This window comes from Lepus europaeus, chromosome 1 (assembly GCF_033115175.1).
Source record: "Lepus europaeus isolate LE1 chromosome 1, mLepTim1.pri, whole genome shotgun sequence".
Taxonomy (NCBI): domain Eukaryota; kingdom Metazoa; phylum Chordata; class Mammalia; order Lagomorpha; family Leporidae; genus Lepus; species Lepus europaeus.
Window position 1 is genome coordinate 26776144 of NC_084827.1, and position 288358 is coordinate 27064501.

The window sequence follows — 288358 nt, forward strand, 5'->3', positions numbered from 1 at the left end:
GTATCAGCACATGCTGCTGTATTGTCCTCAAAAATGTAAAACTCTGTGACTAACCCGAGTACCTCAGTGCACAGATTGGGGTCCACAACTCTAATTCTTTCTATCCCTCTGGCCTTGTTTCATTTCCATCAGCCCAAAGGGGCACAGGACCACAATTCTCTGCCACATATACCTCCACACAATACTCCACAAAGAAACACAAATGAATGGCAATATTTATATTTATTTTTGCAATTTCTTGGATAAAAATCATTTAAACAATTTTGGGTAAGGTGTTATTCTCATAAAAACATCTCAAAACAAATGTAATTCTATTTTTCACAAAAGTTAAAATAACATGCTGGAGTTAATCACTTAACATAATACAGTATGAGAAGACCTGTAGCGTGAGACCAGATCATGACCTACATCATTAAACTAAACAATTACACAGAACTAGAAAACTGACTCAGTAGTAAAATATAAAAATCTACAATTATAAATATAAATTTGGTCCATGGAGACATTAGCACAGTATTTACAGTAAGTATCAGATTATTTCTACTTTAGGTGAATATTGCAGTTGTAAAATGTTGAATATCATAGGAATAGAATGTTTTATTTACAGTCTACTATATTAAAAGTTATATTTCTAGCAAACCTGGTGATTGCTACAAATACAGCTAAAAAGTTGACACTAAAAACACATTTTCTGTAGTTGGGAATTTCTAATATCTATAAATTGAAATTTGTTAAAGTCAATATGGAAAAAAATACCACAATTCCATTCTTAGAAATACTGTAAAATTCAATCATTTTAGTTCAAACATAATAAGTGAATTACAAGAAGTCTTTCAAAAAGGCACACATTGTTAATGATGTAAATTTGGCGGAATCCTATGTGACAAAAGTTACTGTCAGGTGATGGGCAGTAAACAGTTAACAGAACTGAACTTATTTTCCTGTCTAATTTTAGAAACAGGGAAACAATTCTCAGATGTGGGATCCTCTCTCCCCTTTCTGGATTAAACTAAAGACTCCAAGCTCTCAGCCATGTTGCCATCAGCCAAGGCTGCACCATTACTGTCCAAAGAGGTGGATGGGTTTTCTTCCTGCCTTGTGCTCACGAGACTGAGGACCACTTTGTAGAGAAACTGATACTGCTCCTAGTGAACAGAGAAGAAAGGTTATAACCAAGAAGCTCAATGAAGACATGCGTTCATTATATTAAGCAACATTTGTAGACACACTTTGGCACTGTCCCTGGAAGGGCATTGTGTTAGGGGCTTTGTATACTCAGCAGAGGTACACAATCTATATTAATGGCTTTGTTTTAACTGAAGTAACTTTTCAATTAGCAAACATCTATTGATCGAGAAAACAGATCAATATTCATTTGCCGGTGACAACTACTCTTCTTTTTCATTGGCTTGGACCCAGAAGGTGATGTGATCAAGTTCTGTTAAGTTGTAAGGAAACTCCTCAGTAACTGTAACCAACTCAAGAATAAGTATCTTACCCTCCTTTCTCTAGTTATGAAATCCACTGGTTACATTCATTTATGGATAGGTCTCAGACATGGCCACACTGTCAGCTCAAGGACCCATGCAGAATGCAGTCTTTCCTATAAGATCTGCTGTTTACAAAGGATCCTTCACATACTGTGAGCCTGTCTGATCATATGCTCTGCTTTAAGTATGCTCTACTATAGTCTCAGAGTAGAGGCACCAAAAGTGAAGTGCTTTTCCCTTTACAGATGCCAGGCAGAAAACCTGAGCCAATGACTGCTCTTCTTGCAGAAAACCATTCAGATGACATGTGAACCAGAGCATCATTAAATGCATTCTCAAAACTTGGGAGCGGGGAAAGCAAACTTATTACTATTGTCTGAGGCTAGGAAGATCTTGAACTATGGAAGATAAGTATTTATTTTGCTACATAGGTCAGTTTGTTGAAGCTTCTATGAAGTATATTTTCCAGAGTAAGTCTTACAAATAGACAAATGTGAATTTTAACATTTTCCTCCTATCAGCTTCTGGAAGATGGAGTTTAAATGTTTATTATTGTTTGTTGTTCAGGTTCTATGATTGTGGATTTTCAATTCAACTTGAAAACTGCATGGTAATTTTGGCAGTCAATGTGATCTTTCTGGACACAAGGACACATCTTTCTGGACACATGTCTGCAGCTGTTAGGATGCTAGTAGCTCTCTAACAGTGAAAAGCTTGGCTCACTGCTTTATTACTTACAATGTCAGCAAAGACTCCTGGCCTCATCAAATTGATCATCTTGGCTACCTGGTAAACATCCATGGAATTTTCTTTCTCTAGTTGATGCATAAGTGTTGTCAGAGCACAGAAAGTTCCTGCTGTCACGCCTCCATGCCTGGTAGTGAAAGGAAGAGACAAAGGTTCCTTTCAGATGAATCATACTCTCACATATGGAACTCATAGAGCACACTAGCCTTGACAACTTTGCAGTAAAATCACTGGAAATTTGGATTAATTATCTCTACTTTTTTTGTGCATAGTACTATGGTTAAATTTAAAACATTGACAAGTGTTTATAATATTAGTAATGAGATAATTTATAGCAGTTTAATATTTTCTTATGCACTTGCTTTTATACTATGGAAGAAGTTAGCAATTAACAAAATGTGATTTGACTGAGAGTACAACATATGCAATATGTTTATAACATATAACTCTAACATATGCATTTGTTATTTGCTCATAACAGAAGCCTGGAAAGGTCTATTGGATAAGTTTTCCAATTTCTGACAAATAAAAACACAAATGTTGTCCCTGTTCCAGGGAGTGAAGATGTTAATAATATCTCTCTGGTTAGCATCTGTAAAAATTCCAGTACTCAAACATTTATTCATAATGCGAAATGTTCTTGGCATTAAATGCAAAAACATATTTTTGTAATCATGTGCCCTCCTTCAAAAGGAGCTTCAGTGAAGTGGTAAAAAAAAGTTATTTGCTAACTTTGTTGATAGGCAGGTAATTCACCATCACTGAGTCACACAATTAGTCCATAGCATTAGGTTGGTCCGAGGAAAACAGAAATCAATATATACACCTAGAGAATGCTCAGGTGTGAAACATTTTAACATGTGGAACTTACTCATCATGAATAATCATGGGTCCATCCCTGTTGGCAGCTTCTTCTTTGATAATACTGATAAGTTCAAAAGTTTTACTAATGGGACTATCTGGATTTGGCCATTTGGGACACTGAAAATGCCTCACTTCAAGTACATAATCATCCTATAAGAAGAAAGAAATATTAATTTTTGAAAAAGAATAACATTGGTGAGTGACAATTTATCATTTGGGGAAAATTAGTTAATGACAGTAGGTGTAGCACATCCTTAATCATGGGAGGAAGCTGTGATGTTGCATTTACCATGTATAAGTGTATTCAGGAGGACAACAAAATGTGATTTATTTTCTAATTCTGAATAAGACTTTTTGTAGGTGAATTATGCCAATGCTAACAAAACCATGAAAGTATGTGCCAAAGATGTGTGGCTATACTATTAAATTTCAAGTTACACAAATAAATCTTTAGTGTTAAAAGTTGTTCTGATGACAACACAGACCTCCTCAAATACTGGCCATACCAGGATAAACCAAGGGAAGAATGAGCCTGAAGACACAGTGGGGAAACACTGGCCAAGTTGGGGGTGGTTTCTAGGTTCAAGCTCAGTTCTAGTTCTGATTCTTGCTTACATGATGAATCAGACCTCTGTTCTCCAGTTTCCCCAAAATGTACTCAGTAAAGTACTACATTTAAAAACAAGTATATGGCACAGCGGTTAACATACTGCTTGAGATGTCCATATCCCATACTTGGTGCCTGAGTTCAAGTCCTGGCTCTGCTTTTGACTCTTCCTTCCTTTCTTTTTTCTTTCTTTCTCTTTTCTTTCTTTCTTTCTTTCTTTCTTTCTTTCTTTCTTTCTTTCTTTCTTTCTTTCTTTCTTTCTTTCTTTCTTTCTTTTCCTTCCTTCCTTCCTTCCTTCCTTCCTTCCTTCCTTCCTTCCTTCCTTCCTTCCTTCCTTTTTTTAAAAGATAGAGTGACAGAGAGAGGCAGAGAGAGAGAGAGAGAGAGAGAGACAGAGAGAAAGGTCTTCCATCTGTTGGTTCACTCCCCAGATGGCCATAGGAGCTTCTTCTGGGTTTCCCATGTGGGTGCAGGAACCCAAGGTCTTGGGCCATCTTCCACTGCTATCCCAGGCCATAGCAGAGAGCTGGATCAGAAGAGGAGCAGCCACGACTAGAACCAGCGACCATATGGGATGCCAGCGCTTCAGGCCAGGGTGTTAACCTGCTGCACCACAGTGCCAGCCCCCTGCCTTTGATTCTTGCCTCCTGTTAATGCACACCCTGGGAGGCAGCAGGATATAGCTCAAACATTTAAATCCCTGTCACCCACATGGGAGACCTGGATTGAGTTCCCAGTTCCCAGCTTTTGCTTGTCTCCACACTTGCTATTGTAGGCCTTTGAGGGGGTGAATGAATAGGTGGGAGATCTCTCTGTCTCTCTGACTCCATATTTTAATGCAAAGGGTTGAAACAGTCAAGATACTACTGAAGAAGAATAGGATGAGGAATTAGCTTATTACATATTAATATTTATTATAAGCTATATAATACACTGCCGTTTTAGCAGAGGAATTGACAAAGAACTCGGAGGAATTAAATAAAGATCCTGCAAACAAGCCCATATGGACAGAACAGACCTCTTCAAATACTGGCGATATGAGGCTAAACTAACCTGAGAATAAGCTTGAAAACACAGTTGGAAAAATACTGGTAAGACAGGTGAGGAGCTACATAGCTAAAAAAACTAAACTAGGTTTATGACTAATCTGATATTGCTGATCAGTAAATGATGCCGAGACAACGATTATCACATAGAAAATAAGAAAATTTGACCCTTGTTTTATTAAATGTTCTTCATAAAATCAATTCCAGGACAAACTAAAACATTTACAAACTAGCATAGGAGAGTATGTTTATGATTGCTGGATAAAAAAGGAATTTTTATAAAAGACATTAAAAATGGTTTCCTTGTATAATCCACAAAGAAAAAAGATTAGTACATTCAGATCACTTAAACTTAAAAATATGTATTCACCAAAAAGATCCTAAGGATTGTAGAAAATTCAAATCACAAACTGGGAGAAGGTATTTTCAGCTACGTGGCTGACAAAGGAATAGTACTCACGCTATGAACTGACCTCCGATAAGTCCATCAGTAAATGGATAGAAAAATGGGCAGATAGAAAAATGGGTAAAAAATCATGAACAGGCATGTCAAGAAACATGAATCTCAATGGCCATCAAATTTATGTAAGATATTCAACTTCATTTTCAATAAAGAAAATGCAAATTCAAACCACCAGGAGAGGTCCCTTCATTCTCACCACAAGCAGTGGTGAGGATTCAGAAATTCCAGCTCAGTCACACACCTCTGATGACTGAGAAGCTTCTGATATCCACTTTGGAAAACACCTGATGTTACTTGGTAACGTTGACAAGGTGAAGATATTCAACTTGATCTATTGACCCAGCAGGGGCATTTCCAGGTACAACCAAGAAAAATTTTTTTCCTGTATCTAAAAATATTCATACTAGTAATGTTTGTAACAACAAAAAATTAAGCAAAACAAAATAAACAACCAAACTAAAACTGCTCCCCAGTGCTGGCACTGTGGCATAGTAAGCTAAGCCTCTGCCTATGGTGCCAGCATTGCATATGGGCGCCAGTTGGTGTCCCAGCTGCTTCTCTTCTGAGACATTACCACTGCCTCCTATAGTGTGTGCTAGGAGGGAGCTGGAATTGGGAGTAGAATTGGTTCTCAAACCCATGCACTCTGATATGGGGCAGACATCACAAGTGTTATCTTAAGCGTACCAAATGTCTGCCCCTTAGTGGTAATTATTAATCTTTTTAATATTTTGCTGTAGCTCTGCATAAATAGTGATAAAGAATTCAATAATAGATATAACAAAGTTTATTATATTATCATGCAGATAATATTAGTCTCATGTAGATTGTTTTAGTAAAAAAAACAACAAACTTTAGTTTATTGATGGTACAGTTTCAAAGTACTTCTCTTAAAACCAACTCATTGTACACTGGTATAAAGCACCAAGTTTAAGAAGAAAATATTTTTTTTCTGTTTTCACTTAGAAAAATAAAAGGTAAGGGCTTGCCTTGAAACTGTCAAGGGGGAAATCAGCAAAATGGAGTAGCACTGATTTGGGAGCATTTAACAAGGGAGGCCCTTGTTAAATAGTTCTTATGTACCTCTACAACTAAACTTTTGAAATGAGGCACATCCACAGCTGCTGATGTTTTGAGCTGAATTTTTGAACTGAGTTGTCTGCATGCCCCTACTTGGGTACCTGCTGTCTTGTGCACCTGGCAGAATAGCAACTTTTGGAATAAAACTCTTTGTGATAGTCTGAGATGTCATGCCTCTCATTTCCTGAGACTTAGTCCAACCTCCTCCCTCATTTTTTCAATTCTTGATGCAACAACCACAACTCTGGACAGACAGGAGATGAACTGACAACCCCTTCACAGTTTAAACTATAGAAAACAGCCATCAACTCATAAAACATCAGAGCAGGGATTCAATGTGGCTTAAATTTTTGGCCTCTGGATTGTAACTCTACTAAGTCCCAAATAAACCTAATTCTTGTTGTTCACAACTAAGTTCATTTTATATCAGCTAACAAGATGTAAGAATTAGACTTAATAAAATTTGTTGTTTTCTTCCTACTGTGGTTACTTTCAACTCAAATTCTGCCATCAACTGACTTGGAGTAACAGAGAAATCTTAAAAAAAAAAAAAGAAAAAGAAATTGATCACTTGGACTAAAAAGAAGACCTAAATGAAAGGTCTCTGCAAGTGAGATCCCAGTGGAAAGAACGGGGCCATCAAAGAAGTAGGTACCTTTCTCTAAAGGGAGGAGAGAACTTCCACTTTGACTATGACCCTGTCGGAATAAGATTGAAGTCGGCGAACTCAAAAGGCTTCCATAGCCTTGGCAACTCATGACTAGAGCCTAGGGAGATTACTGACGCCATAAACAAGGGTGTCAAATTGTTAAGTCAACAACAGGAGTCACTGTGTACTTACATCTCATGTGGGATCTGTCCTTAATGTGTTGTCCAATGTGAAGTAATGCTATAACTAGTACTGAAACAGTATTTTACACTTTGTGTTTCTGTGTGGGTGCAAACTGATGAAATCTTTACTTAATATATACTAAATTGATCTTCTGTATATAAAGATAATTGAAAATGAATCTTGATGTGAATGGAATGGGAGAGGGAGCGGGAGATGGGAGGGGTGCGAGTGGGAGGGAAATTATGGGGGGGAGCCATTGTAATCCATAAACTGTACTTTGGAGATTTATACTTACTAAATTAAAAAAAAAAGAAAAATAAGAATGGGAATAGGAGGGGGAGAGAGTGGGTGGGAAGGCAGGTATGGTGGGAAGAATCACCATGTTCCTAAAGTTGTAATTATGAAATGCATGAAATTTGTATTCCTTAAATAAAAGGTTTTAAAAAAAAAAGAAGAAGAAAAAGAAGAAATAAATATTTGATTTCCTATGTTACATAGAAGTGAAAAAGAAGAGTATAGTTCAAGGATGACTAACTGTTTAACAATTCTGTAAGATTTTGAAAACAAAAGGAAAAGTAAGGTAATAGTGACTATTTGAGAAAGATGTCTGAATTTGCTAACAAACAGAATCCTTTTTATTTTTTGGGAAGAACCTTAATCCATTGTCTCATTGTTGCATATAAAGGACACCTATCAATACTTAAATTGAGCAATACATATACCACTTATGGTAAATTTGCAATAAATATTATGTTGTTGTAATACTCAAAGATTGAAAACTTGGGACTTAATGGGTTATGTCAGCATGTCAAACATATACTTAAGATGAAAATTTGTTATATAACTTATACCCATACCTGTGTAGCTTCTAAGATGAAGTCTTGAATTATAAGTTTTTCCTCATTAGATAGGCATTTGTGTTCCTCAGCCATAAGAGAGACTTTAAAGCTCTCACAATTTATAGGTTCATCTTTATTTGGCCAGTAAACAAATTCATCCTCTGCCTGCAGTATTAAAAACCAGGAGTCAAAATTTTAATAAAATGTCTAATAAATCTGTGCAGTAAGTCAACTGGTTGGTGACGAAATTTCCACTTGAAATTTTGAGTTTCAAAATTTGCTCTTTAAAATCTTTCAGGTGTCTTAGAATACAATAGTACATTTAAGAACTCAAACTGTTGCTTCTTTATTTTGTATTCTTAACCCATCAATAACAATGGTGAGCTTGCTTTTTCTATAACTCACAACAGAGTAGAATAAATTCAAATCATTCTAAAATCTCAGAGATTACTGGCCTTATGTTTAAAGGTCAGTATAACATTTATAGATAAGAATAGAATAAACATTAAGTATATATGTAAAGCATAAATGAAACATTGTCTTCCTTTTTAGATTCTTCAAACACATGTAAAAAGAGGATGAAGATATTCCTGATTTTTTGATTCAAAAAAAAATTTCTTCCTATATCATGAATTTTTAGATTCATTAAAAGAAAAAAACTTCAAGGGGCCTCCTTAAACAAAGGAAATCTCCAAATATCTTAACGCTGTATTTACAGAAATGTAAATAGAAAGACACAGACTGACTTTAACTGTGGAATCAATTTTCTTAAGTAGCACTATGAAAGTGGTAAATTTAATTTATTGTAATCTTTTGCTTAAATCTGCATCTATCATTTCTAGACCTGGGAAACTGTGTAGCCAAACCAAGCCCAAAAGTAGAGAAGGGATGATTTCATTGACATTAGTTTGCTGATGAAAAACAAAGTTTCTTGGCTTGTTTGTATGCTAAACTTCTAGGGCTATCGTGACCCGATATTTCCCCTGTAAGGAAAGCACTAAAAATGGCCCAGGGAACTTACCATGTTTTGACCATCGGGAATCATAACCACCAGCTGGGCATTATGGTCCCATATCATCCTCCAGAAATCCTTAATAGTATGGAGAAGGGGGTGCTGGGTGATGATGAATTCATTGCTCTGATAGTAACCCTGCAAAACAAAAAGGAGATAAAAAGAACTCTGGTTTATGACTTTCAAGATTCAAAAAAACTTAAGTTAATGAATCTCAAGCCAAAGTAGTCTTTTTAACTGCAGATTGTGTGCACAAATAAGACTGTGATGATAGATCTGTATAATGTGATCATGGCCAACGTCTGTAGGCATTTCCTATATGCTAGGTATACCATTACGGATTACTTTCTTGCTCTTAAGAAATTACCTCCTCTTGCTGATTTAACAATTTGACACTCCTGTTCATGGCGTCAGTAATCTCCCTAGGCTCTAGTCATGAGTTGCCAGGGCTATGGAAGCCTTTAGAGTTCGCTGACTTTGATCTTATTCCGATAGGGTCATAGTCAAAGTGGAAGTTCTCTCCTCCCTTCGGAGAAGGGTACCTCCTTCTTTGATGGCCCCGTTCTTTCCACTGGGATCTCACTCACAGAGATCATTCATTTAGGTCTTTTTTTTTTTTCCATGATATCTTGGCTTTCCATGCCTGCTATACTCTCATGGGCTCTTCAGCCAGATCTGAATGCCTTGAGGGCTGATTCTGAGGCCAGAGTGTTGTTTAGGACATCTGCCATCCTATGAGTCTGCTGTGTATCCCACTTCCCATGTTGGATCTTTCTCTCCCTTTTTGATTCTATCAGTTAGTATTAGCAGACACTTGTCTTGTTTGTGTGATCTCTTTGACTCTTAGACCTATCGGAGCTATCAATTGTGAGCTGAAATTGATCACTTGGACTAGTGCGATGGCATTGGTACATGCCATCTTGATGGGATTGTGTTGGAATCCCCTGGCACATTTCTAACTCCACCATTTGCGGCCAGTCCGATTGAGCATGTTCCAAATTGTTCATCTCCTCCCTCTCTTTTTCCACTCTTAGATTTAACAGGGATCACTTTTCAGTTAAAATTTAAACACCTAAGAATAATTGTGTGTTAATTACTGAGTTCAACCAATAGTACTAGAACAACAACAACAACAACAGGAGTGTCAAATTGTTAAATCAGCAACAGGAGTCACTGTGTACTTACACCCCATGTGGGATCTGTCCCTAATATGTCGTCTAAAGCCAAGTGATGCTATAACTAGTACTGAAACAGTATTTTTATACTTTGCGTTTCTGTGTGGGCACAAACTGATGAGGTCTTTACTAATTATATACTGAAGTGATCTTCTGTATATAAAGAGAATTGGAAATGAAAAAAAAAAAAACAACCTGGTGTTAAAATGGAAATGGCATAGAAAATTAATTAATTTGAAAAAAAAATTATGTAGGATCTCTGTCTTTAATGTGCTGTACATTGCTATTTAATGCTATAATTAGTAATCCAATGGTAGTTTTTTCACTTTATGTTGCTATATGGGCAAAATGTTGAAATCTTTACCTAATATATACTAAACTGATCTTCTGTATACAAAGAGAATTGAAAATGAATCTTTACATGAATGGAAGGGGAAAGGGAGCGGGAAAGGGGAGGGTTGCGGGCGGGAGGGAAGTTATGGGAGGGGGGAAGCCATTGTAACCCATAAGCTATACTTTGGAAATTTATATTCTTTAAATAAAAGTTTAATAAAAAATGAAAAAAAAATAAAATAAAATAACTCGATTTAAAACTGGGCAAGAGGGGCTGGCATGGTGGCATAGTAGGTTAAGCCTCCACCTGTGGTGCCAGCATCCCATATGGGTGCCACTTAAGAGTCCAGCTGCTCCACTTCAGATCCACCTCCCTGGGATCTGGCCTGGGAAAGCAGTGGAAGATGGAACCCTACACCCACGTGGGAGACCCGGAAGAAGCTCCTGGATCTTGATCAGCCCAGCTCTGGCCATTGTAGCCATCTCGAGAGTGAACCAGTGGATGGAAGACCTCTCTCCCTCTCTCCCTGTCTATAATTCTGCCTTTCAAATAAATAAATCTTAAAAAAAAATAAAAAAAAAGAAATTACCTCCTCACAGCAGTACTGTGAAATAGGAACTCTGATCCACATTTTGCAGAAAATTAAACTGAAATTTAAGAAGTTAAAATGCTGTCTGCAAGTTTACCTGCCACCTGTAGGAACAGACTTAGCAAAATGCTATGTGGAAAGATTCCCTACACTAGATATAGTGGAAACCTACAGGAGAATTCATATTACCCACTTTACAGTCCCAATGGTATAATGCCAAATTTCATATCCACTCACAATAGGACCTTCAGTCAGCAGCTACCTTGATTGCCTCTACAAGACAGGAACCAGGGACCTCCCTTGCAGATTTTGCTGGTGGAACCTGGAAGCTGGTGCCATTGATTAATTATGACTTACATGCTGTTACTTCCTAAAACCATGACTTTTTTAGCTCCTTTTACTCCAGGTCTGGCAGATCTCCATCCCTGACCCTCAACGGTTCATTTGAAGTGTGTAATGAATTTAGATACCACCACCACACATTTCCCTGTTTCCTACTTGGATATTCCTCAATATTTTCTTTGCTGGATAAATAGGACAGAAAGATTGGAATGGGAATTAGAACCCATTCATCTGAAGCCAGATCTGTGGTTGATCTGAGATGGTAATGAAGGTACACAGCAGCTTCTAAGGCTCTTATCTCTCAAACAGAAGATCTAAATGCAGAGAATAAGTACTGTATCATTAGAAATCCAGGTCTTCAAACGAGTCCGGTTTTCAGGGAGAGGAGCATGCTGCAACTCTGGACTGGTAATGTCAGTGAGATGAGCTTCACAAAAGCTACTGTCTGCTCAAGAAATCTCTGCCTTGGGAAATGACATGGAGCCTCTTAGAAGGGCCAGTGTAAGTTCTATATGTGCTCATTACCCCTGAACTGGTGAGTTGTGGTTACTGTATCTACAACACACAGCACAAACTCCAAGAAAACTGCTGCTGTGAGCTGTGTGTCTGTAGTAGTCAGACTTGACTCATGTCTACCAGTGGTCCCGCCCACGCCCAATCACTTCTGCAGGCAGTCCCCCTGGGTCTGATTCAGTAACACAACTGTCAGGAAGTCTTCCCAGTGAATCGTCTGACTTACCATGATATAAGAGGCATTGATGTAGTCTGTGCCTTCCCCACTCAGGGATGAAATGCCAACCCTTGATCTTTCCACTGGAACACAGAACATTCATTATAAACAACCTTGTTCACGGTGCTGTATTACCTCATCCTCATCCTAATGCAAAATACAGCTAAATTTCTCAAGTTGAATCTGATCCTTAAGGTAATTTAAAAAATATATTTTGCATTTTTAGATAAGGCTTCAAAGGTTTAGGAGGCCTTGATTTTACATATTCTATAGTATAATTAGACAAATGTGGCTGTACTGCATTTTCCCCAAAGTATACTAACATTGCCAAATTGCCTACACATTTTTTTATTGGTAAAAAGTTGTTTAAGATTGAAGATAGTTTACCAGGGATGATCGAAGAAGTTCTGTTCTTTTCTCTGTTGCATTGCTTTAGGGCTGTAGAATAATCACTCTGCTGTATATTTGATTGACTCAGGAGCTGAGCAAGGGGATCAAAGAAAAATACAGGCATTTCACTTAAGTCACTCAAATACTCACACACACACACACAACCCAAGCAAGATAAGATATTCATATACATATATCTGATTTGTTTGCTGAGGATCCCCTGAATTAAACATTGTTTCAATAAACTCTGGAGCATCTATGTTCTATAGCAGGGGAATTGGAAGAAGCAAAGAACTTCCTCTAGTTTGACTTTCAGCACTGATAGGGTTTCCCTCATGGCTTCCTCGAAAGATGTGCACCTCCCACTCCTCTCAAGTCTCCTACTGCAGTTTGTAGGCAAATCGCATTTGATGTGCATGTGTGTGTGTGCAGAACCATATATGCAGCTAATCATTCTTCCTATTATTTAGCACTCCATTGCCTGAATACTCTATGTTCTGTTTACTTATTCCTTAACGAGTAAGTGTTGGGTTATTTCCAATGTTATGCTATTTCAAGGTTTGTAGCAGTGAATATCTCTTGTGAGTTTCTTTCTTTCTTTCTTTTTTTTACAGGCAGAGTTAGACAGTGAGAGACAGAGACAGAGAAAAAGGTCTTCCTTCCGTTGGTTCACCCTCCAAATGGCCACTATGGCCAGCGCACTGCGCCGATCCGAAACCAAGAGCCAGGTGCTTCCTCCTGGTCTCCCATGCGAGTGCAAGGCCCAAGCGCTTGGGCCATCCTCCACTGCACTCCCCGGCCACAGCAGAGAGCTGGCCTGGAAGAGGAGCAACCGGGACAGAACCGGCACCCCAACCGGGACTAGAACCCGGGGTACTGGCACCGCAGGCAGAGGATTAGTGCTCATTAGTTACTTAGAGTTCTTTCATAATTTTACTTTACTGTCATTTAGCAGTTTGCAGAATTGTTGATGTCTTGAATATAAATCTATGGTCTGTCAAAGAAGTTGCAAATGTCTTTGTTATCCCTTTTTAAGAAAGATTTTTTTTTAAATTTATTTGAAATGCAGAGTGATAGAGAGAGGGAGAGACAGAGAAAGAGATATTCTATCCACTAGTTTATTCTCCAAATGGTAACAAGAGCCAGGTCTGGGCTAAGCTGCAGCCAGGAGCCAAGAACTCCATCCTGGTCTCCATGTGTTGGCAGGAGCCCAAGTACTTGGGTCATCTTCTTGCTGGCTTCATAGTCACATCAGCAGGAGGTGGTTTGGAAGTGATGCAGATAGGACTCGAACCACTGTTCAGTTATGGGATGCTAGCATTGCAAAAAGCTGCTTAACATACTTCCCCATATCACTGGCCTATCTGTGTTCTCTCAGCCATTAGGGGAGTGAACCTGTAGATAGAAAATCTTTCTGTCTCTCCCTTTCTCTCTCTGTAACTCTGCCTTTCAAATATATAAAATAAACTTTTAAAGATCTGGTAAAACTTGGCATCAAATCATTTTCATAAAAATTATAGTTCTGAATTTAATTTGTTATATTCAGGTTATATTTTGGAAGTGAGACTACTGGCAACTGATTTGATTTCTTTGATACTGGCAACTGATTTGATCTCTTTGATAGTTATTGGTCTAATTGGATTTTCTAGGTTTTTTTTTTTTTTTTTTTTTGACAGGCAGAGTGGACAGTGAGAGAGAGAGAAAGACAGAGAGGAAGGTCTTCTTTTACCCTTGGTTCACCCCACAATGGCTGCTGCGGCCGGCGTGCTGCAGCCGGCGCACCGCCCTGATCTGAAGCCAGGAGCCAGGTGCTTCTCCTGGTCTCCCATGCGGGTGCAGGGCCCAAGCACTTGGGCCATCCTCCACTGCACTCCTGGGCCACAGCAGAGAGCTGGCCTGGAAGAGGAGCAACCGGGACAGAATCTGGCGCTGCAGGTGGAGGATTAGCCTATTGAGTCGCGGTGCCAGCCATAGTTTGTAAAAGCACATTTGACTGTATTTTATTGATTTCATATAGGTTTTCTTGTCAAAATATACTCATTTTATGCTTTTATGGATAAAATATTCTAAATTCTAATTGTTTCTATTTTAAGCTTAATATTATTTATTAATACATAATCTCCCCCTCAGTCTATGAGAACACAAATTTGTCTTTTTTGATAGTGTTTGACAGAATTGCATGCAGTTTTATTTAATCACTTTTTAATTTAATTGTATTAACTGTCTCTTTGGTGTAAGAAAGTTTTAACCTTTCTTAAATTATTTTTTCTTTGTATGTACTATATTTTTCTTTTAGCTTTTCTACATTCTTCTCAAATGCTTTTCCCTTTTATTTATCACCAAATAAATATACTTATGGCTATAAGTTTCATAGTGCTTCTTTTGACCTTTAGTTCTAAAGGTTTTATTATTTCCACTTTAGTTGTAAATATTGAAAAGAGCACTTTCAGTGCCCAAATATCCAGATTTTCATGAATCATTTAAAATTTTAAAAAAAATTTAAATTCTAAAAATTTACATAAGTGAATAAATTTCATGTATCTTATTTATTTTAAAGATTTACTTATTTTATTTGAAAATTAGAGTTACACAGAGAGAGTAGGAGAGGAAGGGAGAGAGAAGTCTTCCATCTGCTGTTTCACTTCCCAGATGGCCGCAATGGCCAGCGCTATGCCCATCAAAAGCCAGGAGACAGGAGTTTCTTCCGGGTCTCCCATGTGGGTGAAGGGGCTCAAGGACTTGAGCTATCTTCTACTGCTTTCCCAGGCCATAGCAGAGAGCTGGATCGGAAGTGGAGCAGCCGGGACCCAATCCGGCACCCACATGGGGTGCTGGCACTGCAGCTAACGTCTTTACCCACTACACCACAGCGCCAGCCCCATTTGTATTTTATACATACAGATTTAGGATCATAATGATACTTCTCACCCTACCCTCCCTGTCACTCATGCTCCTACTCTCCCTTCTCCTTTCTTTCTTATTTTTCCTTTTAATTTTTACAATGATATACTTTCAGTTTATTTTATAAACATAAGTTTAACCTCCCACTAAGTAAAGAATTCAACAAGTAGAAGAAAAAAACCACTGTTCCTCAACAGTATAGACAATAGTCAAATCTCAAAATGTCAAATTTGCTCATATACATTGCATTTTTTTTACTCTGTTAGTTACCACAGATCAGAGAAAACATATTTGTCACTGTCAGTTTCTAATTTTATAATATTACTTTCTGAAAATGAGATTAGTATGATAGAGATTCCTCGAAATTATTTCCAATTTGCCCAATTGGCTATTTAACTCATTTATATGTATATTAAAATATGTATGCAACAGACATGTGCACACACAAACACACACACTCATTCACTCACTCCCCTGCTACTTTACAGAGGATTAAGAAGGCCTAGAGTAGTGTCTCAGCCACCAGTCTTGGAGCCTAAATGGTACCATGCACAGCTGCTAGGTTTCTTCCTGACATTAATTCCTTTACCCGTGTCCTGAACCCTACCTCTCTGGACATAAGCAGGATCTCTCCTTCCTTTCTAACAGTTTCTAAAGAAGCTCATATGTCTCTCATTATAATATAAACAAAGAGACCTAAAATAAGCAAATAAACAACTCTTACCTTTGTCATTCTCTTCAGAATCAAGATTTTTAAGAATTATATAACTATTGTCCTTGATCCCTCAAGTCCATCCACTCCTTAACTACCTATAATGTGGCTTCATTGCCACACTTCTAAATAGTACTTTGTGAGGTGTATCGATGGCCTTACGGCTAAATCCAGTGGACTTCTCTAACTCCAGCATCTCTCACACGTCATCAACATTGGATGACTTTGTCTATTTCCTCCTTCTTGCAACATTATTTTATTTGGATTCTACCATTTCCCACTGTCCCAAATTTTCTTGTACTCTCTGATGCTTCCTTAGTGCCTTCCTTTTGGAGACTAGTCATTCACCGGTTAATTACAATTTTCCTTAAATAATCTCTCCTTAGCCTTCTTAAACGTTTCATTTTTAATTGCTGATCACTTGAAAATCCATTTCTCCAATGTATCTCTCATTTATGCCTCAAATTCACTATCCACTGCCAACTGTACTTGTTTACTGGGAAACCTACCAAGTACCTTGAAATTTAGAATTAGTTGTGCCATTGTTACCCCTACTGCTTAAGCACTGTGACTGCTATCACCCCTCTCAGTTGCTTAAATCAGAACCGCGGTATTAATGCTTGTCTCTTCTCTCCTCACTACTGTGTCCAGTGAATCAGCAAGTCCTGTGTCTGACTATTAAATATATCCTGGACAGTTCTTCCCTGAGAAGGTGCACCCTTTTCTGTCCTCCCCTAGTGTCCTGTTTTATTTCAGTAATGGCAGTTTCCATGCTAATTTGTGTTTGTCTGTTTTCTTATTGGACTCTTCCATTAGACTGGAAGCACCATGAGAGCAGGAGGAGCAGATGTGCTTGTTTTTAAATTGTACATTAATGTTTGTGTTTTAGTAATAAACACAAAGGACTGGCATCTGGTAGGTGTCTGGTAAATATTCGTTGAATACTAAGCATGCAATTTGTTTCAAGTAAAATTTTCTATGGATAGAACTTGAACAAATATCTTTTGTAAACGATTTCACACACACACACACACACACACACACCACATACCTCTATTTCTCTACTGATGTTGTTAATAGGAAAGAGTCAAATATTTTCTTAAATGCATTCTGACCTTATCATTCATATTTCAGTTTGGATCCTGTTTGTTTAGCTGAAGTCATGGCAATTCTTTTTGCAATTATGTAAGGGGAAATTATATTTAAATGAGAATTCTGTTGAATATGGAAAAGCTATCTTAACCAATCTAATTTTATTGTTTTACATTTCTTTATTATCTTTTTCTGGAAACCAAACTACACACCTTTCTTTCTCTAGAGCAATCCTTTATAACTCAGATAAGTCAAGCAAAATGCTATTCCTCCTGACAAGTTTTGGGTTCAAAATCCAACCCACTCTTTCTTTTTCAGCACAAAAGGTTATGACTGAGAAGGCAAAAGGCCAGAGGATCTTCATGATGGCTAAAATAGCCTGTTGCAGACTGGGGAAAAGGCTGAAAAAAAAGTGAAATCTTAAGGTTTATTAACTCTTCTGGAGCTCCCAGCGTCTCCCAAATTCTTCTTCAGAAATTTGCCCAGGGGGTGGGCATTTGGCTCACGGGCTAAGACACAGCTTCGGACACTTGGCATCCCGCATCAGAGTGCCTGGTTGGAGTTCTGGCTATGCTTTTAAATCTGGCTTCCTACTGAGGCACACTCTGAGAGGCAGTAGGTGACAGATCAGAGATATGAGTCTTTACCACCCACATGGGAGACCTGGATCGAGTTCATAGCTCCTGGTTTTGGTCTAGTCCAGCCTTAGCTACAGCAGGCATTTGGGGAGTGAACTAGCAGATGGGAGAGCTCTTCCTCTCCATCTCTCACTCTCTCTCTCTCTCTTTCAATTAAAATAAGAGTATTTAAATTTAAAAAGAGTAAGAAGAAGAAAATTGCCCCCCTGTTTCCCCATGAATCCTGAGAATTGATAAGTAGGAATACTGCTGGGGGAAATAGCATAGCCCCCTTCCTGTGGAGTCACGGCTCTGTACATTCTCTGATCCCACATGGCAGCTCTAAGTTTTTGTTTGCTAATTTTGAAAAATCAGAGAGTGAGTGCTGCCAAAGGTATACTATCAAACAAAACACACTCTCCTTCTTGGTTTACTGTCTGCAAGGTGAGCAGGAGAAACCCAGGTTGAAGAAGCTATTGTTCCGATGTGGCCTATTCTAGTCCTGGGGTTTTAAGTGAGACACAGATTTTTTTTTTCCCCAGGAGTAGCAGGAACAGCCTGATCCACAACACTTGTGCTTAAGTGGTCTGGTTTATTCAAAGTAAAAAGAGTACTTATAGTTTGTATTACAAGTTCTGTCTGTTTGTTCTGTTATGTGCAATGCCCTCCTTCCCTGAACTAAGTTTGCATTTCTAAAAGTTAGTCTAGGGTTTCTGAGAACTTTTCTTCTTGCTACTCAGAATTCAGCTTCTCTTTAAAATCACCGTGTGGCATTGTAACCATAAAAAACACAGATGGTTCAAACAAAAAGCCTCTGTGCAATAATCTCAACCTATCCACATGGCCTTGTTGACTCGAGTGAGAAGATGCAGGGAAGTTCAACACTGGTGACAGGTAAGTGGCTTCCAAGAGAACTCACCTGGAACTGTTTTTCTAGTTTTGTTTTGCCTGTTGGTCCTGGAATGAGGAGTGCATTAACATAGGCATGAATATGCGTGTCCGGAACTTCCGTTTCTTTACTTAGTATGGCCTCAACCAGTGTGTCATGAATGAAGACATACTGCTCCTGGAAAAAGAGTGACAGTAAGAGCATTGCTTCCAGTTCTCCTTATGTGAAGTATCTTCAGAAAACACACAGAAAATTTCATGAAAAAAAAATTAAAAATGTATGGATTTTTTTTCTTTTAATGTTAGCAGTAAAAATGGGTTGTCTTGAATTCCATTTTCCCACAAGATTTTTGAAATATCTTTATATATATTTAGGGGCAAAAGTAGTAACTTTCTATTGACAAAAAGTTTTACAAAATGGTCCTGGGGGAGAATTGCTTTCTGGACTTAGTAGGACATCAGAGAGAGGAGAGGAATGGTCAAGGGAAAATCAGCCCCCTTCTTGCCTCATTTATCCTGCCTTGAAAATGTGGGCAGGAGGCAGGAAGACTGGGGGAGACAAAGCAGTGTCTCCCCTGACTATCCCTCAAACCTCACACTTTACATTCTCCTGGGGATGTTGTGACTCCTATACTTCTGGTGAGACTTCCTTTCTCCCATCTCAAATTCTTCTGGGGGACACTTCCCTGGATGCATCTGATGAGAATATCGTTTCCTTGCTGGAAGGAAGGTTGCTTGGTTTTGAAGTGCACTCAAGCATATGTTTCTGGTGGCTTTAAAACTGCCATCCATAATTTTCGTTTTAAATTCACTCTTATTTAGAAGTAATAAAAATGCAGTACAGATTTGGAGACTGTCATATGTCATATACTGGAAAGTGTTATAGACCAAATAAGGGATATAATTTGACCATAATTCATTTGTTAACATAGAAGATCAAGGGCATTGATTTACTGTGGGTGTGAACAACTCCAGGCATTCGCTCTCAGGGATGGGGGTGGGCAGAGGCATTCTTTTTCTGGGTCTTTGGTCTTGCTAATGTGATTTTGAAGGGGCACCAATGATTCAGTTGGTGCAAGTGGGATGCATCTGTGTTAGGGATTGGAATATGTCCCCCACAAAAGATATGTGACATAATTTGTGAATACGGTTATTGTGGATGTAATTAATTAAGAAGTCAACTGAAGTAGGGTGATGACTGGTACCCTTAGAGGAAGACAGATATTTGGAATCAAAAGGAAGATGGTCATTTGTAAAATAAGGCAGAAACTGGAGTTACTGCTACAAGCCAGCAAATGCATGGAGCTACATGGATGTAGGCAGGCAGATAGGATAAAAATGATCAGATTTATAAGCTGGAGACCATGCCCTCTCTGATCTCACACTCCTGCCTGTACACCCACTTGCCAATCAGGCTATGTAACAACTCCCCTTTGGAAGTGGATAAAAGACCTGGAACAGGGTGGGGACCCCTCTCCTGTGCATTTCTCTCACTGCATAAAAAGCTTGAAAACATCATGTTGTCAGTCTATTTGAGCCAGTATTCAGAATTCTTCTCTGAATACATAGCAAGAGCCCACTGGCTTATTAATACTGAAAATTATTTATTGTTTTGACAGGCAGAGTGGATAGTGAGAGAGAGAGAGACACAGAGAGAAAGGTCTTCCTTTTTGCCATTGGTTCACCCTCCAATGGCCACTGCGGCCGGCACATCTCGCTGATCCGAAGCCAGGAGCCAGGTGCTTCTCCTGGTCTCCCATGCGGGTGCAGGGCCAAGGACTTGGGTCATCCTCCACTACCTTCCCGGGCCATAGCAGAGAGCTGGCCTGGAAGAATACTGAAAATTATTAATAAGCAGCCCGATCTCATAAATACCAGAAGCTGGCAGAGGCAAACAGCTAGAAGCTTCTGAGGGTGTACAACCCAGATAATTCCTTGTTTTCTGATTTCTAGATTCCAAAACTATCAGGGAATAAATTTCTGCTGTTTTAAGTCACTCAGTTTGTAGCACTTTCTTATGTAAGTCTTAGGAGACTGCTACACTTGCGTTTTTAAAGGATATTTCCATCCCTTAGACAAATAAAGCCATCTTTTAAAAACTCATACCTCAGTTTGCACCAAATAATTTCTCTGTGAACGAATGTGTTTTAAGAAGCCAAATATGTTGACAGTTCCTTCATGTTGAATTTGCTGCAACATACTGTCTAGCACAATATAGGTGCCTGTTCTTCCAACTCCAGCGCTGAAGAAAATACAAAGAAAACAATATTTCAATGTCAAGCACAAAATAAACTTGAAAAGAGGTGACTACTGGCTGTCATGCTGCTTAAAACAATTTCCTCCCCTAAGCAAATGAGTCACAAAATACATTTAGAAATCCAAAACTGCAAATAGTTTACTAGTTAAGCAGAATGCTTTAAACAAAAATCTTAGTTTTTTGTAACGGGTCAACTGCAACACAACCCATTTCTGTTTGAGTTTCTTAAAAAAATTTCAGCAATTATATGTATTATCCATTATGTTATTATACAATGGAAATATTATGTATCAGAGTATAGCAAGTAGACATTTAATCTGAGAAAAATGAAAACATCAGATTCACCAAATTCTGAAAAGCAAAGGTCCTTGGCTCTCTGTAGTGCCAGGCTGATACATTTGTAAAGGTTTCCACATTAATGGGAGAAAGAATTTGATAAAGCTTTCAGCTGAAAATATCATTTCAGGGAGATTGTGAGGAATAAAGCATAACTTGAGTGATTTCTAAAGGGCCATTATCTATCAACTTCTTCAAAGGTTCTACCAGAGGGACAGAATTCAGAGGCAGGGAGTCTTTTCAAATGTTCTGACAAGTAGGAAGTGCTGGAGGAGGAAATCAGCACCTGCTCTGCACAATAGCCTGGTGCTTCTCCATTTGCGGAGAAACAATCCCTGACCTTCAGAGCTGTTCTCCTTGCATTTCCCTGCTTTCCTCAACTTATCATCAGGTTAACAGATGAAAAAAAAAAAAGAAAACAAAACTCAAGATAGGTGATAGGTCCCTCAAATTCTGTCTGGAGACAACTCCTGAGATAGGTAATTAAAATGTGTCAGATAAGCTGTATATCAAAGGAGAACACTTGTTTCTGTAAAAACACGGACACTGCTTTGATAAAGACACAGCACAGAGAAGTGAATTTGATTTTTTTAGTCCAAAGGCTTGGTACCTAATCAGCTTTCAGTAAATATTAACTGCCATTATTATTTTAACCAAAAATTTTAGATAATGTCATTTTTTTCTGTTTCCTGAAATATAATTTTTATTTGATAGATACATTCTTTATCCAAGAGCCTTGGATATTAAGGCTTTTGCTCAACAATGAATTGGTAATTCAATTCATTCTGACGGATTAGGAAGAACCCGGGAAAACAACCCAGATAATTTGATCCAAAAAAATGTTTTAAAAAGTTGTTCTGCCCAATTTCTCACACTCTATATGCCTTGGTTTCTTCACAGTAACCCTGGCTTAACAACTGGAATAGTAATTCCTGGGAACAGGAGATGTGCCTCAAGCATTTTTATACCATAGTGCTAAATACTGTAATGGTCTCTGTTTAAGGACAAAAACATTGTTTCAGTTGTCTCACATAGTAAGTTGAAACCCAATAGAATAATAAACATCAAAGTATCTGGTGCTATGAAATATTCAGCAATCAAACTCTGAGTTTGGTATACTCATTTCCTAGTGATCAGTATTGGTTGAATATCATTTATTTGAAATGCTTGGGATCAGAAACATTTCAGATTTGGGATTTTTCAGGCTATGAATACTGAACACACAAATTGAGATATCACAGAGATGGGGCCCAAGTCTAAATGCAAAATTCATTTATGTTTCATATAAACCTTATACACAGAGTCTGCAGGCAATTTTATGAAGCATTTAAGCATGAAACAAAGAGTTTCACGATGTGGAAAATTCTACCCTGGCCACATGTTGATGCTCAAAAAGATTTGGATTGTGGAGCATTTTGGATTTTTGCTCACTTCATGAAATCACTCCCATTTTGGCCAAAACTGCTTCACCAATTTCCATTTTTGTTGGCACACACAATTCCACAAGTTTAGAGTGCACCTCTGGGACTCACCTGCAATGGACAACAACAGGTCCCACTGCATGGCGCTTGGCATGGGCTGCCTTTCTCACAAAGGTCAGCACTGGAAGTGAGAACTCTGGCACCCCCATGTCTGGCCACTGAGTGTAGTGATACTGCGTCACCACACGCCCACTGGGTCTTCCTTTCTGGGAGCCCTGGAAGAGTTAAGACAGCTACCAGCGGTTAACACACGCACACATGTGCACACATACACACCCTTACACAGGGTTCTTAAACATATGTTGATGTCAGGGGTCTTCAATGAAGCAAAAATGTACACTGTCATTTGTGATGATTAATTTATGTGCTCCCATGCTAGGCTGTGGTGACTTGTGTTTTTGGTCATACACTACAGCCACACCACTTCTGTGTGGTATATATTTTGTGAAGATATATATTTTTTAGGTGTGATGAACACTGAAATCAGTTGAGTGACACAGATCACCTTCACTAATGTGGGTGAGACTCCTCTGATTAATTGAAGGTGTTAATAGCAAAGGCAGTGGCTTCCTGAAGAAGGGATTTTCCTTAATACTGCAACACAGACACCTGTCTGAGTCTTCAGCATGCTGCCCTGATGAATTTTGTCTCTCAGCTGCAACCTCAGCTCTGACCCATATTTACAGGCTGCCCGCCTGCTATGATAAGAACTTACTACCTTTATATATATTTTACTGTAGCTTGGTTATATCACCCAGAAAAAGAACCAAATGCATTATAGAATGGTGGTATTATTGTAGGCAGGCATATAGAATAAAATTGATCAGGTTTGCGAGCTGGAAGACCATGCCCTCACCACGCTCCTGTGTGACCTCACGCCCCTACCTGGCCACACCTGTATGTCCACTGGCCAATCAGGTTAATTAACCTTTGGAAGTGGATTAAAGGCCCGGGACACAGTTGGCACAGCCTTTTCCCCTTTCCTTTCTTTGGCCTTATGCCATTGTGGGCCAGTGATGCCCTGCAATTCCAGGGTGCATGGCCTTCAGGCCACCCACCTCATGCTTTCTGGCCTACAAACCCCCCAAGTGGCTGGCTCCTGGTGATTGGTATGAATCCAAATTTCTCTTTAGATAGGGCCCTCACTCTCCTATGCATCTTTCTCACTGAATATAAAGCTTAAAAACTTATCATGCTGCTTGGTCATTTATGCCAGTATTCAGAATTCTCTGAATATTAGGCAAGAACCCACACAAGCTTATAAATATTGGGAATTTATTAATAAGAACATGGTGATATTGTATGGCACCCCATATTCAGATATCAACATGGACATTATTGTTTTTAAAATTTATTTCTAATGAATAAAAATTGTATATATTGCAGGACTTGTACTTGTGAAAATTTACCAGAGCCTAACCTGCTGAAAAACAAGGAAGTTTCAAGAAAGGTCAGTTAGAAAATTTCAAGAAAGGTCAGTTTCTGGGAAACTGCAACTTAGCAGATAACAGGGAATACCAGTTTGGAAACCCCCCTTGTGCAATGTACTAAGATAAGTGAAACTTCTGTGTACTAAGATAAGTAAAACTGCTGTATACTAAGATAAGTAAAACTGCTGTGTGCTAAGATAAACAAAAACCCCCTTCCCCTTTGTATTCACTTGCTTAAGATAATTTTGTGGTTTTTGCCTTTAAATACTGCCTGTAACCCTCGTCTGGCACCTCACTCTCTCAGGAGGGAGGGGTCCGTTTTGTGCAAAATGTAAATAAACCGCCTCTTGTGCTTGCATTGCCGGTGTCCAGAGTCTGAATTTCTGGGTCCCCAGGGTGCTACCCAGGACCCCGCCAGCTTTGGGTCCTTCAATATTTGTGATGTACAACATCATATTTTGAAATATGTGTGCATTGCAGGACAGTTAAATCAAGCTAATTAATATATGCATTACTGTCAGGGACCATGCAGCATGTGGCCTCTTAGTGGAAAACTACTGAGGCAGGGCTAAAACAGCCCAGGCTGCAGAGTACTGATAAGGCAACCTTGTGTGACCTTGTGCCTTAAGACCTTGTAACCTTTCCCCTACTTGCACAAGCATTGCAGCTACAAGATAAGCTCCCCCTCCTTCCCCCACCCGACACCCTGCCTTTATGATATATAAGTGTGTGGTTGAAAAATAAAAATTGCAGCTTGATCAGCCATCTTGTCTTGCTGCCATCTTTGTGTCTCCTGTCTCTTCATTTCTCCTTCTAGGTGCTCAGCCCCATAGTTGACGTCCCGCGGGACGGGACACATTACCACAAAAAAATATTTAATTGTGGTGAAAATACTAAAGCTACTCTCTTAGCAATTTTAAAGTACGCAATAGATAACTATTAGTTATCATATTATACAATAGATCTCTTGAACTTATTCTTCCCATGTAATGGAACTGTTTTTTAAAAAGATTTATTCATTTATTTGAGAGGTAGAGTTACAGAGAGGGAGAGACACAGAAGCCTTCCATCCACTGGTTCACTCCCCAAATGACTGCAAGAGCTGGAGCTGGGCCAATCTGAAACCAGGAGCCAGGAGCTACTTCTGAGTCTCCCATGCAGGTGCAAAGGTTCAAGCACTTGGGCCATCCTCTGCTGCTTTCCCAGGCCATTAGCAGAGAACTGGATATTAAGAGGAGCAGCCAAAACATGAACTGGTGCCCACATATGATGGTTGCACTGCAGGAAGAGGCTTAACCTACTACATGACAGCACAGAGCCCGAAATTTTTCATCTGTTGGCCAATATCATTCCAATTTCCCCTATTTACAGAACTGGTAACCACTATGCCATTTTCTAGCTCTATGAAATAGACTTTCTTAGATTCCACATATAAGTGAGATCATGTGATATCTCTCTTTCTGTTTGCCTTATTTTACTTAAAATAACATCCTCTAGCATTCATCCAGGTTATCAGAAATGACAGATTAGATAATGGTCCATTGAGCATGTGTGTGTGTGTGTGTGTATACCTTTTCGTCTACCTTTTCATCAGATGATGCAATATCCCCATGAATTTCATAAATACAACTTCAGGAATATAGTGAGTCTTCCCACCCCCACCCTCACCCCCATCCCCACCCTTCTTTCTCCTTCCTCTGCTATTCAATATTCCCATCATTTTTGACTCACCTTTTTAATCTTTGTGTTTCTCAGGGTAAAATTCCTAACAGTATAATAGGCAAGCACTTGGACACTCTTCTGATTGACCAGAAAGTTCCCGTATTCTTCACTGCCATCAGCAGGCCAGTATTGGTCACACTTTCTCTGCAAAAGAGAAAGCAAAACTACTATTTCCATATTCAAATGTTCCATGTAAAAGTCATCTTTAACATTAGTGAAAGCTTGAGAATTACAGGAGTGGACTTCCTTTTTCTTTTTACTATTTTCATTCCTTTCTAAGTGATTGCAAAAATAGTTGTAGAGGAGACCTGGAAAGAATCATGGAACCGAAAGAGACTTAAGATGATTCATTCCAACCTCCCCCTGCAGATGAGGAAAGAGAGGCCAGATGTATTGAGTTACTACAAAGCCAAACTGGAATCTAGGGCTAATGAACTGAAATATTTTTCATTCTACATTGCTTTTTATGGAGTCCTATTTACTTACAATAAAGAATGTATTGAAAAAGCAGTTAATTTGATTTATAGTGAAACCTTTTTGATCTATAATGTGAATAGCCTCCATTTGGGCGCCGTGTTTACTAGAAGGGAATCTTAATTGACTTTCATAACTTGCTACTCTCTAATGCTGACTCGAATACAACTAATTTTAAGCAACTTGAATCACCATTCCAGGGATGACATAACAGATTACCAACATACCCTTCCCTTTTCCACAAGGTTAGTTATCATGACGATCACTTCCACGTTGTGCTCCCAAATCATTCTCCAAAAATCTTCAGCTGTGGACTTCAGTGGTCCTTGGGCAGCAATATAAGCCTTTGGTCTGTTGTATCCCTGAAGAAACAAATGACAAATGTTCCTTACTAACTGATTTATATGATATTTAAAACTGCATAGTATATAAGCACTTTCTTCCTATAAAAGAAAATAATAAAAAAACTGCAAAGATTGAGAAATTTGATAGTACTAGTAAGGGTAGTGATTTCTTCTTTATGATTTTTGTAAAAATATGTAGCAAGAATTCTGTTTGCCTTGAGACAACCACACCTCTATGCATGTTTTATTCCAAGTGCATTTAATCCAAGTCTATTTACAATGCTTAAAATATGCTCCTTAACTGTCCTGCCTTGAATTGTATTATTGGCAATGAATCTCAGTTAAGAAATCTCTGGAGATATTCTCCTTGGTGATACTGGGCAGTGTTAATTGCTAATAGTTATCCTAGCTTCCCCTTGCTGAGCACCCATTGTTGGACAAGATGCTTTATAAACATCAACCTTAATCCCATCTATGCAAAATGGAAGCATTTCAGTTCAGAGATGAGGAAATTGAAGCTCAGAGGAGTTAAGGGACTTTCCAAGGCCCATGGCTAATCAGTGTCAAGATGGGAATCAAAACCAATTCTAACTGCAGAGCTCATGTTCATCTGACATACATAATACTGTCTCCTCTGGAAGCATGAAGAGCTTGCCTGTAACAAATCCCTTTAATACTTATGTATTCACTCCTTAGAATGCAGGGTCCCTCATAGCATTAACCTGCAGGCAACCAGACTTTGAGGTCAGTGTTAAGAGCACAGCTAAGTTCTGTTGACATTTAGTTGATCATGGTGAGAAGTCAGTAAGTTAGTGACTGGTGTACAGTCTCTGAAGAACTTTCACAAGTTCCATAAAGCTGGATTCCTGAGGTACTCCAGAGTATGAAGGCTAGTAACTGGTTTAATAATTGTCAGTTCTACCATGTGAATATTTCAGCCAGTATCTTCTATATGCACAGCATTGTGCCAGGAGTTACGGAAAATTTAAAATAAGCACTGTTGCTGCTTTTCACATTTAAGGGGTTATAAACCTATATTATACATATTTATCTTGTACATTATCAGCCTACATTCCCCTCTTAATCAGGAGATAAGCCAAGTACAACAATTTGTCATTCAATCTAAAATCCTTTCATCATAGGACCTCTTGGAAATTATTTACTGCTGACTTAAATTTTATCATCTATTAAGTATTATGTATTAAACACCAGTATTTGTATGACATCATAGTATAATGAATTCAGAGTCTAATATAATTCCCACAACATTTTCAGTTAAAATGTGCTTACATCAACATAATTGGCATTGATGTAATCAGTCAGTTTGCCATCTTTTTCAGCAAGTTGTGCAAGCTTAACCCTGCTATGATCATCTGTAATAAAAAAGAATATATTTCACTGTTGTGCAGACTACTTTTCAGAATACAGTTCATTTATATCTGTATCATAATTTATCTCATGCCATTAAAATGAGTACAAAAAATCAGTTATTCTAATAGGCTTTTGGGGATACAGAGATGAAAAAGATAACAAAGAATTAGGGTCTCTGCCATCAAGAAAATTTCTAAGGTAATAGGAGAGAAGAGAACATTTACACACAAAGTTTTGTGAAGGTGTTGAGAGAGGTGCTAATTACCAAGGGGGATACAGAGACAGAAACTATCAGTCTGGAATGATAATAAGTTTTCATAGAGGTTGAACCATGAGATTAGCATCTTAGATATGTTGTTTTAAATGGATACTGTGGTTGTGAACAGTGGAGAGTCACTCACAGAAGCGTGATGGGGCCTTAGAAACCAAGATGGATTTCAAGAGATATAGGGAATTAAAAACATAAATCTAAGATCCAATACCATCAAATTATTAGAGAACATTGGGGAAACCCTGTAAGAAATTGTCATAAGCAAAGAAGTCATGGAAAAGAACTCAGAGGCACAGTCAATCAAAGCCAAAATTGAAAGATGGGATTACATCAAATTGAGAAGTTTCTGTACCGCAAAAGAAATACTCAGCAAAATGAAGAGGCAACTGACAGAAAGGGAGAAATTATTTGCAACCTATGCAACTGACAAAAGATTAATAACCAGAATATATAAATAGATCAAGAAAGTCAACAATAACAAAACAACCCAGTGAAGAAATGGGTAAAGAACTTAAACAGACATTTTTAAAAAGAGGAAGTCCAAATGGCCAACAGACACATGAAAAAATGCTCAGGATCACTAGCCATCAGGGAAATGAAAATCAAAACCACAATGAGGTTTTACCTCACCTCAGTTAGAATGGCTTTCATACAGAAATCAACAAACAAATGCTGGCAAGGATGTGGGGGAAAAGGCACACTAACCCACTGGTGGGAATGTTAACTGGCAAAGCCACTGTAGAAGAGAGTATGGAGATACCTCATAAATCTGAATATAGGCCTACCATACGACCCAGCCATCCCACCACTCCTGAGAATTTATCCAAGGGAAATGAAATCAGCATATGAAAGAGTTATCTGTACCCCCATGTTTATTGCAGCTCAATTTACAACAGCTAAAATTTGGAACCAACCCAAATGCCCATCAACTGAAGACTGGATAAAGAAATTATGGGATATGTACACCATAAAATACTGCACAGAGGTTAAAAAAATGAAATCCTGTCATTTGCAACAAAATGGATGAAACTAGAAAAAATCATATTTAGTGAAATAAGCCAGTCCCAAAAGGACAAATACCATATATTCTCCCTGATCTGTGATAACTAATAGAGCACCTAAAAGGTAACCTATAGAAGTGAAATTAACACTTCAAGATGCAATGACTTTGAATAGCCTTTGTCTCAATTGTTGAGGAACAGTTTTTTTTCCCCATACAATTTGTTGAACTCTTCTTTACTTAGTGTAGAGTTAATCGTATGTATATAAAGTTACTTGAAACTAGATCTTAGGGGCCGGCGCTGTGGCACAGCGAGTTAAAGCCCTGGCCTGAAGCACCGGCATCCCATATGGGCGCCAGTTCCAGTCCCAACTGCTCCTCTTCCAATCCAGCTCTCTGCTATGGCCTGGGATAGCAGTAGAAGAAGGCCCAAGTTCCTGGGCCCCTGCACCCACATGGAAGACCCAGAAGAAACTCCTGGCTCCTGGCTTTGGATTGGCACAGCTCTGGCCATCTGGCTCTGTTGTGGTCATCTGGGGAGTGAACCAGCAGATGGAAGGCCTCTCTGTCTCTACCTCTCTCTGTAACTCTGTCTTTCAAATAAAAATAAAATAAATCTTAAAAAAATAAACTAGATCTTAGTAAAAATTAAAAATGAAAATAGGAGAGGGAGGAAGAAGAGGAGTGGGAGAGTGCGTACGGTGGGAAGAATCACTTATATTCCTAAAGTTGTATTTATGAAAAGCATAAAGTTTGTATTCCTTAAATAAAAGGCTGCTGGGGATAAAAAGAGATACGGTGAATATAAAGAAGAGTGAGAATGAATAGATATAAATAAGAAGTGCTATACAAAGATAGAAAAAGAGAGTGTAAGTTCACAGGGAAAAATCAGTGAGATTCTATCAATGAAAAATAAAAAGCCAGATAGCTTCTCACTGAGAAGAAAGGGAGAGAGAACAGGTAAGAAAGCAAGTGGAACACAGCAATACAAGGAAGGCATTCAACTTGTGCTTTATAAGACAATACGAAGAACACTAAGAAAGGAAGGAAACGGGTAAGGTAGAAGAAAAAGGAGAACATCTAAAGAGAATCTCATTTGGTTAGTAAATCCACAAAAAAGTATGCACATCATAAGGGAAACAGGACTGAGGGCAGACAGAAACAACACAAGGATGTACATAGTTCAAGGATCTGGAGGAAGGATAGGACGAAATTGGAGCTTGTTTTGTTGAAAGGGAACAGGTGCCATTAATGGAAAATGATGTAAGCTGGAGTGCTATTGCTCCAAGAGTTGTCTCATACAAGAGGTATTCCTGAAACAGTCACAGGAAGTCTGCTGTCAGATGACTTCAGGACAGTGTTCAAGGGCACAGCAATGCCAACAACCATCAAGTCAGAGCTGAGTGAAGGATATACTTACAAGCGACAATGTTTATATAACGGTTCTTGTGCTTGTTGTCTGGATGGTTGGAGCTGTCTGCTGTGATGCCTAAGTCAGCAGTACAGCTCTGCACTTCCTGTAAGAAATTGCATGCATGCCATTTGAACATGCGTTCTTTTGAACACAGTGCCTTAAAATATAATAAGGAAGACAAAACAAAGTATTCTATCCAAAAATTTTTTTTACATGTTACAACTACTTCTTGGCTATAAAAAAATGCAGTGAAATAATGCCTTACCTGGTAAAACTCTTTCAGTGTCTAATGAGGGAATGAATGCCAAAAAAGTAAAGAAATCAAATTCCACAGCACACGACAAATGAGAAAAAAAAGTGTTCATATTAGGTTTACAATGGAAAACTATGATCATGCAATAAATACATTCGTCAAATACTAACAAAACAGAATGTTTCAAACAGTTGCATGCAAATCAAAATGTCTAACAATTTCAAATCTTAAAATTATGTAAAAGGAAAAAATAACACTTTTTAAAAGGGGACAGTGATGTAATAATATGATGAACTTTTAAAAAGCAAATGAGAAAAAAATTACATTATCTGACACATTTTATCATAATAGGTGGATTGTGTTATATTCAAATATAACTTTATTTGCCTACTATAACACTATTTGAAACTCTGAATTGGTGATACTTTAAAATATTTTTGAGTTAATTTAAAGCATAAATAGCTTCCTATTAGGTGGTTTGTAACAGATTTGGGTTGTCAAAAATTACAAGTCTCTTCAATTTCTAAAATCACAATACTCTGTCACTTTGAAAGAAAATTTAAATAATATTCAATATTTTCTATATATATATGATTAGTAGACCTTTTTTATTTAAACCTCAATGGGCACACGAAAGTTATTTTGTCAATTTTCTCTTAAAGTGAGTTAAAATGCTTCTCAGATATTTTCTATCTAAATGTATTAGTTCATAAATTATAATTATTTAGTATTAAGATAATATAACTTAATTATAGCTTCTGAGAAAATATGGAACATAACTGTGAATCTGATGCATTAGCGAATGGCCCAGCCTCTTTCTAAATAAGTGTTTAAAGTCTCTTTTGCAGCAAATCAACTGAACAATCAAAACCAATTAATACAGGAACCACTTAAAAGGTGTAGCATTATTAGTTACTAAGCTAATTATTAAGTTAATAAGATGTTTCTTTGAAACAGACTATGTTATAAGCAGCACAATTAAAATAATCTTGAGTAAAAATATGAGATTATTATATTAATTTAATTATTATAGACTGATTAACAATATTCAAAATGATTTTATAGAGTAAGCACCATAAATCTTCCTTTGTATATGTGCTGTCACCAACTCTTGACTATAAAAGATCTATTTCTGCTTTTTTTTAGCATTTGGAAGATTAAAACCATATTTGACATTTTTCCTACTGTAATTACAGTTTTGTTTGATGTTAGCCTAATAAATTCTTACTGTTGGCAGGGAGTTAACATTGACAGTAACAAGTAACCTCTAACTTATGGTAAGAAAAATGTAATTTAATGTTTTAAATATGTAATTCTTCATAGTATTTCACTTTACTTGGCGTTACTACACACTATTTGCTTATTCAGTGTGGCTATGATTTAAATTTTCTTGGGAGATTAAATGAACTGGCTTCTAGTATTTTAAATTTAAGGTAAACATACCACAATTTACTTGCATTTCTTTTAATTTCTTAAGGGTCTTATTCCAGCATTTTCCTGTCCTAATATATCTGGATTGGTTTAAATCCTGGGCAGTGGTGCTGGGTGCTGTGAGTGGTGGGTGCGGATTCTGTGATCAGACTCAGAACTCCAGGCACTTCAAGGGTGCCCAAGGCGCCTTGGGGTTCAGGGGGTCATGCAATGCCCTAGGAGCTCCCTCCTGGTGAACAGCCAGAGAGGAGGCTGAACACTGCCTGATGCAAGAACGGTGCAAGGAGCTCCTGTTTTTAAATCACAGACCTGGTCTGAACCCAGCTTTGCAATGTACCAACTGTTAATGAACTTCCATGGAGCTTGATGTCTTCGATAACAGGAATTTAAAAACAAAACAAAACAAAAGAACTCAAATTACTCCAAGATTTGAAGGTTGAACGTGGAAACATTAGTCTGATGACACAGTAGGGGGTGTTCACTAATGGTAACTTTTATTTTTTTGTGTCTGTTATTAACTTTTGGCTTATGCTTTTTCTATTTCAAAAAGTCTGGTTAGCTGATAATTCATGACAAATTTGCAGTAAAACTTTCTGTTCCTATTATCTAGGAATATATACTAGAATAGCACTGGATTATTTTTCACTGGTTATTCAGTCCAAGGTTTTTTAAGGAATGCATTTTGTCTTGAGAAGATGTGATTTTACCTTATATCATGAAAGTTATCTAATTTAACTTTTGTATTTGCATTGGAATAATACATAACAATTAAGAATATGTATGTAATTTGGCTGAAAATCATGAAATTTAGTAGCTCAGTAGAATTTATGGAATTTAAAAATTAAAATGAACTGGTGTTACCAATCTCAATTTTTACAAAGAGAATATCATAACTCAAAATTTTATGGGAGAGAATTAAGCATGTTTTTATTTTTCTACTGGTACAATTTGGTTTTTTAAATGAAAAACCTATTTGATAAAGTTTATGATGATTATAACACAACACACTTCCTAAACACATAATTTGGAAACTAATATTTTCAACAGAAGAGAAAATGGTTTCAATGTCTTTAGATCAAGATATAGTCTACTGCTGAATCTTAAATTAATTATGTTCTATTTTACTTAAAATATACATATTAAAATCATACCTCAAATTCTTCAGTAAACCCATTACTTGCATGTAAGTCTGCAACATGTTTTGGGAAGTGCTTTATTGGAATTGCTCCAACATCATCTAAGTGAATTAAAAATCTATATTAGAAAGTATAATGTAATGGAAATAAATATGCCACAACCTGTAATTTCTTACAATCCCAAATAAATCTGAAAGTTCAACTGTTAAGCAACAATGATCAATTTTCTCTAAGTCTATTACAGTCACCATATGCATTTTAGAAATACAATTTGATTTTCTTTTCCACCTATACTTTAATGGAAATATAATTTATATTCAATGTTAGTTTATAATTATTCTCCTATAGAGGCACCTCTGTTTATCTGTTTATCAAATGGACTGTTATCTCTTCAAGTACAAGTTTCTTTAACGTGAGTGGGGTTTCATATAAAGACTGGGGAAAAAAAGACCTGCAGAAACAATGCAATTATCGTGCAATTAATTAATGGATGTAATCTTATCATTGTAACCCTAGGGTCAATGAATAGCTTAATCAATTTTATCATGCACCAAGCACAATATATAGTACAATTTCAGTTTTATAGAATTGTCCAAATTACTGTCTTAGAATCAATTTTAGTCCAATATATACATTTAAAACCTTTTTTCCTTCTCTCTAAAAATGATTTATTTACATGCAGGATAGTCATTAAGGATGATGACAAAAACCTTTGAGACTTTTCATCTGTAAAATTTCAAGAATTCTAACATGAAAATATGCTATGTAAACAAAGTCATTGGATCTGTTAATTAATTGTGAAAGGGCCAAATTATTTTAACTGGTTCAATTTTTTTTTCTTTTCCTGGAAAGACTTTCTTCGACTAAGCACGTTGTTAGTTCACAGTATGCAATTTCACAACTGATTTCTCTGACAAGGAAACATCAAACGCATTTCGCTAGAAACAGTTATTTTCATCAACAGATGTTCAGCATTTAGGCCATCTAATACTTTAAGCTTCAGTTACCAAGAATTTGTTAATAAAAAAATAGAATCCATCTGTTCTCCCTCTCTTAGATGAGTGGACTTGAATGCTAAAATTGAATTAGTTAGTTGAACTTCAGGTACACTAGGAAAAGGTGTAATTCCACCTTCACACCCACTGAAGGATCTTGCCTGGAAGTAGCTCTTATAATTAGATAAGAAAACAGAAATAATATGGCACACCTAAATCATTAGTTCTTACAACCATCCATCAAACCCAAGGATACCCTGCACAATCTCCTTTCATAAGCAGAATACTACTTACATTTTTTTTAACTTTTAAAATTTATTTGAGAGATGTGGGGTGAGGAAGCTCTTCCATTTGCTGGTTTACTCCTCAAATGCCTACAATGACTCTGGGCTCAGAACCAGAAACCAGGAACGCAATCCCACATGGGTGACAAGAACCTGATTACTTGAGCCACCATTTGCCTCTTAGAGTCTGCACTAGCAGCAAGCCGGAGTCAGGTGCCAGAGCCAGGACATGAAACTAGGCACTCTGATGTGAGACACGGTGCCCTCACCAGCATCTGGACTGCCAGTCTAAATGTTCACCCATCTTTTCTGTTTTATTAATCATAAAATCTCAGAAGAGAACATCTTGGAGAGCCTGAACCTCTGGAAATGCTATAAAGAGTCTCAGCTGGTTTAAAAAGAGCTTGCATGAAGTGGCTACAGAGGTGAATTTCTGCATTTGTATTCCCAGTTTATGGTCTTCCATGTCCTTGACCCATCCTCTATTTTCCAGTGCTTCCATAGTTCACATATTTCTAGACAACTTCTTTTTGTTAGTACTTTTCACTGAGATTTTATGAAATGTTAAATAAGTGGCTATGATTTTACTTACAATGAGTTAATCAAAATGATTCTAGAAAACTTTTGGATATTGATATTCAGCTAAATTTTGATAAAAATAGTCAATGTTTTCCCAAATATTCAACTGCCCAAAATCTTGACACTTAAAGTATTTCAAACAACCATATATTATTTGTGTTCATTATTTGCCACCATGACTACTACTGTTTTATAGCTTTTTCCTAATGTGCTTATTAAGAACCTTTCTTTTCACATAAATTCAAATATTCAGAAAGGAAGTACACTTTATTTTTGTTATTTTCTCTCATGCATGTTTATTGAATTGATTTGGTCTGGCTTTGTTGCTTAGGTTTCCATTAAAGGAATAGAAGAGAGTGAAATTCACCATTGTTCTTAACTAATATTTCATTTCAATAAATGCTTATATCTTTAACATATTATACCTGAAAGTTATAACTGTGCCATCTCATCTGTGTGATTAAGAATGCCTTAAATGAATGAGAGCACAATATGAACCTAAGTGCCTGATATAACGATGCAATAAATATTTAGGTAACATAGATCTGTATTAAGCTGCATAACAGTAACTAGTAAAGTATTCCAATGAACCAAGACCTTCTGATGTTGCGCTTCTCATTCACCATCTACCAGCTACTCTTGATTGCACTTTAGGCTATTACCTGAAATTGGGAAGATAGGTGTTGGAGGTGTAGATATTACTCGAGGGGATGTACTGTCCTCTAAATAAAAGTGTGCAGTTTGGAAGCATTTCCTGGAAATAAAAGAAAGCAATTTATACTACAAGCTGCCATGGACAGTAAGACAACCTCTGGAAAATTACGGTGGAAATATCCAGAATTAAAACAGAAGCGGATATATACCCAGAAGGAAGAATGTTGGGTCCAAATCTATTTTAACAAGCATAAGACATTAAACAGTTTTATGATATCCAAACTTAATCTGTTTTACTTGTGTGAGGGGCTGAAGAGAGAACAGGTATCAGTCTTCCTCAAAGCAAGAAGGCATTTGCAGTTGAAGCTATCCCCAAATGACACTTCACTGATGAAGGAAACCTTGCTGCCCTAGGTCCTCTCCTACTGTTGCTACAGACAAAAGCGAAGAGTGGAAAGGAAGGAATGCCCAAAGCTATGCACTCAACATTTAAGTGACCATGTCCTTTTGACTGGGCTAACAAAAGGCAATGAGCTAAGAAAATGAGCTAAGGCTATGTAGAAACAAGATTCTCCAGGGGTAATATTTGGATGAGAAAGGAAGGAAGCTCTATACTGCATGATGATGTAGTAGTGACAGACTTTGGTGAGGAAATAATCAGCATGCACCAAAATCAGGGGTCATTTTCTTTCCAGCTCATACAAGTGCTGTTGCCAAGGGTTTTGAGAAGAAAATTTGGAATCAACAGTAGCTATGACCTACAGTGTCACCTAAATCTATTTTCATTCAGATAGTAAGAATAACAAACTCTTGAGAAGATCAAAGAACCAACTGCTGCTACATAGTAACACAAACCATGCTTAATTTAAAAAATTTAGATAATTAAAACTGCTAATGACACACTCTGATGGGGGCGGTTTAACTTATCTGAGTATTCTTCGTTAAGTAGTTAAAACAGAGAGATCTGTTGGTGTGAAAATGTCAATCTTATTTTTCATTTGAAAGCTTCAAAGTTATAAAATTATTTATTCTAATAAGTTTTAATATAAATTTGTTCTTAAACAGTTATACTTCCTACATATCAATATCCTTCCAGCAAATCAATTCCTTGTGTAAATTTCTTGAATGGCTTCCCATAGCAATCAGAATGCTATTCAATTATTTTAGTTTTCAAAAATAATGTATTTGAGAGGCAGAGAGACAGATTGTGTATGTATATATGTTTCTATCTTCATATCTACGTACTACCATTCACTAGTTCACTCCTGAAATGCTGCCAATGGCCCCAGGGTCAGGGTGAAGCTGGGAGCAGGGTACTCAAACCAGGTCTCCCACACAGGTGGCAGAAGCCTAGTTGCTTGAAACATCACCCGCTGCCTCCTAGGGTGCACATTAGCAGGAAACTGGAGTCAGGAGCAGGGCTTGAACCTAGGTATTCCTAACCAGTATCTTAAGTGTGAGGACAAACATCTTCTCCTTCCACTATTTTGACAAGGGCTGTACTATTTTCATGACCAATCTTCATGTACTTTAGGAGCTTCATCTCCTAAACTTCTCTCCCCTACTCATAGGCTCCAGCCCAATCTGGTTCTACCCTTCTCCCTTGAAGATGTCCTTTGGCAGGGCTTTGGTGTTTGCTGTTTCCCCTGTCTGCCTTCCTCCTTTCAATCACTTTTGCATTTGCCCAAATATCTCTTCCTCTGAGATCCCACAGACCATGCCAGTGAAAGTGTCAGCCCATCCCACTGAGTCACTATTATTTGCCCTTTGCTTTGAGGCACTCCTCACTATCTGAAATACAGATGATCTTTGATTTGTGATGGACTTAAGTCTTGACAAATCCAGCCTAAGTTGAAAGTGTGATAAACTGAAAGTGCACTTAATATCCCTAACTTATTTAACACCATAGCTCAGCAACAGAGTACACTGTAGAATATCAGTTGTTCACGCTCCTCATAGTGTGGCTGACTGGGAGCTGCAACTCATTGTCACTGCCTAGCATTGCAAACATGTTTCATTCTACATATCACCAGTCTAGGAAAAGATCAGCATTCAGAATTAATGGTTCCAACTGTATATGTATCAATTTTGCATCATTATAAAGATGAAATACTGGGGCTGGCATTGTGACTTGGTGGGTGTGGCTGTTGCCTGTGATGCTGGCATATCATATGGGTACTTGTTCATTTCCCTGCTGCTCCGCTTCCAATCCAGCTCCTGGCTGGTGGCCTGCAAATATCAGTGGAAGATGGTCTGGATGTTTGGACCCCTGCTACCCATGCTCAGGACCTGGAGGAAGTTCCTGGCTCCTGACTTTGGGCAGGTCCAGCTCTAGCCATTGTGGTAATCTGGGGAGTGAATCACCAGATGGAAGAACTCGATTTTTCCTGTGTCTCCTTCTCTCTCTCTGTAACTCTGACTTAAAAAGTAAATGAATAAATCTTTTTTAAAAAATAAAAAAACTAAGTAATATCTTTTTTAAAAAAGATTGTATTTATTTATTTGAGAGATAGAGTTACATAGAGAAGAGATTGAGAGAAAGGTCTTTCATCAGCTGCTTCACTCCCCAAATGACCACAATGGCTGGAGCTGAACCAATCTGAAGCCAGGATCTAGAAGCTTCTTCTGGGTCTCCCATGTGGGTTCAGGGGCCCAAACACTTGGGTCATCCTCTACTGCCTTCCCAGTCCATAGCAGAGAGCTGGATCAGAAGAGGAGCATCTGGGACATAAACCATGCTGGCACCACAGGTGGTGGCTTGGCCTACTATGCCACAGCACCAACCCCAAGTCGTAACATCTTCAGTTGGGAACTGTCTGTTCTACTACTTATGTGTTTATTTTTTTATATGTCTATAGCTGTTTTCCCCTCATCAGAAAGTAAGCAACACAGACAAAAAACAAACAAAAAAACAAACAAACAAACAAACAAAAAAAACACTTTTTCTTAATTATTGCAGTGTTAATCCTCAGTGCTAAGAAGAGTGTTTGTGACATTGCAGGTACCCCCAAATGTCTGTTCAGTGAATCAACTACTATAAGTTTATTTATAAACTTAATGTCACAAGCAGAACAAATGAACCCCAAGTCCCTAAAGTAATGAGGCATAGAGCAAATATTACTCTTTTGCTGTGATTTTATAAGATGGAGAGAATACAGATGCAGAGAATAAAAGAATATTTTGAAGAAATAACATGCATTACCGAATGGATCAAGGATGTGTGGATGTGGAATGAAGTGTTAAAGGAACCCAGCATGAAGTTCATATCCTGGAAAATGGAACAAGTCTGGAAAATTGATGAGGAGTGGGAGAGATGAGGTCCCATGATTGAAAAAAAGCAGTAACAAGTAAAACCTGTCCTACTGAAAGTTCATGTGAACAGAATTGAAACAAGACTAAATAGAAACTACAGGAAAAGCTTGGCTTTTCTGTGCAACTATGGTTGCAGCACGTTCTGACCCATTCATATGAAAACATTGGGCTTGAAGTATGCTTTAAAAAAATCATTCACTTTTTTTTTTTTGGAAAGGCATAGAGAAATCTCCCATCTGCAGCTTTACTTTCCAAATGCCCACACATGGCTGGGCCAGGTCAGAGCCAAGAGCCTGGAACTCAATCTAGGTCCTCCATGTGTGTTGTAAGGGACCCAACCACTTGAGCCATCACCTGCTACCTCCCTCAGTGTGTATTAGTGGATGCAAGAATCAGCCCGAGACTGGATAACTTTAAATCACAAAATATTTGGGAGAGAGATGGAATATTTAGCTGGAGAAAGATGGACAAATGAATGGATAACAGAAGGTGTGACAACTACTCTGAGAGAATGGCAACAGGGCAGCATCTGACAGAATATAAAAAAGGAAACAAATACACATTAGCCTTAATGTTTACAATGTTGCTAGTACTCATTGCACTAACCGGGCAAATATGAATTCTACCCTTTTCAGCTATTTAATCAAATCTCTGTTGAAGACAATAACTGGCCCAATATTACTACTTGGCAGTAATTTCCATAAAGAACCTTAGAAATAATATTGAAAACTTGTTGCTGGGAAAAATTAAAATAGTGTAGGCTGAATTATGAACAGAGGATGTCTTTATATTGCTTAGGTATATTTTCCAGAGCAGTCCTATGTAGGAAGTGACACTGGGATTAAGATGCAATTTTGTTCCAAGAAGCCTCCATCCTGGTTGGCAGCTATCCTCACTGACCCATGACTTTGAATTTAAGATCAAGAGAGAATTCAAATCACTTTTCTTCCCACTCCTTCCAGTCAAAACAATTATATCTGTGGAATGTTCTTTTCTACAATACTTTTGATGTTGTGTTATTTTGCTAAAAAGTATTGATTTTTTAAAGCCCTGACTCTTAAAAGATCTCAAGAATTTTTCCCCTTTCCTTTAAAAATAATTATTGGAATATTTTCCTTGTCGAAGTCATTTTGCATTTCTTAAACCTACGGTTTAGCTTATGTAAATCATACCTTAAAACATCTGGAAAATTATTTCAAGGCATATTATTTAATATATGACAAGATTCAGTATCTATAGTCCATCTGTTCTGTATAAGCAGTTAATGTCTTCACATCTATGTGCTAAGTGTTGATAACTCCTGCTAATTATCACTCAGCCATGATGAGAAATGTGATGACTGTTTTAAATTTGAAGACATAGGTCCTATCAATCAATGGTAATCTGATTATTCAATTTACACTTTTTCACATAATACTTAGAATTAAAAGCTAGAAATGTGTATTATTTCATTTCTTAGTGTCTTCTTACACATATGAAACAATAATCAGCCTGCTGCATTCACTCACAGAACCACTAAAGAATACATGACTGATGTCTTGAAAATGTCCTAAGAAACCCATCAAAATGGCCAACAAAATAATTCTTAGGCAGTAAGTGACATGCCCAAGGCCATGTGGCAGACACCACGTAGAACTGTGAAAGTGGCCTGGGCTGTATCACCTGTATTTATCTTTTTGCTAAAATATGCTTTCTTGCAAGGTATATACAAATGTAGGAGGACATTTTGATTTAGGTAAATAAGACAAAAGAGAAGACAGTATACCACTGTAAGATTATTTTTCTACTAAACTTATGGTAGAAAAGTGTTTATAAATTTTCTTCTAAGAATGTTATAGTTTTAGCTCAAACTCAAGGATACAGTCCTTTTTGAGTTCATTTTTGTATGTGTTATGAGAACAAGTACTAAATTGAATTTTTTTGGTACATGGCTATTCAATTTCATTAGCACCATATATTGAAAGGACTGTTCTTTGCTGAAAGATCTTAGGACCCTTGTCTAAAACCTGTTGACTATAAACCTACAAGGTTCTTTCTAGACTTTCAGTTCTATTCCATGATCTATTAGTGTACTTCAAAAATGTTGTGGAAAATAGAATTAAAAGTTAAATTCATTTTTTATGCAAAGTTTTAAAATTATGCATTGTGTTTCCATAATATACATTTATATGAATTTTTTGTAGATCCCTCATATACATGGATTTTAAAAATTTTTGTGCCAATCTAAGTGTCTTTTAGTTCCATTTGTCATGAGATATTCTCACACATGTCTATACTATGATAGCACCAAACTTTATTGTGACTTTGAAATAAGTTTGGAAATTGTGAGGCATGAATCCTTCAACTTTGTAAAATTCTTAAAATCTGGAAGGTAGTCTTTGTTGCCTTGGGTTTGGCAAAGTTTTCTTAGATAAGATACCAAAACCACAAACAGCAAGTGAAAAAATAGATTTGGAGTTCATCACAATTAAAAAAAAATCTTTGGTACTTTAAAGTATCATTAAGAAAGTGAGAAGACAATCAACAGAATGAGAAAAATAATTACAAATCATATATATGATGAAGATTATCTTCATATATTTTCAACTAATAATTTTATCTCTTCCCTATGTAATGGGGTGACCTATTACTAACAGAAAATAAAAACTATTCCATATTTTAATTTTCTGTGAAATATCAAATCATGTGATGCTGATTTTCAAATTTTCAGAAAATGTCCTTGAAATATCAAGTAATTGAGATTGAAAGACTCATTCTAATTATTTCAATCTTACAACTATAAACCAGCAAACTGCTAAATTAGAACTTTATTCCACCAGTTATTTACTACGAAATGGAATTTGGTTGTATTTTCCGTATAATTATATTTGTTTAACACTAATTTCCATTAACTCGAAAAATTGGTTTGGCAGAGAAAATCAGACTAGACAGAAACCAGTAATCTGAGCAAGCATGGTATCAATGTGATAAGAAGTTTGGCAAAAAGTCTAGAGGGGAGAGGAGAGAAAAGCAGTATGAATTCTTGTTGAGCAAATGTTTATGGATTGAATATTATGTTCAAGGCATTCTGCTAAGGGTAGAATCTTTTGTGAAAAGAGCTGTTGGTATATCCAGGAATTACAAGGGTACAAATTGAAGAAGGCAGCTTTGTTTGCACCATATTACAGACAAAACAGACTTCCAACCCATTTAGTGCAATGAAAACAGGATCTGTTCCCTGTACTTTTCAGTATAATCTTTCTGTAAAGGAAGTTTGATTTGGCCATGCAAACATTCTACCTTAGGCAGTTAAAGTCCAACTATTCCCAGCTCCATGCTCTGGGCCTCATTGTCTCCAACACATGCAGCTCCTGTGCCTATACTTTCCTTCTCCTTTATCTCTACCTTCTGAGCCCTAAGCTGTTGGAACTGGTGTCTTATTTGACATTTACCCTGCCCCTTCTACCTAACAAGATGCCAAGTTCTCCATCTTAGATTTCAGCTGTTATAACACATTATAATAAAAAAGTTTATAAATTTTCACAGAAAATTCTCATCAAGGAGAATATATTTCTTGAAAGTGGTGGCTGTCATTCATTTCTTAAATACAGATTTAGTTACAAAAAGCAGTTCATACAGCATGAGGTACATGAGAAAAAGTCTATAAGTATGGTAAATAAACTAAAATAATCTATTTAGGGAAACTAGTTGGAGAGTGGTGTTGTGTACCTACAGAATGGTGTTGCTAAACGAAAGACATTAATTATAAATGTAAAAATTATATTTAAAAGAAACTATAAAGTACTATGCCTTTCCTTAGATTATAGAAAATGATTCCTCATATCATCCCAAAGTCCCTGTTTTCCAATAGACACAGTTATACTGACTTTTACTGTGTCCCTATGAAATTTACTGGTTTGCTGTGTGTTTTGCTTGCTACAGGATGAAAAGTTTATGATAGTGTAATTATCCTTGCCCTTTAGGTATTTTAATGGATTATGGGCAAGAGTGAAGCTACATTTTATCCTCAAAGTAAACCACAAGGAATTTTAAAAGCCTATGCATCTTAATATAACAATCAGCATTATTCCCTAGTTATATTAATGTGATATAATATTCAACTGTTTGATTTTAAACTTTTGTTTGCATTTGTTTTATCAGTATGCAAAGTTGAAAAGGTATCTTGTATAATTCTACAGTTCGTCTAAAAAAGCAGTATTTTCTAATGTATCAAAAAGTGTTTCCTAAATGACAACATTTGAAATCTTACTATCTGGTGAAAAGCTCAGATTTTAGTTAAATGCTATAATAATGTTTAAATATTAGATGAATATGAAAGAGTAATTGTCAAAATATCATACTAAATATAAATAAATATCAAAGTTCCTTCATTTCACCTTCAGTTATTTAAGTATGAAGAACAATCGACTCTTATTATTGCACCTTTGGATTCCCAACTATACTTTGTTCATAGCTGTTTGAATATCTAACGGCAGCTCTCAAGTAAAAGTAATTTGAATATGCTTTGAGGATCTTTTGACCGAAATATGGATAAAATCTGAACTTTATAAATTTGCTTTTCCAAAACAAACACTCAACTTACCTCCAGTAGATGAGAATACCCACAAGTGCCACTAGACAGATAAAAGTCAGGGCTGACACGATCACAAGGGGTATAACTGCCTTCTTCTCAGATTCCAGCCCCTCAGCTAGACCAATACGAGACTCATGGCTACTATTACTGGCCTCTGTAGTCGGAGAAAATGGAGAGAATTGATGTTTAACTGAAGGAAAAGTCACAACAGGTTTCAATCGATTAACTGCAACCTTTATTGCTGTTACTTACCTTTACAATTTCCATTCTGTGATGCAAAGAATGTCTGTGATTATAAGTCAACTTAAGCAAAACAAAGTCTAAAAAGTAAGGCAGGGCTGAAGGACCACAATACCCCAGTAGAGCTCAACACTCAGTCAAGGGTGCAAGTGAGTAGAGCATTGCCTTGCAAAGCTTTCAAAAAGGGAAATGGAAGTATTAAAATAAGAAAGCTACCACTTTCAAATAAAATGACCAGGAAGAACAATGCTACTTACATAATTACTCTTGATTTTCCAAAATTAACTGTAATGGAAGTATTTTTAACCCTGAAATTAGGTAAATAATTAGGAAAAATTAATTGCATCTAAAAAAAATCTTAAGATAGTCCTTCTTAAAATAGGATAACATTTTAATCCAGCAAAGAATTTTAATCTTAAATGTATGTTGGTTTTAAATGTTATTTTGAACGCCTTTCTTACCCACTGTTTTTAAAACAAAAATGAAAACCTAATAACATATGAATTGTAGGCATAAGTGGATCATAGATATTCTTTTCACATATGCAAGTGTCAATAATCAGAAAGTACAAATTCAGTCCTTGATTTAATCGTAAAATATGTCAAATGACTGTTTTGTAATCATGCATTATCGCACTAGCATTTGGAAAGTCACTGTAACTGGAGATATTCTTCTAAGTGACAAAGAATTTCAGCACAGTGAGTGTTAGTCGTCCCCTCCACTTTGCAGTGGTTCAGTGGGAAACTAAGGTGATTGTGTGTAAGACCTGTTTTTAACACAAAATGCTAACCTTGTTACAAAGTAAGAACACATCTCTTATCCACCTGTGGAAGTGCTGAAAGTAGTAAATTTAAGTTCCTCATCAAAGTCTTTAGGATACCTATACACTTGTTTTATTTGACACTTCTATATTGTGTCTTAATATTAGAGGTATGAAACAGAGGAAATCGATTTGGGATGGATCACAAAATGGATGCAAACGGAGACCATTATGCTTGGTGAAATAAACCAGTCACTGACAAATATCGTATGTTTTCCCTGATTTGTGGTAACCAGTGTAAGGAGTACAAAAAAGGTAATGTATATGAGCAAAATTGACATTTTGAGATTTCATTATTGTTTACAGCCCTTGGCTATACTCTTGAGGAACAGTTGTTTTTCTACTCATTACTTGATGAATTCTTTATTTAGTGGAGGGTTAAGTTTGTGGTTATAATGTAAATTGAAAGTATGTCATTGTAAAAAAATAAAAGTAAGAAAAGAAGGAGGAGGGATGGTGAGAATAAGGGAGACAGGGAGGGTAGGATGGGAAGTATCATTATGTTTTTAAAAATGTATGTATGAAATACATGAAATTGTTCCCTTTATATAAATAAAAAGATAAATATTCAAGAATAAGAAATTTGAGATATATAATTGAATGTATATCACATTAGGATGTATCTAACTCTAGAGAACTTAAGATTTGAAAGAAAGCTTTATCTTTGATCAAGGTGATGACAGAATGGACAAGCATTTGATCCACCCATACAAGAAATGTAATGTAGGAATAAAAATAGCACCCACATTTCCCAAGATGTTTTTCTTATAACAATGGATGTATTTTCTAGGAAAAATTGGAATAAAAAAGTGTGACTAAAAGTCATACAACTGTAAAAAAAAGTGAAAATATTTGAATGCCCTGACAATTTCTTTATGAAATTTAGGAAAGCGTTGTTGTTTTATCAAAGACATGGTTATTTTCACGTTTTTTTCTATTGTAATATAAACAAAAAGTAAGTTTGTAGGTAACAAGTAAAATAATCTGTTTAGCAAGGCCTTTGATTCCTAATTATAAATGTTGGTTATCTCCATGATTCTTGGTTTGTGGGTCCCCAGAATTATGACATCAGTATCACCTGTAACTTGTTATAAATGCACATTTGTGGCCTATCCCAAATCACATCAAATCTTCCTGATCAGAAATTTTATGGGTGGTCAGGCCCAGCAATCTGTGGTCTGACAAATCCTCCAGATGATTTTGATCTGCATTGAAATTTGAGAACCAGTGAAGTAGATCAATGTATACATAAAGTAAATGTATGTAATTATACAGGTCTTTCTTGACTACAAACACAGCAACATGTATACTGGTGTGTATATGTGTTTATATCTATCTATCAATGTTTTTATATTTGTATGTGCCACAATACATATGAGCTATGTCTGATTACTTATTGTGATATATGTTTAAGATATATGCACATAAAATATGTAATATACATCATAAATATACCTCATTTATATACATGAACCATATATACATATGCACACATATATAACTTTTGCATATAGACTTTTCTTAAAAATTCCTTGGGATATATGATCTTAAACTCTTTAACTGAAGCATTAAATTATATTTACGAGACATTTTTCACGAGACATTACATGACGTACAAATGGTTGCTTTTTAATGTATAATGAGGAACAACTGATAGTATTGCTTTTATTCCATTTAGTTGAGACTAAAATACCTGCTTTGTAATTGTATTTGTATTTGTATTTGTAGTGTATTTGAATTGCCTAAATGATAATTTACTAATATTCAATTAGGAAATAAAGAACAAAGACTAATATTTTAGAATATTCCTTTAAACTAAAGCAGTATAGTTTAGTATTACAACTTAAACATTATGTATCTCTTGAAAGCAGTCTCTAAGATACAGACACCAAAAGCACATATTTCCAGGCTCAGTTTTGCTACTCCATATACAGCCTGGATCAAGTACTAGTATTTTTGGGTGTCAGTTTCCTCATATATGAATTGCAGATGTCGACATTTGACATTTAGGTATTATTTTGAGAACCACATCTTTGAAAGTGTTCTAGGAAAACACCACCATCATCAGGTTAAAAGTTTCAGAATTAGTCTGTATGCATTTGATAAAGGGACATATTCAATTATTGGATAAGAAAAGGTACAATTTTTTTACAGATATTGCTTAAAAACAAGCAAGATTTTTCCCCTAATCTTGCTTGATCTCACTTTGTTAATCATGTTACTTGATGATGTTGGATTTCATGTTTGTATTATTTTTCCCTTATTAATGGGAGAATATATCCATAATAATTAAGTATATCTAATTAGTGCATTGCAGAAAAACCTGTTAAGTTTCAGTCAGTAATTCTAGGTGTGACATTTTGCTAGAGTCTTTCTATGAAAGTATCATTTAGCAAGAATATTTTAATGTTACTACCTAGTAAGACAGAAAAATGGAACCATTCCTGATATTTCCTAACAAAAATAAATCTAAAACAAATAAAAACTACTATAATTGAGGGTAGGTAGCAATTCATATTACAGTGACCTACAGATTCATTATTCATTCTCACATACCAGAGTGCTTAAACTAAGATGTAATATTAAATAGGTACCAAGTCAAAATACAGAAAAAAACTTTTCTACCAACATGTACTTTTAATGCTAGTACACTGAAAGGAAAATATACAACTAATTCAAAAGATAAAAATAACAAAAAGGAAAATATAATGAGGTTGATGTCTATGTTTTCAATTATAAATATTTACTTTTATGAAGTAAGAGTGCAACATGTTACTTTAGTCTATCTATTATACTTTACTGTTAATATTTAAGTATTTTCATTATAACTTAAAACACCTTAGAATTTAATAAAAAACAATTATAAAATTCTTACGATCAATTAATGAAATTATCTAGTATTTCTTATGCGTAATGAAATTGGGTTTTCCTTTTCTTCCTGTTGGCATTTAAAGCAAGCTCTGTATTATATAAGCTGCAAATAATCTACTCTAAGGAACATCTGGCCAATAAACTAATTTGCATAAAACATATTCACAAATGAAATACATTTCTACAGAAAATGTTTTAGTGTTTTGCATCTTGTCATACAATACCTATACATACTATGCATATTAATACCCCTTATTTAACTTAGAAAAGTGTATAACAGCAAGAGCAAAGTAAATTATATTTTATTGGTTCACACTGCCCTCTTTAGGCAATATAGAGGTAATGAAGGCAAAAAATCCAAAAGCTATTTTGAAACGTTACCATTACCTCTCAAACATGTAGCATAGAATTCTTTTTTTAAGCTCCCCAAGTTGAGAGGGATGTGTGAATTGCCTAATTCCTTTTCTTGGGGTATGAGAGAGAGAGAGAGAGAGAGAGAGAGAGAGAGAGAGAGAGAGAGATGTTTACCTCATATTACTATCAAATTGTATGAATTATTTAATAATTCAAGTGAATTAGTTTACAACTTATTTTAGAACATAACTAAGGAAGCTGAAATCATGTGCAAATGGTGTATTCCATTCTTACTCAAAAAGCAGTATACTAAAAATGTACCATGCACCCACAGTTGTTTCCACATGTAACAGGTATCCTGTAGAATATGAAATTTTGACAATAAATAAAAACTTCAAATCTATTTTGGACAGAATTAAAGACCAAAACATACTGAATATCCATTTGAAATAATGTAATCACATTTTAAAACTGTAAATTGATTTGTTGAGTATTTTGCTTAAAAAAAAATAATGAGCTGTTTAACCAAATTTCTATCTTTCCATGATTTTTCCATTCACTTTTAGGGCAAGAAAAGCACCAAGCCTCGGTCTGTCCTTTTGAACTGTAACTAACCTGCCTCTGAAATGTTGAATACTTCTGAGTGCCCGTTAGTAACAGACGGTGTTGAGGGCCGTGGAGATTTGGGAGTTAGTTCTGAGTCACCTGCTTCCATGACCCCATCAATCTCTCTTTCATTAGCATCTGGAAAACTGAAATCTGTGGAAGTCTCATTATCACTAAAGCTATCTGAGGTTCCTTGCCCTGATCCACTCTCTTCATCACTTGTCAGAACTGACCATGCTTTAGACTCTGGAGAAAGAGGAAGCGGGGCTCTACCAGTCTGAGTGTCAGAGTCCTCTTTTCCATTGTGCTTTGCAGGTAGCACACTTGCTGGTGGTGACTTATCAGGCCTTCTGTCCATCCCAGTTTGACTGTCTGAGGTCACCCCTGTGACTTTATTTTCTTCTTCAGAAGTTGCAGGTTGTGAATATGAGAGTAGGTTATTCTGATCCACAGGACTGTTTTCTTGGGTGTCTGATTCATTCATTACCTTTTCCTGTGATTCTCTATAGGCTAAGCATGACATACACTTATTAATGGGTAAGCCATCACTCTCTCTGTCATCATAGTCATCATCATCATCACCATAATCATCATCAGTGTCACCATCCTCACCACCACCCACCAAATCAGCAACAGTTCTAGCACTGGAACTCAGCCCAAAACTTGCATTAGAAGGAAACAGCAACTTGGTTGTGCCTACAGAACCATCTTGATTGGGAGAAACAGCTGTAATGGAAACATGCTCATTTCCTAAAGAAACAGAAGGATCAGTAGGTGCAAGTGTATCAGAAGCAACTGTTGGAATATCAGTAAATACTCCATCAGTAATGGAGCTTGTGGTGGAGGTGGACAGTTCATCAGAATACACGAACTTAGTTATAAGTGAATTTGGAGGTTCATCAACTGATAAGATAGGAGTAGCAAATGCATTACTTCCTTGTGGGGGAAAGGCCTGGTTACTCTCCAAGTTGGCAGTTTGGAATAACTCATCAACACTGTAGGAAGAGGTTATTATTTGCTGGGAACTTTTGCTTTTAAGTAAAACTGGCTCAAAGTATTTGTCACTTGCATAAGTTATGCCTTGAAGGGAAGCAGAGTACATATTAGAAGTAGGTGACACATCAAAAACTGGCATGGATGTAGAGTGTAGCACGTTTTCGCTTGCAGCAGAATCTGAGGCCATGAGATGCAACACTGCAGAACCAATGTTATCAACCTTGGGGGTTTCAACCTTTACTGAATCAGTAGGCACAGTTGGAATGGCGGTTTTAAGCATGTTGTCAACATCAGAAGCCTGAAAGGAAGGTTGCAGCAATACTTCAGGATTAAAAGAAGCTGAGGTCTCATAAAACAGGAGCTGAGTTGAAGGAAGTAACATCTCACTAGAAGCAGGGTCAGAGGATGCTGGCTCTGATTTTGCACTAAGCACAAGTTTAAGTGAAGGGTCACCAAACGCTGGAGATGTAGTATGTGTAGGTTGAACTTGACTAACCTCACGCTCAAAAGCTTTAGGAGTGGTATAAGCAGGGGACCCTGGAAGCATGCCCTTTGTGCTAGACATGGAAACAGAGGTTTCTGGCAGAGCTGTTCTTTTAGAATGGTAAACCATCTCACTGAAAGAAGAAATCTGCAGTTCAGTCTCATTTCCATATATTATTTCACCTTTAGAAAGTGGCTTATTACCATCACCAAACACAGATGTTGTATATGTAAATTCAGCTACAGAAACAGGTGAAGAAACGTTAGGGGCTGTCAGCCCATCTGTATCAAGCACAAGAAATTCACTATCAGAGGAGGCTCCAGACCACTCCCCATCGCCAGAGAGGGCATGAGTAGGCTGCAGTAATGACGCAGTGGGGGTTATTAATGAAGACTTAGGTATTGACATACGGCTAGGGCTGCTAAATAAAGAACCCTGATCAGATACATCAACAGAATCATGCACAGGTATTGCAGAACTGTACGAAACAGCGAAGAAGTGTTGGGAGCCCTCATGATTAGATAAGGCATAAGAAGGTTCAGGCCCTGAAGAACGTGCATGCATCATGACATCACTGCTGGATGGTTCAACTTGAGAAAACAAATGCGTTTTATAAAGGACACCAGATTCACTACCAGATTCCAAGGTCTCTGAAGCAGCGTGAGCAGTGGTCTGATGTGACACCACATCAGAGTATTGAGCAAGGCTGGGTTCTAACAGCACATCACCCCCAGCCACCGGCAGAGAAGCATGCAGGGGCACCTGATCACTGTCAGTAGCTGAAGTACCTTGTGGAAGGATTTGAGAAACTGTATGCAGATGGCGGAACAATTCACTACTGAAGGAAGCAGAGGAGAATGGAAGCAAAGGTGCACCATCATAGGAAGACAGGATGGGTTCAAATGACACATCAACACTGGGAAATACAGGCGTAGCATGCAAGGCCGAATCACTACTTGAAGCAGCAGGGGTAGTATTGAGGATCTGATTGTCAAGCAACAAAGGGGTGACTAGAGGAAAGACTTCACTACTGTGGGAAGGTTGAAGAGGTGTCTCACCATTGTATACTGGTTGGGTTGTCTGCGAGTGTACCACGTGGACAGTGGGGACTGAATCACGTTGCCCAGAGGATGGAGTAAAAGCATGAGGTGTGGCCTCAGTTGCAAAGTAGGCAAAGGTAGAATAAGCTGGCATTTCCACATCTGTGACCGAAGGACCCTGAGGTCCTGGAGAAACGGACTCGGTTGTCTGCGCAGGTTCATCAATATGTATCTCAGTATAATTAGTCTGGAGAAAGCTCTCTCTACCGGATCCACCATCGGGCTGTGCTGGCACATACGTAGAGCTAGGGAACCACCCATTTCTGTCACCAGAAGGATCCTTCAGGGGCTCTTCTGAGCCTGAGGAAACGGAATCTTCTGAAGTCTTGCTTGTAGACTCTGGTATGAGGATGTCATATGTGATGGCCTCTGGGTTTTCCGAAGAAAATATATACACATGGGATATGTTCTCAGAGACGAATGGCATAGCAGAAGTTGCAGGACTGGAGCCTGAAGAATCATCAGATCCAGGATCGAGCTTGAAACTGGTCAGTAAGCTTTCTTCCTCGCCAATGTCAGTTGACACCTCTGGATAATCTGTTATAGACACTGTCTGTAAAGATTCTGCTGTTCCAGACAAGTTCATTTGCGGATACCTGACATCAGCTTTGGAGTCATCATTTAAAGAAGCTGAAGGGCCTTCCACAGTGTGAGGGGGTAGCTCAGTCACAGGCTCAGAAGTCAAGGAAATATCTTTTTCTGTGGCTAAGTCAGTGACTGCCTGGGAGATTGAATCTGAAGATGTGTTGGGAATATCACCCTTTCCAGAGAATTCACTTCCTCTTGTTGGGGATCGGTTAGTCTTGGCCTCATTGGATGTAGTCCCTATGCGATTGTAATGGGTTGTGGTAGAAATGTGGGGTTCCTTTTTCCTTATTTGGTTTGTGGCACTGTCTCTACCCGGATTCACGACAATGTCTTCTTTTCTGCTTTCTTCCTCCTTTGAAAAACAAACAAGATTTAATGGGACGTAAGGAAATAAAAGTGGAATCTTAATAATACTTTATAATGCATTATTATGCTAATCTTCACTTGTGTAATCTTAGGACCTTTTGTTCTCATAAAACATCATGGTAGGGAACCCATGCTTCTATCTTACAGTCTTTACTCTCCCATCTTCAAGACAGAACTTATTTATGGCTGTCTTTATTTGAGCTTTGTGGAAGGAAGCAATTCAGTTAATAGAAATCACACCTCTCATTTATTTATTTGAAAGGCAGAGTTAGAGAGAAAAGAAGAGACAGAGTGAGAGAGAAAGAGAGATCTTCCATCTGCTGGTTCATGCCCCAAATAGCCCCAAATGGCCAGGGCTGAGCTGGATGAAAGTCAGGAGCTAGGAGCTTCTTTCTGATATTTCACATGGGTACAGGGGCCAAGCACTTTTCGGCCATCTTCCGCTGCTTGCCCAGATGCATCAGCAGGGAGCTGGCTAAGAAGTGGAGCAGCAGGGACTTGAAACGGTGCCCATTTGGGATGCTAGCATTGCAGGCAGCGGCTTTACTCCCTATACCACAATGCCAGCCCTGACATCACACGAAGACACTACAGTTGTATTTATTTACTGAATGTGTCTATTTTTTTTCTTCTTTGTTCAGTTCATCAGGCAACAAGCTAAATAGCAGTTAGCTTTTTGTAATATAAAATGGTAATAAAACATTTTCAAAGGCCAAAGTAGTTGGTCATTCATAATACTTAATTGTACATTTTTAAAATAAATCATAGTTTTAAAGTCTTCCTAACAGGAAGATTAAGGACTGAAATAGGTTTTTAGTACAATTTTGTTATTTTTTAAAACATTTTCTACTAAACCTCAGCAGATTATAAGATTTATTTTATTTATTTGAAAGACTGAGAAGAGAGAGAGAGAGAAAGAGAATCTTCCATCAGTTGGTTCAATACTCCAATGGCTGCCAACGACCCGGCCTGGTCAGGACAAATCCAGCAGCTAGGAGCTTCATCCAGGTCTCCCAGGTAGATAGGTGGGTATAGGGGCCCAAGCACGTGGGGCATCTTCCACTGCTTTCAAAGAACATTAACAATGATTTAAGTGGAGCAGCTGGGATTCCAACCAGCACCCAGATCGGATCAGATGCTGGTGTTGCATACAGTGACTTACTCTGCTATGCCACAATGCCAGTGCCCTAGGCAGATATTTTAAAGACAACTTGTCAAAATATGATTCTAGCACTAGTCATTTCACTTTGTGTTTCCCTTAGAGTCACTACTCAAGAAGCCTAGTTTTTCACACACTTAGTCAACGTAATAGCCAGAATATCCTGGCTAGAACTAAAAATCGAACAAAAAGCAAAACAAAAACCCAAAACAAAGAAACAAAGCCTATATTGTGTGTGTGTTTAGAAAATGAAACTGCTGAGGCCTAGTGATGAAGACTCCATTTAGGCTACTACATCCCACATCGGAGAACCTGGGTTTAAGGCCTGGCTCAGTTCCCAATTCCAGCTTCCTGCTAATGCACACCCTAGGGCCAGTATATCCTAGTTGAAGTATTCATGTCCTTGCCTCCCATGTGGGAGACCCAAATTGAGTTCCCAGCTCCTGTTTTTTGGCCTGGCCCAGGACTAGTTCTAGAAAAATGAACTAGAGGATGGGAGAACTCTGTCTGCTGGCCTGTCTTTCTGTGTCTCTACCTTTCAAACAAATACAAATAAATAAATTTTAAAAAACTGTCAAATCAAAACATGATAAGATACCATTTTTTAAGTCTGTATGAGACATGTTTCTCCCAGTATTTTTGTACTCAACAATTTATTTAAATCATTATCTATTGGATTATCTATTAGATCTTTTAAGGTTAAATCCCTTAAAAGGAAAAAAAAAAATGAAATGAGTAGTTGGCACAGCAGTTAAGACACTGTTTGTGATGTCTGCATCCCGTATTGAAGTATTTGGGTCCTGGATCTCCTTCTGGTTACAGCTTCCTGCTAATTCACACACTGGGAGGCAGAAGTTGATGTATCAAGTACTTGGGTCTCAGCCACTCAGTGAGGAGACCTGGATTAAGTTCCAGGCTCCTGGTTTGGCCTGGTTGTTGTGGGCATCTGAGGAGTGAACTAGAGGATGGAAAATTTTTGTCTTTGTCTCCCTGAATTTTAAATAAAAATATATCATATGTATTTAGAAAAAGAAAAAAAAGAGTGTGGGTACAAATGAATCAATGAAAACTTGATCAACATTAGTAGTAAGAATATGAATCTTTTTTTTTCTTTTTGACAGGCAGAGTGGACAGTGAGAGAGAGAGACAGAGAGAAAGGTCTTCCTTTTGCCGTTGGTTTACCCTCCAATGGCCGCCGCGGTTGGCGCGCCGCGGTTGGCACGCTGCAGCCGGAGCACCGCGCTGATCCGATGGCAGGAGCCAGGTGTTTATCCTGGTCTCCCACGGGGTGCAGGACCCAAGGGCTTGGGCCATCCTCCACTGCACTCCCTGGCCACAGCAGAGAGCTGGCCTGGAAGAGGGGCAACCAGGAGAGAATCTGGTGCCCCAACCGGGACTAGAACCCGGTGTGCCGGCGCCACTAGGCGGAGGATTTGCCTAGTGAGCCGCGGCGCCGGCTAAGAATATGAATCTTAAACTATGGGTGCTCATGGGCATGTTTCTTACACAGAGGGAAAACTGCATTGTGTGAAGTACAAGCTTCCAAACTTAACATCTGCATAATTATTTATTTCAAAAATGTTATGCATTTACTTGAGCAGCAGAAATAGAGAAAGGAGAGGGAGGGAGAAATGTCCCAAATTCCTATAATGGCAGGTGTGTGTGTAGAAGCCAAGGGCTGGGAACTCAATTCAGGTCTCAAACACGGGTGGCAGGAATCCAACCACTTGAGCCATTATCACTGCTTCCCAGAATCAAATAAGTACATGGAGCCTGGAGTTGAACTCAGGCACCCTGATGCGGGGTGCAGGTATCCTAATTAGCGTCTTAACCACTAGGTCAAGTGCCTGCCCCTGCATCATTACTTAGAGTTTAGTTGTTTGGTTGTTTGTACAGTATTTTCTGAGGCTTAGGTGACAATTCTGAGAAGTGAATTGGCTTTATCTGAATTGTTTTTAATGCTGAAAATGGCTACTCTCATAGCTTTGGTTATTAATAGTATTTATTCATGAAATTGTGCATTCTATTTGATACACGCTCACAAGGACAACCTCAGAGATTTCACCAAATATGAAGTCTTTCAAAAATTACATGGGGAATGGAGTTAAAAGAAAAGTGTTTTTTTTTTTAAATCCATTTAAGGGAATATGCTTTTTCATAGTGTGCATTTCCATGAATTTTTGAACATCCTTTGTATTTTGCTGGATAAAATATTTCCATAATCTACAAACCTAAGTCCTTAATGAAAAGGGAAATAAGAATAATTTTCCTTGACTTTGCTCTTAGTATTTATTGGTTTGAGATAGTTCTCCTTTTAGTAAAAGTTCTTATGGACATTGTTTTATAATCTGACCCAGAGGTTCACTAAGGATTCAGGTTAAGCTTTGCAATGCAGAATTTATAAATTCTTCCTCACCTGTGCAAATCTCAGTATTTGGCTAGTTTTCTGTAATCACTCCAGAGTCTTTCCCCCTACCTAGGAACCACTCAAGCCTTTGCTTTCCTATCCTTGCCCTTGATTCTTAGCAGGAGGTCTTCCCGCTTACAGAGAAAACAAGCCATTAGACAAAACACACCTCTTCACACATGTGCTAACATATCACACTGCATTCAAAATACGTACAGTTATCTGTGAATTTAAAAATTAATTTAAGAAAGTGAACCACTGAAGTCACCCTTGCCTGTACATTTTTAAGGCTGACTCTGGTATCTGTGTTTTGAATTTATTCTCTAGGACTGGAACACAATTGAGAATTCCCTCTATTTTATGATTTCTCAAATTCTGAAACAGATCATTCTTAGGAATTTACAGGAACTCAGAACATCATGGAAAACCTATAATTCAACTTACAACTATCAACCTGTCTCCCTTTTGCCTTTCACAGATACAGTTATCAAAAACACAAGTCTTCTCTATGTGACCTAGTAATTTTGATAAACTCCCACAATAGTATCACTCTTCTTCCTCTTTATATTCCCATGTACACTTTGACCTATCCTGCCATAAGCTATGTAGATTCCAAATTTTTATTTGAATTATTTTTTGAATATTTATTTCTTTATTTGGAAGAGCAGAGAGAGGGAAAGACCTTTCACTTGCTGGTTCACTCCAGCAATGGCTCTATCTGGCCCATTGCCAGCAGACAGCAACTCTAACCTGGTCTCCTATTTGAGTGGCAGGGGGCCAAGCATTTGGGCCATTTCCCAATGCTTCGCTAGGGACATTAGCAGTGAGCTGGATTGAAAGCAAATCAGCTGGAACTGAAACTGGCATTCTGGTATGACACGCTGGCATTACAAGTGGCGGTTTAACCTGTGGCACTAATATTTCTATTAAAACATACTGCTACTCAACTCTTCTTCAGTTAGATATTTTTAGTGAAAAATGTATACATATCACACATGTATCTTTACTGCTTTCTTTTCTAGCAGATTTTAAACTTCTCAAGGTTCAGAAACCTCTCTGAATCTGAGGGAAGTGATGGACTATTCATCACTCCTACCCTACCAGGTCTTGGTGGTTTCTGTGAAGTCACAATGCCTCATGTCAACATCATTCATACTCAGTGATTACTTGATGCAGATCTAACTGCAGACATGTTGACAGACAGTCTTCCCCATATTTTCTATGGAGTTATTGTGACTCTTCCTTGTTCCATGGTTTTGATCCATGTCACAGCTGGTATCCTTCATGACTCCCATTTTAAAAAGTGTAGTGTAAATCCTTGATCATGTTGGAGGTACTGTATTTTTCAAAGTTGCATATTTATATTTAGATAGAACCTAAGAAATATCTTCCAAACAATTCACTTCCATATCCAAGGTTTGATAACCACTAGGTACACTTCACACATTTGCCAACCTCTGCCATTCATTCCTGAGTGAAATCATGCAAGGGAACAGTAGTGTTTCCATCCCCTCTCAGAATCATGCTCCAGAATGAAACATGAAGACATGGATTGCCACTGATTTGATGCTTTATTACAACAGTTAATTTCAACAGCATGAAATAGTCTCAATTTCCCAGTGTAAGTTTACCAACCACTGCTCCTATGCCCATCATTTTAAACCCCCGTCTATGCAGTAGGAGCTGATTCCCTCTTCCTCAGCAGTGCCAGTGAACCCCCCACCCCTGCTGTTTCAAAGGATGTGGGCTGCTGCCACTTCCCTCAAAAACACCAAATGCAATAAGACTTATCTTACTCTTCTAGGTAACAGCCTTCCACCCCCATGAAGCAATGCTGAATTGTGAGTCTTCTCAGCTCTGTTAGGCGTCCTCTCCCTCAGGACATTATATGTGCTTTCTAGGCCTTCCCACACCCTCTGTCCTATGTCTCCATTACACTGTGCCAGGAGGTGGAGCAGTGTACTCTCCAGCAGGTTCCTCACCTGGCTGGTCACTACAGGACGGCTTTGTCCCACTATCAGGGCCATAGCAACTGCTGGGCTAGTCTATTTACACCTTCTCTTTGCCTTTCAGGCCTGGGTGCAACAGTAAGTCCCCACTATAGCCAACTGTACAACATCATCTCTTGTTGGTTTCCCACACACCTGTGAATACTTATTTTTATGAAATTAACCTCAATGATTCCACTTGAGAGTGGCATCTGCTTCCTGTTGGGACTTGGATTGATACACTGAATTATTTTCTTTCCTCCTGCTCAGGAACCTTTCTTTGACTATAAAAAGACAGTTTATTATAGTCACTTTTCCAACAGGAACATCTTCTGTGTTTGCAATATGTGAAACCGGTGAAACCAGAAAGCCCATGGCACGCACAGCATTTGTTGTCCACCTATTTTTAAGTATCATGACCAGAACAAAGGTACACCAAGTCACCTTTATACCTAGTTCTCCTGGAAAAATACCTACTGCAATGTTTTAGTCCAATGGAGAAATTGGGAAATCAACAATGGAAATCTTAAAATAACTGTTGTAAACTTGCACTGCAGGCTGCGTTAAAAGCGTTCATTGAGAAGAAGAAGAAAAATTCCAATTTAATAGCTATAGCTCAGAGCTACAATTATTTTGAAAGTTCTTTTTTTCATTATCACCAAGCTTTTAACATCTGTTTTTTTTACATTCACCAGTGTCTTCCAATGTCATCATAAATGAATTATCTAGCACATGATAATACAGCTTAGCAGCTAGCCCCACAATGAAGAATGCAACACTAACACTTACTAGTGCAATAATATCTATAATGTAAGCAACAACTCAAAATAGACTTTTAAATTTTAAAGCCTTTAAATATATAAAATGATCATTATACCTTGATTATCTCTTCAGTTCCAATTAATTCAGGAAAAAGATCAAGTTCTACAAAATTAAAAACAAAATAATTAAAATTTTCATTTAACTAGTTAAAGTGTTGTGGGTTTAGTTTTGGATGCAAAGAGGAAAAAAGAACAGTAACATAGTTGTTAGCGTTAAAAAATACTGAATCTTTTAGAGTAAAAATTGCAAATTTCTAATATCAGTTTTCAGTATTACTGACCACTGCTTACTTAACATATACCACATCAACTTATTTGTGCTTGCATCACAAGCTTGATCCGTAGCTTCTGCTCCAATGCTTTACCTCACACCTACCCCAGGTCTGACTGAAGCTAAGAGACAGGACAGTGTAACCAACTTAATTGAATATAAAGAAACTCAAATAATTTTTCACCCGTGCAGAAATCTTTTTACCCTTATGGGGCTGATAAATGTGTAGCTGGGGAAATTCCAGGAACTTTCTGGAGCACTGGCAGGATTATTTTCTTATCTGGTGTGCACATTCTGAAATTCAGCTTCTGATCTAAAGTAATCCTCTGATTTGGGCTCACTTATTTGATATGCACCAGCTAAAATGTTTTCCATCAGGTTCTCACGAGAGCTCACATTAGGAAGGACAGAAGGGAATGATTCCTCGGTGTTTTCTTTCTTGGGAAGCTCACCTAATGCTGACTATGCAAAGACTGAGGTAGCCAGGATCATCCAAGTCCATTTTTTCCCAATCAACCATAATGGACATATTTTTAACACAGAGACATCTCAATGCTAAAACAAGACCTAGAAGGATATGTTAGGAAAGACTAGGAGCTGGTTTATGCTCTCCAGGTAAGAATCCAGCCACATTGACATTTCTGTTGGATCATAGAAGGGTTTTCCCTAAGTCTTCATCAGACCTGTGTAGTTCATGAGGAAGACAGAGAAATGGGGTGAGGGCTCAGGCATCAATACAACGATGTTCTTCTTACTCCTACGCTTTTGTAGAAGTTCATTCCACCTCCAAAGTATATGTCCCTTACTATACCAGTGCTGTAGATGTTTTAATGTCCTCAAAGAAAATGCACATTCTATAGAAATATCAAAACATAACTGAAGGAACATCAAATGTTTATTGTGCTCAGACCTATTTTCCAAGACTGACTTTCTTGAGTTTATTTTTCTTGAAAATTTCTAGGTGCTAAAAAATGTAAAAAAAAAAAAAAAGACAAATCTCAGCATGAGTTCTATCTAGAAGAGAATTTAAGTAAAATCTGGCTCCTGAGAAGACTTAGATGAAGTTAATATTCTTGACAACTTGGCTGTTTCAAAATTACTTACCTGAGCAAAGTAGTGTGCTGTCAAAATAAAAATAACCGCTAGTAACAAATTATAATCATAAATTTTAATTTTCAATTTTCATTGTTGAAACTAAGCAAGATTTTGAACCTTTATTTGGCTCATTATTGGTTTCATTCTACTTTTGGCTCTGTGAAATTCTTTTTCCATTCTCTGATTTTCAGGCTCCTTATTCTTAATATTTCCAAATTAAAATGATTTCAGTTGTCTCAATCGCTTGCAGCTCTGTAACCTCCAAGAAATCCGTACACATGGATTTAAAATTGAGAAGCAATTAAAATAATCTTTGACGTGGCTTTCTAATGGCTATAGCTAGAGAAGTCCATACGTATGAAAACCTTCAAATTCAGTACTAAGACAATATTGAGGTTTATTGAACATATTTAAAACGGAACCAGCACTGTAGGCTCTTCATGTACCTTTAAAATACTTCAACGTTAATATGAACAAATCATAAACAAAGACTTGTTAGCGATACATATACAATATGCATGGATTTCAAATTTTTTTGCACCAGGGTAAATTTATCTTTTAATTCCAGTTTCTATGAACTTTTTGATGAACCTACATACTGTAGATTTTTCTGTGAAAAGACTGCAAAAAAAAATCTCAAAGATATTCTATTCTTTTTAACATGCATAAGAAAATGTTTTAAAATTTAAAAAGACATGGTCTGGGGCCCAGCTCTGTGGTGTAGCAGGTTGCGCTGCTGCATGCAGTGTTGACATCCTATATGGGTGCCAATTTGAGTCCCAGCTGCTACAGTTCTGATCAAGCTCCTTGCTAATGCACCTGGGGAAGCAGAGGAAAAATGACCCAAGTGCTTGAGCCCTTGCACCCACATGGGTGACCTGGAAGAAGCTCCTGACTCTTGGCTTCAGTCTGACCAGCTCTGGTCATTGTGGTCATTTGTGGAATGAACCAGTGGATGGAAGAGCTTCTTCTCTCTTTCTCTGTGATTCTACCTTAAAAAAAAATAATCTACCTTCATCTATGTTTGTATTTTTTAACTGGTTTTGCTACTTTTTTTTATGTTTGTATTTTTAATGGGCAAAGGCAATTTTTTAAATTTAATTGTCAGGCTTGGATTGGGATATGTGTAATTATCAAACTGAGGATTGTTCCATTTTCTTTCAATATTTTTAGTCTATATTGCATTTCATTTTACCCTTTTATCAGAGCACAAATTATATGGATTAGGATTCCTTATGGGTTAAAATAGAGGATTTCAATCCAATTACCTCCCCTAAGACTACTGGTGCCTTCTTCTATAATCAGGCTTATTATTTACCTCCTGAGTAAGACATTTGCTTTGGGCCTCCTGTACTCTAAGGCAACCTAGCAGCCCAAAGCAACCCTCTGAGACCCCGCTGACTTCATGACATCACTCCAAGTGCTCTGCCTTCACACTGGTAACTCCATTTTGAAGGAGTTTCATTTGGGTTTCCACCTGGACTCAGATTGTTTCAACTGAATGAAATTCTGGTGGCTTCCCAGGAAAATATCAATGCTCCCACTCCCTTGACTCCAGAAGTCTTTTGCTAAACTCATTCAGAACAACTTCGAAGTTAAATAATTTTGGAAGGTTGTTTCTATTCTAAGGATTCTGAAGGCACACTTCTGGGCCTGTGAGCTCAAGATCCTGGCACCCAAGGTGCAGCTCTGTTGATTGGTGCTGGGTCTCACATTAGGTCCCCCTTGGCTTAGGGTTCCCTCACAAATAATGGCTGATATTTCAGGGAACACTGGCTTGACTCAAGTACTGAAATATTAAATAGCTAAGAAAAATGCCAATGTATAGACTTGTCTCACTTTATCACATTATACTCCAAAATAACTAGGAAAACCTCTGATGTGAACAAAGCATTTTTTTTTTGTGAGTGGATATTGAAAATTCATGTTCATGTAATAACTGGACAAAGCTGTTGATCCATTGTGGTTTGGGGGCACATATGATTTTATATTTTTGCTTTAAAGTAGCATGCCAGTAATACACTAATAGTTCACAATATAAACAAGCAACACTGATGTAGGTTCATAAGCAAGGCTTATTTAATCATTGGAAGATATGCCAAGTTTCACAGTGCAAAAAGTAAAAGCAATGTAGACTGCAATGCTTCAAAACATGATCTTAAATATCATTATGTAATGATACTAATGGTATAGAGTGTTATAGGCAGAGCAGGGACAGATGTATGGTGATTTAACAAGACAACTGTATACAAACTGAAAAGCACACAGTAACAGCAAAAAAATGTTGATTTAACTCGTTATTCATTTAAACTTCGCATAAATAATTATTAAAGCCCTAGAACATATAAGTAAATAATGACATTTATAACTATAATCATTAGCTCTATATTGTAGAAGAGAAATGAACACAATTATCTGTTACAGTGAAATAAATATATTTATCAACTATGACTACTAAATAATTAAAATATATTATGAATTAGTAATCATTTTATGTTTTATAAAATATCTTTTTAAGTACTTTACATATTTTTTAATATTAAAAAGCCTTCCTTGATAAAATTAAATTTGTGAGTGTGAATTTTTATGCTTACTTTAAAATAACATTTAAAATAATACTTAATGGACATTGGTTTATGATGATAATGTTGTACACAATAAATATAATTAATTATACAAATAATAAGGTCATGTTATTATCAACTTAAATGAACAACTTAATGAAATTATCAAGTTAAGTGCATAATTTGGAAGACTGAGTTTTCCTTCACAGATATTGATCAGAACATTTGAAATCTACAAAAGCGAGGCAATTAAAAATCATCTCCTTCACTTTTGAATAAAGGCAATGAATAATACAGCATTTAGGAAATAGTTTTTCCTAAATAATAACAGAATAATTTAACAGGACATACTACAATGTTACCAAGGTAATGAAACAGCATGAAGGACAGGATGAAATGGTGCTAATAAAAACCATGAAATAACAGCAAACTCAAAAGTTTCTTACATCCATATTAGCTTCATAAATAATAAAATTCATAAATGTTATCAGTACCAAATCTGTTTTTAGCAAACTGCAAGCCAGTAATGTTGTCAACTAATTTTTTATGTGATATAATTACCATAAAAACAATATTTAAAGTGATATAATTTCAATAATGAATTGTAAAGATATGGATTGAAGTGTCATTGCAGGCTTTAAGGTCAGAAAGAATAAACTCTGTAAAGGAGATAATGTTTGGCTATAAAGAATAGGAAAACCTTAAGTTTTCAGTAAAATAACTTTTTGTTTGTTTGTTTTGTTTTTTGTTTTTTGTTTGACAGGCAGAGTGGACAGTGAGAGAGAGAGAGAGAGAGAGAAAGGTCTTCCTTTTGCTGTTGGTTCACCCTCCAATGGCTGCCGCTGCCGATGCGCTGCGGCCGCGCACCGCGCTGGTACGAAGCCAGGAGCCAGGTGCTCCTCCTGGTCTCCCATGGGGTGCAGGGCCCAAGTGCCTGGGCCATCCTCCACTGCACTCCCGGGCCACAGCAGAGAGCTGGCCTGGAAGAGGGGCAACTGGGACAGAATCCGGCGCCCCGACCAGGACTAGAACCCGGTGTGCTGGCGCCGGAGGCGGAGGATTAGCCAAGTGAGCTGCGGCGCCAAGCCTAAAATAACTTTTGATGAAGAAATAGTTCAACTAAGTTTCTAATCCTTGGATTTTAAGAGGCATTTGCGCTCTTCCTGTAAGTGGCCTTAGGTGATCTGCAAAAATGGTTTGCTGCTCACTTGACCCAGAAAACCCCACAAAATCATGCAAATCAAGAGATTCAAATCTTCATGTTCACTTTAAGAACACCAGAGAAACTGCCCAGACCACATACAGGGTACACATATCTGAAAAGCCACCAAATACCTGAAAGATGTCACATTGAGGAAGCAATGTGTGCCATTCCATAGGTACAATGGTAGAGTTGGTAGGTGTGCCCAGGCCAAGCAATGGGGTTGGACACAGGGTCGGTGGCCCATATAAAGTGCCTTGAAAGTGCAGAGAGTAATGCTGAGCTGAAGGGTTTGGATGTAGATTCTCTGCTCACTGAACACATCCAGGTGAACAAAGCCCCCAAGATGTGCCACTGTCCCTACAGAGCCCATGGTCAGATTAACCCACACATGAGCTCCCCGTGCCACACTGAAATGATCCTCACTGAAAAGGAACAAATTGTTCCTAAACCAGAAGAGGAGGTGGCACAGAAGAAAAAGACATCCCAGAAGAAACTAAAGAAGCAAAAATTTATGCCTTGGGAATAAATTCAGCATAAAATATATTCCAATTAAAAGAAAAAAAAAAAGAGGCATTTGGTACCAGAACATCAAATCAAATACCATCTTTTACTTTGAAACTTCATTGCTGTGCAAAATGCTTTAGGGGAAAGAGACATCCATGGAGATTAAATGGTTGTCCAAACTAACATCTCAGTATTACAATGTTGAATAGTGTCCTGATCCTTTAAACAAATAGAAATTAAGTTTAGTGTTTATTATTTTGTACAAATGCTATACATTACATAAGAATATTTTACTTTGTGCCATTATAGAATTACTTTAATAGGATCACTTAGAAATTACTTCTGTAGAAAATAGACATTTGATCTGTCTTTTCATAGATAATAAGCTTCTCAAAACCAGAAACCAATAAAAATATTGAGAAAGTTTAAAATTTTTACATGGTAAATAGATTGACAATATCAAACAAATAGCCCAGAGTATATTGTTGCAAGCTCATGAGAAATAGTTTATCTATGGATACTGAGTAGCATAATTAAAAAAAGACAGTATAATTAAGTGAATATGTTCAACATAATTCATGCTCTAAAATGCACACAAAAAAGATAGAAGAAATTTTTTAACATGCCATCTTTCAACCAGTTCACCTATAGTATTGGCCAATATGGTCAATGTTGTACTGGTGACAGATGTCATTTTATGGGTGGATCAATACAGAGAACTCTGATGAATGTTGCCATTCAGTGGAGTTAGCATGATTTCAAACAGTGAAAACCATGATCAATTACTTTGATATTCGCCTTTCAAGAAAACTTAGAGTCCCCATTCCATCTAAAAATACATTGATTTTGCAAAGTAGCACTCCATCAAAACAATAGGCAAAATGATTATACCCAGGCCATGAGGTAGTCATAAGAAATACCAAATGATGTAGCCACCATGATAGTAGTGATATTCATTAGCTGTAATTATCAAGTTCTGAATTCAATGACTTGGAAAGATACCTTTAATAGTATTTAATCCTCTGACATGTATTCTTTTAGACTCAACTTGTTAGAACAACTATGGCAAGTTGATTAATTAGCACATATTTTATGTAAGCTCACTTTGGATTAAAGTTCTTGCTATAGTATTTAGGCAACAAAAGCACACAAGAGCACATCAGTGTTCCTTCCATATGCAAAACTGAATATGTTATAATTAATACAAACTATAACTCTTAACTTACATTAAAACAAAATTTCAATGAGTTGTCTCATGGTAGGGATAATCAAAGAATATTTACATGTATGTGAGTATATAAAATACATTTATGTATGATGTGTATACACGCATACACAATTACATTCTATTATTTTAAAACTGCTTACTTTAACCAAAAGAGAACAAATTTAATTGCATAAATTTATAAATTGTCAAATTAAGATGGTCAGTATTGATTCAGTTATTGCACATGCTCTAAGATCAAAAGATTTTCCAAAATACTTTGAGAAGAAGCATGCAAATAAAACACAATTAGAAAAAAAATATTTGGTTTATTTTGAGGAAATCATGTTGTCAAATTAACTAAGAGGAAAGCACACCCCTGATAAAATTATAACAAGTGGATAAAATAACTAAGATAAACTATTTGGGTGCTTTGTATAGGTATTGCAAAGTACCTCACATGATCTTAGGATCATGTTTATACTTACTACAAAATGTTTTGGGAGCTGAAAAAAGAATTAAACACAATTTAAATCAACTCTTACTTTTCCAAATTTGTAGTCTCAATACTTTTGCATTGCAATTATCATTGATGACCATTGTAAAATTGTAAGTAGGTTTTGTTGCTCTTAATTTACAAATAGAAATCTTCATACTAAGAATACATTTTCTTATTGTCTTGCACAAGATCCACTGAAAGAAGCAAGTCGTATAGCTCATGAAATTACCTGATGATAGAGACTTATGAGAAAATCTTTTCACTTTTGTTCAAAAGAATATAAAAAGTCAGAAGGAAAGCACTAATGCATTCAGTAATTAAACCAGACTCATTTAAATAGAGAACATAAAGATATATCAGAGAGTACTTACCGGCATCATCAGCAGGCATGTCAACAATCAGCTGGTCGCTGTATTTTCCATATAAGCCATTGGTGCATATGGCTACTATTTGAAGAACATAACTCATATTGGGAAGTAAATTATTGAGAATAGCACCCTAAAAAAAGATACTAGGTATTAAACAAAGACATCATTATCATAGGATAATACCCTGGAAATCTGTCCTATAAAACACTTCCTCATTTGTTAATGGAAAATATTTACGTTTTATTCACCTAAGAAAAAGCCATCTAAGTTAAATTTGAACTTGTTTTGGCTTTTAAAAATCAGTTGTAGAGTGGCTGGAGTTGTGCCATAGCAGGTTAAGCTGCCACCTGTGATGCCAGCATCCCATATGAGCACCAGTTCAAGTCCTGGCTTCTCCACTTCCAATCCAGCTCTCTGCTAATGGTCTGAGAAAGCAGTGGAAGATGGCCCACATGCTTGGGTCCCTGCCATGCACTTGAGAGACAGGATTGAGTTCCAGGCTGGTTTCCCACCTGGCCCAGCCCTTGTCATGGAACATTTCGGGATGAACCAGTGAATGGAAGATCTCTCTCTCTCTCTCTCTGCCACTCTCTGTATTTCTGCCTTTCAAACAAATAAATAAACCTTAAAAAAATTCAATTGTAAAGTTTCAATTTTAACTAGAACACATCTAATTTGTAAATAAGATCTAAAAACTAAAAATTAAAGTTGGACATATAAACTGTGTAGCATTTACAAATAAGGAGCAAAATTTAACGAGCACAGTGAGAAACAGTTATCTCCATGTCCTAACAACAAATACGCAAGGCAGTAGCAGAATTATCATCTTCTTCCCATAATTATGAAATGAAAAATATTTACTTATAAATTCCCCAATTTTCCCAGATAACAGTGTTTCTATATTTTAGACAAGTGAATTAAATGATTGTTAAAAGATTTGACATTTTGTCCATATTCCTTTATGCATAAGGACACTGACAACTTTTATTTAAATGCAGGCTCCCAGGTTTTGCAGAGCTCTAGCGATGTGAATGGGGAATGCAGTGTGCTCGCATTGGTGGTGGGGTGTTACTGGAACCACATCCATTTGAGGGTTTGTCCACTCCATCCAACTGTCCCTAACCGCAGCAAAGTTTTATATTGGGATACTCAGGCTACAGAAGGAATCTGTATTCTCTTTCCTCTCATTCATTTGTGTGGGTGGAGGGAGGGAGAGGTGGATCTGTTTTTTACAAGAATTACCTGTCTTATGTCCCCAGTGTCTGACCTAATCATGACTTCACGTTTGTCACCTGGAAACTAGATTCAATGAAAAGGACTTGCAAGTCCCCTATTCTATTCTTCCTCTGCTGGCATAGCATGATGGGGAAAGCACTATGTAGGAAGAGCGCTGAGATTTTCAGCCTAGTTTTTCCACAACTGTAGGATCTTAATCAAGGTACTTAACCGTCCTCCGAGTTTCTTTATTTGTACAGAGAGGACACAGTACATGACTTTCAGTTCATAAGTATTCTTTATGTATCTACTCTGCAATGTTGTTGGCAAAGTCTTGGTCTCTCTGAAATCAATGCAACTTTTGACACAATTTAGGATAGCTCCACCCTACCAGCTTTCATAAAAAGTCTAATGTACCAGAGGGCAACAACATACAATCATTTGTAAATTCTTACCTTGGAAATTAAACTATGGTGTTATCACACATAAAACAATTGATGTTATAGTTACCAAGTCTTGATAGCCATCTGTCAAAAACTCATGCTTGGTCTGATCGTCTCCTTCCAACTGCTGATAGAGGACTGCAAACCTCTCGATCATGGCATCATACACGACTCGGGGTCTTTCCCACGTAACAAGGAGGCTGGTATAGTTCTCTGGGTCAGCCTGCACATTTTCTGGTTCTGAACTACAAACTTCAGAGAGAGAAAGAGACAGTTATTGACATCACTATTGGCCCCCAGGGCTTTAATAAAACGTATTCTATGAAAATTGCCTTATATGCTATCTGTGGAGATTTTGGTTATGCCATTTCCCCTCTTTAAAACACTCTTGCCTTCCCTCCTCTCTCTCCCTGTTCCAGTCCTCCAGTCCCACTCAGGAAAGGTCTTGGTTGGATGCCCCCGCCTTTGATCTCTATTGACGTCATCTGTCTCATGTTCAATTGCCTGTTTTATTTTACCACTATTATTCCATTATTTGAATACTTTCTTACATTTTTTTCTGAATTAGCCTCAACTCCTCTAGACTGTAAATATAAGAATAGCTATTTATTTCTCTATTGCCTAGAACATGGTCTTGAATATATCTGGTACACAAATTCACTTTTAGAAATAAATGAATGCAGATACCTTCAATCTCATTGTGTTTTTACTCCTTTTGTTTGGAACCCAATAAATGTAGTTAGCACAAGTAGAGGAGAATTTCAATCACAAAAGATGGTCTATTAGCAAGCATTTTGTTATTTGAATTAATTAAAAATTCCCAACCAAAGAAACCCATAGAACATAGAACAACTAGAACTCATTTTCAGTATTTTTCAGGTCTGCTTAAATACACTTTAGCACCATAAATAAAGAAAACAATTTTGTGAAATTAATTAGTTTTTCTCATTGAAAAAATAATGAAACATCATTCAGACACCTCTAAAAATAAATTCAAGCCCAAGTTTGAGATTCATGCCAAAAATCTAGTCCCACCAGGAGGACTGTCCCAAACTTCGGACCAAGTGGGAGAAAAAACATAAATTTATGATATTGTGCTAATGGAACAAGATGATGAATAATCTCCATAGAGGACAAAACTCTCTCAGGACAAAGATGAATTTATGTGCTCACATCTTATAGATTTTGTTTTCAGGTGAAATATGAAGTTTTAAAACTACTAGATGGGGCATGTAATTAACTTAGGTCAGCCAATCATCACTGATACAAAAATTACAGGATCTCATGAAAATTCTAGTAGCTGTGTCAGGCCTTTTTGTCATTATTGGTCTGTAGTTCATCTCATGAACACAGGAGGGCACTCACAACTAAAAATTGCCCTTAGAAGTAGAAACAAATGTTACAATATTTAGTATTAACAATTTTAGCAAATGGTATATAAATGATTCAGAAAAATATATACATAGTACACTTTATATACATAAATACACGTATACATGTAAATGTATGTTAGAGACAGGATTCTTCACTGCAAACCTGTGATGCTAATTTTTTTTTTTGTTTAGAGAAGGTTAGAGTAGGTTGTTTCTTTTGGAATAAAGGGACAATTATTTAATTATCAAAAAACATGAATTCATTGTAAGAAAATGCATTCTAATTTAGGTCTAGACCACTCATCTGTTATTCTATCCAGTGAAACTTTTATGAGGACCACCAGATGGCAGAAGACCATCAACTCATTTCAAAGTGAGCTATTTAACTACACTTTCACTGAACAACAAGACTGTCTCAATCTTCCTTCTCATGAATGTTAAGTCCAGTTTTCTAAAGTGAAAAATGATTATGGACAATATCATTTGCAAATTTTTGTTTCCAAAAACAAATCATTTTTTAGAATAAGGATGATTTCAAGTGAACAATGTATCTCAACGTGAAGCTGTTTTAAAATCCATTTGTTTTATGAATTCACACGAAACATACAGACAGTTTTTGAAAAATAGAAAAGTATTAGTTGCAAAGCACCCAAAGGTCTGCCATCTAAATAGCACAAACCACCTTGGCTGAGGTCCATGTTTATCTTGCCTTAATGGCAGCAATCAGTAGATGCTTCAACTTTTAAGAATCAGCATTAATATAAAGTCAGACTATGGAAAAATAAATCTGTGTTTCCTTACCAGTAAGTTTGCATTCTTCTGCTTTCTTCTTCATAAAACTGTAAGAATCTATTAGTTATTTTCTTAATAGTTTGAGTTTATATTTTAACTAGAAATTCATTTTTAAAACACTATTTATTGAAAAGCAAGGATTTGGTAATGTTATGAAGGTGCAACTATAGCTTATCTTCTATATGCTGAAATACAATAGTTTATGAGAGGGGAGGCATATGCACTTTAAAGTATTGTCAAGCAAAAAGCCTAAACCTTAGTGAATAGTCTAAAATCATTTTTAAAGATTTATTTATTTTACTTGAAAGTCAGTTACAGAGAGGAAGAGTCAGAAAGAGAGAGAGAGGGAGAGAGAGGGGAGAGAGAGGGGAGAGAGAGGGGGGGGGAGAGATGGAGAGAGGGATAGAGAGGGAGAGAGGGGAAGAGCCATCTGCTGGTTCACTCCCCAAATGGCCGCAACAGCTGGAGCTACACCAATCCGAAGCCAGGAGCCAGAGCTTCCTCCGGGTCCCCAACACAGGTGCAGGGGCCCATGGGTTTAGACCATCTTCTGCTGCTTTCTCAGGCCATAGCAGAAAGCTGGATTGGAAGTGGAGCGGCCGGGACTTGAACAGGCACCCATATGGGATGCCAGCACTGCAGGTAACAGCTTTACCTAATATGCCACAGAGCTGGCCCCAAGTCTATAATATTGACCATAGGTTGCCCAACTATAAGATAGTACTGAATCTCTTAAATACCAATCTAGTTCATTCCATATATGCTACTTGGTGTTCAAGCACAAATCTAGGTAATGATGGAAGAAATGACTGGTGTACAATTCCTGAGGTTTCTTTATATTTCCTATTGAAGTCAGCCTCGTTCTTTTATTAGAATGCTATCTATTCTGCAATACACATTATCTGGGTTGAAAATCAAGAGATTTACAGATCAATATGAACTCAGACACCAGCTAAAAGCTGCCACAGAAAAAGAGGGTCACAAAAGTATAACGTCTTTTGAGAGTGGTGAGTTCAGAACTCTGGTGTAGTCCATTCCCCTTTTCAGGGCTGCATTTTACATGCTGACTCCTTTCCACAAGATACACATGACCTGGTTCACAGCTACCGATTCTTTACAGACTTCTGGCTAGGAAGAGAAATCAGGTTCTCACAGGCCTCTGGTTCTAAGCTAGGCTCTGAAACACCCGGGGCCCATGTTAAGTCACACAGAGTAAGTGTTCCAGTATTAATCAACCGCAAAGGATCTTCACTACAGAGAGTGATGAGATAGTTTCCTTCATTGGAGAGTTGTACATGTTCTTGCCTAAGAACATATTTTTAACAGATCACATTCATCTGCTTGGTTCCTACTTGGTTTCCTGAACTACTGACCAGCCTACAGATGAAGAAAGTACTGTCCCTGTCTGTAGGAAGCTCTTTCCTATGGCAGCTATTAATTCTTTTTTTAAAAGATTTTTTATTATTATAAAAGGGAGATACAGGAAGAGATCTTCCATCCCAAATAATCCCAATGGCCAGGGCTGGGCCAGGTCAAAGCCAGGAGCCTGGAGGTCTATCCAGGTCTCCCACATGGTGGCAGGGGCACAAGTACTTGGGCTACCTTTCAATGTTTTCCCAGGGACAATAGCAGGGGAGCTGGATTGGAAGCAGAACAGGCAGGACTTGAACTGGTGCTCTGATATGGGATACTGGTGTCTCAGGAAGTAGCTTAAACCACTGTTCGACAATGCAGGCCCCAGCTATTAACTCTCAAGTTTGATAAACTCTAAGATGTAATGAGTGCTTTCAGTTTTCAAAATCTGGGCTCTGTTTTTAGAGGAATACATAGTGAATTTTTTTGACGGGCAGAGTTAGACAGTGAGAGAGAGACGGACAGAGAGAAAGGTCTTTCTTCTGTTGGTTCACCCCTGAAATGGCTGCTACGGCCAGTGCGCTGTGCCTATCCGAAGCCAGAAGCCAGGTGCTTCCTCCTGGTCTCCCATGCGGGTGCAGGGCCCAAGCACTTGGGCCATCCTCCACTGCCTTCCCAAGCCACAGCAGAGAGCTAGACTGGAAGAAGAGCAAACGGGACAGAACCGGTGCCCCAACTGGGACTAGAACCCGGTATGCCAGCACCACAGGCGGAGGATTAGCCTAGTGAGCAATGGCGCTGGCGTATATCGTAAATTTCTAAAAGAATCTAATCTACCACTTAGACCAAATTAGGTTATGTTTTACAGAATCACACCATTTCCCACTCAAAGTTGTAAAAGCATCACAAACTTTTCCCTAACACAAAATGTTGTGGATTGTTATTATTTATCCTCTTACTACTTATATGAAGAGTGAACTCAGTACATGAGAACCTAGGCATTTGGAACAAGTACTGAGATACTATTAGGGAAAGCACTGAGTGGCATGAGGGAAAAGGAGGAAAGTAGGGAAAGAAAGAAGAAAGAAAAGAAATGGAGAACAGAAATTAATTCTTTGGCTGTGGCAAAACCTATTTGTTAAGTTAGCAAATTGATGCAGATGGCCAAGGGGAGGCCTGACTTTCCTTATGTTCAGAGGAGGTGTGGTCAGCCATAAGGGAAGAGGTGAGTCTCAGGGCTGGGCATTGTGGGTAAAACAGACAGGTGATTTTTGGGAAGTGGAACAGCAAATGTTCTAATTACTTGAGAATATACTAGGTTTTACTCGGTTATTACCCGGTAATTTTGAAGTTTTACACAGTTTAATACGACTCATGACAGAATGTGAATGCACCCTGATAAACCCACCACATCCTTATTTGAGGCTTATGAGCTTCATTTAAAAATATTAAGACAGGTACTTTGCTGACTCCTGTGAGAGAGAGAAGATTAGTAACAAGGTGGTGATTTCTTTGCAGGCAGTGGCAGATCTTCATAAAACTAAAGCAAACGTTGACAAAAATGTTAAATATCATAATTGGAAAAATGGATCCCTGTTGTGCCCTTTTAAATGATTGCTTCATTCACTTACATAAACAGCAAAAGAAATCTTTCAGCTTCTGCCTGCGCCACTCAATCTTCTCTACAGACACAGATACCCTTTCTCAACAGTTCAGTTTGCAATATATAATCTGAGAAGTGAGTAATCTTCATTTCACCTTTCTGAATACAATCAGAGAATGTTTACATACATGGACCTTAACAATGCAATTTACAACCACTGTCCTTCAAAAGCTAAGTCTACAATGTATAATTCAACATGGCATTTTCCAGGAAATCAGCAAATTTCTCTTAGCTCAAACACGTTACTGGTACAATGACACACCCTTCAGGCTACCTGCCTTGAAAAACATTACACATCTGGTTGCTTTTCTTTAAAGCATACATTAAATATATAATAGTTCTAACAAATGAAGTTCGAAGTGCATCTATAATTTTATTCAAAAAACTGGGATGAGTGCTGTGGAGCAGTGGGTTAAACTACAACTTAGGACATCTATATCTCATACTAGAGTGCCTGGACCAAATCTTGACTCCACAGAAAAGACAGAGATCTCCCATCCACTGGTTCACTGCTCAGATGGGCCAGGTCGAAGTTAGAAACAGTTTCCCACTGGGGCCATCTTCCACTGCTTTTCCTAGGCCATTAGTAGGGAGCTGTATCGGAAGTGGAGCAGTCAGGACATGAACTAGCACCATTATGGGATGCTGGAGTCCAGGTGGCGGCTTTACTTGCTATGCCACAATGCTGATCCCAAACAGGAAGTTTTTTAAATAACAAGAAAAAATTTTTAGAATGTCTTAAACGTGGAAATTTTGAATACCATGCCATATTTTTATAATTTTTAAAACGTTAACTGATAGATAAAAAAATATATATCTATGGGGTACTCTGTGATGTTTCAATAACTATATACATTATGCAATGCCAAATCACATCTATCTCTTCAAGTATTTAACATTTATTTATGGTAACACATTCTAAATTCTTTCTTCCTCTTTTTTGAAAAGAGAAATATACAATATACTATCACTATCTATAGTCATCCTACTGTGCAATAGAACAACAGTGCTTTTACTCGCTGTGGTCAAGAAATCGGAACAACTGAAGTATCCATCAATTAACAGATGAATACACATACATAATAAAATATTTGTCATAAAAATGATAAAATCTTATTATTTGCACCAACTTGAATGAGACAGGAGATCAGTATGTTAAATGAAATAAGCAAACAGAAAGATAGGTACCATGTGATCTCATTCATATGTGGACTCTAAAAACATTAATCTCATTGAAGTTCAGAATATAACGGAGGTTACCAAAGGCTGGGGTGAGTAGTAGGGAGGAAAGGTTGATGAAAGGCACTACGTTGGTGCTGGCATTGTGGTGTAGCAGGTTAAGCCTCCACCTGAGATGCCAGCATCACATATGGGTGCCAGTTTGAGTGCCAGCTGCACTACATGAACTGGCGCCCATATGGAATGCTGGTGCCAGAGGTGGAGGTTTAGCCTACTACACCATTTAAATTTAAATTGACTTCAACATTTCCATTTCCTAGATTTTTAAGTTTCCCATTTTGTATATAAAGAAACTGAGACTTGGAGAGGTTAAGTAAATTACAAATTTATGTACAACAAGTGTTACTGCTGGGGAAAACAAAAGTGGGGGCCGGAGCTGTGTCATAGCAGGTAAAGCCACCGCCTACAGCGCCGGCATCCCATATGGGCGCCGGTTTAAGTCCCGGTTGCTCCACTTCTGATCTAGCTCTCTGCTGTGGCTCAAGTCTTTGGGCCCCTGCACCTGCGTGGGAGATGCAGAAAAAGCTCCTGGCTCCTGGCTTCAGATTGGCGTAGCTCCAGCAGTTGCGACCATTTGGGGACTGAACCAGCAGATGGAAGACTCTCTCTCTCTCTCTCTCTCTCTCTCTCTCTCTCTCTGCTTCTGCATCTCTGTAACTCTGCCTTTCAAATAAATAAATGAATCTTTTAAAGAAATGAAAACAAAAGTGTACTGCGCTTGAAAGCCAAGACATCTTCTGCTGTGCTTCACCAGGCCCCTGCTTCTTAGTAGGGGAGCCTCATTAGTGTGATGAGAGGGGCAGTGTGGAACCATCTGGTACCGGAACAGCAAGGGATGAAGGTGAACCTGACCTACTTTATACTTTGTTGAGTCTAGATTATTATTCACATATAGTACTCATCCTTTAAAAGACAACTTTTAGTAAATCCTTCAAGATCAGTTGGTTCTATTAATGCCTGTGATTCGTAAAAGAGCCAGTGTCCATTTCATCATGTCAAACAGAAATGTTGTTCTGATGCATGGTAGCTCTATGTAAAAGTGGAAAAAATTACAGGTGAGAAGTTCTCACCAAATATGCATTCATTCACGTTTATTGAGTGCCTACTATGAAGGCAAACATCAATAAATCCTTATTTCTAACCTCACCAAGTTCAAATGCAAATGCAAATCTCACTAGGTTTTTGCAAGTATTTGCATTGTATGATGCAAAATAGTTTTTTTGTAGAATGCACTAATTAAGAGCAAGCTTCTGACAGTTTACATAGTGGGTCTTGTCTCTTGGTCAAAATGAGGCTGTTGGATATTTATAATAGAAATGTACATATGTGTGTGCATAAGTGTGTGTGTGTGTGTGTGTATAACCTGAATATCCCAAATTTAGGGACTGGTTATAAATTGTTTTTAACTATACAATAGAATACTATGTAAATGTTAAAAAGGTTATATTAAAGATAAATTTATATCACAAGTAAAAAATCAATAAACATATTGTAGCATGGTCTCAGTTGTGTGAGATACAATAATGTATTTTTTTTTACTGCAAGAGACATGTCTAGAAGGGTATTTAACAAAAGCCACATAGTGGCTATTTATGAATTGTGACAAAGAGTTTTCATTGGAGCAGGCATTGTGGTGTAGCAAGTTAGGTCTCCACCTGCAACAATACCGGCATCCCATGTGGGCACTGGTTCGAGACCCGGCTGTTCCACTTCCGATCCAGCTCCCTGCTGATGTGCCTGGGAAACAGTGGAAGATGGACCAAGAGCTGGAATCCTACACCCATGTGGGAGACCTAGAAGAAGCTCTTGGTTCCTGGTTTTGGTATGGCCCAGCCCTGGCCCTTGTGGTCATTTGGGGAATGAACCAACAGATGGAATCTCTCTCTCTCTTCCTGAAACTCAAATAAATTTTTAAAAATCTTTAAAAAAATAAAAAGAGTGCATTTTCCTCTGTGTACTTATCTGTATTGGTTACCATTTAAATAATGCTTGGTAGTAAAATGTTATTTTCAGAATAATAAAAACTGAATATAAGGTAGATAGTATATCCAATAAGGAAAAAGAACTGCATGGCAGGCGCTATGGTGTATCAGGTAAAGCCACAGCCTGCGATGCTGCCATCCTATATGGGCATCAGTTTGAATTTCAGCTGCTCTACTTCTCTGATCTTAGCCAAAGGCTGAGAAGCAATTTTTGCTCCACTTCTCATCCGGGTCCCTGCTAATGGCCTGGGCGAGCAGCTGAGGATGGCCCAGGTCCTTGGGCCCCTGCACCCATGTGGGAGACCTACAAGAAACACCTGGCTTCTTATAGGACCAGCTCCGGCCTTCGCAACCATTTGGGGAGTAGTCCAGCACATGGAAGACTTCTCTCTCTATAACAAAAAACTCTTTCACTTAAATAAATAAATATTATAAAATAAATAAATTGTCACAAGAATACACACAAGGCACATGATAATAATGCTTTTTGAATGCAAGCACACATGATGGAAAGAGGAAGAGTTATTTCAGTTGGTGAATGAAAACTTTAACATTCTGAATAGATTCACAGAGGCCTTGTTTGAACTGCAAATTAAAAACAAGTAGTGCAGAATGTTATTCAATGCAAATCTGCTAAAATCAATATATAATAATCTTGATATGCTCAAAGCTCATTATTGGTAGGGATAATAATAATTTTAACTAATGATTAGAGAGTTAAAATAAAGAGAACTATTCAACTATTTATTTTTTCCCAATCACTGAGGAAATAATTTCTTAACAATTTTATTTTGACACTGATACTATTTTTATAAGTTAGAATCTGTATTTTCCTGGAACCACCTTTTTGTTTAAACATGAGTTATGTGCTAATGCTACTATACCATATTCATCTGAAGGCTTTGCAAAAATTTTAATTATGTAAAGGATGCTTAGCGAAGAAATTGGCTCCAATATGTTTGGAAAACTAAAGCCATTCATTCCTTCGGTGCTTGCTGCCAATACACAGAGGCTTTTAACCCTGATTCATCCGTCTATCACTCATCCAGGAGTCAGAAGGCTCTTACTACCCTAAGGCACTTTATCAAGTACAACAGGTAATAGCTAAGATCAATCAGAGATCTAGCAAGCAATTAAGGCAAGGACAAAAACACCTCTAAATCAAGGTAAGAAAGGAAAGGAACCATTACCACAGGGAAGGGGCCAAGCTGACGCAGAAGGAAGAAAAATTACTTTCAATCGTGGATTAATTAATATAAATTAATTAATATTTACCAGTAGCTCCCCTTAAATCAAAAGGACAGTTGACAGAATATTTAGGTCCATGGATATGACTATATAATACAACCTGAATTTTTTCACGAATAATTGTGATATCATCTGGCATTTGTGATACCATCTGGTATTTTGCCAGCAGTGGAAGTTTTAAAATAAAAAACAAGCACACAAGTCTATGTAACAAATAGAAGGAAATTGTTCTTCAGGACGTCCAACTTCCCTGGGGCAGGGACAACATTATGGCAAATGGAAGGCCCTCTGACTGCTGAACTCACTGGGATGGGAACAGGAAGGAATGCTTAGAGGAGCTGGCACCAAGCTAATTCCAGTGCCTTAGAAAGATGTAGACTGGAGCAGGTAGCAGCTGAGACTTTCTGAGGGAAACTGACCAAAGAGGAGGGTCAAAACTACCTGACAGCCAGGACTCAGGAGAAGAGCAAGGCAGACTGCAGAAGAGAGGTGTTCCTGTGTACATAATTTTACATGAAAAATTGAGGATCTTAAAGGCATGAGAATTTAATTAAACCAATATTGGCTTTTGAGCACTTTTGCTTATCCTAAGCATATGAGGGTACTTCAAAAAGTTCATGGAAAAACTGAATTAAAATATTTTGAAATTCATGTAGAATTTTTTATACTACACGCTTTTCATTTACTTTTGGAGGATTTTCATATGCACGAATTTCATAATTTTTACATTGAAATAAGCTTATCTTTTAATTCAATTTTCCATGATCTTTTTGAAACACCCTCATATCACATAAAAGAATAACACTTTCTCAACAATATTTTCTAAACCGTTAGCAGATGTTTTGATGTGATGATGAGTTTTGCAGCCTCTTCCTCCCCATTACCACACAAACCTTTCATCAAAATAAAAAGATAATGGAGTGGGCATTTAAGCGATCTGATAAGATGCTGGTTAAGATATCTGTCTCCCATATTGGAGTACCTGGGATCAATTATTGGCTCTGGTTCCCAACTCCCTCTTCCCATCAGTGCAGACCTTGGGAAGCAGTGGTGATGGCTCAAGAAACTGAGTTCCTTCCGCCCCAGTGGGACAACTGGGTTGTATTACCAGTTCCTGGCTTTGGCCCTGGGACCACTGAAGGCATCTAGAGTACACCGCAGATGGGTGCTTTCTCTCTTTCTTTCTGAAATTCAAGTAAATAAATAAACAGTACATAATGCTCGCTGTGTGAAGACGATGGGGAAGGAGTGTATCTGAGATCAGATACAGAAGTCCAAGCAGCCTACAAGCACACATTTTTATTTTAAAACTTACAAGCTTGTTCTCTTTTTAAAAGATTTATTTATTTACTTATAAGGCAGACTTACAGAGAGAGAGAGAGAGAGAGGGAGAGAGAGAGACAGAGACAGAGAGACCTTCCATCCACTGTTTCACTCCTCAAATGGTGTGTTGGGCCAGGCTGAAGTCAGGATCCAGAGGCCTCTTCTGGGTCTCCCACATGGGTGCAGGGGCCCAAGCACTTGGAACATCCTCTGCTGCTTTCCCAGACACATAAATAGGGAGCTGTATCAGAAGAGGAACAGTCGAGAGTCGAACTGGCACCCATATGGGATGCCAGCGGCACAGGTGGCAGCTTTAGCTGTTATGCCACAAACCCAAGCCCCCATGCTTGTTCTTCACACTTGATCTTAGCGATCCATGCTTGTTCTTAAACATTACATTTATAAGACCTTTTGATTTAAATGACTTGATTTTAAGTTATTATTTTTCTAGTTATCTCTGCTTAATAATTTTGCAACCAAACCACAAGCAAATCTGTGATAAGTGAATTATTATTACTCTGATAGTTAGAAGAGTATTGCTGTAGGGAGAGAAATTCTGAGAAAATTATACATTTGTGGCCTATAGGGATCATACTGGTTCCTACAAGCTCTAAGAAAATCTCTCCTTTCTTTGCATATATATGTTTATATTTATATTTATATACATCGTATTTTTATATAAGCCAAAAGAACAAGTGGTTTAGAAAGTGTCATTACTGAGAATAGTAAGGAGGTACTTTTCTCTGAAGGGAGGAGAGAACTTCCACTTTGACTATGACCCTATCGGAATAAGATCAAAGTCGGTGAACTCTAAAGGCTTTCATAGCCTTGGCAACTCATGACTAGACAAGAGTGTCAAATTGTTAAATCAACAACAGGAGTCACCGTGTACTTATGTCTCATGTGGGATCTGTCCTTAATGTGTTGTCCAATGTGAAGTGATGCTATAACTAGTACTAAAACAGTATTTTTACACTTTGTGTTTCTGTGTGTGTGCAAACTGATGAAATCTTTACTTAGCATATACTGAATCGATCTTCTGTATATAAAGATAATTGAAAATAAAAAAAAACCTGGTGTTAAATTGGAAATTGCATACAAAAGTAATCAATTTTTAAAAAATATCATGTAGGATCTCTGTCTTTAATGTGCTGTATACTGTTGTTTAATGCTATAACTAGTACTCCAACAGTATTTTTTCACTTTGTGTTGCTATGTGGGGGCAAACTGTTGAAATCTTTACTTAATATATACTAAACTGATCTTCTGTATATAAAGAGAATTGAAAATGAAAAAAAAAAAAAGAAAGTGTCATTACTGGGGTTGGCGCTGTGGCACAGTAGGTAAAGCCACCGCCTGCAGTACCGTCATTCCATATGGACGCCAGTTCGAGTCCTGGCTGCTCCTCTTCCCATCCAGCTCTCTGCTATAGCCTGAGAAGGCAGCAGAAGATGGCCCACGTCCTTGGGCCCATGTGGGAGACCTAGAAGAAGCTCCTGGCTCCTGGCTTTGGATCAGTGCAGTGGGAGTGAACCAGTGCATGGAAAACCCCTCTCTCTCTCTCTCTCTCTCTCTGCCTCCCCTTCTCTGTGTAACTCTTTCAAATGAATAAATAAATCTTAAAAAAAAGAAAGTAAGTGTTATTACTGTCTTTGACCTCAGAATAAAGGAAGCACCTAAAAGCCAAACTATTTTTTAAGTTTCATGTCTTTTGAGGTCATCAGCTTTTAATATAAAATTATGTAAGCAGAAATAACGTCCCTTAATAAATATAAAGCACAGTGCAGAGAGCTTTGGAAGGCTTTAGAAAGGGATGTGTAAATTCAAATGTTGACTGCATCCCTTCCCAGTTGTGTAAACTTGGGCAAGCCACTTAATAACAGCTTCCAAAACTCTGAAAACAAAAGGCCAACTTCCCATGAGTGATATGGGGTATAAATAAAATATTGTATGGCTGAATGCTTGGTGAGGTCACACAATATGTAGTAGCTGTGACTATTTCTGTTATTATTACTTTGAACCTTTAAATTTAACCATGAAACAATGATCTACATTAAATCAGAATTATGTATAAGTTGACACATTAAACAGGACAGGATGCACCCATAAAGCACAATATGATATGTTTTTATTACATGGAAGTTGATACTTTCAGCCATGTACTGAACAATAAGTGCATGAAAACTTTAGCTCAGCAATGGAGTAGAAGAGAAGGCGGCTCCTTCACAAGGCTCACCAGTGGGGAAGCCAAGCACATCATCCATTGCCATGGCAACTGCTATATGAAGTTGATGCACAGATTATGGGAGCACTTGGGCATACTGAACGTCTCTAGAAGACCACCATTTCCTTTGTACTCTGTGTGTATGGTGCCTTCTCTAGTGCTCAGTTTAACCTATGCTTGGGGCACAGCCAGGCAAGGAAGAGACAGGGGTAGAACCAGAGATGCCCTCTCAGTGGGCATAATGCTTTGCTTAACTTCTGAAGAATGATGAGGAGGCAAGCAAGTCAAGATAGCAGAGAACAAGCTAATAAGGTGAAACATCACATTATAAAGGTGACCCTGAAAAAGTGTCTTCCATCTTGAGGGCAACTCATGGAGTTCAGTACGAAAGAAGAAAGTTGGAAAGGGTTTAAGTACTAAGACTAGTAAGCACTAAAACCGGCCTACTGTGCGACGACAAATACTTTGGATTTCACTCTAAAAGCAATGAGGATCCATGGAAGACTTTCAATAAAGTATAACTGATGAAAGTACACAGCAAAAATGTATCAGATTTGTTTAATTTGTTATTTGGTTTATTGTACTATATAATCCGAGGTGACTAAATACACTTTCAATTTTCTACTCAATTGTATATGATTTATCACACATGATATTATAGTATTTAGTATTGCTGCTAGAAATGTAATTAAATGTCATCACTTTGGGGCAATTTAATTCGAAATTGAATGCCACATTAAATGTATTCATCACTGTTGTCTTGCTATTTTTTCTTTTTACTAAGGGATAAAAAATTCTCAAATTCTCAAAAATATCACATTAAAGCAATAAAAATGTGTTTTAATTTCTAATTTTTGAAATAGGTGATTATTAAATTAATATTATACTTGGCAAAAAAGTCAGTGCAGGGCTGAGGTCAAAGATGACCCTTTATTTGAAAAGGTTTTTAAGCTTCCAAAGCAAAGGGCATTTCAACCATTCTTTCAGGGACCACTACAACCTCAGTATACACTGAAAGGAACAAGTGGGCAGAAGGTGGGTCTGAATGTGTCCTATGGTCATGTTCAAAGGTTTCTTATGGCTGTGTCAGCTTCAAAAGGCACAGAAGATACTCGCGCCACACACCCCCAAGTCGTCTCCATTGGCTGGGCTTGACAAAGACAAACTTCTTTCCCCCAAGAATAAAATTGGGAAGAAGACTTCATTTTTTCATTATTAATTCAGTACATTAGTTTTCAATACCTATTAGGTACCAGGCTGTCTCCCAGAGATGCAAGAACTTTAACTCCCAAATCATGCTACACGTTTCAGACGTGATTCTCCCATGGGTCTCTCTGGTCAGCCCAATCAGAGATGACCTCCCATGCTTCCATCATCTCAGCTTCTGATTCATTCTTCTCTTAGAGCTCCCAGCTCAGATACCACAAGGTGAACTTGGCTTTGCACTTAGTACTTTGTATCTGGAAAAGTCACCCTCCTTACCATATCTCTATTTTCCTCATATATAAAATGGAATTATTTACATGAGGAAGAACAGATGTATTCCCATTTTATAGATGCAGTAACTGAAATTCAGAGAAGTTACATAGCTTACCTGAAGCTACAAAATTAATCAAATGAATTCTGAAACTCTAAGTCCTGTCTATTTTCTATTACACTTCCTGCAACATCAAATCTAAGAGAGTTGTAAAAAAGTTATATTGTAATACATACCTGCTTCATGAATCTCTTCCTTTCCAGTATATGAGGAGAACACCTGCCTAGAGAACTTATACTGTTGTTCTCGAAAATTGTTTTGCAAGTAGTCCATCAACATGACATACCCAGACTGCTGCATTGTAAGAACTTCACAGAACACGGCCAACTGGAAACAAGACCAAAGAGTTTAACACTGCTGCTTCGAAGGCTTCAGTACACAATTTAAGCAGGTATTCTTGAAAAGCATTCCTTGAAATGACTTCCAATCATTTTAATTTCCAAAATTACCTGGCTTTCAGAGATGCTCACTGTATCTTTAAAAACAATCCACTCAACAGTGTCTGTACAGGGAGGAGATGTCAGGGAGCCATTGTAACTGTAATACTTGTCAGTTGAGTTTGGCAGAAGGTTCAGCAATATGAATGGATCTAAGGCAGCCTGTTTCCCTGCAAAGTAATAATACATATCTCAGTTGGAATCCCAACAATGGAACTCGACTGTTAAATGCTTTCATGAAACAGACACAGACTTTGCCATGTACTTAATCAGCACTAAAATTTTTTAAAAGATTTATTTATTTATTTGAGAAGTAGCGTTACAGAGAAAGGCAGAGACAGAGAAAAAGGTCTTCCATCCAATGGTTCACTTCCCAAATGGCTGCAATGGCGGGAGCTGGACCTATCTGAAGCCAGGAGCCAGGAGCTTCTTCTGGGTCTCCTATGCTGGTGCAGGGGCCCAAGCACTTGGGACATCTTTTACTGCTTTCCCAGGGCAAAGCAGAGAGCTGGATTGGAAGAGAAACAGCTGGGACTCGAATTGGTACCCATATGGGATGCTGGTGCTTCAGGTGGCGGCTTTACCTGCTACAACACAGCGCCAGCTTCAGCACTGAATTTTAAAGAACATTTCAGGAATATTCAAAATATGGAATCATCCTAGTTGTTCATCACCAGATGAATGGATAAAGAAAATGTTATATGCGTATATACAAAATGGAATATTACTCAGTAATAAAAATGAAATCTTGTCATTCACAGCAAAATGGATGCAATTGGAAGGCATCCAACATGTTAAGTGAAATAAGGCAGGCACAGAAACTTAAAAAATATCTTCAAGCCAGCGCCGCGGCTCACTAGGCTAATCCTCCACCTTGCGGCGCCGGCACACCAGGTTCTAGTCCCGGTCGGGGCACCGATCCTGTCCCGGTTGCCCCTCTTCCAGGCCAGCTCTCTGCTGTGGCCAGGGAGTGCAGTGGAGGATGTCCCAAGTCCTTGGGCCCTGCACCCCATGGGAGACCAGGAGAAGCACCTGGTTCCTGCCATCGGATCAGCACGGTGCGCCGGCCGCAGCGCGCTACCGCGGCGGCCATTGGAGGGTGAACCAACGGCAAAGGAAGACCTTTCTCTCTGTCTCTCTCTCTCTCACTATCCACTCTGCCTGTCAAAAAGAAAATATATATCTTCAATCTGAACACAGAATAATAATTACTAGAAGCTGGGGATAGTAAAAGGTGGAACAACCTATACCAAATCAGAGTTAGATCAAAGTGGTAGTTCCTAATGTTACACTACATAGTGAGGTGACTACAATTCACAGTAACCTATTATTTATTGTATGAGCAAATGAAAGAAAGGAGCACCAAGGCTCCATTGCTTTATAGTAATGTCAAGGAAGGGGAAATATTGATTATCATGTTTTGATAAGTACACATTGTATACATGCACTGAAATGTCACACTGTAGCCAATAAATATGTACAATTATTGATATTAAAATGTTTTAATAAATGGTAATAAGTGTAAATGTCCTATCAGTTACATATATTACTATAGTATTGGGCTTCAATTAGTTTATGAAAAATGTGTATTATGAAAACATGCACGTATTCAAAAATTTCTTGCACCAAAAAAACTTAGGTTTTAATTCCATTTTTCTAAGAGTGTTTGAAGTACCTTTCCTTACCTTTAAAAACCTCAAAATACTGAATAGAATATTTTACATGTAAAAGATATTCAGACATATTATTATCTCAATAAATCTAGTCCTATCATTTGATAAAACTCAATTCCAGTTCATGGAGAACAAAATCAATACTTCAGATGAAGATGATCTTCAAAAGCCCCTAATGACATCATATTTAGAATATATTATTTAAAGCTTTTCCCCAGAGATCAAGAATGAGGTGAGGATATCCTGCTACCACCACGTTTGCTTAACATTGAACTGGAGAACCAGGCCAGTGCTTAAGTAAGCAAAAGACACAAAACTCAGCAGGCTTGCACTGGAAGAACTCATACTCCCACAATTTTCAAGTAACATTACTATATATGCAAAATAGTGAAAAGAATTTACTAGTAGAATTCATAAGTGAGTTTAGCAAAGTCACTGCCTATAAGATCAGCATACAAAAGCAATGATACATTCTGCGAACCAATATCAAACAATAGAAAATGAAATTTGGCAACTCATGACTAGAGCCTAGGGAGATTACTGACGCCATAAACAAGAGTGTCAAATTGTTAAGTCAGCAACAGGAGTCACTGTGTACTTACATCCCATGTGGGATCTGTCCTTAATGTGTTGTCTAATGTGTAGTGATGCTATAACTAGTACTGAAACAGTATTTTTACACTTTGTATTTCTGTGTGGGTGCAAACTGATGAAATCTTTACTAATTATATACAGAATCGATCTTCTGTATATAAAGATAATTGGAAATGAAAAAAAAACCTGGTGTTAAATTGGAAATGGCATAGAAAATTAATTTAAAAAAATATTATGTAGGATCTCTGTCTTTAATGTGCTGTACACTGTTATTTAATGCTATAACTAGTACTCAAACAGTATTTTTTTCACTTTGTGTTGCTATATGGGGGCAAACTGTTGAAATCTTTACTTAATATATACTAAACTGATCTTCTGTATATAAAGAGAATTGAAAATGAATCTTGATGTGAATGGAAGGGGAGAGGGAGCGGGAAAGGGGAGGGTTGCAGGTGGGAGGGAAGTTATGGGAGGGTGGAAGCCATTGTAATCCATAAGCTGTACTTTGGAAATTTATATTCATTAAATAAATGTTTAATAAATGAAAAAAATTAAAATTAAAAAAATAAAAAAAAAGAAAATGAAATTTTAAACACAATGACTTAAAATAGAAACAAAAGCTAATACTTGCAAGTAAATCTAACATACCATACGTAAAACATTTCTTTAGAGAATTAAGTTAAAACCTTAAAATGGAGAGAAGTACCATATTTAACAGGTTGGAAGATTCAGTGTTGTGAAGGTTTTGATTTTCTCTAAATTGATTTATGGAATCAATGAAATTTTAAGCAAAACGCCAGAAGTGTGTGTGTGTGTGTGTGTTTGTGTGTTAACTGAGATGCTGATTTTAAAATTATGAAAAATTACATTAAAATGCTGGAGAATTTTTATTACCAAGTAGGAAAACCTGCCACATAAAGCTTAGACATCATGATAGTGAGATATTTGTGCAAAAATAGACAGTACAGTGCAAGGGAATAAGATCTCAAACCCACACAGATGTGGTTACTTGACTGATGACAATAATTACCATACAGTGTGGAATGATGACTTCTCAATAAACAGGACTGCATCAATCGGATATCCTTATGTAAAAAAGTGAATTCTGATTCCTTGTTTTACACCACAAATACAAGTCAATTCTACATAACTTACAGGTTTAAAAGTGAATGGAATAATAATGCTTTTAGAAGAAAACATAAACTTATTTTCACAATCTTAGGATGGGTTGAGAGTTCTAAAATGACAAAAAGTGATACTCCTAATAGGAAAACTGGTAAGTTTTAGTACATGGAAATAAAAATTTATTCAATAGTCACTATTAAGGAAGTAAAGGGAAAGAGTGGAAAATGCATTCTGGGTTCAAATTACAGATAAATTTATGAGGAGAGATTTATTCTTAGTTATGTACATGTTGATTTCTTCATTTATATATGAAATTGCATCCAGATTAGATAACTCCTGTGCAAAAATTAGTATCACGTTCTTAAATAGCCCATCTAAGCTTTAGAACACTAAAACAATTCAAGTAAATCTATCTCCTTGAATAGTCCTGTTTTTATTTTTGTGTCTTTTCAAGAGAAAATACCAGAATATGTTGCCCTTTGCTACTTATTTGTGTACCAGCACCCTGCTTACCAGGTGAGATCTGTTTGTCTTAATTTTCTCATCCTCCTAACTACACAGGTCAATGCATGTCCTCTGCCCTGTCTAGATTTAAATAAGACATAGTTCTGAGCGGGGCTTTTGGCTCAGTGATTAAGATACCACTTGGGACATCCACATCCCACATTAGAGTGCCTGGATAAAAGTCCAAGTTTGGGGGGCCTGCACTGTGGCTCAGCAGGTTAACATCCTAGCCTGAAGCGCCGGCATCCCATCTGGGCAGCGGTTCAAGACCTAGCTGCTCCACTTCCATTCCAGCTCTCTGCTATGGCCTGGGAAAGCAGAAGAAGATGGCCCAAGTGGCCCCTGTACCCATGTGGGAGACCAGGAGGAAGCTCCTGGCTTCAGATCGGCGCAGCTCCGACCGTTGTGGCCAACTGGGGAGTGAACCAGCGGATGGAAGACCTCTCTCTTGCTCTCGCTCGCTCTCTCCTCCTCTCCTCTCTCTGTGTAACTCTGACTTTCAAATAAAAAAAAAGTCCCAGTTTGGTTCCTGATTCTAGCTTCCTGCTAATGTGTATCCTGGGGGCAGCAAGTGATGGCTCAAGTACATGGATCCCTGCCACCCATGTGGAAAATATAGACTGCATTCTCACTCACCTCTTGGCTTCAGTTTGGCTCAACCCCAGCTGCTGCAGCCTGTGGGGGAGTGAACCAGTGGATAGAAGATCTCTTCATGTGTGTCTCTCCTTTTCAAATAAATAATTTTAAAAACAGCTATTGAAGCCACTTTAGCCATAGCAAAATATCCCATCCCCACCCCATAGAAGTAGATGCACCCTTACTTGAATTATCTGGGAGGTTTAAAATAATGCAGTGCTCTAGACCTTATCCTACATCATTTGAGCTAAAGTCTCTAGTAGTGGGGGCTGGGCATGTGAATTGTTTAAAGCCTCAGGTAATGAAAACATGCATTCAAGATTGAAAACCCCATGAAAATTAAGTCTTTGCAAAACTGTAGTGTTTTAGAATCACCCTTCCATTTCATAAAACAAAATAACTGGAACAAATGACATTAATATTCTATTCCAGCTCTAAAGTCTATGAAGATTAGACATGCCCAGGATTTCTATTTAAAAGTTCAAATATTAAATATTAATTTTCTACAATACAGAAACTTTTGTAGAACAAGGGTTACTAAAATAATTAAAGAAGTACTGCTTCCAGCCTGAATTAAATGGTTGAATCTTAGAAATAAAAATCTATTTGACTGAATTGATAGTGTCCTGTAGTACAAACTAAAGGTAGTTTTAATTCATTAGAAAGTTTATGAATTTGTTGAACTAATTGGTAACTTCTTAAAGTATGTCCTCATCTCCTCTAATATTGATTATCAGAATTCAGAGTTAATTCCAGTTCTTAGAAACAAAAAAAAATCCTTATTTTTAATTGGTGAATATTTTCTAATTTCAGATTTATGTTTTTAATATATGAACATTTTTGTTATTAATTAACTTCCTTTTTAACCATGGATGGATTATGATTGTTTCATTGTTGGCTGAAGACAAAAGGTATCACACAAATATTTTGCAGAAATGTGGGCATAACGAACATAACTAAGAAGCCAGTATTGACTTAGGTAGGTAATGTATTGACATCAGAAAAGCTGGAGGCCAAAAAAGGGAAAGCAGAAGTGAGACCTGAGTACGGGTGGTGAGAAAGAGAATTTTCTTTCAATCAGGAAAAGTTAAGAGAAAGGAGAAAAGAATAATAAGAAACAGAGTTTGATTTTCCCTTTCCTGTCCCCAGCACGGAATCCACTCTTACTGCTTCAGACCTCACTAGCACTCTGCAGGTCTCTCCTGCAGACATGCTAACTATGTTTACTAGAAGCTTTTGCTGTAATTTACACACATCCTAAACCTCTGTTCTAGATATTACAAGACTTCTCAACTACAGTAGCACCTTTCAATTGCATTACCATTTTCTTTTTAAAAAAATGTATACTTACTTATGAGAGAGAAAGAAAGACAGCAAGTAATTTCTTTCATTGATTTACTCCCCAAATGCACACAACAGCTGGGACTGATCTAAGGTGAACGCCAGGAGCCACTTTTGTCTCTTAATAAAAATACTGGAAACAAACAACTGCCTATATTTTATTTTTATTTATTATTAATATAAAGATAACAGATTTCATACATTCCATAGGTACAGTTCCAAGAAGACAACCACACTTACCCCCCACCTCCCCTCTCTTCCTTTCATCAGCCTTTGTAAAGACTACCTTAATTAACCACTAACCATAATATTCAACAAGAAAAAAGTAGGAAGACCACAGTTCCACAGGGGTATAAACTAGGGCTAAAAATGGCAATTATATCACAAAATGTCTTTCATTCATATACATTTTTGTATTCTACATAAACTGCCACATATCAGAGAGGATATATATTTGTGGGTTTTTTTTGATACTGGCTCATTGTACTAAGCATAATGGTTTCCAGTTGCATCTATTTTGTACAAAAGATGGGATTTCATTCCCTTTTATGACTGAGTAGCATTCTATAGTTTGTATGTACACTACATTTTCTTTATCTAATCATCAGTTGATGGACACCTGGGTTGATTCCCTATCTTAGCTATTGTGAATTGAGAGACAATAAACGTGGTGATAGAAATAACTATTTCATATGCTGATTTAATTTCATTTGGGTAAATTCCCAGAAGTGGAATGGTTGGGTCATATGGTAGATTTATTTTCAAATTTCTGAGGAATTTCCATACTGTCTACCATAATGGTTGTACTAGTTATATTTTTAACAAGATAGACTTTGTAATCTGAATGGTGAATGAAGTATATTATTTTTGATAATTCATATTATATGGAGAATATGGAACAAGATTTGGAAGTTTTAAATTGTGATATAAAGACAAGAGTTGCCTTCAGTCCTGAGATTCCTCACAGCGAAGTCTGCTGTCCAATTAGAGGAAACCTTCAGTTTATAGGCACTACAAGATCTTCAGACTCTCAAATGAGACTAGCTGTCATTCAAGAATTCTGAAAATAGAAACTTTGAGCTCTCAGGGAACTTAATTTATTTAGTTTGGGCAGATCTTACCTTACAAGCACTCAAACCAAACTGACAAGTATCCAAAGAAGTGTTTTAAAGCACAGGACTAATACAAGTGTCTACAGTATGGTGAAAGATGTTGTGGATGGACTGCTATATAAATTCTGGTACTACCACCAACCAAGTGGATGGCCTTAAGTATTCTTGCTGTGTTTATTAAAATATTAGCTATGTAGCGGGATGAGTTGATAGGATAGTCAGACTTGGGTTTTGGTGAAGAAGAGATAGGGAGCTGGTGCTCAGGGAACTTCCTAGAGAGAAGACAGAGAGCAGACTAGTATCTTCCTCAGTCCAAGAACCAATTAGTTCTGCTTCCAAATTAAGACCAAGAATATAGGCAGAATACTGCTACTTGGGAATCCACATTCTCAGGAGGGCATTATGTGGGAGCAGTGCCTCTCACAATGGCTTGCAGTCAAAAGGCATTAACACGGAAGCTTTAGTCAAAAGCATGAGCAAATTTGTCCTTATGCTCGTATGAGTCCCCTCGCAGAGACCGGCAGAAATAACTGAGGAGAATCTGAGAGAAAGCAGCAAAGGTCTCAGAGTGTTTTAAGTCAGGGTTAACAACCCAGTGTTACCATCACTTTCATTGTCCCCACAGGCCAGTGCAAGGCCTGTGAATAGTCAGATCTCTAGGTCTGGACAGAATCCATTCTCTGACTCAACCAGGGGGAAATCAAGTGTGGTTTACAGCATTCAGCGCTGATTTTGCAAGCCAGGTGAATGGAGGGAAATACCAGCTTCCTCTTGCATTGACTGTACCTTTCCAAAAAAAAAAAAAAAAAAAAAAAGAAAAAGAAAGCTGCCCTGCATGGGTTCACATATTGCTGACTACTAAAAAGTTTGCTCTATTCAGATCTTCACATGCATTTGACAATGATGAATCAACTGGAGTCCAGGTTTCTGCTCTCAAGCAAAGGATCTACAGGAGTCTTGTTTCTGATTTCAAATTTTGCAGCTTCCCACAGAGGAACAATCTTCATTTTATTTCTAACTCAGGGCTATATTAATACCTTGTGTGTGGGTGCATAGTAAAAATAAAATAACAGTAATAACAAATTTGCAGTCTGTGGTCAATGTTGTTAAAAGCATCTGCTGTGACAAATTTTAAGATCCATGAGACAGCAGATGGAGCAATAGCAAAGCATACTGTATCTTGTTCTATGTAAGCACATTCATTTTTGCCAAAAAAATTCTTACCTTGTCATAGTGCTGAAACAAAAGACTTATCAAGGAAAATATTAGGGACTGAATTTTCATTTGAGTAATAAAGCTTTTTACACTTTAAAACATGATTTCTATAAAATCAACTTATTTCAGATTAGAGGTTACAGTCTTTAAGATATGGTGCAAACTGTTGAAACCTTTATACTAAATTGATCTTCTATATATAAAGAGAATTGAAAATGAATCTTGATGCAAATGGAAAGGGAGAGGGAGCGGGAGAGGGGAGGGTTGCGGGTGGGAGGGAAGTTATGGGAGGGGGAAGCCATTGTAATCCATAAGCTGTACACTGGAAATTTATATTCATTAAATAAAAGTTAAAAAAAAGATATGTAAAATACAGAAACAGAATAGGTAAATATATCTTATATGCATGGTGTAATTAGATTATTTTCAAGAATAAATAGAAAACTTTAACTTGCTTACTAGTCATGTTAATATGTTGGGTCAAAAAATTTTGAGAAATATCTCTCTAACAGTGAGAAATGTACAAATCATCAACTGTGAAAAAAATCAGAGATTGCTCCCTTTAAAAATTATATTACTTTTTCACATTTTAGAAAAAGTGGTTTTCATCACATTGTACTAATTTGTAAGTATCCAAAGAAGAATCTTGAATAAAAATATTTCTCTAACTAGCTTACCAAAACGACTAACATTCTCGACTCCATCAATAATTGCTTTGTAATCCAAATTTTCTTCTATTCCAACCTGTTGAGAAGAATATTACAAAAATAGGATAAGATACTTGATTCTTCAATAAACATATGAATACTAATGAATTCCATTTTAAGTATTCAAAAATAATGTGTTCCTAACACACACCTTTTTTTTCACAGCAAGATAAAAACAAATAAAACAGACAAAAAGCAGATGTCTCTTAATGTTTTCTACCAAGAAAGTAAATGTTAAAATGCTGTGATTCAGTTACTGCTATATACTTATGATGCCTTGTACATAGAAATAGGCAAAATATTGTAGAAAAGTTTGCTCCAGTTGGAAGAAAACTACCCAGTTCCTCTCTATACACACCAGCTGAGGGGTCATCTTTTTTTTTTTTTTTTTTTTTGAAGATGACCTCCAATTATCATTCCCATTGTAAGATTTTCTATTTGTTAGAAAGTATAAGAAGTTTTCAAAAAGTTCATGAAAGAGGCGTTTTATCAAAACACGATGCATGGATTTCCAAAATTTTTGCCCCCCCCCCATTAAACTTATCTACTAATTCTACCTTTCCATGAATTTTTGAAGGACTTTTATGTCTTGACATTTCACAACAATATTTAATGTGATTAAAACAGGAATTAAGATAGCATCAAATCTATATATAACAATTACCTCAAATAAAATGGACAAAGCTCTTATCTTCCCTTTTCCTTTAACAGCTTCCTCAAAACTTGAAAATCGGTCCACATCAAAGCAGTAGATTTGCATCTATAAATGTAACAATGACAGCTTCAATATATACAAAGGCTTTATAAAATTTAACAGATACCTAATAGGACAACTGGCCAATTAAGTAAATTCTATTTGGAAAATCCTATCAACTTTATAAATCTAAATTCTGTACATTTTAAAATATTTTATACATTATAGGCACACACAACTTCATTTACTATCATTTGTAATTCTTCAGCGAGGATAGTAATAACAAAACTAGGGATCTAGGATAGAAATTACACTTGAGATTACCAATGAACATTGCAGCAATAATTCACTAGAGCAATTACCACATGTAAGAAAGTATCAAAGATTATTTTAACTTTCTTGCTGGAATTTTTTCAAGCATGGGTTTCATTTTTTCTTAATTGTATATGCCTTTATTGATGGTTCCAGAGTTACCAGTTTTGAGTATTAACTGTGCTCAGTTAAAATTAAAATTCTCAAAGACTCTCTATCTTTACCTAAAAATACCCCAAGTTTGAAACGTTGTGTTTTAATTCTCCTCTTCTGCTATGAGACTAAGCCTTGTTCATGTCCACTTTCAATCCACATTTCTCTCTGTCACAACCTCTACTGCCCTCTACAGTTGGGTAATTTTCAGCTTTTGGGCTAGGAGTCCCAGTAACTTGGGGGATAGACCAGTTAATAACTGAGGTAAGAGCAAAGAGCCTCTAAGAAAATTACAGAGATCGATCAGGGCTCTGATGGCAGAAACAGGATCTGAAAAGGACGGCAGTGGCTCCTGCCATCGGTGCCTTTTCAGAAAAGCCTTCTAAGCTGAGCCCTGAATGAGGAGAAGTTTTAGCAGGGTAGGCAGGGACCACTCCAGTAAGGACTGTGAGGTTGTCCTTGCAGTTTGACTGTAAGCGAAATAGAAAGCCAACTGATGTATTGCAGATAACAGGGGTACGGAGGAGGCAGGACTAAGGAGAATGGAAAGAGACTCAACAGGATTAAGATTGGAAAGAGGAAAACTAGTAATTAAAAATCCAAGTAATGGGGCAGGTGTTGGGTGTAGCAGTTAAGATACCACTTGGGACACCCACATCCCATGTTGGAATGCCTGGACACAACACTTTATTCCAATTTCAAGCTAAATCCCTCCCTGGGAGGCATTAGGTGATGGCTTAAGTAGTTGGGTTCCTGCCACCCTTGTGGAAGACCCAGGAGGAATTCATGGATCCTGGCTCTATTTGGTCCAGCTTGCACTTGGTGGTTCAATTAGTAGATGCAATATTTCTGTTTATTTGTTTATCTGCCTTTCAAATAAATCAAAGAATCCAAGTAAGACAATGGTAGCTTGAATATTTTTAAACTTACAACATCCTTTAGGAGCAGAATTGATAACACTTGGTTGTGGGAAGTGGGAGAGAAGAAAAAAAGCAAGATAAGGATGCTCTGTGGGTTCTCCCTTGCACAATTGTCTGCGCAATTAGAATTACAATTGATTTGAACAAATACACAGACAAAACCACTGAGGGATGATTTGGGAGACTTTTGAATAAAACATAAGAGAGTTAGTGCACACATTCTGGAGTGTTTACTTTGATTGCTCAAGAGTTTCTTGTTGATAAGTTTTTTTCTTGATTTTTCCATCTTTGTAAGACAGCCAAACTCTCAGATGTGGTGTTTAATGAGTTGACTTTTATTGCTTTGAAAAACTAAACTTGATAAATGTGCTTTTTCTTTACTTTATACAAATAAAGACATAAATATGAATGTTATAATTCACACTTAAAAAATGCTTTTCAGTTCTTTGAGAGATAATCGTCCACAGTTTTCTTTTTTATTATCAATAACTACTTTGAACTACAAAAGTAGCACAGCTTTATTTTAGGTAATTTAAAAATATGGAGATTTATTTTTGAATATTTATTTTTATCTACTTCAGAGTCAGAGCAACAGAAAGACACAGAGGGAGGGAGGCAGGGGGAGAGAAAGATCTTCCATGCTCCGGTTCACTCCCCAAATGTCTGCAAGCCATAGCTGAGCCAGGCTGAAGCTAAAAGCCCAGAACTCCGTCTGGGTCTCTGTGGATGACACGGACCAAGCACTTGAGTTATCATCTGCTGCCTCCCAGGAGACAGGAGCAGGAAACTGAATCAGAAGAGCCAAGACTGAAACCAGCACTCTGATATGTGAAGTGGGCATCTCAAACAGCAGCTTAGCTCGCTGCACCAGGACATCCATTTCCAATGTAGAGGCTTTAAAGGAGAAAACAGAGGCACCAGTAATGTAACTGTCCAGAGAAAATAACTGTTATTGTTTTCTTAATTTTATCGTAGTAAAAATTCGTTCTCTGTTATAATTCCCCTAATAGTTTTATAAGGCAGGTACTACTTCTATTATGTTAATTTCATAGAAGAGAAATAGAAACTCAGGTAAGTTAAATAAAAAATTTGTACAATGTCATGACATCTAGATGACAACCAATGGGAGCAAGACTAAAATCAAGTTTGTTTTACTCAAATTAGAGTGTAAGTCATTATTTAATTAGGTTTCATGTTTTACAAAATTGGTTATGCTATTTTACATTCTTTCTAAAAGCATTAGTATCTCACAAAGAATCCTTCTTCTTCTTTTTTTTTTTTTTTTTAAGATTCATTTGTTTATTTGAAAGTCAAAGTTAGAGAGAGGCAGAGACAGAGAGAGAGATTGTTCACCCGCTGGTTTGCTCCCCAAGTGACTGCAAGGGCTGGGCCGGGCCAAAGCCAGGAGCTAGGAGATTCTTCCAGGTCTCTCATGTGGGTGCAAGGGCCCAAGCACATGGGCCATCCTCTGCTGCATTTCCCAGACCATTAGCAGGGAGTTGGATCAGAAGTGGAGCAGTTGGGACACAAACTGGAGCCCATATGGGATGCTGGCATTGCAGGCTTCGGCTTTACCCACTATACCACAATGCTGGCCCCAAAATGAACCTTTTGAATGTAAATATATCATTCAAAGACACAACTTTTACAAGACTTATAATAATGTATCCATAAGAATGTATTTAATCATTGCCTTTAGAAAAAACACACAGCTGCTGAATGTTCACCCTGTGAAACAGAGATGTTTCTAGAATGAAACAGTAAACATGGGTAATAATTTTTCCATATTTCAGAAAACTATTTTTGTCTCCATTTTTATACACAACATGTTCAATGAAAAAAGGTAAATTAGGTATGAATAGATTTAAAATTGCTTTAAAAAAGTAAAAGTAAAATGTTTATTATTGTAAATAAAAATTTGCACATATATTTTTTAACATATTTATAATTATATTTCAGACTAAGTTGCTATAAATTGATATGGTGGTATTGAGAATAAAACATTTAAAGTTTTTGGTAAAAACAAGTAAACTGTTTCCCACAAAGCCTACCAATTTAGATTCTCTTTAGAAATTGATGAAAATGTTTATTTCACTGAACACTCATTATTTATTCTATTTTGCAAATTTTAAAACTGGAAAATATCCACATTTAAGCAAAGGAACATTTATCCCATTTTCCCCTTTTTTCATTTATTTACTCATCAAGGTTTATTGATCACCTAGTATCTGGCATTCTGGGGTTACTAGGATTGAAAAATCAGAGATAGGTCTTAAACTGGTTAAGCTTAATCTAATGAAAAAGGCAGATAGTAATCAAGTATTCAAAATATATAACTGCATAAGGTATAAATTTAAATTAAAACAAATCATATTGTGTATAAATAAAATCTTAATGACATAGGAAATGAAATTAAAACTAGTGGAATGACTGACTTACCTCTAGTGGAAATTTTTGTCCTTCTAAACTGTGTTCTGATCCATCAGATGACACATTGCATTTTCCCCAGTGGAAAGTTATCTTGCTTGCTTTGAACACTATGTCTGAAACTCCTCCACTGAGGCGGTAGTCATTCGTGAGATTAATTTCCACTAAAAAACAAACCAAACAACAACAACAAAAAGAAAAAACTTCACATAGGTTGCAATCAAGTTTATAAATTTCAACTAGATTCTCTTTTATTTAAGGTATATTAAGAAAATTATTTATTTGAAAAAATTTAAATACTATTATTTAACTCATCATTTTGGAAGTTCAACATTGTAGTTCTGCACAACATACCTATTGTATCTTATTGCCACAAATATAAACTAAGCCCAGGATCCTAATGATTAATGACTCTTAATTGCAGGAGAGAACCAGTCCACTTGCCCTGCTGGTTTGGTGTCCTGGGATTGCCATTCCTCCAAAGTTCTTTAAGATGTTTGATGGTCATCTTGGGGGATATAGGGGATAAGGAACAGAAGAACCCAAAGAAGAAAAGGCTTCCCCTGGGAGTACTCCACCTCCCTGTCAGCCCATTTCTACTCCTTATCTAGCTGCTGTTCTCCTGTCTCCTTATCCCTTCAAGTATCAGCTCAGGCTTCATCAAGTTCCAGAACCTGTGCTTTGGCTGTGACAAGGAAGACATGGAACCCATTCTTACTGAACGGGTCTTAGTCATCTTATAGTTGAGCCCTCAGTGGCAACCATCAGAATCTTCAATGCCCTTAGTGAGTCTCATATTGGATGCTATCTGACTATATTTTATGAGTCATCTGGAGAATAATGATTCTCTTGGGAGCCTAGTGCAAAATGTTGATGTTTCTCAATTAGATTCAACTAGTTTTTGTTCTACTAGGCAGAAATCACTGTTGGCATTAGAGACTGAATCCAAGGTAACAACCATCCAGGTAAGGATATAAACTTCCATTAAGTATAATAACAATGATCATGACAATCACAGCATAATAATGATAATAATGACAGTCAACATTTGTTTACCACTTACAATGTACCATGCTAATTAATTATATGTATGATCACTTGATCCTCAGATCCTACTTCGTAACTCTTCAAACCTAATAATGCAAATGATAGAACTGCCATACGGTACAGCAGTTCCATCACTGGGTATAGATTCAAAAAACAAGGAAAAGGATAACAAAAGGATGCCTACTCTACTGTTTACAGCAGCACTGCTCACAACAGCTAAGACAGACAATCGGGGCTGGCGCTGTGGTGCAGTGGGTTAACTCTCTGGCCTTTATCGCCGGCATCCCATTTGGGCACCGGTTCTAGTCCCAGCTCTCCTCTTCCAAGCCAGCTCTCTGCTATGGCCTGGGAAAGCAGTACAAGATGGCACAATTCCTTGGACTCCTGCACCTGTGTGGGGGACCTGGAAGAAGCTCCTGGCTTCAGATTAGTGCAGCTCCAGCCGTTGCACACAATTGGGAAGTGAACCATAGGATGGAAGATCTCTTTCTCTCTCTGATCTCCTCTCTCTGTGTTAACTTTGACTTTCAAATAAATAAATAAATAAATCTTTAAAAAAAAGACAATCAACCAAGAGGTCTATCATCAAATGAGCTCTGATAAAGAAATTATGGTACATATACACCATAGACTACTATTCAGCCATACAAAAGAATGCAATCTTTTCATCTTCAGCAAAATGGATGGAACTGGGGGACTTTATGTTAAGTGAAATAAGCTAGATACAGAAAGGCAAATACTACAATGCTCCCTTATAAGTAGGAGATTAAAAAATACCTCAATCTGAACACAGAAGAAACTAGAGGCTGGGAGGCATGAGGGAGTGAATAGAAGGAGCTTAAATGCCAAGTACCAAATCAAAGTCCTATTGAAGGTAGAAGTTCCTAGTGCTACAGAGAATAGTTGGGAAACCACAGCTCACTAAAGCCTTGGAGATTTGCACAAACAACTGAGAAAGAGAAGCTCTAAGCCTTCTCATAAAATAATAGCAAAGAAGGAAGTGTTGATTATTATGTTTTGATCCATACTCATTGTATGCATGAATTGAAATGTCACACAGTAGACTTCAAATAAATACAATTTGGTTAATACATTTTTAAAAGATTTGGGAAAATGTGCTTTTTAATTTAATAATATCACATGTAATAACTTTCTTAATTATGCATTCAACAATAATTATGTCTTTATTACATATCAGGCACTGGTAAAGAAAAATCCCTGTTGTCATGAGATTTGAAATTAAATATTACATTTAAAGGCCGGCGCCGCAGCTCAACAGGCTAATCCTCCACCTAGTGGCGCTGACACACCGGGTTCTAGTCCTGGTCAGGGCACTGGATTCTGTCCTGCTTGCCCCTCTTCCAGGCCAGCTCTCTGCTGTGGCCCAGGGGGGCAGTGGAGGATGGCCCAAGTGCTTGGGCCCTGCACCCCAGGGAGACCAGGATAAGCACCTGGCTCCTGCCTTTGGATCAGTGTGGTGCGCCAGCCGCGGCAGCCATTGGAGGGTGAACCAATGGCAAAGGAAGACCTTTCTCTCTGTCTCTCTCTCTCACTGTCCACTCTGCCTGTCAAAAAAAAATTACATTTAAATAATTATTATTATCTACATATGGAAAGTAGAGAAGAAATTTAGTAATAATAAAACCACCTCAACAGGGCTACTAGTATAGTCTGAAATAATTTTCTAATGTTTGGCCTGTGCTTTTACATAATTCTTGATATATAGTTTTGTTTAAAACATAACATCAAAACAAATATGTAACTTTTTGAAGACCATTCTGTACATGTATTGTTACTGGAAATTACTGTACTATATTTTCCATGTTACTTTTGAAAAGTCTCATAAAATCACTTAAGAGTATTTTTGAATCTTCTATAGAGAAGTATTAGTGATTGACTTTCTTAAATTTCAATTATGGTTCTTCTGTATATAAAGATAATTCAAAATGAATCTTGATGTGAATGGAATGGGAGAGGGAGCGGGAGATGGGAGGGTTGCGGTGGCGGAGAATTTATGGGGGGGGGAGCTATTGTAATCCATAAACTGTACTTTGGAAATTTATATTTACTAAATAAAAGTTAAACAAAATAAATAAAATATACACATCTAACTTAAGAAGGAAAAAAATTCAATTATGGTTGATTACTTTATCCATATCCATTTTTTTTTTTTTTGACAGGCAGAGTGGACAGGGAGAGAGACAGAGAGAAAGGTCTTCCTTTACCGTTGGTTCACCCTCCAATGGCTGCTGCAGCCAGCATGCTGCGGCTGGTGCACCTCACTGATCCGAAGCTAGGAACCAGGAGCTTCTGGTCTCCCATGCGGGTGCAGGGCCCAAGGACTTGGGCCATCCTCCACTGCACTCCTGGGTGACAGCAGAGAGCTGGCCTGGAAGAGGGGCAAGCGGGACAGAATCCGGCGCCCCAACCAGGACTAGAACCTGGTGTGCCAGCGCCGCAGGTGGAGGATTAGCCTAGTGAGCTGCGGCGCCAGCCCCAAATATTAAATATAGCATAGGCTGAGCAGGAAAGATCAAACTGTAGTTCCCAAGGAAAGGAAATCCTGATTGACCAAGTGAATGACTAGTGATACAGAAGTCACTGAATTACATTAGCCACAAATTATACTCTCTTTGCAACATCTTCTAGTAGTGGCGTCATTATTGTCATAACGCTGAAAAACATGACATGCTGACATTGGTCATTCTAGTTTGGTACAAAATTTCAAAACATTATCTAAATTTCCAGTTTTCTTTACTCCATTTGGCATCCTCTACCTATAGCTTCTACATTGCCCTTAGTATATTAATCAAAGGAAAATGAGATGAAACTAATCTAAATATACTCTAGGCACCTCCCATACATCAAAGGCACATAGGAGGCAAACTCTTTACCTGTTTTTCCAGTGTTGTGAATGAATGTGTTTTCCAAAGATGTTTTATCCCAACCTTGAAATTTAAGTTTCTTAAGATTCACATTTACTTGTGTAAGATCTTCATCAATATTGATAGGAGATTGTTTTGGGCTGTTGCATATTGGATATTTCTTTCCCCAATTTTTTTGATTCAGTGCTCCTAGGGAAAGGAAAGAGTAAGGCAGTTAGGTGCTTACATTCTTGTACAAGAGCTAAGTTTTATATTATAAAATAGTTAATATATTACATTAAAATAAATACAATATAAGGTAAATTGGAATATTTAAATTAACTCACTAAACAATTATGCACAGATTTAGATTCTGAATTTTAACACGAGATGCTATCAATAGAGAACTATAAAATATTCATGACAAGTTTAGGGTTCAACTAGTCATCACAGTCTTCCAAATCAACAAAAAGTCCATTAATAGTTATAGAAGGTCCTAGAACAGAGTCCTAGCCTGGAGTTCCAGTTTTATTTTTATTTATTTTTAATTAGTTTTTAACAGATTCAATATGGTTTGAAGATACAAGTCTAAAAACATAATGATAATCCCTTCCTCCCTCCCTCTCCATCCCTCGCTCCCTCCCACACTCCTTCCTTCCAGAGTTCCAGATTGAAAGAAGTCCAGATGATAGGAGTCTGGTTCTAACTTCCTTAGCAATCTCCATAGGTACTCCCCTTCAGATCTACTGTCATCCCTGCCATTGAATTTTCCGGTTTAATTTTCTGATTGGGGTGGGTTTTTTAATTAAAAAATATTATTATGAGGCTATCCTTGAAATATTTCTCCTCCCTTTTTTTCTGGTTATAAAATGTACCAAGTTTTATGCTTAACAAAAGAAAAACAAAACAGGTCTTTTTTCTTTTAAGATTTTATTTACTTATTTCAGAGGTAGAGTTACAGAGAGAGAGAAGGAGAGACAGAAAGAGAGGTCTTCCATCTGCTGACTCACTCCCCAGATGGCCGCAACAGACGAGCTGGGCTGCTGGGAAGCCAGGAGCCAGGAGCTTCTTCCTGGTCTCCCACGTCAGGGCAGAGGCCCAAGCACTTGGCCCATCCTCTACTGCTTTCTCATGCCATAGCAGAGAGCTGGGTCAGAAGTGGAGCAGCCAGGACATGAACTGGCACCCATATAGGATGCCAGTGGCGAAGGCTTAGCCCACTGTGCCACAGCATCAGCCCCCCCCCAAATAGGTCTTTCTCTAAAGATATCTGCTTACAGTGCAGTGAATTTTTATCCATTCCACAGAATGAACAATCCTCTAAATGAAAACTGCCCTAAGTTGCCTTTATTTCACCCCTACCTGAAACATAAACCGTCTCCCATAACCATATTCACTTGATGTTATCTTAGTACCACTAGCAGCATGTACGTTCTATTGAAGTTCCATTAAAATACTAGGGTGTTGTGTTGTAGGCATGGAAAGCCAAGATACCATGGAAAAGAAAAAAAAAAAAAAAGAAGGAGAAGACCTAAATGAAAGATCTCTGTGAGTGAGATCCCAGTGGAAAGAACGGGGCCATCAAAGAAGGAGGTACCTTTCTCTGAAGGGAGGAGAGAACTTCCACTTTGACTATGACCCTATCGGAATAAGATCAAAGTCAGCGAACTCTAAAGGCTTCCATAGCCCTGACATCTCATGACTAGAGCCTAGGGAGATTACTGACGCCATGAACAGGAGTGTCAAATTGTTAAGTCAACAACAGGAGTCACTGTGTACTTACATCCCATGTGAGATCTGTCCTTAATGTGTTGTCTAATGTGCAGTGATGCTATAACTAGTACTGAAACAGTATTTTTACACTTTGTGTTTCTGCGTGGGTACAAACTGATGAGATCTTTACTAATTATATACTGAATCGATCTTCTGTATATAAAGAGAATTGGAAATGAAAAAAAAAAAACCTGGTGTTAAATTGGAAATGGCATAGAAAATTAATTAATTTTTTAAAAAAAATATTATGTAGGATCTCTGTCTTTAATGTGCTGTACACTGTTATTTAATGCTATAACTAGTACTCCAACAGTATTTTTTTTCACTTTGTGTTGCTATATGGGGGCAAACTGTTGAAATCATTACCTAATATATACTAAACTGATCTTCTGTATATAAAGAGAATTGAAAATGAATCATGATGTGATTTGAAGGGGAGAGGGAGCGGGAAAGGGGAGGGTTGTGGGTGGGAGGGAAGTTATGGGAGGGGGGAAGCCATTGTAACCCATAAGCTGTACTTTGGAAATTTATATTCATTAAATAAAAGTTCAATAAATAAAAAAAAATACTAGGGTGGAGTGGGCATTGAGGCTAGTGGTTAAGAGATCTGTGTCCCACATCAGAGTACCTGGGTTCAATTCTTGACTCTGGCTTCTTGATGATGAAGACCCTGGGAGGCACTGGTGATGGTTCAAGTAATTGGGTTTTTGCCACCACCCACATGCAAGACCTGAATTGAATTTCCAGATCCTAGCTTTGGCCTGGCAGTGCCTCAACCACTGTGAGCATTGGGGAAGTGAATCTGCATGTGGTAGCATTCTGTCTCTGTATCTCAGTTTCTTTCTTTCTTTCTCTCTCTCTCTCTCTTTCTCTCTCCTTCCCCCCCAACTTATATAAATAAATACAGGGTACTTTTAAAAATTTTTGGAAAACTGAATTAAAAGACAAACTTATTTTGGTGCAAAACTTTTTTGAAATTCACAGAAAATACTTTCAAAGGACATATTTTTTCATGAACTTTTTGGAGGGTCCTTGTACTTGAAATGGTGAGAGTGTAAGTCTTAAACTTTTCTTGTGTTAGACTTCAGAATTTCCATAGTCACCACAAGAAAGAGCAGAGTGGCAGCATAGTGGTCATCTTGCTTTTGAATATTCGTATGGGTGAGGCCAAAGTTTTACATGATTGAGGTGTAGGGAAATTCTTGGTAAACATATTTTCAGTACTACCCTAGTCTACATTTTTTTTTATAATAAAGGTGTCAATGAGCACTAACTTCTATGCAAGCTCAATCTAATGAGCATTTCTCATAATGCAAGAAGGTTAACTGCGCAATTTACCCCAGGAAAGAAAGAATCATTAGTCATATCATGAAACTGCCTAAATGGTCAGGGAAAGGTAAGTAATGCATGTCACAGTGAGGCTCTACCAGAATCAGTGACTGCTGAAAATTTATTTCAAAGTCTAGCTTTGTTCCTAGAGAATATTTGAGTAACAAGAGGTTTAAATATGCACAATAATGCATATTTTGCCTTCTAGGAATAGCTTTAATGATCTGAGTAATGCTATGCTGATTTTACTTGTAAGGAACTCTGGCACGGGGACAAGAAAATATTGCAAGGGAAGGAGAGAGACCAACTGAGGTATGAATCAATAAGGCCCATTTGACTGTTTACATTTTAAATACAGCACAGTAAACTCCACGCACACTTAGGAAGAGTTACACAGGTGTGCACAGACACTTTAAATGCTAAGTTTCCATTAGCACAGATCAGGGAAAACTAATAGAGTTCAAACATGTAATGTATATCAGCAACATTGACATTTTGAGGACTGATTATTGTTTACAGCCCTTGTTGAGGAACAGAGTTTTCTTCTTACTATTTGTTGAATTCTTTGCTTATGGAGAGTTAAACTTATGATTATAAAATAAACTGAAAGTATGCTATTGCAAAAACTGAAAGAAAGATTAAGAAAGGCAGGGTGAAGGAAGGTGGAAATGTGAGTGGGAGGAAGGGTGGGGTGGGAAGTATCACTATGCTCCTAAGTCTGTATACATGAAATTTTTTCACCACACATGAAAAAGATAAATTTAATAAAAAAGTCTGTGAAAAGCACACATTTTAATGTGATAAAATGCATGACCTAATATTGGATATCTATACTGAGCATTTCAGTGGCATTAAGCATATTCACATTACTTTGCAAAAAAAGAAGTTAAGTCTCTGATATACAAACCTATTTGCCATCTCATTTGGTGATCCTCTCCACCTGGTTTCTAAAGGTCATCTTAGACTTAGCATACACAAAACTAACTCCTGATTTCTATCCTGAAACAGGATCCTCCTACAGTCTTTGCCACCCCCTAACCTTAGATGGCATCCAGATGACCCTTTTGGATCTGTCTTTGAAAGATATTTCTTATCAGATAATTTCTCAACTCTACAATTACCAGTGTAACCCAAGCCACCACTGTTGTTCGCCCACACCTTGCTATCACAAGCAGCATTGCCATCACTGGGGACACAGGTGAGTCAGTCCTCCACTGTAGCCTTATGAAGTCAGAGTCTACATCTTAACACAATCAATCCCAGGAGACTCATATACATATTTGATTTTGAAAAGCCCTCTTTTAGATATCTCCAGTGCTTTCTAACTAGTCTCCAGTTCCGTCTCTTGCCCCTTCCACAATTCTGCTCTACATAAGTAGAATCCCAAGGTGATTGCTAATGCCCACCTTCTGCTGGAGGGTGCGCAAGACCTATAAATGCAATAGGAAAGTAATTCTTTGATTAAGTTACATTTAGTGGCCCAGGAGATAACAAAGTCCCTGCTGTGAATCTGTTATGTTTTAAGATTTGTCTTGGCAAACTGCAGAGAGATCCAAGGTTTGAGAGACACCCCTGCTGGCTTTGAAGACTAGGTTGTGAGTGAGGAGGGGTTCATAGTTAGGAACTAATAACCAGTACTAGGAGCTATGAGTGTCCCTAAAGTTACAACCAGAACAAACAGAAACCCCAGGACATCAGTTCTCCAGCCTCCAGGAGGTGAATTATGTCAAGAATCTGAAATAGGTTACAAGACTCCAGGCTTTGAATGAGACATTTTGATATGTGAGACTCTGCGTCTGATCAGAGAAGCAAGCTAAACAGTTCCTTCTCTCCAACTTATGTACCACAGAAGCTATGAGATAGCAAATGTGTTGCTATAAGCCACTAACTTTGTTAATTTGTTACACAGCAAAAGAAAACTGTAACTCAGTAACTACATTAATCTTTTTTTTTTATTAAACTTTTATTTAATGAATATAAATTTCCAGTGTACAGCTTATGGATTACATAACCTCCTTCCCACCCGCAACCCTCCCCTCTCCCGCTCCCTCTCCCCTTCCATTCACATCAAGATTCATTTTCAATTCTCTTTATATACAGAAGATCAATTTAGTATAAAGATTTCAACAGTTTGCACCCACATAGAAACACAAAGTGAAACATACTGTTTGAGTACTAGTTATAGCATTAAATCACAATGTACAGCACATTAAGGACAGAGATCCCATATGAGGAGCAAGTGCACAGTGGCAACTGTTGTTGACCCAACAAATTGACACTCTAGTTTATGGCGCCAGTAACCATCCTAGGCTGTCGTCATGAGTTGCCATGGCTATGGAAGCCTTCCAAGTTTACCGACTCTGATCATATTTAGACAAGGTCATAAAAGACAGAGTGAGGATAGTAACCAATGATCCTAAGAGTGGCATTTACCAGGTCTGAACAATTATACAGCATTAAGTGGGGAAGAGGACCATCAGTACACACAGGTTGGGAGTAGAGCCATTGGTGGTAGAGTAGAGGTTATGATTACAAAGGAATGAGGCCCAAGTGCACTAGACAGGGCCTAGAACAAAGGACAGAGTCATTATTAGAGGAGCTAAGAAAGGTGCTGTCTAAGCTACAATTAAGTTTTCTGATTGAGAGGCAAATAGAACCTGATAGAAGGGGCTTGATAATAATCTGGTGGGCTTTAGGCCTTGTAAATTCAGAGGCCCAGACCTATCTATCTCTTCACATGCTTAGCTCGCATCCCTGTAATAATTTTCCATCTTATTAAAAATAAATGTATCTCCTCAACACAGCTGACAGACACTGTACAATGTCACCACTCTCACACCCCCTCTGCTGTCATTTGCTAGCACTCTGTGTTGAGCCTTGCTACAGCCACCCTGGCTTCCATTCCATTCCTGCAGCATGTGGAGGCTTGGCACCTGCTGCCAGATCTTCCTGGAGTGCTTCTCCTGAGGTTGGCAAAGTTCCAAAAGCTCCTTTTCCTACTTCAGTGAGATCTGTGCTCAAATACCTCTCCACAAATAGTCTTCTCTGAGCACCCTGTATAAAATATGCTTCCTCCACCAGTCTCTCTCAGTGGCTCTCCTTATTTTATGTTCTTTGCTTAGCATATTAATGAAGTCTATTTTAGGGTCTCCACATCCCAGTGCCTACAAAAAGAAGACTGGTTTCTAAAAGGTGTTCAATAAACTTTTGTTGAATACCAGAATCAAACAAAAAATAGTGATGCCTTCTTTTGTGAGCTTGAGCATAGAGATGAAATACGAAATCACAAAGAAAAAAAAACAAAAACAAAGAAAATGAATTGGCCACTTCTCTCTGTCTCTCTTTCTCACTGTCTGTAACTTTGTCAAATAAATAAGTAAAAATCTGAAAAAAAAAAAAAAAAAAAGGAAATGAACTGGCCAATGAGAGAAACATTTCTAAACTCAGTTACAGATCTCATTTGACAATTTAGTTCAGTAGTTCTTTCTGAACAGCTGAAAGATATCAAGAAAGGCCTCAAGACTGAACTCTGTGTGGGCTGAAATCTTACAGCACAATAATCTTGGGTAACTGGATTACATATGAAGTCCATGGGATTACATTGAGTGTGGATCCAGATAACTTCTTAATTTTTATGATTAAAAGACAAAAGAAAAGAGGTCAGAGTAAGGAAAAGGGATTTTTTCCATGGTAAGACCAACAAATAGAAAATGTCCTATAAAAATAAGAATTTAAGCCATTAAAAAAAGTCTTCAAGTGATACTGACATCATAAATAAGAGTGTCAATTGTTAAATCAACAACAGGAGTCACTGCGCACTTACTCCCCATGTAGGATCTCTGTCCTTAATGTGTTGTACTATGTGAATTAATGGTAAAACTACTACTAAAACAGTAATCTATACTTTGTGTGTCTGTGTGGGTACAAACTTGAAATCTTTACTTAGTAAATACTAAGTAGATCTTCTGTATATAAAGATAATTGAAAATGAATCTTGATGAAGAATGGGATGGGAGAGGGAGTGGGAGATGGGATGGTTGCGGGTGGGAGGGAGGTTATGAGGTGAAAAAGCCACTATAATCCAAAAGTCGTACTTTGGAAATTTATATTTATTAAATAAAAGTTAAAAAAAGTCTTCAAAAGACACTAAAAAGGAGGTGATTTCAAATCTCCATGAGTAGAAAACCAAGGGAAGTAAGTATAGAAGTGTTAAAATTGTTTACAGAAATGAAACACAGACAACAGAAGCATTAAACACATTAACTAATCTTATTCTTAAATATTGTTTTTAAATTCCCAAATTCATAGTTTTAGTGTTGCAACCAGAGGCCAAAGGTCACACAGTGGTTAATGCCCAGGGTGATGAATTTGAGAAAACATGCATACATACTTCCATAGAACATTTTGTGTCCACCTCAGTGTTATCAGGTAAAATTGTGCAGAGAGAAATTAGGACACTGACTAGCTGCAGCAAATGATTATCAGGTGATTTATCCAATGATGGAATTTAGAGTATAAAACGGGAGCTCTAGAGAACTTAAATAAAGTACTCATTCACATATTTATTCATTCATTGATTCACCTGAATTAGTAATATTTTATGCATTTCTTGTGCTTACATTTATTAGAGTACTTAGCAGAATGTGTGCATTTTGTCTGCTAACTTGTCTATCATCTATATGCTATTGTCAAACTCTCAGTCTCGTAAATAGTAGAAACAAATTGTTTGTGAAATACTTTGTGCACCAAATTAATGCATTCAATATTTGTATACAATAGATTTTCTATTCTAAGTGAATGGAAAGCAACTCTAGGCTCTATAGGGGATGTACATGAGTTTATGCTTTTCTGTTGCTTGCCTATTATTACACTACAGAAGAAGATTACAGTTTGTTAAATAAGTATGCAAATGCCTAAAACAGTACATGAGTTGAGAGAAAGTAAACATGGAAAGTGAAAGCACACTAATGCAGGCATTAAAGAATCAGTGGGATTTTGACATACACAAAGGAAACTGGGCACAAACTTGTTGTGTGAAGATTGTGAGCAAACTCATGGTGGCAGAGAAGTGCAGCATACTAAGAGAGCAGTGGACAGGCCAGTTAAATCCAAAGAGCAGAGTGATGCTGAGAAATTATGCAGAGGGTGATAGAAAGGCAGACAGTGAACAAATATACGGTGTAGGCTGGGTTGGTGGTGGTGGTGGTGGGGATGCTGAGGCTTTGAAAGAGTTAGAAGCTCAGCACTGCCTTGTGAGAGGCATTAAGCTGGCAGGAATGCGGGATGGCCAGTCAGGGAGAGGCTGAAGTTTTCACAGACATCTTCTGGTCTTCAGTTTGATTTTTTACAGCATCCTTGTACGCACTTGTACTAGACTGTATCGATCTCTTGTTCATGTTGCCATTTCAGCACCTTTCTTAGAGGCTAGCACCTAAGGATTAAGCAAATGTCTGACGAATGAGTAAGTGTTTCAGTGAGGTATCTAGAGTTGCCTACCCTTCAATGTCCTTGTACTACATCAATTAACCAATTAGTGTTCTATAGATGAACATACTTTAAAAAATATTGTATAGCAAAGTGATACTCCATCAGTGACCAACGAAAAGAAATGGACTAGAGAAAGAATAAAAAACTACTAACACAAGAGTTTTAGGCTGGCGCCGTGGCTCAATAGGCTAATCCTCCGCCTACGGTGCTGGCACACTGAGTTCTAGTCCCGGCCGGGGCACTGGATTCTGTCCTGGTTGCCCCTCTTCCAGGCTAGTTCTCTGCTGTGGCCAGGGAGGGCAGTGGAGGATGGCCCAAGTGCTTGGGCCCTGCACCCCATGGGAGACCAGGAGAAGCACCTGGCTCCTGCCTTTGGCACCGCGCCGGCCACAGCGGCCATTGGAGGGTGAACCAACGGCAAAACAAAGACCTTTCTCTCTGTCTCTCTCTCTCACTGTCCACTCTGCCTGTCAAAAAAAAAAAAAAAAAAAAGAGAGAGAGAGAGAGAGAAAAAAGAAACTAAAGCCGCAAATTATTAAATGGCGATCATTAAGTGATTATGTCTCACCAGTAAATGCCATCACATAAACTGACTCAAAACAAAGGAAGATGGATGTTTGAGATAATCTTCCATGCGGAAAACCAGGATGAGGTTCTGTTAACGTGCACAGATCAGTGTGCCTGTTTGTAGTTCTGACCAGGTTTTTGGAGCCAGAAAGACCAAAATGGTTGCCAAATGTTGATGATCACTGCATTGAACGCCGTACTGAATGTGGATCAAATGCAAACAATCTCAGAATGAGAAGCTCTTTCACCAAGACTGCACTTTGCTTTATTTCCTGTCCTGATGGGAAATTCACATCGCAACAGCGGAAACATTTCTGCCACACAGGTTGGGTTGATGTATCCAGGTAGCAGGGGTTATATGTCCAGGAAGGTAGTTATCAATTTACTTAGGAAGATTCTAGCACAAACATTCTCTTAGCATACGACATTTAAGAAAATCATTATGCGGAGTTTAGCATGAATAGGGATAGAAATAGTCCAGAAATTTTTTTTAGGGTTTTGTTGAAAATTCTAGGATTGTTTCAAGATAGAAAAATCCAACACAGGACACTATAAAACACACAAAAAGACTGCTCTGTATTGCAAAAAACTGAAGGAATTTTGTAGACTACAAGGGATAACTAAAAGTATAAGATGAGAAAAGATCTAAGGACACTGCCATAGTAAAAACACTGTTACTCTGAAGATTAATCATCTGAACTTTACAATTGGCAGTGGAAATACATTGGTCATTTTTCCAAAAATTTGACTATCTTCACATCGGGTCATAACTAATCCATTAATTTAATCAGAAAATGAAATGAATCTAATAGAAGAATAAATAAAACTTTAATTAATGCAAAAAATTATGGGGCTGGAAACATAGTACAGGAATCCCTCATAAACTTGAGGACTAACTCTAGTATGTCATTTGGAAGAGTTTTGGAACATTTGAGTTGATTCTTACTTGCAAGTAAGGAAGGGAGAAGGACATAGGATGACATAACAAATCTCTACAGGAGTACAGCTGGGCGTACCACAGACCAGTCATGTGGAAGGGAGTGTGGACAGAAAGATGTTGAATCTGGTTTTGGAACTACTGACTTTGAAACTACCATGGAAATTCATAATGCAATGAAAAATATGGGAGATGAGTGGAGAGACTGGGGCATATCAGCCTGCAGGTAATATTTTAGAACCACGGATGTGGATGAAATATTTCATTTAAAGTTGGTAAGCAAGAAGAGGGTCAATGATAATACATGGGGGAACATTAGCATTTAGTGAAGACTGAGGGAGGGCAGAACGTGTGGTCTGAGAGGGAACTGCAAATCTATGACAGTCATAGAAAGATGATTTCAAAATGAAGGATTATCACAGAGTGGGTGGCACACATAGGGGGAGAGTCAGCAGAGTCATGTCCACTGCGACTGGATTTTGTTATCTCCTATCTGCAAATCCAATAGTCCTAGAACAGAATGATTTAGTGTAATGCTGGACTTGGAATTCAGACTGCAGAGTGAATTGAGATGATAAGAATTAAAGTATGTTTTAAATGCTTGTTGTGCAGGAAATAAGAGAGGTAACTTGGCAACCAGAGACAGGTGGAAGGATGAGGAATGGAATGATTTTAAGACAGACTTTGTGTATATTAAGAAGAAAGAGTTATTCTAAGAAAGAATTTGTGGTTATGAGAGGTCAATGATCAAGTTCTTCAATGAGAGAAGATACAAGGCATAAATGGAGGATCATTAGCTTGATTGCAAAAAGACACACAAGAAAATCATGAAAACATGGATTCATAAGGACTCAGCTACATTTAGAGGAGGGAACTGTGTCCTAGTACTTCTGCTTTAGAGCAGGTTCACACCACATGGGAGGAGAAATCTGGGAGCTGAGCTGACATCAGTTCAATCCTAGATCTATCACTTCCAAATACCATTCACCTGAGCTTCAGTTGCCTTACCTGTAATCAGTGTAAACATTTCTACGTCCTTGCATCAATTCTGTGCTGTTGACGGCTGAAGTGGCCCTGTTCATTTCTTGCCCTCTCCCAGTAGACAGCCAAGTTTTAGGGGCTCCTAAAATGAAGTAACAGAGGCCTGGATTGTGGCCTGGCAGGTGAAGCCATCACTTGAGATGCCAGCATCCTATATTGGAGAGCCAGGTCATGTGGCTGCTCTGGTTCCAATCCAGCTTCCTGCTAATGTGCTTGAGAAGGCAGCATAAGATGGCTCAAGTACTTGGACCCCTGCCATCCATGTGGGAGGTCAGGATGGAGTTCCTATCTCCTGGCTTCTGGCTTTATGCTGGCTGCTTTATTCTGGCTGTTGTGGCCTTTTTGGAGAGTGAACCAGTGGATGGAAGATAACTCTCTGTCACTCCCTCTCTTTACTGTTGCTGCATTTTTCAAATAAATAAATAATGGTACAGCATTTTAGCCTGATGAGTTTGATTACGAGAAAAACCAGGCTTACCCTTAATTTCTCTTTTGCAAAATGGCAATAAAGATTGACATAAAATAATATAGGGGCCATGGCTGTGACATGGAAAGTTAAACTGCTGCCTGCAGTGCCAGCATTCCATATGGATGCTGATTCAAGTCCTGGCTCCTCCACTTCTGATCCAGCACCCTGCTAATGCACCTGGAAAAGCAGCAGAAGATAGTCCAAGTCCTTAGGCCCACATGGGAGACCTGGAAGAAGCTCCTGGCTCCTTGCTTTGGCCTTGCCCAGCCCTGGCCTTTTTAACCATTTGGGGAGTGATTCAGGGGTAAAAAAAAAAAAAAAAAAACAAAAAAAACAAAAAACAACTCTTTCTCCTTCTCTCTCTTTCTCTCTCTCTCTCTCACACTCATTCTCTTTGTGTTTCTGTCTTTCAAATAAATAAATAAATCTTTAAAAATTAAAAAAAAGAATAACAAATGTAGGTGGGTGTTTGGCAGTGGTCAAGGTGCTGTTTGGGATGTCTGCATATTGAAATGCTTGGGTTTGACTCCCTGTCCTGCTCCCAGTTCCAGCTTCCTGCTAATGCACACTTTGGGAAGCAGCAGCAATGGCTCAAGTACTTGGGACTCTGCCATCCACATAAGAGACCTAGAATGAGTTCCCAGTACCCTGGCGTTTGGGAACAAACCAGCAGATGGGATCTCTCTTTCTCTCTCTGCCTCTCCCCTGTCTCAGATAAATTAAATTTAAAAATTTAAAAAGTAACTTAATGGTCATGAACTCTTTTAAACAATTCTGTTGCTGAAATAATATTAAACATCATGTGACACCAGGGATACTTTGAATTTTTCTGAAAAAAGGATACAGCAAGAAATGTTTCTCAAAGCAGTAACAGAAAACATTAGAATTGAAAAGAAAATTCAGTGAAGAACTAAAGACCTTTTTGCCTTTTCTATAAATCTACCTTTTGCCATTCTGGCTATTTTATTATGGGCCTCCCAATCTAGGTGAAAGGTCTACAGGCAGACTTTATTTGTATATCATTTCAAGAAATTAATGACACCTAAAATTTATATCTTCATGAGCTACATGTAATAAGCAGTCCAATGAAAGCTAATAAGACCTGTGAAATATGAAAGATGATTAAATTATCACCCAAATTAAAGACCTGAAATGCAAAAATAAAAAAAGTCAATTTTGTTTATTGAGAAACCAAATTTCTGTTTAAAGATAGCAAATTTATAGCTTAGATTTTAAAATTGTGAAATTGATTTCCTGAGTTATGGTCTATTGCTATGTCTCCATCTTTCTGTTTCCTGAATCTCCACTTATTTTTATTAACTAATCATAGTTAGAAACCTCCTTTAGGTTGAGTAGAAAACTGAGCACTGATTCTTTCATTGTTTTCTAATTTTATTTTTAATGATGATGTTTGAATAGAGGTAATTATGACACATGACTGTAAATCAGATAAGACAAGCTAATAATTAATTTACTTTGCAAATGAAGGTATTTCAGTAGTCCATTAAACTAACATGTGTCCCTACTCTTTAAATATATACATTAAAAGGCTAAGGAGAGAAGTGCTTTAAACTAAAACACTGCAAGTCATTTCTAAGGGACTATCAATCCCAAATAAACATAAAGTGTTAAAACTGCTATGTAAGTTAACTATTTTTACTTTTATATTGTCATCTACTTTTACAGTGTTTTAATTAACACATAATTGCACATATTTATAATAACACAATGTGATGTTTTGATTCCCATAAAATGTACAGGAATGTTTATGGAAAAAGCATGCTCCAGCTGTTGTGGGCATTTGGGGGAGTGACTAGGTAGACTGTAGATTTCACTTTCTGTCTCTGCCTCTCAAATAACAAAATTAAATCTAAATAAAATATTGATAGTGCAAGTAATTATTGTGCTAAAAATAAAGGTACAGTTGCATAGACTCAAATGTATCTTCACTGATGCCTACTTTACTCAGTCCAGTTGAAGATTCCATAGCCCTTTATTCAGTAACAATAGATTTCAGTAAAGTCTCTTTTTGGAAGAGTAGTCTGTCTCTGCATAATTACACAGAGATGATGTGTCAGGAAGCTGAGACAAGGGAAGTGAAGCAGGAACTGAGAAACAAAGCTCCCTGAGAAACTGTAGAAATCCTAAGGGGGACATAGGACTTCCATAGGCAGTGGAATTTGAGGAGAGACAGCAAAGCTGACTTTGAAGACAACATAAATTAGATATTTTAAAGTTTGGGAAGCCCCAATCAAACCTATTTTAGATTTTTTTGACTAATTAATACTAAGGAATAATTGAACTTAAAATAAAAAGGTGAGAGTAATGCACTTGCATTTGAACAAGTTTCTGTTTGCTCTGGCTTTGGTTAACACAATACCTGTTATCACATATGCTACTACCCAATAATAAGTACCACACTTGTAAAGATGCTTAAGACAGAATCATATTGGAAAAAATTTTCAAATAAATTATCCTTTTTCACTGCTTAAAATAAAATTTTGTTAAAGTTATACTAGTAACACCAAAAAATATTGCAAACAAAAATATTTTATCTTCAATGCTAAGTAGCAATGAGACTAACTCAACTGCAAGAAAACACTGCTATCCTTTGTTTAAAAGGTCTCACTAAAATTCTGGCAGTTCAAAGAAGTTAACCCTAGACCACATCTTATAACAATTGATAAGCTGACAGCATAAAGCATTTATTTTCAACAGATTCACTGTGATTTCATTTTGTAGGACTCTAAGAAACAAAAAGGAAGAAATCTTTCAGACCTAAAATCTAATTTAATCTTAATTCTTATTCATTGTATTAAATAATTTGGATTGTATAAACTTCTAAATCAAAATTGTGCTTTGTAAATTAGTCTTCTGATACCATGTTCATGGGGTACAGTCTAGGACTTTGATGGGTAATCAGAAAACGAACTCTGGTCAAAAACATGTCGTATTTCAAAACCCAATTTTGACTTTCTGATACTATTCCCTGTACCTAGGGTCTGCTAATTATCATAGTTATTATTTGGTAATATTTTTAGATATAAAAATACTGAAGGGAAATATGAATTTCCCTTCAATGAGTCCTAGGATCTAGATGGAAGATCTATGGGCAAACAAATCAATGTAATGGGAGTTTCCGGTAATGTAATAATCAATGTAATGAGAGTTGCAGATAATATATGTAATCCATTCCCTGGAGTGCCAACATTTGTTTTGAAAAGGAGAAGATGCTGAGTATGGAAAGCACATGTTCACTGAGACAGGGCAGGACTCCTCCTTTCTAAGCCAGACTGCTAACCCTTTTGAGAAGAAATGTGTAAGCAAGATCCTGTCTGGGTTTTTACATTCTTCATCATCTTTATCTGGCATCAGGTTGTATTCCATGTTCTGCTAAATCAAATGTGTTCAATTATGATTTTCCTGGCTTCTGCTCATAACTTATCCATTATAGAATCTCGAGACTGGGAAAAAAAATTTAGTTCAATTACTCATCGTTGCTTGATTCCTCTACACAACACACTTGATGACAGATTTTTTTCTGCCAAGGCTTAAATACCTTTGATGTTTGAGTCTCTTTATCTACTGCAATATATGTTACTCCAATTTTTAATTTTCCAGTGTTGGGAAGTTATTTTCTCTTTCAGAGTAAGTTTTGAGAGTTTTTTTCTTGTGTCCCTAAACTGTATTTTCTTGGTGCCATACGAAACGTTTACTTATTTTTCCATGTGATGGCCTGGTATGTATATGAACACTGACACGAGAAGGTCTCTAGACTCAAACTTTTCATGATAGAATCACAGCTATTCTCACATATCAAAAATTCTACCAATTAGGGGGATTTTGTTCAAATACACTCCAATTTTTGTATATTTTTGAAAGTCTGATAACTAGCCTAGGCACAACATTCTTCATGGAATGAGGTACAGAAATATAGGTGAGTTTTCTAGGCTATCATAGATGCCTATAACTTCATCCTATTAATAACAAAGAAAAACATATTCATACGATGATTTATTTGGGAACAGGCATGGTATATCTTGAAAACCTGGATTCTGAAAATCAGACTGGTTGAAAACTGGCTCCACAACTTTGAATAATCTTGGGTTAGTCTCTTTACCTCTTGATTCGTTGGCACTGCCATCTAAATACAAAGGTCCAACATTAGGACCAATATCACAGCATCACTGCAAGGCTTCCCTGAGATGCAACAGGGAAAGCCATAAGCACAGTGCTTGACACAGAATGGTTCCTCTACTCTCCCTTTCAACTCTTCCTCATCTTCAAGCACATCACTGATTTTTTCCCTCTCAGTGCCTTTACATTTACCACACCGTTGTATGAAATATTCACCCCCTCCTCCTCACCAGCTGGCTCCTATTTCCACTTCCCATCTTAGCTGCAATGCCTTCCCCTGGAGAAGCCCTCTCTCTCTAAGTCTGTGATAGTGCCCACTGCATCATGTGTGTATTCCTTTCAATATGCTTATACTCGTCATTCATCTTGTTTACTTATTTGCTTTTCTTTCTCTTCCTAATAGAATGTAAGCTCAGTTAGTACAAGCATCTTACCTGTTCTGTCAATGGTTATACTTCCAGACTACAGAGACTGGTACTTAATAAACTGAGCAGCACTGCCTATAACTAAAATGGGTATTGCACTTATTAGCATTGATCATTTCTCTTTGCTCTCATGAATGTTCTCTGAAGCAAACAGATCAATGAATTTGCATTTTAATAACAACTAGGACATAGAGCAAAATGCCTTTCACAGATGTAAGAGAAAAGTCAATAAAGCACACAAATACATGAAGGTTCTCTAGCCAGTTCTCAGAAGAGCAATAGGGAATTCAGCTCAATGGAGCATGAAACTGCATTTTGTGTGTCTCTGTCTGTCATCAGGAGATTTCAGTAGGCATTCAGAACGCAAGGTGATCATTATTACCTCAACAGGTATATTTAACAGCCTGGATTTCCTCTTACAAACAAAATTCTGATAAATAACAAATCTTAAGAAATTATGAAATTTTCACTGCAACATTCTGCTTGCACTTATGTCAGAACCACAGGCAGGCTCTTATTTTATAATTCAAATAATTTTGCTTTTAAAAAAGATTTATTTATTTATTTGAAAGTCAGAGTTACATAGAGAGAGAAGGGGAGACAGAGAGAAAGAGAGAGAAGTCCTCCATCCTCTGGGTTACTCTCCAATTGGCCGCAACAGCTGGAGCTGCACAGATCTGAAGCCAGGAGCCAGAAGCTTCCCCTGGATCTCCTATGTGGGTACAGGGGCCCAAGGACTTGGGCCATCTTCTACCGCTTTCCCAGGCTATAGCAGAGAGCTGGATCGGAAGTGAAGCAGCTGGGACTTGAACTGGTGCCCATATAGGATGCCGGCACTGGTGGTGGCGGCTTAACCCACTATGCCACAGCGCCGGCCCCCTAATTCAAATAATTTCTATGGAAAAATCATTACACTGGATAAAGAACTGCTAATTGAACTACCTCTGCTTTGAGATAAAACTAGAGGGTAATTCTAAAGTTAAAACCAGTGCAATCAAATTTCTGCTTTAGTAGGCATATATTTGCGATCTCTGTGATATTTTCTAGTCATTTATTTTTATTAAGTAATTAAAATTTGCATTAATTGTCAATGTACCAAAGTAACACAAGGGAACTATGGAGCAAAATATTAAAAGACTACATTTTAACCTTCCTCATCTTCTACTCCTCTTTTGAAAGGTAAGTCCTATTAACTGGTTGTTGTGTATCTTTTCTTTTGAAATAATTTTAAATTCAGAAAAAAACTTTTTTTCTTCAATCCATTTGAGAGGATGGTACCAACATTCCTTTGATATTGAATATTTTATACTGTGCTACTTAAATACAAAGATATTTTCCTATATGATCACAATAAATCCTCTAAACAGGGAAATTAACATTAACATATATTATTGTTAAGTTCTTATGTCAGGTTCAGATATTGCTCACATGCCCCAGTAATGCCCTGTATGGAAATAAGATTCCATTTAGTAACACACATTGCCTTCAGTTGTAATGTCTCTTTAGTGTCTTTCAAACTGAAGTAGTTCCTCCACTTTTCTTGACTTTCATAATCAGGATACTTTTAAGACTATAGTTATTATACTTTGGCCGGCGCCATGGCTCAACAGGCTAATCCTCCACCTTGCAGCGCTGGCACACTGGGTTCTAGTCCCAGTTGGGGCGCTGGATTCCATCCCGGTTGCCCCTCTTCCAGGCCAGCTCTCTGCTATGGCCCGGGAAGGCAGTGGAGGATGGCCCAAGTGCTTGGGCCCTGCACCCACACTGGAAACCAGGAGAAGCACCTGGCTCCTGGCTTCGGATCAGTGTGATGCGCCAGCCGCAGCGGCCACTGGAGGGTGAACCAACGGCAAAAAGGAAGACCTTTCTCTCTGTCTCTCTCTCACCATCCACTCTGTCTGTCAAAAAAAAGAAAAAAAAAAGAAAAAAAAGACTATAGTTATTATACTGAATGTTACTCAAGTTGAACTTGTCTGATGTTACCTCATTAGATTCATATGACTCATTTAATTAGGAATATCACAAAATGATGCTTTTTACATCTCACTGTCTTATTCAGTGGCACAAGATTTCTATGCATGCCATTATTGCCGGTGTTCACATGGATCACTTAATGAAAGTGGTTTCCACCAGGCTTTTCCACTGTCCTGGTATTCTCTTTCATTTCATGATTGGAAAGTGTTTTGTAGGGAGATACTGTAAGATTATGTCAGTTTCTCATTCCTCATCAAACTCATTTGTTAAAAATTCTTTATTTGTATTGCTAGGAACTCAGATTTCCCACTTAATTCAACAGGATACAATCCATTACTACCATTTTTTGTTGGAGCTCTACGGAACTTTTTTCTAACCTACTATCAATTGTCTTTTTTCCAAGAAGTGAATTGGTTAATGGTAATGTTTGTAGCCTTAATGTAAGGGAGATAAACAGTGTCTGCATTCTCCAGGCTCTCATGAGGAAGGCTTTGACTTGTATTTTCTTTCTTTTTTTTTTTTTTTATTTATTTTTCAGGTAGAGTCATAGACAGTGAGAGTGAGAGAGACAGAGAGAAAGGTCTTCCTTCTGTTGGTTCACTCTCCAAATGGCCACTTCGGCCGGTGCTGTGCTGATCTGAAGCCAGAAGCCAGATGCTTCTTTCTGGTCTCCCATGCAGTTACAGAGGCCCAAGCACTTGGGCCATCCTCCACTGCCCTCCTGGGCGACAGCAGAGAGCTGGCCTGGAAGAGGAGCAACCGGGACAGAATCCGGCACCCACATGGGATGCTGGTGCCACAGGCAGAGGATTAACCAAGTGAGTCACAGTGCCGGCCCCATGACTTGTATTTTGTTTTACCATATTCATTAAGGTACAGCTTAAGGATCAGAACAGTTTCTCATACAGGAATATCTAGGAATGTGTTAAGATTCTCCACCTGGTCAAATGGTGGCTTACACAGTTAGATAGTTCTTTAGGTCTTGGTAGATAATCATTAGGTCCTTCCACCCATTTCTCTGGTTAGAAGGAAAATTCTTATTTCAACTTCAGCAGCACTCAACGAACATTTTCCTTTCATAATAGATTAGTCCTTGAGTGTTTCTCAGGCTTTTCTGTCATTAGTGATCAAGGGTCCTGAATGACATCTACAGACAGTAAGTGAGGTGCAGAACTTTTCATGAGCAAAGGAAATGTCAAAATCAGGCGATGGTGCCTCTGCATTTTATTGTGGAAGTACCTGACAGTGTTTAGTGGCAGTAACTTGTCCAAAATGGCAAGGTACTTCTTACAAACTTGATAAAATTATCCTATCACCAACTCAAACATTTTTCCCAGAATGCTTAGGAGACTATATTTAAATAGTGATGAATATCCTTTGAATGACAATGGAGAAAGATATCCCTAGATTGTACTGAATATGCATTCAGATGTTACCCTTTGCACACTGCCCCTAGTAAGTGGATGAGAGGAGGTTTAGAATGTAAAGGAGTAGACATGGATGGTTATAAACAGTAAGGGAACTAGGATGCGTTCAGTGGTTTCTCAGGAATTTTCCCATAGTGCTAGGCACAGCTTGATTAGGGCTTTTCATGTAACTTGGACATATACCATGAGTATTCCTAAACCAAGAGAGAAAACTGAGTCAAAAGTAACATTTTAAAAAAGAATTTGCAAAACTTTCAACTTTAAAAATGTACCAATAAATGCAATTTAGTTAAAATGAGACAATGGCTTGGCTTTAAAAACGCTGTAGTTATTTATATATACTTGTGGCAATGGCTTTAATCCCCATAACTTTGTTACATCTCCAGAAAATGATAATCTAAAATGACTGTACTTAAGATTCATGAATGAGATAGCATCCTTATGCAGTAGAATTTAGGTCACCATGAGTCATTTCCTTTACTGTAGATATTCACTATGTGCTATATATTAGAATTCTAGCTCTAGGAAAGGCAGTTTGACTGTTTTGCTTGCACTCTATTAAGACTACTGAACTTGAGAATAAATGAATATTTTACAAAACAAAATTAGGCTCTACAATCCATTGTGAGACTCCCTCTTCCTTTCATTTTTTTTTCTTTTTTTTCTCTAGCCTCTGAGAGAAAGCCTTTCTTTCTTTCTTTCTTTCTTTCTTTCTTTCTTTCTTTCTTTCTTTCTTTCTTTCTTTCTTTCTTTCATTTTTCCTTTCTCTCTCTTTTAGATTTAGTTATCTGTTTGAAAGACAGAGCTACAGAGAGAGGGAAGGACAGAGAAAGAAAGAGAGAGAGATCTGTTCACTCCCAAAATGGCTGAAATGACTGGAGCTTATGCCAGCCCAAAGCCAGGAGATTAGAACTCCACCCAAGCGGGTATAAGGGCCCAAGGCCTTAGGCCATCTTCCACTGCTTTCTCAGGCATATTAGCAGGAAGCTGCATTGGAAGTGCAGCAGCTGGGACTTGAACTGGTGCCCAAAAGGGATGCCAGCATCTCAGGATGAAGCTTAACCCACTGTGCCACAATGCCAGCCTCTGCTGTACCACCTTCAAAGAAGTCTTCCATTGGAGTAATGAGAACAGATAGACAACTCTGTGTTTTGGACAATTATGAACATTTTCAAACATATCTCCTGGGACTAGAGACTACATTCATAGGAAAATATAGCCCAGTGATTGAAAATGTAATTTGTATGTGTTTAATAATTCTTCATGTGGAATTGACATTATTGATGTGAAAAGTGACAGTACATAAGTTACTGAAATACTAGCAGCAATTGCAGTAAAGAACGATCGGCAATCCTTACTAAACAAATATTCAGAAATACTTCTCTACTACCTTAAAGTTTTGAAAGTACTACTAAATTATTATTATTATTTTTAAAGATTTATTTATTTATTTTATATAATTTTTTTTGACAGGCAGAGTGGATAGTGAGAGACAGAGACAGAGAGAAAGGTCTTCCTTTTTGCCTTTGGTTCACTCTCCAATGGCCGCTGCGGCCGGCGCATCTCGCTGATCCGAAGCCAGGAGCCAGGTGCTTCTCCTGGTCTCCCATGCGGGTGCAGGGCCCAAGGACCTGGGCCATCCTCCACTGCCTTCCTGGGCCATAGCAGAGAGCTGGCCTGGAAGAGGGGCAACCGGGATAGAATCCGGTGCCCCGACTGGGACTAGAACCCGGTGTGCCGGTGCCGCAAGGCGGAGGATTAGCCTGTTAAGCCACGGCGCCGGCCTGAAAGTACTACTAAATTATAAAACAGTGAAAACTATTAGAAAAAAATATATTCTACACAGTTTAGGAGTTCTATACCATCGGGATTTGTAAATTTTTAAACTGCAGGAATGGAAAATATAATCTTGAGGACCTTTGGAGCTAATCAAACTGATCTTTATCAAAGTCTGCGAACCCTAAAGGCTTCCATAGCCTTGGCAACTCATGACTAGAGCCTAGGGAGATTACTGACGCCATAAACAAGAGTGTCAAATTGTTAAATCAACAACAGGAGTCACTGTGTACTTATGTCTCATGTGGGATCTGTCCTTAATGTGTTGTCCAACGTGAAGTGATGTTATAACTAGCACTAAAACAGTATTTTTACACTTTGTGTTTCTGCGTGGGTACAAACTGATGAAATCTTTACTTAGTATATACTGAATTGATCTTCTGTATATAAAGATAATTGAAAATGAAAAAAAAAAAAAACCAACCTGGTGTTAAATTGGAAATTGCATAGAAAATTAATCAATTTTTTAAAAAAATGTACGATCTCTGTCTTTAATGTACTGTACACTGTTATTTAATGCTATAACTAGTACTCAAACAGTATTTTTTTTCACTTTGTGTTGCTATGTGGGGGCAAACTGTTGAAATCTTTACTTAATATATACTAAACTGATCTTCTGTATATAAAGAGAATTGAAAATGAATCTTGATGTGAATGGAAGAGGAAAGGGAGCGGGAAAGGGGAGGGTTGTGGGTGGGAGGGAAGTTATGGGGGGGGGGGGAGCCACTGTAATCCATAAGCTGTACTTTGGAAATTTATATTCATTAAATGAAAGTTAAAAAAAAAAAACCTGATCTTTAAAAAACTTAGGAGAACCTTGACGTGGATATTTAGCTGTCCAGTTACTGTTTGGGACACCCACATCCTGTATTGGAGACCCTGGGTCTGAGTCCCATTGCTGCTTCCATCTAGCTTCCCCATAATATGCAAATAATGGCTCAAGATCTTGGATACCTGCCATCCACATGGGAGACCTGTTTGAAACTCTATGCTTCTGGCTTCCTTCTGGCCTGGGCTTAGATGTCATGACCATTTGGGCAATGAAGCAGCAAATGGAAGATATCTCTGTCTCTCTGTCTTTCAAATAAAATAAAAATAAAAATATTTTTAAAAGGCTTATAAAAATGTTTTCTTTTAAAACCACCAGGGATAAATGTTATCAAGAGTAAAATTCAAAGTTAAGGCAATTTGCATCTGTACTCACTAATGAGGCATTCTTACTGAACATAAGTAGGCCAGAAAGATGTGAGGCAAAGAAGACCTGTCCAGATGGGAATTAATGAAAGTTGCGCTAACTAAACTGCTTCAGACTTACCTTGTTTTTTACTGATGCAGATGACAAGATTTGAAAATGGCTTTTAACATGTTGTTATGTATTAAACAGAAGCAATGACACTACTTTTTCACATCAATATATCATATCCAGAGAGCTAAGGCATTCTCACATGGATACATTTACTTTTGCACAGGATCTCTATATTTTTGACTCTATCATTCATTCATTCCACAAATGAAGACAACTTGAGCTAAGACTGATCTAGATCCTGGATACTAGGGTCCTCAGGTCAGCAGGAACAAGCACCCAAGAAATCATTATATATTAAATTTGTGGCCTCTGCCTCCAACTTACTGAATCAGAAACTCTAGAAATCTGGGTGAGCTGTTTTTTCTTTGTAGGTCCTCCAGATAATCCTGATGAGCTATAAAGTCTGAGAAGCACTAGTCTAGATTATACATTATCTGTATTTAATATTCACTTCATTCTTTACTATTGTAATTGTCCATCTGACAGCTTCATTTTCAAAAAGTGAGCAGATTGTGCAAGTTTAGTGATATTCTATTTTTTTTTAAAATGGAATTCCTCATTTACCTAGCATTTTAATCTCTTTAATGTCATTTAAATATAAAACACTTCAATGAAAATTGTCACAAAAAGTTTTTACTTGATGTTTCTCCATATACCATAAACAAAACACACTATACAACTATCTGTGATAATTTAGCATGAATTTTAATGCTGTTAGGCAGATAATAAATAATTATTCAGTAATAACCTATAACAATGTTTCTAAGGTATATGGAGTTCCACATATCTTGTGATCATTCTAAATATAGTAGATATCTGGTGAAAAGTTGCATATCTACTTGGCAAAATTTGATGTTTATCTGGCCAACAGCTGCCAGTTGTTTAATTACTTAACATTAGGAAATAGGAAAGTGGTGTGATTATAGATTTAAGGCCAAATATTAATTAGGATCAAATAAATACAGTTCCTTAGATCTCTGTGGTATTTAATCTATGTAAACATCTTGCCATGATAACTCATAAATGATTAAATGAAGGCCAGATACATTACAGGAATTTGCATCATATGCCAGGACTTAATTTTCCACTCAATTTACTTTTAAAAATGTTAGTGGTGGCATAAAAATACGGGATTGGGATTTGGATTTTTAAATCCAGCCTCATCTCTTGTGCTTAAGATTGAATACAAGCAATCACCATAAATGAAGAGTGGAAGAACTAAAATAATTTACTTAAATAGGTACATTTTGTGAGTGCAAGATCATAATTAGAAGTCATAGAACTTTCGCTCCAAATATATTCTGAAATCACATAAACATATCCTGAACTGGATTTCTTGATTGTCTCCACGGAAACTAAGGATGCTATTATTCTGCTACAAAGGAACAATAGAGGCTGCTCTCTAAAGACGAACTTTTCTCCTCGAAAGAGAAAATGGACTCTTTCATGTTGCTAGAGACTCACTTTGAAAATGATGAATTGGAATGGGGAATCCTTTGATCTATAGGTCAGTAACACTGTCAATCAATTTGCAGACGACATTGAGTTTCAGGGATGGTTACTGCTCCACAGCACCTTTTGAGGACATACCCAAGCTGTAGTCTACTCACATAATGTTTCTGACTTTTAAAAATAGTATGCTTTCTGGTAAACGATGTAGAAAATGTGACTTGGGCTGGCAGCAATTCAGACAATCAACTATGAGAAATTGATTCACACTGAGCTGGGATAATGATCCCTGATTGTGAAATGAATGCAAAGTGAGGCTGTTGCGCCACAGCAGAGAAGAAAATCCAGTTGTGTGACATCTCAAGTGCCCTGACTGGAATCCCGGCTGGATCAAGTTCAGATAAAATGCAAATATATAATGATCTGACCATTTTTCTAAGAGAATACCAGCTATTTCCATACTAATTATACTTTTTTATCTACTCCTTAGAGGTACAGATGATTAATATACCACTTTCCAAGTTCACCTGCTATACTCATATAGAAACAAGCCCAGATACAGTCCCCTCAGATATATAAACAATTAGACCATTCCAGGGTGGGGAAATAGGAAGGGCAGAAGATAAAACAACTTCTTAACTACTCCTGGAATAAAAACTAACTTATAAATCTATTTTATATTGAATACATATATAACTTCCCTTTCCTCAAGTCAATTATAAAACAAGTATATGTTTAGTGTTGAAAAACTAGAAGATGGGGCTGGCATTGTGGTATAGTGGGTAAAGCAACCGGCTGCAGCACCAGTATTCCACGTGGGTTCTGGTTCTAGTCCTGGCTGCTCCACTTTTGATCCAACTTTGTGCTAATATGTCTAGAAAAGCAACAGAGGGTGGACAATTGCTTGGGCCCCTGCTACCACATGGGAGACCAGGAAGAAGCTCCAGGCTCCTGGCTTCAGCCTGGTCCAGCCCTGGCTATTATGGCCATTTGAGGAATGAACAGTGAAGAAAGAGCTTTTTCGCTGTCTCTCCCTCCCTCTCTGTAACTGTACCTTTCAAGTTCATAAGTAAATCTTTTCTTTTTTTAAAAAAAGAAAAACTAGAAGTCACATGCATAAAACCAAGAGATCATGCTATACACAATGGCTTTGGAACAGGAATTCTTTTTTTTTTTTTTTAATCTTTACTTAAGAGCTGGAAACCTAACAGTTTTGTGCTTTGCATTATTTCCCACCTTACTGATACCAAAGGATGAGATAAAGCCCTGAGAAGTCTCATGACAGAACCCCGAGAATTTCGATCCAAGTTCAAGTTTTCAGTCTTCTGTTCACTGTGTGATTCTGACAAATGACGACTACATCCCTGGTTCTTCCTTTGTAAAATGAAAATATGACCTGCTTCTCAGCTTTGCTCATTCATGCTGTGCCCCCTTGTTTGAGCACATGCAAGGTACCACGCTCTGAGACAGGGATGAGGAATAAGTCATAGAACTTGCTGTGTCTCTCTGTTACAATGAAGAGGAGTGCTTAGGAGTAGTGTATTAAAGTAAGCTTTCTTCTCTGGCAGCAGAACAAGAGAACAACAGGAAAACTTCACTTGAAGGAAGTTCAGAGGTCTGGTACCCAAGCAAGAAGGGGAAGACAGAATTAGAGATCTGCTTTATAGAAGGCTGGCCTATCAGCAAGCAGAGGGAAAGGGAGCTGTGAGGAGGTAGAACAAGATCATTAGAATCACTGAAAGGGGCCAGGTGTAGCAGGTAAAGCCTCTGCCTGCAATGCTGGCATCTCATATGGTGGCCTGTTCAAGTTTCGGCTGCTCCAGTTCCAATCCAGCCCTCTGCTATGGCCTGGGAAAGCAGAAGAAGATGGCCTAAGTCCTTGAGTCCCTGCACCTGCATGGGAGACCCAGAAGAAGCTCCTGCCTCCTGGTTTTGGATCAGCTCAGCTCTAGCCATTGCCATCATTTGGGGACCAAACCAGCAGATGAAAGACATTCTCCCTCCCTCTTTGTAGCTCTGCCTTTCAAAAAAAAAAATCTTTAAAAATTAGTTAAAAGTCACACTAAAAAGAGTGTTTTTTTCATTTTGTAGGTGATGGGAAGTAACTGAAAGCATTTAAACAGAAGAATCATAAATTCACATCTACCTTTTAAAAAAGATAACTATGTGATTGCTATAAACCTGGTACAAGTCCTGAATATTAGAAAAGACTTATCTGACTTTAATAACTTTAATTGAACACTTCATATGTACCAGGCACTATTGTAAGTGCTTTGTATATACTGACTCATTTAATTACTGCAGCACCATCTGAATTAGTAGTATCATGTCTTTTTACAGATCAGGAAACTTGAGACAAAAGAGGTAAAGGAAACCAAGTAGTTAGGTTGGCTCAGAGCTTATACGATTATCAGTGAAAGACCTCTAAACCCCGCTTCATTAGAATAGATCTAAGTCCATATCTTCCTCACAGTGAACTCCCTGCCAAGATATGTGATGATGTGTTGAGTAATCCTATGCACTTGCTAGTTAGAGGTGATCCAGGTTGGATAGGCCATGTTTTGGATACGCTTTGGCATTGATGGGTCTGTGACTGTGCCCATTTCCAGGTAACAAGAGACTACAAAATGCATCCCTTCCTGAGTTGCAATTTGCTAAGATTTATGCCTGGTTTACATATGCTAAAACCTGCTCTGAACTCACTCTACAATGCTTATTTTCTGCATTTCTCAGGTTACGGCACAGTTCCTTCAAATTACTAGTTACAGTTCCTCCTAGGTGAAATCAATTCTGTGCCCCAAGGAACTTGCAGGAAGTAGAGCTCTCTAACTACTGAGCATTTGTTGGGTGCCTGCTATATGTGTGTAATTGATTTAAGCCCAGAGTTACAGTGGGGGAGAAAATAAAGCTTTGCTGTTGGAGAAGCTAATGTTTTTGGTTGTCCGCATACAGACTTTGTTAGTATACATTCTCTTAGGAAGATATCCACAAATTATTATTGAGACAGAAGCATTTCACAGAACAGTGTGCATAGTAAGAGGCCACAGCAATGCCAGGAAGGATAAGCAGGAAGCACAAGAACAACTACAAACTAAAACAAGTGGCTTAACTCTTTCTGTTGAATACAGGGAAGAGATTTCTCTCCCTTGTGCACCTACTTTAGAAAAATGGGTTAATGTAAGTGCTTGCTGGTCTTTTTGCAATGGACATAAATTCTTTTGAAAACCAAATAAGCCTTTTATCAGCTTTAGTAACCTGAGGTGAGTTTCCCAAGAACCCCTGAGCTATCTTTGAAATGCAAACATATAGGAAGTTAGTGCCACACTTTCCAAAGTTCTGTGGAATGACATGAGCCTAACTTCCGTAGGTCCCTAGCTCCAATTTGCAAGGCTACCTCGTTTTATAGACATGAGCTTTGCCTTCCTTCTACCTAAAGCTGATTGTATAACATAGACAGTTTCTCCAATTACCAAGTCAAGTTTGAAAGATCTATGAGTGAACAAAGTTACTGTCCAGTCCTCTACTTGAGACCTAGTTATTGTTTGTCTTGAAAACAGGTATGTAGTGAGTAGTATCTGGTTGGCTATAGAAAGTGAATTCCTTTCTTTCTCTGTCTGGGATCCATACAATATTCTGGTTTAATAGCAACTCAATAAGAAAACCATTTTCTTTCTTAATGCCTTTATAGAAATGATTTCTGGGTTAGCAGAAGATTTTAGTTTTATTCTCCAAGAAAAGACACTACAGCAGTTATACCTGGAAGGTAAGATTCTACATAAATAATAAATGTTTCCCAATATGAAGAAAAACATGTATCAGACTGGCACTTAAAGACAAAGGCGCCGCGGCTCACTAGGCTAATCACTAGGCTAATCCTCCGCCTTGCGGCACTGGCACACCGGGTTCTAGTCCCGGTCGGGGCACCGATCTTGTCCCGGTAGCCCCTCTTCCAGGCCAGCTCTCTGCTATGGCCTGGGAGTGCAGTGGAGGATGGCCCAAGTGCTTGGGCCCTGCACCCCATGGGAGACCAGGAGAAGCACCTGGCTCCTGCCATCAGATCAGCGCGGTGCGCCGCAGCGCGCCTACCGCAGCAGCCATTGGAGGGTGAACCAACGGCAAAAGGAAGACCTTTCTCTGTCTCTCTCTCACTGTCCATTCTGCCTGTCAAAAAAAAAAAAAAAAAAGAAAAAAAGAAAGAAAGAAAGACAAAGGCTTGACACCACAGTTCATAGATGTTAGCACTGAGGGAAACTGATCCAACAGGTACCCATGTCTTAACACACTGATTGTCCTTAGCCAACTGATAAAGAAAATAAAACTCTTCAGGCCTAAATACGTCTGAATATATGTCAGAGTCATTCTTGTGATTCTGTACCTCAGTCATTAAAACATTCTACACTTAATAAAAATCTTTCTAAATGTAAGAAAAATCATTTACATATTTTTCATCTTTTTGCTCTTTGAAAATGTTGGTTTAAAGAATCAGAATTATCACACAAAAAAACACAGGAAACTGAAACTAAGTATCTTTGCAATTGGTCTTTACTGATGCATAAAACACAAGGGAGGTGTAGGTCGGTTTAAATGTATTATACTGACATTTTGCATAGAAATTTAACGTACTGAAGTACAGCTTGTGCAATAATACAAACTGTTGCCAAATTTCAGATGTTTTGTTTGATTTCAATGTACATTTTCTCTTCTGTTTTTCTTTTGCTGAAATATATCTATTTCATGAAGTAAAGCACTCCAACCTAAAGAATAGAAGAGAGTGAAATAAAAGTGGTCCAGGGAGGGGCAGGAGCACAGTGCATGCCACCTAAAACTCAAATCGTTTGAGTGAAGTGAGGTGAAGCTGAGAGGTTTTCTAAGCCTGGGCTGCCATAGTACTTGCTCAACCCATTTATGACTCTATGAGATGCCATCAGCAGGAGTAGTAACGAGGCTGGACTAGAGAACTTGTGCAATGTTGACTTTGCTCACGGGAAAAATTACTGTATCACAAATTATAATTTTACATAAAACAAACAATGATTCTTTCACTGGGATCCTATTCTACAGCCACAGATTTGTTTTTACATCTATACTAAATGAGAGTTGCAAATGATTTTTAAAACACCTATCTTAATTAGCAAATACAAATTGTACACATTTATCACATATCAAACTATTTTGAGATATGTATATATTCTGGAATAGCTACATTGGGCTTAGTAACATATGCATTACCTCACAAGCTTGTATTTCTGTGGTGGGGACACTTAAATTCTGATCTGTTAGTAATTTCCAAGACTTAGGTCATTTCACTGTACCCTATCCATCATTGAAGCATTCTCTTGTCATCACAATTAGCATAATAGATGTTTGCCCAGAATATAAATTGTACATAAACCTTTAAAAATATAGAGAGGATGAGAAGAATTATCTGACTCTGGTATACATTCGAGCAGATCAACTCAATCTAAGTCCTCTTGTGGAAATATCAAAAGTGCACAGGCTTGTTCAATCTGTCCATGCTTAAGTTAAAACACTTTCAATGATAATCTCTTGGATTTACAGTGTACTTGCTATAACAGCTTTCCTATAACACGATGACACATTTATTTGATCCACACACAATTCAGTAGGGCATTACTAAAGATATATGATTAGAAAAGTGAATGCTGAGTAGTTGAGCGGCCTGATAAGGCTGCAGGTGAGTGATGACCAGGGGGCCTCACACTAGATGCTCCCTGCTCCAGTGAAGTTCCTGTGGTACACTCTCACAGACTCAGCCAAGTAGAGACTCTACCTTCTGACAGGTGGTGACGAAGCTGTGGGTCTTAGCTAAGTCTCCTGCCCTTCTTAGCCAAAAACGAATCCAACTAAGTTGAAAATATATTATTTCAATATATTTGTCGATTTTTATTTTTGCCTCATAAAAAGAGCAAGCAGTAACAAGTGAGGCGCCTGCCTCCTATGGTGGTGCCTACTTTAATGGGCTAATGCAACTGGCTCATGCACATCTTCCTGGGCCTCTCTTGTATACTCGGATAACTAAACAGTTTTAACAGACATTAGATAATTCTAAAGTAGACCTTGGGAGCTCGATTTTTCACTCCTAAATCAAAAATGAGAAATGAACAGTTGGTTTTATATAAGGCATGGTGGGGCTGGCTTTTTGGCAAAACAGGTTAAGCCTTTGCTTGTGAGGCCATCGCCATCCTATATCACAGCACCAGTTCCGATCCAGCTCCCTGCTAATGCACGTGGCTAGGCAGTGGAAGATAGCCCCAAGTATTTGGGTCCTTGCCACCCATGTAGAGGACCAGGATGGAAGGAGTTCCTGACTTTTCTGTCTAGCCTGGCCCAGACCTAGCTGTTGCAGCCATGTAGGGAGTGAACGAGTAGATGGAAGATTCTCTCTTCCTTCCTCCCTCCCTCCTTCCTTCCTCTTCTCTGTCACTCTGCCTTTCATATAGAATAGATCAGTCTTTAACAATATATATAAGGGTTGGTCCATCTATTCCAGTTTATATGCGTAAAGGAAGGCATGGACAAGCCAGAATCAATCATTATTCTACGTGAATCCAAAGTTTCTTCGTGAGTTAAGTTTGGCCAACTTTCTTCTAGGTCAAAACTCAAAAGCCAAATACCAAATCACACAACAGACAACCTTATATTGTGGCTCTTCTGTTTTCTTTAATTAGTATCTTCTTGTCTTTATATTTGTACTTAAGGAAACAGAATTATTTAGTTATTCAATGCATCTCTCACTCTTAAGGATCCAGCTGAGTCTAATAGTGACTCAAGAGTGGCCAGGGCAGCAACATTTTCTTACTTGCGTCTGATGCAATCTTTTAGTTTAAACATTAAATGCAGCTAAGTTTAAGAACTATTAAGAATATATCAATATAAAAATTTTGATTGCAAATTAATCTAAAGAATTATGAATAAAATATAAATATTTTAAGTACAGGAAATAAATATTATATTTCAGTGGTCACTAGTTTTAAGAATGGAGCACTTAAAGTAGTCCACTTCTCATGATCTTATTGCTTGAGGTTGTAATCAAAACTCAAATGAAGAAAGAGTCTAACATGTGTGTAAATCTTGGGCTATATTTTTATGATATTTAAAGAGAAAGACAAAATGATTTTGTCTTCATTTTTGGTCTTTGTTTATGCATTGTCATAGAAATTTAAGGTTCTAGGTAGAATAAAATTCACTTTCTGAAATCCTTAAATGAGACGAAGTCATTATGGGAAGCATCACATACTTAGTGCTGACATTCCTGTGTTTAATTCATTCTTTCATCAGAGATTGACAAACAAGCCTTGCACTTCCTCCTATAATAACTTTTAAAAATGGGACTGGACTCTCAACTGCCTTTACCAACCCTGTCATTTTTGAATGTAATTACAGCTTATCTCCTGAATAGAAAAGTTTGTTTTAACCTATGTAAAAAGCACAATTAACAGAGTAATAATTTTCCACCCTCTATTTCTCCATCCATTGAGTAGTTAGTGGGGATTTGTGTTATTTCATGTAGTATAATCGTGTAATCCTTCCTAAACAACCTCAGCGTAAATGATTCTATTTAAATAATGTTTGATGTGTTGTATAAGATTTTAAGTGACTTGTGGCAACATATGAGTTCTCACAGAATAGTGTCACAATTGACTTAAAAATTTTATTAAGAGAATTTTCTATGTAAAAACACTAAGAGGTAAGTCTTTTCTTTCAAGATTTCAGCTGATTTGGTCATTTTAGGTGATAACTCAAAAAGGAACAAGCATATAGCTCAACAAGATAAACTGTTACAGAAAAAACTAGGACTAAATGAGGTCACTATCAATTTATTAGAATCATTCATGACATTAGGATCTTAAACTAGTGGAAGAATCTTAAAACTTTGTTCTAGACCCTGTCTAGCGTACTTGGGCCTCATTCCTTTGTAATCATAACCTCTACTCTACCACCAATGGCTCTACTCCCAACCTGTGTGTACTGATGGTCCTCTTCCCCACTTAATGCTGTATAATTGTTCAAACCTGGTAAATGCCACTCTTAGGATCATTGGTTACTATCCTCAACCTGTCTTTTATGACCTTGTCTAAATATGATCAGAATCGGCAAACTTGGAAGGCTTCCATAGCCTTGGCAACTCATGACGACAGCCTAGGGTGGTTACTGGCGCCATAAACTAGAGTGTCAATTTGTTGGGTCAACAACAGGAGCCACTGTGCACTTGCTCCTCATGTGGGATCTCTGTCCTTAATATGCTGTACATTTTGATTTAATGCTATAACTAGTACTCAAACAGTATGTTTCACTTTGTGTTTCTATGTGGGTGCAAACTGTTGAAATCTTTATACTAAATTGATCTTCTGTATATAAAGAGAATTGAAAATGAATCTTGATGCAAATGGAAGGGGAGAGGGAGCGGGAGAGGGGAGGGTTGCGGGTGGGAGGGAAGTTATGGGAGGGGGAAGCCATTGTAATCCATAAGCTGTACACTGGAAATTTATATTCATTAAATAAAAGTTTAAAAAAAAGAGATAAAAAAACTAATTTTTACTGAAATTTACATATTTTTCATTTTCTAGATGGAATGATAAGCATAGAAACTGAAAATACAACCAAATTAAACTTGTACTCCAAGTTAAAAGATATAATATAAACTTTATAGTGAATAATCTCACAATAGGGCTTGACTTTGGAGTGATTTTAATGGGACAGTGTGTTCTATTGGATAAAGGATTTCATTTGTTCTCTTTTTGATACTCTAGGAATTCAGACAAAGTAACTCTGGAACATCCTCTTTTGAGGACTGCCACCCATCCTCCAAGGCAAATACCACTTGTTAATAAGTTTATCCTTTGATCACTAGACTGTTTCCAACAAGAGGTAGTCAGTAGGTCTTAGGTTATGAACAGGATTGTGCAACTTGTTCATAAAGCACAGAGCCATGCATTGGTTAAGCATAGAGCTGTCCTGGAAAGCCTCGCCAACTCTATACTCAATCAGTCCATTTAAGGGAGGAGTTCTGTGACTTCCTCCTAAGACAATAGGATATCGCAGTTTGCGGTTGCTGTTAAAACTGCTACAACCCACTGGTAAAATTGCCATCTTTCCTGACCTGAAGAGGCACACTCAGCTAGTTGTTCAGGGACTTTGAGCTGATGAGAAACAAATCATACCAGCCAGCCTTCCACTGGACAACAGATATCCACTGGTATTGAAGTGGTGAGAACTTCCAACTCTCTCTCCCCAAGCCTTAGGGCTTTCTTTCCTGTCTCTGAGTTCAGACAGTGGCGGATGTATTAAAGCATGTTTTTCATTTTACTCCTCCATGCCTGGTAAGTATTTGACTTATTTCCCTGTTTAAAGATTCATTATTTAATAACAAATTAACCTGCATTTAGATACATCTCTGAAACTAGGAATTTGTTGTTAACAAAATGAAACCATGCTGACATTCATTCTATAACCATATATCTCTAGGTATTAAGTTTTCCACAGCAGCTACATAAGACTTTTCAGTAGAGCAAAAGCTATCATAACAATAGAGTGATGAATTTTTAAGATGGCTTGTGGTATTCTTAGGAATTAAAAATAAATATATAAATGCAAAAAAATCGAAGTATGTGGACATCCCATCCTCACGAGAAACTCCTTGGAAAAACAGCATATTTCAGAAACAGCATTCTCAAACTACCACTAACAATGTTGAACTAAATAATTTAAAAAGATATACTGTATTCAATATTATCCAGATACTGATATCAGCAGATAGCTTCCAGGAGAAGTGGGAAAGTGTCCCTTGCGACGCCATCTTCCATGGTAAGTGATACACTGCACGCATTCAGTCTGCCATACAGTTTCTTATAATTATTAGGGGAGTAAGGATAAGGATTTCCATTTTGGAGGGAAATAAGAACAAAACTGGTTTTGTTGTCAGGTATAAATCTATAAGGTATATAAAGTTATAAATTTTAAAAAAAATATTCTATTACATTAGTTAATAAACTTGTAACCCAATTGATAGTCATAAAATGAAAAAATTGTCTTTTATATCAATGCATATGTAGCACTTTCTAAAACCAACATTCCCTCTGCAAAAACAAGTAAAAGCATCTTTAAAGCAAAAAGAATTGCATTTAAGTAAATTAAAAGCATGAAGTATTATAAATAATTTTTGCTTTTATAAATTTATCAGAATTTAATTTTAAAAATTAAAAAAATGATATTTTATAATTTATGGGTTATTAGGGCAGCACTTTCTCTACAATCTGGAGAGGGAGCCACTGTAAATTGTGCCTGAATTTGTTCATTTTCCTGCTTGATGAAATCTTGATTTTTTTGTTTTCTATTTTAACTTATTTCATAGAAAGGTAGTGCAAATGGCTAACAAAAATTTAAATCAACTTCAGTGGTAATCAAACTAGAGCAAATGAAAATAAAAAAGATTTCATTTTCTAAAACATGTCACGTTAGCCAGTAAAGACTTTCAAAATGATAATTTTCGGTCTTGGGTTGCATTCAGTGGGGCAGCCACTTACTTAAAGCAGAGATTAATACAACCTCTCTAGAAAGAATTCAGTCAGTGTGCATCAAGAATCTCAAAAGTGTATTATTTCTACTCAGTAACTGAATATTAGGATTTTCCAGAAAAGAAATGATAATACCAAAAGAAAACATGTGTATTTCTCTATTAATGCATCTGTCATTACTTTAGAAGCTTAAATATAGAAAGGTAAGAGAATAGTTAAAAAATAAAACATTTATTCAATGGATCATTGGGCAAAGATTCAGTATCACAAGTTAGCAGGAATCACCACTGAAATTATAAAATGCTCAAAAATAATTTTAATAGTAAATTGGATACATATATATTTATCCAGACCTAAGATAATAAAACTGTCTGAAAAATACTATGATAGATTTTTAATGGTTATCCCTGAGGGGAATAAAGAGCAATTTATATTTTCTTTTTCGTGTTTGAACACATTTCCTAAATTTTTATGATGAAAATAACTATGAATAAGAAGAAAATAAAGGCATGTCTTTTTAAAATTTTTTTGACAGGCAGAGTGAGAGAGAGAGACAGAGAGAAAGGTCTTCCTTTGCCGTTGGTTCACCCCCCCAATGGCCACTGTGGCCAGCACACCACACTGATCCGAAGCCAGGAGCCAGGTGCTTCCTCCTGGTCTCCCATGGGGTGCAGGGCCCAAGGACTTGGGCCATTCTCCACTGCACTCCTGGGCCACAGCAGAGAGCTGGACTGAAAGAGGAGTGACCGGGACAGATTCCGGGGCCCTGACCGGGACTAGAACCCGGTGTGCTGGCGTCACAGGCAGAGGATTAGCCTATTGAGCCGCGGCGCCCGCCAAGGCATGCCTATTTACAAAATTCAACATGTTGTTGCACTTTGTATATAAAACAAAGTCCAAACTAGTCAAGCTCCCTCTAATCTGATTGCGTCTTATCAACCCATGTTCTATCTAGTGCCTATCCAATTCTAACACTTGGCTATTTCTCACAGGGTCCCCAGGCATGTTGTGGTTCATTCAAATTCCACTCATATTACTCCAACCGGACCTTTCCCATCCTCCAAGGTTTCTGATCATGATTTCTGGCTCTCACTATTTCAAGTCAATGAAAGGTAATTCATTGTGTTCTAAGGCAGTCTGGTACTAGCAGAGTCTGGCTCCAATGAGTTCGGTCATAGTAGTTCAGAAGGAAGCCCCTTTGGAAAGCAAGAAATCCATCAACGTTTGTTGAGTGAATAAAAATAATCACTAGCATGATCATTCACAACAACAGTCACTAACATTCACTGAGAGCTTTCTGTTTGGAAGGAAGTTCTCTGTCACTGCATTCCACTTCATTTATCTCCCTTAATGGCCAGAACACCCTCCTTCCCCCACTCCAACTTCACAGATGAAAATAATGAAACCTCAAATAGTTTATGTAGAGGAGGGTACTTTAAGAGATTCATGGGAAACCAGATTAAAAGGCATTTTTATTTTGGTGCAATTTTTATTTTGAAATCCTGGAAATTCCAAGGAGATAAAGCCAGCCAGGGCTTGGGATTCAAATCCAGTTCTATACTCTACTCGGTCAAATTTGCTTATGAAAAGAAATTATTTTATTTTTTATATTTTTATTAATTTGTCTAATTGGCTATCCATGTAGTTAGGTTACAATGACGTACTGAGCCACAAAGTTTCCTTTTATATATAGTAGATAGAAAACAATGAAAATTTATGCTGAAGCTCAGTATATAAATAAGTTTACCTGTATAGGACCAGCCAATCTCTTCAACAAGTTTTCTCTGTTGTCTGTAGTATCCATAGGCCCAATCTAAAATCAAGAAAAAACAAGTGATTGATGTGTGGAAATTCAAAATTTAAAAATAAAAGGTACACAAATCATTCCTAGCTTGAATGATTCTTGGTTACTTATTTCCATGTCACCTTGTCAACACGCCCCCTCTACCCTGACCACCACCATTGTAGACTCCAACACCTCTGTTCTGGAAGTAGTGGAAATTTCAGGGAATAAATTTAAAGAACCCTGAAGTTCAGGCACAGCCAAAGCAAATACTCTGGGTAAAGCAGGCAATTTAAGATGGGTCATTCTAAAGACAGACTGGAGTCACAAAGGGCAGCTGGTCAAATGACTAAGCACATCTTGCTATCCCCTAGACCTAATGACTGAAATCTTATTGATTGAAGTTGCGTTGGGGTTGATAAGCCTATTTTGTCTATAAATGCTTTCAGAAGACCCAGAGGTTATCACACTTTCAAAATTTGCTTCCCTTCTAATGTAAAATGACAGCAGCAGATTTGAGAAAACCAGGATTTAAAAGTGTGTATGCCATCTGGGAGAAAGGTTATGTTAGATGGGGTAAGTGAATTTGTTCCCTAGAGAAACAGATGTCTGAGAGAGATAATGTTTTGAGAGAGAGACCAAGACAGACAGGCAGATATCAGACAGATAGACGGACAGACTAGAACATGGGGGAAGGCGTAGAGACAGGAAAAGCAAACATCTCACCCTGCATAATTAAAAATCTTGCCTGGAGTCAGGAAATGGAGATGTTATGGTTCATCCTCCTTCTCCTTTTGCAGACCTCTGCTAACACTAGTACCGCATTACAGCTACACTGTGGGCAAAGTAAATCTTTGTGGGCCTGCTATAGAGCTTGACCAGTGTTGATGGAATGGTTTCTATATAAAGGGCTACAAGGGCTTACAAATGAACGTGTGGGTGTATGACTCATTCCTAAATTAGAGTTTGGCAAGTATAGATTTCATTTGAATGCAAGGATTTATTTATTACATATTTCATATATATTTTATAGCATACTGATGTTTCTCATTAGTTAAGAAACTATTGTCTCTGTATACAGTTGTTTTCCCTTTATTGCTAGATTTCAACTTTTTCAGGGATGTAAATATCTCAAGAATATTTCAGAAATTATTTTCCTCTCTTCTATGTTATATACTCTACTACAACATGATTAAAAAAAACTCTTAAACCACTTTTAAAAACCTGAAAAATAGGGCAGCTATCAGAAATGCACATATGGAATTCATAGATTATTTTAAGTCAAACCTGCCCTGGAGAAATAAGGGTTCTCTTTATGTTTAAAATTTTTTTGTAATCCATGTATCTAAGGTAAATATTCCATTGGCCATATAGGATATTTCAACATACATTTTACAGATCACACAATTAATCCATTAACATGTGTAATTCAATAGTTTTTAGTGTATTTACAAAATTGGGCAACTGTCAGTAAGAACAATTCTAGAACACCCTCATCACTCCAAAAAAGAAACTCCATACCATTCAGCTTCCAACCACACCCCTCGGCCCTGGGAAACCTCCCATCCACTTTGGATGGATCTGGCTCTTTTAGACATTTCACACAAACAAAATCAGCAAACTGGCTGACTCCTTTCATTTTGCATCCTGCTCTCAAGTTTCATCCAAGGAGCAGCATGCATAATGCTTCACTCCTTTCTGCTGGCCAATAACATCCCATTGCTGGGTGACCCCGCAAGCCTTGGAGCTCCATCAGCTTTAGGCAGGCTTCTTCCTCACTGTAAGCCCTTGAGTTTTCCTTAAAGCATTTACTTTAGAAAAGTTGTGAATTCTTTCTCTGCGCCTTTGAGATGTGGATCTTTTCAATAGCCACCTGACAGTTTAACAACCCAGAAATGTACCTCTGAAGGACCTAGAAAACACCTCTTTGAAACCTAATCACCAAGGATTTAGCATCTTTATCTCCCAGTTCTAATGGGTGGATAGGAGCCTAACTTCAGGACCTTGTTCTCAAGGTCCTCCAGTCATAAAGACAGAGTTTTATTTTTCCTTTTCCTTTGTTTAGTCAGCAGACACAGTTGGCCTGAGGTTTCCCCAAATATCCTGTAGTCCCTTTCTCTGCAGTAGCAGAATTCAGGCTTGGTTCTGGCTTCCCCAGTATAGTTCCCTTGAATAAACTTTTTCCAACCTGTTTGGTGCAATTTTGTTTTGACAATAGATAAGCGACATTTTGTTTATCCATTCATCAACTGATGGATACTTGAGCTGTTGTCTACCTTTTGGTTATTATGAACATTCATGTATACATTTGCTTTTCCACTTAAAGATGATATATCCTGGTTGTAATTTGTATTTCAAATAAGTTGTCCCCCAAAATGGTACTCACTTAAGACCAGATTATTTCAAATTAAATTTTGTGGACAAATGTTTCTTTGCGGAAAGAAACACATGACTAGATAGATGATAGAAAGAGCTTACGAATGTGGCTGACTCAGACTTTCACACGTTAGGGGGAAATTTCATGTTTTAGAGATAGGACAATTTGTGCCAAATAAAAGTATAATTGATATATGTATTACATGACAAAAGTGGAAACTATAATATAGGGTTCTTGCCTCCTACTTCGCAGATCCCTCCCCAATATCAGTGATGCATCACAAGTCTGAGCTGTTGGCTATCCTATTAAGGTGCATCACCTTAGTGGGAACCCCTACAGCCCTTACGTCTTTGAAAAAAATAAAGCTGAACAATGCAGTGGACTAGAGGCTCACACGCAGGAATTATCTGGAGAAATAAATGACAGAGAATTGACAGTGTATTTGATCCTATCAGGCAATCAAGTGGAACGTTCCTCTGGAACTTTGCACTTATAAGAAAAAATTGATTGTTGTCTTATATATTTTAAATACAAATGCTATTAAAATATAAAGCATTTTGGCATATAAGTGCATTTTTATGATTTCAGAAAATCTGATATCACACAAAACTTACATTTACAGCTATTCTATTAAACAGAACTCTAAGCTCTTGTTTTAGTGATGCTTTCTAAAGGATGATAACAAAATTTAGCATATTTTATCTCTCTTTGTAAGGCTTTATGACTACATATTGGGGATTGTCTTCGGTTTCTAATTACTTACATTAGGAAAGCTTTTTCAATACAAGATTCCCAGGTGTTAGTAGCTCTCTTCAGGTCCTTTATGCATTGTTCCCTTAATTGTTACTTCAAACAATCCGTTACACATTCATATGCTAATTACACAGTTCTTGGGCGTGAGAGAGTACCCCACTGTTAAAAATTCTACTTAGAGGTCTGATAGATGAGATCTGATAGCTCCAATGAACAAGAAAAAAAGAAGCTAAGTTCACTTTTCTCTTTGCAAAAAATAAAATAAAATAAGTAAGTTCTACCTAAAGCAATCTATTGAAGTGCTTATATACTTGAAACTCTATTAAAATAAAAACACACAGAGGTTTTCCAATGCTTTTTATAGATTTTAGTTCACTTAATTTTTATATTTTGCTTCTTTCAATTTAAAGTATTTGCCAGGTTTGTTTTGGTATGACTATTTTGTAGTGACAAAACTAAGAATGTCATGAAGGAACTGTATGCATGATATACAAGAAAATACACATCATCAAATCTTTTTTTAAAGCTATTCTAAAATGAGTTTGAAAAATCATTCTTCATGAAGTGGCTTTTTAACTTGATAACAAAATGGAAAGAAAGTTAGTATATGTCATTTCAAGTAATCTTAAACATTTCTATTTCAATCCATCCTATCTGGCACTTCTCTTGAGCATCTATCTATATAATTGCAAATGGGTATTCACACATATATACATGTGCACGCACATGAACATGTGAACATGTAGACATTCTAATTCACATATACACACATGCAGACACACATATACATTCACATTTACATATGAAATCACACACACTATTTCTTTACACTCAGGTAAAGGAATCTAAAGTTTTGTTTTCCTACACAACTGCTATTAGCATTTTCTGTCTAGTTTTTAAACTCCCTCCTCCCAAGTGATAATTAGGAGTTCATTTTATACTTAAAATATCATTGTAAGTATTTTGAATTTTAAAATTACTTCCATTTGTGCTCTCACCTTCCAAAAAGTCTCTGCTTCATGTAGGTCAACAGTTTAGCATCTGCATCCTACTACAAGTTCCAGCAGTGTTGCTCTGACAAAATACACACCTATAATTTAATGCTATAAAGTGGTCAGACTATCATGGGAAGGAGAAATAGAGTGGTCTTTAGAAACTTCAGCTAGAGAATAACCAGAGAATTATGAACACATGTGAAGTCTAGTATTTTGGATTTCTTTCCACTTTTTTAGTTTTTATATATCCCTTCCCCTTTCCTTTCCTTTCCTTTCCTTTCCTTTCCTTTCCTTTCCTTTCCTTTCCTTTCCTTTCCTTTCCTTTCTCTCTCTCTCTCTCTCTCTCTCTCTCTCTCTCTCTCTCTCTCTATTTGAAAAGCAGGGACAGATGGAAAGAGGTATTCCATCTGCTGGTTCACTGCCGAAAGGCTCACAACAGTTGGGACGGAGCCAGGCAGAATCAAGGAGCAAGAACTCAAGAACTCTCCCACATGGGTGGCAGGGACCCAAGGACCTGAGCCATCATATGCCACTACCCAATGCACTGTCAGGAAGCTTATCTGGAAGCAGAGTAGCTGGCACTCCAGGCACTTTGATAAGGGTTGCACATCTCAAGCAGCAACTGAACTGCCCTGTCTGGAGCTTTTAAAGTGGACTTGCCCAGGGCAGGTGTTACTTCTGGCATATTTCACATCTGGTAAGATCATCAGAGGAGGTAAAAATGAGGCCAGTCAATGACAGAAATCTGCATAGGGTACAAAGACAGGGAAGAACTGAAGATAAAAACTTTGAAGCTTTTGAGTATGACTGATAAGTAGAGGCACAGAGGGAGACACTGAAATTTTCCAGGTGGAGAAAAGGGCAAGAGTATGGAGAAGTGCAAATTTTGTAACCATTGGTTTCAGAGGCCATCTGAGAGCTCCTGCAGCTCTGTTTAGGTCACCAGGGTCTCACAGGGAGCTCGTGGGGATACAAGGTTGTGTTAACCTTCACACCATTTTCATCCCACTCCCCTTTTATCCAGATTCCTGTTTAAAATGGAAAGGAGACAGTCTACTGATTTTCCTGAAAGATGCTGAATTTATCCCATATATGAAGTATATTTGAAGGAAAATGTTAACGAACAGTATGGAAAAGTCATATATGTACGTTAACTAAAATGAAAAGGATGCAGTGTGTTTTTGCAATGAAAGGTAGGTAGCTTGTGAACACTTAACGCAGGACCAGGAAACCCTTGCAAAGTCTCATGTCATCAGAATATTTGTCATCGATGAATACCTGGGAAGCCAGATGTGCCTAAGAATGAAGTGGCAGAGATAAAAATAAGGTTGATAGTGACAGGGGTCATAACCACCTATCACCAGAAACTAAAATAAATCCCTTTTCTGAGGGGAAAAAATAAAACAAAATCAGGAATAGGCATTCCTTTAAGAACAGAATTAGTGTTTGATTAAAGAACATTTAAGAATACATCACTGGGGCCAGCGCTATGGCATAGTGGACTAAGCTTTTGTCTGCCATACTGGCATCCCATATGGGCTCCGGTTCAAGACCCTGCTACTCCTCTTCTGATCCAGCTCTCTGCTATGGCCTCAGAAAGCAGTGGAAGATGGCCCAAGTGCTTGGGCCCTTCAAGCCTCATTGGAGACCCAGGAGAAGCTCCTGGCTCCTGCCTTCAGATTTGGGGAGTGAATCAGTGGATGGAAGACCTCTCTCTGTCTCCCCCTCTCTCTGTAACTCTACCTCTCAAATAAATAAAATCTTTAAAAAAATAAGAACACATCACTGGCTATGAAAGTCTTACATGTCTTGAGATGCTTTATTTTAACAATCTTTCACTGTCTGATAAGAAAGCTGAGTTCATAATCCAAGTAATATAGATCAAAATCTTGATTAGCTAACTATGATAAACTTTAAAATTAAATTGGCCTGTTGAGTGAAGAGTCTACTATATTATACATGTCAGAAGTTCTTTGTGAATTTTCTCATCATTCAATGTTAAAGATTGGCTTGCCATCAATAAGTTATCATTTAGCCTGTTGTTACTCATCTGGGATGTAAACTTTTTCCCAGTATATATGCAAAGACATCTGTGGTATATAACTTAATTAATTATTGTAAACATGATAATATGACTGATTCTTCCTTTGACACTGAGGCCTAGGGATGCTTTTCCGGAGAGAATGTGGGTGTTGGCAGCACACCTACCAAACCTATTCAAACTTTTTCAATGAAAATTCAAAATAATCACAGGCTTGACTTGGAAAGTAGCTAGTGTAGTTTCCTATTCTTGGGTATATGATGCATTTAGCTTAATGTGAGTTATCTTTATTTCCAAAGTTAATGGATTTTTTTGTGAAAAACATGTAAATAATTTTTGAACTTTATCACATGAATAACAATGAATGCCTGTTTCAGATAAATATAAAAATACAGACAGGCAAAAATAGTTTAAAAAACAACCTGCAACCCCAGGTTAAATAGATAAATGCCATTTATAATTTTATGCATGCCTACATGTAATATATGCATAGATAATACATTTATACCTTACCTCATACTTATACTTAATCACACTAATTCTTGGTAACCTGCTTTTTTCCACAAAGTGATATGTAACTAATACATTATTAAGTTAAAAAACATGGTTTTAAAGCTTCACAAAAGTTTACTTAAAGCATTCTCTACATTTTGGGTATGAAGATAAAAAGCAGATTTTTAACTTTGGAAAGTATTTCTTGTACTTAAATGATATGAATGATGATAGATCTCATTAAGCTAGCCTTGCTGGAGCTTTAAGTGTAAAATAATTTCTGCAGGAAATTAAATACTGTCTTTTCTCCCTGGGTAATCTTCTACAATACCAAGAAAACAATAAGATACCACAACATCATTGCTATTGTACAAAACTATAATCATTGTAGCTACCTAGTTTTACATCCATAATTAACAATGAATTTGTTCCAACTTAAGAGAAAAATCCAATAGTTGGTAACATGATGATAATAGGAACAAAGATATATAGCCATAAGTGTAAAACAACAATTAGAAAGAGCTAAAAAAATATTAAGAGCAAGAAGAGAACTAAGTTGCATAAAATAGCGTATCAGGTGGGTAGAACATATAGAACTCATTAAATTATAAAAATAGTATGCTACTTGTGTTATATATTATTATGATACTCTTACATGCTACTAAACTATTACCCACACAATAATACTGCAACATTACTTAGCAATGTAAATCAGATTACTATAGTGAGCCTTATGTTCATACATAGTTGCATTAAATCTGTTGTAGAACAAGAGCACCTGCAGTCCCACTCTGCGATTGGGAACTTCTGGGTGACTGGCACACTAACATAACAAGTCAGATGTTACAATGGGATTCCACTCACATCTACCATGAAAAGTACAAAATACCAAGAAAGTGTAAAAATCAACAAGGATATGAGTTATTTTTAAAATAAAAGAAAGTGTGAATAAATTCTATTTTGATTAATAAATAGATGAAACATAACTGTTTTTAGTTGAAAAAATGAAGTTCACGTAGAAAAATGAATGGAAAGCCATAATTCATAAGAAGCTTTAGAAAAAGAGTAAAATAATAAAAATTTGGTTAATGATTACTAAATGATCAACATTAAAAAGGCATATAGCACTAAAATTCCACCTAATATAGAAGCAAGTTTAATCTATTACCAAGAAAAGATTATAAACAAGCAAAGAAAGCATTAAGAGTTTGGGGCTGGTGCTGTGGTGCAGTGGGTTAAAGCCCTGGCCTGAAGTGCTGGCATCCCATATGGGCGCCAGTTCGAGACCCAGCTGCTCCGTTTCCCATCCAACTCTCTGGTATGGTCTGGGAAAGCAGTAGAAGATGGCCCAAGTCCTTGGGCCTCTGCACCCTCGTGAGAGACCTGGAAGAAGTTCCTGGCTCCTGGCTTAGGATCAGCGCAGCTCCAGCAGATGCAGCCAATTAGGGAGTGAACCAGTAAATGGAAGACCCCCGCCCCTCTCTGTGTAACTCTTTTTTAAAGTTTATTTATTTGTATTTACTACAAAGATTTATTTATTTATTTATTTGTTTTTTAACTTTTATTTAATAAATATAAATTTCCAAAGTACAGCTTTTGGATTACAGTGGCTTCCCCGGCCCCATAACTTCCCTCCCACCCGCAACCCTCCCATCTCCAGATCCCTCTACCATTCCATTAGCTTCAAGATTCATTTTCAATTATCCTTATATACAGGAGATCAATTTAGTATATATTAAGTAAAGATTTCAACAGTTTGCATCCACACAGAGACACCAAGGGTAAAGTACTGTTTGAGTATTAGTTATACTGTTAATTCACATGGTACAATACATGAAGGATAGAGATCCTACATGGGAAGTAAGTGCACAGTGACTCTTGTTGTTCATTTAACAATTGACACTCTTATTTATGACGTCAGTAATCACCTGAGGCTCTTGTCATGAGTTGCCAAGGCTATGGAAGCCTCTTGAGTTCACCGACTTCGATCTTATTCCTACAGGGTCATAGTCAAAGTGGAAGTTCACTCCTCCCTTCAGAGAAAGGTACCTCCTTCTTTGATGGCCCGTACTTTTCACTGGGATCTCACTCGCAGAGATCTTTCAGTTAGTTTTTTTTTTTTTTTTGGCTTTCCATGCCTAAAATATTTTTATGGGCTCTTCAGCCAGATCTGAATGCCTTAAGGGCTGATTCTGAGGCCAGAGTGCTGTTTCCCTCTGTGTAACTCTGACTTTCAAATAAATAAATAAATCTTAAAAAAAAAAAGAAAGCATAAAAGTTCAACATGTACTGGGAACCCTGAATACTCAGAAAAATTAGATAAATCATATATCACATATACATCAAAGCAAATTCCAAACAGGTTAAAGAATACTTTCACAAAGATACATAAAAAGCAAAATATGGGGATATCTTAAAATGAAGAATGTCTTCTATGCATACAAAAGGTATCATAAGGAAGTAGATATTTGATTGCAAACAGTTAAGACTTGTATAGGAAAATGTTCAATGAAATGCCAATTACAAATACTAAGTTATGATAACTGTTAAGTACATTAAATACATATTACAATATATTCTAAACTTATGTGGTTCATACAAATAAATGTGAGTAGGAAAATATTAAAATGCAAGTTTCACTAATTAATAAATCTGTAAAGAACTAATGATTTCACTGGACATCAAATAGAAACTAAAGCAACACTAACAAAATTTTCTAGCTGTAAGATTGCCAAAAGTTATTACTATTGCAAAAATATTCACTGATGCCCTAAGTATCTTGAGATGTTGACTTCTATATAGTTGGAAGAGTGAATGACTATAAACTTTCTGGAAAATCTGTTGGCAAGAAGTATCAAGATCCTTAAAACGTTCTATATCCTTTGACACAGTAATTGTGTAACAAGGAATGTATTTTAAAAGATAGCAGAAATGAGAACAAAAGGTCAAGCATCAAGTGGCTTATAGTTCTGAAACAGTAAAAATATTGGAAAAACATTAATGTACAAAAGTGTGGGGAGGTTTAAGTGAATTAGGTAATGTTCACAATGGAAAACAGTGTAAAGTCATTAAAATTATGTTTTCAAACACATTTATGGTATAGAGAAATGTATATAATGTAAAACATCAACAGTTATGATGCAACTTTACAAAAATTGCATATATATAGCAATGTGATTTTTTTTCTTGCACCATTGGTACTGATATTTATTTTTACATGTATTTGATGCAATTATAATAAATAATTTCATAATTTAAGGAATAGATGTACTCTGAAAGAATGTATTTCACTTTATAAGCAAACAAATTAGAGATACATATGTAAGTACATTTTGAAGACTGTGGAAGGAAAAACTTGAGATCCATTTCTCATTTCTTTTTTGGATCTTATAATAAAACTTCTCCTTATTCCCAAGAGACTGAACACACTATCTAGATGCAGCATTGGCAGTATTTTAAGGGGAAGTTTAGGAAAGCATAGCCAAGTCCACACATGGTAGGTAATCCAAGCACTTCAGCCATGAAGATAATCATAAGCAAGAACATGGCAAAATAGGTTATGCCACAAGTTTACAGATCATTTCATGGGCCATGCTGGTCAGATTGATGGGCTGGGTCTTCTCTTTGTGTGTAAACTTTGAAATAACCTTATTTTAACTGTGCCTTATTTCAAGATAACACATTTGCATAGGTAAAATTACACCCAAACATAAGTGTCTACCAATTAATCAGGAAAATCTGGCAACCTTCCCTGTTGGTAATCCTATTTTGAAGTTGTTATAGATCATATGTTAAAAATGCCGCCAATATGTTGACTGATTCATCACATAGTTATGTCTGGGAAGAGCAGAAAGATCTTGATTCCTTCCAAGGAATTGACTGAAAATTCATTTCTGCAGCAATTCCATTTTGATTTTTTATAGGTCTAGAAAAACACACTTTATTCATGGGAAGCATATTTTTATAATAAACTGATATTTTTTTCAAAGCATTTTTAATGATTTATGATATTTCAGATGTGTCAATATATTTTCTGAACTTAGTAAGCTTCGTGCTATAATTTTTAAGCCTATTTATGCTTGGGCAATATTTCAAAAAGTACCCAAGGCGAGCATGGTAGAACCGTCTACTTTTAACTATAAGTACATGTAAGTATTTTGTGCCTCTTTTCATTTATAGGGTTAAGATCAAAGACTCTGCTGTTGAGGTATGACCTTGGGAAAATACTATCTCTTTGCTTGAATTTCTACCATTGTATAATAAGGGTACGTAGCAGCTGTTTATTTACAAAGGATACTGCAGGAAGACACAGGGCTTGTGTAAAACCATTTTGAGCTCTTCATAAAATACATGCTTACATCATCAACTCACATCATTTCCTGAGTTTTATTTTTGAGGTATTGATACTTTTTCTTTAAATAGTGAAGCAAGGTAAAAAAAAAAAAAAGAAGAAGAAGAAAACAATGTGGCAATGTGTCTAGTCTGTGTTTGTTCAGTCATAAACTTAATCATTTGCTTACTGTTGTTATCTGTCCTTAGCCTGCATACTCCTTAAGGTAAGGATACTCAACAAACAATATTAAAATCCTGAAATGTTTCACTCAAGAACAGTGTGGACACAGGAAAACAAGATATTTAATTTGAATTAAATTTGGGTGGATTATCCTTATCTAACTGCTTCATTGCATGAATGCATTTTGACAAGCAAGCTTTTCACAACATTTATACTTGCTTTGTTTCAGAAAAAAATGAAGGCACCCAAGATCACTGTCTTGGTAGAGTTAGAAACGTGCCAGGGGATTCCAATTCAATCCCATCAAGGTGGCATGTACCAATGCCATCTCACTAGTCCAAGTGATCAATTTCAGTTCACAATTGATCACACTGATAGGTCTAAGAGTCAAAGGGATCACATAAATAAGACAAGTGTCTGCTAATACTAATTGATAGAATTAAAAAGGGAGAGAACGATCCAACATGGGAAGCAGGATACACAGCATACTCATAGAAGGACAGACGTCCTAAACAGCACTCTGGCCTCAGACTCAGCCCTTAAGTCATTTGGATCTGGCTGAAGAGCCCATGTGAGTATTTCAGGCATGGAAAGTCAAGACACTCTGGCAAAAAACAGACAAACAAACAAACCTAAATGAAAGATCTCTGTGAGTGAGATCACAATAGAAAGAACGGGCCATCAAAGAAGGAGGTACCTTTCTCTGAAGGGAGAAGTGAACTTCCACTTTGACTATGACCTTGTCTAAATAAGATCGAAATCAGGAACTCAAAAGGCTTCCATAGCCTTGGCAACTCATGACAAGAGCCTAGAGAGATTACTGATGCTATAAACAAGAGCGTCAATTTGTTAAGTAAACAGGAGTCACTATGCACTTACTTCTCATGTAGGATCTCTGTCCTTAATGTGTTGTTCAATGTAAATCAATGCTATAACTAGTACTCAAACAGTATTTTGCACTTTATGTTTCTGTGTGGGTGCAAACTGTTGAAATCTTTACTTAATATATACTAAATTGATCTCCTGTATATAAGGATAATTGAAAATGAATCTTGAAGCGAATGGAATGGTAGAGGGATCTGGAGATGGGAGGGTTGCGGGTGGGAGGGAAGTTATGGGGTGGGGGAAGCCACTGTAATCCATAAGCTGTATTTTGGAAATTTATATTTATTAAATAAAAGTTAAAAAAATAAAAGTTCATATCTACATTTTAAAGGTGTTCTTCACTTTGGAACCACTTTCCTCACTAGCAATTTTAAGAAATTGAATGCTCGTGATTGCACCTTTAATAAGTTGTCTTTCCATTGTTAACAAGCACCCACCTATATGTTAGTTATTGATTTTTGTTCCTAACTGTACAAAAGATTGCATCTACTCTTTTGCTGCTGTTTATAGATAATTCATTGCCAATAGACTATCAAGTGATAATTATTTTCCATTGTTTTATGTTTTCATTGTTTTATTTTCCATTGTTTATCTATCTGAAGTGAGCAGAAATACTCAAATTTTATTGACTCAACTGGCACAGGGTAAAGATAGTCTTTCTGCTGGCAGAATCATTTTATTTGCTTCATATTTTTCTGCTTGATAGTTATGCTACTCATCCTATGCCTCTAACCTGTGCCAGACAACTCATGTGGTAAGTACATTCTCCATGGAATGTGCTGTCTTCATCATGCTATCTCTATGAACCATCACAGTCAGCTTCAAGAAGAGAGGATCACCTGTGGCAACATACTTATCTTCAACTCTTGTTATTGGCAACCTAACCTGACCCACATCAACACAGGTTGTAATGGACCACTGTTGCAAAGCTCTTCTCAAATTCTGCCTGAAATTTGAATGCTTTCTGTAATGACAAATGCTAAAAATTATTCAATAGGTTGTCTAGATATGGTTTATTACTCTCAGAGGAAGAATACTTAAAAACCATTCCTGTTCAGTACATAATTAATAGCTTTGGAGACTACATCTCATTAGGTCCTTTTTAGATATGATTACAAATGGTTGGCCAGGGGTTGCATATTATTTGTTTTGGAACAGTTAACTCAGTTGGAACAAATACGTTTTCTCACCAGGTTTACCATTTTGTTTGTGAGGATGTCAAAGCACTGAACAAATCAGAGCAGTATTTCTGGCCTGGATTTCAATGAGGACTCTGCTGGCATTTTGCCTTGGAGTTACTAGGCCACTGGGACACCTCAGAATAACTAACATACCTCCGCAGTGTCTAATGTGATAATAGTGATGGTTAAATAAGAAAGAGCTTCTTAGAACAGACTACAGGTGCGACAGACATCTTTGCATCTCAAGGGAGCTAGCTCCAAGGGAGAAATCAATGTCTCCCTCTAGATCCAAGCCAAGAGAAAAGAAAGGAGTGTTTATATGAAGTTATTTAGACCTTGAAATTTATGTATGATGTATCATGAGGACACAGATATTGAAATAGAACTTAAACTTTCTTCAGTAAATTTTTAAATAGCCAAAGACCACACCTTTCTAAAGCTTACATACTTCTGCCACTAATTTCGCTAAGGGCAAATACTTTTTGGTTGGAGCTGTTTATCTAATCATTTATGATGTCTAGCCAAAGACACACTGAATTAACTTTGGAAATAAACTCTTGGAATATGTACTCTGTGCTTAAGGAGGTCACAAACCAGGACCAAGATGCTTTTTTTTTTTTTTTTTTTTTTAAGATTTGCTTATTTATTTGAATGGCAAAGTTAAAGAGAGAGAGTTTTCCATCAGCTAGTTCACTCCCCAAATGGTCCGAATGGCTATAGCTGGCCAATCTGAAGCCAAGAGCCAGGAACTCCTAACCCCCAACCTCGGCTCCCAACATGGGTGCAGGGGCCCAAGCACTGGAGCCATCCTCCATTGCTCTTCCAGGTACATCAGCAGGGAACTGGATTGGATGTGGAGCAGCCACTTTACCTACTTAGCAGAGGTAGGTAAAGGCAGAGGCTTTACCCATTGAGCAAGTCCCAACACTCAACATTTTAACATTCAAAGGTGCATTTATACATATGTTAACATTCAAATACATTGGAAATCTAATAAAACAATGAGTATCAAGAAACTGAGTATTTTAACTACAGGTTTTTTGTTTGTTTGTTTGTTTTTGACAGATAGAGTTAGACAGTGAAAGAGAGACAGAGAGAAAGGTCTTCCTTCCATTGGTTCACCCCCCTCCCCCCCAAATGGCTGGTATGGCCAGAGCTACGCTGATCCAAAGCCAGGAGCCAGGTGCTTCCTCCTGGACTCCCATGCAGGTGCAGGGGCCCAATCACTTGGGCCATACTTCACTGCCTTCCCGGACCACAGCAGAGCTGGACTGGAAGAGGAGCAACTGGGACTAGAACCCGGTGCCCATATTGGATGCTGGCACCACAGGCAGAGGATTAACCAAGTGAGCCACGGTGCCTGCCTTAACTACAGTTTTTTAAGCCTCAGAAATAGCTCACAGAAATTGTCGACTTCCATTTTAGATATCTATACACCTCCAACTTCTCTTGTCTCATGTAATATTAACTGACAGGAGTTATTCTTGTGAGACCCAGGCACCCCAGTGGGTCTCAGAGCTAAGGGCATTGGTAGGAGATATGGCATTTCTCAAGTAGGCTACTGCTAGAACCACTGATGTTGTACATTCAACTTTTTAATGAGTATTTTTTACTAAGATGGTGGCCTGAGAATACTTCTCTCCTCCCTGATCAGTGAGAGTCAGTGCTATTGGGCAATCAGGCAACCAATAGTTATGCCTTCATCCTGACTCAGGTTTCCCGCCCACACACACAGCTCTGGCCATTCAGAAGGGGCAGATGTGCAGATAATTCTGAGGTTCCAGGGAACTTGCTTATCAGGGATGAGGACCACCCTCATGTTCCTGACATAACCAAGTCATTTACAGGAAACCTAGCAGCGCTTCTGGACATAACTAGAAAACTCATATGCAAAACCCAGCACAGTGGTGCCTGGCACATAAAGGAATAATTGAATGTAAGTTGCCAATCTCCATATAATGTTCAGTTCTACGGTCAGGAGAGGTATGGCAAATAGCCACTAAAAATCTCTTCAGGACGAAAAGGCACTGAGGATTTTATTCCATGATTTTCAATAATCCCACTGTGTTTTTGTTTTAATCAGTTTAAAAAAAAAAATGTTGGTCTGTAAAAATACCACTGACCACCCAGGGCATTTCAGTTAAAAAACAAAGATTAATAGATGATTTATGATTTTAATGAACTTCATTCTTTGAATTCAAGGCATGTCGTGAGGATTTTTCACGAAAACAATTGATCCTTTTCATGGCTACTGCAACTGTAACTTCCTGCGCTCAGCTAGGAGATTGCCATGGACACACACCCGGATGCCTTTTACTCTCTCTACATAGTCAGAAGTTTACATCTGGGAACCAGAGGAAAGAGCAGTGAAATCTTTTCCGTGCCTGTAGCTTACTTGGGACCTTAAACAATGCGCATCTTTGTAATACAAATTACTACTAGGAATTTTCAGCTTGCTAAGAAATGTTATTTCTATGCAAGTAAAAAAAAAAAGCAAAGCTTTTTAAATCCAGAAAACATAAAACAGCCATAAATCGATTATATAAGACAATGATAAATGCACATGATTTCGCAGGAGTATAACATCGCACAGCCAAGATAAGCAACCTTGGAGTTTTGCTTCTCTTACAGAAATATGCAATAAAAAAGTATAGACTGTGTAGCGGAATAATTCCAGATAACAGGTCCAGTTTTCCCCAGTAAATAAATTGGATTATTTTATCTAAATTCTTGAATGATTTCCTGAAATATTTGTTTAATCTGTGTAAATAGAGAATTCTTTTGACTGAATGTTAGATCATTTGAAACATAGCTCAATCTTACACTATTGTACTGACAACACTTCATCAAACAGAAATCAGAAAATGTCGTCCCACACCTCTCCAAGGTATCACAATCTTTGTATGCAATTTGAAGATGAACTATAATTTTGCATGCCATCTGCAAAATTTATAAAATTTATATATATATATATATATTTTGACAGGCAGAGTGGACAGTGAGAGAGAGAGACAGAGAGAAAGGTCTTCCTTTTTGCCTTTGGTTCACCCTCCAATGGCCGCCGCGGCTGGCGCGCTGCAGCCGGCGCACCGCGATGATCCGATGGCAGGAGCCAGGTGCTTATCCTGGTCTCCCATGGGGTGCAGGGCCCAAGCACTTGGGCCATCCTCCACTGCACTCCCTGACCACAGCAGAAAGCTGGCCTGGAAGAGGGGCAACCGGGACAGAATCCGGTGCCCCGACCGGGGCTAGAACCCGGTGTGCCAGCGCTGCAAGGCGGAGAATTAGCCTAGTGAGCCGCAGCGCTGGCCAAAATTTATAAATTTTTATGAATTTACAAAATTTGCACACATTTAATGTACCATCATATTATCAACTATATATTTGCTAAATAAATGTTTTAATTTAATAATTGCAAATACTTGAAAAGTGCCAAATTAATCAGAGCTTCAGGATATCTCATCTACTCCATGTACCTTGCTGGTATTACACTTCCCCTGACACAGGGCTTCTCCAACTATTTAATATCATGGCTACGTTATAAACCAATGAATTTTGCAATGCCCTGGGGCAGCACATAAGACTGGTATGATGAGTGTTAGGCATTTCTGTAGCCCCCTAAAAGGGCACATTATGTGGGAAGTATAACCACCCACAAGCACCCTGTGTTAGGGTGTTTTCTTCATTCATTTCTCTGCCTTCAAATCTCCACCTTTCTCCATTCTCTCCACACACGTCTATCTGTTTCATCTTTCACTTGTTATCTTAAGACCACTTCTTTTACTTTTATAGTCTTTATCACAAATATAACTGAAAAATAATTTGTATAGTAAGTTTTGGATATTTGTTTACTATGCTAGGCTCAAAACTCATTGAGACTTTGAAACATGTCTATCTTATTATTCCCAGCTGTGTTTGCTCAGCACAAAATGTAGGTATGCAGTAGGCACTCAATAAAAATTTACTGACTAGGGACAAGAGTTGGCCTAACAGTTTAAGGTACTGATGTAGATGCCCATATTCCACATTGATGTGCTGGGTTTGATTCCTGGCTCTGGCTCTTGAGTCCAGCTTCCCGCCAATACAGACCCTAGCATGCAGCAATGATGGCTCAAGTGATTATGTCCCGGTCACCCACATGTGATAACATTGATTCAGCTTGTCCTGGAGACTCTTGGAGCATTTTGGGAAGTGGGCTAACAGTTTGGGGCTCTCTCTTACTATGTGTGTGCACATGTTTGTGTGTACTCTTGTGCACTTCTTAAAAAATAAAAAATTAAAAATTCACTAAATGAATCTGGTGCAGATTTAATAATTACATTCTCAGAGGATCACTAATTCATTTTCTCCACTTCTGTTCTTCAGTTTTGCAGACTGGGAACTGTGCTAAATAATCTTTATCATTAGGAGCTGATTCAACTTTCTGTTATCACCCAGAAAACAAAGCCAGTGGGTCAGAAACTCTGCAATTTTCATTTTCTCTACCCTTTGACTTCTGTCTTCACACACAGACTATTTTTCCTTTGCATCTCTGACAGACATGTGTCCCAATTTCTTCCTTTCCTCCTACTTCCTCCAGGATTTCTTCCTCTTCACAGGGTTACTTACTTTCTTTTTTTTTTTTAAACTTTTTATTTAATGAATATAAATTTCCAAAGTACAGCTTATGGATTACAATGGCTTCCCCCTCCCCCATAACTTCCCTCCCACCCGCAACCCTCCCCTTTCCCGCTCCCTCTCCCCTTCCATTCACATCAAGATTCATTTTCAATTCTCTTTATATACAGAAGATCAGCTTAGTATATATTAAGTAAAGATTTCAACAGTTTGCCCCCACATAGCAACACAAAGTGAAAAATACTGTTGGAGTACTAGTGATAGCATTAAATAACAGTGTACAGCACATTAAGGACAGAGATCCTACATGATATTTTTAAAAAAATTGATTCGTTTTCTATGCAATTTCCAATTTAAAACCAAGGTTTTTTTTTTTTTCATTTTCAATTATCTTTATGTACAGAAGATTGATTCAGCATATGTTAAGTAAAGATTTCATCAGTTTGCACACACACAGAAACACAAAGTGTAAAAATACTGTTTCAGGCCGGCGCTGCGGCTCACTAGGCTAATTCTCTGCCTTGCGGCACTGGCACACCGGGTTCTAGCCCCAGTCGGGGCACCGGATTCTGTCCCGGTTGCCCCTCTTCCAGGCCAGCTCTCTGCTGTGGCCAGGGAGTGCAGTGGAGGATGGCCCAAGTGCTTGGGCCCTGCACCCCAGGGAGACCAGGATAGGCACCTGGCTCCTGCCATCGGATCATCGCGGTGCGCCGGCTGCAGCGCGCCAGCCGCGGCGGCCATTGGAGGGTGAACCAACGGCAAAGGAAGACCTTTCTCTCTGTTTCTCTCTCTCACTGTCCACTCTGCCTGTCCAAAAAAAAAAAAAAAAAAAAAAAAAGATACTGTTTGAGTACTAGTTATAGCATTACTTCACATTGGACAACACATTAAGGACAGATCCCACATGAGACTTAAGTACACAGTGACTCCTGTTGCTGACTTAACAATTTGACACTCTTGTTTATGGCGTCCGTAATCTCCCTAGGCTCTAGTCATGAGTTGCCAAGGCTATGGAAGCCTTTAGGGTTACTTTCTATAGGACCCAATTATACACCCAAGTCCTGCCACCATCAAAGGTCCTGTCCCTGCTCCCCTCCCCGTTAATCACATGCACTAACATCTGAACTTTCACATCTGGGAACTTAGTGCTTAGATCATTGTCTAGCACAGACACAGGCACAGAATAAGTGCCCAATAAATATTAACACAAAAAAGAACAAATGGATTCAATTAATATAGGATGAGAGCAAAGCAGTGATAAACATATTATCAACTTAATAAACAACTCTTATTTTGTGTTTCTTATACTTGATTACTATCAAAGAACAATGGATAAGAACACAGTTTTGATAATGAAATGCAAACTTTGCCTTGTCATCACTGTGATATGAAACGGTTGCAGTTAACATGAAATCTTAAAAAAAAAATTGCTTCAAATTACTTCAGGACTTTCTGCACCTTCTTGAGTTTATTTAGTATTCCCATCTGTTTAATTATTGAAATCTTCAATTATGTTTTTGTTCCTTAGGGAGAAAAGAAACTTAGTTTTTATGCTATTGAAAATGCTTCATTATAATTTTCTATTTCAAATATACTATGGCAACAGACACTTCCCTTTTCAAAATACTTAAATGTTTTATTAGCAGTTCCTTAATAGAACTGAAATGCTCTCCTATAAGTTCTTCCTGTATAGATTTGCCACTGAAATAAAAAAGTTGCTGATCTTATAGTTGTCCAGGTGACTATAATATCAAATAGTTTATTGAAATATTGAATAGCTTATTAAAATGAAAAGCAGTTTACACATATTAAAGAAGTTTACAAATATCATTCAAATGAAAGTAGTTTATATATATGTGTGTATATATATATAAATATAAAGATTCCTTCTGCATAATTTTTTGCATTAGGACATATGATAGATGCTTATGCTTGAGACATGCACTTATGAATGAGATCTATAATCAAATGCTGGGGAAAATAATCAGGTTTATGTTGTAAATGAGAATGGAACTGCTTCTTCTGTAATTTTTTCTTTTCATTTTGAAACTTTCTCACAGCAACCCTTCTAGTGCAAACGTCTTGGAAACTTTGCAGACTTTTACAACTATTCCTTCCCATCATCCCCTGCCACTGACCTGGGTTTCAGAAAAAGCAGGGACTATGAAAAGACAAGAAAAGAAAGATGTTGAGAATCAGAAACAGTGGGAGGGCCGCTGTTCATATCTATTCAAAATGTACATGAGAATGTAGGCACGAAAAGTTATTGTCAAGATATTCAATGAAGAAATACTTTTTATTAGCATAAAGAAAGCTACAACATATACTTCCTAGTTATTCTTACTTCTAGGACAAAAGAAAAGGAGTTTATTTTATTAAACTGGCCAGTTACAATGTAATCAAATTAATCTGTTATTGGTATTTTCAGGAATAAAATAACCATTTGTTATTACAATATACAGTCAAAATGAGAATTATGACATTTTAAGTTATATCAAAGTTTAAATATTTGCAGGTCTTAACTTCAGATAGCACAAAACAATGACTATGTGTTGTAACACATATATTAATTAGCTAGATGTAGCCATTCCATATGTATATATACTTCAAAATATCATGTTGTACACAATAAATATATGCAAGTTTTTCCTGCCAACTAGAAAATTAATTCATTAACAAAAAGAAACCTATTGGTTTGTTTTTTATGCAAGCCTTACTGATGTTATGGCATTTTCTCCTATAAAATTGTTATCAATCAGAACGTAATATTTTAATTGAAAAAACCAATCAGTATCATGCTGAATGTTGCATTAATTCTATATTTAAGTTTGAATAATCCAAACCACAAAAATCATCATCTTTGTAACCAATAGCTAAACTAGATACTTGTGAAATTTGGAAAACTTTCTACAAACACTTTTATTGGTTTTGTTAGCTATGTTACTGTACCTTTTTTCTTTTCATTCCAAATTCAGAACTTCCATGAATTTAAATGAAACATAGTATGTTAAATTTCATTTTTGTATGTCTATGAGTGCTATTTACTTCCAAAAGCTTGTGAGCTAAAATCAGTTTATTTTGATGTAAAAATGTTGAAATCAATGCATATTTTTTTTCTAACAATATGCATTTTCCATGAACTTTTTGAAGACTCCTCGATTCTAAGAATCTTAGAATTCCTTATTTCCAGCTATTTTATATTCATAAAATTAATCAATGTATGACTTATACTTAATCTTATTTTTCCAACATTATATCATTCTATGTCCCAAACATTTCAAATCTTTTCATTTCTTTCCATTTATTTTGGCCCTACTGACTCTAGCTACCACCATCTAATCTATGCAACAATGCAAACTCCTTCTAACTCCTGTTTCTTGTTTCACCCATCTATCCCTTTTCTTTACTTTCCTTAATTTAGCTAATGATTCATTCAACCAACATGCACTGTTTGCCTACATCTTGCCAAGAATCATTGGATAGCTTGTTGAAATACTGAGGGACTGCTGTTTGACCTGAGAGGTTAAGCTGCTGCTGGGGACACCCAAGCTCCATACTGGATCATCTGGGTTGCAGCTCCAGCTATGGTCACAATTCCAGCTTCCTACTAAGGTACACCCTGGGAGGCAGCATATCTGGTTAATTAGTTGGGTCCCTACCACCCATATGAGTGACATGAATTGAGTTCCATGCTCCTGGCTTCAGCCTGGCCAAACTCCCACTGCTGAATGTGTGAAACATCAGAGCAAGGTCTGTGTGTGTGTGTGTCTCTCTCTCTTCCCCCCTCTCCCTCTCCCTCTCCCCGCTTTCTGCATTTTAAATAATAAATAAATATATAAACAACTTTTAATAGTATATGAATTCGTGTTTTTACAAAATACATTGAATAGTTCATTTAAATGAAAAGTATTTCAAATAAGAGTGATGAGAGTAGACATCAGCTGGTTCCAGATCTTAATACAAATGCTTCCAGCTTTTCCCATTCTATAAGACATTGGCTGTGGGCTTATAACATACGGTCTTTACTGTGTTGAGGTATGGTCTTTCTGACTTATTTAAGGTTTTAATTATGAATAGATGTTGTATTTTATCAAGTGCTTTTTTGAATCTATTGAGATAATTATATGAATTTTATTTTAATTCTTTTGATGGGAGGTATCATGTAGATTGATTTGTATATGTTGACCCATTCCTGCATCCTTGAGATAAATCTCATTTGGTCAGAATGGATAATCTTTTTGAATTGTTGTTGGATTCAATTTGCTAGTATTTTGTTGAGAATGTTTGCATCTATTTTTATCTGGGATATTGGTCTATGGTTCTCTTCATTCTGTTGTGTCCTTCTCTGGTTTTGGATTTGAGGTAATGCTGTTCTTATTGAAAGAATCTGGAATAAGTTGACAAACACTGTGGAGAAAAGCATTCAAGATAATATACACATGAATGAGTAGGCACAATTATTATTCTGGGTGGTCAAGGGGAAGGCCTTGCTGACAAGGAAAAACTGTAGCAAAGACCTGAAAGACATTAGTGGATGAACCCAGACTCCTGAGGGAAAAGCAGTTCCAGCATTGCTGCAAAGCCCCTAACACAAGATTGTGCCTGGTGCTAATATAATATCCCAGACACAAGATCATACCTGGTGTGTTTGAAGAACAGCAAGTATGTCACTGGCATTTTTGATGGGGAGTTCATTGCCTCTGTAGACTGCATTGGACATCATACATTTTAACAATATTCTGTCTTCAGAATATTCATTATTCCATTTGTGTGTGTGTGTGTGTGTACTCTATATCAGTGTTTTATAATTTTCCTTGTAGAGATCCTTCCCCTCATTGGTTAAAGTTATTCTAAGATACATTTTTGTAGCTAGACAATTGCTTTCTTGATTTCTTTTTCAGTAAGTTCATTCTTGGTATATAAAAGTGCTAGTAGTCTTTGTAGACTTTGTATCCTACAACTTCACTGAATTCATTTATTAATTCGAATAATTTAGTAGCATCTACAATGGCTGAAGCAAAGAGAAGGCAAAGAGCTTCTTCCATTTACTGGTTCACACCCCAAATGGCCACAACAGCCACCAGAGCTGGGTCAGGCTCAAGTAGGATCCTAGAACTCAATTCAAGACTCTCAAGCACTTGGGCTATCATTTGCAACTTTTTCCAGACCTGTTAGCAGGAAGCTGGAATGGAAATGGAGCAGCCCAGACTTAACAGACCTTCATGTGGGATGCTGGTGTTGCAGGTGGTGTCTTAACCCACTTCCCAACATGGCCATCCTCCATCTCTAACCTTAAGCGTTGATGTTTAGGAGTTTAATGCCTTTTTCATTATCAGTCCTTTGCATGTTGGGCCTGCTTTATTTTCTCCCTCTCTAAACTTTTGGATGTGCTTCTTGCTCTCCAGTGTTCTGGATTTCCATGATATGTTTTTAATTAAGCCATTTTGTGATTAAATATAGGAGGCCATTTGGGTTTTCAAGTTAGGGACCTATGTTCTTAGTATAAGAATATTTTCATAATAATTATTCAAAACCATAACTTTTGTTTTAGTTTTAATTGACATAATAATTTATACATGTTTATGAAGTATAAGATGGTTTGTTGCATATACATATTGTATAATGATCATATTCGGGTAATTGGTAATCTATCACTGGACTTTATGTGTTTTTTAAAAAATGCAATTTATTTGTTTATTTTTGTTTACTTGAAATGCAGAGATCGAGACACTTGCACATATACAGAGAAAGAGAAAGATCTCCTCTACTGGTTCTCTCCCCAGATGCCCACAAGAGTCTGAACTGGACAGGCCAAAGCCAGGAATTCCACCTGGGTTTCTCACCCTGCTGGCAGGGATTTGCCATCACCTGCTGCCACTTCCCAGGGTGCACATTAGCAACAAGCTGGAATTGGGAGCACAGCCAGACTTGAACCCAGGCACACCAGTTGTGATGTGGCTGTCCCAAGCAGCATCTTAACTGTAGCATCAAACACCCACCCCCATCATTTCTTTGTAATGAGAACACTTAAAATCCTCTTTCCTAGTCATTTTGAAATATGCAATACATTACTGCTATCTACAATAATGCCACTGTGCAATATAACACCAAACTATATACCTTCCAACAGTAACTTTGTACCAGTTGACCAGCCTCTCCCTATTCTACTAATTTCTTTTATATTTGTGTAATTCTTTTCTTCTTTCTAAAATTCGATTAGTGGGATATTAGATGTTCAAGATTGATATCCTGTATTATTGTTAATTTTGTAACATTTTTTTGATCAGCATGTAATACTTGTACGTCTATAGAAGGTACAGTGTAATATTTCAACACAAATACATCGCTAAACTGGTTAAGGGAACAAATATGCTTTCCATTTCTTTATCTTTTCTTGATGTTTGGAGCCTACCTGCATGTCTGTTCGAGGTCTCCATATTATGTACAATTTCTACATTGGTACCCCTTTGTCCTCTGGAACATGTATCCAAACTCCATCTATAAGTCTTTCCTCCCACACTTCCCAATCTCTGATAATATACTTTTTTTTTTTAAAGTAAAGTAGGATTTATTTAGGTTGGAAACGTCCTGTCAAGTGGCAAAGAGGGAGGTTCCAAGAGAGGACGACCCAACAGGACTGTGGCAGTTGGCTTTTTAAGTACAATTAAAAAAAAAAAAAAACAAAAAAACAAAAAACCTGACAATCAGATTGGCATTCAGTTACCAGGGAGGACAAAAAAACATCAAAAGACCTCATTTACAATTCTCTATCCTGTCTGGCCAGCTAAGGGTGGGATAGACAACTAGTTTTCACAATAAGCTGTAAGATCAGGAAAAGCTCCCTTGCTATTCTTGTGGTAAATTTGGATATTCTGAAGGAAGGAGGGCAGCCCATTCTTTCTTGCTAAGGATAACATTTTAGGGAAGGAAGCAAATATTTTATACCCAAAGTTCCATTGAGATCCCCTATCTTTTTTTTTTTTTAAAGACTTATTTATTTATTTGCAAGTCAGAGTTACACAAAGAAAAGAGAGGCAGGGTGGGGGGGAGAGGGAGAGAAAGAGAGGTCTTCTATCTGATAGTTCACTTCCCAGTTGGCCGCAATGGCAGGAGCCAGGAGCTTCTTCCAGGTCTCCCACGAGGGTGCAGGGGTCCAAGGATTTGGACCATCTTCTACTGCTTACCCAGACCATAGCAAGGAGCTGGATCGGAAGAGGAGCAGCAGGGACTAGAACCGGTGCCCATATGGGATGCCGGTGCTTCAGGCCAGGGCTTTAATCTGCTGTGCCACAGCGTGGGCCCCAGGATCCCCGGACTATCTATTAACTCATCTGACTCCTCACATTCCCTCCTCCGGGATGGAAGCCCTAACATCTGTTAGTGGGAACTGGGCAATGATTGCTCTGGCTGCTTAATGCTGAAAAGGGGCATCTTTGGAAAGGGGAGTCAAGACAGGGTTGCAGTAGGAGGCATCTTCTCAGCAGGAGGCGGCTTCTTCAGGGGTATGCAATGTCAGCTTGCAGAAACTGTTTCCATCTGTTAATATACTTCTAATCATTTTCTCTCTCATTATCCATGTATTTGGATTTGTGTTCTACATCAAGAGTATTTTCTACATAATATTTACCTGTTTATTTCAATTATCATTTATTATTTAAATTTTGATGCAATTTTTCTTGTTTTTTTATGCCATTTAAAGTATCTTGTTAATATGTTATGAATGCAAAATCATCTGTCTTCTCAGTAAATATATTAATTACTGATTTTTTAAAATTTCACTTTACTTGCTATATTTTTTCATGTTCTGATTTCCTTGTTTCTGCTTGTTTTTTATTTTCATTTTATTTGAAAGGCCGAAAGATATTTTCTGGGCTGGGTCAAGCCAAAACGGTGGCAGGGGCAAAGTACTTGAACCATCACCTGTTGCATGCCAGGGTCGCCTTGGCAGGAAGTTGAAATCAGGAGTGGAGTCGGGATTTGTATGCAGACCTTCTGATACAGGATGTGGGCACCCTAAGCAGAATCTCAGCTGTTGTGCCAAATGCTCACCCCTGGATAGGTACTACTCTTACATTCCCTGTAATGTTTTAATGCAACTTTTTCCAAGAAATGAGGACTTAATTCTATTCATGGTCTTCTCTGGCCTTCAAACTTAGCTTGATGATAAATTTTAAAAGGATTTACTTGTATTTAATGTTTTTTTCCTAGTATTTATTTGAGAGAGAGGGAGAAGGAAAGAGAGACAGGGCTCCCATGCACTGTTTACTCCCTATTTTCCCACGAGAGATGGGATCAGCACCGCTATATGGGGTACAACCAAGGTCTACCACATGGGTGGCAAGGACTCAGTTACTCAACGTAACACCACTGCTCTCCTAAGGTCTACACTGCTCTGCTTCCACTTCAAGAACACAATTATCCAAAAGCATGGTGTCTGTGGTTGATTAAAGACTATCAGAGATGAAAAATGATGGAATGTTTCCTGCCTTGTAACGCTTTGGCTTCAAAACATAAACTTCAGATTTAAGGAGGTAGGTAGGTGAATATTAATCACCATGGTTATTTTAAGTTTATATTTTTATATAAAAAGATTCATTTATTTGAAAGGCAGAGATACAGAGAGAGATGAGAGAGGGAGAGAGAGAGAGGTGAGAGAGAGAGATCTTCCATTTACTGGTTCATTCCCCCAGTGGCCACAATGCCTGGGGCTGGGCCGATGTGAAGCCAGGAGCCAGGAGCCAGGAGCTTCTTCCCAGTCTCCCTCGTGAGCGCAGGGGCCCAAGGATTTGGGTCATCTTCCGCTGCAGGGAGGTGGAACAGAAGTGGAGCAGGAAGGACTTGAGCCATCACACATACAGGGTGTTGGTATTACAGGTGGAGGCTTAACCTTCTATGCCACAGTGCTGGCCCCTATTTTTAAGTTTAATAGCACTCTTTTATAAATTTGCATGTGTCACCTTTTACCAACACTGGAAACCAAGTGAAAGGAATTTTTATTAAATTTTATCCATTTTATTCAGCTGTAGCAGTTTGAGACACAGTTCAATATTTTAGTTCAATATCATAAGGTGTTTCCATAGATCAAATTAAGACTCATGGATTATAAAGAATTATAATTAAGTTGAAGACTGTCATTGATTGTTAGGTGCCTGGCTTGGTATAGAGTTTTGAAAAAATGAAGTTGATATGAAGGTGTTTCAGATGACTTGATTTTTCTTTTTCCTGGAAAATGGCAATAGATTCTGACCACACATATCAAGTCATGTAAAAGATTTATGTTTTATTATTCGGTGATGGCCCATGGCCATACATTAAAAAATGACATTAATATCTGTGTAAATTTCACAAGGCTTACTTTAACCTTGGGTTTATGAGAATAATTTAAATTACCGGCATTGTGGTGTAGCGGGTAAAGCCGCTGTCTGCAGTGCAGGCATCCCATATGAGGGCCGGTTCAAGTCCTGGCTGCTCCACTTCTGATCCAGCTCTCTGCTATAGCCTGGGAAAGCAGTAGAAAATGGCCCGTCTTTGGGCCCCTGCATCTGCGTGGGAGACCCCGAGGAATCTCCTGGCTCCTGGCTTCAGATCTGCACAGCTCTGGCTATTGTAGCCATATGTGGAGTGAACCAGCAGATAGAAGACCTCTCTGTCTCTCTCTGCCCCTGCCTCTCTGTAACTCTGCCTTTCAAATAAATAAATAAATGAATCTTTTTTTTTTAAAAGAAAATAATGACAATTCCTTCATGGTTTAAAGTGACATGGAAGAGTCCAAGGTCAAGCTCAAGGTTAAGGTGTTTTAAAATTATATAAATTCTCATATTTCAGAAATCCTCTTTATCTCATATACTTACATATTAGCTTTTCAACTTATAAATTTCACAAAAAATAACATTAATAAAAGGTTATTAAAGGTCATGTACTTTTTTCATTAGTGCAATTTAACAAGATGCTGAATTCTTCAGATCCATTTTATAAAGTATTACTTTTCAAATGAAAGTAACAGAGCCATCATTTGAAGCTATAGACTACTGGCATAAAATTTTTAGATGTATCTGTGCACTTGTAAAAAAATAATCAAATTTAGATATTTAGTCTTTGGATACAGAACAGGAAGAAGTTAAATGGCCGATGCAAGAACTGAACTAATGATTGCAATCTTGGGTATGTCAAGCTCCAATTAAATGTGTGAAAGAAATATAGAGGAAGAGGATACCATGTTTTATGTTTGGAATGTTTAATCATTTGTGTTTAAAGTAATTATGAGTAATTTATCTTCAAGGTTTTGATTACGGTAGTATGCTATAATCTGACCACATTGTTATAAACTTAAATTAGTTGCCTGTTGTCAACTGTATAGCTATCTAGATCAAATGCTGTAGTAACTGAATTTGTGCCCTGTAAACAGTAGATCTTAATTAATATGTGGGTCATTCCCACTGGAATATAATATATAACATCTGTATTTCTTAGCTTTTACTTTTTCTCTTCCTTTTCAGAATGCTGATTCATCCAACATTTATGTTCTTTCCCATCTGTGTTATATTTTAGTGCTGCACCAGATTTCTTTTTTACTTTGCCTTCCTAGTGTGGCTTCAAATGTTAGTTCTCCCCAGCATTACACTATGTCCTCTAGATTACCATCTTCTACTTCTGTAATGACTTCCTCTTTATTTCCATTACCCTTCATTCCCAAGTGGCCATACTTTAGGTAAGGACCTCTTAAACATCAGAACTTAAATAAATTGAGATTTTAAAAATAGGTCATTGAATAAAAATTTAGAAACTAAAAATGTTCCTAGTAAGCACTTTTCAAGCTGGAAGACCATCAGTCTGACACCATAGTGAGAGTGTTACTCATTTTATTTAAAAAAATGTGATTTTTGGATAAGGTTTGGGAAAGTGAGATCAAATATAGAACAAACTTGTTTTCTGCACAGAAAAACTTGTATTGTGTATTTTAAAATCAGAATATTCATTGGTGCTGGAAGATTTCATGGAAATGTATTTAGGATTTGCAGGATATTGAAAAGACATATTTAGGCTTGAATGCTGTGACATTTCTGATTTTTCCATGCATGCATGAATGCTAATGTTATTTTTGAATCCATTTGCCTGCTCTGCTTCTACCTTCAATATTTTACCTTTCATATTTAGCTTTTCAGAAACATGCCTAGCAGAGTAGGACTGAGTTATGGGGATAAAAACAGGGGAATTCACTGAAAGTTTAAGTGTCAGATGTGTGGCTTTCAGTTGCATTCCTGCATCTTGATCCCAGAATGCCAACAACAGGTGCACAGCAGAGATGAGTGTTAGACCTGCACAATGAAAAAATCAGCCTTAACTTGAGAGCACCATTTAGTGAAGCACATCATAGGATAAATGCTACTCAGTGACATCCAAACTAAACATCTCTAATCTGTAGTTTAGAGTCTTACTCTTAAATAGGAAGAATGAATCAAGAATGAATAGATGTTTAAGTAAAATCTCCAAGGTAAAAGTGATCAAACAGGGACAAGCATTTGGTGTGGTGGTTAAGACACTGCTTAAGACACATGCATCCCAAGCGCAGTGCCTGGTTTGAGTACTGGCTCCTCTGCTTCCAATCCAGCTTCCTGCTAAAATGCACCCTGGGAGGTAGCAGGTGGTAGCTAAGAAGTTGAGTCCTTGCCACACAGGCAGGAGACCTGGGTTGACTTCTGCTCTCATGGCTTCCACCTGATCTAGGACTAGCAGTTGTTGGCATTTGGAATAAACCAGAAAATGGATAGTGCTTGCTCTCTCTCTTGCTCGCTCTCTCTCTCTCTCTCTCTCTCTCTCTCGTGTGTATATTTCAAATAAAGTGAAAATAAATTAAAAAATTACAAAAAGAGAAAAGATCTTTTTCAAAGCAGGTCTAAATGAATTTCTATCATGAACTTTTATCTCCCCCTTGCTCTTATAAGAGATGCCCACTAAGTATGTGCATGTATGTGTGCATGTGTGTAAAGATTAGAATACAGAACTTGATACATGTTTTACATATATTTTACATTAACATTCAGCAAAAGCTTAGACTTGAATCTTCTTATGGATGTCAATTTCTACTTCTTGCAGAATTTTTTTTTCTTTCCTAGTGATTTTCATGCTCCAACCCCATATCTACATGGCTTTGCTGTATACTCACACTGGAAGCAGGGAGAAGCCAGAAGATATGTATATGCCTTTGTGTCAAGTTAAATAAATTAATTTTAAAAATAATCCTATGAAGTTGTGTTGCGGTACAGTTGGTTAAGTTCATTGACAATGCCCATTCAAATCTGGGTTGTTTTGCTTCTGATCCACCTTCCTGCTAACATGCCTGTGAAGTCACATCATGGGCACTGTGCCCCAAAATTGGGAGACAAGGATGGAATTTTGGACCCTGGCTGTGCCCTGGTCTCTCTGTGTGTATGTGTGTGTGTGTGTGTGTCCCCTTCTCTGTCACTGACCTTTCAAATAAATCTTTAAAAAAAACTCATGTTATGTGATAATCACAAATAAACAGTCACTCAACCTTAATTGATACTGTTGTAATTGACAGTTCGCTAGTTCCAAGTACAATAGTTTTTTAGGAGGACGAGAGACTGGACAGCCTCTTTCTCCTCTACAATCGCAGAAGTCCCCCAGTGAATGACACATACATCTTCTTTAGTGCATAGAGCAGTCAAAGTTGGGAATTTGTATCAGGTAGCTGTCATCTCTGGCTTTTCTTTCTTTTTCATTAAAAAGTAAATGTGCTGATTTTTCAACATTATACTATATGTCTATGGGATCCTGAAGAAATATAGAAAGGAGTACTATAATTCATTCTAGTCATGCAAGAGGGATATTATAAATAAACATTAATATATGAACTAAATAAAGACATTGAACTTTCTTGATTATAATGGATTATAATAGGTTAACGAAAATTCAGGAAACAAATTATTGAAAAAAATTAAATTCTAATTTGACTTGTGCAATATTTCCTTTATCAAATTTTACAATCTATTAATCAGTAATGAAATTTTTGATAAATGTATAATTCTACAATAGTCATTAAATCATTTATTTAAAAAGGGATCTATATTTTATATATTGAAATATATCTATGGAAAGGACTTTATGGCCTCTTTGTTCTGTTTCTCTAGCTATTAAGCATTTTAACAAAATACATCTTTACTACAATATTTACCTAAATTTAATCTTTATTATATTGCTTCTAAACTTTACATAATATTGCTCACCCCTATTTTTAGCTTTGTTTTTTAAGTTTGAGTAGTTTGTGAATACATAAACGTAATTACTGGCAGGCACAATGATTTTGTATGAATTACGGAAGGGGCTTCTTAAAATATTGCTCATTGTTATTACTTTCATTCTTAAGAAAGTGACACTCAGGGGACATTCATGGTGGTAAACATCAGAAACCAACAATGGTATATATACATAAGAAAAGATACCACTCTTTTTTTTGAGCTCAGACACTTTAATTCAAGCTTTCCTATCTATCAGCTACATGATACCAAACAAGTTATTTGACCTCTCTATGTATCATTGTCATTTGTGAAATGGATATAACACAACTTAGACAGGTGTGTTATTGTTGAAATACATCATAAATGAAAAACATTTAGGAATGATAGACACATAGGTTAGGTACAAGATACAGCAGTCATCCCACTTATTACTACAGTTTGTAATGGGAATTTCATTGTCCTTATTTTTTCATGTAAGAGACTCACAATAATGCTTGTCAAAAAGATACATAAGGGAACCAACACTGCCTTCTGCAGCACCAGCATCCCATATGAGTGCCAGTTCAAGTCCCAGATGATACACTTCCGATCCTGCTCCCTGTTAGTGCACCTGGGGAAGCAGTGGAAGATGGCCCAAGTGTTTGGACCCCTGCACTTACATCAGAGATCTGGAAGGAGCTCCTGGCTCCTGGCTTCAGCCTGTTCCAGTCCTGGGAGTTCTGGCCATTTGGGGAGTGAACCCAAATGGTTGGAAGATCTCTCTCACTGTCTTTCCCTCTCTCTTTGTTAATTCTGACTTTCAAATAAGTAAATAAATAATGTTTAAAAAATACTAAGCACATCCTCTGGTTCCAGGAATGTCCTTATATTACTATGCCCTTCTACAAATGCAAACATTTAGAGCCAGGCAGGGAGAATCATCTGAATGGACTGGGGCAAAGTGACTTACCCTTACCCATATCCCAGAATTAACCATTATATCAAGGCTGTTTGTTGGTTTTCCCTATGAACAAATATATTCTCAAGATACCTCCAGTTGAACATTCATTTGTCACATGGTGAACTAGTCTCTAGCATTAGGACATCACAGAGTAGACTAAGAAGTACTATACAATGTACCATACACTGGGGTCCAATTCAATTATTCCAATATAGTCCAATACATATATTCCAATATATTCCACATATTAGCAAGACAGGCACATCAAAACTATATGATTTCATATATGGGGTAGAGGACCTGATGGTGCACAGAGAAAGGCATAGAAGACAAGATGAAGTTGGTATTCTGTCAAGAAGTGTGGGAGGCCCTTACTGGAGGGCACTGGTTTCTTGAGTTGCCAGGGCTTCAACCCTGGCTCAAATTTATGATAGTGTATCTTGGGTATCTAGTTGCAGTTCATCCTTTCTATTGACCTTCTTCCTTGTCATGTTTCTACTTCCTCCCAGCTGCCAAACTTGACCTCTTCACTCTGAAAACCAAATATGGTTCATGATACATGTCTCTCAAATTTCAGGCCTATCCTTGTGTCCTGCTCTGTCTCATGAATGAGCATCTCACCTCTGATCAGTCTTTAGCCATGAGTTATCTACTGACTGGGCCAGATGTTCTTCTGAAAATGGATCTGGATCTATTCCAAGAGCAGTGCAGGACCCAACATTTACCACAGAGAACAGAGTGCCTCTGTTATTAGAGAATGAGTTTTGGGGTCATAAATGGCAAGTATAAAGGTTTCCTGTATTTTAAAAAAAAGGCAAAAGAGGCTCTTTCTGGTCCCAAGCCTCAGATCTCATCCCCAGTAGTCTATAAAGGTACCTTAACCCCATTTATTCTGTGTAACAGTCTCTCAGGGGAGCTGCAAGCCCCATTTGAAAGCTGCTCTATATCCCTAATCTGGCTTTCCCAGAGCTGTGGAGCCTTCCAATCAAATCTGGTCCTGTCTCCAGGCCCAGGGCAGGAGTATCCCTTAGTCCCAAGTCCACGGCAACCACCCTCTTGATGCTTAGCTCTGACTGCCACAGACTTTAGGGTTCTTTCTCAGGAGAGACAGATGTCTGAAAGATATAAATGAAATCCCTAAATTATCACTATGTTCAAATGAAATCTGAGCTTTTATAGCTATAATGATAAATAAAAACTTCTGGAAACTTAAAAAGCAAGATATCTATTTGTACAGTTACAGTTATTTATATCCCATATATTCACAGCTATAGATAAAGTGTTACATATATAATGAAGCAAGGGTATTTAAGAGATTTAGAAATCATATCTGAATATATCTTCAAGATTTTTGGTGATACATATCATGAATGAAGACTAAAAAAGATTCTGTACTGCAAAAGAAACACTCAGCAAAGTGAACAGGCAACCAACAGAATGGGAGAAATTATTTGCAAACCATACAACTGATAAAGAATTAATAGCCAGAATATATAATGATCAAGAAGCTCAACAGCAACAAAACAAATTACCCAGTTAAGAAATGGGCAAAGGACTTAAACAAACATTTTTCAAAAGAGGAAATACAAATGGCCAACAGACACATGAAAAAAATGGTTAGGATCGTTAGTCATCAGGGAAATGCAAATCAAAAACACAATGAGCTTTCACCTCACTCCCTTTAGAATGGCTTTCATACAGAAATCAACAAACAAGGATGTGGGGAAAAAGGTATCCTAATCCACTGTTGGTGGGAATATAAACTGGTAAAGCCACTATGGAAGACAGGATGGAGATATCTCAGCAATCTGAATATAGACCTACCACATGATCCAGCCATCCCACTCCTGGGAATTTACCCAAGGGAAATGAAATCAGCATATGAAAGAGTTATCTGTAAGCCCCATGTTTACTGCAGCTCAATTCACAATAGCTAAGAATTGGAATCAACCTAAATGCCCTTCAACTGAAGACTGGATAAAGAAATTATGGGATATGTACACCATGGAATACTACACAGTGGTTAAAAAAAGGAATTCTGGTCAATTTCAACAAGACAGATCAAACTGGAAAATATCATACTTAGTGAAATAAGCCAGTCCCAAAGGGCCAAATGTCATATGTTCTCCCTGACCTGTGATAACTAATACAGAAACTAAAAGGCAGTTTGTAGAAGTGAAATTGACACTTTGAGAAGCAATGACTTTGAACAGACCTTGTCTTGACTGTTGAGGAAGTTTTGTTTTCTCATACTATTTGTTGAACTTTTAATTAAAGTTAATCATTTGTGTATAAAGATAATTGAAAAATAGATCTTAGTAAAAAAATAAGAGAGGAGGGAGTAGGAGGGTTGGGAGTGTGGATAGGAGGGTGGGCATGGTGGGAAGAATCACCATGTTTCTAAAGTTGTAATTATGTTATGTATGAAGTGTGTAACTATAAAGTAGTATGGCTCTTCACACATTCTTATGGACTTGCTGCTAAGGGTATAGTTTAAAAACTTGCCATGGGACCCCAAATCCCCTTAAGCCAGGTGATAAAAAAATAGAATTTTAAGTGTTAAAGTGATCATATAAGTAAGATCAAGTGCCTGGTAATAATGATAGATAGAGTTAAATGGGAATGAATGCTCCAACACGAGAAGCAGTCCATACAGCAGACTCATAAAAATGACAATCACTTTAAGTAGCACTCTGAACTCAAAATCAGCCCTTAAGGCATTCTGGTGTGTCTGAGAATCCCATGACAGCATTCCAGGCATGGAAAGCCAAGACACTGTGGCAAAAAATGTCCTACGTGAAGGACCTTGTTGGGTGAGACCCCAGTAGAAAGAAGTGGTCATCAAAAAAGGGAAATGCAAATATATATATATATATATATATGTATATATATATAAAATTTTCTCTGAAGAGAGGAAAGAACTTCTACTTTGCTTATGGCCTTGTTTAAATATGGAAGGAGTCTCTGGATTCAAAAGGCTTCCATAGCCTAGGCAGCTCATGTCAAGAGCCTCAGGTGATCACTGATGCCATACATGAGTGTTGTTAAATTAACAACAGGAGTCACTATGCATTAACTTCCCATAAAGGACCTCTGTCCTCAAAGATTTGGATTATGAGAGTTAACAATAAAACTTCTTTTCAAAAATTCACTTAATTTTAGTATATTGAGTGGAGGATATTCTTATGTCTCATAAGTTACAGTTATTCTAAGGGCTCTTTGAAGTTAATTTTCTCAAAAAAAAAGTAATGCTTAAGGAAATGCAGTGAAATTAGCTTCTAGATGCAATGACTTTGAACAGTCCTTGTGTCAAATGTTGAGGAACATTTTTTTTTCCATACAATTTGTTGAACTCTTTACTTAGTACAGAGTTAATATTTTGTGTATAAAGTTAATTCAAAATAGATCTTAGTTAAAAATAAGACTGGGAATAGGAGAGGAAGGAGGAAGAGGGATGGGAGTGTGGGTAGGAGGGTAGGTATGGTGACAAGAATCACTATGTACCTAAAGTTGTATTTATGAAATATTTGAAGTTTGTATTCCTTAAATAAAAGGTTTCTTTGGGAAAAATAAAATAAAATGTAATCTATGTCAATGGGAACATGAACTTCAATATGTTGAAGTATTTGTTAAGAGGAAGAAATTAGAGTTATGTTCCCAACACTATTGTTTCAGTGCAACGAAAACCATTGGTATTAAAGAACTTCCAAAGCTAAGGCAAATTTACTATCCTGGAATGTGAATGTTAAGAGAAGTTGAGAGAGAGAAGAAAGCAGTAGTGGTGAAGTTTTATCTAGGAAATTTTATCTTACAGCAATATTCTGAGGTTTGTTGATAATGAAAATGCAGAACTGTGAGATCATCTGAATTCCTCACACTCTACCACCATTAGTTCTTCACGCCACCCTTCACTTACTACCTACATGTTCTGACTTACTTTTCCCTAATAAACTTCATCTACTTATCAAGAACTCCAATGAACTTTTTGGTATAAGTAAATATATGAAATACTTCTCTTTGTAGCAAGATGTACTTAGAGTGAAGGGCACCTTGTTTGGATGTATAGATTACCAAAACATCCAGTAGCACTTTTGGGGCATGTTTCTTAAGATTTCACACACAAAAAAAACACTTTCAAGATTACTTCTTTATAAGCCTAAAGGAAGTACAGTAACAGAAATGAATTTGATACTATTCCAGCAAAGAAAAATGTTATTAATAAAACCAGTAAGGGTTGACATAAACTGCAGCTTCTCATGATCTAGAAGATACAACTTGAACAAAGAATACCGTTATATTGTTAGAGACACAAAAAATCAGGTGACAAGATTTCCTAAAAATTTGTCTAATAGCAGACTCATCTCTGGAGATGTTTGCAACAACATCATTTTTGGACTGGAAAAGCATCTGTGTCTGGTTTTTATGAATTCTTTCATGCTGACTACCATGCACAGAACACGAAGAAACTCATCAAATTCCTCCATAGTTAAAGAAATCTGTGGAGGAAATTCAACGATTTTGTAAGATCACTGAGAGCTGCACGTAATCTTGGATGTCTGCAAGTTGTTATTTATGGTTTATTCTTCTGTTTCAGCCACAAAAGGAGTCACAGCTCTCTGTATACATTTTCAGGTATCATTTTCTGCAACTGTGGTATTTTATTTGATTACTATTTTTATCAGTCATTATTTTAGTGGAATCTATTCATAGATTCTTAGGTCACAGAAAATGTATAATTACTATAACACAATCCTCATCAATTCTTATATTAATGTGATATTATAAAAATAGAATAGATTCATTGTATTTCCTGTATATAATTCAAAGAATATTCTAAGAATAATGATATTTTCCATCCTCCCTCTCTTCTTCCTTCCTGTTCTTTCTCTTTTTCTCCCTCCCTCCCTCCCTTCCTTCTTTCCTTAGTTTTTGACATAACATATTATTAATTTACACTATAGTTACAGTCTTAAGACTACTAAATAAAGAGTTCAACAAGTAAAATTTACAGAACCATAGTTCAGGGAGAGTATAGGCAAGGTCTGTAAGAAGGAAGGACCTCCAAAAGGGTATATCCTACATCAAAGAGAATTTTTTTTTCTACTTGGAAAAAGTTTTTCCCTTTGTTTTTGTAAAATTTAAATTCTAGCTTTTGAATGATTGAAATTTAATAAAGTCATGAATGGATAACTTTGCTTCACATACCATGATGTTCCTCTGTATTTCTGGCCACCACAATCACCTAGTGTTAGTGGACATTAAGATGGACAGCAACAAATAGGACAGAAAAGAATGCACACAAGATGGAGATCAAGGACACATGGTCATGCTTTTGAAATCACCAGAGCATCAGCAAGCCTGGAGCCAAAAATGTCACTGTAGGAATTTCAAGATTCTGGCCTCAGAAGAAATCATGCTCCATTTTTTCCCCATGGAGACTGGTTCTTAGAAATGTGTGCGCTGTGCTAAGGTGAAGGTATGACAAACCTTTCCCAGACTCTGACTCCTATTATAAATATAGTAAAGACCATCATCACTGAAAAGCACAGGGATTAAAAGCAAAAGCTTTGGAATCAGCAGAGCACAGTCCAAATAATAGTTCTGCTACCTTTCATTGTGACTTTAAAAGGTTATAAGATGACTAAAAGTCAGAAAAACAACAATATCTACTACAGCATTTATAAAGATTATATGAGAATACAAATCTCTAAAATTAAAATTATACTGTTCTTGTGTCCATGCAACTGGTTTATTTCATGTATCACACTATTCTTATGGTTTATTTATGTTCTATGTCAGGATTTCCTTCTTTGTTAAAGTAAAATTCTACTCCATTTTTACACATAGACTACATTTTCTGTATGCATCCTTTCACTGAGTAGCATTTAGGGTTGTTTCTGTCTCTTAACTATTATGATCAATGCTTTAATATCTAATGTAGTCAAGGGTGCAGATGTTTGGTCTAGTAATTAAAATTTCCACATGCTTGGGGCTATTGATGTGAGACAGTGGATTAAGCTACTGCTTGTGACACTGGCATCCCATTCTGGATGCCAGTTCAAGGCCTGCTTGTTCTACTTCCAATCCTGTTCTCTGCTAATGTACCTGGGAAAGCAGATACTTGAGTCCCTGCCAACCATGTGGGAAATCTTGATGGAGTTCTGGGCTTCTAGCTTCTGGCCATTTGGGGAATGAACTGGCTGATAGGAGGTCTCTATCACTCTCTGTCTCTTCCTATCTCAGTTACACTTCTTTTCAAATAAATAAATAAAGTCTACATCTCATATCTCAGTACCTGCTTTTGAGTTCCAGCACCACTCTCCATTCCAGGTTGCTGCTAATACACATTGCTGGAGGTAGCAGGCATGGCTCAAGTACCTGGCTCCCTGCCACCCACAATGGAAACATGGATTGAGTTTCCCATTCCTGGCTTTGGCTTAACGTAGTCCTAGCTATTATGAGTGAATGCATGGATGAGAGATTTCTCTCTGTGTGTGTCTCAAATAAATAAAAAAATCAAACTGGAAAATTTAAGAAGTCAGATTTCATGTTACATGTTTTCATAACAACATAGGTTTCTTTACACATCAATTCCATACTCACATCAGTTACATAATTATTGATATTAAGATATTCCTGCTTTTCTGTGAATTTAAAACTTATTTTCTGTTTAAAATTTATATAAAGAGAAAAGATTTCATGTATTTCATATATACAATTTTATGCCCATAATGACACTTCTCATCTTCTCTCCTTCCCTCATTCCTTTTTTTCCCTTGTAATTTAAAATGTACATCTGTCCTTCCTTATGAATTTTGGCCAAAATCCAGCATGAGTTACCTTGATCAGATGATCAGTAAGGAAACCTGCAACTAAGTGGTCAAGATGAAAACATGGAGATTTGATTGCAAAAGGAGGTAGAGAAGCTGACTCATGAGGCAGCCAAGAACTCTTGGCATGGAAGACCTCAGACAAGGTGCATACACTTGGGAAATTTATATTTATTAAATAAAAGTTAAAAAAAAAAAGTGTGGCACTGGCCTTCCAAGTACAACCTGCAGAATTATCTGTCTGGGGATGGTGGTGGAGAAGTACATCAGAGGAGGGGAAAGATGCTAAACCATATTTCTTTTTCTTTGAGACTTGCCTGAATGTATGAACACAGTCTTTTGTATTTCAGTGAGAACTGTTTTCATATATTGGTGTATAGTCTGTAGTTTGCCAAAGCCTTTTATCATTTTAACAAATTGAAACACAATAAATCCACATAGAAAGTATAGTGTAATTTGAGATGCATATACAATGCAATAATCAACATTTTAACTTTCTTAAACATCCTGTGTGAGAAGCTTTGAAGTCTTTTTTAGTTCTTTAAAAAAACACAATAAGTTGATATAACTAGAATCACTCTACTGCCCTCTAGAACACTAGTTCTTACTTCTCCAACCTAATGTATTTTGGTGTCCATTAACAACCTCCTTTTAAACCTCCTCCCTCTCCACTTCCAGCCTACAGGGACTGGTATTCTGCTATTTCTAAGAAATCAACTTTTATAGCCTCTACATACAACTGAGAACATGAACTATTTGTCTTTCTGCTCCTGGTTTATTTTACTTAACATAATGTCCTCTAGTTTATCAATGTTGCTACACATGACAGGGTTTAATTTTTTTTTTATGGGTGAAAACTACTGCATATTGTCTCTAGGTATGCCACTAATTTTATTCATTCATCTGTTAGTGGACACCACAGTTGTTTCCATATCTTGACTATTGTGGAAAGTGCTACAGTAAACATGGGAGTGCAAGTATCTCTGATCTGTTGATTTTGTTTTCTTTGGAAATATACCCAGTAGTGGGATAGCTGTTCCCTATGGGAGAACTATTTTTACCTGAACACTTTGATATTGTTTTCCACAATGACTATTCTAATCTATATCACCATCAACTTTGTCCAGTAGTTCTTTTTTAGCCAAACCCTTTTGCTATTGTCTGCTTTTTTGATCGTGGACATTCTAACTGGGGTGAGAAAATATTACGGTTTTGATATTCTTTTTTTACGATGAGCAATATCGAGCACTTTTTCCATATACTTGTCCATTTGAAGAAGATATCTTCTTTTGATCACTTTCCCATTTTTTTAAAAAGCTATATTTATTTATTTGAAAGGCAAAGTTATAGAGAGTAGAAAGAGACAGACAGGGAGAGATTTCCTACACCCTTTGTTTCGCTCTCCAGATGGCTTCAACAGCCAGGGCTAAGCCAAGCCAAAGCCAGGAACCCAGAATTCCATCTTGGTTTCTGCATGGGTGACCAGGGCCCAAGTGCTTGAGCCTTCTGCTGTTCTCACAGGCACATTAGCAAGGAAGTGGATTGGAAGCAGAGCAGCCAGGACTTGAACTGGCACTAACATGGGATGTTGGTGTTGCAGACAGCAGCTTTACCCGTTGTGCACAGGGCTGATCCCTTTTTGTTCAGTTTTAATCAGGTTATTTTTTGCTGTTGAGTTTCTTAAATTTATTATGTGTTCTGAGTATTAATCCCTTGATGAACTGGAGGAAGAAAAGCTGAAAGTCTTTCCTTTAAAATCTGGAACAAGACAAGCATGTTTACTTTTTCATGTTATTCACCAGAGTACTGAGGGGTGAGCTGGAACAACGAGACAAGATAAAAAATAAAGGGAATCCAAAAAGTGAAGGCAAATGTAAAATATTTCTGTTTGCAGATGATAGGATTTTGTTAGACAAAGTTAAAGACTGCAACAAAAATCTGTAAGAATTGTGAAATGAATTCATTAAAGTAGCAGGATATAAAATCAACATACAAAGCACCTCTATTCACAATAGCTACAAAAAAATTCCTAAGAATAAGTTCAACCAAAGAAATTAATGCAAATCCTTACTTTTTTTACATAGGCCAATTTGAACAATGACAGAAACTAATAGTGCATAACGCTAAACAATTCATAAAAAGGTAGCAAAGTTTACAATAAAACAACTTATACCCTGAACCTTCAACATAACATGGAATGTCAAATTCTCTCTTGTGGCTCACATTTCCTTTAAAATATTATTGTTTTACATCTCTCTAAACAGTGTATTTTAAAAGATCATTGATATTTCTGGTGCAAGTAGTCTGCCAGAATTCTAAGTTGTTTATGGGATCAGTCCCACCCAGCATTGTCAACACCTTCTAGGTGTTCCCTTTTCTTCAATAACTGGTATTCAAACATTTAACTCCAAAAAGATGTAACCATGATTATCCCCCATTCACAGTAGTTGAATGAAGGGTGGGGGAGCCACTCAGGAAAAGAACACATAGGAGAATCAGGTCACATATATCTGTCTCATTAGGATCAAAGCCACACCTGTTGGAGGCCAATTCCTATTTTTATGGACCTTCAAACTGACAGTGCATTCTCTATTTTAAAAGAGAAACAACCTACCTTTTAAAACATTTTGCTCTCAAAATAGCTGAATACTTTTAAACAAAAGCTATAAATAATCTATCCAATGAAATGCCTTCAGAAAATAAATTTCACTTCTGCCCGCTCTCCCCTACACACTGGGAGGAGGATTGTCATTTTAAAAAGGAGAATGAGGCTGGCGCCGCGGCTCACTAGGCTAATCCTCCGCCTTGCGGCGCCGGCACACAGGGTTCTAGTCCCGGTCGGGGCGCCAGATTCTGTCCGGGTTGCCCCTCTTCCAGGCCAGCTCTCTGCTGTGGCCCGGGAGTGCAGTGGAGGATGGCCCAAGTCCTTGGGCCCTGCACCCCATGGGAGACCAGGAGAAGCACCTGGCTCCTGCCTTTGGCACCGCGCCGGCCGCGGCGGCCATTGGAGGGTGAACCAACGGCAAAACAAAGACCTTTCTCTCTGTCTCTCTCTCTCACTGTCCACTCTGCCTGTCCAAAAAAAAAGGAGAGTGACACTCTCAAGCAAGAGTTACATCCATGGCATTTAAGTTATCTATCACATTTATAGTGACAAATTTCAAAATTACTTTAGAAGATATGTAAGACAAAAATCAGTGAACAGATGTGGGGCCGGCGCTGTGGAGCAGCGGGTTGACACCCTGGCCTGAAGCACCAGCATCCCATATGGGCACCAGTTCGAGTCCTAGCTGCTCCTCTTCCCGTCCAGCTCTCTGCTATGGTCTGAGATAGTAGTAGAAGATGGCCCAAGTCCTTGGGCCCCTGCAGCCATGGGGGAGACCCGGAGGAAGCTCCTGGCTCCTGGCTTCAGATCGGTGCAGCTCTGGCCATTGCAGCCATCTGAGGAGTGAACCAGCGGAGGGAAGACCTCTCTCTCTGTCTCTACCTCTCTCTGTAATTCTTTCAAATAAATAAAATAAATCTTTAAAAATATCAGTGAACAGAAACATATATTTTCACCAAAATCTGATAAAGTATGTAAAACTCCAAGGAAATGATGGAGGAAAATATCTTTAACATAAAAAATGATAATAATCTCTAAGAGCAATATTTCAGTGGGATAAAATGCAGAAGATTTGTACCAAAGCCAATTCAAAAGAGACAGGAAAAGTAATAAATACACACTTAAAAACTTAGCTATATTATTTTTTAACCAAATCAAACTAAAACAAAGTGGTTTTTTGGTTCTTGCAACCTGTTGAGTATCCAAGGTTGGAAAGGGTTTTGGCAGGGAGATTCTTCCATGTCCTCCTGACAGGTCTTCAGCTGGTGTCTGCTTTCTGGAGTGTGCGTTAACACACTTTGTGTGAACTTTGTGGTGGAATTTTTTTCTTCTAATAATCTGCTCTAAAACATGATTAGACAGCAGGAGCTCAGAACCTGGACTCTGAAGCTAGCCAGTCGTACATCTGAGTCTCCTGTCAGTCACCCATTTACTGGCCCTGTGAACCCAACCAGGTTATTGGACACCTTGTCATTGAACTCCTTCACATCTAGACTTTCTCAGTCATACCCCTGAGTCAGCATAAAGAAGAGAAGCTACCCAATAACATCGTCAAAGTCAGCTTCAAAAATACATGTAAAACCAGTGGCATACTATCTGGCATGTGATAAATACTTTGGAAACTTTTGGCCATCATTAATTATTGTTACAAGGGAAAAACTACAGAGATGCTTCAACAGTGAACTGGGAGTAACAGCCAGGAACCAGTCAGAACGATTCTAAGGGAGTACCATCTTGAGAGTGAATGTTAATTGCTCCCCCAATAGCAATTCTCCCTTTGCTCTACACTAACAAAATATTTACCTGGGCACCTCAGCCTCCAGATTAAACACCCAAAATATCCCCTGTGGACATCTGAATAAGTGATGACAAAATAGAGCACACTGCACCTCTGAAGGGAATATGCCAGCCCTGCCATTTCCCCATTTCCCCGTCTCGTTCAACAGAACCTGACGTGGTTGTGTGCCATTCAGGACATGGAAAAGAGAATAATCCTCCAGAGATAATGGATCAAGATAAAAGGACCTCAGGTTTCAACACCGAGGCTTGCCAACCATCTCCATTACCTTAGGAGGAGCCAGGCACATCAGTCTGGACTGACAAGAAAACAGAAAGAACTTATTTCTTGTTTAAATCACACAGTCATTTGGGGCTTCTGCAACATGCAATCAAGCTGTATTCCAAATGATACTGTAACTAAAAATGAGGATATCAATGACAAGATAAATGGGTCACTATACTTTAAATTCCAAAACAAATCACCCAATCCTCTGCACTGAGCAGTCTTTATTCTAAAAGATTATACTTTTCTCTCTCTCCTCATCCCTCTGTCTCTTTCTCAATTCCTATCCTTCTCACTTTCTCCTGTGTGTGTGTGTGTGTCCTTAGAAAGTGTAAAAAGGGGCCTGCATTGTAGTATAATGGGTTAAGCCACCATCTCCAACACCAGCATCCCATTTGGTAGCTGGTTTGAGTCCCGGCTGCTCTACTTCCAATCCAGTTCCCTGCTAAGGCTCCAGGGAAAGCAGTGGAAGATGACTGAAATGCTTGGGTCCCTGCACCCACATGGGAGATCCAGATGAAGCTCCTGCTTCCAGGCTTTGACTTGGTCCAGCCCTGGCTCTTGTGGCCATTTGGTGAGTGAACCACCAGCTGGAAGATCTCTCTCTCTCTCTCTCTCTCTCTCTCTCTCTCTCCAACTCTTTCCTTCCTTCCCTCCCTCTTTCTTTCTTTCTTTCTTTCTTTCTTTCTTTCTTTCTTTCTTTCTTTCTTTCTTTCTTTCTTTCTTTCTTTCTTTCGAGATTTATTTTATTTATTTATTTGAAAGTCAGAGTTACACAGAGGGAGAAGGAGAAGGAGAGGCAGAGAGAGAGAGAGAGAGAGGTCTTCCATCCTCTGCTTCACTCCCCAGATGGCCGCAACAGCCAGAGCTGAGCTGATCCGAAGCCAGGAGCCAGACGCTTCTTCTGGGTCTCCCACAAGGGGGCAGGGGCCCAAAGACTTGGGCCATATTCTGCTGCTTTCCCAGGCCATAGCAGAGAGCTGGATTGGAAGTGGAGCAACCAGGTCTCGAACCGGCGCCCATATGGGATGCCAGTGCTTCAGGCCAGGACTTTAACCTGCTGCGCCATAGCGCTGGCCCCCAACCTTACCTTTCAAATAACTAAAATAAATATTAAAAAAAGAAAATGTGAAAAAGGCAAATTAGTGAGTTAAAAATATCTGGGGGAATGGGGGATGGAATTTATTTTTATATATTTTATTTAATTTCTAAATATTTGCAATACTTCTATTTCATTTTGTAATTACAACATTTTTTTTAAAAAAGGAAGCCCACCACCATGAATAAATCACATTTTCTTAAGTCTTGAATTACTGTTATCTTTACCTTGGATTAAGAGTCACTGCATAGCAGATATGTACTCACACAAATTATGTATCTATGAGATGCCTGCAGAACTCTAGGAGATACCAGGCAAAATGACTTTGTTCTTTACATGATGAAATAAGAAATCCAAATTTTACTTATGGAATAATCATGTTAAATAGTATTGTTGCGCATATATATATATAATATATAATACATATGTATTATATAATACATATTATATAATATAATATATAACATATATATATATATAATTTCAGTGTATTTGATTATGGAGACAAAAATTATATATTCTATGAAGTCTGACGTCTGAATTCACCAGAATTCTGTGTGTCTTCATTTTACCAGGCAGGCACTGAGAAGAAGGTCTGGCTTTTATTTGCAGCCATTAACTGTGCCAGTTCTGGCAGAAATAAAGAGGTCTAGAGGGAGAAGTTTCAATTCTTTTCTCAGTGACACCAAATGCCACAACAGAAGAAAAGCAGAATCCAAATGTTTTATAAGAGAACACACTTTGACCAAATAATCTCATGTGTACCCAGGTTATCTTTTATTGGAGAAAAGAAAAGCAAAATATTTACATCTTGATACAGAAAACATGCTATATAAGAATTCTTTGAACTGTTACCTCCAGGAACAATTCAGCTAAAAATGAGAAAATTACAGTTTGAGACAATAAAACATATGCTGTGGAGCATAAAAAACAATCTGCATACATTCTGTAAGGCTAGTTGCTGTATGGATGTCAAAGAAAATGTAACAGACAATTTAATAACAACATTCTCTATTTAAAATAACAAATCTGCATCGAGGATACCAAGTACATTGGTAGCAGCAAAGCTGAAGGATGTTGGCTGGTGGGGTGGCAAGAAGGTTGCTGGTGCTGGGAATATATCACTTGTGTGCTATAGTGCAGCACTCAAAAATCCATTTCGCTCTTAGACAACTGGAGAAAAAATAACTTTAAAGTATTTTACTAGTGAACAAGTAGAAGAAAGCAAAAACACGACCAAGAGAAAGATTAATGCAAAGACCAGATAGTGCATAAAGGAAAACCCAGAGAGTGTGTAAAATAATTAGGAATCATAAATATGAAATAATACAGCAAGATAAAGGATATTGAAAAGAATCACATACTAAGGTTTCTGGTAAAGCCCAAATTGACTCTGTGATGTTTTCAAGGGCCATTTAGTACAAAATTATATAGAATTAATAAAGGGATAGTGAAAGACACCCATGACAACGCAAACTAAAGAAGCCGTGATATCAGACAGAATACGAGTCAAACGAAATGTAACTAGAAAGGAAAAAGATGGATGTTTTATTTATAAGTTCACTCAACAAATACTTGTTTCATATTGTTTAGTTTAGTACTCTGTATCAGGCATCGTGTTGAGGACTGGGACTATAGCACAAACTCTCACAGGGCTCCTGTTCTGGTGAGGAGAGACAGAGAATAAAACACTTTGGGAAAATATACAAGGGATAAGAATGAGGGAGGAAAATAAAGAGACATGGGTAGAGAGCATTTGTGAGGCGAAGATGGGTACCATTTATGTATTTGTACAAACGGGTGTCCAGTGAAGGTCTCAAGAAAAAGTAGTGCTGATCAAAGACGAAAGGAGGTGAGGAGTCGATCCTAAAGAATCACACGTGCGAGGGATCTCATCCAGGGGGAACAAATACAAAGACCTCATGAGGAATTGTCTGGGGGACTCAGGAGCAGCCAGGAGCCCAAGAGACTAAAACAGATGTGCAAGGGAAAGGCCACAGAGCCAGGAGTCACACAAGGGAGGCCTGATCATCCAGGACTTGAAGAAAACTGTGGAGATTTTGGATTTTATTCTGAGTGAAACAGGAAATTGGAGAATGACATGGTCTGACTTGCCTTTGAACAAACTCACCGTGGCTGATTTGTGCAGCAAGGCAGGGAGATCAGACAGGAAGTTAGTGTAATATTTCAAGTATGGGACAGTGTAATAATTCAAGTATGGGACAGGTGTTGGAAGTATATGGGGTTCATGAGAACACAAACCATTGAAGTCTGCTAATAGAATCAACACGGACAACCGAGTACACTGTCATTTCCTAAGATAGTGGAAGCTGTGAGTCAGGATTGGTAGAAGACCAGGAGATGAATTTTGGATGTGTTGAGCTTGAGAAGTGTATTAAATATCTAGATGGGTGCTGGACATGTAACTCTGGACCGCCTATCAGAGTTCCAGTCTAAAGACATAAACTTGGGAGTCATCTGTAAAGAGATTACAGGGATGAGAGAGTCTTGCAAGTGTGCAGACAGAAAACAGAAGTGGCCCAAGAAATGAGCTTTGGGGACTCCACTGTTCAGAAGATAGAAAGATGGAATGGGATAACCAAAGAGAATTGGGAGGCAAGTGAAACAGTAGGAAAAGCAAGCAAGGGAGGGTACATCCTGAAAGTCAAGACAATAACGCAGCCCCAGCACAACACAGTGATGAGCATCAAGAGCTGCCTGTAGTCAATCAAATGAAGACCGAGAACATGAAGGAGCACAGCAACACCAAGGCACAGGGGAGATTGATAAGGGAAGTTTTCCTATGGTGGAAGCAGAATTCTGTTTAGAGTGGGTTCAGGAGGAAAGAGCTGGAAAACAAGTGGAGATGGTGAGGACAGAAACCTCCTTCCAAACTTTAAGCAGTCCATGGCAGGAGAGAAATGTATCAGACCTCAAAAGACAAATATGCTTTTAATTCTAGAAAGGACAGCCTGTGAAGAAACAACCACTATTGTATCCACATTGGCTGATTAGCTTATATTATCATATGTTAGCTTAATAATGTGAAAGAAAACACCAAGGCTTTAATTATGAATGAACATAATGCCTCAAAGAAAACAGAATTCTGTACTAAAGATGTGGCTGGTGGGGCTGAGCATGCACACAAAATCTTGCTTCAGGATGGCAAGGAGTTCTTCCAAAGGAATCCACAGTGCTGTTGGTCACGTCCCTTGAGCTTCAGTCTCCCCTTCTGCTTGTGCACTGATTATTTCTTATCTAAAACTTATAAAGGTCTAGTAAACTTTCCCCAAAACATATACTACACATAATTTTACTACTAATATTGCCTCCAAAAACCATCGCTCAATCAGCTAAATTTCATTTGACTCAGTATTAATTTTTGTAAAAAAAAATTAAAGCCTTTAAAAAATCAAAAATGAAAATATCCATCCTTTAAGAATGAATAGTAAATCAAACCAATCCCTCTCTGAGCCCATAATTTTAAAATTTCAATCATCTAATTCGTTCTCTATATAGTTGGGTTTTAAAACCTGACTTCCCTAAATCGAGATCCATGTGAACTTTAATCATTACTTATAGCTATTTGCCAATTCTTTTTTTTTTTTAAGAATTATTTTATTTATTTGAAAGATGGAGTTACATAGAGAGGTAGAGCCAGAGAGAAAGAGGTCTTCCATTCCACTGGTTCATTCCCCAAAATGACCTCAACGGCCAGAGCTGAGCTGATCTGAAGCCAGGAGCCAGGAGCTTCTCCAGGTCTCCCACGCAGGTGCAGGGGCCCAAGGACTTGGACCATCTTCTACTGCTTTCCTAGGCAATAGCAGAGAGCTGGATGGGAAGAGGAGCAGCCAGGAATCGAACCGGCCTTTAATCCACTACACCACAGCGCCAGCCTGATTTTTGCAAATTCTTTATTAGATCAAATATGGCTGCTTTTAGCTATTATACAGTAAAATAATAGTTATTAAACTTTTAATTACTTAGTTAATATTCTGTCAAGCATCAATATTTCAACAAGCAGTCTGTTTTCCAGCATCTCTTAATTAGACATCTGAGTGTTATAATTATTCTCCTTGTATGTATTATTTTCTCTTAATTTATATTTCTTAAATTATAGTGACTACATTCTGTCCAGTGTATATTAAAACATTTCAACATAATTTAAACATACTCTGTTATTCAACATTAATCCAATTCACACTAAACTAGAAAGAATGACTATTTTTTCAGGGTAAGTGATTCTGTATTTTAGAGGATCGTTTGATTCTAATCAGAACAAACTTTTCGGAATTGCATTATCCACAGATTTAGGCATTTAAAAGAAGCTTGTACAAATAATTCTTGTTTATTTATTAGGCTTATAGTGACCTAAGCTATTTTTATCTTAAAAGGAACATTAATTTCTATAGCATTCCCTAAACATTTGCCCCATCTTGATATGGTTATTTTTAGCAATCTATTTTTTCAGAATCATTTAGAGTAGCACATGTCTTATCAGGGACTCTCCAGCTACACTCTTAACAAGGTCAGCAGCCAAAGAGGACACACTCTTGATTTTTCACACAAATGTATAGTTCTAGAAGCTTCCTCATAGCCTGGTAAGCAGGGCAAAGCACAACTCTGATATTCTCCCCTTTTTGAATACTTTGAGATATCAAGAACATTGGCTCCTTTTCAAGGATCATAGCTTTTACTCCACAAATCTCTCCCAGTCCTCAAAAATTTTAAAGCATTAGATCCATGATAAAATGCTAACAATACAGCTATTGACAGCAACAGGTAACCAGTGGCTATAAAATATACAAGGCTTTCTCCAAGCTTGAATCAAACAGGATCTCACATATCTCAGATCTTGTTCTTGGTAAAAGGGGATAAAAGGAGCTGGAAGAAATGCTGTTGGCTGGCACTGGCTGGGGTGCTGGAGGATGAAGAGGTGTTAGTGAGAGGGATCCGGTATCTTTTTGTTTCGTTAAACCCTGGCTTGACAGGAAACATAGGGAAAACTTACCCACAGAAATGGCGCATCCGCTATGCAGGCCAAAAAGTAGATTCTCCCACCGCTATGCAGAATAAAGAAACTTATAGTTCTCTTTCTCTCGTTTTTCTGGCTACAGTCATCTCTCTTCCCTTATTCTGCATTCACTATTGTGCTCTATTCCAATCACTTAATTTTCTTTCTTAAAACGTTGAATGCCAAGAGTAAAAGCCCTTAGGAAGCTCTCCACGATTGTGTGCCAATTCAGTTCAAAATCTATATAGACTCTTGGACTTGTTAAAATGAGAATGTGATTTGATTGACCCACTTTGAGTCTACTTTTTCAAAAATGAGAGAGATTGAGTGAATTTGAGGGTGAATTGAATTCTACTTCCAAATACTGGAATTGTGATCGCAAGTTTCTCACCCTGCTGATACGTGTGCTGAATGAGCCGAGGTGGTGACAACATGGAACATTTGGCTGGATGGAGTCTATTGCATCCTTTTTTTTAAAGGAATTGCCTTGGAAGAAATTTCACTCATTTATGTCGCTAATATTTACTGAGCATCTACCGTATGGGCAAGAGGTTTTGAGAGTCCGGTAGCTGTTTATCTTCAGGAGCTCAGACTTCCTCAAAGGGGAGAGCTCTGGAAACAATGGAAATGCAACACAAGTGCTGTGCCATCATAGGTGAGATGATGTTTCCCAGAGAAAGAGGGAACAGGGGTGACTTAGAGAAGGTTTCGGAGGAGGTGAAAGACAACTGGGAATGCATGCGGTCAAGGATCAGCACAGAAAGAGGAAACGTTTGAGCCCAATGGGAAGAACACATATGTGGAAGTTCAAGTAAAGCTGGACAGGCAGCCTGAGCTCACATTTGGAAGCATCGTGCATGCCCTGGTAAGGGTGAAATCAGGGGTTTCATGAACCTCGGGGTCCTTCTCAAGGATGAGTCAAAGAAACACAAAATCTCTCCCATTGTTTTCTCAAAGATTTCCATGGTCAGGAGCCAGGTCGGCCTCTACTGTGCTTCATTTCTGAAATCAGTGCAGAAGAAATGTCTTTCTGAGAACTATAGAAACACATTCTGTAAGACATCCTTTTCCTAGGTCACAAGTTCTCTAAAGCATTGCAAATTCATTGCTACAGATGTACAAAAGGCCCTTTAACATTAGTTTTTAACAAGCTATAATTTATGTCCAGTAAACAATAACTGCAGAGGCTTTATTGAAATGCATACATTATGGAAGCAAAGCCGCTGGAATGCCTTTCCTAGGCTGACAGCTGATGAGTTCATTGCTATATGCAAGGCTAAGTGTGTATGTGTGTGTGTGTTAATTTTAATACAGTAGAACTTACCAATTGTATCCTGATCAACTAATATTTGTCCTTCAGATTTCTAGGTAAATGAACAGGAACATTTATAGCGTATAGAAAACTATTCTTGAAGAATATATAAAGAACCTGTGAGGGTTAACCAGTGGAAAATTAAACTCAGGTCTGTAAACCTTGAGTAGAACTACATGTGTATATATTAGTGTTATCTCACTGAAATTGCACAGACTGGCAGATTTGATTGTAACACAATGCAATAATCAAGCATAACTGCTTACAAACACAAAAGTCCATATCAATCTTTCCATGATGACCTATTTCCAGTGAGTTTTCTCCAATAGTCCAACCATTCAAATAAATCTCCTGGCAGACTGTGCACTGTGGTCTCAATGCCTTCCATTAAAAGAGCCAGCACTCCCTAGGTATTTATAAATGAAAACTTGCTACATGGAGGTACACTTCTCTTGCTGGTGGAAGACCCACACTGCCTTATGGTAAAAGGGCTTATATATTGTTACTATTTATTGGCAAAGAGACAATTTGGCCGAATATTTCATTCCCCCTTGCTTGAATGCCATCAAGTCTATTACAAGTGAATCTCTTGTGATATTTGTCAAACTTAAAGTAATTTTTGCAAATTAACAGATGCTGTAGGATTCTGATTTTAAAATGTGAAGAACAAAGTAGATATCTTAAAAAGCTCCCTCCAAATGGGGAATTGTTACATTTCTTCATAGGCATTGTACCGTGGGTAGAGAGTTTGGTATAAAATTTTGCTGAACAAGGAAGCATCTTGGGTTTTCTTGGTTTCCTCTGCCAAGAATACTGAATAGCTAAGAAGTCATGAAAGGTTAGGACGAACATAATTTGGAATCAGAGGCAGGACAGAAGCATCGTCTGACACTTTCCTGTGGGATTGGTGGTACCAGATTGTGCTGTATCTTAATGCATCTAAGTGCAACATGCACTAGCCATCTTGGCTCATTAAGTGATTTCACTCCACGCTTTCCTTACAGGAATCCATTTTGCAGGCACCATTGCTGTGTATGTTGCAAATTCTTTGGAGTAGCCAAGAATCGTATGTCTACTTACTCAGGCTTTAAAATTCTGGCACTCAGGGTTTACCTTTCTCCCCAAATAGCAGATGCCATCACCAAAAATTAAGTCTCCTGCTGGGACAGATTTAAATGTGAAAAAAATACGTGACATTTCCTTGTAGTAGTTACTAAACAGAACATACAAGAAGAGTTTCTTAACATACTCATTTTGCTTATATATAAGTATTTTCCTACTTGCACGATTATTTTGAACATGATAGGATGGATTATTGAGAACTAAATGCATCTGAGAACAGAAATGTGAAGCCCAACCAATTTCTGTATCAAGTTTCTTCAATAAATAATCTAAAAGGGGTAATACAGGCTTATCTTTTTTTTTTTCTGAATATTGCCATAAAAATGGTAGAGTAACACAAAAGAGCTTACATTACCAGGTGAAACAGCAAATGTTCCAGGTTCAAAAGTGCTGTTCATATGCTCAGAGACTTTTTAAAATGAATTTATGTGTTTATTTTCTCTCTCCTTTATTGAATAAGAAATGGTTCTGATTTTCCAGACTTAAAATCTGATCCAAACAGTCTAGTATTTATTTTATTACTCTTGATTCCAGTATGCTCCCAATGAGTACATTTTATACCTTTAACCAGATTAACTTCCAAAGACAAAAGCCACTTATGAATTTCTGAGTGCGACATCAGGCACACAGTAACTGCTCAGTGAACACCTGCTGAACTGAGTTTCCTTGATCTAACAGGACCGAAACCCTTCAGAGAAGTACAGTACTGTTATTCAGGCATCAGAAAAGGCAGACATTCTTCCAATCCTTTCTTTATGACGAAAGAAGAAAAAGGTTCAGAATATCCTGTTACGTGCTATGATTCAACTTAACAATTTTTCCAAAAGATGTGATTTTTTTAATGTTCAAAATAAAGCAACATCAAGTTTGAACAGCAGTAGAAAAAATCTGTATATAAGTATATATGTCCTTATTTATTGATTTATGCATGTGCATACTACTGCATAAATATATGTAAATATGTATTTATCTACATGTAGTCAAAACATGTTTATATATACATAAACATCACATATCTACTCTAAAAGCTATCAAAAGAAACTTTTCTTTAACCAAACATTTCTAATGAGTAATCCAGTCATACTTCTTAACACATCTACATTTTTTCATTACTAAAGGAAAAATATGTTTACATTTCAATTCTTGAGAGCTGTCTCTTTCTCCCTTTCCAAAATTTGATGATGCATTAATTTATCATTTCATGTGTCCTCAATGTATTTTAAGAGATACAGTAGATAACAAAATCCTATTGCATTTTTCATGAATTAAAAGAAAAGACCTGCTAAAATAAAATTTATAACAAACTCTTGCAAGTCTGTATGATGGATTATTTTACATTACACTATTTTCTGCATAAAACACAAAATGTAAGCAATTTTCAAAGATACTAGTTTATTCAAGAGAAACATGACAGCCTTCAAGCAATCTGAACTGGTGGATATCAAGAAGACCTATGAAGTAGTAGAATGTCAGCTGGAACGTAGCAGGAGTGCATACATTCATTGTAGGAAGGACAAACAAATCTATGGGTTTTAAAAGTGAAGTAATTAGCTTTGAGATGGGCCCTTGCTAAGAATAGTCTGACCCTATAAGTATGTTCAAATCCTTCCATCCTTAGAAGAAAAGTTTGCTTGTTTTGGTTACGTCCTGACTATGATTGCTGCTAAAATAGATTACTTTCAGCAACATTTCCTCTTTTTGGCACTCAAGGCACTGAGTTAATCAGTTCAGAGGAAATGTTTAGCTTCACTTCCTAAAATTTGTAACATATTTAGAGTTTTACTATTCAATAAACAAGCAAGATTCCAGCTAGCTTTCTCTACTTTTCCCTCTTTTTTTTTTTCTCCTCCAAATGATCAACTGTAAGCATTTGTTGCATCGCATAACCTTCTTGGGTATGTTTCTGGATACATGTCCCATGCTACACCTTCACCTTCCCAGGGAAGGCATTCTCTTGAGGATCAATACTGCCTCACTAACACAACAACACAAGCTATCAGTTACACCAATAATGTTTGTATCAAGTGAAATAACATATTTGAAAGTGCTTGATAAACATTAAATTAGCATATAGAGATATATTATTATACTCCAAGTGATCTATGAAATTTCCATTGTGACAGTCACAGTGTAATAAGCTTTTAATGAGCTTCCTGATTCTCAGTTCCAAACTTCAATCTTCTCTTTACTCTGCTCCCTCACTTATCTTCTTAAAAGAGGTTTTTTCTCAAGTCCTTTCATTGCTCAAAACTCTTCTGCTGTTCCCCATTGTGTAATGGATAAATTTCAAGTTTCAAAACCTTCAAGTTGTCATTGGAGATCCTACCTGAGACTTTCCTGAGATACTATCTGAGACCTTCCACCAGTACACATCCCTCTCAATTGTTCCCTCCTCCTAAACAACATATTTATATTGTTGTAAAATTATTTTGAAATCCATTTGCTATAGTTACTCCTTCACATACATTTTCCATGAATGTTTTAAAGACTGCTGCATATTGCATGCATTTCAATACTTTTGTACTGAAATAAGAGGTACAGTAGATAACAAAATCCTATTGTATCTTTTCATTCCATTTTCCATTAACATTTTGAAGAACCCTCAGATGTATCACTGACAAAATTAAATATGCTATGTTGCTGTGACAAATGGCACTTGGGAACCCCATTTCAGAGGCTGGTTCATTTATCTTCCCACCAGCTAATAGAGTTGAATCTCTGGACCAACTCCAAGACTATGTGGCTTGCAAAGACTAAGAGGTCAACCACTACAGACCATATTCCTCCTTCTAGGGTTACTCTGAATGGGAAATTGCATCAAGAAGCAGAGAAACAGATGGGAAGTTTTCCAAGACCTTTGTCCAGTTACACCAGCTTTGTTTCAGAATAGCACGAAACTTGCCAATATCTCTACCTTTAGAAAAACAAACTAAGATTAGTAGTTTAATGAGGTTGGCCTAGATCTATAGTTTTAAACCTTGACTGTATTCTTCAATCACTTGAGGAATTTTAAGAAAATATCCATGTCTGGGCCCAACACCCACACATTATGATGAACTTGATTTGCTGCCCAGCATCAGTAAATTTTAGAAGTTCCTCATGTATTTGTCAGCTCAGGCTGCTATAACAAAATACCAGACTTGTCACTAAAAAGCACACATATTTATTTCTCACAGTTCTGGAGGCTTGTCCGTCCAAGATCAAGGGACCAGTAGATTTGAATACTGCTGAGGTTCTCTTCCTGCTTTGCAGAAGGCTGACTTTTTCTTGAACCCTCACATGGTAGAAAGAGAGAAAATGCTCTCTTCATTTCCTCTTCTTATCTAATCTCTAATCTCAGTTATGGTGGCTCCACTCTCAGGATCTAATTACCCTCTTAAGACCCTCATCTCCAAAAACCATTGCTTTGCAGTGAAGGCTTCAAATATGAAATTTAGAGAGGGCACAAAAATTCAGTCCATGACACCAGATAAATCTGAAATGTAGACAGGATCAAGAACTGCTGTCACAGATCAATGTCTGCCAAGCTTTCTTTATCTTGGAACAACTTGACAATGATATCCGACATGCCCTAAAAAATATCCTTATTTCTTCTGTGGGCAGACAATGACTTTGTACAATTCTGCATGGCAGTTGAAGCACCACTATATATATATATATATATATATATATATATATATATATATATATTCTATTGAAGAAAATGAAAAACTGCAAATGCATAAAAATTTAATTGCAGAAATATTTTTTAATGTGAATACAATGTGATTGAAAACCATAAGAAAAATACACAAAGTTCTTCATAACTGTCCAGCATTTTCTAAGGCTCAAATCAGATATCTCATTAGGGCCATGCTCCCTGCTTAAAGAGATCACTTCAAAAAGCTGTTACTTTCATTTATTCTGCAACAAAGTACTGAGCTTATCAGTTCAAAGATAACGGCTAGTGCTAAGACCTACCTTTAGGTAAATATTAGATCCTTAGGATTCAAGAAATAGGGAGTTCAGTTGAGTGGCAGTGAAATAGTAAAATAATTATGGAGTGAGTGCTCAAAGGGAAGGCACAGAGAGGAGAGGACAGAATTATTCTTCAACAGTGGGAAGGCACCTATAGTCTAACCATGGTTATAAATATTTTAATAGAATATCATTTTCCTGCTAATTAATAAATTATTCTTTCCAAATATGTTTGGACTACTTCCAAGGAAACTTATGAAAAATTGATCTCTTTTTTACATGTACATAAATTGACTCATGCTTATTTGAGTCAGGTCAGAAAGTTCATATTAACCAGGACACTGAATAATTGAATTTATTTTAATATCTGTGGGCAAATACAAAAAGAAAAAAAGACAACTAGCCCATGTTAATACTGGAAATTTAGGTATAAACATCTGTCAACTCATATTTTTAAAAATTATGGTAACTATAAAGTCTCCAATTTATATTAGCACAGTAGACATAATTTTTAACTGGTGGTATCAATCTATCCACCAAACTCTTTGTCAAGTTTATTACACTATCTTAAAGTAATGTTCAAAGTAAGTGGGGGTAAAGACATTACAACAAAAAAAAATATATAAAGAAAAGCAAGAAGGGGGGCAGAGAAGGAAGGGAAATAATGGAGCAAAAATCCTTACCAAAAAAAAGAAAGCATGAGTTTTTTTCTCTGCTTTTGACTGCTGTGATAATTTCTAACATCGCATGCCCCATTCCATCAGAATTCAACTCAGCTCAAGTATCTGCTGAACATCTACTATGTGCAGCACATCATCTCTGGCCTTAATAATAAACTGCACACAAACTCCAAAAGCACACAATTCTACACTGTAACTCTATTTCCTATTATTTCCCAGGTTTTCAGAACTGTTTTGGGCCATGATCTCCTATGGCCAATGCCAAGGGAGGATTTATCCAATACTATGGCTTCTGAATGATTGAAAATACTGTCTTTGCAGGCTCAGCATACTTCATTTTTCATTACTGACCACCTCCATTTCTGTCTCCTCCCAAACACTTGAGTTACACACACACACACAGGCACATTCGCTGCTTGATTCCTTGGCCCACTGGGACATATTCAAGATTGATTGGTGCCAACTCATCTGGAATCAAATGCTCACTCATCATTGCTCCTATGACCACACATGCAGTATCCATCCTGGGAGCTTTACTTTCCATGAATAGATATAGCCTGGATCTAGGTGATGCTCATGTGCATTTCTAGAAGAATCAATGACAATGAAGTTCCAGTGCCAGAACTGCCATTAAAGATGGAGAGGTCAAGGTGAAGCTGACCTAACTCTCAGATTGGGATCAGAATCAAAAGAAGGAAAGACTGGAAATTCGCTGATCCCCAAAATAAAAGCCTATGATCACGTACATAGCTTCAAGGTACAATCTATGATCTTATGCATTGATGATTTATTGTATAGTTACTACAGGTACTAAGTCAAGGTATACAAGGAAGATTGAAATTCAGTATTTGCTGTGAATGAGCAAGACTAGTGAGGGAGACAGATAAATTACAAAACAACAGATGCTGGAAAAAAATTGCAGAAAATGTATTGAACAGATCACACATTCCCACACAGCAACATAGCTTCCTTTCAACCTCAGTCCACAAAGGCCACAGAGAGGTTACTAAACTTCCCCCATCCATATTTGCTCTAACAACGACTACTATCCTGTCCCTGTGATGTTTATATGACTGACACAACACAAACACATATTAATTAACATGTGTCAGTGCTTCAAATAATTCAATGACTTTAGAAATCTTTTCTAGCTGAGTTGACAGTGCCTCTTAAGTATTACTAATCGTTACCTTACTTGTGTTTCTGTTATTGATGTAAAACGGTGGTATTCAATAGACTTTTGGCAGTGATCAAAATGTTCTCCAACTGTAGCGTCTGTATGGTAGCCACCAGACAAACAGACTATGGAGCATTTCTAATGTGGCTAGTGTGACTAAAACACTGACTTATTGAATAAATTTTATATTATATAGTCACATATGCTGGTAGGCTGTGGTATTGGACAGCATAGTTCTAAAATATAAGTGTTTTAGGACTGTGCAATAGGATAATATGATTTTTTTCATTAATGCCTATGTAGTTTGTTACACATACTATACTCTGAAGAATCACACACACGTAAAAATTGGTTTCCTTTTGTAAGCTGAGAATTTTGCTATGGATTCAGTAGGAAATTGAAAATTAAAGCTCAATTAAAGTATGTTTATTTGGTTTAAATTGGTTCTGACTTTTAGCATGAGCATTCTTGACAGAGTAGGAAGCATTTTAAGGTACTTGAGAACTAACACATTATGAGATATTTTGAAATATTGTTATTCTCAATCAGTTGCGAATGGATAAAGTATCTAAAGGATGAGCTTTAAAGAAGGTTTTCAATATGGGGATTGGATCAAATTAGCTGCATTGTGAGCACCATGAATATTAGGACTCCATGTATATGTGCTGTTGAATTATTAGTGCCTAGAATGCTGCCTATCAGATTTGGGCACATAATAAGCACAAAATGGATGAGCAGTTAAAACCTTGTGGACAAAACTACACTATAACTGGACCATGGTGGTTGTTACATGACCATATGTATTTGTCAAAAATTCAAGATGGTTCACTGAAAAAGGTAAATTATGTCACTTTAAAAAAAAGTAAAAATAAAGTAACATATGAGGACGTGGGAAAAGTCATGAACATGAAGTACAAGTGAACCAATGGGAATGTGAAGTGAGGATTACGTTCCACGCAAGTCAGTTCATAAATCCCAAGCAGCAAATTGAACTGGAAAGGAAAATAGAAAAAGCCCCAGGCTCTGGAATGGGATGCAGGATACAGGCCGACACAAGCTGTGTGATACGAGGTAGGTCATTTGACTTCCTTGGGCCTGAATGTCCTCATTTAAAAATATATAAAATGAGAACTCCTACCTCAATTTTGGGGGAGACTGAAAGGAAAAAATTTACATAAAATTTTCAGCACTAGGACTGCACCACATAAATAGTTGAGTAGATGATAACTGGAAATAAAACACGAGCTCATTTTCTGAATGAAGCCCTTCCTTTAAGGTCTTCTGGTCACAACTAGGGGGTTCCACTTCCATGTTAGTCTCAGCAGTTGGCAGATAGGTGGTCTAGCACAGTTATCAGGTTGGACAGAACAAAAAAAAGAGTACAGGAAATGGGAAAATACAGCTCACGCTTCCAGAAAAACCTGAATTTTTGCCAGAAGCCAAATTCCCACAATGTAAAAATTTAAGCAAGATCTCAAATCTCTAATGTAGACATGAGAACAGAAATTAATTCATCAATGAAGTGATTTATCCTGGCAAACTTCCCTGAGTAGAGGCAACCCATAGTCTGAAAAAAAAAAAAAAAAAGGAGAGAGAAATGAAATAAAGAAAACTGCTCCTCTACAAATCAAAAGTAATTAATTTTTGAAATGGAGACTAGTTATTATTTTGGGGGATTCATAAATATTTTATATTTATTGTCATGGCTTTCTTTTCAGACGATAAATAGACCAAACTAAGAGTCACAACATATTGAATTCCACTGACACCATACCCAGGATAATTTAGGAAATTAATTCTTGCAGAGGCATTGAGTATGGTTTATAGTTAATGTGACTCTTAAAGCAATACCATGACTAAATACATAAAAATTTGATTTATTACACATTTAATAATGATATTGAAACATTTGAGTTCAGTGTACCTTGCAACACTCTAACTCATTTAATTCAAAGATTCTAAATTCTCTTTAATTGAAAGAAACTATTCCTTAAAAGCTCTTAAAACACCTACCTCTCTTCTATGACTCACAGTTAAGCCTCCTTACAGGAAAGTCATGGTAATTTTTCCCATAAGAAATACCTGTTCAGTGGGTCAAGAAGGGATTTGTTCCAGTTCATATACTGTCATGATAATTTCTCTGCTTGGGGAGTTATTTATTTATTTAAAAAAACAACTGCTCTATATACCCTGTTCAAAATATCACTACATTTTGGTTACAGAAAGTGATAAAGTCCTAATCATTCTAAACTGCCAATAACAACTTGTTAGTGAACTCTACAGCATGTTCCTAGATGATAGTAAGAATGGCAGACCAGGGTTTGAAGTGTATTGGAGCTGTCATCCTGCACAAAGCTCGAGCAATCAACATTTAGTGAGCACCTATTACGTGTGCCAGCCTACCTCCCAGGCTCCAAAGGCACTGAAGATGAGGAACGAACATACCTACCATGACTAGAGCAGGCACTCAGAGTAACGGAATTGAAGTGGAGGTATAATTTTTCATTTGAAGATAAAGTGCCTCAGTTTGTTGAAACATGCTACCCCAAGAATAGCATACTCATCTCTGAGGTTGTTAAGCCTTCTAAGTCAGTCCTTTGGTAACAATGTAGGACAATTTTGTTATAACAGTCAGGGATAAAAAAGTAGCCACCTTCAAGTTCCCGCAAAAATATTTGTTTGATTTCTGACACAGGTTGACATCCAAGCTTGGGATCCTTGTGAACAATGAATATAATACTTTAAACTTAAATTTTAACATCACCAAAGAGTCACATAAAATAATCAATAAATGTAAATATATATACCCAAAAACATGTTCCAAGTATGCTTTACTGAGAAAAATCTTTGTAAATGTGATATACTAATATAGTGGAATACTACTCAGTCATAGAAAAGAATGGCAAACTGATACACCCTCTAACATGGATGAACTTGAAAATATTATGCTAAAGCAACAAAACCAGACAGAAAAGGCCCCATGTTGTGTGACTCTACTCATACGAAATGTGTAGAACAGGCGAATCTATAGGAAGTGGTTGCCAGGCATTAGAGTCTGAGGGAGTGGAGAATGACAGCTAATGAGCACAGGGTTTCTCTCTGGGATGATTAAAATGGCCTGCAATTAGACAGCGCTGATGGTTGCACAACTGCATACAAGTACTAAAAAGCACTGAATTGTACATTTTTATAAAATTGTATTGTATGTAAATTTGTCCCAGTTTTTCAAAATTCACAATACAGTCTGGTAGAATGGTTTTCATGATATATAAAGCAATACTCTGGTTTATTTCCTTACTAATGTGAGATTTACTTTAATAATTTAAGACCCAAGAGGACCCAGTTTTGTTGTTAACTAGTGCTAAATGCAAATTCAACAGGTGTGTGTTTGATGGCCAGGGCACTGCACAAAAACATCGTCCCCTCTCTGAAATCAACAGAAGTCTTTTCCAATCAACTAGGACCAGAGATTTCCCTACAAACCGTAGGTGTTAACTGTATGCATCACCTCACTCCCGAGAACTTGTATCAAGCTTTTTTAATTTAAATTCTGCCCACAAATGTGGTGGGACACGGGCAATGATCACATTTGCAATGCAATTTTCATTGGTTAGAACTTGAAAATGATTTATATTTGTAAAGATAACCGTGCCAACGGCAGCACCAGCTAGTGAATGAACCTGTAGGTTTAATCTCGGTTATGAACCACCTAAAATTTAAAACGCAAATGATCTCTATGTGCCCTCACAAACCATGACACAAAAGCACTCAACTTTTCAGTTAATGCCTCCAGGATTTTTATATCCCATCGTGACTGAAAATCGTCAAGAAGGAAAAAAAAAAAAAAGACAATTCTTGGATAAAACAGAGATCCAGTCTTCCAATTCTCCTGGACCTGAAAATTTGAATTTGCATCACAAGCAAACATTCACACTGGTTCTTTGAGAAGGCAATTGCAGTTTTCCTTGTGCAACCTGAGAGGTGGTGGGTGATACATGCATGCACGAAAAAATACATCAACCTGCAGCTCTCCTTAGCCTTCGGCAGCACCGGCAGACGCTCCAGAGAGAGATTTTGATTGAAACTTTTTTTTTTTTTTTTTAAGTAACTGCCCAGACTTGAATGTGACTAAATCCTAAGTACTAAAAAACACGGAAAAGTCAGGTCTGTGCTTGCTCCTGTTCGCACTAGTCTTCAGGCGTGCCTCTGTGTGTAATTCATATCCGACACGTGCATTTCTCCCCGGTGCCCATTAAATGCCCGTAACATGAAAATGCACAGCGGTGCGGGGCCCCGCACCACGGTTGTATACCTGGCCGTTTATCCGTCTTGTGATTCGTTACCTAAAAGGCTCTCTCCACACTTTGCAAGAGGACAGACAGGCGCAGCTCGGGCTGGGGCTGTGACCACGCCACCTCTCCGCTCGCGGGTCCTCAGCTCGTGCCCCGCGGGCAGCCGGAGCGTGGCGGGGGCGAGCAGGGGAGGGGGCGCGCAGCCCCGCGCACCTGACACCATCCCGCCGCCGCCGCCAGCGCGGGACCCCAGCGACGGCCCGTCTTCGTCCTGGCTGGATGGCGGCAGACGCCGGCAGCGGACACTACTCCGGCTCCCCCACCCGCGCCCCGCCGATCCCGGGGATGCGAGCCCCCTGAGGTCTGTCACTCACCGAGGCGGCACACACACAGCAGCTGAAGGCACGCGAGGAAGAGCTTGAGGCTGCTCATGGCCAGACGGTCCGGGGCCCCGCGCCGCGGCCCCTCGGCTGCTTCTCCGGGTGGACAGGGAGGGGGCGCGACGGAAACGCTCTCTTTTTATGCTCCAGTGTACATACACACGGATCTGAGTGCGTGTGCGCGTGTGCGCGCGCGTGTGTGTGTGAGGAGAGGGAGAGAGAGAGAGAGAGAGAGAGAGAGAGAGAGAGAGAGAGAGAGAGAGAGAGAGAGAAATGGAAATATGGATGGACGGAACGGAGGGCTCGTGGGGGAGCGCGAAAGCGGGGCCGGTGGCCGAGGCGCCCGTCGGCGGGCGCGCGGGACTGGGTCTCCTGCGCCGGCGGCGGCGGCCGCGGTCTGAGCGCTCGGAGCGCGGCGGCGCGGGAGTGCCCGGTGCGCGCCCCTGGCCGGGCGGTGCGCGCCGCGCTCGGGCGGGGGCGGGGACGCGGGCCGGCGGCGCGGGGCGCGCGCGGGGGCGGCCGTGCCGCGGGGTCTGGATCCCAGGGTAGCAGTTCACACTCGCACGCCCCTCCCCCTGCCCAGCGCCGGTGGCTTCGCTGCCCTGGAGTTAGTGGGACCCGCTGGGGTAGAGAATCTTCTCGGAGAAAACGGCTGTTGCTTAGGGCGCCTTCATCCCTCGGGAAGAGAAGAGGAGGCCAGACCCCCATTGTCCCGCACAGCCAGAGGCTGACCTTAGGGCTTCGCCCCTGGGAGTGTTTTCCATTTTATTGTTGTCCTCTGTGAGGATGCTAAGTGGGTCCAATCACAGAGTGGTGGGGACGCGCCTGGGTACGCGGGGTACCCCTCCCCCTCTTTCTTTCCATTTTCCAAATAACCGAAGTTATCCCAGACGCCATTGCCTCTAGGGCAGTTCACACCAAATAATCTCCTGGCTCTGATTGTGAACAGCCTGACACTGACCCTCTGGTAGACCCCGTCGAAGCGTCCCGCTGCGCACAGCTGCTGGGGGAGCTTCCAGCACTGTGCCGGCCCTGCGGGTCAGAACTACCCCAGTGCCCCTCGCACAGGGTCGCGCGCAGAGATTCTTTTAATCACCGCGTGCACGAGTATTCAGACACAGAATGCTGCTTCAGAGCCCCAGAGGTTACCCTGTATGTGCTGGCTTCTTCGTGGTGTTGGTAACTAGATTGTGGACGCCCTGACGGCAAGAACTTTGCTTTTTAGTATTATACCCCAGCTCCTACATGCACAGTGACAAAAATGAATGAATGGATGAACGAATCAGTAGGTGCTCCCTAAATGTTTGTGGAATTAACTGGAAAACTAAACGAAATGACAGAGCAATTAACTGGTGGTGCCCCCCACCATACCCTGACTACACCCAGCCTTGAAAGTCTGGGAGATTCTCAGTTATATGATACCCAGTATATATTAGTACATTTTTTTCTCCTTATAGGAGACCCAGTTTGGAGGCTTTTAGGAGTTCCACCTGAGGCACAACAAACCAAGTTCTGGAGACCTCCCTTGCACTCTTAGTAACTGAGTTTGATGTAGGTAATGCACAGTATGTGCTCCTGTGACTTGTTCTTGTTTCAGAAATGATATTTTAGCTTTACTAAATTTAAAGCAAACTCGTTACTTACAAAATTTGGTTCTCATGTGTTTTGGGAGTTACCACCAGTTCTCAATAATATCCACAGCATCTAAATGCTTGGGTAAAGGTGCAGAGATAATGATACAGTTCGCTATTGTTTTGGGATTGATTCCAGTCATATGATAACAGATTTTGAAACAATTTAGAGTGTTTATTCAGGGATACATATCCAAAAAGATGACCCTGTCCTTGCCATTCCTGTGAACAAAAATAGGAATACTACAGCTTTTGCAAGAGTTATAATGGGAATGAACCATTTTTGCTAGCATAACGAGAAGTGTCTATAAAAGCTAGCAGTGCACTGAGAGGTCAGAGAAAGTGTTTATTTAGTATGGACTGGGATAGGTAGGGAGGGTTTCCTAGAGATGTGTAGCTAAGCCAGGAGGACTAACAGGAAAAAAAGAAAAAGATGTCAAAGGAGGTGGGGACAAGAATGGAAGAAGCAGATGTCATATTTTATAAAAAGAAAACTATGAATTAAATTTAAACATATTGGGATGGTTCAGACTATGGTGAACATTGATTTCCAGAGAAGCAGCTTGAGGGAGCCACAACAGGGAGTTAAAGGACCTCAGCTGTTTAGAAGATAACTTTCTTCAGGGGAGTGTAGGGGGCTTCAGGGGGCCCCAATGATTCAGCCTACTCCACCTGTCTGTGAAGATAATCCAACATTAACAACAGTCATCACTCCCAACTCATTTCTTACCTGACCAAAGAGTCACGTCACTTGTCACTCTTTTCTGTTAGATCACAAAATGGGTACATTTTGGGTCTCTGCGGATTGAGTTCTCATTTCTAAGATTATCACTATTTGCCTGGGAAAACACAAAAGCCACCTTGAGGAAGTAAATCACAGAGCTACTGAGGTTTGTGCAGGGAGCTGGATGGCAGCCTATTCTATGAGACTGAGTAGCAGCAATGGAGGACTGACGTGGAGGACCAGCCAATGAGTTTCTGACAGTCCTGGGGAGTGGTGATGGAGTGGGAAGCTGAAGTGCTTGGAAAATAGGTCACGGTTAGTTGTGGGAACAGAGAAGGCTGGAGGAAGGTGGGAGCATTGGAAACATACTGAATCTCCCAATTCACAATTTTACTGGGGCCATGGTCATTTCTGAGATATAGTACATGGTCAATATACATTAGCTATTTTGAGTTGAAGTTGTAAACTTGGCAAAACTACATGCCTACACTCAGAGTTGAGTCTGCGTGTGTGTGTGTGTGTGTATGTGTGTTCGTGGTATATGTAAAGAGAGATAAACAGTATATCTAACTTTAAAAAAATTTAAAAAAAAAACAGTATATCTAACTAACGCTCTCACCTTGATGAATTAGATTTATTTATTTTGCATTTTGTAAATTTGAACTCATGTATAGGCTCTGGTAGTGTTTTCACTTTCAGTAAGTTTAACAACACATTTAACATGCAAATTTCAAATAGAGAAGTGATTATATCAGTTGGACCTATAAGGCCAGGAAAACTTCTGGAGGCAGATTATGCTTACTTAAGTAAGGATTGGACAAAAATTTCAAAGCTCAAGAGCTTTCATAAAACAGATTAGGGGTTCCTTAAAAATTATTCTTAAATTCATTTGTTCATTGAAAATATTTCTGCTGTGTGTCTATACTATTTAGGTATAATGCAGTACCATAGGACTCACAATCTAATAGGAGAGAAAGACATTGCTACTAGCAAATAACTTTATAAAGGACTTCCAGATAAAATAGAGGATTTCCAGTTAAGGTTGAATTTCAGATAAACAATAAATAATGTTAGTACAAAAATAATTTTATTGCATAATTGTGTCCTGAATTTAATGAATAAATTTTAGTATAATGAATTTATGAATGAAAAATAATTTTAGGCTGGCGTCGTGGCTCACTTGGCTAATCCTCAGCCTGCGGTGCTGGCACCCCGGGTTCTAGTCCCAGTTGGGGCTCCGGGTACTAGTCCTGGCTGCTCCTCTTCCAGTCCAGCTCTCTGCTATGGCTTGGGAGGCAGCGGAGGATGGCCCAAGTGCTTGGGTTCCTGCACCTGCATGGGAGACCGGGAGGAAGCACCCGGTTCCTGCCTTTGGATCAGTGCAGAGCTGGCCATGGCGGCCATTGGGGGAGTGAACTAACAGAAGGAAGACCTTTCTCTCTGTCTCTCTCTCTCTCTCTCTCTCTCACTGTCTATAACTCTGCCTGTCAAATAAAAATAAAAAAAAAGAAAAATAATTTTAGTGCATCCCCATGCAGTATTTGAGACATACTTATATTTTTTAAAATTAATATTTTTCTGAAATTCAAATTTAACTGAGTACCCTATATTTTTATTTGCTTTAGTCTGGACAATTCATCTTTGGTGTGCCTAGGAATTGTCAGATGTCAGGGTGAGTCATTGTTAAATTTTATTTATTTAATTTTTATTTATTTGAAAAGCAGGGAGAGAGCTTGTTCAGTCCCCAAATGCCTGTGACATCAGGAGCTGGAAGCTCAATCTGGGTCTCCCACCTGGGTGGCAGGGATCCAAGTACTTGAGCTGTCACCTGCTGCCTCCCAGATGTACTTAGCCAGAAGCTGGTTCACAAATCGGGGTCATGGAGGCACTCTTATGTGGGATGCTGGCATCCCTAGTGTTGGTATTTTGTACCCCAAAGCTTATCCCAGGGTGGGTCATTTGTGATTGTGAGGTGTCCATAGTTTTCCATAAATCTCCTTATTCCACGAATTATTTCCAAAGTGTTCCTAATATGAATATAGGTAGATATAAATGGGGGGAGGAGTGCTTATTTGGTAGAATCTGACTCTTATATTCAATGAAAGTGTGGTGAGACTGCAGAATATTGTATAATCAATGAATAAAATGTGGAATTAAAGGGGAAGTATATATATTATACTAGACAAAATAAGTTTGGCTCATATAAATTATTGTTCATTTTTATCCATCATCAATGAAAGATATATTTGAGCAGAAGCCACTAAGTTGAATCAATTATATGTTTATAGTCTGAGAAAAGAAGAATTATTTTTTAGAAGTAAAGTTTTTGTAATTATAAGGAGTCTGTCAGAAGCAGGTCTCGTTTTCATAAAAGTGCATTTTTTAGATTGTGGGATAGATGTATCCTGTATTTTGCATCTTACATGTGATTGATACAATAGCACACATTTAGTTTTCTTGTAATGTAGTGAAATTTTAGAAAAGAGTACAAAGTAATTTTACTTTCTACAGTCTAGTCAAAACATTCTACATGCCTCAGTTTTGCATTTTTATCCCTAACTATCCTTAGGAGTTCAGCTTGGTTATCTCTTATTGCTTTTTTCTAGTTATCAAGCACAAAACAGGTAGAATTGTCTTCACTGATATTTCCAGTGCTGAGATTTGTGGCACTCTGAGACCTTCTGAAGGAGGCATCATGATTTTCAAGAAGAAAACCACGGCATGTTACATAATTAGCCTTTGGTATCTTATAATAATGAATACTAAAGTTCTTATATTCAAAGTGTACGATTCAGTGAGAAAATTGTGCCAAATAGCACAAAAAGGGATATTTGGTTTAGTACAAGATTCAGGATGATTATTCCTGTGTATCAGAATAATCATCTTTTCTGTTTTGTGATTTTTCAACTTAAAACAGTTTAGAGAAAAAGAATTGCAACTGAAAGCAGATCATAGTAAAAATCAAGAGAGGGAGTAAGAGAAAGGAGGAGGAAGGGTGGGACCGTAGGCTGGAGGTGGGGTAGGATGGGAAGTCTTCTATGTTCCTATCTCTTTATATATGAAACACATGAAATTTGTTTATCTGAAATAAAATTTTAAAAAGGACTGCAAACTTTGAAGATTATTTGTGGATGGATACTACTTAAGTTTTAGTTTTTATCACTTTAAATGAAAACATGTCATCATAGTACAGATCTTAAGTCTTGTCTTCATCCTCTCAGGCTGCTATAACAAAACACTGTAGAGTGACTGGCTTATAAGCAACAGAAATATATTTCTTTTTTTTCTTTCTTTCTTTTTTTTTTTTTTGACAGGCAGAGTGGACAGTGAGAGAGAGAGACAGAGAGAAAGGTCTTCCTTTTACCGTTGGTTCACCCTCCAATGGCAGCCGTGGCCAGTGTGCTGCGGCTGGCGCACCGCGCTGATCTGAAGCCAGGAGCCAGGTGCTTCTCCTGGTCTCCCATGGGGTGCAGGGCCTAAGGACTTGGGCCATCCTCCACTGCACTCCCAGGCCATAGCAGAGAGCTGGCCTGGAAGAGGGGCAACTGGGACAGAATCTGATGCCCCGACCGGGACTAGAACCCAGTGTGCCAGTGCTGCAGGCAGAGGATTAGCCTATTGAGCTGCTGTGCCAGCCCTAAAATATATTTCTTAGAGTTTTGGCGACTCCAATGTCCAAAGCCAAGGCACTGGCAGAGAATGGCAGGAACCCAATTCTTGATTCACAGTTGGCCCACTTCTTTGCTATAATCTCACATGGTGGAAACACAAGGCAGCTCTTTGGGGTCTCCTTTATAAGAGCACTAATCCCACCCTTGGGACCTAATCATTTCCCAAGGTCCAAACTCCAAACACCCTCACTGAGTATTAGGTTTCAACAGATGAATTTGTTGGTGGAGGGGCACCCATTCAATCTATAGCAAGTCTCTCTCTTTTTTTTTTCCCCTACAGGTAGAGTTAGACAGTGAGAGAGAGACAGAAAGAGAAAGGTCCTCCTTTCTCTGCTGGTTCACCTCCAAAATGGCCACTACAGCTGGTGCACTGTGGCCGGTGTGCTGTGGTCGGTGCACTGCACCTATCTGAAGCCAGAAGCCAGGTGCTTCCTCCTGGTCTCCCATGCAGGTGCAGGTGCCCAAGCACTTAGGCCATCCTCCACTGCCTTCCCGGGCCACAGCAGAGAGCTGGACTAGAAAAGGAGCAACTGGGACAGAATCCGGCACCCTAACCAGGACTAGAACCTGGGGTGCTGGCACTGCAGGTGGAGGATTAGCCTAGTGAGCTGTGGCGCCAGCTGCAAGTCTCTTAACTACGTGATTTGTTACCTATTTTCTTGGTTTTGAAATTCTCATTATGTAAGCACATTTTTAAATATATATACATATATACATATATATATATATATATATAAAGGTTTACTTATTTTGTATTCATTTGAAAAAGACAGAGTGAGACACTTTTAAGATTGCTAAATTAAAGTAACAGAGACATTAAATCTACAGTGAAGAAAAATAAAAAGAATGAATCAATTTTAAAAATGAGATAGACATAAATACAATATATAAATAGGTTGTTATTTGTAGAGATCCAAAAGGAAAGTCTTAAAAGCTAATAAGAATGAAGATAAAATGAGAATTCCATTAAGAAAAATACATAGGAATCAATAAAAGAGAAATAAAATAATCATATCAATAATGAGAAATTTACAGGGCCCTGAGGCACAGAGAACAAAAGATATAAAGAAGAGTGCAAAAACAATGTCATGGTTGAGAAAGAACTTGGAGCATCAGTACTATTCACAGTAGCAACAAGAAATTTAAGTACATGGGAATAAATTTAGCCAAGGATGTGAAAATCCTCTACAATAAAAATTACAAAATATTAAAGAAAGAAATAGAAGAAGAAACAAAAATGGAAAAATAGTCCATGTTCATGGATTGGAAGAATTAATATTATCAAAATGTCCATACTACAAATTCAATGCAATCCCAATCAAAATACTAAGGACAGTCTTCTCAGAACTAGGACAAATAATGCTAAAATTTTATGGAAACACAAGAGACCCCGAATAGCAAAAGCAATCTTAAACAACAAAAACAAAGCTGGAGGTATGACAATACCAGACTTCAAGACACATTACAAGGTCAGTTATAATCAAAATAGCCTAGTACTGTCAGGAAAATGGACATGTAGACCAATGAAACAGAATAGAAACTCCAGAAATCAATCCATGAATCTACTACCAACTAATCTTTGACAAATGAGCTAAAATCAATCCCTAGAGAAAAGATAGTCTCTTCAACAAATGATGTTGGGAAAATTGGATGTATACATGCAGAAGTATGAAACAATACCACTGCCTTATACAAAAACCAACTCACAATGGATCAAGGGCCTAAAACTATGACCTGATGCCATCAAGTTACTAGAGGAAAACATTGGGGGAAACTCTGCAAGATACTGGCAACTGGCCAAGATTTCTTAAAAAAGATCCCAAAAGCACAAGCAATCAAAGCAAAAATAGACAATTGGGATTACATAAACTTAAGAAACTTCTGCACTGCAAAGAAGACACTCAACAAAGTGAGGAGACAACTGACAGTATGGGAAAGACTATTTTCAGACTATGTAATGGATAAAGGATTAATTCCCAGGATCTATAAAGAACTTAAGAAACTCAACTACAACAAGACAAACAGTCCAGTTAAGAAATGGGCAAAGGCTGCTGCCTGCAATGCTGGTATCACATATAGGCTCCAGATCGAGTTCTGGCTACTCCACTTCCTATCCAGCTCCCTGTTGATGTGCCTGGGAGGGCAGCAGAGCATGGCCCAGGTACTTGGGCTCCTATACCCATGTGGGAGACCTGGAGGAGGCTCTTGGTTCCTGGCTTCTGGCTTAGTCTTGGCTCAGCCATGGCCATTGGGGTCACTTGGGGAGTGAAGCAGTGGATGGAAGATCTCTCTCTCTCTCTCTGTGCCTCTGCCTCACTGTAACCCTGTCTTTTAAATAAATCTTTAAAAAAAAAGAAATGGGAAAAGGACTTAAACATGTGTTTTTCAAAGGATGAAATTCAAATGGCCAAGAGACACATGAAAAAATGCTCAAAATGACTAGCTATCAGGGAAACACAAATAAAAACCAAAATGAGGTTTCACCTCACACAGTTAGAATGGCTATTATCCAAACATCAAAAAATAATAAATACTGGCAAGGATGTGGCTATCCAAACACCAAAAAATAATAGATGCTATCAAGGCTATGGGGAAAAATGCACCCTAATACACTGTTGTGGGAATGTAAACTCACACAACCATTATGGAAGATCGAAATATGAAAATACACCTACCATGTGACCAAGTCATCCCACTCCTGGAAATTTACTCAAAGGAACTGAAATAATATGAAAGAGTTATTTGCACCCCCTTGTTTATTACAGCTCAATTCATAGTAGCTAAGATATGGAATCAACTCGGATGTCCATCAGCTGATGACTGTATAAGGAAAAAGTGCTATATATACCATAAGGAATATGACTCAGATATTAAAAAAATTAAATTCTACCTTTTGCAACAATATGGCTGCAACTGGAGACCATTGCACTTAGTGAAGGAAGCCAGTCTCCAAATGACAAATGTTGTATGTATTCTCTGATTTGTGGCAAGTAATACAGCATGCAAAAAATGTATAAGAATGAAATGGACATCTTAGGATTTGATTATTGTTTTTACCTCTTGTTTATACTCTTGTAGAACTGTGGTTTTCTATTTTTTACTTGTTGAAATTATGTTTAATGGTGCATAAGCCTGTGATTATAGAGTGTATTGAAATTATATTTTTGCAAATGTTAAAAGAAAAGAAAAGAAGGAAGGAAGGGGATCGAGGGAGGGAAGGAAGAAGGAGGGAAATGCGGTTATATTCTTAGAATTTTTCTTTGAAAAACATGAAATTATGTTCTTCTTATATTAATAAAACTTTTTTTAAAAAAGCCTGCTTTAGGGGGCCGCTGCCGTGGCATACCAGGTAAAACCACCACCTGCAATGCTGGCATACCATATGGGGACTCGTTCGAGTCCCGACTGCTCTACTTCCAATCCAGCTCTCTAATATGGTCTGGAAAAGCAACAGAAGATGGCCTGATTTGGGCCCTGCACCCATGTGGGAGACCTGGGAGAACTCCTGGCTCCTGGCTTCAGATTGGTGCAGCTCCAGCTGCTGCGGCTATGTGGGAAGGGAACCAGCAGATGGAAAACCTCTCTCTTTCTCTCTCTCTCTTTCTCTCTGCCTCTCCTTTCTGTGTGTAACTCTGCCTTTCAAATAAATAAATAAACCTTAAAAACAAACCAAAAAAAGCCTTCTTGGAACAAAAGTTTGAGACTCAGCTACTCTCCATGTTGTTGAGCTCCCTGCTAATGTTCCTGGGAAAGCATCAGAAGATGGTCCAAGTGCTTGGGGCCCTGCCACCATGTGGAAGGCCTGGATGGAATTCCAAGTTCCTGGCTTTGATCTGGCCCAGCCCCAGTCTTGTGGCAATTTGGGAAACGAACTAGTGGATGGAAGATATTCTCTCTCTCTCTCTCTCTGTTTGTATCTCTGCCTTTCAGATAAATAAATTTTAAAAGCATCTAAGAATGTAGAGAAAAGTAGAGTAGGCATCTTCCTGAGTGTCTAACATAAGCCTCTGATCTTTTACAGCTTGCATACCTTAGGTTTCCTTACTGAAGTCCTCAAGATTGGAGAACAAAGAGGCAATGTTAGGTCTCTCGTTGTCTTCCCTGAAGGTCCTAGCATCTAGTAAATTTTAAAAATCTTATCAGGAAGACAGCACAGAATAATAGTAATGTTTTTCTTTTTTGACTACCAACTCTAGGGCACACATTTTAGCATCTTACCTTTAATCATTCCCGAATCCTACAAGCATGTTATGTCATTTCCCCATTTTTCAGCTATACCCCGAGGATTGAAGAGTTTAGCATTATTCAGAGCCAAAGAAATTATAATGGTGGCTTGGAATCAAACCTTGATCATCCCTGGTTCCACTCTGTATGCAGTGTTCACAGACACATCTTGAATTTAGTCACAAGAAGGCATCTTTTTCAAGCAGCAGTACTCAGTAATTACATATCACCTAGTGAGCACCTGCAGGTAAGTTTACTGCTAGCTTTGTAGCATGTGTGCCCATATATCTTTATGTATGTATCATTAGAAAATTTAAATTTGAAGATCAACTGACCACTTTAATTGCATGAAGGGGTGTCTATTGATGAGGATAAATTAAAATAACAGAAAAGCAAGTGAAGACAAAGGTAATACAAAGCAAATATGTTAGTCAAGATGGGCAAGGTTACATTGCAGTAACAAGGAAAATTGAATTTATTTTTTATTTTCTTGAGCCTGCTGTGGGTCCCAATGACTTGCTACCTTAGCTGCCTTAGGTGGAGTTCATGAGATATCCATGGTGCTTTAGCCGGTGCTGTGGTGTAGCGGGTAAGCTACTGCCTACAGTGCCAGCATCCCAAATGAGTGCTGGTTCTAGTCCTGGCTGCTCCTGTTTCAATCCAGATTTCTACTATGACCTGAAGTGCAGTGGAAGGTGGCACAAGTCCTTGGGCTGCTGCACCTGCCTGGGAGACCTGGAGGAAGCTCCTGGCTCCTGGCTTTGGATCTGGCTCTGGTTATTGCAGCCATCTGGGGAGTGAACCACTGGATGGAAGACCTCTGTCTACCTCTCCCTGTAACTCTGTCTTTCAAATAAATAAAATAAATCTTTAAAAAAATCACCAACTAAGAGAAAATATGATCCATAATGGAGAAAAATTGAGGGGCCAGCACTGTGGCCTGGAGGGTTAAGCTGCTGCCTGCAGTGCCGGCACCCCATGGGGGTGCCAGTTCGAGTCCCGTATGCTCCACTTCCAATCCAGCTCTCTTCTATGGCCTGGGAAAGCAGTAGAAGATAGCCCAAGTCCTTGGGCTCCTACACCCACGTGGGATATGCGAAAGAAGCTCCTGACTCCTGGCTTCAGATCAGTGCAGCTCTGGCCGTTGAGGCCAGTTGGGAAGTGAACCAGCAGATGGAAGACCTCTCTATCTCTCTCTCTCTTCTCTCTCTGTGTAATACTGACTTTCAAATAAATAAATAGATCTTAAAAAAATCCATGGTGCTTTGACCTTTGGGAAACTTGTTTTCACAATTTCAGGAAAAGAGAGCTATGGTTGACCTTGTAATGTCAACTTAATTTTTGTCTCCAGATATAGCATATATCACTTCTCTTCCATGGTGGATAGAAGGAGAGGAAAATACGATATGCTTAACAGTACAAATATCTACTACACACAACAGAGAAAACAAGAGTATAGAATAAAATGAGATGGAAAAAACTCAGGATCAATAGAGTTCAGTGTTTCATGATTACATAACATGTGATAATTGTTTTTCTATCTTTCTTAGGTTCTGAATGTTAAATTATAAATTGTTTTGGGGGAAATTATGCAAAAGCTCGAACAGCTCACGAAATGTTAACCCACATCTCCATCAATCTTGGAGGTGTTGCTCCATCACTGAATGCTTTGATAAGAGGTTAAATAAGGTGGGTGAATAAGCATGAAGGGACTTAAAATAAACGTTAAGCAAATAGAGTCTGTTAAAAAAGCAAATCACTTTATTATTATTCACTACATTTTTTACCTTTGTAAAGAAAAACTTTGGTGACATTTACATGTTTTAAGATCTTGAAGGCATGAACTCTTGTCTGCCTGCATTTAAATAGCATCATTCATCCTTTCACTACTGAGAAAATGAAAACCACCATTTTTCCACTTTTAACTGAGCCACGTTTCCTTCATTCATCAGTCAGAATACAGCTTTAAAAAGAATTATTGCAGAGAAGAGCCTGATAAAAGAACATTTTCCTTCAGTTCTGTTGAGGGACATTGTGTTCCTCATAGTTGCACCTCAGAGCTTATATCATCTAGGTTAGCTTACACATTGAATTGGCTTTCAGATTTTTGTGCACTGCTGACAGGTTATTGGAGAACAGAGACTCACAGAGAAATAATATGAGGCTGCTAATTTTTTTCCCACTAATACCTCAACACTTACTACGTTGTAAACTCCTTTTCTCATATCTTATTGCACCTTGTTCAGAGTGAGTAAATGAGTTCTACAAGTTCAATGCCCTATTGATTAAAAAATCTACCCCCCACCCCTGACACTTCCCACTCTCTCCCAGAGATAGACAAACTTTAGAACCTTAGTCATGGAGTATTCCTTAAGAGCTCTGATTCCTTTTGGTTTAGGGTAAATCAGAGACAGTAAAATGGAAATCACCTGCTCACTTGTATTTATGATGACACAATTTCTTCTTATTAATTATTGCTACTTCTCTGATTACCATTGATTGCCTTGCTGTGCCTTTTGGAAGTATTTGAAACCCAACCCTTGAGTATTGAGTTAATATGTGAATTTCTTATACTTTCTGCACTACAAAATTTTCTAATGTGCGTGATCCAAAGTTGTGTCTTTCTTCCTTAAAATCTAAAACACTGGGTCCATCTCAGAGACCTTTATGCTTTATACAGGTTACTCTGTAGCTTGCCAGTGATAATCACTCTCAGGTGAAGTAATGGCAAGATATCTGAAGCCCAGTTACCTCTTTCAGTTGTCCATTGTAACTCAAGGCATGTTGGGCAGAGTAATGTTTCCTGGGAGCTATCTACACCCCCATCTCTATAGCCTGTTGTATGTTATATGTTACATTGCATGGCAAAGATCAAGGTTGCAGATGGAATTAATCAGTTGACCTCAAATGAGGTAGATGATTGGTTTATTGGACTGAGTCAGGGTTATCACAAAGGTCCCTAAGTGATGGAGAGAGGCAGAATAGTAAGTCAGTTTGATGCCATGTGAGAACCGTTCATTGTTGGTTGTGAAGATGGAAGGAAATATCACTAGCCAAGGAATGTGGGTGGCCTTGGAAGCAGGAAAAGATGAAGGAATGCATTCTTTCTAAAAGCCCCCAGGTGGGAAGGCAACCATCTTGCCATCTTAATTTTAACTCCATGAGAACCTTGTCAGACTTCTAACTTAAAGAAATGTAAAATAAATTTGTGTTGCTTTAAGCCACTGATTTCATGATAATTTGATATGATAGCAATAGAAAACTAACATCGCTGGTAAATCTTTTTGTGCTTTCCATGTCCAAGGCTGCTGACTGCTGGTCTAGCTAGTCTTCTTTTAATCTTGTGCTTATCTTCCACAACGTGGGCAGGCAAACGTACACACCAGCAGCTCTACAGTTCAAGCAGATATCTGAGCCAGGAACAAAATGCCACTTACCTTTTTATACAAACAGTGCACATCTTTTTATTTTTAAATTTGCTTTCCATTAATGTGTACGTGCCCAGTTAGCTCCGTACAAAATACAAAGCTGATTTTTGCCATTGGTACCTTCCACCATTTCTGCTTTCCTAAGCCAACTCATAGCTATCTTTTTTTGGTAGTGAATTCTGTACTTCAAAATAACATGCTAACACTACTAATTTTGATATTTTAACATCTATTGACTTCTCCAAATGGAGAACTTAGCTATATTTTATCTTTATTCTGTGTACCATAAACAAACTTTCCTCAATCCCCTGAAGAACTACATTATAATATTGCTTTGATCAATGTCAAGAAATTATATTCAGTATTTAGCATTTAAGATGCCTGTAACCCACATTAGAGTTCATGGGTTCCATTTCCCTACTTTAGCTTTTGACTCTAGCTTCCCTGCAATTCCCACCAATGATGGCTCAGTACAGCCCAGCCCCAGCCATTTTTAGTATTTAAGGAATGAACCAGCACATGAGAGCACTTTCTTTCTCTCTCTTTCTCTCTGTCTCTCAATATTTCTGGCCCTAAAATACATTTTTAAAAATAATTTATGTTTTTATGACCATGCAAATATTATTCATGTATTATACCATGGTTACTATTCTTTTTTGAGTCACACTGAATCATTCCAGGAAAAATAATTGCCCTTTTCTGCTAACTTTCTTGAATTTTTATGTATGTAATGTAATTCCACCCCAATTTTTCACCAAATAATATACATTTTCTCTCTAACTAACTTTTAGACAAAAGAGTTTCTCTGTCTGTTTTCATTATTTTTGGTGATAATGCCTCCATAAATTTTTGATCCAATTCACCTTGGATTCTTTAATTCCAAGTCCCTGCCAATCTTTTCTCCTGGAATCTCCTTTCATCATCCTAGAGATTTTTGTTACTTCTTCCTACAAACCTGTTTCCAGGGTCCACTACTGAGAAACTGTTCACAGAATGAAAATTTGAGGATTTTGTCTCTGCACAAGCATCCCTATACTTATCTATTTTCTACTATTTGAAAGGCAGAGAGAGGGAGAGAGAGAGAGAGAGAGAGACAGAGAGAGACAGAGAGAAAATCTTCTAATAACTGATTCATTTCCCCCCAACACACCAAATGGTCACAATAATCAGGGCTGATCCAGGCCGAATTCAGGTGCCTGAAAATACATTCTAGTCTCCTATATGGGTGGCAGGAGTGCAAGTACCTGGACAATCTTCTTTTGCTTTCCCAGGTGCCTTTATCAGAGAGACAGATCAGAAGAAGTGCAGCCAGGACTTGAACCGGCACTCTGAAATGGGATGCTGACCTTTGCAACCATCAGCTTAACCCACTGTGCCACGATGCTGGCATGCTTACCCTTATTTTGATTGATTGTGGCTAGGTCTTAAATTCTAAGTTGTATATAATTTTTCTCAGAATTTTGAAGGCATTGAACTATTTTTTCTGGTTATCAGTGATATAGATTAGACTTCCAAGGCCATTCAGATTCTTGATTCTATCTCCATGCCTCTCTTTTTCTTCCTCCAATCTGGCACTCAGATCTTAAAATATGTATATTTTTGTTCTTCAGTATTTAAAATATTTTTGAAATTTTCATTTCCCCTCTAATTTACTTTATCTTTCTGAATTCTCATTATTTGAACACTAGACCTTCAAGATTGATCCTCTCACTTTTCTTTTTTCTAATGTGTTGATTTTCCCCCATTGTTTCCCATGAGATTTTTTGCAACTCATTTCAATACATTTATTCAATTTACTGTTTCTGTAACCATATTTTACATTTTCAAGAGCTCTTTTTGTTCTCTAAATGTACTTTAAAAATAGAATCCTATTCTCATTCTATCATTTCACTCTCTTATCTATTTATTGTCAATTTCACTCTCCTGAAAATCTTTCATCTCTACCAGGAATAGTAATCTGAATGTGAGGGGTAAGGCAGAAGACTTAGTATTCTAGTTTTTTTTAAATAGACTTTGAGTCAACCTTTTGGTTTGACCAAGGAGATGAAAGATGTCTACAATGAAAATTACAAGACATTAAAGAAAGAAATAAAATTAAAAAAGTGGAGGAATCTTCCATGTTCGAGGATTAGAAGATTTAGTATCAAAATTTCCATACTACCCAAAGCAATTTACAGATTCGATGCAATCCCAAACAAAATACCAAGGACATTCTTCACAGATCTAGAAGAAATATATGTTTCATATTAAAACATAAGAGACCCTGAACAGCTAAGTAATCTTAAGCAACAAATACAAAGCCAGAGATACCACAATACCAGATTTTAAGAGATACTAATGAGAAGTTATAATCAAAGAAGATTGACACTAAAATAGACATGTAGATCAATGAAACAGAATAGAAACCCCAGAAATTGATTCATGCATCTACTACCAACTAATATTTGAAAAAGGAGTTAAAATCAATCCTTGGATCAAGGACAGTCTCTTCACAATTGGTACTGGGAAATTTGATGTATGCCTGCAGAAGTATGAAATAAGACCCTTACCTTACCTTACATCTTGTACAAAAAATCAGCTCACAATAGATCAAGGATCTAAATTTATGATATGATACCATCAAATTACTAGAGGAAGACATTAAGGAAGTTGTGTAAGACATTGTCATAGAGGAAGACTTCTTGGAAAAGACTCCAGAAGCACAATCAATCAAAGTAAAAATAGACAACTGAGATTATATCAAACTAAGAAGCTTCTGCACTGCAAAGGAAACACTAAATAAAAAAGGAGGCACCGTGGCTCAACAGGCTAATCCTCCGCCTTGCGGCGCCGGCACACCAGGTTCTAGTCCCGGTCGGGGCACCGATCCTGTCCCGGTTGCCCCTCTTCCAGGCCAGCTCTCTGCTGTGGCCAGGGAGTGCAGTGGAGGATGGCCCAAGTCCTTGGGCCCTGCACCCCATGGGAGACCAGGAGAAGCACCTGGCTCCTGCCATCGGAACAGCGCGGTGCGCCGGCCGCAGCGCGCCTACCGCGGCGGCCATTGGAGGGTGAACCAACGGCAAAGGAAGACCTTTCTCTCTGTCTCTCTCTCTCTCTGTCCACTCTGCCTGTCAAAAAAAAAAAAAAAAGGAGGCAAACAACAGAATGCAAGAAAATATTTGCAGACTATGCATCTGATAAAAGATTCATATCCAGGACCTATAAAGAACTCAAGAGACTCAACAACAACAAGATAAACAATCCAGTTAAGAATTGGGCAAAGGACTTGAGCAGGATTTTTTCAAAGAATGAAATTTTATTGGCCAATGGGCACATGATAAAATACTCAGGATCACTAGCCATCAAAGAAAAACAATAAAAATCAAAATGAAGTTTTACCTCACCCCAGTTAGAATTGCTGTCATCCAAACATCAAAAAATAATAAATTCTGGCAAGAATGTGGGGAAAAGATATTCTAATATACTGTTGGTGGGAATGTAAACTAGTATAGCCATTGTAGAAGACAGTATGGAGATTCTTCAGAAATCTGAAAATTGAGCTACCATATGACCAAGTCATCCCACTCCTGGGAATTTACCCAGATGAAATGAAATCAGTTATCTGTTCCCCCATGTTAATTGCAGCTCAATTCACAAGAGCTAAAATATAGAATCAGCCAAGATGTCCATCAACCAATGACATGATAAAGAAAATGTGGGGTGTGGTGCCATGGCTCACTTGGTTGATCCTCTGCCTGCGGCGCCAGCATCCCATATGGGCACCGGTTCTAGTCTCGGTTGCTCCTCTTCCAGTCCAGCTCTCTGCTGTGGCCCGGGAGGGCAGTGGAGGATTGCCCAGGTGCTTGGGCCCTGCACCTGCATGGGAGACCAGAAAGAAGCACCTGGCTCCTGGCTTCAGATTGGCGCACTGCTGGCCATAGCGGACATTTAGGGGGTGAACCAATGGAAGGAAGACCTTTCTCTCTGTCTCTCTCTCTCACTATCTATATCTCTACCTGTCAAATAAATTAAAGAAAAATAAAATGTGGTATATGTATATGCCATGGAATATTACTCAGCCATAAAAAGAATGAAATCCTGTCTTTTGCAACAAAGTGGATGCAACTAGAAACTATTATGCTTAGTGAAATAAGCCAGTCCCAAAAAGACAAATACCATATGTTTTCCCTGATCTGTGGTAACTAATGCAGTACACAAAATATAATTCACATGAGTGAAATTGAAATTTTGAGATTTAATTATTGTTTACAGCCCTTGTCTCTACTGTTAAGGGGCAGTGTTTGTTTTCTTCAGACTTTGTTGAATTCTTTACTTATTGGAGGCTTAAACTTATGATTATAAAGTAAATTAACAGAATAAATAAGAAAGGAAAGAGAAGTGAGGATATGATGAGAAGTATCACTTTATCTTACTGCTTAACTTGAAATTTATTCTCAACAAAATTTTAAGTGCCTAATAAAATACTGTTTTTTATAGGCACAATGTTGTATAGAAGACCGTGGAATATGTTCATCTTGCTTAACTGAAACTTTATGGCCATTGGTTAGCAATTGTCAATATTCCCTCTCCATATTCCCAGTCATCCATCATTCCACTTTTTTATCCTAAGAATATAGCATTTTAGATAACTCATATAAGTGGAATTGTGTAGTATTTATATATTTGTTACAAGTTTATTTTAAAGTGTAATTCCCTTAAGATACATCCATGTTATTGCATATCACAGAATTCTCTCCCACTTTTTTTTAACGTTGAATGGTATCTCATCATATGTAGACCTTTTTATTTGTTCCTTTAGTTGTCCGTGGACATTTAGGTGTTTTGCACATGTTCAGTACTTATCTGGATAATTCTAAAATACATATAAGAGTGCTAATTATCTGTTGAAGATCCTAATTTCAGTTATTTTGGATAAATACCCAGAGGTGGGATTTCCAGATCGTATGGAATATCTAGTTCTAATTTTTTTGAGGAAGCTCCATAGTGATTGAATCATTTTGAATGCCTACATCTTCTCCAACAAGTGTCACTTGGTATTTTACATTTATGATAGCCACGCTGACAATTGTGAGATGACATCTCATTATGGTTTTGATTTTTAATTTTCTTGATAATTAGCAAGTGAACATTTCTTCCAGATACCTGCTGGCAATTTGTATGTCTTTGAAAAAATTTCAAATCCATTGGGTTACAGGTTTTAGAGACAATCTTCTGTTTAATCATGCTTACTTACCTAAGCACATGGGACTACTAATAATCTCAGTGTTTTCATGGACCTGCAGAGCAAGTTGGGTTGCTTATTGGTTTTCACCATTGCCATTTTAGGGTTCAACTCTCTCCAGATTGGTAAATTAGTTAATATTAACCTGATTTCAAATTATTTTCTACATTTGTTTACTTTACAATTATTTTCTCTTCCATTGGTTTTGTTTTTGTGATGTAATTCCTTAAAACATTTCTATTAGCTTTTAAAATAGGATTTCAATAAGGAGTAAGGGTAAATGTATATATTCAATCCACCAAATTTAATATCTTCAATTGGGATGTCACCATACCTCTTATGAATAATTCACTTATAAACATAAGTTCCTGCAAAAACATTTTCAACACAAACACTGCACTAATTCCCTAGAGAACTGAGCACTGCCCACTCTTCCTTACTTGGATGTCTCAGAGCATATTCTTTCTTTCTTTCTTTTTTTTTTTTTGACAGGCAGAGTTAGACAGTGAGAGATAGAGAGAGACAGAGAGAAAGGTCTTCCTTTCTGTTGGTTCACCCACCAAATGGCCACCATGGTTGGTGCGCTGCAGCCAGAGCACTGCGCCGATCCAAAGTCAGGAGCCAGGTGCCTCTTTCTGGTCTCCCAGGGCTCAAGCACTTGGGCCATCCTTTACTGCCTTCCTGAGCCACAGCAGAGAGCGGGACTGGAAGAGGAGCAACCTGGACTAAAACCTGGGGTGCCGGTGCTGCAGGCAGAGGATTAGCCTAATGAGTCACGGCGCCGGCCTCAGAGCATTTTCTAAGAGCAGGCTCTACAGTCTCTTAGATAACGTTAAGGGTCTCAATTGAATTTTTGTTTAAGGTGACTATCTTTAGTATGAATCATTGGCTTTTTGATTGGGCTTTAGTTAAAATGCTGAGCAAACAAGGAAAATTGTATTCGGTATCTTATTATACTCAGAACTAAATATTATTTATTTTCCAAGAAATATTTCTACTCTGCAAGCTACATATAAAATTGCCCTGAGCAAACAGCTGACCATAGTTTGTATTTCTTTCACTTTTGCCTTTTGATTACCTATATCAACTCTTTTTCTGTGCCTTTCCACACGAGCTTCTGCAGAAATACCAATTATTCAGAGCTAAGAATGTACAGCTCTTCAAATGAATATACTATTAGATATAGTTCATATATTTTCTGCAAGACACGTAATAAAAGAATTAAATTAGAATTTTGTAGGAAAAATATTTATATAAAACCATCAAAGATAATAGTTACTGCGTTTTGAAGAATTTCAATTTTCTTTTCTTACTCATTTATATTTAATGCTCTAAAACATTTTTAAAAATAATTCTCATCTCTTGAACTCACATATATCATAAATTCTCAGGAGGCAACATTAAACGGCATCATAATCAATGATTTACAGTTCTGTAATACCACTTCCCTGTTTAATGCTCTCAGACTTTATTTAAGGAACTCACTTTGGGATTGTGTCTATTCCTAGCAATAATCATTTTTATTTCTTGTCATTTTTCTTTTCTTTTATGTTATTCTAATGTAAATTTAAAGATGAGTTTATTTTTCTATATAGTGGAAATAGACTTGTTGCTCTTCAATCTTCAGACTTCAGGGTCTCCTATATTTTTCAATTCTCTTATCCTTTTTTCTGATAAATTGTAACTGTGAGATCTTCCTCAATGACAAGATTATCCAAAAGGCAATCCACTGGCTTTGTGCCCAGTGCCTGGAGTTAATTTTCACCCCTAATTTTGGTCTTGCAAACTTACAAATTGTGATTTGCTAGAGGAGAATTTTCAGATCTCTATTATAAAAATTTAGCAATGTAACCTTTTTTGCAAATATTAAATATGTTAGAGATGAGATTTTTGGAAGCTAATTAAATCACAGCAAAACCAAGTAAAATTGTGCTGTACTGCTATAGGTACACTGCATCAGGGTGCTTACTTAGCAAAGTGAAACTTCACTCTTCCTTTGCAGTGGTGATGACTAGATTTGGTAGGCAGCCACTGAATAAACAACATAATGGCAGCAAGTGCTGGCTTTGCCTGGAATTCAGCCAGTCTTGCTCAGAGCAGGTGGGAAGAACGAACTTTGGCAGAGTGGTATCAATTAGTGAAGGGTTTTCCTCAAGTGCAGTAGCCAAGATGTTATAGCAAAAGCTCTATGTGGGCTTTGAGACGCAGAAAATCATCTGGACTCTGCCTCTGTTTGCTTGTTGTGTGAGGTTGGGCCATTTATCTAAATCTCAGTTGCCTCCTTGATAAATGAGAGTTGTGTGTTTGTCTTGCAGGATCCTTATGAGTATTAAATGAAATAATATTTGTGAATGTTCTTTGTAAGTTTTAAAGTGCCATGGAAATTCAAGTGGTCTAATTGTTTAATTTTGACTATGGCTGAAGAGTGGATTAGATTGCATTAAAAGATGATCTCATTGTGCCTAATACAACATCTCTCAGCATCTCTCAATAAGTGTTATTTCCTTTCCTTATGCAAAGAAGAAAAAGGTTCCCCAGTAATGAACAATTATAATACACTAAATAGAAGTCAGCAGAAGATAAATATTGTTTTGGGAGCAGGAGAGAATTACAAGGAATATTGTACAGTATATAAATTAATTTTCCAATGATTATCATTGTTATGGAAAGTATAGGAGCTATGTTCAAATTGGTTATGTGGCACGAGATGTTTCTCCTTTTCCCATGGTAAAAACTAAGTGAGTTAGAATATATTGTCTTGTTGAATCCCAAAGACCCAGAATTCTATTTAATTGTATTTTAAATTTAAATTATATCATTATGATCTAACTTTAAGAATAGTATTTTTCTATTTATAAAATAATACGTGCATAGAAAAATTTGAAAACAAGAGCACTTGCATTTCAGTACAGTGAGCTAAACTGCTGCCTACAAGGAGGGCATCCTATATTGGAATGCAGATGTGATCCAGCTCCCTGCTAGTGTGCCTGGGAAGGCAGTGGAAGACATCTCAAATACTCCCATTGGGGAGACCTGGATGAAGTTCTGGTTTCCTGACTTCAGCCAGCTCTGGCCATTACAGCCATTTGGGGAATGAAACAGTAGATGAAAGATTCTCTCTCTCTCTCTCTCACACACACACACACAGACACTTGCTCTCTCTTTCCCCTTCAAATAAATAAATATTTAAAAAAGAAAAATTAGAAAACATAAAACTATAAAGAATAAAATCACCTACAGATTATAATGCAATTTAATAATAAGATTTGTTATATTTTTTATGTGTTTCCTTCTATCTTTAGATTGTATATCTCCATGGAAACACTTGTATTTGCCTGCATTTTTTTTAGCACATGGAACATGCAGAGTTTTGTGGATTTTGACATCTACTCACAGCCTTGGTTTTAACTTACTTGTCAGATTTGGAATTCTTCTTTTCAAGCTAGCAACTATTTTTTTTTTTTTTTGACAGGCAGAGTGGACAGTGAGAGAGAGAGAGACAGAGAGAAAGGTCTTCCTTTTTGCCGTTGGTTCACCCTCCAATGGCCGCCGCGGTTGGCGCGGTGCGACCAGCGCACTGCGCTGATCCGATGGCAGGAGCCAGGTGCTTATCCTGGTCTCCCATGGGGTGCAGGGCCCAAGCACCTGGGCCATCCTCCACTGCACTCCCTGGCCACAGCAGAGAGCTGGCCTGGAAGAGGGGCAAGCGGGACAGAATCCGGTGCCCCGACCGGGACTAGAACCCCGTGTGCCGGCGCCACAAGGCGGAGGATTAGCCTAGTGAGCTGCGGCGCCAGCTGCAACTATTTTTTTTTTTTTTAAGATTTTATTTTTGTTGAAAGACTGAGTTACAGAGAGGCAGAGGCAGAGGCATAGAGAGAGAGAGAGATCTTCCATCTGCTGGTTCATTCCCCAGATGGCCAGCCAGAGCTGTGCCGATCCAAAGCCAGGAGCTCCTTCCAGGTCTCCCATGAGAGTGCAGGGGCCCAAGGACTTAGGCCATCTTTCACTGCTTTTCCAGGTCATAGCAGAGAGCTGGACTGGAAGTGGAGCAGCCGAGATTTGAACTGGCGCCCATATGGGATGCCAGTACTGCAGGGCGAGGCTTTACCCGCTAAGCCACAGCGCCGGCCCCCACAAGCTAGCAACTATTTTAACATCTGCACATCATCTTTCTATTTAAAAAGGTAAGCTTATTTTAGTGCAAAATATTTTGAAATATATGTATATTTTTCTTTAAAAGTTTTTTTTTTATTTAAAACAGACATAAAAATTGTATACATTTGTGGGATACTATGTGATGTTTTGGTAAATCACATGTGCAATGTCTAATCATGGCAAACACATTTATATCTCCAAGCATTTAACACTTCTTTATAGTGAAAACATCCAAAATCCTATCTTCTATCTTGTTTTTATTTGCCCAGAAAAATATACAATACGTCAATTTTATCAGTAATCACCCTATTGTGCAGTAGAGCCCCAGAACATATTACTCCTATGAAGCTATAATCCACTACCCCTCACTCAACCTTCAGCAGCCCTCTCCTTCCCTCCCAAGATTCTGGTTTGGGATTTATGAGAGACTTTGGTGCCGGCCTTGAATCTGAAGTTCTGTGAAGTACCTGGGATATGGACAGTCCCCAGTTTTAATATGAGGTTGATGTCTAAAGGAATCACACTGATAGTGAAGAAACCTGACAGACCAGCCAGCACCCACTTCCCAGGGCAGTTTAATTGTTCTGCTTTAGCACAGTCTGATTTAAACATCCTTGTAATAAATTAAGTCTAATTTCTGTTTTCCTCTGGAGGAAACACTCCACTTTCATTGTCTCCTTCTTTCATTATGAAAATAATATTTTACATAAAAAGTCCCATAAACCTATCACCCTTTTGTAAAAGCAACAGTAGAACAATCAACAGCAACAAGGGGCCAGCACTGTGGCATAGAAGGTCAAGCTGCCACCTGCAATGCTAGCATCCCTACTGCTCCTCTTCCCTCCAGCTCTCTGCTAAAGGGCTTGGAAAAGCAGTGGAAGACGGCCCAAGTGCTTGAGACCCTATACCAACATGGGAGACCCAGAGGAAGCTCCTGGCTCCTGGGTTTAGCCTGGCCCAAGCCTGGCTGTTGTGGCTATTTGGGGAGTGAACCAGCGGATGGAAGATCTCTCTCTCCCTCTCTCTGTCCTTTCAAATAAATAAAAATATCTCTGTATCTCTGCCTTTCAAATAAATAAAAATGGATATTTAAAAAACCAACAAACAAAAACTCTCTATTATATTATTTTTTAGTCTCTTATCAATCACCCCTTTTCAAGCATTATATGCTTTTGCAGATTTGTCATCACAGTGCAAATGCAATTTATATTCTCTGTCTTACTTTTTAAATTCACCGAAATTTGTTTAATCCACTTCTTTTTAATTAACATAAAAGCCCATATTTTTGTAGTTTACAATCCAATCTTCATAGCTATAATATAATGTTGTGTGATATCCTATTGAGAGTCTAAATTATAATTTTATTACACACTTCCCTATGGTGAATTTTACTTAATTGCTTCTAATTTTTGCTGTTATGAATAATGTTGCACTGGAAGTCTACAAGTCTAAAATGATTTCCTGTAATTTTTTTTCTCTTTAAGATGAAGTGTTAGAAATGAGATTATGAGCTGAAAGGTGTGCTCATTTTATAGGATTTTATTATGAAGGGAAGACTAAGAAGGCCTTTTCTGTGTGGAGGACAGACAAATGGATGCACAAACTTGTAGAAATGGAAATTATCCTTGTAAACTAGGGACTCCTTGTGACCTACCTGATATCCTCCATGGGCTTACACACTGAGAAGACTCCTTTCCCTAGAAAGACACCAGTTAGAAGTAGGGACAGAAAGAGTGGTGGGAATTGGGGAAACCCCCTTCTCACTAGATGGCAAAAAGTGGAAAATGGAATTTCTGTCTGTCTTTCTGAGAGGGGAAATGTGTACCCTTTCTATAATTGTGAAAAATTCAAATTTCCCTTTGTTTTAAATCAGTAAACATATTTTCCTTAATAATTTTTAGACAATTAAAGTGTACAAGGATGCATGTATGATTGGAAGCACAGAGAATGGAAAGAAGCAAGGCACTGTGATACTCTTCATAGCTTTCCTGCAGGAACACATGTTGGGCTGCTTAGGGAGCTGAGTTTGCTGGTTCCTTCTTACGTGTGAGCCTAGGATATAGTCCTCTGTTAAGCATGGCTAGAGACTGACACCTTTCTTGAATCAATAGCCAACTGGTATCATCTAACTAATTGATATTTTATGTTCCACAAAAGCCAAATTCATTAGAATTCCTTCTTCTGCATTTATACTAATATTCTTTTTTAAAAATTATTTGTTTTGAAAGTCAGAGTTACAGAGAGAGAGAGAGAGACGGAAACAGATGGAAACAGTTGCTGAGGGTGGGCCAGGCTGAAGCCAGGAATCAGAGTTGCTTCCATGTCTGCCATGAGGGTATAGGAGCCTAAGGACTTGGGTCATCTTCCACTGCTTTTCCCAGGCCATTAGCAGGGATCTAGATTGGAAGTGGAGCAGCTGAGACTCGAGCAGTTGCCCGCATGGGATGCCAGTGTCTCAGGTGAAAGCTTCACCCACTATGCCACAGTGTTGGCTCCTACACTAGTGTTCTTAATGTAATGGTTGAATCATTCTATGTCTGTTTTCATGACACTTCAAGGCACAACATACATATCTAAAGAAATTTTTAACTTTGGAAACATAAGTATGATCACAGAATATCTCTAATCTCATTAAAACAAAAGAAGACCCAAACCAAATAAAAAGTTATCAGAGAAAGAAATGTTCTCATGGCCATTGTCAAGTCAAAGACAAGTATGTATCACCAATTTTGTGAATTGTATTAGATAACACATGAGTGGAAGGAGGAAGTAGATACCACAAAGCATGAGAGATGTCTGTTCTCGCCCTTAAGGTTCTAATTTAATGAATATTTGCTGATATTCTCCAGTTGAATATTAGCTAAAACATGACAGGACTTCAAAAAGTTTTTTATTAAGAACTGTGAATTCCCTTTTATCCTGATGTGCTGATTTTTTCAACTTGTCATTCAGGATAGGTTAGGTGCAAAGCAGAATGAGGCAAGCCTTTATTGTGTGTGAACGAGAACAATTTTGAATGTGTGTTGAAATGATTTTAGAGCAAATTTCACAATGCTAATTGTGCTTCAAAGTCTGTCATTTGAGTCAAATTTAACAGAAGAATTGAATGTCATCTAGTTATTACATAAAACAAATGTAAAGTGGATCACATTACTGTAGTAAAGGTATTACTACATAAAAGTATAAATTTTCAATAATTAAATATGTAAGTCAGAGGATGTTACACAAAATGCATGTGATTATCATGCTTTTCAAACAGGAGAAATTTGGAAAAATACATAATATTCCTGCAGGATTCAATTAATCTCATAAGAGAGTTTCATATTTTCAATATATATTATACTGAAGTAATGTAAAAGGGAAACATTATGCACATTCTTTGCATATGTAGAGGGAATTCTAATGATGTTATCTAACATTTTGATTGCTACATTTTGCACAGTTAATTGGGAAACCCTAAGAGGTTAGTATATATTTTGTAAAGTAGCTATTATTTTCTTAGAATTTATTTAGGAAATTCTGAATCCAACTAATTATGTCCTACTTTAATAATCAATACTTTTATTCTAAAATTCTTGAAATATCTGTTGAAAATAGACATTCTCATTTGAAAAATAGCAGGCAGCATTCCTTCAATTCATTTAATTGCCTTTTCTGAAAATATAATTAACTTTTAAATATTTCTTCTTGTAATAGTTTTTCATTATGTAATTCTTTGTTTTTAAGCAATGAGATGAATAAACACTTGTCTTAAGCAGAAATTGTGTTGCCTCCAATATTATTTATCACCAAAATTAAGTTCTCAATCTATTTTTGGGTTTTTTATTATTGGGGCTATAATTACATAGAATTAGGAATGGAATGAAAAACCTAAACATCAGTGGAACAATCCATTGCTGCAAGTGCATTTTTGACTAGTATAAATTATAACTTATTATTCTAACTGGATTTGCTTTTGAGAAAATTTGAAGACAGTGCCAAATATGGCACTAAATCAATGTAAGTTGAGTAATTATTGTAATTTTGAAATTCTTTACACTTGCTGATATCAACCTTCACAGTAACTCATAAAATGAGAAAGCAAGCCATTGTGCTATAATTCAATGGTATTTTATACCTTTGAATACAAATTCATATGTGATGTTTTTATTAATAATGAAGAAATCCCAGACTCTTTAAATTATTATAACATAGAGTAGGGACTGAGTCAATTATTTGTGATTCTAGACCTGAATGGGAGAAATAGCAAAGGGAATAAGTTCTGAAGAATTCAACCCAAACAACTGGTCAGCTATCCAGTCCTGCATAAAAACTCACCTACAAATTTATCAACTTAAAGCAACTAACATTATATCTTCTGTGGATCAGGAATCCAGGCATGGTTATGCTGACTGGTATCATCTCAGGGTCCTTCATGAGACTGCAGACAAGCTGTGGGTCAAGGCTCCAGTTTCTGATGACTTAGAGCTGATGATGAGTTTCTATGCTTATTCACATGGCTGCTGGAAGAATCTTAGTTCCTCACCATGTACTGCTCATGATGCGGCTTCTCCCAGGACAAGCGATCTAAGGTGGATGCTGCAGACATTCATAATCTGTCCTCAGAAGTGTGCACCTTCACTTTCACTACTTCACACGGGCCAACCATGGTACAGTGTGAGACAGGACTATCCAAGGATGTGAATAGCAGGAGCAAAACTCATTAAGCATCATCCTGGAGGGTGGTTACCATACCATCCCTCATTAATTCATTTATTTATGATCTGTGCTTGATGCAGAAAATATAACAGTAAACAGAATAGACCTGATTTTCACATTTGCAGACACAAAGAAGTGCCAGGCATTTATACTGACAGCGATTAAAACTACAGTGCAGATTATCTCATAGGGTCTCTTATTATTTTGCATTTCTTTAACATAGTCTTCGTGTTCATCTGAGCCCATGAGTACAGGAAACATTCCTACCTGATCTCTGCAGAGTTTCAGTTCCATTCTACATTCTATGCAGATCATGGAATTTTTCTTCATCTAAAGCTGCTTCATCTCAAAAAGAACTAATTTAAATAACCCACTCATTAACTGCAAGTGACATTTTCAACTTCTTTATTTAATTAACTCTATTAGAATTCACATCACTACTATTATGATTCTGGTCCATTTATCCTCATGCTTTATTCCCATCTGTCAGATGTCAGTTGTCATCTCTGTCTTTCCTATTCTCTTAGTCGTTACCAACTATCATCTTAAGTTTTCCATTGCCAACTCTACAATCTTTTTATCCTTGTTTGGCAAAATTACAAATCTTGATGAACCCAATTATCTGCCTTATTTATGACTTTGTGTAACAGAATACTACAGGAGATGTCCAAAGCATGTTAAATGGGTTTTCACTATAAAGCTATTATCATCAAATTCAAATACATCTCAGGTAATACAGCACTATGTTATTATTTTTCAAATCAAATGTCTTTTACTACACATGACCATTCTATTATTTTCCACACTCCTTGAATTCCACCTTCATATTCTTAGCTTTCAGCAGGAAACTTCCAAATAGGAAATTGAAGCCACTTTCTGAACTTGCATCAACTTCACTCCACTGTATCACCAAATGTAATTCCAGTTTGCACCTCTTCAGTTGTCTACCTTTCTTATTTTAATGAAGGAAATGCACTGCTCTGTTTCCATCAGAGACTAATAACTCCACATTCCTTAAGATTACATTCCTTGCTCTAGATCGAACACCCCATTCATTACCATCTAGTCCTTTTGTTTCTTCCATCTTCCCCTCATTATCATACTTTACCTTTAGAGTTACAATGTTTAAAGTCTGAGGTAATATTTTCCACCAGTTTAAAATGAATCTTTCTTGAATCCTATGTCTTTTACCCATATTTTCCTCCCTGACATTTTCTCATACGTTCATGTCTTATCCATTTCCCTAGTAGTTGGATTTTGTTAAAAGTAACAGGATCTTCCCTTATGCTAACTTTAATGAATACCATATTAATCTTTCTTGATCTCTATCTACTTTTGACCCAGTTAAGTATTTCTTCTTTCTTTGAAGGGATTTTCCCCCAATACTACAGTAATATTGCATTCTGTTGCTTTTGCTCTCATCTTTTTGGGAACAATTTATTTCTCCTCTACCATCTGATTATAAGTCCGGAAGCTCTTGGTGCATTTCTCATCTCTCTATAGTCTATTTTTAAGTACTCTTATACCTTCCTGGCAGAATAAAGTAATGAAAGCTGTTGTGGGGGCCGTTGCCATAGCGCAGTAGGTTAATCCTCCACCTCCAGCGCCGGCATCCCATATGGACGCCGGTTCTAATCCCAGATGCTCCTCTTTCAATCCAGCTCTCTATATAGCCTGGGAAAGCAGTAGAAGATGACCCATGTGCTTGGGCCCTGGCACCCACATGGGAGACCGGGAGGAAGCACCTGGCTTCTGGCTTCAGATTGGCGCAGCTCCGGCTGTTGTGGCCATTTGGGGAATGAACCAACGGAAGGAAGGCCTTTCTCTCTGTCTCTCCCTCTCACTGTCTGTAACTCTACCTCTCAAATAAATAAATAATAAAATCTTTAAAAACAACAACAACAACAAACAAAAGCTGTTGTGGCACATAAAACCCTAAAATTGATGACTTAATGAAATCAAAGTATCTCTTGAATATTGTTGCCCAATATGGGCATTCCTAGTCTGTAGTTCAACATATTCATCCAGAGATCTGAACTGTTTCTATCTCGTGAATCATCTTCTTGCAGATAACAGACTTTCCCATTCTGTTGGCAAGAAAAAAAAAAACATTTGGAAGACACGGCAATCTCATAATCATTTCAAGAAGTCATAGACAGTTTTACTTATATTTCTTTGGTGGAATCTAGTCTTCCTCCTCAATGCAAAGAGGATTGAAAATGTAGCTGCTGGCTTGCTGCTGCTTCCCAGGAACATCTCTACACAATGGTCTATACAAGTGCTGGTTCTGATACAACTGCCTTGGAAAATTATAAACATATCTGAGATATATATATATATACTTCATATTCTGAAATTTTTCTGATTATAAAGGCCTACTTTAATTATATTTCCAGCTATTTTATTTCTAGTATCATATAAATCACAGATCTTATTCCTTATACTGTGTGCACCATCTTTATTACTAATTTTAAGTATATGCATCTACTATCTACCAAGTTTCTCACTCTAAAAGACTGAACATCTTCTTTGAGGCTGCTTCCCTTTAACTCCAATTAATCTACTTTAAATCAAATCTTCTAATTCTAGCCAACTCTATTAACATCTCACAGTCCAAGAAACTATCATTTCTCTCTGACTGCTACAATAGCCTTTTATTTGTTTTCCACATTCATTCTTTTCCTTTCCAAATAATTCTCTGAAAATTAAGATTAAAATACAATTATAGAGACTTCTGCTTTCAATTATAATAGAGTAACTGGAACCAGACTTGCCCTCTTGCCATAAATATATACTAGTCAAAATACATAAAATGATTATTTGTGACTATTAGGCAACAGCACAAGAATGTGACCTCTGCAAAAAGGGCAGCAAACTATGTGAGCAGCATGATTACACCAGTTCTGTGTCTAGAAATACTCTCTGGACCATGGTGTAGTAGAGCAACCACGCAGAACATGCTCATCTTCCCGAGTTGAAGACAGATTGGACTTTTGGGAGGCTGAGATGCCTAGAATTTGGGAGCTAAACTACAACACAGAGAGTAGCCCATCAAGAAAGACCTGCAGAAATCAGCATTAAGAATGTATGTGAATCTGTCAGCAAAAAAAAAAAAAAGTTAATTAGCATAAACAAAGAAAAATGAGAGAGCTGAGAAATACTCAAATTCCATTGATATACAGCTGACAGACCTTGAATATTTGTAGGATTCGGTAAAGGTTCCAAAAGAATCACACTACTAGCAAAGTTAACCCAAATCAAGAATAAAGTTTACTCTAAACTTAGCAGAGCATAAAAACCTCAGGTTGGAAAGTGCAATGTACAAAGCTACCTAACTTCATCTGAGGGGTCTAGGATGGTGTCCTCTGGGGATAGTTTTAAGCTGTAAATTAAACGTTGAGTAAGTGTTAGCAAGTTGAAGACGTGGGAGGAGAACAGGGCATTATAGCCTTTCAAAGACTTGGAGGCAGAGAAAACATAGATGAGTTTAACAACTAAGGGAGGGACAATGTGTTAAGAGTATGGAGAGGGAGAGCAGGTGATTCATGATGATTCAATGGAGACAGACAATAACCATAACATTTAAGGTCTCGGAAACCATATCATGGAGTCGGATTATCATTCCAAATTGTGTCTTGCTTGTTTTTCTTATTCTTTGGCTACACGTAACTCTAGAAATTATAAAAGAAAAGGGAAGAAAGGAAGGCAGGACCAAGGGATTATGGAAGAAAGAGGACGAAAAGCACAAATGGCTATTGGAGCAACTTAGACATGGAGGGGGCCTAAGGAAGAACAAACATGCTTTCCCTATATTCCGTTATTTTAAAATCACAATAATCATTAGGGAAACAATCCTGAATGACATTAAATAAACAACATAAAATATATTTTTGCACTGAGTTATCCTGTTAACTTGCCTACATGAGCTAAAACTGTAAAATGAAGACAGTCAAAAGTTACTAAGTAGGAAGTTTATGTTGTTAGTGTCATTATCAGCTGAGTACAACAAAAGAAGAGTACAAGTTTTATTTTTTTTCTAACATACACTCTTTGTTAATGTCACAGAAAACCCAGAACTGGGACTTTGGTTTTACAATATATACAATCAGTCTTAGGTTCAGAGATTCCAGAATGCTTTTTACTGTTTTATTTTCCACAGCTGAAAAATTGTGTAGACAGGGTAGGCAGTGGTGGCAAAAAACTCATCCTTTTCATTGTGGAGATTTAGGTTTGAGGTTCCTGAAAGGGATATGAATAAGTGAAAAGGCAGACAATGTTTGCAATAAATTAAAACAGTATTACAAAAGTGCCTTATTTCCCCAAATTATCATAAATTATTATGATACCAATTCAAATAACAAGACATTTTTCAAACTAGAGTAGTTGAATTCTAACATTTGTATGAAAAATAGATGTTTGTGAATAGCCAAATAACATCTGAAGAAAGAAAAATGAAAAGAAGTTAGCCCTGCCAGTTATTGAATGCATTACAAAGATGTAGTAATTAACACATTTCAGTACTGACATAATACCAGATAAATAGATCAAAGGAAAAGAGTTTAAAGTTCAGAAACTGACAAAACACATATGGGAATCCAGAACATTTGGAATATGACATTCTTTTGTTTTGTTTTGTTTAAGATTTATTTGAAAGGTAGAGTGACAGATGAGACAGAGAGAAAGAGATCTTCTATCCAGTGGCTCACCTGGGGCTGGTTCTGGCTGAAACCAGGATCCGGGAACTCTATCCAGGTCTCCCACATGTGTGGCAGGGGTCTGAGTACTTAAACCATCTTCTGCTGCCCTCCTAGTCACATGAGCGGGGAGCTAGATTAGAATTGGAGCAGAAAAAGAAAGAAAGAAAAAAAGAAAGAAAGGAAGAAAGAAAGAAAGAAAGAAAGAAAGAAAGAAAGAAAGAAAGAAAGAAAAAGAGAGAGAGAAAAAGAAAGAAAGAAAGAGAGGAAGAAAGAAAGAAAGAAAGAGAAAGAAAGAGAAAGAAAGAAAGAGAGAAAGAAAGAAAGAAAGAAAGAAAGAAAGAAAAGAAAGAAAGAAAGAAAGAAAGAATTGGAGCAGCCAGGACGCGAACTGGCACTCTGACATGATATCTGGATTCACAGGTGGTGGCTTAACCTCTGCATCATAACACTCGCCCAAAGATTGCATTCCTAGAGTTCTTCAGTATTGGTAAAATTAGCTAATTACCTGGCATAAGAAAGTTAACATCTGATTGAGTAATGTTTAAAGGCAAAAAAAGTGACATCATAAAAGTATTAGTAGCAGTTACAACATAAGCATTTTGTAAACTTGGAAACCAAAATCCAGAAATCAAAAGTCGATCCCACAAAACTAAATTGTATTTAACATTAATATTGCAGGTTAATTTTTATTATTAAAAATTAGGACAAATAAGATAGGAAAAGTATTTGCAACTCATGTAATACTCCAAGAGCTATTTTTAATAGAGGGATCTCATTAAAATCAATAAGAAAAACACTAGGAATTCAATATAATATTGGATAAAGGGCAAAAACAGTCTCAATCCAAGCTCCAAAGCCCAGGTGACACAGTGGAGTAGTGAGAGTTGTGAACTAGAAGCTGAGGGAAGAATAGTGTCAATATCATCAAACCTGTCTGAGGTTAAGAGGGAATACTGGGACAAGGCTACTGGAAAATAATTTGAGATGTCATTGCTTATTTTTCACAATGAATAGAGTATAGCAGGGCAGAGTGGAGGTAGTGGAGGTCAGCTTCCAGGTTGCTGATAAGTGTTGCAGAGTTAGGGGACTAGAGGGAGAAAGTTAGACGACTGTTAAGAATTTTAGAGAAAACTGGAGTCATTGGAGAAAAAGCAGCTGAAAATTTCAAAAAAGAGTAGATAATTAATGAAGCAAGAGCTCAGAAGACAGGAATAGAAAAACCTTTGAGTTCTAAGTAAAGATTAAGATGGCATAATTTTGAAGGTGCCATTTAAAATTAGAGAAGGTAAAATTTATGATTTAAGTTAAACTGATACCTTTGCCATGCTTCCATGCACCCTTCGATTTCATCCATCCCCCTTTCTTTACACTGAAAACTCACTGTTTAAAAGCCTATGATTGGGGTTGGCACTGTGGCATAGTGGGTAAAGCCACCACCTGCAACACCAGCATTCCAATCCCTCTCCCTGATACTGCGTTTAGGAAGACACCCCAAATGCTTGGGCTCCTGCCACCTACATAGCAGACCCAGAGGAAGCTCCTGGTTCTTGGTTTTGATCTGGTCCAACCCTAGCTGTTGTTGCCATTTGGGGAGTGAACTAGCAGATGGAAGATTCTCTCTCTCTCTCTCTCTCTCTCTCTCTCTCTCTCCTCTGTGGCTCTCCATCTCTCTCTATAACTCTTTCAAATTAATAAAATAAATGTTTTGTGAAAAAACCTATTCTCCAAGCCTCTTGCATCTTCTTGTCGAGGGAAGGCTCTGAGTGTTGAGAATCCTTAACATGGCTCAAATCCTTAGCATGTATAGTTGTCTGAGCAAGGTATTAACGAGTGACTGAGGGCTGAAGAAGCCCTGGTAGCGGCTGACCAAAATGCAGTCTGAGAAAAGGAAACCTACATAATATTTTATGTAAATCCGGAAAACACCCCTACCTCAAACAACGGTGAAATAGATGGGTGTGAGGGGGTAAGAAAACATGGAAGCAAAAGCCTGTTAACAATGATTAAAGATAAAAGCTTTAATTTCAGCAGGTCAGTGATTTCCAGTGCCTGGCCTCTAAGGAACTATTGATCAAGTTACTAAAAACATTACTCTCCATTCTGGTATGGGGGTTCCTCCCATCTTGTGTCAGAAAACATATTAAATTACCTAACTCTACATGTGATTTTTTTTAAAAAAACGGACTTCTTACGAATTCCATTTATTTTTCAGTATATGACTGGTTTCACTACAGGGAAACAGGTACGGGAAATAAATGAAGTGGATATTTAATGACATGCTTTGACTAGAACAGGTAGAAAACCCAGGGATGAACTGGATAGCCTTTTTTTTTGGGGGGGGGGTTCCAATACCTGTGAATGTGTGGACATCACTGTGCATGAGAGCATGTGCACTTATTGAGGGAGAAGTTATGCTGAGCTCTGGTTACCTATCATTGGATTTCTGGAATGAGATAGTTGGTCAATGTTAAACACAGGGTTAGTAAAAACATAATATTAAGAATCTAGTAAATCTCTTAAAAGTGATTGTGATCATATAAAGTTGAAAATTTTCATATTTGACAAGGGTCACATAATAAAGGAAAACTTGAGAAATATTGAAAGAACTGGAAAAGCACTTAAAATAGCAGGATGTTTGGTGAGTGTATTTGGAAAATAATTGCAATCCAGATAATATCTAATATGAGCTTTGAGACATCAAATTCTAATATGATTGATATGGTGCTTGCTTTTTTGTTATCAATTAAACAGAGAAAAATGATCTATTATAGACAAAAGATTTAATTGAATTGTAAATACCAATAATGTTTTGTCATTTTTATTGTCACCTGATTTTACCTTTTCCCCCATATATTGGCATTTTGAATTCTGAAAACTTTGTGACCTGTCAATAAATCTGTAATCAGTCCTGAAAGAGTTATGCAGAAAAAGAAATTCCTCACCATATAGTAAGTGATGAGTCATTGTAGAAGCAATGTCTGTAAAATTTTAAGAACTAAAAGAATACAGAAAAACTCAGGAGAGACAATGACATTCTAGGTGCATGGGGTAAAAGGCAGTCAGAGCATAGCAATAAATGTTGTTATCAGCATGACTAGTGGGATGTTGGAAGAAAAAGGCTGGAGTTTTAATCTCACATAGGAGAGAAGGCCTTGGATTAAATTGAGGTGGTACTAAACCCCACAATCTACAAAAACAGTTCCTAGTATTGCTCCCTAGTATCCAGCAGAAGTCTTGCAACTATTAGAACCATTATTCAAAATAAGCCAGTGACTACTATTAATTAGATCTTTTCTTTCTAGAGGACAAGAAATTAGGTGAACTTCATGGTCTCCACAGCAAGGCTACATCTTGATGTGAAGCTGTATCTGTAGCAAGGAAAATTTGGCCAAATCCTGTGCAACTCCCCTTCTTTCCTTCCCTTTGGTTCATACTTTGATTCCTTTCCTTTTTCCTTTTTCAGAATAGCACACATCTCTGATTGAAGATTATAATGCAAACTGAATTTCTGAATGGCACAACCTTGAACGTGATTGAAATCAGATGTGTAGATAATAATGCTTTCTACTCACCAACTGACGGAATAGTAGGAGTAGCTCCACTAGAAGATGAGAAATAAGAGAAAATCAGCAGAAAAACTGGCATAAGACAGGAAAATCCTTGTGTATGGCCATTTCCATGACTCAATTCCATGAGTCAGTCTCTCTCTCTTTCTCTCTCTCTCTGTCCACACACACACAAACACAAAGCAACTTAAGTTATGTTCACCAGTAGAAACTGCACAAAACAGAGGCAAACTACCACAAGAGTTATCAAACTTATAGAAAAATGTGAAGTTTTACCATAAGAAAGGTAAGTATCAGGGTCGGCGCCGCGGCTCACTAGGCTAATCCTCCGCCTTGCGGCGCCGGCACACCGGGTTCTAGTCCCGGTCGGGGCACCGGATTCTGTCCCGCTTGCCCCTCTTCCAGGCCAGCTCTCTGCTGTGGCCAGGGAGTGCAGTGGAGGATGGCCCAGGTGCTTGGGCCCTGCACCCTATGGGAGACCAGGATAAGCACCTTGTTCCTGCCATCGGATCAGCGCGGTGCGCTGGCCGCAGCGCGCTACCGCGGCGGCCATTGGAGGGTGAACCAATGGCAAAGGAAGACCTTTCTCTCTGTCTCTCTCTCTCTCACTGTCCACTCTGCCTGTCAAAAAAAAAAAAAAAAAAAAAAAAAAAAGAAAGAAAAGAAAAGAAAGGTAAGTATCAGAGCAGTTTAAAATACTTTGAAGTTGATACTTCAGTAGATTTTGGGGGCAGTTCCTACAACTTGACCCACTGGGGAACAACTGTGAAGTTAATCGCAGCAAACCAGGAAGAGTCACAGGACACCTGGCCCGATTTATGGATGGCTTTGTTGTAGTCCAGATAGATGATGCTTGAGTGATGATCATAGTGATCACAGTGACACAAAATTTTCATGCTCTGCTCAGGCCTTTGGTGCTCGACAACAGACAGCTGCTGCAGCAGGTGGAATTCTCACTCTCTTAGAAGAGAGGTTGGTTTCTCTGATAAAGAAATGGTTACAATGAATAATAAATGGTCCAATTAAAACATGTCTTTCCAGTTGACTAGTTCTAAAACAGACTTTCTATGCAACTTTTTGCTGTGTTAATGAACCTGATGTTTTAGGAAACAATACAACTCCTGTGTAGCCCTCTTGTTAAGGGATTTTTCTTGGAATGGGCATTGTTGGGGAAATACAATTAGGAATGATTGATGGAGAATGCATTATATGCATGCAAAAAATGTTTTCTCCTACTTTGAACATGATGGATTCTGAAGCACTAAGAAAGTCAAACTGTTATATGAAAAGTGAATGCAAGAACTGTGTTACTGAATTTCTGCTACAATATCTAAATGAAAGTAAACAGTCCAAGTCATACAGAAATGAGTAAGAGAAATTGCTGTTACCAAGTAGATAACTTAGGTATCATTTTCTACTTTATGAAAGGTTGTGATATACAGTCATCCAGTGGCTTTAGAAATATTTTCTAATTTTAATTTTAAACATGTTAACATTTTTAGAAATAGAGCTATTAAGCTATTAACAGACACTGTGGAGTAATGAAAGGAGAAACTGTAGAGCTCACTCCATATGAATAGATCCCTTCAATATCATTGAGTTTCTAGAAGTATTATTTTGACTGAATATAAGAGATATGATGGTTGAGAAATGACTTCATTTTGTATTATTTTGTAAAGCTGACATTGTTCAGACTGTTCATGGACCAGCACTGCATCAAGCAGGAAGAATTCTAGCACTTTGTGTGATCATATTTGATTCATTAGAATTTACTGTGAAGTCTGGTTTTATTGCAATAGCTATAAATGGAATAAGAGATACAAGCATTATGCTGCAGTATGAGTTTCCTACTTATACAACTAATGAAACTGATGAACTCATTTGTATATATAAAAGGAAGGCTGTACATGGTGCCCTGACATATCACTTTATGTAGTGTTGTTCATAAAGATTTTGCTTTCACCATGAAAGTTACACTTGAGATTCCTTGAATCAAAACTGTCATTGTCTAAATTAGTGCTATCCAACAAAACCATTTGTACTGATAAAAATGTTCCATGTCTGCTTTGCCCCATGTGGTAGCCACTTGCTCACATGACTCTTGATCTCATGCACTGTAGATGATAATCTGGGAAACTGAATTTTAAATTTATTTATGTTTAAACCTTAACTTACATAGCCACATGTAGCTGATGCTTACACTGAACAGCGCAAGTCTACAGCATTGACTTCCTAGAACTAAAGGATGCAGGTGTGCTTCTGCCTTGTGGCAATCAATGTCATTAATTAACAAAACCCATCCTGAGGAGGGTACCACAGGACAGTATGATGTATATGCAGGAATTGTGGGAACTGGAGTTTAAAATGGTGACACGGATTTTAAAACAGCTGATACCAATACAGGAGTAGAAGTAATAACACTATCTTAAGTTTTCAGGGACAGCAATAAAAATTTGACAGAAGCCACTCAAAAAAGTCACGGTGAAGGACGAGCCATAACAGACCATGAACAAGCACTTCCAAAGCCCCGAGCACTCTAAAATAAAGCAGACCGGCTGCAGAAACTGTTTAGATTACAGCTTTCAGAGGGATCAAAGTTTGTTGGACCAGGTAGATTCAGGTGGAAAAAAAAAAAAAGCAGCTGTTTGTCAATGGAGTGAAGATGAATTTTCCATATTTGCATTAACCTACAATGCCATGCATGAAGCAGTGTCTTCGTTCCTGGTTTCTGTACAGATAATTAGGGTTTGCAATGAGAATGAGAATTGGAAGCAGTTTACATTAATGCACTACATGGCATCAGAGCCTCTGGAGTAAAGGGAAGGCAGTATCAGCACAGTTGTGGCACTACTACACAACATTCAGCTGTGTCAACGAAACATTAAATATCCCACTGTCTTACGAATAGAAAATGGATATGGAATTCTGGTAAGAGATTTATATTATTACTTTCCTGATGAAAGAGTGAGGCATTATTATAAAGTAATTCAGCTTTATGCTATAACACCTGTCAAAACTTGAAGTGATGGAAGCATTTTTATCTGTAGTAGGAAAGGCAGTTTTTCAACTATTATTGCAATATTCCTTCCCATGAGTTCTTGAAGAATTATCAAATAGAATTCACCTCACTGAAAAAGACAGTCACATTTCACAAAAATATCCTAGTGTTTGATTTATATATATAGTAAATACATACTAATTTTTGTTTAAAATGAAATAAAGGTATTATAAATGCTACTAGCAAAATACGCAGAGCGAAATTCCTGACAAGGATAAAAGTGGAGCAGGAGTGTTTGAAATATAACCAATAAATTCTACAAATGAAAAATAATAATCATTTAATTTGAAATAAATGCAATGGGTGGTTTAGAGAGCAGTTTAGTCAGCTGAAAAAAGTTAATAAAATGGAAAATAGATCTAAGGAAATTGCTGAGAGAATAACAGAGAAAGAGGTATTAAATATGAAAAATAGGTTAAGATAGGTTAACAACAAATTTTCAATTAAATAATGCAATTTTGTCTACAATTCAGCAAATTTTTTTGATGCAGGTCGATTAAAATGATCTAGCAATTCAGCATTTTAAAACAAAAAATAAAATATAAAAACTATGAGCAAGATCCAGTAGAAAGAAATTAGAAGGATCAGAAATATATCATAAAATAACTTAGTGGGGCCAGTGTTATGATGTAATGAGAAAAGTCACCGCCTGTGACACTGGCATCCTATGCGGGCATGGGTTCGAGTCCCAGCTGCTCCACTTCTGAGACAGGTCCCTGCTAATCTCCTTGGGAAGGCAGCAGAGCATGGCCCAAGTGCTTAGGCCCCTGAACCCATGTGGAAAACTCAAAAGAAGCTCCTGGATCGACTTTGGCCTGGCCCAGCCCTGTCTATTGAAGCCATTTGGAGAGTGAATCAATGAATGGAAGATTCTCTCTCTCTCTCTCTCTCTCTCTCTCTCTCTCTGTATTTCTTTGTGTGTGTGTATTCTCTCTTTCAAATAAATAAAATAAATCTTAAAAAATCTTATGAACTGAAGTTCAAAAATATAAAACCACATCAATAAGCAAGTAACACAATATAAAATAATAGAGCAAATCTGAAAAAATCAGAAATAACATTTAAGAAAGACTACAATCATTGAAGCTATTTGATAGATCTAAAGCAATCATTTAGAATTTTTTTAAAAAGACACAAAAGAAGGAATATAGAACAAAACTGTTGTACCTGAGTGAGTGCAAACAGAGGAGCACCACACATTGATAAATTTGATGGTCCTTTATTGCTGGTGGTGGAGAACAGGCTCATGCCCTAAAGACCTCTCTACCCCGAAGCCCAAAGCAACAGGGTTTATAAAGGTAAAAACCACAAAATCAGGAGCGGAATACATGATTGCTCAGATCAGGGGGAATATGTGGTCACTGAGGTCAAGCTAGCCCAAAGCCTATGCAAAACTAATATCAATTATAACCTTAACAAGACCAGTTACAGTCTTAACAATTTCAATTATAATCTTGACAGTAATCCAGGTATTGGCCTAAATCATATGTAGGACACAGACAAATTACAATCGTATCATTAACCCAGGTGCAGCCTATCTGTTTTTAAGGTTAATGATCATGGTAAGGGGTTTCTATGCTTTGCCAAGTGTGATGTAGGGGATTGCTATTGTCTGAGTGCTTTAGATCAGTTTCAGACCAAAGTCTCACAGTTAGCAGAGGGGATGCTTTCTCAAGATGGAGTCTCAGGTGCTTAAAAATGGAGTCCCTCTTGTTACTTCAATACACATTAGGACACGTGAAGACTGTAACAGGAAAGGTAGCATAAATTGAATCAGACTTCTGGAAGGGTAGAAATGCAAAGATGGTAAGAAATAATATTAGGAGAGATAGTGGCTGAGAATTCCCCAGAATTAAGGAGAGACATGCATTCTCAGATTCAGAAAGTATCCCAAATCGCATCAGGATAAATAAAAGTAAATCCAATTACAGACGTATTAAGCAAGTTGTAAAGAGATAATAGGATAAGATTCTCCAAAGATAATAGGAAGACATTAAATGCAACTTGAAATGAAGGACAGCTTAGGTACAATGCAGCGCAGGTCTTCAAAAATATTATTAATTCAGACTATGACGCAGTGGTATCTAAAGAGCAAAGAAGCATCAACCCCAAATCATTTACTAATCAAAATATCTGCTACTATAAAGACATTTTCAAGCAAAGAAAATCAGAGATTATTCCAGGTAAATATTGTTAAGAAGAAATATTGCAAAAGGAAGAAAAATCAGTTTAGCTTGAAATTGTGAGTTTAGTAAACAACTACATAAAACTTGTTACTGGACGTTACACAGGAAGTGTGCTGAAGGAGTTAATTCATAAACTATGTGCATGTTAAAATGAAGACATGCACTGGTAGACCTGGATCTTGTTAAATATGCATGTCATATTTCAGAATGTCCGTTAATAATAAAAACAGAATGTGTAACATCAATGTCAATACAGAAAGAAAAATGCAATTAAGAAAATGACACTGGAAAACATGAAGACTGGAAAGCAATGAAGGTGAAATGTGTCAGCATTCACCTTAAATGTTAAGTGGATTAATCTTCCTTTTACCGGCACACACAGAGCAATATAGAAATTGCTGTGCTGTACACTGCCCACAGAAGATAAAAACACAACACAACACACACACACACACACACAGAATTGAATATACTTAAAGGTGGCTGTGTCGATTCAGGAATTTCCTTTTTTTTTTTTCCTTCTCTTGGAAACCATTCAAAAGCAGTTAGGAGAGTAAAAGCTAAACTACACATACCAGTATTTTTGTAAAGTTAAGCAGCAATGAACTTCCTAAGCTTCCAAAATTGTGAGAGAGCTGGCCAAGCAATAGTTAAAACAGGACTCAGGAACAGAGAGGACCTCAAGTCTGCCAATTCCAGAACAACCCTTCTCTGGGGGTTGGTGTTGTGGCACTAATATCCTGTAAGAGTGCTGGTTCTGGGGCTGGCACTGTGCCATAGTGGGTAAAGCCACTCCTGCAATACTGGCATCCCATATGGGCACCGATTCCAGTCCTGGCTGCTCCACTTCTGATCCAGCTCTCTGCTATGGCCTCGGAAAGCAGTAGAAGATGGTCCAAGTTCTGGGGCCCCTGCACCCATGTGGGAGACCTGGAAGAAGCTCCTAGCTCCCAGCTTTGGATCAGCTCAGTTCCATCGTGGCCGTCTGGGGAGTGAACCAGTGGATACCCACTCTTCTGTAACCCTGCCTTTAAAATAAATAAATAAATCTAAAAAACAAACAAACAAACAAATAAAAAAAGAGTGCCGGTTCCAGTCTCTGCTACTCCACTTCTGATGCAGCTCCCTGCAAATGCAGCAGAAGACAGCCCAAGTGCTTGGCCCCCTGCCACTCATGTGGTAAACCTGGATAGAGTTTCTAGCTCTTGGTTTTGGTCTGACCTAGCCCTGGCCATTGTGGCCATTTGAGGATTGAATAAGCAGGTAGAAGATCTCTCTCTTTCTATCTCTCCCTCCCTCTAAGACTATTGTATTCCATCATATTGATAAATGATTTTTAAACTCTTCTATAAAAATAAAATAATGGCAATTTTTATCATATTGGAAGTCCTAACTCTATGTTATATATATAAAAAAGACATAATATAGTAATTCTGAAGATTAAAAATGGATGGGCAAAGAAAATTATTAAGTAGTTTGAAATGTTCACAATTTACATAACAAGAATTTTAGATACATGTATCCAGAAATACTAGAACACTTGAACAAGTTAAATGCAGTACCATTCTGAACTACAAAGGCCCAATTTGTAAAGATGTCAGTTCTCTCTGAGTTAATCAATAACCAGGCCAAGAAAACAAGTTCTAATAGAATATTTTCTGAAACTAGACAAGCTGATTCTAAAATTTCTATGAAAACATAAGCCATAAAGAGTATTTTTATATAGAGTAGTAATGAAATTTAAAAAACAATCAGTGAGGGGAGGACTAATCTTAATAGTCACTAATACAATTCAGAAGCTATAATAATTTAAAAATTAGAGAAATAATGCATGAATTGACAGAGATCTCAAGAAAAAAATGAAAAATATAAGCAATAAGGCTTAAATAGGAACATAATGTACAATAAATATGGCATCATATATGGTAGATTAAAAAGATGAATTATCATTCAAATGATGTTGTGACAATTATCTAACCATCTGTGAACAACATACTTCAATTCATACCTTACATTAGGGTAAATATCAAGGGGATGAGATTTTAAATGTTTAAAAATATGAATCACTACCATACCCTAATAACGATGGGAGAAGTTTTTTACTTTTGGTTTTGTATATTCATTTAATATTAAAGGTTTAAATTACAAAATAGAGGATTTTCTCAAGATTGAAGAGCCTGTGGAACATTTGATGTTTTCTCCTAGTTACAAAATGTTGCTGATTCGAACAGATAAGGTATGTTAGATGATGATTTCTTTTTTTAATTTCTTTTTTATTTATTTACTTTCCCCCCCAAAAAACCCTTTTATTTAAGAATATGAACTTCATGCATATCATAAGTACAGCTTTAGGAATACAGTGATTCTTCCCACCAAACCAGCCCCCCCCACCCACTCTCTCACCTCTTCTCCTCCTCCTTCCTCATTCCCATTTCCATTCTCCACTAAGATCCATTTTCGATTAACTTTACACACAGAATACCAACTCTATACTAAGTAAAGAGTTCAACAATTTACATGAAAAAAAAACAAACAAAACAAACAAAAGAAAACAAAACTGTTCCTCAACTGACAAAGGCTGTTCAACATTATTGCACCCTGAAGTTAGTTTTACTTTGTTTTTTTTTTTTTTTTGAAACTTAATTAACTTTAAAGAAGTACCCAAGAATGATACATATTTTAGGAGCACATAGACATAATTATAATACAACTCTTTGAGGACAGAAGTCCTGCAAGGGAAGTTAGTGCACAATGACTCTTGTTGTTGATTTAAAAATTAACATTCTTATATATGATGTCAGTGATCACTGAGGCTCTTTTCTTTTAACTTTTATTTAATACATATAATTTTCCAAATTATAACTTTTGGATTATAGTGGCTTTTTCCACCTATAACCTCCCTCCCACCCGCAACCATCCCCTCTCCCTCTCCCTCTCCCATCCCATTCTTCATCAAGATTCATTTTCAATTATCTTTATATACAGAAGATCAACTTAGTATATACTAAGTAAAGATTTCAACAGTTTTCACCCACACAGAAACACAAAGTATAAAGTAGAGGCTCTTGACATGAGCTACAAGGGCTATGGAAGCCTTTTGAATCTACAAAATCTGTCATTATTTAGACAAAACCATAAACAAAGTGGAAGTTCTCTCCTCCCTTCAGAGAAAAGTACTTCCTTCTTTGATGACCACTTCTTTCCAGTGGGGTCTCAACCTCCGAGGTCCTTCATGTAGGACATTTTTTTTGCCACAGTGTGTTGACTTTCCATGCCTGAAATGCTCTATTGGGCTTTTCAGCCAGACCAGAATGCTTTAAGGGCTGATTCTGAGGCCAGAGTGCTATTTAAAGCAATTGTTATTCTATGAGTCTGCTGTGTGGACTGCTTCACATGTTGGATCATTCACTCCTTTTTAATTCTATCTATTAAGACCCTTAATTCTATCCATATGATCACTTTAACACTAAGATAGTATTTTTACCACCCAGCTTAAGAGGATTTTAGGTCCTATGGCACCTTTTTAAAGTGTAACCAACAAGAAGTAATTCTGTAGGTATGTATTTGTATTGCAGAACTATACAGCTTTATAGTCATAAACTTCATATAACAATCTCAACCTGGGGACTATTTTTAAATGCAATACCAAGCAGAAAACAAGCAAATGGGGAGCATAACATTTTTCCTTGTAGAAAAGATTATCAACTATGTACAAAGACAAATAAGAAAACAGAAAACTGTATTTGCAATTCACATAACAGATACAATTCTTCTTCTCAACTCTTCTCCTTGCTGCTACAAAACGTTTTCTAATTACTCAAACCAAAGACTTGTTAGCATAATGAACATAGGAAGAGGCAGATTACAGAACTGAAAATATAAATGGCTTTCCAAATTAAGAGATTTATTTCAAAGACTGGGCAACAGAGACAGGCAGAGACAGATGGAGAGAGAACTATCCGCTGGTTCACTCCCCAAATGGCTACAACAGCAATGTCCACGCCAAGTCAAAGCCAGGAGCTGGGAACTCCCTCCTAGTCGCCCATGTGGCTGGCAGGGTACAAGCACTTGGATCATCTTCTAATGCCTTCCCAGGTGCATTAGCAGGAAGCTGGATCAGAAGTGGGACAGATAAGACTTGAGATTGATTGTGGGATGCTTGCATTGAAAGCAACAACTAATCCACTGAGACATGACTCCTCACACAAATAGCTTTTAAATATTTAAAACAGCTATCAATTTTATTCAAAATAAGGGAAATGCATATTAGAACTACCCAAGTTATCATTGTTTACCTAACTGGCAAGGATCTATCAGGTTGATAGTGTTTCTTTTATGATAGGAATCCTATTTGATAGGAGACTAGAAAGCAGTATTTTATACTTGGCTGATAGAAGAAGACAATAAGTAGTTTGCAAACTTAGAAACATATCAACTCTTTTACAAATAATCCCACTTCTGAGTATTTACTATGTAGATATTCTCTTACATGTGATGTTATACGCACGAATTACACTTTGCAGAGTGTTTTATAGTGCCAATATTTAGAAACAACCTTAAACAAATTATATTATTTTTAAAGGGTACACTTTGAGGAGTGAGGAATTTAGTCTAGCACTTAAAATGTCCAAGTCTCATACTGGGGTGCTTAAGTTTGATTTCCAGCTGCAGCTCCTGACCCCAGCTTCCTTCCAGTGCAGATCCTGTAAGTCAACAGTGATGGCACAAGTAATTAGGTTCCTGCTACCACATGGGAAATCCTAAAGTTTTCTAGGCTCTTAATGCTAGCTTCAAACCAGCTCCAGCCCTCTTGTGAAGCATTTAGGGGGTGAAAAATTAGATAGGAACTCTGTCTGTCTCTCTGTCTCTCTCCCTGCTTCATTGACTCTAAAATAAATTTATTTTTTTAAAGAAAGATTTAGTGGCTGGCGCCATGGCACAGTAGGTTAATCCTTACCTGTGGCGCCAGCATCCCTTATGGGCGCTGGTTCCAGACCTGGCTGCTCCTCTTCCGATCCAGCTCTCTGCTCTGGCCTGGGAAAGCAGTAGAAGATGGCCCAAGTGCTTGGACCCTTAAAAAAAAAAGAAAGGTTTATTCATTTATTTGAGAGGTAGAGTTACAGACAGAGAAGCAGAGACAGAGAGATTGGTCTTCTATCCACTAGTTCACTCCCTAAATGGCCGCAACAGCTGAAGCTGAGCATATTAGAAGCCAGGAGCCAGGAGCTTCTTCTGGGTCTCCCACCTGAGTGTAGGTGCAAGCACTTGGGCCATCTTCTGCTGCTTTCCCAGGCCATAACAGAGAGCTGTATTGGAAGAGTAGCAGCTGGATACTAACTGGAGCCCATATGGGATGCTGACATAGCAGGCAAAGGATTAGTCCACAACCCCAAAGTTCTGGCCCCTCAAATAAATTCTTTAAAAATGTACAAATGGGTAAGTTTTGGCATTTGTTTACAGAGTGAAACTATAGTTGTAATCAGGATAACAAGTATTTCACTAAATCTTATTTATATTGTCTCCAGCCCGTCTCTCTGCTCCTCTATTCCCAGGCAGAACAGTTAAATGTTTTCTTTCAGTATGTATTAGTATTTTCTAGAATTTTATGTAAATAGATCCACACATAAGTACTCTTACTTTATCTGGTTTATTTCACCTAACATGATAATTTTGAGATTGACCCATGTTATCATTTCAGTTATTGAGAATCACTTGGGCATTTTTCAGATTTTAGTAATTATAATTAAAATTACTAAAAAACATTCATGTACAAGATTCTCTATAAACATATATTTTCATTTCTCTTAGGTAAACACCAAGAATGGAATGGTTGGGCCATATGATAGATGTATGTTAAACTTAAATTTTAGTCAACTTCTATTTTACAAAATTGTTTTCTAAGTAGTATATCAATTGACATTTCTACCTGTACTCTATGAGGGTTCCAGTTCTCTCTTATCTTACAAAGACATGATATGGCCAATTTAAAAATTTTTAATCATTCTAATATATATATAGAAATATCTTAATGTGATTTTCATTTTTATTTCTTTATTAACCAACTAAACAAAAATATCTTTAGCATTTTGTCATGTATTCTTTCCTGTTCACTTATAAGAGGACCTCAAAAAATGCATGGAAAAGATATATTATGAAAAAATGTTTGTCTATAAATTTTGTTGTACCAAGATAAACTTCTCTTACTTCTATTTTCTATGAAATTTTGTAGCCCATTTATATTATTCCTCACCATTTGTCAAAAACACTATCCTTTCATAATTGAATTTCCTTTGAAACTTTGTGTAAAAGTCAGTTGTCCCCATAAGGATGGGTCAGTTTTGGTATCCTTTATTTATTATCATGTATCTTCCTTTAGACTTATGTCACTTTATCTCACTACTGTAGTTCTCTAAGAAGCCTTTAAGTAAAAGAAAAATCTATATTCCAAGTTATTTATTTTTCAAAATTGTTTCGGCTATTCTTAGTTTCTTTGCAATTCCAGATAAATTTTAGAATCAGCTTTTCAATTTCTACAAAAATATTTATAGTGGGATTACATTGAGTCTGCAGCTCAAGATGAGAAAGACTGATTTCAGAATAATATTAAACAATATTGTTCTGTACTTTTCAGTTTATATGCTTGCACAATTTTATCAGACTTCTCCCTAAGGACAACATAATTTTTGGTTATTGTGAATATTATTCTTTAACTTAAGTTTCTGATTATTGCTAGTATATAGATATAAAATTCTTCTTAATATTGATGCTTTTGAAAAAATATATTTGATTTTTTTGTTTAGCACTTTTAAAATAAACATTATACATATTTATGGGATAATATGTGAAGTTTCAATACATGTATACATGTATTGAATGTATAATGTCCAGTCAGGATAAATATATCTATCTCCTCTACATTTAAGCTTTCTGTATGGTAAAATCATTGCAAACCCTATCTTGTAGTTTTTAAAATAGAGAAATATACATTACATTAGTGTTACCTATAGTCATCCCACTGTGGAAAAGAGTTTCAAACATTTTTACTTCTAACTATAATCTAGTACTTGTTAATCACCTATAACTTGCTAAGCTCACTTAGTTCTAGCAGCTTCCAGTGGATTCTTTAGATTTTTCACAGACATTATTTTGTCTTCAAATAATGATAGCTTTCTTCATTTTATCCAGCCTGGGCACTTTTTATTACTTTTTGTGACCTTATTGCACTGGATAGGGTGTCTAATGCAATGGTGAATAGAAGTGATTAGAGTGAACAGCTTTGTCTTGTACTTATGCTTAGTGGAAACTTTCACTCTTTAATTGCTAGAATGATTTTGGCTGACAGGTTGCCATAGATGCCATCTATCAGAATAAAGAGATTATTTTCTATTCCTAATTTACTGAGAGTCTTAAAAGGTCAGCACTGGGTATTATCAAATGCCTTTTCCATGTCTGACCGTATGGTAATTTGCTTTCATTTTAAGATTAGTAATACAGAGAATTTCATTGTTAGATTTTTATTTTTGAACCAACTTTGCATTTGTAGGAGAAATCCCAATCATCAGGATATATTACATTTCTTAAAGGCTGTTGAATTTGATTCGCTACAATTTGGTTGAGGATTTTTGCAGCTATGTTCATGATGAATATTGGTATTCAGTTTTCTCTCTTTTTAATGCCATTATCTTATTTTTTTTTTTTTGACAGGCAGAGTGGACAGTGAGAGAGAGAGAGAGAGAGAAAGGTCTTCCTTGACCGTTGTTTCACCCTCCAATGGCCGCTGTGGCCGGTGTGCTGCGGCCAGTGTACCACGCTGATCCGAAGCCAGGAGCCAGGTACTTCCTCTTGGTCTCCCATGCGGGTGCAGGGCCCAAGGACTTGGGCCATCCTCCACTGCACTCCCAGGCCACAGCAGAGAGCTGGACTGGAAGAGGAGCAGCCGGGACAGAATCTGGCACCCCAACCGGGACTAGAACCCGGGGTGCCGGTGCTGCAGGCAGAGGATTAGCCTTGTTAGCTGCAGCACCAGCATATTCAGTATCTTAAATATTTGGCAAAATTCACCACCAAAGTAATGTGAACATGAGGATTTCATTGTGAGAAAATTTTAAGTGACATTAAATTTATTTAATAAGAATAAAAAGACTACTCTGATTATTTATCTCTTCTTGAATAAATTTTGATCATTTTTGTCTTTCAAAGAATTTTTTCTTTTCATATATATTGTCAAATCTGTTGTCATAATGTTGTTCATAATACTACCCCATTAGTCTTTTAATATCTGTGGGATTTGTAGTATTGTCACATCATTCATTCCTGATAATGGAATACTGTGTCTTGTGTTTTTTTCCTAACTGGTCTGCCTAGAGACTTAATTTTATTAATCGTCTCAAATAGCAATTTTTTTCTCTTTTGGCTTTCTGTTTTCAACTGAATTGAATTCTTTTCTTCTGAGTTTGAATTGCTCCTTTTTCTGGACTTTTTAAAATAATCATTTTTAAGATTTATTTATTTTTTTGAAAGGCAGAGTTGCAGAGAGACAGAAAGAGAGAGAGAGAAAGAGAGAGAGAGTTCTTCCATCTGCTGGTTCATTCCTCAAATAGCTACAACAGCCAGAGTTGTGCTGACACAAAACCATGAGCCTGAAGCTTCTTCCAGGTCTCCCACATCATACAGGGGCCCAAGGACTTGGGCCATGTTCCATTGCTTTCCCAGGTGCATTAGCAGGAAGATGGATCAGATGTGGAACAGCTAGGACTTGAACCAGCACCCACATGGGATGCTGACACTTCAGGTGGTGGCTTTACCCACTGTGCCACAGTGCCAGCCCCTCTAGATTTTTAAACTAGAATCTTTGTTTATTAATTTGGTATCTTTTTTTTAACTGACAGGTATAATTATAGACAGAGAGAAAGATCTTCCTTATGTTGGTTCACCCTCCAAATGACCATTATGGCCAGAGCTACGCTGATCTGAAGCCAGGAGCCAGGTGCTTCCTCCTGGTCTCCCATGCAGGGGCCCAAGCTCTTGGGCCATCCTCCACTGCCTTCCTGAGCCACAGCAGAGAGCTGGACTGGAAGAGGAGCAATGGGGACTAGAACCTGGCACCCATATGGGATGCCGGCACCGCAGGCAGAGGATTAACCAAGTGAGCCATGGTGCCGGCCCCCAATTTGGTATCTTTCTAAACATAAAAATTTAATACTCATACATTTTCTTCTAAATACTTTAGTTGCATTCTAATTTTCTTTCAGTTCAAAATATTTTCTAATTTGCATTGCGATTTATTTTTTTGTAAATGATTAATTTAGAAGTAAATTGTCTACTTTCCAAGTATTGGGAGATTTTCCAGAGATTTTTTTTTTTTAAATTTAGTTCAAGCTGAGAAATTGAAAAACAAGAAAATAACTGAGACATTTTGTAAAACATCTATTTAGAGAATCTGTTTTATGCACTATGCATAAGCGCTTTCCAAGCTCAATAATAAAAAAGCAAGCCAATTTTTTAAAAAATGTGCTAAACATGTGAAATATCTTCATTGAAGAAAATTTTTAAAGAATATCATAATACATAAAAATCCTATCCACCCCCTTAAAATGGTAACAGCAATAAAAACAAAATCCAGATCTGCACCACCACGTTCTGGGCTCTGGCATGACAAGGGCCACCTTCTCTTTCTTTCGCTTTCTTCTTCCCTTCTCCCTCTGGTCCTTTGTTCATTAAACAGTCGGTGTCTGCACAGCGGGAACTCCACGCTTGTGGACAGAATCAGTCTCCTTGAGTACAAAAGTAGTGCCTCCATGCCACCAGTGTCTGACCGATCTAGGCCTGGTTCTGGGCACCTTGGTGTCCTCTGAAGACTGGGGTTTAGAACTTGATCTGCTATTTCTGTTTGTGCTGCTGTAAAGATTATGTTTAAACGTTCAGTTGTATTTAGTTGTTGATGATGAACACTGAAACAGCAGAAAATAAGAGTAATAAAAATGTTGACAGTAAAAAAAAAATAAATAAAAACAAAATCCAGATGTATCTAAGTGCTGGCAAGAATGTGGAGCAACTGTAACTGTCACACAATGATTAATATACAAAATGATACAGTCATTTAAAAAATAGTTTCATTTAAATATAAAGTTAAATATGTGCTTACTATGTTACCCATCATAACTATCTAGATATTTAGGCAAATGAAATAAAAACCCATGTTCACACAGTAAACTGCATGCAAGTGTTTATATTGGTTTTATTTGTAATCACCAAAAGCTGAAAACAATCCAAATGTCTCTTCATTAAAAAAACGATTTATTTATTTATTTGAAAGTCAGAGTTACACAGAGAGAGGAGAGGCAGAGAGAGAGCGAGAGCGAGAGCGAGAGCGAGAGAGAGAGAGAGGTCTTCCATCTAATGGTTCACTCCCCAATTGGCTGCAATGGCTGGAGCTGCGCCAATCCGAAGCCAGCAACCAGGAGCTTCTTCTGGGTCTCCCACGCACCCAAGGACTTGGGCCATCTTCTACTGCTTTCCCAGGCCACAGCAGAGAGCTGGATTGGAAGAGGAGCAGTCAGGTCTCTTGGAGTCCCAAGAACAGAGATCCTGGAGTTCTGATGTTCAAAGGCAGGAGGAAAAGGTAACTTGGCTCCAGCAGAAACTCAGAAAATCCTTTGATCTCCTGTTTTTTTTTCTTTTTGGGCCCTCAGCCAATTTGATTATGCTCACCTCCATGGAAGATGGATCTCCCTCCCACAGCCTCAGTGCCAGTCTCTGCTGGAAATGCCTTACAGATACCTCACACAGTAATGCTTTACCAGCTCTGTATACATTCCTTTAATCCATTCAGCTTGACACCTGAAATGATCATAGTAAGTAAAATTATATTACATTAATAGTTTATATGCCATTTTTTAAAATTTATTTGACAGGTAGAGTTATAGACAGTGAGAGAGAGAGAGAGAGAGAGAGAGAGAGAGAGAGAGAGAGGTCTACCTTCCATTGATTCACTACCCGAATGGCCACTACGGCCAGCACTGCGCCAATCCGAAGCCAGGAGCCAGGTGCCTCCTCCTGGTCTCCCATGCTGGTGCAGGGGCCCAAGCACTTGAGCCATCCTCCATTGCCCTCCTGGGCCACAGCAGAGAGCTGGACTGAAAGAGGAGCACCCGGAACTACAACCTGGCGCCCATGTGGGATGCCGGCACCTCAGGCAGAGGATTAACCAAGTGAGCCACAGCGCCAGCCCCTTATATGCCATTTTATGTATTAGAGTATTTAAAATAACTTTTGTGTGAGGTCTTAGGAACCAAGAGATTTCACTGTAAAAGGACTGGAGAAAAAATGTCTAAGACTGATTTTAACATTTAATTTCTTTTTTTAGATTATTTTTTTAAAGATTTTATTCATTTGAGAGACAGAGTCATAAACAGAGAGAGGGAGAGACAGAGAGAGAGAGGCCTTCCATCCACTGGTTTACCCCCCAAATGGCTGCAACAGCTGGAAATGGGCTTTATCTGAAGCCAGGAGCCAGGTCTCCCAAATGGTTGCAGGGGCCCAAGAACTTAGTTCATCTACCGCTGCTTTCCCAGGCCACAGTCAGAGAGCTGGATTGGAAGAAGTGCAGCTGGGACATGAATCAGCGCCCATTTGGGAGAGGCAGCCTATTATGCCACAGGGCTGGCCCTTAATGTTTAATTTTAACACAATATAGTATATTGTATGCCTTTAGTCAGTTTTCTATAGTGCAAAAATGTATAGCATAAATTAAATTTTAAAATTTTCTCCCTTATGTTGGATTTGCACTGATTTTCCCTATTCCTTGTCATTTGTCTTTTAACACATGCATTTTAAAAATGATTGTTAAGAGTATTCTTATGCTTACTCCTATATTAATTATTATATAGACTGTAAAAATAAAAATAAAAGATGGCATGACTTGTATTTAAAAGAAGCACAAATTACAGCAGAGGATAGAATAGATGGAAAATGGAGGCAACATACATGAAACCAATGAGAACAACTCAGAATCTGGAAGTAACTTATCCTAATTCAATTTAATATGCACACACATTGGAATACATATAGATTTTAATTTTATGACTTTAAAATCACACTTAAATCTTTACAAAGTATGATTTTTTTTTCTGACAATAAAAATTTAATTAGTAACTTCGATTGCCTTGTTCCTGTACCTAAAATGCAATCTGTCATGTGGGTGGGACATGTTATTATCTCATTGTGTCATTCACTGACCAGCTGTTAATTTACATTAAGCCGGGATATTTGCTTAAAAGAGCAAATGATTCAAGGAATCATCAAAATACTTCTTACTAGTTCCAGTGAAATTCCATCCTAGTGCATTCTGTTCATCAGCCCTGACTTTGCAAACAACAACAGATGGACTCCATGGCCCAAAGGAAGAACACATGCATTCTAAAGTCAACTATAGTAGAAATTCTCAAAGAAAAAATTAAAAATATGCAGTGGTGTTTGGAGGCAAAATTGTAAGGAATTTGCATGTTTTGTGGGTTAGATATAAATATTTCAGAAGTATATAGACAGAAATACTTTCCAAACCCTTGATAATAGTGGAGAAATACAAATTTTTTTTCAATTTTTTATTTATATAAGGTGAAAAAATTTCATGTATTTCATGCATATAGATTTAAGAGCATAGTGAAACTTCCCACCCCAGCCTCCCTCCAGCCCAGTCTCCCACCCCCCTCCTCCTTCCTTTCTTATTCTTTCTTTTAATTTTTACAATGACATATTTTAGTTTATTTATATTCATAAGCTTATTTTTAAATTGGTAACATCATAGTTTCAAGCTTTTACACCATATTATATTCTTCTGGTTCATAGATTTGTTATTCCATCAAAAATCATTTTTATTTTAGTTAGATACTTCAGACGGTTCTTGGTCTCGTTTGGAGAGAGGGCTACTTGCAGTGCAAGCTAATATTTTTATGTCAAAGAGTGAGTAATCATATCCTTCTCTTCTTGTTCACACTTTTTACTAGGCAGGTGAAGTGTTTTGCAAATTTAGAACATATGTACCATCTGGCTTTGGTGTACATAATTCATGCACTGAAAGGTGGTGTAGTTATATGATTAAAAATAACTACTTTGGAGTCAGATAGACTTTCCTTTCTCACAGATTGTGTGAATATGGCTGTTTACCTTCTCTGGGGTTCAGTTTTCTCATCTCTAAGACTAGGGCAACAAAACTTATCCATAGGATTTTCATTTGGATAATGGAGTACAGAAAACTGTTATCAGTTTAAAAAAATATATATCTTTTAGGATGGAACACTAATTAGCAATTGTCTAAGTTTTTAGTAAATATAAAGAAAATCTTTATGAAAAAAGAATTTTTTCCTCTATACTCCAATATCTTGTATGAACTGATGCTAGGATCATACAATGCTGAGAGAAATAAATGAGATGAGACACAGAGAAGGGGACATGCCAATTTGATGCTGGAGTCAATCAAAGACATAATGAAGCACATGGGTGCTCAACCAATAAGGAAAAACTTACGTGAAAAATGTACTTAATTCACTACATTTTTAGTGGTATAGGCACCAAACCTATAGAAAGGCCTTATACTGCTACCATTTTAAACTGTAGAAGCCATAAAGAGACAGTTTTCCATGAGATTAAGAAATTGTATGTTCAATGTTCAGACAATTCTGTGGGTTTGTGTATTGCATTTCAAAGAGAATAATGAACTCTATTTCTGTTTTGTGATTTGCTTTTCGTCCCAGGCCTCCTGTCCCCTTTGGGATTCTGCATAAGTCATTGATTGCATCTATCACATCAGTCATTAAGTCTCCTTATTTCCTGGCAATCATTGTGGTAGTGCTGAAGTTAATGGATGTCTCTTGGCTGTCAATCAATTCTGCCAAAAGTGATCCCCATATAGTCTCCCAGGTGACAGATTCTCTGTACATGCATAAGCCATACAAAATGGGTTGGGCCAAGCTTGTGAATTGTTCAGGATTTGCACCTACCTCCTTGACTGCTAGCTATAAAAACCAGCACTGTGGAATAGACTCATAACGTGAGCTACACTTATAAATGCAAATTTTCCATCAGCTATATTTTTTCAAAGTAAGACCATGCAGGTCAAATTAATTTTAATAATATGTTCTACTTAATATAGCACAACCAAAATACTATCATTTTCACATGTAAGCATCAGAAAAAACTTTTCAATATTTTTTCATATTGCACCCAGAAAATCCAGTATGTGTTTCACATTCACGTCAAAGTCCACTCAGACCAGTCACATTTCAGGTGCTCTCTAGCCTCATCATGGCCAGTGATCTCCATACTGCACATTGTAGACACAAACAGCTTCAGCTGAATCTAGAAGAAGCAACCAGAAAATGCACTGGAACAACGACTTAAGAGGATATGACTAATCTGATTTAAGGAAAAATGCAATTACACAGCAAAACATATTCCCATTCAAAAATTCATGATGGGTGATAACTGTTATTTAAAAATAAAACTCCCAAATAGGCAAACTTGGCAAGGGATGCTTTAATCAAACACATGCTATTTCACCTCTTTAAAATTAAAACTGTGAGCACAAAACATAAGGACCAGATGTCATCAAATATTGATGTGACTTCTGATTGGAGTTGATCAGAAAGGAAAACTCCTATCACAGACCTGAGAGTAATCAGGGCACAGCTCTCTCTGAATATTTGAAGGAGTCTCAGCAGAGGCCCAACACAAATCCTCTAGATTCAAAGGGACCTAATATTTTGCATTTATTTTGAAGAATCTGTTGAAAACTCCTTTGTTTTCATTTACAGCTAATGCAGGATCTCCTGTCTTCTGAGAACTGGCTTCCTTTATTTCCATGCTGACAAACAGAAGAAGCAAAGTGTTCAGTTTCCTCCTTCTGTACTTGTAATTCTTGTGTCTCAGTCTCCTTCTGGAAACAGTCCCCCATTTAAATGTTAGGAAATCATTAAGAATTCATCTACATTCAATCTTCCCAGTATCTGTCAAGATTGGTCACGGAGTGCCAAACAGCTCCCCTCGTTCGTGGAGCTGAGCTGACCTGAGCAGAGCTGACAGCCTGGCACTGAGCCTTTATTTCCCAAAGCAGATTTTGAGGTATCTGACTTCTATCAGATTTAATTCTGATGACGTCTACTGGATCCATTTGTGAAAGCCATAGGGGAAAATATGAATAACATGGGAAAATGTCTATAGTGTAATCACATTACTAGGATAGATATTTCATTTTTCAGTAGTTGTCCTGGTCACAATTTACAACTTATTGTCAGCTGGTTATTGCAGTTTTCAACAGACACGTTTTTCTCTTTTGTGAAGTTTGTTGACTGTGTTTTGTACAGCTGTTAAAAGTATAGAAGCATGTAATGGAGCAACTAAAATAATTTTGGTAATTTTGCTTTATTTCCTAATCATTAAGAAGATTGTGATGTTAAGGAGAGACAAATTAGACATAGTTTATGTGTTAGCACAATATAGACAGTTAATTGATGCAAAGATATAAAAATAGATTTTTTTATTATGAGTAATCTTGTGTTTTCTTGTATTGGAGAATTATACCTGTAAACAATGTACTATTCAAAGCACAACACTGAAATGTTCAATTTTGCCTAAAAAACCAAATCATTACCATCAAACAGTGCATAACTTGTAAATTTATCAAGTCACATATGCCTTAATGATAGAAAATCAACAAGTGAGTTACAGTTCACCATTTGGAGCTATTTGGAGTGAAAAAGACAGTTTACTAAAAGCAGTTATTTAATTTCCCTTTAATTCTTGTAAAATCTCAGCATAAAAATAACAAATGAATACCAAAAGGGTCAAATGACATATGCTACAAATTTTTACTTTTACAGAAGCCTGTATTAAAATGATTTGGGGAATGTCTTTTTTTTTTTTTTTTTTGACAGGCAGAGTGGACAGTGAGAGAGAGAGACAAAGAGAAAGGTCTTCCTTTGCAGTTGGTTCACCCTCCAATGGCTGCAGTGGCCAGCGCGCTGTGGCCGACGCACTGTACTGATCCGAAGGCAGGAGCCAGGTGCTTCTCCTGGTCTCCCATGGGGTGCAGGGCCCAAGCACTTGGGCCATCCTCCACTGCACTCCCAGGCCACAGCAGAGAGCTGGCCTGGAAGAGGAGCAGCTGGGACAGAATCTGGCGCCCCGACCGGGACTAGAACCCGGTGTGCTGGAGCTGCTAGGCGGAGGATTAGCCTGTTGAGCCACGGCGCCGGCCCAGGAATGTCTTATATGCTAAGAAAATATCTTTGAACACATACACTTCTTTTGCACAGTCCTAATCACATGCTATGTCAAAACACAAGAAATCAAATATACCTTCCCAACATGTCAGATCCTGGAGAGAGGGTATTACATGGTCTGAATACACTAGAGTGGAGATTAAGGAAATGAAATAGATAGATTGCAGTTGCAGTTTTTTCTGTGGTTCTTTCAAAAATAGAAGAAATTAAGTTGTGGGCTAAAAAAAGAGAGAAATTTAAAATACCTAACAAAAATGTAAACAAGACATATATACGTGTACATATTAAGAAAAAATCTGTGTATACACATCTTATATGTATGTAGTATATTGCATTATATATACCTACTTGTGTATATACATATATGTACACACACATACACACATGCATACCCACACATAAAACCAGTGCCACCTAAATGCATAGATGCATCATGGGCTAACTTGAGCACTTCAGGTTTTGTAAGGTCACTTTTCATGTAGACTACTTGGAAAATTGCTGTTAGTCTCTCCTGTGCCACTTCCACGAAATCAGCATGAGCAAGCCTGGCTTCCTGGCAAACAACGGAACATTCAGCTCATGTGTAAGGAAAGAGATCCCACCAATGAGAAGGGAGGGCACAGGCTGGGAAGAGTGACAGCTCTTGTACAAAAGAGCAAAGAATGGTGATTCCGGAGGAGGGCTGGGAGAGCAACGCCTCTCTCCATGCCTACCACAGTATAGATTCCACAGCTGGCTCCTTGGCAGAAAACTCACCCAGACCCTGACCTTGGCTGCTTTATAGAGGTAACCTTTATGTGAAGAGGAACTGTTGTTCAACAATGTCTCTGATATGCTTGGTATAAAATTTTTCACATCAAGAAAAGGAAAATACATGGAAAAACATATTTTTCTGTCTGCCTTTTTATCCCTAGTGCAGGATCAACATTCATGGTTTACTACAGAAAATTTCCTACATCCCCTGAGTGCTTTACAGTCCATAAGACGTATAAGTAACATTCAATTATTGTACACAACAATAGTTTTTATTGATTGACTACATTTTCCTTTCAGTTCGAGGCCACAGTAGAACTAGTTCTGCCTAGTTCTTTGAATGGATAATTCTGTGTGGCGCTCTCATTCCAGTGGGCTTGTTGGTACCTTCTGTGCTTGTTGCCCTTCATCCACAGCCCACTTTATGAAAGTGGCTGCAATGGTGGATTTACTGCTCCTGTTTGTTTGAATGTTAACTGCTTGTAACTTGTCATTCTCAGGACTCATGTTACTGACCATCAGAGGGGGCAGGGTATATTGCACCTTGCATCTGAAAGTGTAGGAGCGAATTTTACACTCTTGCACTATGAAGCATATATTCAGCCGAAGAACACAAAAAATGAGAATCTAACCTAATTTTTGTTGAATGTGGAAAGACTTGGGATGTTCTCAATTCTGGAAGGAAAAACTGTATCCGCAGAGTTTACATGCCTGTGTATGTATAGTTGGCTTTCTACTAAGATCGGTGGTCAGCTCATTCAGAAATTTCAAGACATATCTCCTTTGAGAATGATGTGCTATTGTGCTTGCTAGCTCCAAGTCAGAAAAGGTTTTCTCCCTTTCAGCTGGCATCAGGCATAGTGTTGAATCACTCACCTATTTATGTTTTTGCCCTTCTTATTTTTTTGGAGATTACTGGCTATGATTGATGGCTCTGTGCAACTGGTAAAAGCAAAAAGAAAAAGAAAAAACTGCTCTAGAATGAAAAGGGGAAAAAAGCAATAATCCCAACAGAAATTTGTGACAAAGCTGTTCAGTAATGATTGCTCAGGAGTAAAAATTTACTTTCCTATTTTCTATCTCAGATATTATTGTCTACATGTAATAACCAGATCATACTATAAATGAAGGAAAATGGTTTCTACTAAATGAACAAATATTTTTAGAACACACTGAATACCACTCCATTTGGAAGGGTATTTCAGATAATAAAACAACATTGTCCCAGTGTGCACCTTCTATAACCCATACAGCACTTTATTCTTTCTATTTTTAAAATCCTTTATGAATTTGTTTGAGGCAGACACATACACACACACACACACACTCACAAACACGCACACACACACAGAGCACGAGCTCCCATCCACTGCCTCATCCCCTACTCCTTGGCACTGGGCCAGGGTTGAAGCCAGGGTCAGGGAATACAATTCAAATCTCCCACGTGAGTAGCAGGGACTCAATTATTTGAGCCATCACTGCTATCTTCCATGTCAGCTAGGAAGGAAGCTGGAATTAGGAGCCAGAACCATGCGTCAAATTCAGGTACTCCAATGTGCGTGACTGACACCTTAACTGTTAGGCTGAATGATCGCTCCCATGATTTTAGTTGATACAATACTTGTTAGTTGTCTGTTGATCAGTAATTTTCCTTGAAACATTAAGCCCTGAGAAAGCTAGCATCGGTCTATCATGTTCCTTACTGTTTTTCCATCACCTAACATATATTATTTGCTTAATAAAAATTTTAAATCAATGAATAAATGGATAAAACAAGGATGCTTAAGATAAAGTTTCATTATACTGTGTATACTTTGTTATGAAAAATCAACTACGGGGCCAGCATTGTGGTACAGTAAGCTAAGACACCACTTGTGATGCCAGCATTCCGTATTAGAGTGCCTGTTTGTGTCCTGGCTGCTCTGTTTCTGATCCAGTTTCCTACTGATGTGTCTGGGAAGGCAGTGGAAGATAGTCTTAAATTCTCAGAATGGGAGACCAGGATGGAGTTTCCAGCTTTTGGTTTCAGCCAGTTCTAACTGTTGCCATCATTTAGGGAGTTAACCAGTGGATGGAAAATTTCTGTCTGTCTCCCCCTCTCTCTGTTACTCTGAACTTTAAATAAATAAATAGATAGATAGATATTTAAAAAGAAAAATCAGCAATTTATGTATTCCTATGATAATGTAAAGAACTGGTAAGAGTAATTAATATTCACTAACAGGTCAGTGCTGGTAAGGTAACCAGAAATATGGCAAACAAAACAATGAACCAATTTGGATGATAATGTGATGAATTTAGTCTTAATCATTTTAGGTTCCAGGAATTGATGGGCTATCTGCTTAAGAATTAGAATTTCTGACTTTAAAATATTGGTAGTAGAGCCTTGTGTAATACGCCAGCATGAGGAGCAGGGACAGACCAGCGGATTGGGGGTTAAGGACATTGGAGGGAGATGAAAAGGTGAAGAAGTTCCTCAGTGCCAGAGAAGTGTTTGGGTAAAAGATGAGACACAAGAGAAGGGGAACAGAATGGGTATTTGATTTGTTCCCAGATCCTGCCTATTTAAGTCAGAGTGAGAGTGAGATTGTGAATGAAATACAATCAACCGCTATGCAGATATTTACTGAGCCTTATTATCTGCAAAGCATGGTAATAGTCTCCGAGAGGATAGAGGAAGGTCAATTCCTAAGTGGTCCTCATGAGAATCTATAATCTAGTCAAGAGGATGCCCTTTCTTTAATCGTTGATCATTCACAAGCGTAAAGTAAGCATATGTGTTGTAGTAGGTACAGCTACTTTTCTCGCAGTAATCTCTTCTCCAGGCTACACATTCCAGTTCTTTCAGTGGCATCCAACCCTGTTTGCCACTCCTAGTCTCCTTTCAATATATCAACATTGCCTTTAAAGCAGGATATCCAAGTTGTGTCAGATGTGAGTGGTGCGGCTGTTATTTCCAGGGGGTAGAATTACTTAGACATTTTATTTCTATTCATTCTACTAAAGCAAGCAAAAAGTATTTTTATCATGTTATAAGAATATGTCAACCTATGTTAGTAATAGAAAAATTAGAAAATAGATAAACAAAAATGAAGAAAAAATATAGAATCCCCTACCCCCACTATCCAGCCTTTGAATATATTTAAATTTTTTTTTTTTATTATTTTTTGACAGGCAGAGCGGACAGAGAGAGACAGAGAGAAAGGTCTTCCTTTGCCATTGGTTCACCCTCCAATGGCCGCCGCGGCTGGTGCACGCGCTGCGGCCAGCGCACCGTGCTGATCCGAAGGCAGGAGCCAGGTGCTTATCCTGGTCTCCCATGGGGTACATGGCCCAAGCATTTGGGCCATCCTCCACTGCACTCCCAGCCCACAGCAGGGAGCTGACCTGGAAGAGGGGCAACTGGGACAGAATCCGGCACCCCAACTGGGACTAGAACCCGGTGTGCTGGTGCTGCAAAGCGGAGGATTAGCCTAGTAAGCCGCGGTGCCAGCCTGAATATACTTTTATTTATTAGCCTTCCTATCCAGCAGCTGCACTACAGGCCTGATTTTCCTAACTTTTTCTAGCATCTCTATATTCTTTTCTTTTTTTTTTTTTTTTGACAGGCAGAGTGGACAGTGAGAGAGAGACAGAGAGAAAGGTCTCCCTTTGCCGTTGGTTCACCCTCCAATGGCACCGCGCTGTTCCAATGGCAGGAGCCAGGTGCTTCTCCTGGTCTCCCATGGGGTGCAGGGCCCAAGCACCTGGGCCATCCTCCACTGCACTCCCTGGCCACAGCAGAGAGCTGGCCTGGAAGAGGGGCAACCGGGACAGGATCGGTGCCCCGACCGGGACTAGAGCCCAGTGTGCCGGCGCCGCAAGGCGGAGGATTAGCCTGTTAAGCCACGGCGCCGGTCAGCATCTCTATATTCTTGGGGACACCCCACCTTCACCCTTTCTTTGTCCAGCAGATGCTATTTGTGCCTTTCCTGAAACTTATGTCCAGATCTTCCATCTTTCTTGGTCTTCCTCTCAGATCAAGGCTTCTGTCACCATCTCCACCAGCCTGCTGCTTGTAGTGTTGGGTGTTGTTTATTCTTGCCCTGTGGAAAACGTCTGAATGCCTTTCCCCAAGTTGATTGTCAGTTGTTTTGTCTTTGTCAGTGTTGATACCAGTTATCACCTGCATCCAGAGCTTGTGGTATATTTCCTCTCTACCTTACACGCTACCCACATGGCTGTTGGAGGCCTGTGGTTGTGCCCAGACCATAAGAAAGTGTTCTTGGAGAAAAAATGGCTATACTCATTGCTATTAGAGAAGGCACTTCAGTGATGGATACACAGCTCAGTCTGTCAGTTCTAGTTAATGTCAATCGAAAACCAAAGTCCCCTTCCAGGAGACACTGACCTTGTGGTTTTCCTCTGATCACTTTCTTGCCTCAGGATTTTCCCACTGCAGTTTCCTCTAGCTCTCCACTCCTCAATATTGCTAGAGGTATAGGCTCTGAAGACTACCTTGAGATTTCTGTCTCATTGCTAAATGATGGCTGCTCATCTGGTGTGTGCGGCTGGTTTCAGGGCACGGCAGCATCTTTGACGCTGAGTTTAACAGTAAACTCTAGACTTAACTGTCAGCTCACCCCTCCTTATCACTCAGGATTATAACAACCCAAAAGTCTTATTCAGATAGGCAAAACCAAGCAGGAAATTATTGCCTTAAAAAGCTGAAAGCTTGGGCTGGTGTTCTGGCACAATAGATACATCCGCCAACTGCAACATGAGCACTCTCATATGGGTGCTGGTTTGTGTCTAGGATGCTGCACTCCAATCCAGCTCTTTGCTAACTGCCTGGGAAAAGCCGTGGAAGATGGCCCAAAGTTTGGGCCTCTGCTACCACATAGGAGACCTGATTGGAGCTTCTGACTTCTTGCTTGGGCTTGGCCCAGCACTGGCTATTGTGGCCATCTGGGGAAGTCAGCCAGCAGTTAGAAGGTCTCTCTCTCTCTCTCTCTCTCTCTCTCTTTCTCACTCTTTCAAAATAGCTAAGTTAATCTTAAAAAAAAGTTGAAAAGTTTGGTTACCTTTTTTCTTAGGTGAAAATATTTAAGATATATTCTTTTAGCAAATTTCAAAAATACAATAGATGATCATTAACTATAGTAACCATACTGTGAAAATTATTCATCTCACAAAAATTTATACCCTTTGGCCAAGATCTCCTTGTTTTTCCAAATTCTCAGTCTAATTTACTCTCTGTTTCTATAAACTGAATTTTTTTAGATTCTCCATGTAAATGAGATCATGCAGTATTTTTTTTTTTTTTGCTGTGTTCAGCTTATTTCACTTAGTGTGCTGTCTCTTAGATTCATCCATGTTGTTGCAAGAGGCCAACTTTCCTTCTTCTTCTATTTTTCAGTACTGAATAGTACTCCATTGTGTGTATGCTTATGTATATATTATTTCTTATTTTCTTATCTATTCATCCATTGATAGGCACAAATTACTTCCATATTTCAACTATCGCGCATTATCACAATACAGATATCTCTTTAGCATGTTGATTTACTTTCATTTGCATATTTGCATATATGACCATAAGTGAGATTGCTGGATGGGACAGTAGTTCTATTTTAATTCTTCAAGAATCCTCCATATTACTTTCATAATGGTTGTACTAATTGACAACCCCATCAATCATGTATCTACCTCCTTACTAACACTTGTTGTCTTATGAATTTTTGATAATTGCCACTCTAATAGATTTTAGCTGATGCCATATTTTGGTTTTGATTTTCATTTAAATGATGATTAGTGATACTGATCATCTTTTTATACATCTTACATATTCAAATTTTGTTTCTCATTCATACCCCAATAAAACTGAAACAACCTGAAAATTTTGGGATTTGCGGTAGGGCTGTATACAGAGACTCGGTGACAGAGTCAGAACTGGATTCTCTGTTCACTTCTGAATTCTATTTCCCTGCTGCTGGCTCCACTTTTGGACAGCCACTGTCATGCCACAAAAAGATGGCCTCTGTATAGCTCGAGCCAACGTTCTTCTAGCCTCAAGTTTGGAGAATAAAAGGGCTCCATCCAAGATTCAATCAGAAAGTTAATATAAGTCCAGATTTGTCCCTACTTGAATGAAGACTGAGTGGAATTCTATAAAACAAAAAAAAGTTCAAATAAGGCTCAAATTAGTCCTGTGACAACTCCTAAAATAATGATTGTGACAGAGGAATAAAAGGTACTAATTGCCTCTGACCAGGGACGTATGCCAACTCCTAGAGGCAGGAATGGAACTTGTCCCAGATGGAATTGGATCACTTCTACCAAAAGAATAGAAAATGAATGTTGGATTATTCAAACCCAACAAGTATTTACTACAACCTGCCATTGTCCTGTGGGATACTGGTGAAAACACAAATGAGTCTGGTATTGTCAGTCTATACCTAGAAAGGAATCCCATACACATACACGTGGAAAACCTATTCCATATTCATCTTTATTTTTCAAAAATGAGTTCTTGCTAGATGCATTGTCTGGTAAACCTGCTATTTTTTCCTCAACATGGTATAATGGTCATCTTTCTATTCTAACCTTTGATAAAAATTTTCTGTTTTTTGGTAAATTCATACATTATTCTTTCCTTTTTTAAAATACTTTTTCTTTTTACTTTTAAAGGAATTTATTAATATATCAGGGTCACAGAAAATGCATGTTAATTACTACATCATGATTCTCATAAATTCTCATGTTAATGTGATATTAATACAAAGAAAACAGACTGAGCGTAGTTCATAGATCCAATTCTGTGAATATAATATTGTAAGAGAAAGTGTAGCTGTGATTTACTTAAGTCTCCTTATATACTGATGTCAAATTATTAGAACTTCAGTTCCTTTGAATTTTAGAATAGGAGATCAGCTTAGAACTAACAATCCAATGTTTAGTTCTTTCACCCAATTAGGAAACAGATCCAGAAAAAATTGCAAATGCTTACAAAATCACAAAGCAAGAATAATACAGATACGTATTATTACTAATAATCACCTTTATTTCAACTCATTTTCTTCCCTACTCTCCAATTGCTTTATACAAAATAATAATATCATTTGAGGATCCATCATGCATTTAACTAAAATATAAAAAGTTTATTTCAATGACATTTGCCCATGAATCCATTAGCAGAAATGTAATTAATTTGACACACTTTATTTTTTGCTTACAGTAGCTTCATTTATTAATCCACTCTACTGTTTCATGAGAATAATTAAAGCTCTTGAGTATATATATATATATATATATATATATATATATATATATATACACCTGCCTTCCTAGGCACAAAAATATTCTCTTTTATGAATATCACAAAGAAAATTAAAAGGTGTCTTGTTCATTTGATGAGAAAACAATAAATTATGTCATGGAGAGATAAAATGACTTGCATACTAGTAACGTTGAGTCAGTTGCCTCTTTATTTTGGCATCTGTGAATATTATATCAGCTCTGACACTATTTTCCTTTATACTTTGAGTATATCTTTGAAGTTATTTTTGTTGTCTCTGGTATTTTTTTTTCTTTTTGTTTGACAGGCAGAGTGGATAGTGAGAGAGAGACAGAGAGAAAGGTCTTTCTTTTTGCCATTGGTTCACCCTCCAATGGCCGCTGCAGCCAGCACATCTCGCTGATCCGAAGCCAGGAGCCAGGTGCTTCTCCTGGTCTCCCATGCGGGTGCAGGGCCCAAGGACTTGGGCCATCCTCCACTGCCTTCCCGGGCCATAGCAGAGAGCTGGCCTGGAAGAGGGGCAACCAGGATAGAATCCGGCGCCCCAACTGGGACTAGAACCCGGTGTGCCGGCGCCACAAGGCGGAGGATTAGCCTGTTAAGCCACAGCGCTGGCCATCTCTGGTATTTTTGAGTCTCCTCTTGCTCAGTGAGGACTGTAGTCTTCCTGGTGCTGTTTGTGGAAGTTCCCACTAATCTTTCGGCTTGGGATTGGTCATGTGCCCCACATTCCATGGTTTTCCTTAGTCTTTTTTAGGTGTCTTTAATTTCCCTCCATCTTGGATTTTAGAGTGTTTTAAAATAATCACTGTGGGCGATCCCAGCAGTTGGCTGAGCCCAGGCACATTCCCCACCCCAGCCCTCTACCAATCAGGTAAACCGCTCCCCACTGTGGCCCAGGCCCATTAAGCCTACCTGGAAAGCTACGTGACCTTCAAGTTGATTGGAGAGGCATATTGGCGCCAGTATTGGTTCTGTCCTGTAGTCAGTGTTCCCCTGAATTAGTTACACCCTTTCTATCTGCTCTTTAAAAGACTGTTAATAAACCCAGACATGTTCAGAGAAGCCTGTCCCCAGTGTCTTTTTGTGGGAAAGTGCACCCCGCCTTGCTCTTCCTTGATAGTGTGGCTTTGCAGGACTAAGCTGCAAATTACTATGATAATTTTAATGATCTGTCAGTATTTTAAAATTTATTGTATATGAATGAGATGGACATATTTTTATTTGATTATTTTTATAGCCATTGTTCCTATATTCCTGATGAACTATTTTTTTTTATTTTTTTTACTTGTTGAACTCTTCATTTAGAGGAACAGTAAGCCTTTGACTATAATATAAATTAAAAATATGACTGTCTCAAAAATTAAAAAAAGAAAGGGTGGTTGCTGTGGTGCAGTGGATTAAGCCACTATCTGCAGTGCTGGCATCTCATATGGGTGCCAGTTGGAGTTCCAGCTGCCCCACTTCCTATCCATATCCCTGCTAATGTGCCTGGGAAGGCAGCAGATGACTCAAGTACTTGAGACCCTGCCACCCACATGAGAGACCTGAGGGAGATTCCTGGATCCTGGCTTCAGACTGGCCCAACCCTGGTCATTTGCAGGCATTTGGGGAGAGTGTACCAGTGGGTGGAGGTTCTCTTTCTGTGTCTCTCCTTCTCTGTCTGTTTCTTTATCTCTTTGTAACTCTTCCTTTCAAGTAAATAAATAAATATGTAAAAAAAATTAAAAAGGAAAAATAATTTTAAGAAACCCAATTTAAAAAGCATAAAATGACTACTTTGTTAAGATTCCTTTTCCCCAGCCCAGTAAAAAGTATCCCTATTATTGGAAGGTTCATTCCTTTATAACATGTTTCTTCTGTGAATGTTTGAAATATCTTTTTCACAAATTCAGGCAGTATTTCCTATTTTCATGCCTCATTATTACCAAGTGCTGCACAGCATTGTAGCTGTCACCAATGTTGTTGCCTTTCTACACTGTTAATTTTTTCTCCCGATGATTAAAATTAGGAGGAAATAATTTTTTTCCCTGTGAGAACACTCATTAGGAAGAGTTCATTCATATTTCTGGTGTTTTTCAGCAATTACTGTCATTGGTTTGTAAATCTAACTCAGTAATTCACTGCTGTAAACCAACTTGGATGCTAGCATAAGCTACATGCTGCACAATCAGCTTTATCAAAAATGAAGATGTTCTTCACCCCCTTTTTTTTCTATTTGCATTCTTTCTATCTAGGTCCCTGTTGGTTCAGGGAGGTGAAAAACAGGTTACCTCGTGAGCTTCATTAAATCCCAGGCCAGAGAATGATGTCTGGACACACTGAATACAATTTCACGGCCTTGTGTTAAAAGAATGCTAGCTAGCTGTCCGTCCAGTCCAACGCTGCCCTTCCCCCATGAAGCTCCCTAAAGATGGTTCTGACTGGGGCTGAAGAAGTTCATTGAAAGTGAGGGACTTTGTGTCTATAAATGGAAGAAAAGATCTTCTATGTTTGATGGGGAGAAGATGAAAAGGAATTATCAAAGGAAGTATAAGGAAGAAATGGCTAGAAATTGAGAAGTGGTGCAGGAAATTAGAAATATAGGAATCATAGGATAAGTTTCCCTCAGTAGCATCTGTTGTGTTATGGAGTATGCATATGTGGACTTTGATAGTAAAATAAAAGTGATTGAAAATAACAAAAAGGGCAATATCAAAACTTTATCTTATTTTTAAATAAATGATAAATGATACAGATAGGAGGAAAGGAGTCCATGAAGAAAGAGATTTAAAAATATTAGAAAGGAGAGAGAAGAGTGTGGAGAGAGAGAGAGTGACAGAAAGACACACACAGAGGGAGAGAGAGAGACAGAGACAGAGACAGACACACACATAGATACACACACACAAAGATAGACACACCACACACATACACACAGAAAGAGAGAGATGAGAGACAGAGACATAGATACACACACACACAGACACACCACACACACACAGACAGAGAGAGACACACGCAGAGACACACACAGAAAGAGAGACAGTGAGAGAGAGACAGAGAGAGAGAGAGAGACAGAGAGAGAGAGAGATCTTCTAACTACTGATTCACTTTCCAAATGTCCATGTCAGAATTGGCAAGGGGAGCGAAGCAATTGTGGGGAGGGAGTGATCCAAAGCTGGGAGCCGGGAACTAAATCCAAGTCTCCAACATGGGTAGTATGAGCTAATTGTTTGAACCACCACTGCTGTCTCCCAGGTGTGCATTAGCAGGAAGCTGGAAAAAGGAGCCAGAATTGGGCATTCAACGCAGGTCCTGCAATGTGTGGGCCTCCAAGTTGGCACCTTAACCATCTTCTTAGAGTTCATCTTCTTAGAGTAATTTTAAAATGAGTATTGTGGATTCCTCTGTGGGCTCCCGTATCTGTATTTAAACATTCAGATGATTTGTAGGAACAATAAAGATTAAAAACTATTAATTAAGCAAGTTGGAAAGGGATGGGATCTAGTGTCTGCAGGCGAATGGTGAGCTTTACATAAGATATAAATTTCCTCTGACACTGGTTGGAATGATGAGAAGCTAGACATATGTTTAATACAAGGTGAAGTGAAAAAGATATATCAAGAGCAAGATCGAAGGCGTGCATTGTTTGAGTCCGCACGGTATTTTCTCCTTGTTCATTTAGAGACAGGAGTGATGTTCTGGGCACCTCAGTTCCTGTGCTAGTTGTTTACTTCTGTGCTTTAATCCTCAATAGTGACTCCAGAGAGTAGACAGGATTGTCTCCTTTTAGCTTGAAAAAACTGAGGCTCATATAAATCATCATGATACATCCAAACAGAGGACAGGAGAGAGTCTGGCCCCAAGAAAATCTTTTTCCAAATCTCTGGTTTCTTTAGCATAAGATAGATAGGGATCAGCAATCTTTTATCTTAGGGGCCAAAGAAGATGGATTTTAGACTTTGTGGGCAATTATCCAACTTTGCCCCAGTAGTGCAAAATCAGCCATCGACAACATACAAGTGAATTTGTACACCTACTTCCAGTGGCACTTCATTTATGAATACTGAAGCTTAAATTCCACAGTGTTTCACATGTCACAAAGTATTATTTTGATTGTTTTAACCATTTAAAATTGTGAAACCCATTCTTACCTTGGAGTGTGGAGAAAAACCAATGGTGGGATGGATTTGGCCCACAAATCATGGGCTGAAATGACCAATCAAAGGGCAAACTAAGCCTTACATCATGAACTAAAAGTCTGAAGCAATCATTGCTTTCCAGAGGAACAATGATTGTTAGTTGGACCTAATTTTGCATCATTTGATCCTGGGTCAGAAAGTAGAAAGTAGACCAGGATAGGGATTATGCTGAATAAACTCTAATTTTCTGTCTAGATTCATGTCCTCTACATCCCAGGAATGAGGAGACTATCTGTCTTCTCATTTTTTGATTTTTGGTTGGAGTTGGCCAATGGGGAAAACCAATAGGAGTGGAGAAAAGTACAGTTAAATTTTTTTCTTTCTGTGTGCCTTCCTGAAAAGTCCGCTCAGTGGATATTTGTTATAAGAGTGCAACTCCTTTGCTGGTGTACCTCGGAGTAGGACATCTTTTTGCCCAGCATCTAGGAATGCCTTTTCTTCTCTGTTCCTAATCTAGGGGAAACCAGTGTTCCCTGTGCTACTAGCCATGGTACTACCATATCCCTCATATTTTTCCACACCTTTTTCACATCCTTATGTAGAATCCATTTATCAACCTTCTCTCAAATTATACAGTTTGAATGTGTCCCCTATGTCTATGAGGATCTTATTATACAGAGAGCTGTAATTGCTTTAAAAATTACTGGAAGGTCTTTCAAGAGTATCTCATCCTCTGCAGGAAACAACTTCTTCCTACAATATGTCTATATTGCACCTTCTAATTTATTTTTAACAGCTTTACTGAGACTTAATTCACTTCCATTAAATTTCAAATATATGAAGTGCACATTTTAATAATTTTTGATCTATGTAAATACCTGTAATACTATCATCACAATCAAGTTAATGAGCATATTTATTATCCCCCAAAGTTTTCTTTTTCTCTTTAGAATTCCCTCCCTGCTCCTCAGACCCACCCACAAGTTATCATTGGTTTACTTTCTATCATCAAAGAGCAATTTATAATTTCTAGAAATTGAAATTGAATTATGCAGTGTGTATTCTTTTTGGTCTTTGTTCTTTCCCTTAGCACAATTATGACTTTTAGTATTTTTAATCATTGTAGCAGTGCTTACTACCTGCTTATGCCCCATATCCATTGGCCTTTGTTTAGAATTTAAGTTCTTCAAGGGATGCTAGGCATGTCTTTGTACTCCCAGACTGTAGCTCAGCACCTCTCAAAAAGCTGGAACTCAATGATTATAGAAGGAAGGAAGAGGAAAATGTAAGACAACAAATAGTCTCCATTCCCTGAAAGCCATTTGCCTTCATGACGATGAAATGTCTGAAATTCCTGTTTGCTGTTGAAGGCAGTCAAGAGCATTGTCCCCTCAGTTGTGAAATAAAGCCTCTACCACGTCTGTAGATGTCCCATGATGCCATGTCTTCATCCCTTTGTCCTAGTCAGGACTGAATTGGTACTTGTTCTGCACACTTTGGTGTGACCAAGTCTCATAGACAAGGCCAGGCTGATGCCCAGCTTATTCCAAAGGGACCCAGGGCTGAAGGGCTATGTGTAAACGGAAGGTTTTAGATAGAGCTACCTTCAAATCTCTATAATTGCATAGAAACACTGTACTTGTCCTGTAAACCATTGACAGATACACTTTTGCTTAAACAGCCAATTATCCCTTAGAGAGTTTTACTTATTATGAACAAATCTAATTTGCTCATTTGTTTTATTTTCTGATGTTCTTCCTCCCTTTTGGTAGAAAAGGTTTCCCTCTAGCATTATTTTATTCTGCCTGAAGATCTTTCTTTAATATGGCTTGTAGAGCAAGCATGCTTGTGATGAATTCTTTCATCCTTCCTATATATAAAAAAGTCCTATTTAGCTTTGTCCTTGGTTTTGAAAGCTATTTTGTAGGTTAAGTTCTTTTCCCATTCAGTATAATAAAGTTGGTAGTCCATTTTCATTTACATGATTTCTAATGAGAAATGGCTGTTATATTTATCTTTGCTCTTCTTCCATAATGTGTCATTATTTTCTCAGGCTGTCTATAAATTTTTCTTTTTCTCACTAGTATTGAACTATTTAAATGTTCCTTGGTGCAATTTCATTATTGAGTAATTTTCATGAAATTTGGATTTTTTCAGGGATCATTTCTACAAAATCACTTTGATTCTATCTTCTCTTTCCTTTCTTTCAGTGATTCCCATTACATGTATACTCAGCTGCTTAACATGACCCTTAGCTGCTTGTTTTACTCCTTTTTTTTCTGCATATTTGATTTTTGAGTTTCTGTTGCTATGTCTTCAACTGCACTGATTTTCCCTTTTGCCATTTGTTCCTTTCAATGCACTTTATCTCTAAAAAGTTTAGTTATTAGATTTCATTCTTTTTTTTATATCTTAGTTTTCTCTAGCTAACTTTTGAGCACATGGAATACAATTATAATTGTTTTAGTCTTGCTGTTTAAATATTGTATTATATGTGTCAGTTGTGGCTTGGTTTTCTGCATTGATTTATGCCTTTTTGATACATTCCTGCTTCTCTGACTCTCTTGTAATTTTTGAGTGGATGCAAGACATTGTGAATTTTACTTTGTTTGGTCTTGTACATATATTTATTTTCATAAATTTTCCCGAGATATTTTCTGAAATGATGTTTTGTTTACTGAAACATGGTTTAATATTTTTTGAGGTACTACTTGTTAGATTTGTTATGAGTCAAAGCAGTGCTCATTTCTCTACCAATATTCCTCTATTCTTGAGGCTTTTCAATTTGGTTTGTAAAAAATAAGCACCGTTCTCAGTCTTGTGTCAGCACCAGGAATCATTGTATTTAATAATTTTAGGCAGATTTTCCTCATGTAGTAACCTGAATGATTACGTTAAACAGTACACAGCCAAATACTTAAGGGGTATGCTTTATAGATCGTCCAAATCTGTGGTATTCCCTCTGAACAGAGCTCCTCTTTATGCTACTCTTTCCTGAAAACTCTAGGTGCTTTGTCTTACAGGATCTGCCCTCCAATTTTTCATTCTTTCTTTAAAAAAATTTTACCTTATTTATTTGAAAGGCGCAATTACAGAGACAGAGGGGGAGGTAAATGGAGCGAGATCTTCTATCTGCTGGTTTACTCCCCAAATGGCCTCAGAGGCCAGGGCTGGGCCAGGCTGAAGCCAGGAGCCAGGAGCTTTATCTGGGTCTCCCACGGTGGTACAGGTGACCAAGAACTTGGGCCTTCTTCCAGTGCTTTCCCAGGCCATTGGGAGGGAGCTGGATTGGAAGTGGAGCAGCTGGGTCTCTAATTGGCACCTATAAAGGATGCTGACATTGCAGGTGGTGGCCTCAACCATTATGCCACAGGGCTGGCCCCCTCCAACTCTTTAACTTGGGGAGTCTGCCAGTCCTGCCTGCCCTCTACTTCAGTTTGGAAACTCTCAGGTCAGTCATAGGGATCACCTCATCTATTGTCCATGTGTTAGGAACCACTGTCCTTGTTTGATGTTAGAGTCTTGAATTGTTTCTTGTATTTTGCCAGATTTTATTGCTCCAGGTGGGAAGATTAATCTTGTCCTTGTTACTCCATTTTTTTTTTAATTTATTTGACAGGTAGAGTTATAGACAGTGAAATAGAGACAGAGAGAAAGGTCTTCCTTCCATTGGTTCACTCCCCAAATGGCCACCATGGCCGGTACTGCACCAATCTGAAGCCAGGAGCCAGGTGCTTCCTCCCGGTCTCCCATGCTGGTGCAGGGGCCCAAGCACTTGGGCCATCATCCACTGCCCTCCCAGGCCATAACAGAGAGCTAGACTGGAAGAGGAGCAACTGGGACTAGAAACAGCACCCATATGGGATGCCGGCATCGCAGGCGGAGGATTAACCAAGTGAGCCATGGTGCCAGCCCCCACTCCATTTTGGATGGAAGCTGAAGTCCATAACATTTTTTTTTATTGGACAGGTAGAGTTTACAGACAGTGAGAGATAGACAGAGAGAAAGGTCTTCCTTCCATTGGTTCACTCCCTAAATGGCTGCTACAGCCGGAGCTGTGCCGATCCAAAGCCAGGAACCAGGTGCTTCCTCCTGGTCTCCTATGCGGGTGCAGGTGCCCAAGCACCTGGGCCATCATCCACTGCTTTCCCAGGCCACAGCAGAGAGCGGGACTGGAAGAGGAGCAGCCGGGACTAGAAACAGCACCCATATGGGATGCCGGCATTGCAGGCGGAGGATTAACCAAGTGAGCCATGGTGCCGGCCCCAATCCATAACTTTTGGTAAAAGAAAAATATATCCACACTTTGAAACATATGACTTGGAAAAACTTTTGAAATTAAATAGTTCATAATTCAGACATTGACTGTATTTATAAACACTCTCATCTAGAATTGGAAAAATGACAAAATCAAGACAAATATATTTTTGTGCCATATTACACAGTAAGATGTATTGTTTTTATGAGACCTTAAGGTGTTTAAAATAAGCTGAAATATCTTTCAATGCATGAAAAACATGCATTCTACACTCATATATAACACTTATATGATAGGCTTTCACTGAAGGAGACCACTTGTTTCGTTTACTCTTCTCTAACAAGTATATTTTCTCTCTTGTCTGTGTGAGTCTTGGGTGTTTTCTTTCTAATTAAAACATTTTATTTATTTTTATTTTGCAAGAGAGAGCTAGAACGAAAATGCTTATTCTCTGATTTACTCTTCATATGTCTGCAAAGGGTGAGGATAAAGCTTGTAGCTGAGAACTTAATCCAGGTCTCTTACATGCATGTCAGAAACTAAACTCTCTGGATAATTGTAGCTCCCTCCCAGGGTCTGAAAGAAGAAAGTTAGGAGACAGAGGCAGAAATCCAACCCAGTCACTCTAACATGAGATGTGGGCATCCAAACCAGCATCATAATTGCTAGGCTACGGTTTACCTCCTGGGTGATTTTTATCAGTAAAATGTAATGGGGAGCTGGAACTCCAGTGCAGCAGGTAAAGCCATCATCTGTAGTGTTGGCAGCCCATATGGGTGCCGGTTTGAGTCCTGGATACTCTGCTTCCAATCCAGCTCCCTGCTGATGTGCCTGGTAGGGCAAAGGAGGACAGCCCAAGTCCTTGAGCCCCTGAACCCATATGGGAGACTGGAGGAGGCTTCTGGCTCCTGACTTTGGTCTGGCCCAACCCTGGCAGTTGTGGACATTTGGGGAGCTAACCAGTAATTCATTTCTCTCTCTGTCTCTCCTCTTTTTCTCTGTGTCTCTGACTTTCAAGTAGATAAAAAATAAAATTAAAAAAAAAATAAAACAGTAATGGGTAAAGCAATGATCATGGTACTGTTTTAGATTTTCAGGTTTTTTTTTGCTCATTTTATTTTAAAGATTCATTTATTTATTCAAAAGGTAGAGTTACAGAGAGGCAGAGTCAGAGAGAGAGAGATAGGGAAGAAAGAGAGAGGTCTTCCATTCATTGGTTCACTCCCCAAATTGCCACAACAGCCAGAGCTGTGCTAATCCTAAGCCAGGAGCCAGGAGCTCCTTCTGGGTCTCCCATGTGGGTGCAGAATGCCAAGAACTTGGGCCATCTTCCACTCTTTACTCAGGTCACAACAGACAGCTAGCGTAGAAGTGGAGCAGCTGGGACTTGAACTGGCACCCATATGGGATGCTGGCACAGCAGGCAGTGGCCTTACCTGCTACGCCACAGCGCCGCCCCAACTCATTCTTTTCTTTAAAAATGTTTACTGTAGCACATTTTAAAGTACTATTTCCTCCTAAATGTTTTTGTAAAATAATAAATCCTATCCTAAACTACTAAAATAAGTATGCAAAGAGAGATTTTGTATTTGGAAACTGTAAAAGTTTTTTTAATAGACATGTATATATGTAATTTTTTCCCTCTTCTCTATGAGAAGGGTCACTTTGTTGCTAAGAAACAATAACTGCTTAGCAATAGATACATACAATCCTGGTAGGTGTTAGGTTTTGTCTACTTTAGTTTTGAATGGCAAAATCATGCTTTATTTTATTTTTAAGAATCATTTCATTTATTTGAAAGGCAGAGTTATAGACACACACACACATACACACACACACAGCAAGAGAGAGAGAAATTTTCCATCCATTGATTCACTCCTCAAATGGTCATAACCACCCGGACTGGGCCAATCCAAAGCCAGGAACCAAAATCTTCTAGGTCTCTCACATGGGTGCATGGGCCCACATGCTTAGGTCATCCTCTGCAGCTTTCCCAGGCTCATTAGCAGGCAGCTGGATCAGAAGTAGAGCAGCTGGGACTCAAATTGGTGCCCACTTGGGGTGCTTGTGTTGCAGGTGGCAGCTTAACCCACCATGCCAAATGCTTGTTCCAATTAAAAACAAACAAAACCAGGGGCTGGCGCTGTGGTGCAGCAGGTTAATGCCCTGGCCTGAAGCGCTGGCATACCAAATGGGTGCCGGTTCTAGTCCCAGCTGCTCCTTTTCCAATCCAGCTCTCTACTGTAGCCTGGGAAAGCAGCAGAAGATGGCCCAAGTCCTTGGGCCCCTGCACCCACGTGGGAGACCTGGAAGAAGGTCCTGGCTCCTGACTTTGGATCGGCACAGCCTCACCCATTGCGGCCATCTGGGGAGTGAACCATCGGATGGAAGACCTCTCTCTCTCTCTGCCTCTCCTCTCTCTGTGTAACTCAGACTTTCAAATAAATAAATAAATAAATCTTTTAAAAAAAAATACAAAACCAAACAAACAAAAAAACAGCTCATAATAAGACATATGTCCAATAGATGTAGAACAAAAAAATGGTAATAGTAACATTAAATCAATCGGGTTTAATGTTCAAAATCTGAGAAAAAAATTTAGATATCTTCCACAGGCACTTTGTGCAAAAGAACAGCCCTTGATTGAGTTTTAAGGTGAATATTTAGGGACCTGTCTCCCTGGTGCTGCTCCTCAAATATGCCCAAGTACTAAGATTTCATCACTAAACAGCAACTATAACTTCTATAACTTTTTTTTTTTGACAGGCAGAGTGGACAGTGAGAGAGAGAGACAGAGAGAAAGGTCTTCCTTTGCCGTTGGTTCACCCTCCAATGGCCGCCACAGCCGGTGCACTGCGGCTGGCGCACCACACTGATCCGACAGCAGGAGCCAGGTGCTTCTCCTGGTCTCCCATAGGGTGCAGGGCCCAAGCACTTGGGCCATCCTCCACTGCACTCCTGGGCCACAGCAGAGAGCTGGCCTGGAAGAGGGGCAACCGGGACAGAATCAGGTGCCCCAACCGGGACTAGAACCTGGTGTGCCGGCTCCGCAGGCGGAGGATTAGCCTAGTGGGCCGCGGCGCCGGCTATAACTTTCTGATTGCATTCTTTAATTATTTTTGGAAGTGATCTAAATTGCAAAAAACATGTATTGTTATCTGGAATGTTAGAAGGTTGCATTCAGTTTGGATGAAGAAAGAAATTGATCCTTTGGGGTCTGCTCTGTGGCATAGTGGGTCAAGTAGTAATGCTGGCATCCCATATGGGCACCAGTTCGAGTCCCGACTGCTTCCATATCTGATCCAGCTCTCTGCTATGGTCTGGGAAAGCAGTAGAAGATGGCCCAAGTCCTTGGGCCCCTGCACCCATATGGAGACCTGGAAGAAGCTTCTAGTTCCTGGCTTCATATCGGTGCAGCTATGGCTGTTGTGGCCATCTGGGGAGTGAACCAGCAGATGGAAGGCCTCTTTCTCTCTGCTTCTGCCTCTCTGTAACTCTGCTTTTTGAATAAATAAATAAATCTTAAAAAAAAGAAATTGAACTTTTGAATATTTTTATATTTTATAAATTAGTTTTTATGCAGAAAATGTGTTTACAATTAATAATTGTTTTTTATTTAATATCACAGAAATAAGCTAATCAATCGCAAACCTACTGTGTAAAGCCTAATTTCATCTTCAAGTTCTGCAACTTTTGACCTTGTAAGAAGAGTTAACAGTAGGTAAACCCATTTAGATGTTTGAAGATTTTTACGGATTTTTGTCATATTTTCCTTAAATATTATCTTTGATTTATTCCTACTTATATTTTAAGAACATTTATAAGACATAATATAATTTATGCAAGGCTATTATATACATTATTCCTTATTTTCTCATGAGCTAAGGTGGGCATGCAATACTGTTCACATTATCAAACAAAGAAAACTGGTGTTTCCCAGTTTTATTGAATGGTCATGTTCCTATAGTATTTGTGCAACCAAGGTCTAAATGAAGTAAATGTCAGCAAAATGCTCATTATATTTGTGATCAATTATTAAAATTGCTATCCCTTTATAAAAGATTCACTGTTTATTTTGTTGCAAGAATCAAGGGATTATAAAAATGAACTCAGGCTTCAAACAGGATTTAAGATGAATCAATATATTTAAAAATTAATATGTGAATTGGGGCAATTCACTTTTTCTTGACATTTCCTTCATTTACCTTTTATATTTATCATTTATTTTGCTTGTTGCTTTTTCATACATTAACAGTATATAAAAAAGCATTCACATTGTTACACTTAGGACTTTGTTATGGTCACAATTCACTCATGCTATGATTAATGATAGTGAATTCCTTCAAGTAAAAGATTAGACCACTAAAAATTATGGTGAATTATAAACAAATTGTATGACCATAAGCCTTCGTTGTAAGCAGAAAGCCTGTGCATAATTAGAAATCAGAAAACGCATGAAACACAAAATGCTTGAATTCTGTAAACTTTGAGGAAAGACCTCATTTTTCCAAGCTATAAATGATATATGGTTCAAAACGTTTTAAGAACTGAGCCTTGTTCCGAATTTGTTATAAATGGGAGTCAGGTTTTGCAGTTAATTTTAAAATATATCCATCATTCACTGGAACAGGAGTTGAAATAGTCCACCTCGAGTTCTGGGTCTAGGGCACAGGGCTCCACACAGCAGTGAATATTTCAGTGCAAAAGAGGAGAGAGAATGGAATGAGATTGCAGGAAGGCCATGATGGTGAATGTCACAGAGTGGCTCTGGGACAAAGAATATGCTTATTAATATTGGTAGGTTTATCAAGTAAGTGAATGAATGGATGAATGAACAATTTACTGCATAAATGAACATATTTTTGCCATTTTAACTTAGACACTTTTAACTTAAGTAGACCACGACCCTTATCAGATGTTAGTTCACAAAGATCTTTAGATTTGTGATTACTTTCTTGTTCCATTCCATTATAAAGTTACTCTCCAGAGGGCCCCCCTCCCCCATTTACTCCTTATATATGATTACATCAGGGCAGTAGTCCACCAGAGAAATGGAACAGTGTGTAGGCTGTGATGGCTTTCCACATGCTACATCTGTCCTTCAATTAAAAGATGATATAGTAAAGTTAGATATCAATACTAGATTTTCTGAATTACAGGACACATAGGAGATGAGATCTAAGTAGGAACTGCTCTCTGGCTTAATTTAACCCTCTAATTTGATTTGATTCCATTTCAAATGTGCTACAAAGGGGCACTGTTCTGAATATTCTTAGCAGTACCAAATGAATGTTAGGCCATGACCTCTGTCTTCAAGGAGTTTATCATTTATATGAGCAGAAAAGAGATGCCTGACCTACCACAATTTTTTTTCAAAATTCAGAGCATGTTACAACTTCTTGACCAAGACTCTGGATAAACGCATCAGATACAATAATGTTTATGTCATTTCCCTACCCCTTCCACAAACAACACCTACACATCCACCCCCACACACAAGCCTTTGATGCTTTGTACAAAAAACAGTGCAAACAGACATCAAACACTTAGCAGTTTCCCCAGGACTATAATAGCATAAGTAGCAGAGGAAGTCAAAAGTCAGTGTGTTTTTTGTATTTTGAAAGGATGAACTTTATAATATCAAAGAATACAAATTGCAAATATTGCAGGCTTCTGGGGACTGACAGGCTGTCATATACTGGACAGGATGTATGGGAGGGAGACCAGTTCAAATGACAATCTATGTATTTTCCATGGAGTTTGAGAATCATGGAGAGATAAACAATTAGAAAAAAAAGTGCATAGGAAAATACATTTGGGGTGGCACTGTGGTGCAGCTCCCTGCTAATGCCTGGTAAAGTAGTGAAAGATGAACCAAGTGTTTGGGCCCCCGCAACCTATGTAGGAGACCTGAATGAAACTCCAGGCTCCTGGCTTTGGCCTGGCCCTGCACTGGTCATTGGGCCACTTGAGGAGTGAACAACTGGAATGAAGATCTCTCTCTCTGTCTCTGTACTTTTGATATTCAAAATAAATAAATAAATAATAAATAATAAATATTTTTAAAAAGAGGCAGAGAAAGTTAATACTTAAAAAATGTTGTATACCACAAATATGTACAATTTCTATTTGTTATTATACTTCAATAAAGCTGAGTGGGAGAAAGAAGACATGCTAATAATAATAAAATGATTAAAATTCTGCAAAGGTGATAAATATTGAATAAACAAGATGAGCATATATCCTATTGGGGTACTAGGAGCACACTGAGTTTCAAAGCTTGTATATTGCAAGGATGTACATTTATGTAAAGATGATAAAATTCTACAGCTAACTTTGGTAAGCTGCAACTGCAGAGAATCAAATCAACATATTTCAGACTCCAAGAATCCTCAAGATCTACAGAAGCAAATGTAGTTTCTTCTCTGAAATTTTCCACTTGACTGTGTCTGGTCTCAATCTGATAAAATCATTCATAGGTCATTCACCTAAATTCACTCCTGGATACTTTCCCAAAGTCAGCAATTACAGGGAAATAGTCTGTTTATTCTTAATAACAATTTCCTGTACACCAAAAAAGACTCTCACCTTAGATGCTAGTAAAACAGTATGCACTGACAGAGAGCTTATGTAATATCTTTCAAGACAGGAATTTACACCATGGGAGAAGTATCCCCGAACGTAGATCCTATAACACCAGAGCAGTGTTTGGTAACTCAGACTGGGAGATACTCATTCAAAGGCTTAGCATGCAATGAATAATTGCTGAGTCATTAAAGAGGAAAGTACCAAGAGAATTAACACTTTTTCTGGGTCCCAATAGTAGGAGTCTTCTTGGAACCAGGCCTTAGGCACATGCGACAGGTGCAATAAGTCCTGGTTACCTCACCTATACTCGTGAAGAAAAGGAGCAAGAGTGCTCTCTTCCCCCAAGTCAAGAGCTCCCAGGATTGGGGCTGGTGAACAAGGACTAGTGTTCACAGAGGTCAGTTCTGTGAAAACATTTCAAGGCAAGGTATCAGAGATTGCAGTGACACAGAATCTGCACCTGCATCCAAGCCTTGGCCATGGCAGGATGCTACAACTTGGGGACATGCCCGCCTGAAGTCACCAACACATCTTTCTTGCTGCATTTTTGCTGTGACTTCCCAGGTGTCCACCAGCCCTCCAATTATACATTTTATATTGATTCCTCAAATGATTTTTAACTGCCATCATACTGATGATAAAAAGACAACAGTTGGGGCCAGTGCTGCAGCCTAGTAGGCTAAGCCTCTACCTGCAGAGCCAGCATCCTATATGGGATCTGATCCATGTCCTGGCTGCTCCTCTTCCAGTCCAGCTCTCTGCTTATGGCCTAGGAAAGCAGAGGAGGATGGCCCAAGTCATTGGACCCCTGCAACACGTGGGAGACCCGGAAGAAGCTCCTGACTCCTGGCTTCGGATCAGCCCAGCTCTGGCCATTGCAGTCATTTGGAGAGTGAACTAGAGGATGGAAGAACTTTCTCTGTATCTCTCTCTCTATGTCTGTAATTCTGCCTCTGAAATAAATAAGTCAATTTTTTTTTAAGGCAACACTGTAGGACAGTGTACTTAGGGAGACTCAAAATCTCACTTTATTCTGGATTTTTTTAATGTATCATCTCTGGTCACTCTCTTAAAATTAGCTTTTAATTTTGTTTGTAATTTATTTTGGAGAGATAGAGAGATAAAAAGAGAGATTACATTTGGAGGTTTAATCCCCAAATACCCACAATGCCTGGGGCTAAACTGAGGCTGGAAACAAGAGCTGAGAACAGATCCACGTCTCCCACATGGGCGTCAGCAGGAATCCAATCACCGGAACCAACACTGCTGTGTCTGAAGGTCTGCACTGGCAGAAAGTTGGGGTCAGAAGCCAGAGTCAGGTATCAAACCCAGGTCCTCCAATGTGGGAAGTGAGGGGCCCATTCCCTAGGGTAAGCGACTGTTCCCTGACCTCCCTCTTTAAATATCTCACCTTGTCACTTATGTCACTCGTTCTAAATCCTTACCTTACTCTCTGGTTATAATCAGTGCTCTATGTTGTTATTTTGGTCACCATACAACTCTTGCCAACTCCTAAAAAGAGTTGACTGCACAAAGCAAAGATATATGACTTCAAAATCCAGTATTTTTAAGTCTATGAATAGTGCACAGTCTAAAGCACTCTTTGCAAGGCTAGCGCTGTGGCATAGTGGGTAAAACTGCTGCCTGCATCCCCTGTGGGCACCAATTCGAGTCCTGGCTGCTCCACTTCTGATCCAGCTCTCTGCTATGGCCTGGGAAAGCAGTAGAAGATGGCCCAAGTCCTTGGGCTCCTACACCTGCGTGGGAGACCCTGAAGAAACTCCTGGCTCCTGACTTCGGATCAGCACAGCTCCAGCCATTGTGGCCAGCTGGGGAGTGAACCAGCGGATGGAAGACCTCTCTCTTTCTCTGTCTCTCTCTCTCTCTCTCTGTCTCTCTCTCTCTCTCTCTCTCTGTCTCTCTCTCTGCCTCTGCCTCTCTGTAACTCTGCATTTCAAATGAGTAAATAAATCTTAAAAAATAATAAAGCACTGCTTGCAATGTCACACTCCCATATGAGGGCCACTTAGAGTTCTGGCTGCTCTATCTCCAATCCAGCTCCCAGAAGATGCATCTGGGAAAACAATGGAAGATTATCCAAGTACTTGGGCCCCTGCCACCCATGTGGGAGACCAGGGTTGAGTTCCAGATGCCTTTCTTTGGTCTGGACCAGCACTGGCCATTGTGGCCATTTGAGAAGTGAATGAATTAGTGGATGAAAAGTTCTCTCTCTCTCTCTCTCTCTCTTTCCCTGTCTTTCCAATAAAGAAAAAAAAAATTAAAAACATTAAGTCTATGAACTCTGCTTCTTCCACAACTGCATCTCTATTAGTATTTCCCCACAACATCATTGTGGCAGACTTAATAATATCTATTTAAATGATTATCCTGCTTGTTCTTGCTATAAACAGGGTCAGAGGAAACATGAAAGTGAGATACCTTGAGTTTCTGTGTCACCCGCCTCAATTATTGAGGTTTATACTGCCATTTACAGAGAGTGATTAGATCCAGTTACCTAATATTTAGCGACACATGTTTTCTAAATCCATTTTTACTTCCCTTGACAGAGAAAAGCATGTGCAAGAGCTGGGCCGAAGACTGGCTGCTTTCCTAAACTGAAATTGTTCAAATGGCACTTCCTGATGAGTCAGAGAGAGTCTATGGGCAGGGTGCTTGTGTGTCATTACCAAGGTTACTGAAGCTCTGTACCCTCAGAGCATATTTTCAGCATTGTTTATTCTGTATTGAGAGAGATGGGAGAATTTGAGGGCCCCCAAAAGGCTAGTCTGAAAACAAATTTTACTCATATTTACTTCATCTGAAATTCATGCCATAAACATCATCTATAGATACACATCTTCTAAACAAATATGGAAAACAAATAAGGATACTTTTTCCTCGCTAAATGCCACGGTTACAAATTACCTAGCTGACACAATAGTGGGAGTTAGTTACCTGATCAATAATTCATTGCATGTTTCTTCAATCAAGGGAGGACAGATATCTGACAGGTGAATAGAGTGTCCTTTTATTATGAAAATTAAGTAAGGCATTGTATATAGAGTACCTGGAACTCAGAAGGTACTGAATATACTTTGATTATAATTAGAGAAAAAAAAAACAGCAAAAATAAATTGTTTTAAGTTTCCAAGAAAGTGTTCTTTATGATCTTTTTCTTTAATTCCCTCTAATTGTGGTGAGAATTGAGGCATTGAGTTCACAAAAGCCCTGATAACCCCTGGAACTCTTGAAATGAAGCCTTTTTTGGCTTTTTCTCTATCATTCTTTTTTTTTAATTTATTTTTTATTTACTTAAAAGACAGAGTTAGAGAGAGAGGAGGAGAGACAGAGAGTGAAATCTCCCAAATGCTGGTTCACTCCCCAGGTGGCTACAATAGGTAGGGCTGGGTCAAGCAGAAGCCTTCGCTTCATCCAGGTCTCAGGTGTGGGTGCAGGGGCCCAAGCACTTGGGCCATCAGTCACTGCTTTCCCAGGTGCCTTAGCAGGGAGCTAGATCAGAAGAAGAGCAGCTGGGACTCAAACTTGTGCCCATTTGGGTTGCCAGCATTGCAGGCAGAGGCTTAACCTGCTGTACCACAGCACAGGCTCCTGCTCTATCATACTAATTCTGAAGTATTCACGCTGAGATTTATATGATTGATATTAGATCATTCTTGGATATGGAAAAGAGAATACAAAAATACCAGGTAAAATTTAGGAGGAAATTGTGATTTTTCTATCTGTTCTAACTACCTAAATAATTAGAAAAGGAAAAATAATTTTATATAGGCCACTAAATGGACTCTCATTTCCTATGAGAAACAAGATCCAGATCCCTTTGGAAAATCACCAAGTCAAACTCTCTTCATCAAATTTACCATTGCCAAACACTCCTCAGAAGAATTAGGAGGACAGAGTGCTTTCAACTAATGTTCTTGCCCTTGGGAAGCCACTCAACCTCCATTGAGTCTTGATGCTCTGTTCTGTAAGAGGAGTGTAAAATCACCACTATCCACTTCTCCAGTTGTTATTAAAAATCCACTGAGATAATGTATAACCTCTGGTTCAGGAAATATTTGTGGAACTAAATTTTACAGGCAATCTACTGGGCACTGAAGGTACAAAAATGAATAAGCCACATCACGTCACCAAAGACAGAGTTTGACAAATAATGGGTGCTCAGCCTAGTAAGCACCAAAAGAGACATATGACAAAAACCCATTTACCCATTAAGTCTGCACTCATAGAAGATGGATTATGAGAAAAGTTTATTCAATAGAATATGTGTGACACATATACACGTTCACCTTAACTTCTACAATTCTGCATTTGTTGGTCAGTACTTAAAAGTTATTTATCAATTTGAGAGGCAGAGAAACAGAGATATATCCCATTTCTTGGTTCACTCCAGGTGCCCGCAACTGTCAAGGTCAGGCTGAATCCTGGAGCCAAGAGCTAGGAGCCAGGAATTCAATCCAGTTCTCCCACATGAGTGGCAACGACCCAATTACTTGAGTCATCATTACTGCATCCCTGGGTGCACATTAGGAGAAAGTTAGATCTGGGAACCAAACTCAGGTGCCCTGATGTGGGATGTGGACACCTTAATCACTGGACTAAATGCATGACTCTTGGTGAATTTTTGGTAGCCTATGTGTTGCTCAGAGTATGGATCCACAAACTGGAATTCTGAGTTTCTTTTTTTTTTTTTTTCTTCTAGAAACCACATTGATAAGACTTCCCAGTAAGTACAGTTTTCTTAAAGTAGTATGAGAAATTAATGACAACTGGGAAAAAGACAAACTTGCCAAAGCCCTTAGAGAATCCCGGAGATTGAGGCAGGTACCACATAGAACATGTCACTTGTAGGTGGTCATAATCAAATTCAACAGGTTAAGGGTAGAGGAGCAGCTGTTAAAGGATTAGGAAAGGTAGGAGGACTTTCAAGTCACAGGAAACAGTGTATAGAAATCACAGAAGGATGAATCATGGAAAATATGCTTCAGTCACTGCTTCCTAATACCCACTTGAGAAATGTGACCAAAGGATAAGGTACTGAGAAGAATCAAGTGTATAAATATGATCCTAATCACTATGGCCTATTTTTCAACAACTCCACTCTATTTACACTGGACAACTCAAGCTTTCTGAATATTCAGTTCATCTTTGTAGCTCCTTGTCAAAATTTATGAACAGGGGGCCAGTGCTGTGGCACAGCGGGTTAATGTCCTGGCCTGAAGCGCTGGCATCCCATATGGGCACCGGTTCTAGTCCAGGCTGCTCCTCTTCTGATCCAGCTCCCTGCTATGGCCTGGGAAAGCAGTAGAAGACAGCCCAAGGACTTGGGTCCCTGCACCCACATGGGAGATCTGGAAGAAGCTCCTGGCTCCTGGCTTCAGATCGGCGCAGCTCCAGCCGTTGTGGCCATTTGGGGAGTGAACCATCAGATGGAAGACCCCTCTCTCTCTCTCTCTCTCTCTCTGCCTCTCCTCTGTGTAACTCTGACTTTCAAATAAATAAATAAATCTTTGAAAAAAATTTAAGCTGGCGCCGTGGCTCAATAGGCTAATCCTCCGCCTTGCGGCGCTGGCACACCGGGTTCTAGTCCCGGTCGGGGTGCTGGATTCTGTCCCGGTTGCCCCTCTTCCAGGCCAGCTCTCTGCTGTGCCCTAGGAGTGCAGTGGAGGATGGCCCAAGTGCTTGGGCCCTGCACCCCTTGGGAGACCAGGAGAAGCACCTGGCTCCTGCCATCGGATCAGCGCGGTGCGCTGGTCGCAGCGCGCCAGCCACAGCGGCCATTGGAGGGTGAACCAACGGCAAAGGAAGACCTTTCTCTCTGTCTCTCTCTCACTGTCCACTCTGCCTGTCAAAAAAAAAATTATGAACAAGTTCACGTACCAAACCGACACAAGGGAAGTCAAGAAGGACATCAGTAGAGGCACATTTCTAAGCTGCAGGATTGAGGGTCTTCACCACCTGTGGGCTGAGAGATCCAGGGCCAATTGCCTGGGGCAAGGCACAGTGCATGTGTAAGCTTACACCAGTCACCCTGCTGAGAAACGGATTGCAAAAAGGTGTTGCATAACGCCTTGTAATTTTAGGAGGATGACTTCCTTAGGCATCATCGTTTACTCTTTTGTCCACTTGGGCTCAAATACCACCTGTCCACAGTCAGTGTTCCCTGACCTCTATCACACTGTCCATTAGTCTGATAACAATGCTCCCTTTGCATCTTTCCTGAACTTCTGTTAGAACAGTTCTTTCGTTATTTTTCAGTTACAGGTATGTATCCACAAATGGACTGGAAGCTTCCTGGCCATCAGGACTCTATTTGTGAGACTCTTTATTTCCTGCCATAGTACCTTCCATGGTGTTCTCAGCAGTTACACAGTAAGCACTAATTTTCTCAACAGAAGAAAGGGAGTTGGTGGTGGTCTAGAAGAGAAACCCCATTGCATTTATGAAACATGCTCTTAATAATGACAGCACGATTTAGAAGAATAAACAATTTGGAGAAAGTGTAGGGTTCATGTACTGGGTGATAAAGAGCTTTGGAAAATATGAACTTGGAAAAAAGGTCAGAGGAAGTGGGATATTTTTGTAATGAAATGGGAGGATTTAGGGGAATTAATAAGAAGCTTTAAAGATGTACATCAAGTGATTAAGCCAAAGAAGATCAACAGTTGCTTTATGACTCTACTAAGAGGAAGACCATATAAGTGATCTAATTTTCCTTTCACATGTGTCTTAGTATCAGGGTCTTTGTCCACAGTGTTTCTGTGTCACTCCATAGAAACAACAAGAGCAATAATACTTCACAGGCCACAAGGACTATTTATTGGGCTGATATTGTCTTTGAAAATACAGTGTCTAGGCCATTGACAATGTGTATGAATTTCATTTAAAATTAGCTGATGGTACCTTTCAAAGGTAATGATGACAGCACTGGTCTAACTGAAAAGAAAAAAAAAAAAACAATGAGGCACTGTATACTGATGGAGGACATGACAATGGAACCCAGAGAACTTTCCCCATCTGTCAGAATAAGGCTGGCCAATCCCTTAGAGGTCTAATCTCTGAGACAGCGGGGAAGCAGGTTGGGTCACCTTTCAATCAGACTACATTTGTACCCAACCAAGTAGGTGTTATTTGAAGAGCCACCTTAGATCCCTGTAATATGAAAGGCACTTTTCACATAAGAATTACTTTTATATAGTTTGCCTAGTGTAACACTGGGTGAACAGGCTCATTGTGTGTGTGTGTGTGTGTGTTGTGTGCCTATTGCATCTTTATTTGTTGTCAGAAGACAAAGCCTTCCAGAAGCAGAGGAGGTAGTCTGTGGCCAGAGTAAGCTGAGAGCAGGGGAAAACCATTTGCATAAATACTTTTCCCTTCCCTGGGGCAGATTTGCAACTCATCACTAAGGAGCTGTAGTGGGAAGGATGGGAAGAGAGGATTATTTCTTTCACTTCCGCAGCCTGTTGACCTCGCTCTTCCTTTGAATAAGTGAGCTTGTGGTGGTGCCAGCATTCATGGTTTTCCACACCCTGAGTTACAGAGAACCGCAACTATTTTCCATAGACTCAGGCCCCAGCTGAGTAGCATTCTGCCTCGCTTGCTTTTTTCCCAGAACTGCAGAAATACAAAGTGACCTGGAACTAGACATTAAGAACAAACACACTTCTTCAATTCTCTTTTTCTTCCTACAGCATATCAAGAATAATAACAACAATAATGTCTTATTCCTCCACTCTAGACACAGTGAAACACAACATTTACTGTCTGGATGCTTGACCCAACATTTTGGTTCTTGATGGAAATAAGTTAGCATTCTGATAATTATTCCCTTGGAATGGGAGTAGTGCCATTCTTTCAAATAAGAATTTCAACAATAATGAAAAATGAAGAACACACAATCAAATGAAACCAAGCACCAAAAAAAAATACTCCAGACTGATTAAGTTAAAATAAGGGAAAATTAGCTGGGATTCCTTCTTGATTCAATTTGAGTTTTCAAAATGAGAGACATTATTTAG

General features: G+C 37.9%; 1 protein-coding gene and 1 pseudogene across 1 annotated transcript; one reads left to right on the top strand and one right to left on the bottom strand.

Annotated features, from left to right (window-relative positions):
- Positions 1-1004: 1004 nt before the first annotated feature.
- On the bottom strand, positions 1005-138843 carry PTPRZ1 (protein tyrosine phosphatase receptor type Z1). The gene is made up of 30 exons (XM_062195317.1): positions 138726-138843; positions 137169-137234; positions 100760-100939; positions 96831-96982; positions 92977-93072; positions 92283-92349; positions 83418-83575; positions 83145-83295; positions 68302-68486; positions 66580-66706; positions 58924-58970; positions 48968-52478; positions 44077-44221; positions 36191-36282; positions 33686-33771; positions 31116-31136; positions 30857-30953; positions 28085-28167; positions 26678-26812; positions 25986-26120; positions 22876-23039; positions 20857-20992; positions 18782-18928; positions 12538-12631; positions 12160-12233; positions 8990-9118; positions 7987-8133; positions 3109-3251; positions 2229-2364; positions 1005-1145 (listed from the first exon to the last, which is right to left on the bottom strand). Exons 1-30 carry the CDS (start codon positions 138841-138843, stop codon positions 1005-1007), a joined length of 6963 nt encoding a protein of 2320 aa, XP_062051301.1.
- On the top strand, positions 63990-64527 carry LOC133764945 (large ribosomal subunit protein uL22-like; annotated as a pseudogene).
- Positions 138844-288358: the final 149515 nt, after the last annotated feature.

Excerpts from the sequence above, each read along its gene's own strand:
- PTPRZ1 (XM_062195317.1), bottom strand. The coding sequence starts at position 138,843 with ATGAAAGGAGTCAGCCAGTTTGCTGATTTTGTTTGTGTGAAATGTCTA. Across the intron at positions 8,134-8,989 it reads TTCCCGATGGTCAAAACATG|GCAGAGGATGAATTTGTTTA; the intron begins GTAAGTTCCCTG and ends TTAATACTGCAG. Across the intron at positions 3,252-7,986 it reads TCATCTTAGAAGCTACACAG|GATGATTATGTACTTGAAGT; the intron begins GTATGGGTATAA and ends TTCTTCTTATAG.